General features: G+C 53.1%; 1 protein-coding gene, 54 non-coding genes and 2 pseudogenes across 56 annotated transcripts; 55 read left to right on the top strand and 2 right to left on the bottom strand.

Annotated features, from left to right (window-relative positions):
• Positions 1 to 1,505: 1,505 nt before the first annotated feature.
• RHOU (ras homolog family member U) lies at positions 1,506 to 16,808 on the bottom strand. 2 transcript variants are annotated; one of them, XR_003317455.4, is made up of 4 exons: positions 16,262 to 16,808; positions 14,515 to 14,573; positions 8,615 to 9,467; positions 1,506 to 6,127 (listed from the first exon to the last, which is right to left on the bottom strand). XR_003317455.4 is itself a non-coding variant. In XM_026504227.4 (3 exons), exons 1-3 carry the CDS (start codon positions 16,521 to 16,523, stop codon positions 9,012 to 9,014), a joined length of 777 nt encoding a protein of 258 aa, XP_026360012.1. In that variant the 5' UTR covers positions 16,524 to 16,808; the 3' UTR covers positions 5,941 to 9,011. The 2 variants fall into 2 exon arrangements, 1 of the variants encoding a protein (XP_026360012.1); XM_026504227.4 differs by having other exon boundaries at positions 5,941 to 9,467.
• A 43,938-nt stretch (positions 16,809 to 60,746) lies between these two features.
• LOC113259281 (proteasome subunit alpha type-2-like) lies at positions 60,747 to 61,712 on the bottom strand (annotated as a pseudogene).
• A 5,931-nt stretch (positions 61,713 to 67,643) lies between these two features.
• LOC113259295 (U6 spliceosomal RNA) lies at positions 67,644 to 67,749 on the top strand. Its single transcript, XR_003317543.1, has one exon. It is a non-coding gene; the product is annotated as a U6 spliceosomal RNA (small nuclear RNA).
• A 25,621-nt stretch (positions 67,750 to 93,370) lies between these two features.
• LOC113259291 (5S ribosomal RNA) lies at positions 93,371 to 93,489 on the top strand. Its single transcript, XR_003317539.1, has one exon. It is a non-coding gene; the product is annotated as a 5S ribosomal RNA (ribosomal RNA).
• A 1,909-nt stretch (positions 93,490 to 95,398) lies between these two features.
• Positions 95,399 to 95,517, top strand: LOC125281727 (5S ribosomal RNA). The gene has a single exon (XR_007188861.1). It is a non-coding gene; the product is annotated as a 5S ribosomal RNA (ribosomal RNA).
• A 1,916-nt stretch (positions 95,518 to 97,433) lies between these two features.
• LOC125281728 (5S ribosomal RNA) lies at positions 97,434 to 97,552 on the top strand. The gene has a single exon (XR_007188862.1). It is a non-coding gene; the product is annotated as a 5S ribosomal RNA (ribosomal RNA).
• A 1,916-nt stretch (positions 97,553 to 99,468) lies between these two features.
• Positions 99,469 to 99,587, top strand: LOC125281601 (5S ribosomal RNA). Its single transcript, XR_007188822.2, has one exon. It is a non-coding gene; the product is annotated as a 5S ribosomal RNA (ribosomal RNA).
• Positions 99,588 to 101,503: 1,916 nt separating this feature from the next.
• On the top strand, positions 101,504 to 101,622 carry LOC125281603 (5S ribosomal RNA). The gene has a single exon (XR_007188824.2). It is a non-coding gene; the product is annotated as a 5S ribosomal RNA (ribosomal RNA).
• Positions 101,623 to 103,529: 1,907 nt separating this feature from the next.
• On the top strand, positions 103,530 to 103,648 carry LOC125281731 (5S ribosomal RNA). The gene has a single exon (XR_007188865.1). It is a non-coding gene; the product is annotated as a 5S ribosomal RNA (ribosomal RNA).
• Positions 103,649 to 105,562: 1,914 nt separating this feature from the next.
• Positions 105,563 to 105,681, top strand: LOC125281732 (5S ribosomal RNA). Its single transcript, XR_007188866.2, has one exon. It is a non-coding gene; the product is annotated as a 5S ribosomal RNA (ribosomal RNA).
• Positions 105,682 to 107,590: 1,909 nt separating this feature from the next.
• On the top strand, positions 107,591 to 107,709 carry LOC125281733 (5S ribosomal RNA). Its single transcript, XR_007188867.2, has one exon. It is a non-coding gene; the product is annotated as a 5S ribosomal RNA (ribosomal RNA).
• A 1,916-nt stretch (positions 107,710 to 109,625) lies between these two features.
• Positions 109,626 to 109,744, top strand: LOC125281734 (5S ribosomal RNA). Its single transcript, XR_007188868.2, has one exon. It is a non-coding gene; the product is annotated as a 5S ribosomal RNA (ribosomal RNA).
• Positions 109,745 to 111,660: 1,916 nt separating this feature from the next.
• Positions 111,661 to 111,779, top strand: LOC125281724 (5S ribosomal RNA). The gene has a single exon (XR_007188858.2). It is a non-coding gene; the product is annotated as a 5S ribosomal RNA (ribosomal RNA).
• Positions 111,780 to 113,686: 1,907 nt separating this feature from the next.
• Positions 113,687 to 113,805, top strand: LOC125281725 (5S ribosomal RNA). The gene has a single exon (XR_007188859.1). It is a non-coding gene; the product is annotated as a 5S ribosomal RNA (ribosomal RNA).
• A 1,916-nt stretch (positions 113,806 to 115,721) lies between these two features.
• Positions 115,722 to 115,840, top strand: LOC125281726 (5S ribosomal RNA). The gene has a single exon (XR_007188860.1). It is a non-coding gene; the product is annotated as a 5S ribosomal RNA (ribosomal RNA).
• Positions 115,841 to 117,751: 1,911 nt separating this feature from the next.
• LOC125281594 (5S ribosomal RNA) lies at positions 117,752 to 117,870 on the top strand. The gene has a single exon (XR_007188815.1). It is a non-coding gene; the product is annotated as a 5S ribosomal RNA (ribosomal RNA).
• Positions 117,871 to 119,783: 1,913 nt separating this feature from the next.
• Positions 119,784 to 119,902, top strand: LOC125281614 (5S ribosomal RNA). Its single transcript, XR_007188835.2, has one exon. It is a non-coding gene; the product is annotated as a 5S ribosomal RNA (ribosomal RNA).
• Positions 119,903 to 121,819: 1,917 nt separating this feature from the next.
• On the top strand, positions 121,820 to 121,938 carry LOC125281613 (5S ribosomal RNA). The gene has a single exon (XR_007188834.2). It is a non-coding gene; the product is annotated as a 5S ribosomal RNA (ribosomal RNA).
• Positions 121,939 to 123,849: 1,911 nt separating this feature from the next.
• On the top strand, positions 123,850 to 123,968 carry LOC125281593 (5S ribosomal RNA). The gene has a single exon (XR_007188814.1). It is a non-coding gene; the product is annotated as a 5S ribosomal RNA (ribosomal RNA).
• Positions 123,969 to 125,879: 1,911 nt separating this feature from the next.
• On the top strand, positions 125,880 to 125,988 carry LOC125281592 (5S ribosomal RNA; annotated as a pseudogene).
• A 1,896-nt stretch (positions 125,989 to 127,884) lies between these two features.
• On the top strand, positions 127,885 to 128,003 carry LOC125281591 (5S ribosomal RNA). The gene has a single exon (XR_007188812.2). It is a non-coding gene; the product is annotated as a 5S ribosomal RNA (ribosomal RNA).
• A 1,897-nt stretch (positions 128,004 to 129,900) lies between these two features.
• On the top strand, positions 129,901 to 130,019 carry LOC125281590 (5S ribosomal RNA). The gene has a single exon (XR_007188811.1). It is a non-coding gene; the product is annotated as a 5S ribosomal RNA (ribosomal RNA).
• A 1,897-nt stretch (positions 130,020 to 131,916) lies between these two features.
• LOC125281612 (5S ribosomal RNA) lies at positions 131,917 to 132,035 on the top strand. Its single transcript, XR_007188833.2, has one exon. It is a non-coding gene; the product is annotated as a 5S ribosomal RNA (ribosomal RNA).
• A 1,897-nt stretch (positions 132,036 to 133,932) lies between these two features.
• Positions 133,933 to 134,051, top strand: LOC125281611 (5S ribosomal RNA). The gene has a single exon (XR_007188832.2). It is a non-coding gene; the product is annotated as a 5S ribosomal RNA (ribosomal RNA).
• A 1,899-nt stretch (positions 134,052 to 135,950) lies between these two features.
• On the top strand, positions 135,951 to 136,069 carry LOC125281589 (5S ribosomal RNA). The gene has a single exon (XR_007188810.1). It is a non-coding gene; the product is annotated as a 5S ribosomal RNA (ribosomal RNA).
• A 1,905-nt stretch (positions 136,070 to 137,974) lies between these two features.
• LOC125281587 (5S ribosomal RNA) lies at positions 137,975 to 138,093 on the top strand. Its single transcript, XR_007188808.1, has one exon. It is a non-coding gene; the product is annotated as a 5S ribosomal RNA (ribosomal RNA).
• Positions 138,094 to 139,996: 1,903 nt separating this feature from the next.
• LOC125281609 (5S ribosomal RNA) lies at positions 139,997 to 140,115 on the top strand. The gene has a single exon (XR_007188830.2). It is a non-coding gene; the product is annotated as a 5S ribosomal RNA (ribosomal RNA).
• Positions 140,116 to 142,006: 1,891 nt separating this feature from the next.
• Positions 142,007 to 142,125, top strand: LOC125281586 (5S ribosomal RNA). Its single transcript, XR_007188807.2, has one exon. It is a non-coding gene; the product is annotated as a 5S ribosomal RNA (ribosomal RNA).
• Positions 142,126 to 144,022: 1,897 nt separating this feature from the next.
• Positions 144,023 to 144,141, top strand: LOC125281585 (5S ribosomal RNA). Its single transcript, XR_007188806.1, has one exon. It is a non-coding gene; the product is annotated as a 5S ribosomal RNA (ribosomal RNA).
• Positions 144,142 to 146,038: 1,897 nt separating this feature from the next.
• Positions 146,039 to 146,157, top strand: LOC125281584 (5S ribosomal RNA). The gene has a single exon (XR_007188805.1). It is a non-coding gene; the product is annotated as a 5S ribosomal RNA (ribosomal RNA).
• A 1,901-nt stretch (positions 146,158 to 148,058) lies between these two features.
• LOC125281583 (5S ribosomal RNA) lies at positions 148,059 to 148,177 on the top strand. The gene has a single exon (XR_007188804.1). It is a non-coding gene; the product is annotated as a 5S ribosomal RNA (ribosomal RNA).
• A 1,897-nt stretch (positions 148,178 to 150,074) lies between these two features.
• Positions 150,075 to 150,193, top strand: LOC125281582 (5S ribosomal RNA). Its single transcript, XR_007188803.1, has one exon. It is a non-coding gene; the product is annotated as a 5S ribosomal RNA (ribosomal RNA).
• A 1,913-nt stretch (positions 150,194 to 152,106) lies between these two features.
• On the top strand, positions 152,107 to 152,225 carry LOC125281581 (5S ribosomal RNA). Its single transcript, XR_007188802.1, has one exon. It is a non-coding gene; the product is annotated as a 5S ribosomal RNA (ribosomal RNA).
• A 1,894-nt stretch (positions 152,226 to 154,119) lies between these two features.
• LOC125281608 (5S ribosomal RNA) lies at positions 154,120 to 154,238 on the top strand. The gene has a single exon (XR_007188829.2). It is a non-coding gene; the product is annotated as a 5S ribosomal RNA (ribosomal RNA).
• Positions 154,239 to 156,134: 1,896 nt separating this feature from the next.
• On the top strand, positions 156,135 to 156,253 carry LOC125281580 (5S ribosomal RNA). The gene has a single exon (XR_007188801.1). It is a non-coding gene; the product is annotated as a 5S ribosomal RNA (ribosomal RNA).
• Positions 156,254 to 158,156: 1,903 nt separating this feature from the next.
• Positions 158,157 to 158,275, top strand: LOC125281607 (5S ribosomal RNA). The gene has a single exon (XR_007188828.2). It is a non-coding gene; the product is annotated as a 5S ribosomal RNA (ribosomal RNA).
• A 1,897-nt stretch (positions 158,276 to 160,172) lies between these two features.
• Positions 160,173 to 160,291, top strand: LOC125281579 (5S ribosomal RNA). The gene has a single exon (XR_007188800.1). It is a non-coding gene; the product is annotated as a 5S ribosomal RNA (ribosomal RNA).
• Positions 160,292 to 162,190: 1,899 nt separating this feature from the next.
• On the top strand, positions 162,191 to 162,309 carry LOC125281578 (5S ribosomal RNA). The gene has a single exon (XR_007188799.1). It is a non-coding gene; the product is annotated as a 5S ribosomal RNA (ribosomal RNA).
• Positions 162,310 to 164,208: 1,899 nt separating this feature from the next.
• Positions 164,209 to 164,327, top strand: LOC125281576 (5S ribosomal RNA). The gene has a single exon (XR_007188797.1). It is a non-coding gene; the product is annotated as a 5S ribosomal RNA (ribosomal RNA).
• A 1,901-nt stretch (positions 164,328 to 166,228) lies between these two features.
• LOC125281575 (5S ribosomal RNA) lies at positions 166,229 to 166,347 on the top strand. Its single transcript, XR_007188796.1, has one exon. It is a non-coding gene; the product is annotated as a 5S ribosomal RNA (ribosomal RNA).
• Positions 166,348 to 168,228: 1,881 nt separating this feature from the next.
• LOC125281574 (5S ribosomal RNA) lies at positions 168,229 to 168,347 on the top strand. The gene has a single exon (XR_007188795.1). It is a non-coding gene; the product is annotated as a 5S ribosomal RNA (ribosomal RNA).
• A 1,927-nt stretch (positions 168,348 to 170,274) lies between these two features.
• Positions 170,275 to 170,393, top strand: LOC125281606 (5S ribosomal RNA). The gene has a single exon (XR_007188827.2). It is a non-coding gene; the product is annotated as a 5S ribosomal RNA (ribosomal RNA).
• A 1,883-nt stretch (positions 170,394 to 172,276) lies between these two features.
• On the top strand, positions 172,277 to 172,395 carry LOC125281573 (5S ribosomal RNA). Its single transcript, XR_007188794.1, has one exon. It is a non-coding gene; the product is annotated as a 5S ribosomal RNA (ribosomal RNA).
• A 1,927-nt stretch (positions 172,396 to 174,322) lies between these two features.
• LOC125281605 (5S ribosomal RNA) lies at positions 174,323 to 174,441 on the top strand. The gene has a single exon (XR_007188826.2). It is a non-coding gene; the product is annotated as a 5S ribosomal RNA (ribosomal RNA).
• A 1,889-nt stretch (positions 174,442 to 176,330) lies between these two features.
• Positions 176,331 to 176,449, top strand: LOC125281572 (5S ribosomal RNA). The gene has a single exon (XR_007188793.1). It is a non-coding gene; the product is annotated as a 5S ribosomal RNA (ribosomal RNA).
• A 1,908-nt stretch (positions 176,450 to 178,357) lies between these two features.
• Positions 178,358 to 178,476, top strand: LOC125281571 (5S ribosomal RNA). Its single transcript, XR_007188792.1, has one exon. It is a non-coding gene; the product is annotated as a 5S ribosomal RNA (ribosomal RNA).
• Positions 178,477 to 180,388: 1,912 nt separating this feature from the next.
• On the top strand, positions 180,389 to 180,507 carry LOC125281566 (5S ribosomal RNA). The gene has a single exon (XR_007188787.2). It is a non-coding gene; the product is annotated as a 5S ribosomal RNA (ribosomal RNA).
• A 1,883-nt stretch (positions 180,508 to 182,390) lies between these two features.
• LOC125281570 (5S ribosomal RNA) lies at positions 182,391 to 182,509 on the top strand. The gene has a single exon (XR_007188791.1). It is a non-coding gene; the product is annotated as a 5S ribosomal RNA (ribosomal RNA).
• A 1,891-nt stretch (positions 182,510 to 184,400) lies between these two features.
• Positions 184,401 to 184,519, top strand: LOC125281569 (5S ribosomal RNA). The gene has a single exon (XR_007188790.1). It is a non-coding gene; the product is annotated as a 5S ribosomal RNA (ribosomal RNA).
• A 1,912-nt stretch (positions 184,520 to 186,431) lies between these two features.
• Positions 186,432 to 186,550, top strand: LOC125283720 (5S ribosomal RNA). Its single transcript, XR_007188789.1, has one exon. It is a non-coding gene; the product is annotated as a 5S ribosomal RNA (ribosomal RNA).
• Positions 186,551 to 188,455: 1,905 nt separating this feature from the next.
• On the top strand, positions 188,456 to 188,574 carry LOC125281567 (5S ribosomal RNA). The gene has a single exon (XR_007191711.1). It is a non-coding gene; the product is annotated as a 5S ribosomal RNA (ribosomal RNA).
• A 1,899-nt stretch (positions 188,575 to 190,473) lies between these two features.
• On the top strand, positions 190,474 to 190,592 carry LOC125281610 (5S ribosomal RNA). Its single transcript, XR_007188831.1, has one exon. It is a non-coding gene; the product is annotated as a 5S ribosomal RNA (ribosomal RNA).
• A 1,895-nt stretch (positions 190,593 to 192,487) lies between these two features.
• Positions 192,488 to 192,606, top strand: LOC125281599 (5S ribosomal RNA). The gene has a single exon (XR_007188820.1). It is a non-coding gene; the product is annotated as a 5S ribosomal RNA (ribosomal RNA).
• Positions 192,607 to 194,510: 1,904 nt separating this feature from the next.
• LOC125281588 (5S ribosomal RNA) lies at positions 194,511 to 194,629 on the top strand. The gene has a single exon (XR_007191715.1). It is a non-coding gene; the product is annotated as a 5S ribosomal RNA (ribosomal RNA).
• Positions 194,630 to 196,539: 1,910 nt separating this feature from the next.
• On the top strand, positions 196,540 to 196,658 carry LOC125283722 (5S ribosomal RNA). Its single transcript, XR_007188825.1, has one exon. It is a non-coding gene; the product is annotated as a 5S ribosomal RNA (ribosomal RNA).
• A 1,900-nt stretch (positions 196,659 to 198,558) lies between these two features.
• LOC125283721 (5S ribosomal RNA) lies at positions 198,559 to 198,677 on the top strand. The gene has a single exon (XR_007191713.2). It is a non-coding gene; the product is annotated as a 5S ribosomal RNA (ribosomal RNA).
• A 1,913-nt stretch (positions 198,678 to 200,590) lies between these two features.
• LOC125283718 (5S ribosomal RNA) lies at positions 200,591 to 200,709 on the top strand. Its single transcript, XR_007191710.1, has one exon. It is a non-coding gene; the product is annotated as a 5S ribosomal RNA (ribosomal RNA).
• The last annotated feature ends 78,361 nt before the right edge of the window (positions 200,710 to 279,070 follow it).

The following is a 279,070-nucleotide window of genomic DNA, read 5'->3' as shown; positions in this document are numbered from 1 at the left end:
AGGGAGAAGCAGACTCCCCTGCTGAGCAGGGAGCCTAATGTGGGGCTCGATCTAGGACCCCAGGATCATGACCTGAGCCGAACGCAGACACTTAACCGACTGAGCCACCCAGGCGCCCCAGTGATTCTTTTAATATAAGGTTTTAAAAGTGCTTCATATACCCCATGCTCTATAGCAATCCATTTGTCCAAACGCAGCTGCAATCTGTCTCTTTTACTGGAAAAAGAAATATTGGAAACAACAGATGGAAATAACAGAAATGCCCAAACTCCGTCCATCCAGCTGTCTGTACACTCAGCAAGGTGCCAATTTTCTCCCATTCCCAGAGTGTACTCTCTGCAAAGGAAGAAGATTCAATGAATGTGTGTCACCATTTGAATAGTCAGACCCTCACTGAAATAATATAGGCGACAAACACACCTTTTATTACCAGAAGTCCTGGCTGCTAGGCTTGTTGTATTCTCCACCTGCATGATAATATACCTGGTCCACTTCTCCTCATCCAGGACAGACACCCTCAATGGCCGTCACCAGCCCTGGCAGCCTCAGAGTCTTCCTTTCCCACATGAATCCACCTGGAAGGCCCCCAAATAAACATACCTTCCCGGGTTCACATACTTGTGCAACTCCTTCCGCCTGCCACCCACATTGTCTCTGGGACTTGCTTTGACCCATGAACCTTAACAACCATGGTGCAAACATGTTTGGTAAGCCCTTGCACAATGGAGTGTTCTCTCTTGGCACATTCCCTCCTGGAAGTCAGTCTCCATGTTGTAAAGAAACTCGGGCTAGACACTGAAGATGAGAGGGAACAAGGAGAGAGACCCGGAGTTTCATTTAGAGTCCACTCTGGTCGAGCCCCCAGCTGTGTGTGACCATGGCAGAATGTCTGCCCCATGAACCCAGTCAACCCACAGGATCACAAGAAGGAATAAACAGCTGTTGTGTTAAGCTGCTAAGCCAAGTGATGGGTTGGCTTGTTATACAGAAATAGATCATTAAATTAGTACATCCCTACTGGTGGTTTTAAAGGCCCCTCTGTATCTTCTACATAAAAGCAGAAATGGAAAAGGGAAATTCAGGCTTAAAATATACTCATTGATTAATGGTTCTACCACTAACTCATGCAGAGCTCCTTACTCAGCAAGCTAGTCCTTTTGTTTCTCTCTCTAATAAATAAGGGTAATAGCAACCAATCCAATACACACTCCCCACGGGAGGTATGAGGTTAGAAGAGATGTATTTATTTGTTCATTCATAACACAATTTGGTCAGGAGAAGATTTAGACAGGTTACAGTAATAGGTAAAATATTTTACATGCTCAATAAGTGAATGTGGTTCATAAATTTCAGATATTATGGTATTTACCAACATATTTTCTCCTCTTATAAACCTATTCTGTTTCCTGATCTTCTCTACTAACATTTATATAAGAAAATTTTGAACTGTTTTATCTAAACAATTCTTGATTTAAACAATAATTGATTCCTTTCCACTTTTTCCCTTTTGAAATAGAAACACTTGACTTTCAACAACACCCGATCGGTTTTGAGGATAAAGGTGAGGTGGCTTCGTTTAGGCACCTGGTGACTGAGGACACGGGAGTGTCTAACTTTGGGTGAGCTCTCAGCAACACAAGAGCTGGTCCTAACGATTACTGAAGGTTGTTACAAAGGCGATAACTATTCATCCAACGGCCCCACCCTCATTCTCATCCCTTAGATCCTGAAATAAAACAACAAAAGAAGTAAATTTCGTAGATCAAATAAATGCTTTGAAAATCCACTTATGTCTGACTGTAGAGAGCCTGTGATCTGGCCTGAGATCTGTTTCATTACAGAACGACAAGTCGGAAGATGAGGGAGAGACAAGAAGATCAAAGCAGAGGGAGAAGTTTGGGGGTTCTGGCTGACTTGGTATATGTGTGATTTTTCTGTATGTTTACCAGTAAAACATTTACTAAATAAATAAGGCAAGCCAAACTCATTCCATTGTTCCTGCTACAGGTGATGATGTTTTAGGTATCAGAGTTCTAAGTTCCTAACAAAGACCTCTTGAGACACTTGAGCAGACTCAAAATGGAATTGAGCCCCAGCCGGCCAGGTCTGCTGTATTCTAAATCCATGACAAGGAATAGTAGCCTGGCTTCCTGATTTCCATGGTAGAATGTCAGTTTTGATATTTGCTCCTGAAGCACGCGACTCTCTTCCACCAGCCACGTACAATACGGTACCTGTCTTAACCCCTGAATCAACGATTATCCAGAATCTGTCAAAGTGTGACTGATTCATATGCTACTCCTGAAAGCTTCTGTGCTAAGGGATATTCTCGAATGTCGAAGTTCTTTTTGTGCTTTAAGTTTCAACACTCCAAAGCAGTGTGTTTGGGCTATCAGAACACATGCCCTCGTGCGAATGCTTTCCACGGGGATGGCCACTGTATGCCAAATTCATGTTGCACCTCCAGCTGCTTGACTGAGAGGAAATGTTAGAAACGGCCTTGTGAAAAATGGATGCAAAACCAGGCAAAGACGTCAAGGATTCCCAATGCCATTTTTAGTACATTTTTCTCCCCAGTTCAGGCCAAATCCTAATCAGAAACCACTCTACTAGTGTAATGTGAGAGAACACTGTCTTGAGAAGGGGAATTCAAGCATTCAGTAAGATCACTGCATTCTCTCCCTTTGGAGACCTCCCTGAGATGCCAAATCATAGTAAAGCTACTTATGGTGTTCTGAAGAATAAGGAGAGGCGGGAGATTTGGATGTTTCATGATATCAAGGTAAGATTTCATCCATGTCACATGAGAGGTGTTTTCACCAATGGGACCAGAAATATTCAGTCATTGACTGCTACCCCCAGTAGTTCTCCCCTCCCTAGGAATGACCTGGCACTTCTCCCCCTCGTCAGCCAGATGAACCGGGGAGGCCCCCGCCAACGTTGCACACATCTGACCAAGACTGCCGCTGACTGCTGTGTTCTGAATACTTCCTAGGAAAAAGAATACAGGGGAGGCAATGATCTGGGGAGCAATGAGCTGACTTCCAGGACATGAGTGTGGTCAGAATGGCCCCCAAAGATGTCCACATCCTACACTTTAGATTGTGTGATGCTGTGGGTTACATGGCAAAGCAGAATTGAGGCTACAGATGGAATTAAAATTGCTAATCCACAGACCTTGACAGGGAGAGATTACTCTGAACTCTCCAGGTGGGCCCCATATAACAGTAAATGGGGAAGAAGAGGTGAAAGAGTCAGTGTCAGTGGGTTGCCCTTGAAGAAAGACTGGACTGGCCATTGCTGGCTTTGAAGGTGAGGCACCATCTTGAGCCGAGGAATGGAGGTGGGGTCAGCAGCTGGAGGAAGCGAGAAGATGGCTTCCTTAGAGCCTCCAGGAAGGAACACAGGCCTGTCATCACCGTGATGTGAGACAGGCGAGACCCATTTCTGAATTCTCCCTTCCACAACTGTAAGGTAAGAAATCTGTATTGTTTCAAGCACTAAGTTTGTAGTAATTTGCTACAGTAGTGAATGGAAACTGACAGAATGAGTCAAATTTGAAGTATCTGTGGGACGTTCAGGAGGAGAATGAATGGAAATGTGATATTCTGCTCTGGAACATGTCCTCCTTCTAGATGACAAACATTAGGTTAGAGATCGCCAGGTTCCCGACCTCTCCCACATGCAGACTGTGTCTCTTCAGGACTCAGTTGTACTGTTAGGACTCCGTGGGGGAAACTGGTTGGCTGATTGGATTATAGGCAAGGATTCTAAAAATGGCTCTAGATTCACAAAGCTGAGTGTGCTCGTATGAAGCAAGAACTTCTCACAGGGAAGGAGTCAAGGGACAGACACCCTCGCAGCCTCATCCTTGACTTCCACATAGATCTTTGTTGTCTCACTCCAACTCCACCAAAACACCTTCCGAGGCTCAATTCTACCTTCTCCTTGAGAGGGGATCGGCCCAGACCCTCCCCCCCCCCCAGCCGGTGGCCAGCCCCCAGCAGCCCCAGCCGCTCAGGCAGAAGCATCTCTGTTCCAGAGTCAGCCTGTGCAACTGCTGGAGTAATGCATATTGTTTTGCTTTTATAAAAATGACTGGAAATGAAAAATAGATGTGCTATTATCCATTAAAAAGCAGAAGGCTCACAAAAATTAGTAGGGCTGAAGATGAGAGCCATTAGGGGCCGATCGTTGAGTTAATCACCTAGGCAGTCTGCTGTGAGAGAAATGAACAGAACATGCCAAAGAGACCAGTCAGAGTGGACGTTTACTGAGCACTTCACATCATAACACCACTAGACTACTGACGTAGGTGCCAGATTTACCCTTTACAGATTCTAAAGTTTAGACACAGAAAGTTTAAATTGCTTAAGGAATCACAACCAGTAAGTGGCAGAGCCAGGATTTAAGCCCAAAGAGCCTGACTCTGGAGTCCAGCCCTCTCCTCCTCTGCCCTCCCATCACACCATCCCCTCCCTGATGTCAGGGGCCTCTCTGACCTCCTTTCCCTACCTCCTCCCCTCCTCTAGGTCATCTTCTGCTCCTCTCCCTGTACTACTTTGGTCCTGTCCACACTGGCCTCCAGGACATGCCAGAAACTTGCTCTGCCTCAGGGCCTTTGCACCTGCTGTTCCCTTCGGAAAACTTCTCTCTCAGATACTTGTCACTCTCTCACCTCTTTTAGGTCTTATGTCTCCATGAAGTGCGCCCTGACCCTTTAGAGGGGCTGGGTGCTCTGTCAGTGTATCCTGGGAAGGCCTATCCTGGACATGGAGGCAAACAGGGGCTGGTTGAAGAGAAACTTCCAGATCCCTTTGAGCTGGGATTAGGCTGTCAATGGAAGCCAGTGAGGGTGAGCTGGGTTTTAGCACTTTGGGACATATGCTGATGGCCAATCATTTTAGTTGCTCTCTGCACAGCAATCCAGTGCATTGTGGCTCAATGTTCAGTGGATACAAAAAGTCAAGGCTGGCCCCGGAGGCACTGTGGGGAATGAGGTGGACAGGCCCATCCTTCACTAGACGACCAGGAGCCCTCCACCCTTGAGGCTTAAGGGTAGAAGCAGGATGACACCTGGCCTCCCAGGTTGGTCCTGTTGTCAGGGCCCCATTCCGTGGTGTAGGGCTGCATTCCGGTGGCATCTGACGATGACTGCAAGTTCACATATACCGCATGGGCACCCCTAGCCCTCAGACATGGGCAACTCCGAGCTTTGCTGGCCTTCCTTGTTAAGCTGATGGGGCTCGTGGCACCTTCTAATCCCTTCCATGGCCACTACAGATCTTGGCCATTTACCCTACATGTGCTCCACACGTGCACATGTATTCTCATGCAGGATTCAAACAGCCCGGGGAGAAAAGCTGTACTTCCATACGTAAGGAAACCAAGGCTCAGATCTAGTGACCAACCCATCATCACACACCAAGTGCTTCTCTGAGCTTTGACTTTTGGCTGCAAGAAGTGTTCCTGTGAGAGGGGCACCTGGGTGGCACAGCGGTTAAGCGTCTGCCTTCGGCTCAGGGCGTGATCCCGGTGTTCTGGGATCGAGCCCCACATCAGGCTCTTCCACTATGAACCTGCTTCTTCCTCTCCCACTCCCTCTGCTTGTGTTCCCTCTCTCGCTGGCTGCCTCTATCTCTGTCGAATAAATAAATAAAATCTTTAAAAAAAAAAAAAGAAGTGTTCCTGTGAGGGACACACACGGGCCACCAGCACACCATCCATTACAGACACAGAGTCAGAGAGGGCTTATATCAGACTGTGACCCCAGAATTCTCAAAACCCCATATTCAATAAGCATTTAATGTTGGTTAGGGATGATTCCCAAAACGCCTCTGGGAGCACGCCATATGCTTCCCAACCAGCCTGCTTTTGGATGTGGCTAAACTTTTACTCACTTCCAGCGACAGTCTTTGGTAGAAAAGGCAAGTGCAGTTATATCCATAAGTCAGAATTTATTTCATACCACCTCATTTATAGCACTTTCGAGGACAACGTTCTGCTCAACATCATTACACTTGAACACAGAGCAGCACGACTTGGTAAGGCACCAGGTTACGACAGTCTGGGGAGAAGACCGTGCCTGCGTTTCGGCTTGTAGTAACTGCGTGGTTTCTCCTGAAGTCTGTCAAGCACAGAGAACAGTATTACAAAAGGTTTGTTTCCACAGACACGGTAAAAGGTGATAAAACAGGTTGGAAGTATACTGTATTTTTCAATTAGGACTGGCCTACACTGTAGGAGTTCAGCTAAAGTGGCATTTTCTAAAGCACAACTCGTAAAATCTTCTCTGCAAAACCAAGCTCCAAGTTGAACAGTGTCTCAGCTTTGAAGTGGATCGACTCTATGTTTAACTCAAGCACACACTTTTACGAGCTTTTCTGCCCAATCACACAAAGAAACAAAAATGGAGGAAAACCTGAAATACAATCGATCGTACCTTCACTAACCTGTAAAATGCAGCAACATGTTAAAAACGGTTGTGTTTAAATGTCAACCCTCTAGGGGCGCCTGGGTAGCACAGTCGGCGTGATCCCGGCGCTCTGGGATCGAGCCCCACATCAGGCTCCTCCACTGGGAGCCTGCTTTCTTCCTCTCCCACTCCCCCTGCTGTGTTCCCTCTCTCGCTGGCTGTCTCTCTGTCACATAAATAAATAAAATCTTTAAAAAAAAAAAAAAAAAACGTCAACCCTCTAGATTTTTAGCGCTAATGGTACAGATCGTATCAAGTTGGGTTAAAAATAAACCACTTGAGTAAAGCTCTCAGAACTGGGCCACACAGGTGCTCCACGGCCAGCTTTCCACCAGTGGCCCCCAGGCAGAGGGGGCCGTGGCCCTCACCCCAGGGAACCAAGAGCAGCTCCATATGCTGTCGCGTGCATTGAAATTTTCCAAGTCTTGTGTTCTATCTTAAAAAATTAATTTGCATTGTACTCCATGACATTTGCTTAAATATAAAAATATTGTTTAAAATTGCTCACCAAGTAACTCTCCCACCGCTCCCACCTCTGCACCCAGCACAGGCAGAGCCCAGCCTGGGAAACTGGCTGCTCACAGACAGGTGAGCCAGGCAGGCCAGCTTAGAGCCTGTTCGGAGCATTTCCACAAATGACGTAATTGTAGTCACTCAGGCTATAACTAAATGCTTTGGGAAGCTATGACTGATATCAATTTCAGTAATGAAAAATAAATAGTGAACAATCCATGTATTTTAGTTTTTAAACAAAGAAATCAGTTAATTTTATTTACTAACACAGATCAAAGAAGCCCCTAACCCAATCCTTTACTTCTTTTATAGGAAAACACAAATTCGCTTTTTTAAATATAAAAAAGAAAATGCAAGACCCACAGAAAGGTAAGACTTTTCCATCCACTGGCTCTACAGAAGTTTCCCTAGTTACTGAATTGGTTTTGGTAAATCTGCTTCACCCACTGCAACCGGACATTGTAATTCACGTGGTAGGCTACCTCTTGGCATCTCAGAAGCACAGCCATCACAAAGTAAAAAAAACCGACTCTTCTGATATGGAACTTTTTTTCTCCAGAAGATGAAGCCCTAAGAACTGCCACCTTGAAGAACACAAGTGTTTCACAAGTATATGGTTTTCTGGCTGTCCCCCCGCAAGGACGCAGCTGCGGGAGGGAGCTGTGGTCCGCACACGAACCCCGCTCCTGGCCGGGCCACAGCAGACCGCCCCGGGCGCCCTATGACTCGCAGCCCTGGTCTCTGCGGCCAGCTCCCTGAAAGGCATCTGTGGCTTTGCCCGGTTGTTTTAACAGGTTTCAAGAGACACTCAGTTTAAAACAGGTTTTAAGAGATGTTCGTGTTTTAAGATGGTTTCAAAACTGTGTCAAGATATACTTAAAATCATAACCGAGTAGGATATAATCAAAAAGAGATCTGTTCAAAAAAGTAATAAAAAGAGGAAGCTGAGCTTCCCTCACATCTGTTTCTGCGGCCATGCTTTTTCTCATTAACTGTTTAAAAGTCTGAATCAGCAGCAAATACAGCCACATACATGTGTGTGTGTGTGTGTGTGTGTGTGTGTGTGTACATTTTGGCTGACTTAAGGGGAAAAAAGTACATTTTGTCTCCTACAAACATTTGCTGCAGGCCTTTCAAGAGTGTCCACTTCCCTGCAGATGGGATAATTTAAATAGTTTGGAAGTTTTCAAACAATTCCGATAGACGCTCCCTAGTGTTCTGACTACCGGGGATCTAGGCAGTTTGGTGCACACGTACAAACAGCAAACACCACATTCTGATCTCGACGTGAATCACTCCCTCAAGAAAACGTAAGCGCTTCTGACTAATCCTTGCTTTACTCCACATGGCATGTTGGCTATGCTTATACGATGTCAACACAACTGGACTAAGAATGAAAAATCCCAATAACCAATTTTTTCCTTTTGGTGTGCGCAGTGCTGGAGAGTTCCTAGGATGTTCTCTGCTGGCTGATTGGAGATATTAAGCAACCAGGTATTAGCATACGACAAAAGGGACTGGTTTGAGGTGTTGTTGGCAGAGGTCTCTCCTTGTTTTCTCAAATTTTAGTTCCTTAAAAAGTTTTTTAAAAGTGTGCGGAGTTTCAGAGCTAAGAGTGATTCTCACCACAGCTGGCCTGGGGACGTAACGCACTTGCAGGAAGGAGCCCTTAGTCAAAGGAGGGTTAACCACACCGTTTCTTCTTTTGTTCTTCTGTACACTGTAACGTAGCAAAAAAAAATTTCATTCTCGACACCCAGATTTGAGGTGTCTTTTCCATATTAGATATAAATTAATCCAGAGGTCTAGAGCTCTACGTTTCCAGAACTATCTTGCATAACAAGTCATTAGCTCAAACAAACAAGGATATCAAAGGCAAGAAAGAAGACAGACACGGAGAGCTCCACCTGTGACACACGCATGTTCCCTATACACGTTCTATACGATGAGAGGAGCCGTTCAGCTAATATAGCTTCTACTGAGGGCCTCATCCCAAAACCGCCCTCCTGGGTTCCTGGCCGCGTCATACGAAGCAGCAGTACTTCCTCCACCAGGACTTGGAGAGGTTTTTCATTTTGTCTGGAGTCCTGCTTTTGGACTTCTTTGGCTGCTGCTGAGTGTCCGAGTACTGGATGCCCGCGACGATGGCCGCGTCGAAGACCTCTTTGAGGTTTTTCTGAGTCAAGGCCGAACACTCTATGTAGGAGGCGGCTTTGATTTCCTCGGCGCACAGCTTGGCGGCCTCCTCAGGCACGGGCTTCTCTTTGCATTTGTCCAGCTCAATAAGGACCTTGACGTCTTCTCTCAGATCCGACTGAGTTCCGACGAGGATGATGGGGGCTTTGGGACAGTGGCATCGAATCTCCGGCACCCACTTCTCGCTGACGTTCTGGAAAGAGGAGGGGCTCACCACGCTGAAGCACAGAAGAAAGATGTCCGTGTTGGTGTAGCAGAGAGGCCTGAGTTTGTCAAACTCATCCTGCAACCAATCAAAGCACCCCAAAGTTACCTTTTAAATCCAGTCTCATCAGCAAAGAGACCACTTTACCATTTTTTTTCTTGCAAGGGTCTGGCAGGTGTGATTATGGAGGGAAGGGCCAATGCCTCGGAAAGCCATCCTGCTGCTTACCTCCGTGGGGCTCGCACTGCCAGCCCCACGAAACCTGGCCGGTGCGTTCAATGTCTGCATCAGTGCCCACGACCCTCCGGCAACTTACCCCAGAGAAAGTACGTACAGCAGGTGAGTTGTAGAAATCAAATTTACTTTATCTACCCTTCAGCCTACAGAAACCCAGATTTACTCTTTCAACTCGGGTATTTAGCTATTCTTCTAAAATTGAGACGGCAGCCACACGGATCCCCAAGTTTCCAATCTGACCCCAGTGAACCCCAGTCTAAGCCTGCTTCTCTCTTCAAGAATCCAACCCTGCCCACCCTCATGACAGCTTTGAGTGACGCCCACCTCGTCCCATCTGCACCGCACTCAGGGCACGCACAGGGCACTGAGTAATGTTAATCAGACACAAGGACAGACCCAGAATTGGAGCTGAGGACCTCTGACAGGCCACTCTCCTTGGCAATTCGGAGAGCCTATGCCTCTCCAAGTCACTTACAACAACGTGACTTACAATGTCACACTGGCTAATACTTTCTCATTCTTGCTTGATTTATCTCTTTCTTCTTAATTGTTCTCTTTTTCTCCCTCCTCTCTTCCTTTCCGAACCTCCTTACCCCTTCTTTTTTCCCTGCAAATACCAGGGAGCTCCATGCAGTTTTGGGAGGATAAAGGACCCGAGGAAGGGCATACCCACCCTACTCTCAAGGTACAGGGAACTGGATGCAATAATTACAGTCGTGCTGGTGAGTACCTGCCACAGTCACCCACTTCGCGGAGATGTACGCTGGCCACTGGGCACCGTGCAGGGCCCGGGGGATTCGGCTGGGGACAGACAGACCCGGCCTCAGCCCTTGTAGAGCTGTCTGTCTCCAAATCAGCATTTCTTCATAGTCCCCTGCAGCGCCCTATGCAATGAACTAAAAGCTTTCACTCAGCCCTCTCACAGGAAAATATTTATATCATCTCATTCCTATTTAAAATTTCTATCTGTGGGGGCACCTGGTTGCATCAGTCAGAAGACATACTACTGTTGATCTCGAGGTCGTGAGTTCAAGCCCCACACTGGGTGTGGAGACTACTACACAAAAATTAAAAAACTAAACTTTGAAAAAATAAAAAAAAAATAAAGTAAAATAAAATTTCTACCTGTGGGTGCCAGCCTCGCACAGGTGTCCTATGACAGACAACTTCCTAGTGGCATGAAAAAGTGAAACGCCATCCAGGTTTTCAGTACGCCGTTGGCATAGCCTGATTATTATACAAACTCCTCTTTACGTGCACAGTATTCTGCATCTGTGGCCATTCTGCAGGTGTAAAGGAAACCTGGATCTGTTTTACTTGAAGGCACTTTCTTCATTTGTGGCTCCATATTTCAGTTGTAGGGCATCCAACCAACCACCAGGGTTGAAGTCAACCGGCTCGAATGCTCAGGAACGAATCTGGCATTTCGTCACTGCCGCTTGTCAGACTTCTATACACGACGGTTAAAAAAGAACAAGTTGGCTTTCTTAGTGCCAACTTTGAGCTGAAAGAATAAACACAGAAACTCCACCAGGTCGACGATAGCCCAGCAAAGAAGATCTTGTAAGAAAACATTCCCTCTGTTCTCAGAGGCCTCAAAGAAGCACACAACTGAGCCCCGTGTAAGGTCAGCTCCCTCGGGCAGCTGCAGCTCGCTGTTAGAAGTCAGTCACCCTTGGCCGTGCCCTGCGAGCCAGGGTTGCATTACCAATAAAAAGAAAGGCAAGCTCGGGGGCTGGGCCTTGTGACAGGGCTTTGGAAACCCGGCTCCCCAGACCTCTTGAGATTCTGGCTGAAGGATTCAGGGAGCCAAGCAGAAATCAAACCCTCCTCCTCTCTAACAGAAACCTTAGATACTGCCGAAATCAACACAACACACATACACCTGACGAGGTCCACTGGAATGTACCCTCAAGGAAAGGTGTTCTGAGGCCTGGTGATTTGCACGCACCTGCCAGGTCTTAGGGGAAGACACACAGAATTCAGTGAGGGACAGGGCGTGCCGGACAGGCCGCTGAGTAGTAGTGTTGGTCAAGCTGCAACCTGATTTTTTGGTTTTTTTAGCACAGAGATTTTTTCCAAGAGCCTCATGGGTCAAAAGGCTGAGGAATTTTCAGCTTTTCCTGGCAATTTCAGTGACAGTCCCTTCTCTTATGCCAAAGGTACGTTCTCAAAGTCCTCGGTCTCTGATCTATTTTCATTTGAGAAACACTGTGAGTCCAGTGTTAAAGACTCCTTTTAACATTTTCTATGCTCACCTACCTCCCTAACAAGAAAACCCAAAGACACGAAAAGCAATTTCTAGTTATTCAGCCAGTGGAGCTATATTCTTGCTCTAAGCTTCCATATGAAACCTGCATGTGGGCCCCAGGTTAGGGCTACCTGTGCTCATGCTCCCCTGAAGCTGGAAACAGAGGTCACACAAGTCACTTTAAGCCCACAAGGCTATTCTGAGGACCGCCTGGAGGAGATGGGCACTGGCTGAGTCAACATTAGGAAAATACAGCAGGTGTCAAATCAAGTCCCTTCTAAAAGGTTGTTTATCAGATCTGGACTAAGGAATCAGGAAGGTGGAAAGAATTACCACTCTGACTGGCTTTGCTATTAGTCAGAGTAAGTCCTAACGGATACTTGGCGAGTAGGGAAAAGAAGTGATCTTATCTTACCAGCTGTGTAGTTTTCATAGTTTTTGAAATTGGTTTATTCATTCATTACATAATAAGGTATACTGTACTAATACATCAGTAAAAAATACAGTAAAAGTCAATGAAAACATCACTGGGAGACTAGAAGAATAATTTCCAAATGAACGAAAACTTACCAACTTGCACCAAAGTTCTTTTATTTCCCTAATTTTAAAATTTTTTCACGAAAATATCTCCAAAATTATTCTTGTGCTTCCCCAACTTTTAAACAGACCACACTAAGGAAAAAGTCAAATTCTACCTCAGTAATTCAGGATCATTTCTCAAAGTTTTTCTGATCACAGTCCTACGCCTCTTTCAAAACTGCCCAGTGGTTTTCTCCCAGACCCACCTGTCCTGCACCCAAGCCAACACTGCCTTCCTCCCTACCGCACTTCCCTGGTTTCTTTCACAAGTTCTACTAACTGGCTTATCTTCCCTACAGATTGTAAGCCTTCCGAGGAGTAGGCCAGGACTTAAGTCTGCATTCCCCAGGACCCAGCACTCCACTATAGGCATCCGTATAAACCCTAGGCCTAGAACCCCAACTTAGGAAGCCGTGTCTGACAAAAGTCAACAGCTACCAGGAGAGCCCCATTAGTGGGCAGGGATGTGCACTGACCTGCTTGCTCCTCCCCTCAAGGGTCCCCAGTAACTGTGCCTTCTTGGCTTCCTGTCTCCGGTCTTATTGTTGGGCTATTCAGCTGCCCCTTCTTGCATCAGCAGGAATGCCTACATTTATCAACGTGCGACTCTGACCCCATTTTAAAGATCAGAAAATCAGACACGTAGTAGGAAAAAGATTCTTACTTTATACAAAGCAATTAAGCTTTCATGACAAGTACCAGGAGGGCATTCAGAAAGAGTCAATATGAGAAGAGCAGTGTTCCTCTGAGTTATCTTTTCCACAGGCAGTAAGACACACCCTGGGTTGCCACTGAGGGGGAAGTAGACGTGCTCCAGGGCAGAAGGGGCAGAAGAGGCAGGGCCGCCACTCATGCCACTGGGCCACAGCCAAACCGCGCTGAGCTGGGGACCAAAGCTGCCCAGTCTTGTGCCACCTTGAGTTTTGAAAAATAAACCTGTGAGTTTGCGGTCCCAGGGTAGGTAAGCAGTTTGGATGAGGCACTTAAGAATACTGGAAACCCAGCTTCTTAAACACAGATGGTCATGGGACAACACCTCAGAAAGGGAGGTGGGCACTTCTGCGTGACTACAAAGGGCCCCTCGGCATTTCCTCTCACTCTAACAAGGAAAGACTCCATGTTGATGAACTGTCACTTTGACAAACTCAAGAGCTGGCACCCTGGGTTTTCACAGAGAACAAGGAGACCTCAGTGACGAGCACTGTACGAAGGGACGACTGGGTGATGCTGAGTCCCTGGAGCTCATCGGGGGACACCCCAATCTCTGTCCCTCCCTGGGTGTGTCATCCAAGTGCTGGACCCTTGAGACAAGAAGAAACATTCACGATTTAGAAAGACTAAGTCCAGGTTCATTCATTCCCCCAGCTCAGGAGAGCTTTGACCACTGTATCAAAGAATGGGGTGTCCCTAGTGAATCAAACCAGAGCTTAGGGAGGGAAATATTAACACCCACTGACGAACTCCATCTTTTGGGCGGGGGGTGCCTGGATGGCGCTGTTGGCTGAGCGTCTGGCTCTTGGTTTCAGCCCAGGTCTTAATCTCAGGGTCATGGGATTGAACCCTGTGTCAGGGCTCCACACTCAGCGTGGGGTGGGCCTAAGACTCGCTCTCCCTCTCCTTCTGCCCCTCCCTACCATGCTCTTTCTCTCTCTCTAAAATAAATAAAATCTTTTTTAAAAACCCTCCATCTTTTTCTTGAGCAAATTTCACATTTGGCTTGTTGACTTCTAATAACATGATTCTATCACCAACTTAGAGAAATGATCACAAAGCATCATTGATCATTTTTAATAAAAACGAGATAGTAAATAAGATCAGAAATGCCTGTAAGAACTCCTGTTGTTGACCCTGTTGCCCCCCTGTCCTGACCATGTGAAGCTGGGCCAAACCCCGTTTTATGAGTGCACAGCTATCTCCCCCTCCCCGCCAGCCTCGGAGAGGGGCAGGGCTGGGGCCACTTGTGAGGCTTTAGAATGACCCAGTTACGGAGCGAGGTTATTCTGAGGCCTCTAAAGGGCTGGCCCCCTTCCCAGCACCGAGGCGCGATGGTCCACTAACCTGTCCGGCAGTATCGCAGAGCTGGAGTCTCACAGGCCGGCCGTCCACAGACACCACAGCTTAGAAACAAGACAAAAACAATGATCAGGGGTGTCTTTTAATTCCTTTCAAAAATAATGGTTTCAGCTGCAACTACCCTTCTCCCTCCAAACCCTTCAGCTATTCTGGGTCCCCTAATGAATTAAAGACTTGCCTAAAACAAGGAGGCCCCATGGAGGCATTTTTGTCTACAAACCCTCGAGGGCTGGCAATTCCCTGCACGGCGGGGGCTGAAGCTGCAAATCCCTAAGCCATTTGAGGGCACCCCAGAAGGGCCTACACTTTTCGCCCAGTCCTGGAAGATTTATTTTCCTGTCACACTCGGTTCAAAAAACCTAAAAACAACACTGGGGGGTAAATGGGAACCAACCTCGCCATTTTAACTCAGTGGAAAAACCTCACAAATAATTCTGTTTTCCCTTGGGAAATGTTCCAAGACTTCATGGTTTATCATAAAATTGTAGCTTGTTTTGAGAACATGAGCAAACACAGGCTGCCTGCATTGTCCTGTTTATAGAAGAGGGCACTGCTTATCTCACTGTGTCAGCTCAAAGGGAGGATTAACACAGAAAAGAAAAGAAAGCCTGCCCACCTTTCCACTGGGATGGGGTACTTGGCAGGGGTCTGCCCTGGGGCACAGCGTGGAGGTTTCTATTTGAATTCAACACTCAGGTCCTTCTCAGTGCAACTTTCTAAGTTGCTTTTAAAGTTTACACTAGTCAGCTGAGAGGGAAAAGGAGGAAAAAACAAAACCATTTGGGTGGAAACCCATTAGTACAGCAGTTTTATTCAGGGTACCTTAGAGGTGGAAGAAAGCAAGCCTTTGCCATCGCGACTTTCTAAGAGGTCAAGAAGCATTTTTTTTGTTCTTTTAAGAGCTAGAGAGTGTTTCACATTAGCCTCTGTGGATTTTAACTTTTCAGTAAATCTCAAAAAGACCTGAAAAATCCTTTATCTTTGTTTCCACCACACCAAAAAACATAGCACACCATACATAAGAGCTGTAAAGAGCTTAAAGAGACACTGAAAAGACACGAAGAATCAGAAACAGAGCCAACGAGGGAGATGGAAGGGGGAGCAGTGGGAACAGGGGAGACGGATTCAGAAGAAATCGCGTTTACTCTCCAGGTTTAATCCAAACCTAAGCCCTCAGTGCTGTTTTCAGTAAATTAACTATTTTCTGCCGCCTCTGTGGCTCTTCAAAGTGGAGACACTCCTCGTGAGGGGAGCCGCCAAAAGGAAAGGACTGACTCTCAGGGCCACAGGTAATGGCACCTGCGCGTCACCTTCCCACTGAAACTCGGCAGCAGCGCCAGCAACGTCGACCTGACGCAACTTTCTACGCAGGAAACTGACCAAGCAACCTGAACTCGACCTGTTGGTTACTAAATTGCCGTACCATTTCTTTTTGCACAGGCTCTGTCTCCCGTACCCCGCCCCCTCCGCAGGGCTCCGGTTTGGGGGCTCCCCGTTGCCCCGCGGGTCCTCAGGTGGCTCCGCGCTTGCCCCGTCCCCGTGGCTCGGGAAGGTCCTGCGCTCCGCGCCCGGTCCGCTTCCCAGCTGGAGCCCGGCCGGGCCCGCAGCCTCCTCGGGGACCCGCGACCCTCACGCCGCGCTCCCCTCCCTTCGACACCCGGGCCGTCAGCACCGCGCCCGCGGACGGCGGCCACGCGCCCCCTCCCGAGAAGCGCCACCCGGCCCGGCTCACCCGAGAAGTTGTCGAAGGCGGTGGGGATGTACTCGGTGGGGTAGCCGTTGGTGGTGTAGCTCACCACCAAGCTGGTCTTGCCTACCGCGCCGTCGCCGACAAGCACGCACTTGACGCCGCGCCCCTCGGCACCGCCCGCGCGCCCCCGGCCCCCCGGAGCCCCGGGCCCGCGCCCCCCGCGCGCCCCGCGCTCCCGGCGCGGCGGAACGGGCGGTGCCTCGCAGCGGCCGGGAAATGCGGGGTCCCCCTGCTGCGGGGGCATCGGTGCGCGGGTTCGGGCGTGCAGGCGCGGGCGAGCAGGGCCCGGCCCGACCGCCCCTCCGTCCCGGAGCCCTCCGGGAGGGAAGAGCTGTCAGCTACCGCTGTGGCCGCGCGCCCGGCCCCCGAGAGCAGCGCTTCCAGGCCGCACGCTCCCAGACAAAGGCGGCCGGGGAGGGTCCCGGCTCCGGGGTCGGGCGGCGCCACCTGGCTCTGCTCCGCGCGGTCAGAAGACTGCGGGCCGAGCGCCGTGGAGCCCGAGCGCTCTGTCTCCTCCCGGCTTCCCGGCGACACGACGCGTGGGGGGCGGGCGGGGAGGGGAAAGAGGCGGGTCCGGCCCGGCCGCTGTGTGCCCGCGCCGAGGCCACAGCGCCCCCCGCCTGCGCGCCGGGCCCCTGCACCCGGGCCAGAGGCGGTGCTACGCCGGGCAGGAGGGGAGTGCGGACGCCGGCTCCGGGCCCGAATACCCGCTGCGGGGCGGTAGGAGGGGCGGCAAACACCGCTCTGGGGATGGACCCGGAACACCCGTTCCGGGGCGCGGCGCCTGGAGGAGCCGGGTGGCCGAGGGCAGCATCCTCCCCGGCGCCGAGACCGACTCCACCGCCCGAGTGGCCGAAGCGGTTCCGCCTTGTTGCGCGCACGCTGGCGGGGGAGCCTGAGCTTCCTCCTGTTCCCTCGCTCCCCGCTTCCCCCTTCTCGGTCGCAGCCCGTGCTCTGGGGCCCCTTGCTGGCCACAGTGCTCCACCCAAGGGGAAATGAAGTGTCTTGGGGACGTGTCTTTTAAAAGGCAACTTTTTAAAGTCTACCTACAGCCTATCATGTGATTTTTCTTCTAAAATAATTTATCTTCATATCATTTGGGAGCAAAATGATGTCAGGTCCTGTGTTAATGCTCTTTTGGCATGCCGTGAACCAGCAAATTAATTTATAGACCCAATTTCTTCTTTTACTTAAATGTAATTTGGTGACATTAATATTAATGGAGGGAAGGGGGTGCCTGGGTGGCACAGCGGTTAAGCGTCTGCCTTCGGCTCAGGGCTCAGGGCGAGATCCCGGCATTCTGGGATCGAGCCCCACATCAGGCTCTTCCGCTATGAGCCTGCTTCTTCCTCTCCCACTCCCCCTGCTTGTGTTCCCTCTCTCGCTGGCTGTCTCTATCTCTGTCGAATAAGTAAATAAAATCTTTTAAAAATATATATATTAATGGAGGGAGGGATTCCATTTACCCCTGACTTCTTCCTCTCTGCCTTCCTCCTACATTTAGCAAACAGTCCATTCAGAAAACAGCGAAGCCTCTCTGGGTCTAGCCAGGACACAAAGGCTCCTCAGGGTGCACAGTGTGGTTTGAGAAGCGGCACATACTATTAACATGAATACTGATGCTACAACAACAACAATAACAGTAACAGCAATAGCCAATACATATTGAGCCTTTATGTGCCAGACACTGTTGTAAGCACTCTGCCTGAACTAATTCCTTTAATCTTAACATTACTTATACCCATTTTACAGATGCAAAAATCTCAGGCACAGACATATTGAAGAAGCGCTCAGGGTTCACCAGTTCATCAAGTGGCAGTGACAAGATCCAAACCCAAATAGTCTACCTCCAAAGCCTAAGCTCTTTTTTTTTTCTTTTCTTTTTTCTTCCAAGTTTTTATTTAAATTCCAGTTAGTTAACACACAGTGTAATATTAGTTTCAGGTATAGAATTTAGTGAGCAGAGACTAAATCTAAACCAATTTCCTGAAAGCAAAAAGAAGCTGGTGTGATAAACTCAGACTTGGGAATGCAGAGGTCGATTTATCAAGAGGCTAGATGCATGAACCCAGGGCCCCTCACTTGCAGAGAACCTCTTCCAAGGCCCTAGGGGCCCTGGCAATGTGAATTGTAAATTTTTCAAAATCACATTTTTTTAAAGATTTTTGTATTTATTTATTTGAGAGAGAGAGTGAGAACATGAGCAGTGAGGAGGAGCAGAGGGAGAGGGAGAAGCAGACTCCCTGCTGAGCAGGAAATAATATATTTTAACCACTACCAGTTAAGTCCACTGTCTCAACTCTAACTTCCCCTCATATTGAGCGGCTTTGAAGTGTCCATGGACTTTTTAATCAAGGAAAGTGAAGTTGGAGACACATTTTGTTTGGGATTAATGGGTACAGAGCCAGGACTAGGCCGAGGTAAAGGAGGTGCCAAGGGAGCAAAATTTAGGGAGGCCAACCTTGCATTTGCATGACCCTGCAAATGAATGACCCTTTACCTTTTGAGCCTCAGGCACGGGACTTGCTTCTCCCTAGCCCCTGACCCCATGGGATGTATTTATGTGGTTTTATAGTTCCTATGTGTAATGTCATTGCTAGCCATCCAGGTGTATAAATGGCTACCAACAACACACTTACTACCCTCTGTGGTGGGGTGCTGGTGTCCACCTGAACTGTTCTACATTCCCCAGCACTGGAAGGGTTCCAGTAGCAAAGGAGTAACCACAAATTTTGAGACGGAGGGAGCCGGAAGCCAGTCTGTGGCGATTTTTTACATCATAAAACACACTATTGTGAATGTTGAGTACTAGGGAGAGTTTGAATCTCTGGACTATACCTGGTCAAAATGGGAGTTCTGGGGCACCTGGGTGGCACAGCGGTTGGGCGTCTGCCCTCGGCTCAGGGCGTGATCCCGGCGTTATGGGATCGAGCCCCACATCAGGCTCCTCCGCTGGGAGCCTGCTTCTTCCTCTCCCACTCCCCCTGCTTGTGTTCCCTCTCTCACTGGCTGTCTCTATCTCTGTCAAATAAATAAATAAAATCTTTAAAAAAAAAAAAAATGGGAGTTCTCTCCCATCAGGAATGTACTCTAAATGCAGCACAGACAATTACAAATGCATCATACATTTTTGGAGGAAATCATATGAAATAGAATAGATAGGATTTCCTATGTCTGTAAGGACAAAAACCTGTACCGGTATCACAAACAGCAAGTTCCCCTGCCTGTGAAGTCCGTTTCTATTCCTCTCATGGAAAATGCTTTACCAAGTTACAAAACTGAAGAAGTGGTCAAAAGGTATGCAGCTAGGGGATAAGGGGAGATATTGTTCAAGGGCACAAAGTTTCAGTTACAAGGTAAATAAGTTCTGGAGATCTAATGTACAACCATGTGACTATAGTTAACAACACTATATCGTATACTTGAAATTTGCTAAGAGGGTAGATCTTAAATTTAGCACCACACACACCACACGAAGGTAACTATGTGAGGTGATGGATAATGTTAATTGCCTTGATGGGGGTGACTATTTCACAGTGTATCTATGTATCAAATTATCAAGTTGTATACCTTAGATATACACAATTTTTAATTGTCGACCATACCTCAGTGAAGTTGGAGGAAAAGGATATGCAGCTAAAAAAATATTAGAAAACAGTATGGAGAGGTGTGTCAGGCAGTTTATTAAAATGCTTTTTTGTGGATTTTTCTTGAAGTTTATGGTATTTGTTGGCCTTTTAAGTTTTATAGCTTGTTGTGTTGCATTTCTTATTTCAAATAAATATTTATTTTTATACCTAATTGTCTAATTGGTAGTCTTTCTCTTAAAGAAGGCCCTCAAAGTTAAGAAGCTTTTAGGCTGTACAAAATTTTGCTGTACCCCTATTTTGGCCATATGTTAGTTTTTGTAACCTATAGCTTCTGGCTCCTGCTTTATTCCCTTTTCCAAAAAAAAAAAAAAAAGTTTTATTCAATTTATTTAAACTGAAAAAAAATTCACCCTTTTCTCCCACCCCACGCGGCCCCCACCTCTTGCAACCATCAATCTTTTCTCTGTATCTGTGAACTTCTTTGTTTTTTGTTTGTTTGGGTTTGTTTGTTTGTTTGTTTGTTTCAATTCTACATAAAAGTGATATCATACAATATTTGTCTTTCTCTGTCTGACTTTTTTTCACCTAGCAAAATGCCCTCAAATTCCACCCACGTTGTCACAAATGACAAGAATTCATTCTTTTTTGTGGCTCAGTAATATTCCTTTGTGTGTATATATAACACGTTTTCTTTATCCAGTCATCTGTCGAGGAACACCGAAGTTGCTTCCATGTCTCAATTATTATAAATAATGCTGCAATGAATATGGAGGCACAGATATCTTTTCTGAATTAGTGTTTTCATTTTTTTTTTTTTTTTGGACAAACACTCACCAGTAAGATTGGTGGATCATATGGTAGTTCTATAATTTTTCGAGGAAACTCCGTATTATTTCCATAATGGCTGCACCAATTTACAATCCCACCAAATAGTGGACAAGGGTTCCCTTTTCTCCAAATCCTTACCAGTGCTTATTTCTTGTCTTTTTAAAATAGCCATTCTAACAGGTGGGAGGCGGTATCTCGTCGTGGTTTTGATTTGCATTTTCCTGATGATTAATGATAGTGAGCACCTTATTATGTACTATTGGCCGCCCATATGTTTTGGGAAAATGTCTATTTAGGTTTCCTGCCCATTTTTAATTGGATTATTTGAGGTTTTTGCTATTGAGTTGTATGAGTTCTTTATATATTTTGGGTATTAGCCCCTTATCACATATATGATTCACAATGATTTTCTCCCATTCAATAGGTTGCCTTTTCATTTGTTGATGATGTCCTTTGCTGTGCAGAAGCTTTTTAGTTGTACTCTTTTTTTTTTATTTGTATGCTGTCCCTTAGTATGTTGAATATTGTCCCATCCCCACTCATTTTGGCTCATCTTTCTAGATTCAGCTTAATAAACTCCCTGCAGTCTTATCAAAAATACCCAGAACTAATTCTCCGCCTATGTATAAGAATCCTCCGCAGGTGATTCAGGAAAGCAGGCTCTATACCGCACCGTGTATTTCATTCCAAACCAGAAGTAGAGAGGTAGTCTGGAGCAACAGAACGCTGACGGAAGTCAGGCACCGCAAGAGGCCCCTCGAAGTGTTTGGTTCCAAATTGAATGATGTGTTTTTGTTGTTGTTGTTGTTGTTTATTTGTTTACTGTCTATCTCCTCTCACAAGTGCATGTGGTCAGGGACTTTGTTTTGTTCATCCCTATACCTCACACTTAGATTCGTGTGGAGCAAATAATAGACTACTATTACTACTTTTCATGCTTTCATAAAATATCTTGGAACTCATGAATCAAATCTGACTATGTCTTACAGCAATGAATAAAAAAGACCATTTTTTTCTCTCTTTTAAGAATGCATTTACCCCTCATGTACCCCCATTTGATTTCACTCCAACTGTGAAATTGGTGCAATGTCTCCGTTATGTCTTGGGTGTAGGAAACCTGGGAAACTTCACCAAACTCTAAAAAATTTTCCAGTTTTTTTTTTTTCATAAAGTTCTGCTACCTGCTCCACTAGTAAAGATTATCTAATTTTCAAATTTACTAATTATAGTGACTTTATGCTTTTTTACCAATGTAGTAAAAACCGTCCTAATGGAATTTTAGCTTTTCTATCTTTTGACATATTCAAGAAATAAGCTCTAACAATTTTTCATTAATACATCTCTTGCCAGTATATAATTTCCATCGACAAATTCAATACCAAGCTATTTTTCTACTATTTATAACATTTCACTATTTACCCATCTTCCATAAATACATAACAAGAGATAACCAAATCAGAAGTGTATGGTTTCTGGATCTTTTGTGTTAACAGGTCATATAGCTATGTGTGTTTATTCTTTCTTTAAGCCACAACCTTTGCCTTGGACAAATTAATCTCATATCTTTTCCTCAGCTGTGCCCTAATGTCCTGTAAGAGTGCGAGAGATTCTTGGAAGAGAATATTATTTCTCATAAGCTGAAGATTCTGAAACAGGTTGTTTGCTGCTAACAGGGCACTACTGCTTCTGGTTGAGGCTGGGACTATGTTTCCCAGAACACCCTTCTCTGTGTGGTTCCAGGCTAGAGATGTCCAATAAGAGGAGCTCCCCAGGGATTTGGAAGGGTGGTAGGAGAGGATCCAATGGCCAAGCCTGATGGCAGATAGACACAGAGAGGCCCAGTGCACCTCCGCTTTCCTCCCACTCTGTGCGCACCTCACCCATCGCACAGCATCCCCCAGCCCGCCGCCTTTCCTGCCCCCACAGAGGCTGCAGCTTCCGCACTCCAGTTCTCAAGCTCCCTTTCGTGGCCACAAATGCATGGCTACTGGGTTTTCTCTCAAGCTCTAGCTGGTACCCTGCGCTGGCTAGCAACTCCCTAGCAATTTCCAAACTCATGAAAGTTCCCCTTCTTAGCCCCTGTACCTTGGAGTGGCTGTTTTCCCGACTGAATCCTGACCATATCACTGGGGATGACGTCCTAGGGAGAAAATTGACAAGGAAAATAATCTTGGCATTTTTCACTAGAAAACACGGGGAAAATCATATAAATGGCACAAAACCATTAGCTGGTCTACCAGTGAGTCCTTGCCAGTAATCACAAGCCCCTGAACTTTTCCATCAGTGAGTATTATGGTAAGGGGTCATGGACATGGTCCAGCATGTTGGTATTGGTGCCCCTGTCTCCAGATGTCCTTTTGTCACTTGCCATCACCCTGTTGTTAAATGGAATGAGTAAATTAAGAGCTCCCATTGGCATGATGAAATTTTCAGATGTGAAAATCAATCACTGATTTTGACTGTAAAAAGTATTTTTGAAGGTAAAATGCATGTATTGTTTCTACTGGTCAATTTAGTCTCGGCTGTGGAGCAGTGATAAGTAAATTCAAAATCTTAATGCCTAAAAACATAAGAGTTATTTTTTGGTCATTCAAAATTCACTCAGATCTAATGGTTCTCCACGGCAGCTCCCTTCCAAGTGACTCAGGGATCCAGTATGCTTGTGTCTTATAACTATGCCACCTGGGACGTATGGTTTCCAGGAAAGAGAATATGGAGGGTCGTATGCTAACTTTTAAATGCTTCATCTGAGAAATGACACGCAGAGCTTACAGCTCGCTATGTGTACCATGTGTTTCTGTGCATGTACCCATGCGTGCAACAGCGATTTTGTAAGAGCTCAAAACTGGAAACAAACTAAGTGTCAAAATAGTAAAATGGATGAGTTAAATTTGGAATTTATGTTATATTATTCAGTCAAGAAAATGAATGAACTGCAGAGAAATACAACACTAACGAATCTCCCTAACATGAGTGAAAGAAGCCAGATACAAAAAAGCATAAACTATCTGATTTGATGTATATAAAGTTTAGAAATGAGAAAAACTAAACAGCATTAGATGTCAGAGTAATTGAAGATAACTGTTACATTGGGGAAGGAGAGGGCCATAGGGGGCTTCTGATATTCAGCTATATTCTGAGTGGTGGTTACATAGGCGTTCACTTCAGACTAATTAATTATTATACCATATATTTGTTTTATTCACTTTAATGTATTTCGTTATATTTCAAAATTATAATGATTAAAAATATTCAAACCTACAAATTATATTAAATAGGACTGATGGTTATTTGCATTTTAAAGAACTGTTTGCTTTAGCCTAGCACAGTGCTTCTACATAAGGTATACTTTTGACTGAAATAACAAATTCTGACCGTAAAATTTCAGCGTGGTTTGATTGGCCAAAACCCTGTTTATACAAACTTTTCCACATATCATGAAGTACTACTGTACATTATTTACATTTCTCATAGTTATTTTTAATATAGGCATCATCTTCCACAAGTGCTGTTTGTGTTTTAATATTTTTAACAAACTGAACTGTTCCTGCAGGATTGTCGTGAAAGAGGCAAATGGCAATTTATAGACATAAGTTCCTGGAGGAAAATGAGAGCACCAGGAGGGCCCTTGGAGGGATGACAGGCAACTTGGCACTGAGAGCTCACTGGAGAAGAAAGGCTGGAATTGCCATTCGTGTCGTGAACAGATGCTGTGCGAGGCAGGCTGAGCGAGCTACGCTGCAAGCACCTTTCCCCCCGCTCAGTCTTGGTTTCTCTTCCTCTTTCAAATCCCCAGTTCTGGGTCTTCCCAGCTGTCGCAACGCTGCAATTGATGAGAAACACCAAGTCCATTCCCTCAGACCTACTGCAACATTCCAGATTCGCCCTCCCCGCTGTTCTGACCCTTTTGATAGAAAAAGGTTCCTTTCCAGACCTTTGCAGCAACTGATACGCTTCCAACTTCCCTCCCCAAACACATATCACAGAACCTCCCCAGGTCAAACATTTTCCAGCTGTCCAAGTCCTTACAGATGATAAGAACTCTTTAGAAACCCCTCTTAGCTATTGCAAAACCCTGACCTCCTCTAATTTTTCAGCCACCCTAAAGATAAGAACTGGCCGTGTCACCATTTCCCAACAAGTGTGATCACCCAAGCCAGCAATTCTGAAATAATAGGACTGTCCTATTGTGAATTTAAAACCATTTTTTATCTATTCATTAAATTAATTCCATAAACATTGATTGAAGATCTTTTTTAACTTAAGGACTTGTTCATGATCAAATATTTTGTTTTAAAATTTTTTCTGTAATTCTAAAATTTCATTAATTCAGATGGCTTTCTAATCGGTCAAAATTGGAAAGTTTTAAGTCACATAAAAATATTTTAGGGGTGCCTGGGTGGCTCAGTCTGTTAAGCATAGGACTTTGGCTCAGGTCATGATCTCAGGGTGCTGGGCTGGAGCCCCTCAGTGGGCTCTGTGCTCAGTGGGGAATCTGCTTGTCCCTCTGACCCTCCCCCCAGCTCATGCTCCCTCTCTATCTCTTTCATTCAAATAAATAAATAAAATCTTTACAAAAATATATTTTATAGAGTTATCCTTGTCTGGAGAGCCCTTTCCATTGTTTTTACCTAATTAAATCATAAGGGTCTTTGTAGGTCCAGCTAGAGAGTGTTGCCATCATTCTGGCCTCTGTGCTCCACCTTGGGAAGTGCTTTCCTTGGTATTCTCATCCCTCACAGACAGCTCTCAGCTCCCATGGGCTCCACGGACATGGAGGGCAAGGAGAGGTGCACAGTTTCACTGGGAGGATTCCAAAGCTGGGGGGAAGGGCTCTGTGGCAACCGTCCCTGGGATTGCTGCCCCTACACTCTTCTGGCAATGACTCCTAGAGCCCTGCACCTCCCAAGCATGTCAGGGAACCAGATTTGGGAAGCACTAGGTGAGAGGTGCTTCTGGGCTCTTCCTTCCTGAGAAAACAGACTGGCCCTAGTTACTGTTGGGATCTAGTTTCTGTAGAATTTGAACTCTGCCCTTTGGGACTTGAAAGTGCAGAGTGAATTCCTACCACATATCCTAAGAGAGTGCCTTCAAATTCATCAATTTGAAATTACCCAGAAGATGAATAGATTTTATTGATTAAAAATATTAGTTTAATTTTCCTTTAATCTTTATAACAGTAGTTCTGAGATTTTAAAAGGAACTAGAATAAAATAAAATGAAATCAAATAAAATGCAGAGACAGACTATCAGACAAGAAAAGACTCAGAAACAACCAACCAAAAATGGGTAACTTTGCTTTATTCCAGAAACGGAAATGAAGCCAATCAATTTGATTTGGCTGGCTTCGGCCCATATCTGTTGAAGCCTTCTGTGTATCAAGGGGTATATCTTATGTCTAAAAGAATGGAGATCAGCATAGTGAAATAAGAGCCTCCAAATCATACATATTTAATACAAATAAAAATTTACCTTATCTTAGGAGGGAACTTCAAAAACAATGCGCACTAGATTTAGATTAATTCAAGAGTTCCCTTTGAAGCCACCACAGGTGTACCCTTTCTTCTGAGGCAGTGGGACTTTCCTGTCAAAATAAGGGAAATTGTGTAGGAGGAATTCCATTAATTCACTCATTTAGCAAATATTTATTAAACACCCACTGCAAGCGAGGCCTATAGTGGTTGAGGATATGTCACTCAGCACAACAGACACAAACCACTCCTTCACAGAGCTGCAACCAAATAAGTGAATTACATATCATGTCAGAGGATGAAAAGCACCACAGAGGAGGAAAAGCAGGGAAAGGGAATGGGACAGGGTGTGTTTTAATCAGGTGGTCAAAGAATGCCTCACATAGGTTACATCTGAGCAAAGACTTTGAAGGATGGAGGTCATTAAGTGTTTGGGTGTCTGGGAAGGAACATTCTATTGTGTAAGTCATAGAGAGCTAGTTTGATTCATCATGGAATGGGAAAGGAGCATTCTAGGCAAAAGAAACAGCAACAGCAAAATCCCTGCAGGACCTGTGTCAGCAGGTCAGAGAAAGAGCAAGGAGTCTCATGTGCCTAGGAAAATGTTACCAATCATCTTCTATGACCAGGTCATAGAAGAAATGAAAAAAGGAAAATGCACATAGGCCATGGTAGACGTGGTATCAATTCTTCAGGAGCCTGGGAGCTGCTAGAATTGACATGGGTAGTAGCGTCATCTGACTTAGGCTTCCAGGATCCCTGGGGCTACAGATGGAAAGCAACTGTCAAGGGCAAGGGGAGCGGGGAGACCAATTAGGAGATGAAGGACATGACCAGGAGTGCAGAGGTGGTGGTGGGAAGGTTTTGGACATGCCTTGAAGGTAGAGTCAGCATGATCCTCCTGGTGCGTTGGGTCTTGGGTTTGAGGGCACACAAGGAGGCAAGACAATTCCAAGGATCATGGCCTGACAAACTGAAGTTGTCATTAACGAAGATAAGGAAGACTCCAAGTAGTTGGTTCAAGGAGAAAGATCAGGAATTTGATTTGTACTTATGAGGTTAGGTTGCCTATGAGATGTCCAAGAGCAAATACTGAGTAAACAGTTGAATATATAAGTATGGAGTTCAGAGAGAGGTGCTGTCTAGAGATGTTAGAGAGTTTCACCAGCACATGGATTAAGGATAAAAGGATATTATTGGGGCACCTGGGTGGCGCAGTTGTTAACCGTCTGCCTTCAGCTCAGGGTGTGATCCCGGCGTTCTGGGATCGAGCCCACATCAGGCTCCTCCACTAGGAGCCTGCTTCTTCCTCTCCCACTCCCCCTGCTGTGTTCTCTCTCTCACTGGATGTCTCTCCGTCAAATAAATAAATAAAATCTTAAAAAAAAAAAAAGACATTAGATCATCAAAGAAGGAGTGTAGACCAAGAAGAGCAGAGGGGGCGCCTGGGTGGCACAGCGGTTAAGCGCCTGCCTTCGGCTCAGGGTGTGATCCCGGCGTTCTGGGATCGAGCCCCACATCAGGCTCTTCCGCTATGAGCCTGCTTCTTCCTCTCCCACTCCCCCTGCTTGTGTTCTCTCTCTCGCTGGCTGTCTCTATCTCTGTTGAATAAATAAATAAAATCTTAAAAAAAAAAAATTTTTTTTTAATAAAAAAAAAAAAAGAAGAAGAAGAAGAGCGGAGGACCTAGGAAGAGGACCTAGGTCTGAACTCTGGGACTCCAACGTTAAATGAAAAGGAAAGACATTTAAAAAGCTACAGATATTAAGACCAAATATCAGAAGCTGGGAAGGGAGGAATGGAAAAGTAACCACTAAGTGTACCACCTGTGTAAGAGCTTATCTGCATGGGTGCCTACCATTTCATTGCACGGTAAGTCATCTGGCCCCTTTTGAATTTGAAACAATCCTTGTCTCCTTTATTTATAAGGTGGCCAATAATAAACACAATATGGCACTGTGGTGACCTGATTGCTTCATTGATTTCTAGTTCTGGGTTGAATGTCAGGGAGGGAAGTGATAACCAAGGTTGAGACAAAGTCTGAGCAATCATGGGGGAGTGTCCTCAGCACACAGCCTGGAACCATAAGAGTCTGCCTTTCTTTGTCCAGCACACCCACTGGATCTGCACGTTGATCTGGTAGTGTCAGTAAACAGGCCTGCCCAGAGTTCATTTTATCTGATAAAATCCATGTGTGCTCCAAGCTTACTAGTACTAAAGGGATAGCGATAGGGGTTTTTGGCTCTACTTTGACGAAAAATGAAATTCCAGTCAATATCCTTTTAAAAAGCATTAAAATGGGGCGCCTGGGTGGCACAGCGGTTAAGCATCTGCCTTCGGCTCAGGGCGTGATCCCGGCGTTATGGGATCGAGCCCCACATCAGGCTCCTCTGCTATGAGCCTGCTTCTTCCTCTCCCACTCCCCCTGCTTGTGTTCCCTCTCTCGCTGGCTGTCTCTATCTCTGTAGAATAAATAAATAAAAATCTTTAAAAAAAAAAAGCATTAAAATATATTGTTTATCTTAGGAAGAAAAATGTTCTCTTGGATCCTCTGAAATGTGTGAAGCTTTTATAGTCACTGTTTTGGAAGACAAGGTAACAAATTCTCATAGTCCATGGTGGAAGTCGAGAAACCAGAGATGACACGGAGGCATCAGTGACTCGCCCTGCAAAGGACTGTGGAAAGGATTTGGGTGGCAAGGGATGGGACGATGTAAAGTTACCTCATTAGAGGGAAGCGATAGTTACTATTTATTATTTCCCTGGAGCATGTTCTGTTGGGGGTGGGGTGCAGGAGATGGCTTTCTGGTCAGATGAACCCCCATTTGAGTCCAGTAGTGTCACACACCTGTGCAAGCCATTTTACTTCTCCAACTTTGAAACCCCTCATTTGTAAAGTGTATGGATTAGTTTGTTGGAGTTGCTGTAGCAAAGTGCCACAGACTCAGAAGCTTCAATCACAGGAGTTTATTTTCTTACAGGTCTGGAAGCTAGAAGTCCAAGATCAAGGTGTCAACAGAGTTGTTCCTTCGGAGGCTTCTCTTTCCCACTTGTAGATGGCTGTTTCTCTCTGTCTTCACATGGTCTTCCCTTTGTGCTTGCCCGTGTCCTCTCCTTTTCTTGTAAGGACAATAATCGGATTGGACTAGGGCTCCCCATAAAGACCTCATTTCCTCTAGTTACCTCTTTAAAGACCTTATCTTCAAATACTGTCACATTCTGAGGTACAGGGGGTTAGGGCTTCAGCACATGAATTTGGGGAGGCACAATTCAGCCCATAACAATGTGGACAATCTACTTGTAGACAGTATTATATTCTGTTTTGAGTATGTACTATGTATACATAACAATATATATTATCTATTGAGAATTATGTCTGGTAATCAAAGCTCTGTTTTTTAAATGTTTGTTTATGTACACAAAAATTATTTTGCTTAAGTGCCCCTAATCTATTAGGAAGTCTCATAATTACAACGTGAGACAAGAATAGATGTTTACAAAAACATACTTAAGTCTAATTTTTTTAAGGTGTGGGAATATTTTAATGTCATTTTCTTTAGGGTTATTTCAAGTGTCCTTGGGAGCAATAAGAGTCTTCTCAAAAGACACAATAACTGGGGCACCTGGGTGACTCCGTCAGTTAAGCATCTGACTCGTGGTTTTGGCTTAGGTCATGGCCTTAGATGAGCCCCGTATCAAGCTCCATGCTGGGCATGGAGCCTGGTTAAGATTCTCTCTCCCCTTCTCCTTCTGCCTCTAACCCCTACCCCTGCACTCTTGCTCTCTTTCTCTCTCAAAACAAAACAAAAACCAATAACCAATGCTTCTTGGTGAAGCATTAGAGGAGAGAGTACTATCATGTTAAGAAAAATTAAGATAAATCGTTTTTGGAGATGTGATCCAAAGGGCATAAACAGACTGATCAACCTGAATTTAGTTGCAGTTTTACCATTTGTTAATTGTGTGACTTTCACCCCCAACAAATTTTAGCTCCCTTCTCCTTAACTAGTGTGGTAACATGCTCCAGAGACACAATATTGTGGTAATGATTTTGGGGAAACATATAATTTTATGAATTAAAAATTCAAAAATTTTGTTTTTTGTCTAGAGAATCAAGGCACAAAGTAAGTGATCAATAAACATTGGCTGGCTGGATGGATGGATGGATGCGTAAGTAAAATAATACAGGACATATGAAGGGTTTTTTGAGTCTTACTTGACCTAAACTCTAGCTGATGTCACACATGAAGCCAATAAGAGATCTCACTCCCTCTCCTGCTACTCTTCCTTATCCCCTCAAGGTAGGTGCTGTGGAATCGATGCTATTAAAGGCTATATTTCAGGGTGCCTGGCTGGCTCAGCATGCAACTCTTGATCTCAGGGATGTGAGTTTGAGCCCCATGCTAGGTGAAGAAATTACATACATATGTACCTACATACATAAATAAAGGCATATTTAATTTTAAAACCACACTGTCTTTTGTTTATTGGCCACATAGCTAAAGCTGATTTAGGTTGGCCTTGCTACCAGGTCTGATGTAATGCTTGCTCCCTCTCAAAATCTGCTTCCCATCTAGTAAAAAACTCAGTCCCTCCACAGTAAGTTTCCAAGGTCATCTGCAATGTGGTCATTTCCAGGCATGTCCCAGGAAGAGATGTTCGTGTCCAACTATGACTATTCTAATCTTCCCCATGTATACTTCGGTCTCTAGGTTACTGGTTAAGAAAGGCAGTTTTCTAACATCTCCCAAATATTCTACATCTGAGATTTAAGACCCCTTGTAGCTACTTTGCATATTCTTCCCTTCCCTCCACTCCTAAATTTCCCTAAGACTACCTAATACTTGTCCCAACTCATTTCTTCATCCAGTTGATAAGGCAGTTCTTACTTCCAATGAGGTGCAGCTTTTTCTATGCTCTCCTAGGCTGGCATGTGGCATAACTTCTTATGGTAGCTGGCCCCTAATGATGTCACACCCTGTGTAGTCCTTTTCCACACTAGGTAGGGATGATTCCCATCCATATTATTCATCGGATATTGCAGAAATGAAGGAGTGTGACTTCTAACTCTGTCTTACAAATCCAGCTACCATGTCATGAGAACACCAAGCAGACATATGGAGAGGGCCACATGACAAAGAATGGAGGCCTCTTGCCAACAGCCACGTGAGGGAGCCATCTTTGAAATCAAGGAAGCCTTCTGAAGACTGCAGCCTCAGCCCATACCTCAACCACAATCTCACAAGCAAGAATCATCCAACTAAGCTGCTCCCTAATTCTTGTCCATAAACTAGGAGATAATAAATGTTTTAAGCTATGTTCTGGGTTAATTTGTTAGATGGCAATAGGTAACTAGTAAACCTCCTAAACCGCCCCAAATCTTAATAGTGGATTCCATCTGTCCTTGAAACTTACTTGCATCATCCTGACATTTCCCCATGTCTAGAAGCAAACGCTTGACTGTTCCTGTTTCAAAGTTCTGTTTCCTCTTAGCCCATTTATTAGAAACCCATGAACGGATAAACATTTTTTGTAGAGGGTGAGGGAGCCCAAGGTTTTCTCTTCCTCTCCCTGTCCCAGATTCACATGTAAATTTCCAATTTAAGTGACCCCAAGAAAATGGTCTTCTGAAATCCTACTTTTTAAATATCAATCATTTTTACTGTAGTATATAGTCAATATTTTACATATAGAATAAGAATAAGCATAATTCTCACAAAGGAAGTCAATCCAGGTGATGTCCTATATTATATTCAGACATGACACTACCCTGTTAATCAAATGTGCTAAATGAGGGGCTTGGAATTATCCTGATCCTTCGCTTGTCTCTTCTTCTGATCCAGAATAAATTTTTTCAGTAGCTAGCCGGATTCAAGGGTGCTGTGTTGGGTCCCAGAACACAGAACTGGATTACACTGAGAAAAGACTAGGACACTGCTCTCATTAATGGAGATGACTGGCCAGCAAACAAGTATCATCTCTGATAAGATCATTTCACTAAAGCTGATCTCAACTTTTTCCTACACCAAGATGCCAGAGGGCATGTGTCCAGCATCATTCTGCAATAGTAGCTCACCTTGGTGAAGGTTTTTCACAATAATGGATCAGGGAGTAAGTGATAAAGATACCCTTCTCCCCCTTCTACTTGCCCCCCTCCATGGTAAAACTAAATATACTCTCAGGGGGTGTAGAGTTCACAGGTGGCGGATAGTCTCCCTAACCTCTGGGAATCTACACTGAAGTGATACCAAATACCATAGAGCCGTAGAGTCAGAAAGAGGTCATTCCAGTTCTGGGGAAGCTGTTGCTTATACAGACTGTGTTTTGAGACCTTCTGGCTCTGTCCTTGTAAAGTGCTTTGTACTTTTTAGCAGTCAGATGATTGACACACAATGTTATTATAAGAACAAGTGGAGCAATTCAAGGTAGGTATATCAAAAAAGGCATTTTTAGGTGGTTTGAAAGATCTGAAATTTTTCGTTCTTCTAAAATCCTCCTGGGAAAGACAATGCTTTTGTTTCAGTGTCATGAAAAGACTAACTCTTAAATCCAGTTCCTTCCATCTCTGTTACAGACTCCAATAGCATGTCCTCAGCATGGGGCTCCTAATGGGCCACAGCCCATCAGCGTCAGGATACCTGCATGGGTGCCAGCTGCTTCCAAGCTTTCTAATCCCAAGATAAGAAAATAAAAAGGAGGGGCTCCTGGGTGGCTCAGTCGTTAAACGTCTGCCTTCGGCTCAGGTCATGATCCCAGCGTTCTGGGATTGAGCCCCACATCAGGCTCCCCGCTCAGCAGGAGGCCTGCTTCTCCCTCTCCCACTCCCCCTGCATGTGTTCCCTCTCTCACTGCCTCTCTCTCTGTCAAATAAATAAATAAAATCTACAAAAAAATTTAAAAAATAGATAAAAAGGTGCTATCTTATTCAAAGGTTAGAAAACTGGAATGTGTGCCTGAATAGAGTATGACGTCCTCCCTGTCCTTCATGATATTCCCTCAGGATGGATTTCAGGCCACACCTCTGTGAAAAAAATTTACAGTTGAACTGAAAAAAAAAGTTTTTGCGTGTGTAATAGTAACTAGTTTCCACTATTCGGGAGTATAAAATATAAAAATAAATGTAGATGATCTGTAGACTCATTGAATACATGCTTACTGACTGCCAACCATATGGTACCCACTGTATTAAGTGCTGGGGGTTCAACAGTGAACAAAACAAACATGGTCCTTTTATTCATGAATAAATACAGACAATAAACAGCCAGACAAAACTATACTACAAATGTTTAATATCGTTAAACATGTGTTAACAATATTAAATGTTAGGGAAAAAAATAAATGGTGACAGTTCCTGGCTTTCTTATTTACAACTGCCTCCCTGGCATCATGGCTGGCACATAGTAGGAGCTTAACATGTATAGAATGATTTGATGAATTTATATATTCTTCATGAGAAATTATAGTAGAGAGAAAACTTAAACTGTGGAAAGTCAGGGAGAGGTATGACATATAAACATTAATGAGAAAGGTAAGCAGGAATTACCCACATGAAGTGGGTGGTGTGGCATTCCAGGAAGAAAGTTAAATGAGCTTTAAGAAAGTCTACACTTTTTTTTAAGGTTTTACTTTTATTCCAGTTACCATACAGTGTAATATTAGCTTCATTTGTACAATATAGTGATTCAACACTTCGATACGACATCTGGTCCTCAACACATAAGTGCACTCCTTAATCCCCATCGCCTATTTAACCCATCCTCCCACCCACCTCCCCTCTGGTAACCATCCATTTGTTCGCTGTAGTTAAAGTCTGTTTTATGGTTTACCCTTCTCTCTCTTTTTTATCCCTTTGCTCATTAGTATTGTTTTTTAAATTCCACATATGAGTGAAATCATATGATATTTGCCTTTCTCTGACTGGCTTATTTCTCTTGGCATCATACTCTCTAGCCACATCCAGGTCGTTGCAAATGCCAAGACTGCATGCTTTTTTATTTTTGTACTTGTATTATACAATAATATTCTAGTGTGTGTGTGTATATATATATATATATCACTTCTACGTTTTTTCTCTTTTCCCCCTCACATCTATGGTTAGGGTTCGGCTAAAAGTCACAAATCACAATGAAGTTACTTCTATTATGAATATCTACACAACAAATAATGCAACAAAAACCTCGCACTTACAAAGCAATAATTACAAAAGATGCAATGAGGCATAGGAAAAAATCACACTAATAATGGAAGACTTTAATATACCACTCAGAACAAGACAAATCTAGTGAATCAAAAACAACTGAAGATATAAAAGAGCTAAATAACATAATCAATAAGGTATAACTTATGGCTATATATTAAACTTTTCACCATGATAATGGAAAATATAACTCCTTCTTAAGGTATAAGGATCATTCACAAAGTGAATCATATATCAGGTCACGAAGAAACTATCAGCAAGTTCCAAAGTAGAAACACTACATGCTGAATGAGATAAGTCAGACAGAGAAAGACAAATACTGTATGATATCACTTATATGTGGAATCTAAAAAAAAAAAAAATCAAACCTGCAAAATAGAGAAAGTAAACAACAACAACAAAAAAAACAGTAGGAAAAAAGGAGAGTTAAATGGTGGTTACAGGGGGATGTGGAATGGGGGATAACATGGGTAGTGTTTAAGGGTACAACCTTGTGATGAGTAAAAAATAAGCCATAAAGATCTAATGCACAGTTTAATGAATACACATAATAATATTGTACTACAATTATATAATGTGATAAATATTATTATAACAGCAATCATACTACAATATATAAATGTATCAAAGTAACATATTGTACACCTTAAATTTATACATTACATGTCAAATTTATTCAATTAAACAAAGAAACAAAACACTGAATCAGTTGTAGAATACAAGGGTTGTTTTGAATGTTATTATATATAGGACCAGTTTTCAGAAGACCTGAAACAGGCTTAAATAATGAGGGAGAATGGATCCTTAACCTAGGGTATCCAATCAGAACGGCTTAATTACAGACGCGTCTGGGAATTATGAGTGGCTTATTGAGTGTCTCAGCAGTAATCATAAAAATGCAAGGACTCATGAAGCTGGTAAATGCATGCACACTTGCAAGTAAAACAACCAAGCTATCAACCACTGTCTAGGGTGTAATGAAAAATCTAAGACATTCAGATATTTGAAGACTAACAAGAAGGCGCCAAGAGAAAGGCATTTTTAAAGAAAATGGCGTATCAAGTTGAAGACCAATCAGTCTCATAGTTAACTATAATGCTAGAAGAGGATTGATGTGGTGTATTTGAGTGTAAATGTTATTTTCTTAATTTCCATTACTGAACAAAAAAAAAAAAAAGATGTATTACAAACAACAATCTCTGCTCACAAGGGAATAAAATTAAAACTTACTAACCACAATAAAAACAAAAAGGACTTGGGAATGCAAGGAGAAAAATAAACTAAAATTAAAATTTTGTTAAACAGAGCAATAGTAAAATCAATGTATCAGAATATATGACATACATATAAAGCAGTGATCATAGAAAAACCCATAATCTGAAACACTTTTATCAACAAAAATAAAAGACTTTAAACAAATGAATTAAATTCCCAGATCAAAAAGCCAGAAAAAAGAGAGAAGGTTAAGATGGCTTTAGGAGTAGGGCAACCCAAAGCTTGCCTCCTCCCTCAAACACAGCTGGATAAATATCAAATCATTCTGAACACCCAAGAAATCAATCGGAAGTCTTAGAGAGCAAAGTTGCACATCTACAAGCAGAAAAACAACCCATGGAAGGTAGGAACTGTGGCAAGTTGATTTGTGGGAGAAAAGAGCTGTGGGCATTGCACAAGAGAGGGAACCCTGATCACGGAGGGAGTAGTGGGAGAGATAGAGTGGGGGGGGGGGAGTGAAAACACATGCAGGGGACTGCACAAGAAAACTGATCCTCAACACCGTTGATTGGGAAAAGGAGAGGGTTTCAATTTTTTATCAACAGCAGAGCACCAAGTCTGAGGTTTTGGTGGTCAGTGTCATAGCCAGGGTCATCCCTGGTGGTGCTCCCTGGCAGAGCCCCAGGAGCGGGCAGCATGGTCTCAGGATCCCCTGGGTCACACAGAGAGAAGCAGTTCCCCTGCTCAGAGTGCATTTGGTAGAGGTGTTATGGCCTCTCTACAGGCAACAGACCCTGTGGGTGCCATTTAACTGCCCTGCTCACCAGTATAGGAATAAAGATGCCAGTGGAAGGCAGCAAACCCTGGAGCCAGCTGTGTGTTGTGATTTACGATAAACTCCAAACCGCTGCATGGTTGTGCGACTATTCAGTGGGACAAGCCTGCACTGGCCACAGCCTAGAGAGACCCTCCCCCAGGGGATCAGTTCAGGTCTGTGCCATAGGGGTCTCTGAAGTGTGGGGTTTTGAAACATGGCCACACCTGAGATAAAACACAGGAATGCTACGTCACCTGGCAGGTGGACAACTCAGTCAAGGACAGGGTGAAGGCAGGGGTCTGACAGAAACTGGGGACACAGGAGGGGTGATTGTTTGCACATCTGTGAGGGCATCCTGAAGAGTGGTGGGCATGAATTTCACACTCCAGAGACAAGAAAGTGAGGCAAAGCCATTTTCACCCCTCTCCTACCAGCACTGATTGACCTCAGTGAGCTAAACAGTGCCACCAAGTGGAGAGAGCCACTACACCAAGTCCCACCCTCCTTGAGCCCTACAGACACATCTCCGCTAGGAATCCATCTGAGACTCAGAACAGCAATCTCCTCCCCCGGAAGACCAGCACAAACCTCTCACCCACACCAAATCCGCGGATCATAGAGTGCTGGAAAGCTTCAGCTCTAAGGAAACAGGACCTAGCTTCCTTTGGTTTATATTGTTCTTCCGTTTTTTGTTTTTGTTTTGTTTTGGTTTTTGGATACAGAAAGAACAACTTTTTTTTTCTTAAGATTTTATTTATTTATTCTACAGAGACAGAGACAGCCAGCGAGAGAGGGAACACAAGCAGGGGGAGTGGGAGAGGAAGAAGCAGGCTCATAGCCGAGGAGCCCGATGTGGGGCTTGATCCCATAACGCCGGGATCACGCCCTGAGCTGAAGGCAGACGCTTAACCGCTGTGCCACCCAGGCGCCCCAGAAAGAACAACTTTTAAATTTTATTTTTTAAAATTTTTTATCTTTTTCTTTTATTTTTTTTAATTTTTAATTTTTATTTTATTTTGCTGTTTTGTTGTTGTTTTGTTTTGTTTTGTTTTGTTTTTTTACCTCCAAAATGACAAGACAGAAGAATTCACCCAAAAAGAAAGACCAGGAAGAAATGATGGCCAGGGATTTAATCAATACAGATATAAGTAAGATGTCTGAACAAGATCTTATGGCAACAATTATAAGGGTACTAGCAGGACTTGAAAAGCATAGAAGACACTAGGGAATCCCTTATTGTAGAGATAAAAGAGCTAAAAGCTAGTCAAGCCAAAATTAAAAATACTATAACCAAGATGCAAACTCAAATGGATGCCATAACAATGAGGATGGATGAAGCAGTGGTATAGAAGATAAAATTATAGAAAATAATGAAGGTGAAAAGAGGAGGGAAACAAAGGTAATGGATCATGAAGTAGACTTAGGGAACTCAGTAACTTATTAAAATAGAATAACATTGGTATCACAGAAGTCCCAGAAGATGTAGAGAGAGAAAAAGGGACAGATGGTCCATTTTAGCAAATTATAGCTGAAAACTTCCCTAGTCTTAGAAAGGACACAGACATCAAAATCCTAGAAGCACAGAGAACTCCCATTAAATTCAACAAAGCTGGCTATTGCCAAGGCATATCATAGTCAAATTCACAAAATACAGACAAGGAAAAAATCCTGAACACAGCAAGGGAAAAACGTGCTACAAGGGAAGACAGATCAGGTTCACAGCAGATCTGTCCACAGGAACTTGGCAACCCAGAAGAGAATGGCAGGATATATTGAATGAGCTGAATGGGAAAAATCTGCAGCCAAGAGTACTTTATTCAGTAAGGCTGTCATTCAGAATAGAAGGAGAAGGTTTCCCAAACAAACAAAAACCCAAGGAGTTTGTGACCACTTTATTCAGTAAGGCTGTCATTCAGAATAGAAGGAGAAGGTTTCCCAAACAAACAAAAACCCAAGGAGTTTGTGACCACTAAATTAGCCTTGCAAGAAATATTACAGGAAAGTCTTTGAGCGGGGTGGGGCGGGGGGGGGGGGAACCAAAAACAACAAAGACTAGAAAGGAACAGAGAACATCACCATAAACATCACCTTTTAGGTAACACAATGGCACTAAATTCATATCTTTCAAAAATCATTCTGAACGTAAATGGACTAAATATTCCAATCAACATATCAGATATCAGAATGGATTAAAAAAACAAAAAACAAGACCCATCCATATACTGCCTACAGAAGACTCATTTTAAATCGAAAGACATCTGCAGGGGCACCTGGGTGGCTCAGTCGGTTAAGCATCCGCCTTCAACTCAGGTCACGATCCCAAGGTCCTGGGATTGAGTCCTACATCAGGCTCCCTGTTCAGCAGGGAGTCTGCTCCTCCCTCTCCCTCTGCCCCTCTCCCAGCTTGTGCTCTCACTCACTCTCACTCTCAAATAAATAAATAAAATCTTTAAAAAAATAAATACATCTGCAGATTGAAAGTGAGAGGATGGAGAACCACCTATCATGCTAATGTATGCCAAAAAAAAAAAAAAAAGCTGCAGTAGGCATACTTATATCAGACAAAGTAGATTTTAAACCAAAGATTGTAACAAGAGATGAAGAAGGGCATTTTATCATAATGTCTAGCCATCAAGATGTTAATTATTTATGCCCCCAACTTGGGAGCCCCCAAATATATACATCAATTAATAACAAACATAAAGAAGCTCATTGATAATAATACAATAATAGGGGGGGACTTTAACACCCCATTTACAGCAATGGACAGATCTTCTAAGCAGAAAATCAACAAAGAAGCAATGGCTTTGAATGACACATGGGACCAGATGGACTTAATGGATATATTCAGAACATTTCATCCTAAAGCATCAGAATACACACTCTTTTTCAAGTCCACATGGAACATTCTCCAGAATAGATCACCTACTGGGTCACAAATCAGCCCTCAACAAGTATTAAAAGATTGAGATCATACCACGCATATTTTCTGATCACAAAGTTATGAAACTTGAAGTCAACCACAAGAAAATATTTGGAAAGACCACAAATGGAGGTTAAAGAACATCCTATTAAAGAATGGATGGTTTAACCAGAAAATTAAAAAAGAAATTAAAAAATAGATGGAAGCAAATGAAAATGAAAACACAATATTTCAAAATCTTTGGGATGCAGCAAAGATGGTCCTAAGAGGGAAATACATTGCAATACAGGCCTACCTCAAGAAGCAAGAAAAGTCTCAAATAGGCAACCTAACCTTACACCTAGAAGAGCTAGAAAAGGAACAACAAATAAAGCCTAAAGCCAGCAGACGAGGAGAAATAATAAAGATCAGAGAAGAAATAAATGATATAGAAACAAACAAACAAACAAAAAACATAGAACAGATTAACAAAACTAAGAGCTGGTTCTTTGAAAGAATTAAGAAAATTGATAAACCCCTAACCAGACTTACCAAAAAGAAAACGACCCAAATAAATAATATCATGAACAAAAGAGAAGAGGTCACAACCAACACCACAGAAGTACAAACACTTACAAGAGAATATTATGGAAAATTATATGCCAACAAACTGGGCAATCTGGAAGAAATGGATAAATTCCTAAAAACCTACAAACTACCACAACTGAAACAGGAAGAAATAGAAAATTTGAACAGACTCATAACCAACAAAGAAATTGAAACAGTAATCAAATCTCCCAAAAAACGAAAGTCCAAGGCCAGATGGCTTCCCAGGGGAATTCTACCAGTCATTTAAAGAAGAGTTTGTATAGAGGCACCTGCATGGCTCAGTCGGTTAAGTGTCTGCCTTTGGCTCAGGTCATGATCCCTGGGGTCCTGAGATTGAGTCCCACACCAGGCTTCTTGCTCAGTGGGGCGTCTGCTTCTCCCTCTGCCCCTCCCCCAAACTTGTGCACTCTCTATGTCTCGCTCACTCTCTCTCTCTCTCTCAAATAAATAAATAAAACCTTTTAAAAAAAAAAGAAAAGTTTATACCTATTCTTCTCAAACTATTCCAAAAAATAGAAACAGAAGGAAACCTTCCAAATTCACTCTACAAGGCCAACATTACCTTGATCCCAAAACCAAAGACCCCACTAAAAAGGAGAATTACAGGCCAATATCCCTGATGAACATGGATGTAAAAATTCTTAACAAGATACTAGCTAATCGAATTCAACAGTACATTAAAAGAATTAATCACCACAATCAAGTGGGGTTTATTCCTGGGCTGCAAGGCTGGTTTAATATTTGCAAATCAATCGTTATACACTACAACAGTAAAAGAAAGGATAAGAATCATATGATCCTTTCAATAGATGCAGAAAAATTCGACAAAATACAGCATCTACTCTTGATAAAAAAAAAATCTAAAAATAAAACCTCAACAAAGTAGGGATAGAAGGAACATACCTCAACATCACAAAGGCCATGTAGGAAAGACCCACAGCTAATATCATCTTCGATGGGGGAAAACTGAGACCCTTTCCCTTATGGTCAGGAATAAGACAAGGATGTCCACTCTCACAATTACTATTTTAACACACTGGAAGTCTTAGCTTCAGCAATCAGACAACAAAAAGAAATAAGAGGCATCCAAATCAGCAAGGAAGAAGTCAGTCTTTCTTTATTTGGAGATGACATGATATTCTATGCGGAAAACCCAAAAGACTCCACAAAAATTGCTAGAACTCATACACGAATTCAGCAAAGTGTCAGGATATAAAGTTAACATACAGAAATCTATCATATTTCTATTCACCAATAACAAAGCAGGAGAAAAGAAAATCAAGGAATTGATCCCATTTGCAACTGCACCAAAAACAATAAGATACCTAGGAATAAACCTAACCAAAGAGGTAAAAGATCTGTACTCTGAAAACTACAGAATACTGATGAAAGAAATTGAAAAGGACACAAAGAAATGGAAAAAAATTCCAATCTCATGGATTGGAAGGAAAATATTGTTAAAATGTCTATAGTAACCAAAGCAATCTAAACATTTAATGCAATCCCTATCAAAATACCATCAGCATCTTTCACAGAGCTAGAACAAACAATCCTAAAATTTGTCTGGAACCACAAAAGACCCTGAATAGCCAAAGCAATCCTGAAAGAAAAAAAAAAAAAAAAAAAGCAAACCTGGAGGCATCACAATTCCAGACCTCAAGCTATATTACAATGATGTAGTCATTAAGACAGTATGGTACTGGCACAAAAATAGACACATAGATCAATGGAACAGAATAGAAAACCCAGAAATGGACTGACAACTATATGGTTAACTAACCTGCAACAAAGCAGGAAAGAATATGTAATGGAAAAAAAGACATGATGTTGGGAAAACTGGGCAGCAACATGCAAAAGAATCAAACTAGACCACTTTCTTCTACCATACACAAAAAGAAATTCAAAATTCAAAATGGATGAAAGACCTAAATATGAGACAGGAATCCATCAAAATCCTAGAGGAGAGCACAGGCAGCAGACTCTTTGACCTCAGCTGTTGCAACTTCTTACTAGACACATCACCAGAGGCAAGGGAGACAAAAGCAAAAATGAATTTTTGGGACTTCATCAAGCTTCCACACGGTGATAGAAGCAATCAAACAAGCTAAAAGGCAGCCTACAGAATGGGAGAAGATATTTGCAAATGACATATCTGATAAAAGGTTAGTAACCAAAATCTACAAAGAACGTATCAAACTCAATGCCCAAAATACAAACAATCCAGTTAAGAAATGAGCAGAAGACATGAACAGACATTTTTCCAAAGAAGACATCTAAATGGCCAACAGACACATGAAAAGATGCTCAATAACACTCATTATCAGGAAAATACAAATCAAAACCATGATGAGATACCACCTCACACCGGTCAGAATGGCTAAAATTAACAACTCAGGAAACAAGAGATGTTGTCAAGGATGTTGAGAAAGGGGAACCACCCTCTTGCACTGTTGGTAGGAATGCAAACTGGTACAGTCACTCTGGAAAACAATATGGAGTTTCCTCAAAAAGTTGAAAATAGAAGTATCCTACAACCCAGCAATCATAGTACTAGGTATTTACCCAAAAGATACAAAAATACAGTTTTAAAGGGGTACATGCACCCCAATATTCATAGCAGCATCATTATCAATAATAGACAAACCTATGGGAAAGAACCCAAGTGTGCACTGATAGATGAATGGATAAAGAAGATGTGGTATATATATATATATATATATATATATATATATGCACACACAAACACACACACACATATATATATACATACACACACATACACACACACACACACACAATTGAATATTACTCAGCCATCGAAAAAAATCAAATCTTGCCATTTGCAACAACGTGGATGGAGCTACAGTGTATTATCAATAATAGACAAACCTATGGGAAAGAGCCCAAGTGTGCATTGATAGATGAATGGATAAAGAAGATGTGATATACACACACACACACACACACACACACACATATATATATATACACACACACACACAATGGAATATTACTCAGCCATCGAAAAAAATCAAATCTTGCCATTTGCAACAACGTGGATGGAGCTACAGTGTATTATGCTAAGTGAAATAAGTAAATCAGAGAAACACAAATACTATATGGTTTCACTCATATGTGGAATTTAGGAAACAAAACAGATGAACATAGGGGAATGGAAAAAAAGAGAGAGAGAAGCAAACCATAAGAGACTCTTAACAATAGAGAACAAATTGAGGGTTGATGGAGGGAGGGAGGTGGGGGATGGGCTAAATGGGTGATGGGTATTAAGCAGGGCACTTGTTATGACGGGCACTGGGTGTTATATGTAGGTAATGAATTGCTAAGTTCCACTCCTAAAACCAATATTACACTATATGTTAACTAACTAGAATTTAAATAAAAATTTGTAAGGAAAAAAAACACAGTTAATCACTAAAAGGAACCAACTATACTAGGAAAAATAGCCCTGCATTGGGCTCCCTGCTCAGCAAGGAGTCTTCTTCTCCCTCTCCCTCTGCTCCTCCCCATCCCACTCATACTCTCACTCTCTCTCTATCAAATAAATAAATAAAATCTTTTAAAAATAACAATAAAAAAATAAAATGTTTCAGTTTATGAGGGTTGATGGAGGGAGATGGGTGGGGGATGCACTAAATGACTAGATGGGTGATGGGTATTAAAGAGAGCATTTGTGATGAACACTGGGTGTTGTAAGTAAGTGATAAATGACCAATCACTGAATTCTATTCCAGAAACCAATATATGCTAACTAACAAAATTTAAAATTTAGGGGCATCTGGGTGGCTCAGTCGTTAAGCATCTGCCTTTGGCTCAGGGCGTGATCCTGGTGATCTGGGATTGAGCCCTGCATCAGGCTCCTCCGCTGGGAGCCTGCTTCTTCCTCTCCCACTTCCCCTGCTGTGTTCCCTCTCTTGCTGGCTGTCTCTCTCTGTCAAATAAATAAATAAAATCTTTAAAGAAATAAAATAAAATTAAATTAAATTAAATTAAATTTAAATTATAAAAAAGTAAAATAAAATGTTTCAGTTTAAACATTTTCACAAAAAACTATATTAAGAAAATATAGCAAATGTGAATAATTATTAAGTCTAGGTGATGGGTATACAACCATTCCTTATGTTTGTCTTTTTACTTTCCAGTGTATTTTTAATATTTTCATTTAAAACATCAAAAATATAATATAATCAAAAACAACAAAAAATAATAAACTATCGACTCTAGTGTACATGATACATTTTCTTATTTAAAATTTGAAAAAATGATGTGCATTAAACATAGAATCTCTCTGTGCCAATCTTTACTCATCTCCAAGAGAAATTTTCCTGTGACCACCAAACCTACCCCAAGAACTATTTTGAACTTTACAGTTCTTACTTCTAAGATACTATTTCTAGTCAGAGTATTTTTTCCTATTACCTAAACATAATAAGGAGGAAATTATGCTTCCAAAAATAAGAGGTCTAGCTATCTGAATTTGGGGCCCCTGAGTAGGTTATACCTCCTGCCTTAACGTGGGAGTGCACAAGCCCAGCAAGTAACGATAAGTGCAGAAAACAGATCCTTTCCTTCATGATGGTTTATGACCAGATTTCAGGTCTATAGCAAATTTGTATTGGGTGAGATTTTCTCTTTACCTGTCCTCAAAGGGACTTAACTGAGTGCCTGGCCCTCAGAGACCTCAATATAGTCTCAGGCTTGCTTAGCCATGGCCTGGGGCAGTTGGGCGGGGGGCTGTACTGACAGTGGGTATGGTGTCACCCAGACTGCAAAATTAGTGGATCGGAGACAGTGACACTGGCTGGAGTTTCAAATTCTCAGAAGACCAAGGCCGAATTAGAAGAAATGTCTCTATCTGCTTGTCTATGAGAGCTATTAGGAGCATAATGTAGTCTATCGACTTCACCCAGGACATTTGAAGATCTTTTGACATTCCTCACCTTAGGAGGTAGGCTCCATGTCCCAGCCCCTTGGAACTGGGCATATTTGTGAGTGCCTGACTAAAGAATATACTGAAAGGGTCTGCATGACAGGTTCTAGGTCAGGTCTTAAGACACTGGCAGCTTCTATTTTGTTTCTTGGAACATTTGCTCAGGAGGAAACCAGAAGCCATATAAAAAGTACAACTACCTGGGGCACCTGGGTGGCAGAGCGGTTGGGCATCTGCCTTTGGCTCAGGGCGTGATCCCGGCGTTAAGGGATCGAGCCCCACATCAGGCTCCTCCGCTGGAAGCCTGCTTCTTCCTCTCCCACTCCCCCTGCTTGTGTTCCCTCTCGCTGGCTGTCTCTATCTCTGTCAAATAAATAAATAAAATCTTTAAAAAAAAAAAAAAGTACAACTACCCTAGATCCCCAGAAAACCCAAACTAGCCATGTGGAGGGTTGTATGAAAGGGACACTGCCTGGAAACCCCTACTGTTGCAATGATCCCAACCCCGTGCCAGACACACAAGGGAAGCAGCAAACAGCCCCAGCCCTGATCCCTGCAGCTACCTGAGAGACTCCAGTAAAAACTGCCACATTCATACCCATTAGGATGGCTACGAAAGAAAGAAAGAAAGAAAGAAAGAAAGAAAGAAAGAAAGAAAGAAAGAAAGAAAGAAAAAAGAAAGAAAGAAAAAAGAAAGAAAGAAAAAAGAAAGAAAGAAGGAGGGAGAGAGGAAGGAAAGAAGGAAGGAAAACAAAGTTTTTTAAACTGAAAATTTCAAGTGTTGGCAAGGATGTGGAGAAATTAGAACCATGGTGCACTGCTGGTGGGAATGTCAAATGTGCAACTGCTGTGGAAAATAGTATGGTGAGTACTCAAAAAAATTAAACATAGAATTACTATATAAGCCAATAAGTCTACTCCTAGGTATTACCCAAAAGAATTGAAAGCAGGTACTCCAATAGATATTTGTACACCAATATGCAAAGCAGAATGATTTACAATACCCAAAATGTGGAAACACCCCAAAAGCCTATCAGAAGATGAATGGAGGGGCACCTGGGTGGCACAGCGGTTAAGCGTCTGCCTTCGGCTCAGGGCGTGATCCCGGCGTTATGGGATCGAGCCCCACATCAGGCTCCTCTGCTATTAGCCTGCTTCTTCCTCTCCCACTCCCTCTGCTTGTGTTCCCTCTCTCGCTAGCTGTCTCTATCTCTGTCAAATAAATAAATATAATCTTTAAAAAAAAAAGATGAATGGAGATACAAAATGAGGTATATTCATACAATGGAATATTATCCAGCCTTAAAAAGGAAGGAAATTCTGATAACCTGCTACAACATGGATGAAACTTGAAGACATTCCCTTGAAGACGAAGGGAAATAATCCAGTCACTAAAGGACAAATACTATGTGATTCCACTTATATGAGGTACCTAGAATAAGCAAATTCAGAGAGACAGAAAGAATTGGGATTACAAGGGGCTCAGAGGAGGGGGAATAGAGAGCTGTTGCTTAATGGGGACAGAGCTTCAGTTTGGAAAGATGAAAAAGCTCTGGAGATGGACGCTGGTGATGGTCACACAACAGTGTGAATGTACTTAATATCACTGAACCATACACGCAAGAACGACTAAAATGGCAAATTTTATGTCATGCACATTTTACCACAATAAGGAAAGTAAACAGCCCCAGAACTGTGAGAGATGATTAATCATTGTTTAATCTACTGAATTTTGTAAGAAGGCCTAGAATTGTTGCTGTTATATAGATCAAGCCCACCCATTTCATTTCTAAGGATACTGTGACCCATTAGCCACCCTCAAATATACTGTGGTTCAAAGCACTCTGATTACTACTTAGTCCCAACTAGTCATAAAAGTCATCCACTCAGCAGGCCTTGGGAGGTTTCATACTGCCACTGGGCCTTGGTCTCCCTGGGATTTTGTGCTCCTCCCTGGGGTTCTGCCCTCTTCCCTAGGATCTTGCCCTCCTCTCTCAAATAAGAGAACACATCTCAATGGCAGCATTTCCCACCAATCCTGGCCCCAGGGGACAGCAACTACAGAGCTCTTCAAGAATATTGTTGCCTCCCTCACCAACACATTCCTCAACATCTTAGTGAAGGGGTGCCCTCTGGATCCCCAGGGGGATGCGGCAAGGGGGTGCAAGTCAACATAGTAAGCCTCTTCCAGCATTTCTATCTCCCTGTCCATTAGGTTCCTCCCTCTCATGATGCCAGGAAAGTATTTGGCATCTTAGCCTTGCTGACAGTTGGTCAAACAACAAACAGCTGCTGAAAGTCCCCCTGATAATCCAAACTACACGTCCCATCCACACCCTGTGCTGGCTCCAGAGGCCAGGATGGCAGGCAGGCCAAACCTTCACCTGTGTCTCTATGCCTACCTCTTTGTAGAAAAGGAAATAAATGGAAAGAAAACTGAGGGCTTTAATGCCTTACACAAGATAATACTTCATTGCAGAATATACAACTTGACCTTCTGGGAGAGGACTGAATCTTAAAGTAAATATGAAGGTGTTGACATATTTCTGTGTTTTAAAAAGGCTTGATCACTGTTGCCATGGCTTTTAAAAGACAAGAACACAATGTGGAAGAAGACTGACGAAAGGTTTATTTTCATTGCATCTGACTGTGCTGCATTTTCACTATCCTGGCAGTTCTCTGGCCGAGCAATATGATCCTGAGCCAGCCTGTGCTCATTACAGCATCTAGTCATTTGATGGCAATACAGACACCAAGAATATGTAGAACTAAGAATTAAAACTTCAGGGGTGCCTGGGTGGCACAGTCGTTAAGCGTCTGCCTTCGGCTCAGGGCGTGATCCCAGGTCCCCTGGGATCGAGCCCCGCATCAGGCTCCTCCACTGGGAGCCTGCTTCTTCCTCTCCCACTCCCCCCGCCTGTGTTCCCTCTCTGGCTGGCTGTCTCTCTCTCTGTCAAATAAATAAATAAAATCTTTAAAAAATAAAAAAATAAAGAATTAAAACTTCAAGGGAATTTTTGCTCACCCCTCATTTCTTAAAAGTTACTATTTCTCATGTAGCAACTTCCTTTAATTATTAATCTCATTAATATCAGTCATTATTTTTAGCATACAATGGAAATAATCAAAAATAAAATCTAAAAACACATGTGTCAGACAATAAACTATGAAGAGGAGAAAGATAGGAAGTAAAGAAAATAACACAAGGGAAAGAAATAGAAAAGAAGACAAGCCAAATCAAAATGAGTTTTTAGATATAACCAAAATAATGTATTATGAAGCACCTTCCTCCCACAGGGAGGAAAAAACACATGATAGAAATTTCTCATCAATTTTCCCAACTACCATGGTGCGGCTCTTCTGCTAATGAACAAGAAATAGGAAAAGAGAGAGAGACCAAGAAACAGATTCTTAACTATAGAGAACAAACTGATGGTTACCAGAGGGGAGGGGGTGGAGGGATGGATGAAATAGGTGATGGGAATAAAGAGTACACTTCTTGTGATGAGAGCACTGTGTGATGCATGGAATTGTTGAATCACTATATTTTACACCTGAAACTAATATAATACTGTATGTTAACTATACTGGAATGAAAATCAAATTAAATTAAAAAGAAATGGAAAAAGTAAAAATGAAAACAAAAAAACACAGGGTCTAATATTTGGCACTCAACTATTCTATTTCCTTAGATGTGAATCACCCCCAGAGTATATGTTTCTAAAGGATTGTCCTTTTTAAAAACATACTTGTATAGTTTCTTATACAAAATACATGAAATAATGCAGAAAATTTGAAAAATGAAGAAAAGCAAGGAAAAAATTAACCCAATTGCAACATCTAACAAAACCACTGTTAGCTTTTTAAAAACAGCCATTATTATTATTATTATTATTATTATTATTATTATTATTATCATTATTACTCTCTGTTCTCAAATTCCAATGTCTGCTCTTGGCACATTCTCTTGCTTTTATTTGTTACAACTTGTATTTCTCCTATTACTTCTATACAAATCTGAGAAACTGAGATGCAAAATAATTATCATAATGCTGCAATTCACAGCATTGTGAAGTAAGACACAGCATGTCACAAGTAAGATAAAATAAATAAAATAAAATAATAAAATAAAATAAAGAGGAGATTTCTGAGGAAGATGACAGAATAGGAAGACCTTGAGTTCACTTCCTTTCTTGGATACAACTAGATAACACTCACGTCAGTGTGAATAACCCAGAAAATGACCTGAAGATTGGCACAAAACTCCACAACTAAACGTAGGGAAGAGGTCAGATCGGAGAGGGTAGGAAGGACAAAGATGCAGTCGGGAGCTAAATCAGCCTGCACGACTGTCCCAAGAAGGAGGAACGCTGTGGGCATGGAGAGAGGAGAAAAACAGACCCTCACACCAGGGAGCCCACACAAGGAATATGAATCCCATAACATTTGGCTTTGAAAACCATGGGGGCCAAATTTCACAAGTTCTTACAACCAGGGGGATTTAAAACTTAAAATTTTAAAAATCAACAGGTTCCACTCTAGGATAGTTGGGAGGGTGAGGGGAAACTGCGTCCCCCACCCTTAAAGAAACAGCGCAACAACCAGCCTATGGAGATACAGCATAGAAGCAGCAGTTTGAAAAGTGCCTGGGGCATACAGGAGGAAGAGTTATTTACTAATATCAGAGCGTGTCAGGAGGGACAGGGATTGTTGGGAGACTCCTCCAGGAACAAAGAAAGTGGCAGATGCCATTTCCCTCCCCTGCCCCCTAGCATAAACGCACAGCTGCCTGCAGGAACCAGTGCAGCATAGACACTAGCTACCTAGCTTGCTAACACTACACCTCCCACCCCCACGCACTTTGTGGATCCGCTGCCTCCAATAGGTCCTTGGCTAGAACCCATCCAAAATGGCTTGGCAGCACACCAGTAGCCCCAACTGGGGCCAGCACCAAGGCAAAGTAACTCCCGCCCTGTGGAGAGGTAAAGATAATCATACAAACCAGTAAGACTGCAATGGGCTGGGTGCAGACAGTGGTCTGACTACAGGTTCCACCCAACAATGAAAGCTTGCCAGGGGATAACACAGGGAAAGTCCCCACAGTTTGGTGCTACTGCATCTCTGGCAAACACATAAATAAAATAAAAAACACAAGAACAAGTGTTGGCGAGAATGTGGAGAACAGGAACCCTCTTGGACTGTTGGTGGGAATGCAAACTGGTACAGCCACTCTGGAAAACAGGATGGGGTTTCCTCAAAAAAGGTAAAAATAGAACTACCTTTTGATCCAGCAATCACACTACTGGGTCTTTACCCAAAAAATACAGCACTAGTTCAAAGGGATACAGGGACCTGTATGTTTATTGCAGCATTATTTACAATAGCCGAATTATGGAAGCAGTCCAAATGTCCATTGATAGATGAATGGATAAAGAAGTGGTGTGTGTGTGTATACATATTTACACATACATATATATATTTGTATTTATAATGGAATATTATTCAGCCATAAAAAAGAATGGAATCTTGCCATTTGCAATAACATGGATGGAGCTAGAAAGTATAATGCTAAGCAAAATAAGTCAGTCATAGAAAGACAATCTGAAATGGGTGTGGAGCTACGGAAAAAACACTGAGCTGCAAATTCTGAGATCTGGTCTGGTACTGAGCAGTCAGATTTATGATCTTGCCTAAACTGATGAGTAGAACACGAGCAATATATGGGACAATGTTTGAACTTTCATGTAGAAGTTGGCTCCTTCTAGCTCTAGAATCTTATCATTCTAATGCTTTCATTTCATTCATCACCTATCTTTGGTGAGGGGGGAGGAAGAGCATTATCTTGGTAATAGGGAATATTATCTTTAAAAATCATCTTTGATAATTTCACTTATATGTGAATATTTTAAAAACAAAGTTTACAGAGAACAAATTGGTGGTTGCTAGAGGTGGGGTGGGGGATGGGAAAAATGGGTGAAGGGGATCAAATGGCATAAACTTCCATTTATAAATATATAGATCTGGCTATTGTTGATAATGCTGCTATAAACATCAGGGTACTTGTGCCCCTTCAAATCAGTATTTTTGTATCCTTTGTGTAAATACCTAGTAGTGTAATTACTGGGTGGTAGAGTAGTTCTGTTTTTACCTTTTTGGGGAAACTCCATACTGCTTTGCAGAGTAGCTGCACCAGTTTGCATTCCCACCGGCAGTGTAAAAGCCCAAATGTCCATTGACTGATGAATGGATAAAGATGATGGATTATTACTCAGCCATCACAAAGAATGAAATCTTGCCATTTGCAATGACATGGATGAAGCTAGAGTTTATTATGCTATGCGAAACTGGTCAGAGAAAGACAAATACCATATGATTTCACTCATATGTGAAATTTAAGAAACAAAACAGATGAACATAGGAGAAGGGGGAAAATAAGAGAGGGAAGCAAAAAACAAGAGACTCTTAACAATAGAGAACTGGGGGCTGATGGAGGGAGGTGGGTGAGGGGATGGGCTAAGGGGGTGGTGGGTATTAAGGAGGGAATTTGTGGTGAGCACTGGGTGTTGTATGTAAGTGATGAATCACCGAATTCTACACTTGAAACTGATATTACCCTATATACTAACTAGAATTTAAATAAAAACTTGAAATATTAATTACTTAATTAATTTAAAAAAATAGGTCTGGGGGATGTAATGTGCAGCATGGTAACTATAGCTAATACCATATAGTATATTTGAAAGTTGCTAAGATGGGGCGCCTGGGTGGCTCAGTCGTTAAGCGTCGACCTTCGGCTCAGGGCGTGATCCTGGCATTCTGGGATCGAGCCCCACGTCAGGCTCCTCTTCTGGGAGCCTGCTTCTTCCTCTCCCACTCCCCATGCTTATGTTCCCTCTCTCACTGCCTGTCTCTCTGTCAAATAAATAAACAAAATATTTTTTTAAAAAGTTGCTAAGAGAGTAAATCTTAAAAGTTCTCATCACAAGAAAAACATTTTTGTGACTGTAATGGTGATGGATGTTAACTAGTCTTATCGTGGTGATCACTTTGCCATAGATGCAAATAGTAAAGTATTTTTTCTGTCACCAGAAACTAATAACATGTATGTCGATATATCGTAATAAGAAACAAATATTAAAGAATCATCTTTGGGGGCGCCTGGGTGGCTCAGTCGCCAGTCGGTTAAGTGTCTGCCTTCAGCTCAGGTCATGATCCTGGAGTCCAGGGATCAAGCCCCGCATCAGGCTCCCTGCTCAGCAGAGAGTCTGCTTCTCCCTCTCCCTCCAGCCCTCCTCCCCACTTGTGCTCTCTCTGTCTCAAATAAATAAAGTCTTTTTTAAAAATCATCTTTGTTTAGCTTCACAGTTGTCAATGTGACAAGTTAAATTTAATTATTAACTCGAAGAAGTGATGTGACTTCTCTATTTGAGCTGGATAAGTGTCTTTTCCTTTAAATGTTTCTTACTACCTTCCTTATGTCAATTTGAGCCAATTAAATTTTACCTGGGGATCAAATTAAAATTCTGAGGTACTTTTAAGTTTGCCAGCCTAGAAAGCCACTGTTGGGGTCGGAAAGACAAGGATGAGGCCAGTTCACACTGAGTGAATACTGCCACCCCATGTGGGCCGAGTTAAGTGTGAATACAAATTGTAAATAAAAACACCTTCTCTTAAACCTATTTCTGTTATAATTGTTTGTTATTGAAAAGCTTTGATTTATTGTTTTCTTTTCTTTTTTAAGTCATTGATTATCCCATAGGGTTAATTATTACTGAAGAGAATTATTGTCTTCTGGACCTTCCCCTATTTCAAAAGGCCATGGCTGGATCCTCCCTACTGAAAGCCAAGTAAGACCCACATCAGTAATTTGGGGGCATCTGCTAGATGTGTGCTAGGTGTGTTGTTGCAAAGTTATCTATAAATCTTATTTTTGTAAATACAATTATATATAATAACATACTAAAAGAGTTTGATATTTTAAAGGAGTTGATCAAAGGAAATTTCAACAATACTCTTGTTATATAAATACTCTGTGCCTAATTGTTTTGCTTTTGAAGTTTGGATTTTTAAAGATATCAGATTTTCATAAATCAGGGCACATCCACAGATGTTGTAAAAACTGATTTCAGAATCACCAGAAAAAAAAAAACAAAACAGAGAAACAACATCTACAACACAAGAAACCAAAGACTCTAAACAAGAAACAAAAATCTCTAATCTCTGTGCCCAAGTAGATTCTTCGTTAGGCACCGGGGAGGGGATGGGCTGAGTGGCAGGTGAAGAGACAGAGTTTTCTATGATATTTTGACCTGGGGTAGAGCTGACAGCAAGGCATGGTAGCAGATAGCAATAGCATGTGGATAATTACATAATAAAAGATTTCATAAAGTCCTTGAGTACTTCAAATTTTTTTAACTTTTAATAATGGCCACTGCAGGATGATTTTTTTAAAACAATGTATATATTATATTGAAATATATATTATATTTTCTTTTTTTTTTTAAGATTTTATTTATTTATTTGACAGAGAGAGACAGCCAGCGAGACAGCAAGAGAGCAAGAGAGGGAGGGAACACAAGCAGGGGGAGTAGGAGAGGAAGAAGCAGGCTCCCAGCGGAGCAGGGAGCCCAATGCGGGACTAGATCAAGCCCTGAGCTGAAGGCAGCCGCTTAACGACAGAGCCACCCAGGCGCCCCAAAATATACATTATATTTTCTTCTCCAGGTATCTGTGGGCTTCAAGTCTACTAATATGCTAATCTCAGGTCTTCAATGCTCATTTGTCACCAGGATCTCAACTAGAACATGGATCATGTGGTTAGGTTGTTATAACCTTTCTAAAAGTGTTTGTGCAAGACATTTACACATTGCTTCTTCATAATTACGGCCTAAACCTTTTATGGTTTAAAGCAACCACAGCACCTTTGAAGATCTCATGAAATCTAAAGGAAGTTTGTGATTGCGTTTAGCTTGCACTTCATACTTACAATCTAATCATTCCCAAATACAATAAACTCTAGATGATGTGATTAAGTACTTCCGCCTTGGTTTTTCCAACCTTTGTATTGACTTAGCTAACATTTGGAGTGGTTGCCTTGGTGAGGAGGCATAGCAGGAACTAGATCATGGCTCTACTGCCCGGGTCAAATTTTATCAGCCACTCTTCACAGATACTGAAAACTAAAAATGAAAAAGTACAGCCTGGAAAATTTATGTCCACAAGTAAACCTTCACAGGGATGTTTAAGGCAGCTTATTCGTAATTGCCAAGACTTGAAGCAACCAAGATATCCTTCAGTAGGTGAATGGATAAACTGTGGTACATCTAGACAATGGGATACTATTCAACACTAAAAAGAAGTGAGCTATCAAACCAGGAAAAGACATGGAAGAAACTTAAATGCATATTATCAAGTAAAAGAAGCCAATCTCAAAAGTCCACATACTCTGTGGTCCTAAATATAATCACATTCTGGAAAAGGCAAAACTATAAAGACAATTTAAAAAAAAATCAGTGATTGCCAGAGATTGGTAGGTGAGAGAGATAAATAGAGCACAGAGGATTTTTACAGTATAATGGTAGAAACATGTCATTACGCATTTATCATGGAATGTACAATACCAAGAGTATATGTGATGTAACTATGGACTTTGGGTGATGATGATGTGTCTGTGCAGATTCATCAGTTGTAACAAATGTCCCCCTCCGGTCGGGGATGTTGACAGTGGTGAGGCTGTGCATGTGTGAGGCAGGGGGTGTATGGGAAGTCTACCTTCTCAATTTTGTTGGGAGTTTAAAACTGCTTTAAAAAATAAAATCTTTTTTAAAAACTGCAGTTTGGGGTGCCTGGGTGGCTTATTTGGTTAAACATCTGACTCTTGGTTTCAGCTCAGGTCATGATCTCAGGATCATGAGATCAAGTCCCATGTCAGGCTGGAGCTCAATGGTGCCTGCTTGAGATTTGCTCCCTCTGTCCCTCCCCTGTGTGTTGTGTTCTCTCTCTCTCTTTTTCTCTCTCTCTCAAATAAATAAATAGATAAAATCTTTTTTAAAAATTGTAGCCTAAATTGTCACAGTAAATCTAGTTTTCTTCACAACCAAGATTTACAAGTGATTTAAGTCACTTTCTCCCTTCCTGTCTCAGTCCGACAGTGCCAGTGAGCAGAACGATACCAGCTGATTTCCCCTCTCCTATGCTTTCCTGCTTCCTTATGAGCAAACAATGGCTCACTGAAATAATAGAAAATTAGTTATATGCACTCTCTTTCTTATTACTTAGCTCAGTATCATTTCTTCAATTCTCCTTTGCTTTTTGATTCTGATTATCAAGGCTTTAAAAATTAGAAACTTGGGATTTTAAGAGCAGATCCTGCTGCAAATGTCTTCTTTAATGCAGCAGTGGTTGCAATGATATATGCTAGCCATTGGAAGGCACTATACTCATAAATCAAGGGCTCCAGACTTTTCTATAGCTCCATCTGCTAAAAAAGGACAAGTGCTCAGGGTGGTTTGGATTACTAAATACCACAGCTGTCAGATAATGTAGGAATAAAGCTACCAGTGGAGCTCTGAAACTGAAATTCAGAAATATATTTATTCATTTAAATATATATATGCCACAAGTATGTAATTATTATATTTCATATTTTAATTTTTATTCTGCTAAATATATATATAACATGAAAGTTACCATTTTAGTCATTTTAAGTGTACAATTCATGGGCATTAAGTACATTCATAATGCTGTAAGCCACTATTTCCAAAATTTTTTATCATCCCAAACAGAATCTCAGTATTGTAATATTAACTCATAAAGTACATTAACTATAAAGCACTATATAGATATTGTCTCATTTAAGCTTCACGGGAGCTCCATGAAGTGGGTATTTTTATTTTTATTTTATTGATGAAGTTGAAGATGAGGGAGATCTAACAAATTGCTCTAAATCTAAAAATAGTAGAATCATAATTTAAACTTATGTACATCTACACAGCCCTGTGGGCGAGTGAGATTTTTAAGTCAATGGACTAATATAGAAGCCTGATCATAACTAAAATTGTGTTTCCTTGTGATAGTTAAATTTTATCTTTCTTTTTTTTTTAAGTCTTTTTTTTTTAAGATTTTATTTATTTATTTGACAGAGATAGAGACAGCCAGTGAGAGAGGGAACACAAGCAGGGGGAGTGGGAGAGGAAGAAGCAGGCTCATAGTGGAGGAGCCTGATGTGGGGCTCAATCCCATAATGCCGGGATCACGCCCTGAGCCGAAGGCAGACGCTCAACCACTGTGCCACCCAGGCGCCCCAAATTTTATCTTTCTATAATAAGATGCCAAACTGTAGAAGCTCTGACCTTACACACTCTGATCAGGATGAAATTATTAAGATTCCTGGCTTTTAAAACATTACCATTTACAGATTTTATTAATAATAGCTCCAGAGATTAATTAAGGGTTGTACCAGATTAACTCTTGAAGAGCAGGGAGGGGATAGTGGAAAAGCCATCAAATGTCAAACACTGCTAATTAGGGTTTCACAAAAGGAGAACAAATTGTTTTAGAGAAAAAATTATTTAAAGAGAGTTTTATATTTAAAGAGAAATTATTTAAAGGAGAACAAATTATTTAAAATTAAGTATTTTTTTAAAGATTTTATTTATGGATTGGATAGAGAAAAAGTGAGAGAGCAGAAGCAGGGGGAGAGACAGAGGGAGAGAGAGAAGCAGACTCCCACCTGAGCAGGGAGCCCGATGTGGGGTTCGATCTCTGGACCCAGAGATCATGACCTGAGCCAAAGGCAGATGCTTAACCGACTGAGCCACCCAGGTGCCCCATGAAGATTAAATTTGATTAAAAGTAATTCGTCTAAATTATATATGCTTCTAACTGGAAGATATGTGTTCACACAGTCATTTCATGAGTCTCTGAATACTTTAGTTGTCTTCTAAAATTCTCACATTCCTGAGTGAACTCTCAGAACAATACCCTGTCATGACTCAACTCAAAACTTTCAATGGATTTCCATTTTAATTTTTGGCAGAAATAAGTGGACCCTCCATAGAATGGTGTTTGCTTTGCTTCCAGCTTGCATTTCCAGCCTTCTCTCCTCTGATACCCTCCTGTAACCTTGTCTTTTTGCAGTGTTCTTTTCTTTCTAGAAAAAGTCTTTTTCACTCATGGTTTTGGTGACTATTTATTCATCAGCAACTCATTTGCAATTCCTATCCCCAGTCCATATTTATACTCTGAGTTCCAGCTCTGCGCATCTTCAGCCTAACATTATATCTCCCAGCCTGTCCATCCACACGTCACCATGCTCAGCAATTACCACCACCTTCCACTCTGGTCTTCAAGTCAGAAACTCGGAGTCATCCTGGACACTTTGTCTCCCACACCCCCACAACTACTCTATCACCAGATCCAGCTTGTTTTTCCTGCCACGTACAGGGTAATATAGCATAATCTAGTATCCAAATGTGAACACTTTTGAGAGCAAAAAAGGATAATAATAATTACCCTCGGGACCACAGGCATACACTAGAAGTATATATTTTCCTGCCACACAGGGTCTCATTTTTGTCCATGTCCACAGCTACCAACAAACCCAAAACTCCATGATCTTCTGCCTCAGTCACTCCAGTGGTCTCCTAAGTCTTCATGGATGGACACCTATACTGGCCCTCTGTTCCATGCTGCACATGGGCAGCCAGACCCAGTTATCTGTGAAAATGTCAGTCTGAAGCCCATCTCCCCCACCCACCTCCTACTTACAACCCTTCTACAGATCCTCATGTCTCATATAAAATCTGAAATCTTTTGCGCAGGCTAAGATGCTCAGAGTGACCTGGCTCCCCGTGCCTCTAGAACTTCACTCTTCCTCACTTTCTGCTCTCAAGACACATTGGGCCTTTCCCTCCATCCCTGTAAATTGTCATGCAACTTCCCAGCAAAACACCTTTGCTTTTGCTCCTTTCTTTCCCTGTAGTACTCTTCCCTCTCCTCTCCCCTAACTAAGGGTTATTGACCTTCAGATTTCAGCTCAACTGTCACATCCTTAGGGAAGCCATCCTCAAATCTCCAACCAAGTTGTGATAGCCCAGCTCCTACCACAGCCTTGATTTCTCCCCTCCTTGGGAGCAGACCATTCTGCCCGAAGGCTCCACCCGTCTAGAGGAACAGCTTGTTCTCCTGCCCCACAGATCTAAGCTGGCTGCACCTGCCTTTGCCCAACCAAATACAACAACAGTGGTGAGTTCATTAGTCTTGAGCTAAAGCCTTAAACTGACCTGGAAGCCTCTCTGTTTGCACTAGGGGATGCCAACCACCACATGAGAAGTTGGTTCCATGGAGACCCCCTGCTGCAAGGCCGCATGGAGGAGACTAAAGGCCCCAGCTGACAGCTGTTTCACAGTATAGATGGTACCATAGTTGTTGTTCTTTTTTAACTATTCCACTACTGGAAGATATTTAAATCATTTTTCTATGTTAAAAATGTCACAATAAAGATAACTTCATATGCCTCTTACTGCACATATCAAAGTGTTTCTCTAGGGTAGATACCGAGGAGCAATGGCACAAAATCACAATGAATACACACTTTACTGGATGTGCATAGATACTGCCAAATTGTTTTCCAAAATAGTTTCACCAATAGTAGTATGTAATTGCCCTACAACATAGCCAACTTTGATTTTATCGAACTTCAAAAATATTGCCATTTTAATAGATTTAAAATGGTACGCCATTATTTAATTTGTATTTTCCTAGTTGTGAATGAGGATGGGCACCTTTTTATATGTCTATTAGCTATATATACATATATTTCTTCTTTTATAAATTTCCTGTTCTTATCCGTTGCCCATTTTTTTTAACTAGGTAGCTTGTCTTTTTCTTATTGATTTCCAGGGAAGTTTTATATATTCTAAATATTACCCTTTTATTACACATGCCACAAATATTTTTACCTGTCTATTGCTACATTACAATTCATTAAGAATGTCTTTTTTATTTTAAAAAAAAGGCTTTTAAATCTTGGGGAAAATAAAATAAGATGAAATCAAAGAGGGAGACAAACCATAAGAGATTCTTAACTATAGGGAACAAACTGAGGGTTGCTGGAGGGTAGGGTGGGTGGGGGGATGGGCTAACTGTGAGATGGACATTAAGGGAGGGCATGTGATGTGATGAGCCTGGGTGTTATATGCAACTGATGAATCACTGAATTCTGCCTCTGAAACAGATAATACACTATATGTTAATTAATTAAAACATAAAAAAAAAAAAACTATCCTACAATCCAGTAATTGCACTACTGGGTATTTACCCCCAAAATACAAAAACACTAATTTGAAAGGATACATGCATCCTTATGTTTATAACAGCATTATTTATGATAGCCAAATTATGGAAGCAGCCCAAGTACCTATCAATAGATGAATGGATAAAGATGTGATGGTTGCTAGCTTTGAAGATGGAAAAAGGGAGTCAGGAGTCAAGGAATGTGGGGGCCTCTAGAAGCTGGGAGTGGCCTTCAGCTGGCAACCAGCAAGGAATGGGCACTGCAGTCCTATAACCGTGAAGAACCGAATTTCACCAACAACTTGAATGAGCATGAAACCAATTCTCTCCCAGATCCTCCAGAAAGGAAGCCTGTTACCTTGATATTAGCCCATGGGTGAGACGCGTGTCAGACTTCTCACCTAGAGACTGGCAAGGAAATAGGTTTGTATTGTGTGAGGTGCTAAGACTGTGACGCTCTATCACAGTGGCCGTGGAATCTAACCCAGCAAGGGAGGGCAGGAAAAATGTGGAAGGGGCCCTGAGAAGGGCTGCTGAGAGGCTCTGTTTCTTGATCCAGTTATGTCAATATGCTTACTCTGTGGAAATTCATTAGACGGACATTTATTATCTGGGCAATTTTCTGCACATAGGTTACAACACAGTAAAAAAAAAATCTACATTAAAACAAGCCATGTAAGGGTTTGTAATTGAGATTAATGCTATAGGTCATGGGGGAGTCATTTCTCTTAGGACCTCTGAGAAACACACAGAATTCCTCCCAGAATTGCTCACTGGATAGGCGGTAGGTAGCCTCCCACTCCCTTTGCTTGAAGTTTGCCCCTGTGGGAGTTGATTCCCTCAAACCCGTGGGATGTGTGTTGGCTAAGAAGGTTCCTTAGGAGCAAAGAAATGTTTTGGGGAGAATTCTAGAAGATACTCTGTGTGCACCTGAGCTGTCAGCTTCCACAGTGCCCACCACAGATGCAGCTGAAATCTGAGGTAGGCCAAGGGGATATGGCTACCAGAGGTCTTTGTAAAACAGGCCTATCCTACCCATAAATGTGCAGAAAATCCTGAACCAAGTATTAGCAAAGTGAATCTAGTGACATATGAAAAAGAATAATATACCATGTCCTAATTGTATTTGGTCCAGAAATCCATGCATAGCTTAATATTTGAAATCAATCAATATAACTTATGCCATCAACAGAATAAAGAATAAAAATCAAATGACCATCTCCGTAGATTCATGAAAAAATACTTGATAGAATTCAATACCTATTCACAATTTTTTTTTTTAGATTTAATTTATTTATTTGACAGAGAGTGAGCACAAGTAGGGGGAGCAGCAGGCAGAGGCAGAGGGAGAAGCAGGCTCCTCACTGAGGATCCCCACCCGAGCAGAAAGCAGATGCCCAATGACTGAGCCACCCAGGTGCTCCTATTCATGGTTTTTTTATTTAACAGTTTATTATGATTCATAAGTGTCATTTAAAAAAAAATTAGTCCATTAAACCATGTAGAGCATGCAAGAAGTCTGCAAAACAAAACATACATGTTTAAGTAGAGGAATTATCTGAAATTCCAGATTTTCCAGTCACTTTGTTACTATGCTATGGCAGCCAAGGATCCTTAACTTCAGTCGAAAGAAGCGTCCAGAATCCGCCCTCATTACAGATTCCAATCTCTATGTTATCTTCTGTCATTTGCCCTTCAAAGCTTTCCTTTAGGGTTAATATGGCTGTATGAGTGGCATTTTTAAGTCCCAGGTCTTCGTTATGTCTTTTTTTGAGGAAAGTTTTCCCATTCACATAGTTCTTTCCCACTGCTGTGGCTTTCTCGGCAAAGTAAGCTCCAGATGGATCTGACCGCAATAAATACGGTCGCCCCTCATTCCAACCACAAATTCGTAAAGAGACTCCAAATGGACAAACATCACCTGAATGAATGTATTCTTGTATCACAAAAGCTACTCTCTGTCCCAGCTGAGCTGTGGGGCTGGGTTCTCGGTAAATGAGATAGTATTGCTGAGCTAGTTTCCAGGCTCTGTGCTCGCGCGCTCTGTAACCTGGGCCCGAGCCGCCCTGTACGCCAAGCCTATGTGCTTGGTAATCGATCCCATTCTGCGCACCGTACACTTCGCTCATCACACGGAGCGGATTTGTTTCTTCTCAGTTGCTAAAACTACACCATTTGCAGCTTTATTTTATTTCTTTAAAGATTTTTGTTTCTTTATTTCTTTATTTATCTATAATCTTTATTTCTTAAAGATTTTTATTTGACACACAGAGAGAGAGAGAGCGCGCGGGCAAGCAGGGGGAGCGGCAGGCAGAGAGAAAAGCAGACTCCCCTCTGAGCAGGGAGCCCCATGCGGGACTCGATTCCAGGACACTAGGATCATGACCTGAGCCAAAGGCAGACATCCAACCAGTTGAGCCACGCAGGAGCCCCCCACCTGCTGCTTTAATTCCCACTGGAGGGGCTCCTCCAGCTACAGCAGGCAAAGCATGTTCAATCTGGGCAAGTTTACCAGATGGGCTGAACGTAGTCCGTGAAAATCTGTAACCATGCTCGGCCATCTTTACCTGGAGCGCCCAATTCATGATTTCTAAAAAAGAAAGAAGAAAGAAAGAAAGAAAGAAAGAAAGAAAGAAAGAAAGAAAGAAAGAAGCTTTGCAAACTAGAAATAGAAAGAAAATTCCCTATTCTGACAAAAACAAACAAAACAAAACTTTAAGTCAAACAGTGTATATAATGGTAAAATGTCACCCTCTGAAATTGAGAATGACTCAAGGGTGCTCATTATCGTCACTCCATTTAACATTGCATGGCGGGTCCTGGTTGGTTTAATAAGTTGAGGAGGTTAATTAACAAGAATATTAAGTAATAATAATAATTACATGTATAGAGAGATACACAGAGAGACAGAGACCAAGAAAGATGAGCTGCACAGGTGGCTCAGGTCATGATCCTGAGATCCTGGGATCAAGCTGTGCATTGGGCTCCCTGCTCCAGGGCGATCCTTCTTCTCTCTCTCTCTCTGCCATCCTCCCACCACCACCAGCTTGTGCTCTCTGGCGCTCTCTCTCTGTCAAATAAATAAATAAAATCTTAAAAAAAAAAAAAAAAAAAAAAGGACATGAAGAAAGAGAATCCACCCAAATCTATATGTGATTTTTTGCAAGGTCACTGAATTTAAAGTCATCACACAAGAATTAAATCTATATTTTGTTTATAACAGCAATGAGTGCTTAAATAAAATTACACACACACATAAAGGCTATGATAACAGTCTTTAAAAAAAAACTTCAAACACTTAAAAATAAACCTAATAAAAATGTACAAAACCTCTACATAAAAAAAGTATAAAACATAATTGAGAAGAATTTGAGGGGAGTTGGGGGCACCTGGGTGGCTCAGTTGGTTGAACATCTGACTTTTGATTTCAGCTCATGTCTTGGTCTCAGGGTCGTGAGCCCAAGCACTGCACTGGGCTCCAGGTGGAGCCTACTTAACAACAACAACAACAACAACAACAGTATATATAATTGAGGGGAATTAAGGAAAACTTAATAAGTGGGGAGGGGAGGTAATGTACTATACCCAAGATTTGACAGAGTTTATATGATAAAGACCAAAATTATGTATAGGATCCACAGCCATCTCAAGTAAAATCCTAAAATTCTAAACTTTAGGGAATATAAAAGACAAAGGTGGCTAAGAAAAATATAGATGGAGGAAGAGATAGAGGACTAACGTTCTCTGTCTGGATAGAGATTTGTTTTAAGGACATAACAAATATGACACTGTGGTATCAGTACAAGTATGGACATATAAACTGATGGAAAGACTAGAGATTCCAGAAACAGACCCGTCTTCTCTTTGAACACTTCTTCTATGATTGGAGGTACTGCACAAGGTTGAGAAAGGACGATCTTTTCATTAAAGAGTTGTGGTTCAGACATCCAAATGGCCAACAGACACATGAAAAAGTGCTCAACATCACTCGGCATCAGGGAAAGACAAATGAAAACCACAAAGAGATACCACCTCACACCAGTCAGAATGGCTAAAATTAACAAATTAGGAAACCACAGGTGTTGGCGAGGATTCAGAGAAAGGGGAACCCTCTCACACTGTTGGTAGGAACGCAAGCTAGTGCAGCCACTCTGGAAAACAGTATGGAGGTTCTTCAAAAAGTTGAAACTAGAACTACCCTATGACCCAGCAATTGCACTACTCAGCATTTACCCCAACAGTACAAATGTAGTGATCTGAAAGAGCACCTGCACCCCAATGTTTATAGCAGCAATGTCCACAATAGCCAAAATATGGAAAGAGCTGAGATGTCCATTGACAGTTGAATGGATAAAGAAGATGTGGTATATATATACAATGGAATATTACACAGCCATCAGAAAATGAAATCTTGCCATTTGCAGCTATGGCTGGAACTAGAGGGTATTATGCTAAGCAAAATAAGTCAGTTAGAGAAAGACAATTATCATATGATCTTACTGATATGAGGAATTTGAGAAACAAGGCAGAGGATCATAGGAGAAGAGAGGAAAAAATGAAACAAGATGAAACCAGAGAGGGAGACAAACCATGAGAGACTCTTAATCATAGGAAAGAAACTGAGGGGGTGCCTGGGTGGCTCAGTTGGTTAAGTGACTGTTTTCGGCTCAGGTCATGATCCTGGGATCAAGTCCTGCATCAGGCTCCCTACTCAGCGGGGAGTCTGCTTCTCCCTCTGCCCCTCCCCTCTCTTGTGCTTGCTCTCTCTCTCTCTCTCTCTCTCTCAAATAAATAACTAAAAATTTTTTTAATTATTTTTTAAAAAAAGGAAACAAACTGAGGGTGTCTGGAGAGGAGGGGGGTGGAGGGATGGGGTAACTGGTTGATGGACATTGGGGAAGGTATATGTTGTAATGAGCACTGGGTATTATATAAAACTGATAAGGGGTGCCTGGGTAGCGCAGTTGTTAAGCATCTGCCTTCAGCTCAGGGCGTGATCCCGGCGTTCCCGGATCGAGTCCCACATCGGGCTCCTCTGCTGGGAGGCTGCTTCTTCCTATCCCACTCCCCTGCTGTGTTCCCTCTCTCGCTGACTGTCTCTCTGTCACATAAATAAATAAAATCTTTAAAAAAAAAAAAAAGATGAATCACAGACCTGTACCCCTGAAACAATTAATACATTTATGTTAATTAATTTAATTTAAATTTTTTTAAGTGAAAAAAAGAGTTGTGATTCAATTACATATTAATAAGTGGGGGAAATGAAACTTGATTCCTACTCAAATAATACTATGCAAAACTATCATTCTTGGTGAATTACAGATCTAAATGTAAAAAGTGAAACAATAAAGATTTTTAGAATATTAACAGGAGAACATCATCATGACTTTGGGCAGCACATAAAATAATTTCTTAATGGGTACAAATAGCACTAACCACTAAGGAAAACATTTACAAATTGGAGTAAATCAAAATTAGGAATATGTGAACATCAGAAGATAGCATTCGGAGAATTAAAAGATAAGCGAGAATATGTTTGAATTACATATTTGACAAGGGAAGACCCAAATGAAAAAGAAAAATAAAAAAATAGGCAAGATACTCACTTCACAACAGAGATATTCGAATGGCCAAGAGATGTATGAAAAGGTACTTAATCTCAATTGTTATCAAAGAAATGCAAGTCAAAACCACTATAATTCCACTATCTAAATGACAAAGCCAGTGTTGGCAAGAATGTAGAAAAATTAAAACTCTCATACACTATAAATGGGTCCAAACAGTTTGGACAAATCTGCAAAAGTAGCACATGCAGATTCCCTCAGACCCCAGGAATACAGCCTCAGATACGCCCAACAGAATTGCATGTGTCTGTCCACCAGGAGATCTGCAGGGTTATCTGGGGCAGCAGTATCTGAAGTAGCCTAAAGCTGGAAACACCCATAATGTCCATCGACAGATAATTCCATTATCAACGGAATGGGAAAGTTAATTGGGGTATATTCCAACGGCAATGCAAGTGAACTAATTTATAGCGGCAAAAAGGAATTAATCGTATCAATATGTAATGCGGAGCTAAAAGAGAGTCAAAAAAGAGCATGCTGTGCATACACAGCTCAAAAACAGACAAAACTAACCGATGGTTTGAGAAGTCAGATTTGCGCTCACCTATGGGAAAAGTGATCCAGAGACGGGCTTCTGGAACACTAATAACGTTCTATTTCTTGATCTGGATGGTGGGTGCAAGGTGTGGTTTGTGCCAACATGTCCTGTTCTGTGCTTACAATGTTTGCATTGTGGGCCTGCATATTTCCCTAATGCCTTTTTTAAAAATCAAGTAAAAGTGAAATTGAAAGCTGAGACTGCCCTTGGCCATTTGGGGATCTTTGGGCCACTAAACAAAAAGCAGAGAATAAACATGTTGATTGATGCTGATTACTAGGTGGAAATTAGGCTACTGCTACCCACTGAGAGTAGAGTACTATGGCTGATAGCCAGTCGTTCACTGGGTCTTTCTTAGTACTCCCTAGTACTTAGTACTCCCTAGCCCATAGTCAGTGGGAAACTGTAGCAACCCAGTAAAGATCAGACCACTAAAAAAGGCTTGGAAAAGTATAGGAATCATTTGGATCATACCACCAGGTAAAAACTCGGACCTCCTGAGGGGACGGCAAGGGTGATTTATGAAAATAGTGTACTAGGTGGTTTATATTAATCTATTTTCTTCCCACTGTTGCATTGTAAACCTGGGGTATGTGCATCGTTTTCCTTCAGAGAATACCTCTTGTTCTCATGTTCTTATTGGTAGGTTTTGACTTAGCTGGAGAGGTCACTGACCCAGACTCAATACTGACTTAAAATTTAAATGATACATTTAAGTTTATGAAATTAAATTTATAAAATTTAAGTTATATAAAGTTAAGTTGAAAAGTTAAATTTGTGCTAATAAGGGTTTTTCTTTAATATGAAAAGTCATTATATTGAAATGAAGGCCCTAGATTTCCTGCGGTGTTTTCTAAAAGATTTAGTGTAAGTATGTAAAGGCAGTCATTTCCAACCATTTAAGGACTTCTTTTAATGTATGTGTGTGCACACATGAGTGTTTACTTATCTATGACTGCCCCCACATGATAGTACTGTTGCCTTTGGTATACATTCATTGAAAAGAATTTATAAGGACAGAATTAAGTTTTGTTATTAAAGAAATTTGTATTTAATCACAAAAGGTATATTCTTTTGAAAAATGGAAACAAATGCATGTCAAGTCACAGGGAGATGACCCCTTAGATTCCTAGTGTTCACAGGCAGTAATCACTATGGTAAGGTTGAAAGTGTGAAGTTTCAAGTACTTTTCTATCTGTCCTTCTCTCTTGGTTGTCATATTTTTAAATTCATACTTTCACATCGAAAAATAATAGTAAAATGTATCACCTTTTTGTTTCGTAAGAAAAAGGTGATACAACATCTATGCTGGGGATGAGGAAGAGGATCTCAACCCGGCAAGTCATAGAATGTTCCAGAAAAATATGGAACTGGCCTGTAAGTGGCAATTCTTACTGCCTTGTGAGCCAGTTGTTACATCAACTTTTTTCTAAAATTGGACCCATTCTAAAGGAAAGACTCTAGGAGGTGAGAGCTCATGTTCTCTTTCATAATTTTTCTGAAGCAGTGTTTCTGGAGAGACATACTGAAGGGGTTAAATTTAATGAACGCAATCTCTCCTTCCTTGGAATCGGCCCTGCGCCTCCCCTTTCTAGGCGGGTGGGCTGAGGCTGCAGGCAGCTGTCCAGCAATTCTGTACAGAGACAGCTCTGCTTTGACCAGCACTTTCTATTCCCACTGGGAAGTTCTCCTCAACTTTGTCAGAAGGACTGAGTTTCACTTTGCTCAATTCCTCCAGTGATCTTTTGTTTCTCTTATTTGTTAGCACTCTGGACAACTGCCCAGCCAGTGCAGAGGCCACCTCTTAGTCCAGTTCTGCTTAGGATAGGGGGTGCTGGTAATGGTTGATGGCTGGGCCAATTTTTGACAAGGATGTTTCTTTAGGTTTTAACTTAAACATCACTTTCTTCAGAGAGGCCTTCCCTGACCACCCTAACTAAATCAGCACTGCTCACCGCCGGGTTACTCTATTTTATCTTTGTCACTGCCCTTATCTGTACCTGGCATGAACTTATCTACTCATTGGCCCAGCGAGATCCTCAAGAGCAGAGACTTTGTTTACCCCCATTGTCAAGAGCAGTGCCAGCCCCAGGAGGGGTTCATGCTTGACCAGTTGACTGCTGTGTGCCAGCAGAGGGTTTCCAAAACCAAGTAGTCACATGAATTTCATGTCCACATCCTGGTGGTGCTGCTTAATACACATCTCAGTATGATTTTCAGCTTTCAGGATACAAAAGAGTGAATCCTATCCTTTAGGCACCACCATGACTTTGGGAGAATTCTGGATGGAAATGTATTACACAATTAAGTTGCTAACATGTCTTTAACTTGTGCTTGCTTTGGCAGCACATATACTAAAATTGGAAGGATACAGAGGAGATTAGCATGGCCCTGTGTGAGGATAATATGCAAATTCGTGAAACGTTCCATATTTTTAATAAAACAAGACGAAATCAGGGAGGCAGACAAACCATAAGAGACTCTTAATCATAGGAAACAAACTGAGGGTTGCTGGAGAGAAGGTGGGTGGGTAACTGGGTGATGGACATTAAGGAGGGCACGTGATGTAATGAGCACTGGGTGTTATATAAGACTGATGAATCACTGACCTCTACCTCTGAAACTAATAATACATTATATGTAAATTAATTGAATTTAAATTTAAATTTTTTTTTAAAAAATAAAATAAACTGTCTTTAACTTTTAGGAAATTACACCCTTCCCTACTGAGCAGTCATGCCATTATTATCAGCTTCAGAAAAAGCATCTGCAAGGAGACATGACACAGTATAAATCTAAGAACTGGAAGATTAGATCCGAATTAAGATTTTACTCCAGCAAGGTGAGGCCTTTTAGTTCTACTCTAATAATAACTTCTCACAAGTTCCGAAGTTATGAATCAGAGACATGGCCTAATGAAAGGTGACACACAATGTCTGTCTCTCAGTTAACAGCCCGGATGGTTGTGCCGGCTTTCAGGGAAAAAAAGAAATTAGGAGATGACACCTTTCATTTTTCAAGTTAAACATTTTGTCTAAAAAAAAAAAAAAGCACAGAAGCTTTTAATGCAAGAAACACAGATCACTGAAACTTTCTGGGCTGAGACGCTGTCCCTGGCCTACTCTGTCACCCAGGGCAGCACCTCAAAGGCCAGGACAAGTGGAGGGAGGAAACTGCTTGTCCCTGTGCAGCTGTGAACCCCCAGTGAGAGCCGCACCTGCAGCTCTCCAAGCAGCCATAGGACCCTGCTCCGTGGCAACAGCAAGGGTTGGTGGGGAGGGGCTGGGGCAGGGCTGTGATTCTGCTATCAGAGAATCAAGTCCATTGTATTACCTGACTCCTATTTTTTTCCAAGGGCTGGGAAAAACTAGAGAAAATACCTGCTGCCTCCCTGATTCCCTGCTATCTGTTTCCACACTGACATGTCACTGCCCTGCTTAATGCCCTCCAGGAATGCCCACTCCCTGCACGGAGGTCTCACACACCATCAGCGTGCAGGCTACTTCTCGGTCTTTCCCAGCCACCATCACTCCCTGACATACCCGACGCCCAGACTGGCCTGTGTCTCCAGGTTCCCTGACTTTGTCCTGTTTGGAAATAGGACAGAAAGGCAGAAGAGAAGAAAAGTGACCCTGTGTTGGTGGCTTCCAGGCTTAGGATTAGGCTGAGACAGAGAGCAGGGAGGTCAAGGTTAGTCAGATCAGAAATGAGCAACCCAGAGGCCAAGCAAGTACAGAGGCTGTGGCTGCCAAGAAAGGGTGTATTTCATCGATTCTAAGACAAACCCGATTTTATAATCATACTCCATTCTTTCTCTGAAGTCAGGATGTGTCTCTTACAATAAATGATGTCCTAGGATTCTGTGATCATTTAGCCGGTACTATTTTAAGTGATACGATGAAGTCATGGTAAGTAAAGTAAAGTAAAGTAAGACTCAGCTTTCCCAGCACCCTGGAGGGCAGATGTAGAAAAAGATACAGAGGATGGATTTCCAGAAAGTTCCTCCAGCTTGGCACCACGGCATCTTCTCCACAGCCGTGAGCCATGACTGTGGTGTTCCTACCAAGGTGTGGGGTGGGAGCAACCCTCTCAGGAGCTTTCCTGGTGTAATTGGAAACAGCCCCCCTATGCAGAAGGCAGGCTGAGACTGAAGAGAGGCAGGCTACTCCATGCTGGTGGGTGGCAATTTTAATAATAGCAAAAGGAACTCACATATGAGGCTTGTCTTAGACGCAACAAGACAAATGGATCCCTGCACCCATCCTCCAAATCTTAAAAGTTTATAAAGAGTCTCTGACTGGGCTTAGTCACATTTACTATGCAGGCGTTTTCAACATCACATCATCATCTCAAGGCTGTCCTTGGAGCAGCCTCTGGGAACAGAAACACCAAGTGGAACCCACATTCCAAGAACAGAGAAGGGAGTGAGGAGGGCCTGAGTGCTTGGGTCCAGGTAACATCTTTTTTATCATATACCTCAACAGGTGGGGAGGCCTTCCTTGGGCACCCTCTCTCAGCATGAGCGGTGGAGGCTGCCCCTTATATCTGCTATTTCTATATCCTTCTCTTTCCTTCTTACTAGTCAATCCTTGTTACTCTGACCACCATAACTGTTTTATTGTTATTGTTGTGGTTGTGGTTGTTGTTGTGGTTGTGGTTGTTAATTTTCAGGGTAGAATTTAGTGATTCATCAGTTGCATATAACACTCAGTGCTCATTACATCATGTGCCCTTCTTAATGTCCATCACTCAGTTAGCCTATCCACCCACCCACCTCCCCTCCGGCAACTGTCAGTTTGTTTCCTAGAGTTAAAAGTCTCTTATGGTTTGTCTCCCTCTCTGGTTTTGTTTTATTTTATTTTTCCTTCCCTTCCCTTTTTGTTTATCTGTTTTGTTTCTTAAATTCTACATATGACTGAAATCTTATGGTATTTGTCTTTCTCTGACTGACTTATTTCGCTCAGCGTAATACCCTCTAGTTCCATCAATGTGGTTTCAAATAGCAAGATTTCATTCTTTTTGATGGCTGAGTAGTATTCCATTATACATACAGTTCCCTGTAATTATTAATACAACAGTCCCCCTGGCCCACAGAGGATACAATCCAGGACCCCTGGTGGATGCCTGAAACCATGGACAGTAACAGACCCTATATATACTATGTTCTTTCCTAGACATACATACTTGTGATAAAGTTGAACTATAAATTAGGCACTATAAGAGATCAACAATAACTAATAATAAAACAGAACAATTGTAATACTATGCTATAATAAAAGTTAGGTAAATGTGATCTCTTTCTCAAAATATCTTATTGTACTGTACTCACTCTTCTTCATCTGTGACGACGCAAAATGATAAAATGCCCATGTGATGAGATTACGTGAGGCATAGTGTTAGATACTATTGACCTTCCGACAACATGTCTGCAGGACAGCTGCTTCCAGACCTCGGTTAACCTCAGAAACTGAAACTGTAGAAAGTGAAACTTTACATAAGGGTGGGGGCGGTTACTGCACGAAACCCTCCCTGGTAAAATGAGTAGGTGGCTCCTCTCTCCTGATCGGATTTGTACTGATACAGCACAAATAGCCTCTGTTTTGTGAAAAAGAAAAAGAGAGGGGAAAGATGGAAAAAGAGAGAGAAAAGGAAAAGGAGGTAGAAAAACAGGAGACAGGGGCGCCTGGGTGGCACAGCGGTTAAGCGTCTGCCTTCGGCTCAGGGCGTGATCCTGGCGATCCGGGATCGAGCCCCACATCAGGCTCTTCCACTATGAGCCTGCTTCTTCCTCTCCCACTCCCCCTGCTTGTGTTCCCTCTCTCGCTGGCTGTCTCTGTCTCTGTCGAATAAATAAATAAATAAAATCTTAAAAAAAAAAACAGGAGACAATAAACAGCAAGGAGGAAATAAAGGAAGGAAGCAGAAAAAAATGAAACAGGGGTGGGTGGGTGAGGAAAAGACAGCCTTGCATTTCCTGTTTGCTCGGGCTCTGAATCCAGCAATCCCCACTTCCCACTGTCCTACCTCCTTATCCCCTCATGCAAAATCGCCAAGGCATTTGGAAGCCTGGCTGGGGAGTCACTGAGGGAGCTGGTGCCTCCCTCGGACCCTGGCAGCTCCCTTACGTTTTACCCAGCCAGCAGGGGAACCTTGCCTGCCTCACCTGGTCCCGGCTCCATGAAGCAGCACTACTCCCCAGCCTTTCTGCAGAAGTCTGGCCAGCATCCCTTCTTTTGAAAGTGCAGCTCAGAGTAAACTCTGGGGAGCACAGAGCTCCCCAGAGAGGACCACAAGTTCTGACACTTGTTCGGAAATCATCATTTCTGTTTGTGATGATGAATTATAAGAAGAAAAGCGAAAAAAAGCTTTATAACGAGAGAAGAGCTACACAGACGTGAGGCAGGAGCCAGAAAGGATATTACTGTTGTCGTAATTTGTGACATAGGCAGCCCAAGACCACATCCCAGAAAATTTTCTCCTGATAATTAAAAGCAAGCCAAGATCCAGAGTCAACATTGCCTCTACCCATAAAATGTATGTACGTTCAAAAGCATCCCTCACTCAATGTATAGACCGGCAGGGGTGAGTTACACACTCACTTGTGTGCGTGGAGGGCACTGGAGTGGGGAGGAACACAGTGAGAATCATCAACTCTGGCATCTAAGTTTAGCGTGCTTTATAACCACCTCGGGGCTTGTTAAACTCAGGTTGTCGGGCTCTACCCACAGTTTCAGATTTAGGAGGCCTGGGGTGTGGCCTCAAAACTGCAGTTCTAGGAAGTTCCCAGGTGACACTACCCCCCACTTCGAGAAGCCCTGGCTTATCCGCATATGATGAGCTCCTGAGCAGAAAGCAGGGGCCTAGGCCAGGACAGGCTTCAGGGACCTGAGCCAGAGTGAGCGCAGATACAGATCACTTTGGAAAACTGTTAACTCTGCTCCTTAGTTTCCTCATCTGTAAATTGGGGGTGATGATAATGGTACCTAAATCCTGGGGTTAGTATAAGGATGAAAGGAGTTAAAACATGCAAAGTGCTTAGACCGTGCTTGGCACATAACAAGCACTTTAAAATTGCTGTCTTAAATAAAAATACAAGTCCTGGAGTCAGACAAATGGCTTAAACTTGGCTAGACGTAACCATTCTGAGCTTCAGCTTTCTTATTTGTAAAAAAGGATAAAAGTCTTACAGGGTTTTGATGAAGATTAAATAAGCTAATATGTTGGTTATTAAATCTCGGCAAATGAACACATATCCACCCTTCAGGCCCTCTAAATGGTGTTTCGGCCCGTGAAGGCGTTGGCTCTGTGGGGTAATGCTGCCCTCTGCTGGATAGCTGCGCATTTTCAGAAATTAACTTGCCCCCTGTTCATCGAGCAAAAAAGCTAATAATCTTCAACAACTTTATATTCTCTGAACACGTTTCTTTGGCTGCTGTGATCAAACATGATGGAATTAAATCACTCTCAGTAAATGGTTTCCCTCACTTGAGGAAATGAGCCGCTTGGCAACTTACTTGGGCTGCAGCCTCATTTCCAACCTTTATTTTTATGGAGAAAATTGGCTGTTGAGATATTCCGGTTTAAATTTTCCAGTTTTCATGATTGTTGCTTTCCTGTGAGTTGAGAATATTGGGATGACTGCCTAGCCTGGTCGTGTGCTGGACTCTCTCAGCACCTCTGGAGTGGTAGCAAGGTAGAAACACCATGGTGGTGTAACCTGGCCCCTGTGATTCCTAATGTGCCAAAGCAGCCCGACAACACATCAATGAGCGAGTGTCTCTCTGTGTTCTGATGAAGCTTTATTCACAAATGATGGGATTTGAATTTCTCTTAATTTTCACATATTACAAAGTATTATTCTTCTTTGATTTTTCTCAGTCACTTTTAAAAGTAAAAACCAGCGGTGCGTGGGTGGCTCATTCGGGTAAGCTTCGGAATCTTGGTTTTTGCTCGGGTCATGCTCTCAGGGTGGTAAGATCAAGCCCCAGGTTGGGCTGCATGCTGAGCCTGAAGCCTGCTTAGGATTCTCTCTCTTCCTCTCCCTCTGTCCCTCACTGCCCCCCCCCCCCCATAAATAAATAAAATAGGGGCTCCTGGGTGGCTTAGTCTGTTAAGCATCTGCCTTTGGTTCAGGTCATGATCTCCAGGTTCTGGGATTGAGCCCTGCATCTGGCTGTCTCCTCAGCAGGGATCCTGCTTCTCTCTCTCTCCTCTCTCCTTCTGCCCTTCCTCCCTGTTAGTTCTCTCTTTCTCAAATAAATTTTAAAAATCTTTTTTAAATTTATTTATTTATTTATTTATTAAAAGTAAAACCATATACAAAAAAAAAAGTGCTGGCCAGTCTGTACTTTGTCATCCACCAGGGTCCATCCTCATTGATGGGACCAGACCAGTGAGTTAAGCAGATATGATGGTGATGCCATTGCTGCATTCTCCTCAACACAGCATTTACTCTCTTTGTCGGGGGTACATTTTGAGCTTCCACTTGGATTTCCTTTCTATGGTGAATTTCACCCCACAGGCCAAGGATCCAATATAAATTGAGGATTTTTGCATCAGGGTTTATAAGGGATATCGGTCTGTAGTTTCTTTTCTTGTGTCTTTGTCTGGCTTTGGTATCAGGATGCTAGACTCATAGAATGAGTTAGGAAGTGTTTCCTTCTCTTCAATTTTTTGAGACAGTTTGAAAAGGATTGGTGTCAGTCCCTCTCTAAATATTTGGTCGAATTCGCCTGTGAAGCCATCAGATTCAGAGCTTTTGTCAGGAGGGTTTTGATTACTTATTCAATCTCCTTACTTGGTCAGTTCAGATTTTCTTTGTGACTCAGGTTTGATAGGGTATCTATTTCTAGGAATTTGTCAGTTTTACCTAGATTATCCAATTTGTTGGTATATGATTGTTCCTAGTACTCTCTTATGATAATTTTTATTTCTGTATGATCAGTAGTAATGTCCCCTCCTTCAGTTCTGTAAATAATTTGAGTCTTCTTTTTTCCTCAGTCAATCTAGCTAAAGGTTTTTCAATTTTGTTAATCTTTTTGAAGAATGAACTTTAGATGTCATTGATTTTCTCTATTGTTTACCTATTCTCTCTTTTATTTATCTTGAGTCTAATCTTTAGTACTTCCTTCTTTCTGCTGGCTTTGGGTTTAATGTGTTCTTTTTCTAGATCCTTAAGTGGTGAAGTTAGGCTATTGATTTGACATCTTATTTAATGTGAGCATTTAAGGCTATAAATTTCCCTCTTCACACTGTTTTCACTGCATCTCATCAGTATGGTATGTTGTGTTTTCATTTTCATTCATCTCTAAATATTTTCTGATTTTTCTTGTGATTATTTTTTTTGGCCCACCGGTATTTAAGAGTGTATTGTTTAGGGGCGCCTGGGTGGCGCAGTCGTTAAGGCGTCTGCCTTCGGCTCAGGGCGTGATCCTGGCGATCCGGGATCGAGTCCCACATCAGGCTCCTAGTCTAGTAGGAGCCTGCTTCTTCCTCTCCCACTCCCCCTGCTGTGTTCCCTCTCTCGCTGGCTGTCTCTCTGTCACATAAATAAATAAAATCTTTAAAAAAAAAAAAAAAAAAAAAGAGTGTATTGTTTAATTCCCCCAACTTTGTGAATTTTCATTTTCTTTGTTATTGACTTCTAATTTCATCCTGTTGTGGTCAGAGATTTTGTCTTTTTTTTAAATCTGTTGAGCCAATTTGTGACCTAACATATGGTCTATCCTGCAGAATGTTTTATGTCCAGTTAAGAAGAATGTATACTCTGTTGTTGTTGGGTAGAGTGTTCTGTATATATTTCTTATACCTAGTTGGTTTATTGTGTTGCTCAAACTTTCTATTCTATTTCTTTATTTATCTTCTGTCTGGTTGTTCTATCCGTTATTGAGAGTGGGGTATTGAAGCTCCAACCATTATTGTAGAATTGTTTGTCTTTCAGTTGTATCAATTTTTGCTTCATATAGTTTGATGGTCTGTTATTAGGTCTCTAAATGTTTATTTATTGTTATATCTTTTTCTGTGCTAAAAATTTTATTAACATATAATGTCCTTCTTTGTCTAATGTAATTTTTTTAATTTAATATCTATTTTGTCTGATGTTAATATAGCCACTTCAGCTCTCCCTTAACTATTTACATAGGATGTCTTTTTCCATTCTCTCACTTTCAGCCTATTTGTGTCTTTGGATTAGAGTGTCTTGTAGACAGCATATACTTGGATCTTGGTTTTTTAATCCATTCTGCCAATCTCCCATTTACATTTGAAGTAATTACTAGTAAGGAAAGATTTCTGTCATTTTGGCATGCTTTTCCTATATGCCTTACATCATTTTTGTTTCTCATTTCCTGCATTACCATCTTCTTTTGTGTTTAGTTGATTTTTTTCAGTGAAACATTTTAATTCTCATTTCCTTTTATATATATTCTGTAGCTATTTCCTTTACGGTTATAATAGGGATTACATTTAACTTCTGTCTTGGTCTGTTCGGGCTATTATTGCCTGGTGAACTGGGGAGACCCTGGGCCCTGGGGCCTCAACCCAGCCAGACCCAGAGGTTCTTGGTCTTGTCATGAGAATAATTTCAAAGACAAACATGCAACACAACAGACAAGAGACACAAACAGGAAAGTTTATTAAACCAAAAGGTATGCTCGAGATATGAGAGTAGGAGACAGAGAGACAACTAAGGGGTGGAATACTCATTACTTGGGGCAGGAAAGCAGGGTTCCAGGCTTTTTCTTCCTAATTTGGTCAGGGTTTCCTGTGTGGTACGCGCCATCTTGGGCCTGTCTGGTTTAATCCAACTTCCAGTGGATGCTGCCAGGCCAGGCCTCTGACCTTCCCCACAGTTGGTCACGACTTCTCCAGGTATCCTGTTAGAACATAACTGCTTATTCTAACACTATAACAAAGTATCATAGAGTGGCTAGCTTGTAAATAATAAAAATGTGTTTCTCACAGCTGTGGAGGTCCATTAGTCCAAAACCAAGCCACGAGCAAATTTGGTGTTGGGGGGGGGGAGGAATGCACTTCCTGTTTCATACATAGCTCATTTCACTGTGTCCTCATATGGCAGAAGAGGGGAGGGAGTTCTCGGGGATCTCTTTTATAAGGGCAATAATCCCATTTATAAGGGTTCTACCCTTATGACCTAAGCACGTCCTGAAGGCCCCACTTCCAAATACCATCACACTGAGGGTTAGGTCTCAACATATGAATTTTGGAAAGACACAAATATTCAGTCTATAGCAACATCTTAAAGTTATAACACTCTAAATTTATACAGTTTAACCTCAATAACATACAAAACCCTTTTCCTATAGTAGTCCATCTCCATCCCCTTTCAGTTATTAATGTCACGAAATTACATCTTAAGTATTATGTATCCAAAAACATAGACTAGTAATTGTTTTTTATGCATTAGTGTCTTAAACCATATAGAAAAAGTGTGGAATTACCAAATCAAAGTAACAATAATACTAGCTTTTATAACTGCCCACATATTTAACTTTACCAGACATCTTTACTTCTCCATATAGTTGCAAGTTACTACTGTCTAGTTACTAATCACTAGGGTCTAGTGTCCTTTCATTTCAGTCTGGAGGATTTCTTTTAGCATTTCTTGCAGGGCAGACTTTTGTTTATCTGGGAATGTCTTCATTTCTCCCTCATTTTTTGAAGGACAGTTTGCAGGATTATAGGATTCTTGGTTGACACTTAGTTTTCCTTCTGGCCTCTAAGGTTTCTGATGAGAAATCTGCTGATAATTTTACTGGGAAAAATATAACTAAAATTATCTTTTAGCTTTATAGATGTATTCATAATGTGCCTTATTGTGTCTTATGCAACAGAACATTTCTTATAATATCATGCTGTTGGTTGAGTTGTAGCATTATTTTGAGACCAATCATTCAGAATTTAAAGAAAAATGAATTGAAGACTTTAAGATTAGTTGCCAGGAGCTCTTTAAAAACAAACCCTATTACAGATTTTCAAACTGGAAATGAAGACCACTGAAACATCCTACAGATTTTAATTTCCAATAAGGGAAATAACAATTGCTATAACCCACATAGACAAAAAGCTGTTTGAGGTCCTTATTCTTGAGACCAAAAAGTAAGAAAATCACTAGGAATTATCTAACACACTGTTGTGTGTCTCCTCCACTCTCAAGACTCTACTGCAGCACTATTTCACTTCTGACATCAGATGGGGGAAAGTTTCCACACACCAAGCAATTCTGTGACACAAGCTGGGTGTCCTATAATTTAACTCAATTCTGACATTATCTACCTGGAGATAACATCAGATCCCACACATTAAGGACCCAGTCCTACAAAGTGTGCCCTCCCCTTTAGATGCCCATGGCAAGTCCAAGGTTGCTGTTACCTGTGCTTCTGACTGACCAGCTATAGATTGGAGGTTACCATGAAGCCCTCCTTAGGTTCATTTAATTTGCTGGAGCACATCACAGAACTCTGGAACACAGTTTACTCACTAGGTCAGAGTTTATTGTAAAAAGATATTGTCAGGTGAACTGGGGAGACTCTGGGCCCTGGGGACTTAACCCAGCCAGATCCCAAGGAGTTGCTGAAGGTTCTTGATCCTGTCACAAGAATAAATTCAAGGACAGACACACAGCACTGTGGATAAGTGACACAAATGGGAAAGTTTATTAAAGCAGAAAGTACACTCTTGTGAGAAGAAAGCAGGTGAGCTCGAGAGCTGTGTCCCAGGGGTTTGGGTTTCTATCTTTTATCAGTAATTGTTAACTAGGGGCAGAATATTCATTACTTGGGGCAGGAATTTCTTGCTTTTCCTTCCTAATTTGGTCAGTGTTTCCTGTCATGGTACCCAGCATCTTGGGTCTGTCTGGTTTGATCCAGCTTCTTGTGGAGTGCTGCCAGGACAGGCCTCTGACCTTCCCCATCGTTGGTCACGACTTCCTTGTTGCTGATCTGCAGGAATCTTGTTAGGACCTAATTAACTTCCTACTCTAAGAATATAACTCAAAAATAGCTAGATTGAGAAGATGCATTGGGCAAGGTATGGAGAGAGAGGCCCAGAGCTTCCATGCCCTGAGTGCCACTCCCCAAATCTCCATAAATTCACAAACCGTGAAACTCTCCAAACCCTGTCCTGTTGGATTTCTACAAACACTTCATTACATAGGCATGGTTGGTTAAATCATTGTCCATTAAGGATTGAGCTCAATTTCTAGCACCTCTCCCCTTTCTTTACCTCAAATCTTGGTTTTGGCTCAGCTCATAAACTCAGGGTCGTGAAATCAAGCCCCACACCAGGCTCCATGCTCAGTGGGGAGTCTGCTGGAGATTCTCTCTTCCTCTCCCTCTGCCCCTCCCCCGTCCATGCTCTCACTTTCTAAAATAAATAAATAAATAAATCTTTATAAAATAAATAAATAAAATAAAATGGAGTCAGGAGACCAGCAGAGGAAGCTCTCATGCCCTACCACCCCTGCTCAGTTGCGGACCAACAAGACAAATGTACCTTTTATTTTATTTCCTGAGCCAGAGGAAGAAGTTTCCTCTCCCCCCTCCCCTGCACCTTACCAACCAACAGCCTAACCAATGAGAGATTGTCACAAGCCAGCCAATGAAAAGCCACTATACTTCAAATTCCCAGTTTACTCCATTGGAATTTTTATTTATAACAGCCCTCCCAACAGCCCCTTCTTTCCCTATAAAAGAGCATTATCTCCTTTCTTCTGGGAATTTGTCCATGACTTACCCATAACTTGCTTATTCCAGATTGCAATTCTCTGCTATTTTAAATAAACCCATTTTTACTAGTAAAATAATTGGTAGTTTAATTTTTAAGATTAACACTTGATTGTTAGAAAGAATGAATTTAGATCTACAAGTTCCCACTATGCTTACAGGTTAAAAGGTTTGTTTTAAAAAAAAATTCAAGAGCACCTGGGTGGCCCAGTTGGTTAAGCGTCTGCCTTCAGCTCAGGGTTCTGGAATCGAGCGCTGCATAGAGCTCCTCAAAGAAAACTCTAAGGAGCTGTACAAAATAGAGGCATTTTATAGGCAGAACAAGGAGATTCTTAGCGAAATTGTTTGAGGCAAGGTCACCTTCCCTCAGGGGGAAGAGTAGGGTGTCTTATCATGTAGATTACCTCTCTAGTAACCACCAGGAAATTCCAGCCTAGATTAAAATTCCACTCCTGGGAGAGGCTAAAACTAAGTTGGGTATAAGTCTTACAGTGTAAATCTTGCGGACTTAGGCCTGTAGTTTTTTTTTTTTAACAATTTTAAGAAAGTGCAGTGTTCATCTATTCTTATTTGTTCACTCTTCAAAGTGCCTGTAAAATGTCTTGTCATTTGAAGCTGTTTTAAAATATAGTAAACTAATAGAAAATTTCAGTTATAGTAAGGCCAACAGATCAGGAGATGACTGCCATTGAAAATATATTTTGTTTCTTACAGTACCCAAGAGGAGAGGGCATGCCATGAGGGGACCCACACAAGAAAGCACCAGGATGGAGGCAAAGATAGAGGAAGGAAGCATAGATAAGTCTTTACTGTGGTCTGTGAAAAAAGTGTTAAAAACAAGATAACAGGTCCAAAATGAAGTCACAAGATGGTCCTGGGCCCCATGTCACCAGAGACTTAATAACAGTTTTCGGTCTCCCAGAACTGGGACCTTAAACCAGTCAATCGTGAATCACCAGGTCAGCACTAGTGAAGTAATCTGCCTGATAGATCCCTGCTATCCCCTAAAGGAAAGTGACCTCGCTACACCAATCCATTTTGCCGGTATGACTTCCTTATTGCTGTTCCCTTCTGCCTATAAGTCTTTCGTTTTATACAGCTCCTTGGAACTCCGTTCTGCTAGATGGGATGCTAACTGGCTTAGTGAATTTTTGACTAAAACCAGTAAAATCTTTATAATTTATTCAATTTAATTTTGTGGTTTTTTTAAGGTTTTTTTTTCAGACTTTGTCAGAGAAAGAGAGAACAAGCAGGGGGAGTGGCAGGAAGAGGGACGCTGAGCAAGGATTTCCACCACCACTACCAATGCCAGACTGGATCTGTCATGACCTGAGCGGAAGGCAGACGCTTAATAGACTAAGCCACCCAGGCATCCCAAATTTTTTGTTTTTGTACCAGAAGCAACATGTAAGGCAGGGTAAGCAGGTTTAGGGTCAGCTAACTTGAATAATTTCAGGGGTCTGGGCATAGGGCTTTCCCTGAGACCTGCTTTCTTCTCCATAGGACTTATCCCTTCCAACTTGCTGGGTTACATTTATTGTCTGTCTCCCCTCCACGATGCCAGGCGCACAGGAGCAGCAGGGGTTTTGTCTGTCTTAGTCACTGTCCTGCCTACAGCCCAGGTCAGTGCTGGGCACAGTAGAGGCTCAACAAATAGTGAATGAACACTTACTATGACTTGAAATGTTGTTTGTGGTTTCCTTTTCGGGTGAATGTCTGTGTCCTTATCAGGGGCTTTCATGTGCACAGTTGAAACTCTGGCCTGTAGGATCCTAGCACAGGCCTGACACATTAGTGTTGCTGGATGAACATGAAGACCTTGGGCCTTGAAGCCTCAGCCCAAACCATCCCAAAGATGTCACTGAAGGCTCTTGGTCTTGCCACAATAAAGAATTCCAGGAGAGACAACACAGCGGATGAGCAGGACAAACTAGAAAGTTTATTAAAATGAAAGTACACTCTCAAATGTGGGAGCTCAAGAGACAGTGAGCTGCATGCCCCAGAGTTTGGGTTTCTATCTTTCATTGACAGTCCTTACAAAGTTTGAAATCTTCATTACTTGGGGACTAGAATTCTTGGAAGCAGGGTTTTAAGCGTTTTCTTCCTTATTTGGTCAGGGTTTTCTGTTATGGCACCTGCCATCTTGGGCCTGTCTGGTTGGAGTAAGCTTTAGCATTGTTGGTTCCTTGCGTTAAGCACAGTAACTGGCATACTCACTCCATCAGAAATGCATATCGAGAAGCTGCTATTGTGTCTTGTTTTGGAGTACTGCCAGGACAGTCCTGACTTCCCAGAACTTCCTCTTGGCTGGCCTCCAAGCATCCTGTTAAAACCTGACTAACTGCCCACTCTAACAATAGCAGCTTCTCAATATGCATTTCTGATGGAATGACATGCCAGTTACTGTACTTAACACAAGGAACCAACAATGACAAACATCGCTGGGGCCCTTAAGAGACTTACAAGCTATTTTGGGGTTACAGTTGCTTTAAAGAAATTATAGAATCAGTCTGGTATTGGTATATTAGTCATGAAACAAACAATCTCAACCTTTAGTTGATGAGGACACAGAATACTTGCAAGGTTCAGTGGGGTGGAGTCCGGAGCCGAAAGAATTCTTGAGGCGTCTTTGGTGCAAAATTGGTTTATCAAAGCACGGGGACAGGACCCGTGGGCAGAAAGAGCTGCTGCACCGGGGTTGTGAGGGGTGGCTCTTATATACCATGGGGTTGGGGGAGTTAAGGAAAAAGGCAGGTTGAGGAAATACTTTCATATGTAAAGAAGATTCACAAGATACCGGAGGCCTTGCCATTGTCAAGTTAAGGTGGTTTTGCCCTCTAGCTAGGCATTAACATTAAGATGGTTGGGAGCTTCCTGGAGGCTGCAGAAGCTAGGTTATTGATAGAAATGCTTGTTCTTGTAAAAACTGCTAAAGGCATTTGTGAAACTGAGGGAGACTTAAGTCTTGCAGGATTGTGGTATCTATAGCTTAACTATTTCTTTGTCCTTTAGGGCAGCCAGGAGTGCTGAGGAATGTCACATACATCCCATTGGGGGGGGGGGGGGAGTCACGGGGTGTCCTCAGCTTTGTCCTCAGCTTGCCTTCTGTTCCTCATCATTTCCCCCCTGAACAATTTTGACCCTTAAATCTTTAAGGTTGTTGAAGGTGGAAGGTCTCATCTTCTGTAACGTCTTCCTGCTGGATAGGGGCGTAGAGATGTCCCTACCTATGGGTCAATATTGGTCAGTTGGGAATGTATAGCAGAGTTATGAAAGGGGAGGCAGCTGAATCATGAGGATAATAGATGAACCTCCTTGAGTAGAAGGGATCATGTATTAGCTGGAAGTTATGGCAGTGAAGGAGTCTTGGCACTAATAAGGGAGACACCGGAAATGACAAAATAAGGTTAACACTGTACAAGAAAGAGAGATCTGAATAAAAGATCTTTGATAGTTGACCTTTGATAATTTTCCTTCAGTCCAGGAGTTTAAAACAATCGCTAAAGGAAAGTGATCCTTTTAAAGCGCCAATTTGAGTACTCATGTCAGGTAGAAACCCAGATATGTTTTGTTGTAATCTGGACTGTATGCACAGTATTCTGTTTTTAAGCTAGCACAAGTTTCACCTTAGGTAGCAGTTAAAAACATCTAATATCACTCTGTTCTGTAGAGTATCACTTAGGGCTTTGACCATTTATTCATTGAGAACTTCCATGTGCCAGACAACACCCTCCAGTCTCTAAAGGAGAACAAAAAAGGATGTTAGTTGGTCATACCAATGTAACATGTTCAGTATGGTTTTAAATTTGGAAGATTGGATGGTTTTAATAATGTATCCATGCATCCAGGCAAAACCCAGAGTACAGTGGACTATCCAGTCTGGGGGAAGCTATCGCCACAAGTTAGAGCTGCATAGCCATCGGGTTCCAGCCAGGAGCCAGTCATATAACACTGGGCCTCGAACTGCAGTCACGCTTTCAAGGGCTACTTGGTTTGGGAGGGCCATTCTTTGAATGTGCAGTAATTTCAGGCCCCTATTTGATTGGGAGTTATGGCTTGATAATAATCCCCTTTTCTTTCAAATTGCACTGTGAGCATATATTTGAAGTCACTAGAAATATTTTTAAGGCTTTTGCCAATTGGAAAGCATGGGTGGGCGCTATTAATTCTGCTTTGGGGGCAGACATGTTTGCTGACAGGGCTTTGCCCTCAACAGTCTTGAGTTAGACTTGACTATACCATACCCAGTTTTTCTTACTGCTCTTTTCCATTAAACTATTATCATTGGTGAACCAATTGTTCTCTGTATTTTCAATAGGACATGTTAAATCTGGTCGACTAGAATAGACAGGATCAATACCCTCTGAACAGTTATGCTCTATAGAAGTACAATGGTCAGGTCCAGGCTTAAGGGAAGCTGCATTTAAAGTCTGACAGGTTTTAAGCATTATTTCAGGCATATCTGTAAGCATACCCTGGTATTTAATAAGTCAACTTCCCATCACCCATTGGTGGCTTTTGTTCTTGGAACTGATGTGAAGTCATTACTTCCCGTAGTGTCTCTGGACTGCCCCAGTGAGCTTTGAGTCTCCCTTTTAACAGGAGAGATGTTGTCTGCTCAGCTAAAGCCTCTCTTTATGATTGTACATTCAGAGAGGTGGCTTCTAGGATAAATTACCTATGCAGGATGAAAGCATTAAGAAGCCTTCTTTGTTTGAGGTCTAGCCTTAATATCTTAACAAGGAATCACTGGCAAGTGAGGAAAGACTTGTCAAGGGATAAGGGCATGCCCAAGTCATCATCCAGTCCATTCACAAGGAAAGTGGGGTCATCCATTATCTCCACAAGCCCAAAGTTAACCCTATGGAGCGGGGTATGCTCTGGCTTTTAAGGAACGATATCACCCCAGCCACATAGAATTGGTCAAGGTGATATTTACACAATTGTTGGGAAATCTATCCATTTCCCGGTTTTTCAAATAATTAAATATATGCCCTTGGGGTCCTGTTATTAGCCCCATAGAATAAAAAGCATGAAGATTATCTATACATGAGCTATTGTATAGAAATAGAAAAACAGTTATTTCTCTTAAGTTTACCTCAAGTTGTCTAGCTTAAGCAAACATTTAAGGACAATCACATGTAGAATTTAACATCCACAAAGGTGGGTTATTTAAACATAATTTTTCTCTCTAAAATAACCCTCGTTTCCAGAGATAGTCAAATCAGGACCAATTTATTTGAAAAACAAGTCCAGTTTTAACAAACTTGGCCTAATTATTTACATAAGATCAGCAAGAATAGTGACTGATCGCATAGATCTTTTAGAATCTGCTTTGCTGGAACTTTTATAAGGAATCTCCAGGTTGAACTTTTAGTAGCCTCTCCAGGCCAGAAGCCAAGCCAAGTACTTGCCATCAGACGTGCCTGCAATACCTGTAGATTTGGGCAGATTCCTCTTCATGAGGTCCCCATTATATCCTGAGGTTCCTGCACCTGCCAGGAAGTGACATTCTTTACTCACCTGATGAGGCTGCTGGGAACTCTGTAAGCAAGGTATCAGGCCAACATTTGCAAGGGGCTTTATGGCTCCAGGTTTCATATAGTCAACCATAGTTCCTAAAAGCTGTTTGGTCATATTTGAGTCTATGCATGTCTCTTCAAATATGACATTCCAGTCAAAGGCTTGGTAAAATAACCACTGTTTCCAATGGTGTCCTGTTACAAGGAGAACAATACTTATTGAACTTATGCAAATTATGATTGCCATGGAAGAAAGAATACTTACTGAGACTTTATTTTCAGAGGGTTCAGGTAGAGAGAAAAGTTAAATGCTTTAATTTGCTTTATTATTTCTGTATGTCACTGATGTCTTAAGAGAAAGTTTCCTCAATCTGTAAGAGCAAACATTACAGGACCAGTAATGTTTTAAACAAGAGTCACAACACTATCATCTTTTAATTAATTTAGTCCTATGTTACTAATTCTTGTTTAGTTTGAACGCAGCTTTAGTTAATTCTGGAAATTCTTACCCATTTCAGTTTTAGAATTCTATAAAGATACCGAATACTTGTATCTGTCCTAAAGTCCTTTACATGAATTTCCTTGAAGGTGAAACTCATTTTGCAGGACAATAAGAACAATTATAAATAAAAACGCAGAATGGACATGGTTTGAGATCTGATGAGATGAGACTTTACAATATAGCTGGCAAGGAAATCAGGTACTTCTGTGACACGTAACACTTCTCAGAAAAGAGTGATGATGACCTCATATTAAAACATTAAAACTTTAGGAATTGCATATTGTCTCCAGAAGCCTTAGGCCTTTTACCCAAATGTGACCTAAGGCTTATCATTTAACAGTACTTCCAGAGTAACTCAGCATACCAAAGAAAAAGGCCTAATGAGTTAAGAGACTTCATTTACAATTTAAATCTTGGTAAAGTTCGTTAAAACCTTAAAATTATAGTGCTTGCCTGAATAGGATTACAGATCACTACAAAACTATTTTTATTTAACCAAGGTGACAATAAGGATTTGAAAGGCAAATATTTAAGGTTCTATAGTTCTTAGCAAAACTTAGCTCCTTTAATATTGAGAAGTTTTAACTAAATGATCAAAGACCTGTTAATGACAAAACATAGAAACTTTGTTTTCTGAGCCAAGTGTTTACATTTTCTTATCCAGAGCAGATGAACAATTCGAGAAACCTTTGAACTTTTGAACAGAGAAAAAGCAGACTTATATATCATACCACTGTACTTTAAAAAAAGTCCATTCACTTCAATCTTACTCCATCTTGACCACACATAAAATTCCGTTCCAAACTTATCCCATCATAAACCTTCTACAACTTTCTTTTGCATTCAGATTTTATCCCATGCTATCTTTCCAAACAACCATCTGATTTTGGACAGAATTACCTTCTTTTACCTTCAACCAAAAATGCATTCCCATTCCTTATTCTTCTTAAGTATCTCCTACTTTTCTACATGCAGAGTTCCTTCCTTTATTTCCATCAGCCTTCATTACATTTAGTAGAATTTTGCATTCTTTAGAAACCTTAGTCTCCAGTGAGAACTAAGTAGTAACCCTTTGCACTGTTACACCAGAAAACTTTAGATAGCAAATTTATAAATCAGTTAAGCACAAAACATATTAACCAACAGATTTAAATATCCTTAGTCTCTTTGCAATAAGTCAAAAAAGCACAAACCTACATCCAGTACTCAATGCTTTAGCACTGTTTCTATTTTAAAAGGACCTAGATGTCCAACGAATTCAATTCCATTTACCATCCAAGCAAAACCTTAAAAAATCAGGTTACCAAAGACTTTGAAAGCTACTTTTAACAATTACCCATGAAAACTTTGAGACAATTATTTTAGTCTTAGTTTTACTAACAACTCAGAGATAACACAAGTTTGACCTTTACTAAACCTTAATAGAATAAAAGTTTCACGTTTAGTGCTGATAACTTAAAGACATGTCTATTTTAATTAAACTAACAGGCTTAACTTAGTTTAAATACTGAATTATGTTCCACCTGGATCCTCCCCATTGTCAATTTTTACCTGAGACACTGGCGGGGAAACCTGGAGTGCATGGTGTTAAGTCGAGGGGGTCCTCTTCCTTGCTCCTTGATGGTGAGGGGAGGAGCAGCCAAGGTGCCTGAGGCACCGAGGATGGTACCGAAGCCAGTCAAGGAGGCCTCACCCCAGGTGGTGCGGAAATAAGTGGTAGGGGGAGGGGGAGGGGGAGACAGTGGAGACAAAGTGCTGCCAGAAGGCAGAGAAAGGGTTCCCAGTTTTAGAGCTCATCAGCTTCAGCTGCAACAGGAGCAGACACCATGTTTTCCTGCCAACAAGGGGGAACAGGCAGTCTATGTCAGGCCAAAGACAGGGAATTTCCCCGAAACAAAGGGAGTTTCGGCAGCTGCTTGGGAATATTCCTTCAAGTCCCCTTCCCGAGGTAGACTAACCACAGATGGCTCCAGTTATAGCCATTAACCCAGAAAATGAGTGAGGGAGACGCCCCCACATCTGTTAGAAGGAACAGTGAGAGAAGAGAGTCGAGTCTCCTTTGCTAGGGATGGCCTGTGTCCTCCAGCAACCTAGGTTAACTCGGGGGAGGCCCATTTAGATAATTATCATCCAGTATGTCAGGAGAGTTTGCTAGCTGACCCATTCGGGCAAACGCCCTTAGGTCGGGGTCCTGGTGTACAGCAATGAAGGCCTAGGTATGAGGAATGAAGGTACCCTAGGTCCATTTGCCCTGTTCGTTACAGAAGAGATAGATCCCACTGAAACCATGCAGGGTTACAGGAGATCAGTGGTTTCCTAAATTTTGCAATCCGGATTGTTTCAGATGGGTTAAAAGTCACCCCAAGGGAGTCCTTGGGAAACGAAGAAGCAGCCTCCTGAGGCCACGCTCAGAAAAGTAAATAAGGTCCATTACCAAATCCCCCCAACTCCCGGGTGGCGTCCCACGCAGGATGTCAGAGGTTCCCGTGTGTCAAAAGCGACCGGAGGCGTGCCTCAAACAAGACATCGCTATGGATCACAATCCTGCCTTCCCATGAAGGCATTCCTGACTTAAAAGTCCCGTAGGAGGGATGCCGGCGTCCCTCCCTTACCGCACCGCATCCTAGGCTGCTGATGGGCGCCTGGTGAATGGACTGGAATACTATGCCTTGAAGGTCATGCCGTAAAGGTCACGCCTTATTTTGTCTTCCCTTGAATGTATTTTGCCTTGCCTTGAAGAACCAGCTGTTTGTAACCCATGGATAAAACTAGAAAAGTTTAACAAGGGGAAATTACCAAATTTTGTAGCCTAAGTAATTAGTAGAGGACATTGACGGAAAACAGTAAAGATAGAAATCCATCATGTTCTAAGCGACATTCCAACACATGTGATCCTTACAGCCAACTTCCCTAGGAAACGGTCCCCGGTTGGGTTTTAGTTCCATCGGGTACTGGTTTCGGCCGGCTCCAAGTGGAGGTCCCGCAGCCAGAAGCGGCTAGACCAGGAATGTGGAGGGGATCCCATTAGATCAATCAGGAGGAAACCTCACACGGGAGTCTTAAGATTGGCAGCCGTGCTAGTCACTTAGGTGGCTGTCCCGTGCCCAAGACAGACGACTTTGTATAAGGACAGCAGTACAAAGGGGGCCTCAAGTTTCTGGGTCTTATTACCATCCCGGCCAGGGTACTAACTTCCAGACAAAAGGCAGGCCTTTTCCTCCCCATAGAGTAGCCATGGGCTAGAGGATTGCAGCCTGACCTAACGACATGAAAGTGTTCCAATAAGACCATACTCCTTAAAGAGACCCTGAGATGACAGTAAAGGAAGAGAGAAAGTACTCACCAATTTTGCACCAAAGATGCCTCAAGGTTTCTTTCTTGGTCGTCGGCTTCAGAGTCCACCCCACTGAACCTCGCGATTATTCCGTGTCCTCATCATTAGGTGCCCGTACGTGGGGCTTTGAGTCTTTACATCCGGACTCTGAGCTTCGGTGCAAAATTGGTGGTTTATCAAAGCACGGGGACAGGACCCGTGGGCAGAAAGAGCTGCTGCACCGGGGTTGTGAGGGGTAGCTCTTATATACCATGGGGTTGGGGGAGTTAAGGAAAAAGGCAGGTTGAGGAAATACTTTCATATGTTAAAGAAGATTCACAAGACACCGGAGGCGTTGCCATTGTCAAGTTAAGGTGGTTTTGCCCTCTAGCTAGGAATTAACATTAAGATGGTTGGGAGCTTCCTGGAGGCTGCAGATTATAAGGACATTTAATCATACCTACATTCCCTTCCGGAAGCTAGGTTATTGATAGAAATGCTTCGGTCTTGTAAAAACTGCTAAAGACATTTGTAAAACGGAGGGAGACTTAAGTCTTGCAGGATTGTGGTCTCTATAGCTTAACTATTTCTTTGTCCTTTAGGGCAGCCAGGAGTGCTGAGGAATGTCACATACACCCCATGGCGGGGGGGGGGGGGGAGGGGGGGGGAGTCACAGGGTGTCAGTTTCTGCTTTGTCCTCAGCTTGCCTTCTGTTCTCTCATTATTAGTGGTTTAAAATAATTTATTATTATTTCTCGTAGTTCTGTGTGTTGCCTGGGCTCAGCTAGGTGGTCCTTGTTTACAGTTTCTCCTGCTGCTGCCATTAAATGACAGCTGAAGCAGCTGTCATCTAAAGGTTCAGCTAGACTGGGCATCCTACATGGCTCCATCACACAGTGGCAGGTGTGCGGATGACTGGCTGGGAGCTCAGTTGGGCATTTGACCTAGAGTGTGTATATGACCTTTCCATGTAGCTCAGACTTCTCACACCACAGTCTGGATTCCCAGGGATAGCAGCTCATGGAGCAAGAGTTCTGAGAGAGAAATCAGAAGCTTCCAGTTCTCTTAAAAGACAAGCCGAGAACTGGCTCAAGCATCACTTCCGCCATTCTCTATGGGTCAAAGCAGTCACAAGCCAGACCAGATTTAGGCAGGTAAGGGGAAAGACCCTATCTCTTGAAGGGGGAGGGGGTGTCTTATGAATATAAGGGGGAAGGAATTGATAGTGGATGTCTTTAGAAATAAGCCACAACAAAGATTCCATAAGGGATGCTATAATCGATCTGGTGCTAAGTGCCAGGGTCCAACATAATCTGGCTGTTTTCTGGCAGTTCACAGTTCAACAGAGAAAACAGATGGATAAAAAGATCATTCTAGAACATTGTACAAAGAAGTAACTGATGTGAGGCTTGTCTTCACTGTAAATACAGAAAACCGGACAAAATATGAAAAACAACTCCTTTCGGTCATTGGAAAACAGGCGGTACAGGATAGTGGTGCTATGGGGGAACCATCCGAGACAAATCTGGATTTTGAGACCATGTGGCAAAGTACCATAAGGGTAGCATCATGATTTGAGTTTTATCTCTTAGGCTGGGGCTCTGTCTGATTTTGTAGACAGGTGTAAGGATGATAAGTAGGCAGCACAATTAGGGTCTGGCTTTTCAGGATTTAACCCGAAGTCTGTATAGAAAAAAGGTTTAGAACATTTCCAGTGAAGCCACGCAGGACGTACCCCTGTCCATTTGGGGTAGGGGGGTCATAGACTTGTCATGTGTAGTTTGAATGGATTGTGCTAGCTGGATGATCATTAGCAGTAGACACGTAGTCAATACTTATTTGCTAAATGAAGACTAGGAAACTACAAAGCTGCAGGAACTGAGGAATGGGGGAACGTGGACAGGCTGAAGGTGGAAGAGAGGGTCTTCCAAGTTTTAAAGTATAGAATAAGGTATTTGGGGGGCTGGAAATGGTTACATTTCAGTTCCTCGTTCCACTGAGTGAAGGGTGTTGTTTAAGATGGCCTGAGCGTTAAGTTTCTTAGAGACATGGGAGAAGATACTGGGAGGATGGGAAATGCCTCTTAGGCACCCGGAATTGTATACCCACCCTTCTGACCTCAGCCCTGGCAGGTGGCAGTTTATTATGTTCAGGACTATCCCCAAATCAGGGCAGTAGCTTTCTTTAATTTTGTATCTTTGTGATGACAAAGAGACATTTCCAGGACAAGAGACTATGACCTTTGGCAAATTGTTTTTCTAAGGCTTTCATTCTTGATCTGGAACAATGCTAAATGACACGGAGCTGTGCCCACTATACACTCCATGTTCAGACAGCCATTAACATTCACTGAGGTGTTAAGGTCTGGACTATCCCAGACACTGAGGTATAATAGGGGTTTAGCACACACTGGTCACTTCTCATGCAACTGACAGCCTACTGAGAGAACACAGAAAAAATTAATATACAAAATTTCAAGTGGTGATAGGAACCAGCAGGAAAATAAACACAGGAATGAACCAGGAGGAAAATAAACACAGAAGTATGTTTCACAAATTCATGAAGGCAAACAACTTTAGGGAGCACACAGTGCAAGTACACTGTTCCAGATTAAAAAAAAAAAAAAGTAACTACAAAGACCGCGAGGCTATGGTGGCTGCACACTGAGAGTCTTAGTCTCCATTTTGACTGCACTATGTTGCACTTCTCTAAACTTTGCCATATCAAATTTCTAGGTAATTAACCAAAGGTTAGGTCACCAGACTCTTAAAATCAGCATATTCAATTTCAGTCATTTAAGTGAAAACCCATAGAAAGACAACTACCCCGAGATTACACTCATATGTGGAATTGAAGAAATGAAGGAGTTGATCATAGGGCAAGGTAAAAAATAGAGAAGCATGTAAACCATAACAGACACTAAACTCTAGGAAACAAAATGGGGGTTGCAGGAGGGAAGGTGAGTGAGGAGAGGGGTAACCGAGTGATGGACAAAAAGGAGGGATTTGATGTAATGAGCACTAGATCTCATATGAAACCGGTGAAAAACTAAACTCTACCCTTAAAACTAATAATACAGTATATGTTAACTAAAATGAATTTTTAAAAAACAACTAGAAAAAAGAAACTGGGGGCGCCTGGGTGGCGCAGTCGTTAAGCTTCTGCCTTCGGCTCAGGGCGTGGTCCCAGCGTTCTGGAATCGAGCCCCACATCAGGCTCCTCTGCTAGGAGCCTGCTTCTTCCTCTCCCACTCCCCCTGCTTGTGTTCCCTCTCTCGCTGGCTGTCTCTATCTCTGTCAAATAAATAAATAAAATCTAAAAAAAAAAAAAAAAGGAAACTGGAAACAGTGAGATGTCCTTTCTGAAGGATGTATTAATTTTGTAAGAGAGGAGAGAACAATGTTACAGAGAAAAAACCCAATCATATAAATGAAAGGTGAACATTTTCAAACTCAAGTAATGGAACTAATAAATATTCTACGTAACAAAGACATTATCAAGAAATGTCAAAAAGATTAAATGAAAAAAACTGTGATCATATGTTAGGAAATAAACCCATACAAAAAGCTGCTAAATAAATATTGAAGCCAGCTGTTCCTTAAAATTAAAAATGAATAAAATGCAAAAAAAAAAAAGAACTCCATACTGAACTGAAATTTCCAGACACTCATTAAAACAACGTGAGAACACAACTGAAACAAGTATAAAATAACACTCATCAAAAGCAAGAGCATTAAAAAAAATGAAATATATTAACAGAACCAAAAAAGGAGACAGAAAACACTCCAAATAATCACATAGATACCGAAAGACAATAACCAAACTCAAAGAGTACAAACATATACAAAAAAAAAAAAGAGAGAGAGAGAGAGAGAGAGGAAAGAAGGGGTATACCAAAGAAAAATAACTCGCAGGGAAAACGCCAAAAACACATAAAAAAAGCTAAAAAAAAAAAACCAAAAAACAAAAAAATAGGAAAATATATGCTGTGCAACAATGGCAGCCCATCGGGATTCCCGCCACCTGGGCTGCAAGTCCTCGGGCTCCGAGGGAGGGCTCCTATGGCAGCTCCAGGGCGCGGCCGCCTTGCCCAAAGCGCGCCCAAGCGCGACCGCCCTCCCGTGGGCTAGCTGCCGCGCCCACACAGCGTCCTGTGTGTCCCTGTGTGTGGGTGTGTGTCACCTGTGTGCACCTGGGTCTCTGTCCCTGTCCCTGTCCCCGTCCGCATCCGGGTCGGGGTCTGCGTGTCTGTGCTGGGGTGTGACAGGGTCTGTGTGTTGGATAATCTAATCTCTCTCTCTCTTTCTCTCTCTCTGTCACACACACAGACCACACACACACACACACACACACACACTCTGTCCCTCCCCGTCTCTCCCGTCCAGTGTGTCCCCTAAGTGTCCCCCCACTCCGTGTCTCTCTGTCTTTCCCTGTGTGTCTGTGTGTGTGCGTATTGTGAGCCGGCCCCTGGTGTCTCTCGATCAGGTCCTGGTGTCGCTGGGTGGGGAGGGGAAGGGTGGCGGAGGAAGGGCCAGGGGGTTGGGATGGTGATGATGGTCTGTGGTGGCGCCCGAGGCTTCCGGTGGGCTTTGAGCCCGGCGGCCGGGAGAGGAGGAAAGGCCAGTGGGCGGGTTGTGCTCCCCGCGGGGGGCGGGGGGGTTGGGGGGCGCTCTGAGAACACCTCGGGCCTCGCCCCCGGCGCCCCGACCCACCCCGTTGCCATCCCGGGAGCCAAGCGGCGGCGCGGCAGGAGAGTCCCGGGACGGGAGAGCGCGCGGACTTCCGCGGCTCCGGGGTGCCGGAGGCATCTTGTCCCCTGGGCGTGCTGGCTGGCAGGCAGGCAGGCAGGCAGGCACCAGGCCCAGGCCAGGCGAGGAGGGCTGACAATCGCTCGGCAGGGGCTGGGCTGGGCTGGGGCTGGGGCTGGGGCTGGGAGGGGCGGAGCAGGCTCTTGGGGCACCGAGCGGCAGCCACAGGCGTCTACGGCCATACCACCCTGAACGCGCCCGATCTCGTCTGATCTCGGAAGCTAAGCAGGGTCGGGCCTGGTTAGTACTTGGATGGGAGACCGCCTGGGAATACCGGGTGCTGTAGGCTTTTCTCCTTTTCTTTTCCTTTCCTTGCCCTTCGCCCTCCCTTCCACTCCCTCTGCCGCCAGCGGCCCGCCCCCCCAACCTTGCCCAACCCGGCTCCATTCAAACCCCACGTGCCCCCACCTCACCACAGGCCATGCGTGGTGGGCCCGACCCGCTCGCCACACGCCACACGCCACACGCCACACGCCACACGCGCAGCGCAACGCGGAACCCTGGCCCTCTGCGGGTGCCCGTGGCACAGCCAGGCGCCCACAGCCCAGCCCTTCCACCTCCAAGCCCCAGGAACGCCCACAGCCTATCCCGGGGTGCGGGCTGGGGGCTGGTGTGCAGGGCGGTGGGCGCTCAGGGGGCGGCGCGAGAGGAGGCGGAGGCGGCGGAGGGGGGTGGAGGGAAAGCGGCCCGGGCGAGAGGAACCGCGGGAGCCCCGGGCGGGCCGTGACCCCGCCTCTGCAGGCGTGCGCTCCCTGGGTTCTCGGCCTCCTCCCTGCCTCCGGGCCCTCTCCTCTCCCGAGCCCCTAGCAGTTCGCTTGGGCCGCCCGCCCACCGCAGCGCCCCGGGCCAACCGCCTGCCGGCCCCGCCTCCTGCCTGGGCCCGCCTACACCTTCTCCCCACCAGCCCTGGGCTGCGCTCCCGCCAGAAGGGCATGGCCCTCCTTCGCACCGGTCACCGTCCCTTTGCCCCTGGGCCCGGGCGTCCGTGCTCCGTGCGCACAGGACACAAGATGGCCAACCGCCCGGGGCCTCAGGCCCCGTGGGCACCCGACTCCGCGCCCCGTCTCAGCGGAACAGCGAGGCTCGCTCCCTCAGCGAGACCCCGGGGCGCCCCGCACCACGGCGACAAGGGCCACCAGAAAATAAAGGACGGGGCAAAAGAAAGAATGCCTCGCACGCCCCCACGCCAGAGGGGTGCTGGGCAGGAATGGCAGCCCATCGGGATTCCCGCCACCTGGGCTGCAAGTCCTCGGGCTCCGAGGGAGGGCTCCTATGGCAGCTCCAGGGCGCGGCCGCCTTGCCCAAAGCGCGCCCAAGCGCGACCGCCCTCCCGTGGGCTAGCTGCCGCGCCCACACAGCGTCCTGTGTGTCCCTGTGTGTGGGTGTGTGTCACCTGTGTGCACCTGGGTCTCTGTCCCTGTCCCTGTCCCCGTCCGCATCCGGGTCGGGGTCTGCGTGTCTGTGCTGGGGTGTGACAGGGTCTGTGTGTTGGATAATCTAATCTCTCTCTCTCTTTCTCTCTCTCTGTCACACACACAGACCACACACACACACACACACACACACACTCTGTCCCTCCCCGTCTCTCCCGTCCAGTGTGTCCCCTAAGTGTCCCCCCACTCCGTGTCTCTCTGTCTTTCCCTGTGTGTCTGTGTGTGTGCGTATTGTGAGCCGGCCCCTGGTGTCTCTCGATCAGGTCCTGGTGTCGCTGGGTGGGGAGGGGAAGGGTGGCGGAGGAAGGGCCAGGGGGTTGGGATGGTGATGATGGTCTGTGGTGGCGCCCGAGGCTTCCGGTGGGCTTTGAGCCCGGCGGCCGGGAGAGGAGGAAAGGCCAGTGGGCGGGTTGTGCTCCCCGCGGGGGGCGGGGGGGTTGGGGGGCGCTCTGAGAACACCTCGGGCCTCGCCCCCGGCGCCCCGACCCACCCCGTTGCCATCCCGGGAGCCAAGCGGCGGCGCGGCAGGAGAGTCCCGGGACGGGAGAGCGCGCGGACTTCCGCGGCTCCGGGGTGCCGGAGGCATCTTGTCCCCTGGGCGTGCTGGCTGGCAGGCAGGCAGGCAGGCAGGCAGGCAGGCACCAGGCCCAGGCCAGGCGAGGAGGGCTGACAATCGCTCGGCAGGGGCTGGGCTGGGGCTGGGGCTGGGGCTGGGGCTGGGAGGGGCGGAGCAGGCTCTTGGGGCACCGAGCGGCAGCCACAGGCGTCTACGGCCATACCACCCTGAACGCGCCCGATCTCGTCTGATCTCAGAAGCTAAGCAGGGTCGGGCCTGGTTAGTACTTGGATGGGAGACCGCCTGGGAATACCGGGTGCTGTAGGCTTTTCTCCTTTTCTTTTCCTTTCCTTGCCCTTCGCCCTCCCTTCCACTCCCTCTGCCGCCAGCGGCCCGCCCCCCCAACCTTGCCCAACCCGGCTCCATTCAAACCCCACGTGCCCCCACCTCACCACAGGCCATGCGTGGTGGGCCCGACCCGCTCGCCACACGCCACACGCCACACGCCACACGCCACACGCCACACGCGCAGCGCAACGCGGAACCCTGGCCCTCTGCGGGTGCCCGTGGCACAGCCAGGCGCCCACAGCCCAGCCCTTCCACCTCCAAGCCCCAGGAACGCCCACAGCCTATCCCGGGGTGCGGGCTGGGGGCTGGTGTGCAGGGCGGTGGGCGCTCAGGGGGCGGCGCGAGAGGAGGCGGAGGCGGCGGAGGGAGGTGGAGGGAAAGCGGCCCGGGCGAGAGGAACCGCGGGAGCCCCGGGCGGGCCGTGACCCCGCCTCTGCAGGCGTGCGCTCCCTGGGTTCTCGGCCTCCTCCCTGCCTCCGGGCCCTCTCCTCTCCCGAGCCCCTAGCAGTTCGCTTGGGCCGCCCGCCCACCGCAGCGCCCCGGGCCAACCGCCTGCCGGCCCCGCCTCCTGCCTGGGCCCGCCTACACCTTCTCCCCACCAGCCCTGGGCTGCGCTCCCGCCAGAAGGGCATGGCCCTCCTTCGCACCGGTCACCGTCCCTTTGCCCCTGGGCCCGGGCGTCCGTGCTCCGTGCGCACAGGACACAAGATGGCCAACCGCCCGGGGCCTCAGGCCCCGTGGGCACCCGACTCCGCGCCCCGTCTCAGCGGAACAGCGAGGCTCGCTCCCTCAGCGAGACCCCGGGGCGCCCCGCACCACGGCGACAAGGGCCACCAGAAAATAAAGGACGGGGCAAAAGAAAGAATGCCTCGCACGCCCCCACGCCAGAGGGGTGCTGGGCAGGAATGGCAGCCCATCGGGATTCCCGCCACCTGGGCTGCAAGTCCTCGGGCTCCGAGGGAGGGCTCCTATGGCAGCTCCAGGGCGCGGCCGCCTTGCCCAAAGCGCGCCCAAGCGCGACCGCCCTCCCGTGGGCTAGCTGCCGCGCCCACACAGCGTCCTGTGTGTCCCTGTGTGTGGGTGTGTGTCACCTGTGTGCACCTGGGTCTCTGTCCCTGTCCCTGTCCCCGTCCGCATCCGGGTCGGGGTCTGCGTGTCTGTGCTGGGGTGTGACAGGGTCTGTGTGTTGGATAATCTAATCTCTCTCTCTCTTTCTCTCTCTCTGTCACACACACAGACCACACACACACACACACACACACACACTCTGTCCCTCCCCGTCTCTCCCGTCCAGTGTGTCCCCTAAGTGTCCCCCCACTCCGTGTCTCTCTGTCTTTCCCTGTGTGTCTGTGTGTGTGCGTATTGTGAGCCGGCCCCTGGTGTCTCTCGATCAGGTCCTGGTGTCGCTGGGTGGGGAGGGGAAGGGTGGCGGAGGAAGGGCCAGGGGGTTGGGATGGTGATGATGGTCTGTGGTGGCGCCCGAGGCTTCCGGTGGGCTTTGAGCCCGGCGGCCGGGAGAGGAGGAAAGGCCAGTGGGCGGGTTGTGCTCCCCGCGGGGGGCGGGGGGGTTGGGGGGCGCTCTGAGAACACCTCGGGCCTCGCCCCCGGCGCCCCGACCCACCCCGTTGCCATCCCGGGAGCCAAGCGGCGGCGCGGCAGGAGAGTCCCGGGACGGGAGAGCGCGCGGACTTCCGCGGCTCCGGGGTGCCGGAGGCATCTTGTCCCCTGGGCGTGCTGGCTGGCAGGCAGGCAGGCAGGCAGGCAGGCAGGCACCAGGCCCAGGCCAGGCGAGGAGGGCTGACAATCGCTCGGCAGGGGCTGGGCTGGGGCTGGGGCTGGGGCTGGGGCTGGGAGGGGCGGAGCAGGCTCTTGGGGCACCGAGCGGCAGCCACAGGCGTCTACGGCCATACCACCCTGAACGCGCCCGATCTCGTCTGATCTCAGAAGCTAAGCAGGGTCGGGCCTGGTTAGTACTTGGATGGGAGACCGCCTGGGAATACCGGGTGCTGTAGGCTTTTCTCCTTTTCTTTTCCTTTCCTTGCCCTTCGCCCTCCCTTCCACTCCCTCTGCCGCCAGCGGCCCGCCCCCCCAACCTTGCCCAACCCGGCTCCATTCAAACCCCACGTGCCCCCACCTCACCACAGGCCATGCGTGGTGGGCCCGACCCGCTCGCCACACGCCACACGCCACACGCCACACGCCACACGCCACACGCGCAGCGCAACGCGGAACCCTGGCCCTCTGCGGGTGCCCGTGGCACAGCCAGGCGCCCACAGCCCAGCCCTTCCACCTCCAAGCCCCAGGAACGCCCACAGCCTATCCCGGGGTGCGGGCTGGGGGCTGGTGTGCAGGGCGGTGGGCGCTCAGGGGGCGGCGCGAGAGGAGGCGGAGGCGGCGGAGGGAGGTGGAGGGAAAGCGGCCCGGGCGAGAGGAACCGCGGGAGCCCCGGGCGGGCCGTGACCCCGCCTCTGCAGGCGTGCGCTCCCTGGGTTCTCGGCCTCCTCCCTGCCTCCGGGCCCTCTCCTCTCCCGAGCCCCTAGCAGTTCGCTTGGGCCGCCCGCCCACCGCAGCGCCCCGGGCCAACCGCCTGCCGGCCCCGCCTCCTGCCTGGGCCCGCCTACACCTTCTCCCCACCAGCCCTGGGCTGCGCTCCCGCCAGAAGGGCATGGCCCTCCTTCGCACCGGTCACCGTCCCTTTGCCCCTGGGCCCGGGCGTCCGTGCTCCGTGCGCACAGGACACAAGATGGCCAACCGCCCGGGGCCTCAGGCCCCGTGGGCACCCGACTCCGCGCCCCGTCTCAGCGGAACAGCGAGGCTCGCTCCCTCAGCGAGACCCCGGGGCGCCCCGCACCACGGCGACAAGGGCCACCAGAAAATAAAGGACGGGGCAAAAGAAAGAATGCCTCGCACGCCCCCACGCCAGAGGGGTGCTGGGCAGGAATGGCAGCCCATCGGGATTCCCGCCACCTGGGCTGCAAGTCCTCGGGCTCCGAGGGAGGGCTCCTATGGCAGCTCCAGGGCGCGGCCGCCTTGCCCAAAGCGCGCCCAAGCGCGACCGCCCTCCCGTGGGCTAGCTGCCGCGCCCACACAGCGTCCTGTGTGTCCCTGTGTGTGGGTGTGTGTCACCTGTGTGCACCTGGGTCTCTGTCCCTGTCCCTGTCCCCGTCCGCATCCGGGTCGGGGTCTGCGTGTCTGTGCTGGGGTGTGACAGGGTCTGTGTGTTGGATAATCTAATCTCTCTCTCTCTTTCTCTCTCTCTGTCACACACACAGACCACACACACACACACACACACACACACTCTGTCCCTCCCCGTCTCTCCCGTCCAGTGTGTCCCCTAAGTGTCCCCCCACTCCGTGTCTCTCTGTCTTTCCCTGTGTGTCTGTGTGTGTGCGTATTGTGAGCCGGCCCCTGGTGTCTCTCGATCAGGTCCTGGTGTCGCTGGGTGGGGAGGGGAAGGGTGGCGGAGGAAGGGCCAGGGGGTTGGGATGGTGATGATGGTCTGTGGTGGCGCCCGAGGCTTCCGGTGGGCTTTGAGCCCGGCGGCCGGGAGAGGAGGAAAGGCCAGTGGGCGGGTTGTGCTCCCCGCGGGGGGCGGGGGGGTTGGGGGGCGCTCTGAGAACACCTCGGGCCTCGCCCCCGGCGCCCCGACCCACCCCGTTGCCATCCCGGGAGCCAAGCGGCGGCGCGGCAGGAGAGTCCCGGGACGGGAGAGCGCGCGGACTTCCGCGGCTCCGGGGTGCCGGAGGCATCTTGTCCCCTGGGCGTGCTGGCTGGCAGGCAGGCAGGCAGGCAGGCAGGCAGGCACCAGGCCCAGGCCAGGCGAGGAGGGCTGACAATCGCTCGGCAGGGGCTGGGCTGGGGCTGGGGCTGGGGCTGGGGCTGGGAGGGGCGGAGCAGGCTCTTGGGGCACCGAGCGGCAGCCACAGGCGTCTACGGCCATACCACCCTGAACGCGCCCGATCTCGTCTGATCTCAGAAGCTAAGCAGGGTCGGGCCTGGTTAGTACTTGGATGGGAGACCGCCTGGGAATACCGGGTGCTGTAGGCTTTTCTCCTTTTCTTTTCCTTTCCTTGCCCTTCGCCCTCCCTTCCACTCCCTCTGCCGCCAGCGGCCCGCCCCCCCAACCTTGCCCAACCCGGCTCCATTCAAACCCCACGTGCCCCCACCTCACCACAGGCCATGCGTGGTGGGCCCGACCCGCTCGCCACACGCCACACGCCACACGCCACACGCCACACGCCACACGCGCAGCGCAACGCGGAACCCTGGCCCTCTGCGGGTGCCCGTGGCACAGCCAGGCGCCCACAGCCCAGCCCTTCCACCTCCAAGCCCCAGGAACGCCCACAGCCTATCCCGGGGTGCGGGCTGGGGGCTGGTGTGCAGGGCGGTGGGCGCTCAGGGGGCGGCGCGAGAGGAGGCGGAGGCGGCGGAGGGAGGTGGAGGGAAAGCGGCCCGGGCGAGAGGAACCGCGGGAGCCCCGGGCGGGCCGTGACCCCGCCTCTGCAGGCGTGCGCTCCCTGGGTTCTCGGCCTCCTCCCTGCCTCCGGGCCCTCTCCTCTCCCGAGCCCCTAGCAGTTCGCTTGGGCCGCCCGCCCACCGCAGCGCCCCGGGCCAACCGCCTGCCGGCCCCGCCTCCTGCCTGGGCCCGCCTACACCTTCTCCCCACCAGCCCTGGGCTGCGCTCCCGCCAGAAGGGCATGGCCCTCCTTCGCACCGGTCACCGTCCCTTTGCCCCTGGGCCCGGGCGTCCGTGCTCCGTGCGCACAGGACACAAGATGGCCAACCGCCCGGGGCCTCAGGCCCCGTGGGCACCCGACTCCGCGCCCCGTCTCAGCGGAACAGCGAGGCTCGCTCCCTCAGCGAGACCCCGGGGCGCCCCGCACCACGGCGACAAGGGCCACCAGAAAATAAAGGACGGGGCAAAAGAAAGAATGCCTCGCACGCCCCCACGCCAGAGGGGTGCTGGGCAGGAATGGCAGCCCATCGGGATTCCCGCCACCTGGGCTGCAAGTCCTCGGGCTCCGAGGGAGGGCTCCTATGGCAGCTCCAGGGCGCGGCCGCCTTGCCCAAAGCGCGCCCAAGCGCGACCGCCCTCCCGTGGGCTAGCTGCCGCGCCCACACAGCGTCCTGTGTGTCCCTGTGTGTGGGTGTGTGTCACCTGTGTGCACCTGGGTCTCTGTCCCTGTCCCTGTCCCCGTCCGCATCCGGGTCGGGGTCTGCGTGTCTGTGCTGGGGTGTGACAGGGTCTGTGTGTTGGATAATCTAATCTCTCTCTCTCTTTCTCTCTCTCTGTCACACACACAGACCACACACACACACACACACACACACACTCTGTCCCTCCCCGTCTCTCCCGTCCAGTGTGTCCCCTAAGTGTCCCCCCACTCCGTGTCTCTCTGTCTTTCCCTGTGTGTCTGTGTGTGTGCGTATTGTGAGCCGGCCCCTGGTGTCTCTCGATCAGGTCCTGGTGTCGCTGGGTGGGGAGGGGAAGGGTGGCGGAGGAAGGGCCAGGGGGTTGGGATGGTGATGATGGTCTGTGGTGGCGCCCGAGGCTTCCGGTGGGCTTTGAGCCCGGCGGCCGGGAGAGGAGGAAAGGCCAGTGGGCGGGTTGTGCTCCCCGCGGGGGGCGGGGGGGTTGGGGGGCGCTCTGAGAACACCTCGGGCCTCGCCCCCGGCGCCCCGACCCACCCCGTTGCCATCCCGGGAGCCAAGCGGCGGCGCGGCAGGAGAGTCCCGGGACGGGAGAGCGCGCGGACTTCCGCGGCTCCGGGGTGCCGGAGGCATCTTGTCCCCTGGGCGTGCTGGCTGGCAGGCAGGCAGGCAGGCAGGCAGGCAGGCACCAGGCCCAGGCCAGGCGAGGAGGGCTGACAATCGCTCGGCAGGGGCTGGGCTGGGGCTGGGGCTGGGGCTGGGGCTGGGAGGGGCGGAGCAGGCTCTTGGGGCACCGAGCGGCAGCCACAGGCGTCTACGGCCATACCACCCTGAACGCGCCCGATCTCGTCTGATCTCAGAAGCTAAGCAGGGTCGGGCCTGGTTAGTACTTGGATGGGAGACCGCCTGGGAATACCGGGTGCTGTAGGCTTTTCTCCTTTTCTTTTCCTTTCCTTGCCCTTCGCCCTCCCTTCCACTCCCTCTGCCGCCAGCGGCCCGCCCCCCCAACCTTGCCCAACCCGGCTCCATTCAAACCCCACGTGCCCCCACCTCACCACAGGCCATGCGTGGTGGGCCCGACCCGCTCGCCACACGCCACACGCCACACGCCACACGCCACACGCGCAGCGCAACGCGGAACCCTGGCCCTCTGCGGGTGCCCGTGGCACAGCCAGGCGCCCACAGCCCAGCCCTTCCACCTCCAAGCCCCAGGAACGCCCACAGCCTATCCCGGGGTGCGGGCTGGGGGCTGGTGTGCAGGGCGGTGGGCGCTCAGGGGGCGGCGCGAGAGGAGGCGGAGGCGGCGGAGGGAGGTGGAGGGAAAGCGGCCCGGGCGAGAGGAACCGCGGGAGCCCCGGGCGGGCCGTGACCCCGCCTCTGCAGGCGTGCGCTCCCTGGGTTCTCGGCCTCCTCCCTGCCTCCGGGCCCTCTCCTCTCCCGAGCCCCTAGCAGTTCGCTTGGGCCGCCCGCCCACCGCAGCGCCCCGGGCCAACCGCCTGCCGGCCCCGCCTCCTGCCTGGGCCCGCCTACACCTTCTCCCCACCAGCCCTGGGCTGCGCTCCCGCCAGAAGGGCATGGCCCTCCTTCGCACCGGTCACCGTCCCTTTGCCCCTGGGCCCGGGCGTCCGTGCTCCGTGCGCACAGGACACAAGATGGCCAACCGCCCGGGGCCTCAGGCCCCGTGGGCACCCGACTCCGCGCCCCGTCTCAGCGGAACAGCGAGGCTCGCTCCCTCAGCGAGACCCCGGGGCGCCCCGCACCACGGCGACAAGGGCCACCAGAAAATAAAGGACGGGGCAAAAGAAAGAATGCCTCGCACGCCCCCACGCCAGAGGGGTGCTGGGCAGGAATGGCAGCCCATCGGGATTCCCGCCACCTGGGCTGCAAGTCCTCGGGCTCCGAGGGAGGGCTCCTATGGCAGCTCCAGGGCGCGGCCGCCTTGCCCAAAGCGCGCCCAAGCGCGACCGCCCTCCCGTGGGCTAGCTGCCGCGCCCACACAGCGTCCTGTGTGTCCCTGTGTGTGGGTGTGTGTCACCTGTGTGCACCTGGGTCTCTGTCCCTGTCCCTGTCCCCGTCCGCATCCGGGTCGGGGTCTGCGTGTCTGTGCTGGGGTGTGACAGGGTCTGTGTGTTGGATAATCTAATCTCTCTCTCTCTTTCTCTCTCTCTGTCACACACACAGACCACACACACACACACACACACACACACTCTGTCCCTCCCCGTCTCTCCCGTCCAGTGTGTCCCCTAAGTGTCCCCCCACTCCGTGTCTCTCTGTCTTTCCCTGTGTGTCTGTGTGTGTGCGTATTGTGAGCCGGCCCCTGGTGTCTCTCGATCAGGTCCTGGTGTCGCTGGGTGGGGAGGGGAAGGGTGGCGGAGGAAGGGCCAGGGGGTTGGGATGGTGATGATGGTCTGTGGTGGCGCCCGAGGCTTCCGGTGGGCTTTGAGCCCGGCGGCCGGGAGAGGAGGAAAGGCCAGTGGGCGGGTTGTGCTCCCCGCGGGGGGCGGGGGGGTTGGGGGGCGCTCTGAGAACACCTCGGGCCTCGCCCCCGGCGCCCCGACCCACCCCGTTGCCATCCCGGGAGCCAAGCGGCGGCGCGGCAGGAGAGTCCCGGGACGGGAGAGCGCGCGGACTTCCGCGGCTCCGGGGTGCCGGAGGCATCTTGTCCCCTGGGCGTGCTGGCTGGCAGGCAGGCAGGCAGGCAGGCAGGCAGGCAGGCACCAGGCCCAGGCCAGGCGAGGAGGGCTGACAATCGCTCGGCAGGGGCTGGGCTGGGGCTGGGGCTGGGGCTGGGAGGGGCGGAGCAGGCTCTTGGGGCACCGAGCGGCAGCCACAGGCGTCTACGGCCATACCACCCTGAACGCGCCCGATCTCGTCTGATCTCGGAAGCTAAGCAGGGTCGGGCCTGGTTAGTACTTGGATGGGAGACCGCCTGGGAATACCGGGTGCTGTAGGCTTTTCTCCTTTTCTTTTCCTTTCCTTGCCCTTCGCCCTCCCTTCCACTCCCTCTGCCGCCAGCGGCCCGCCCCCCCAACCTTGCCCAACCCGGCTCCATTCAAACCCCACGTGCCCCCACCTCACCACAGGCCATGCGTGGTGGGCCCGACCCGCTCGCCACACGCCACACGCCACACGCCACACGCCACACGCCACACGCGCAGCGCAACGCGGAACCCTGGCCCTCTGCGGGTGCCCGTGGCACAGCCAGGCGCCCACAGCCCAGCCCTTCCACCTCCAAGCCCCAGGAACGCCCACAGCCTATCCCGGGGTGCGGGCTGGGGGCTGGTGTGCAGGGCGGTGGGCGCTCAGGGGGCGGCGCGAGAGGAGGCGGAGGCGGCGGAGGGGGGTGGAGGGAAAGCGGCCCGGGCGAGAGGAACCGCGGGAGCCCCGGGCGGGCCGTGACCCCGCCTCTGCAGGCGTGCGCTCCCTGGGTTCTCGGCCTCCTCCCTGCCTCCGGGCCCTCTCCTCTCCCGAGCCCCTAGCAGTTCGCTTGGGCCGCCCGCCCACCGCAGCGCCCCGGGCCAACCGCCTGCCGGCCCCGCCTCCTGCCTGGGCCCGCCTACACCTTCTCCCCACCAGCCCTGGGCTGCGCTCCCGCCAGAAGGGCATGGCCCTCCTTCGCACCGGTCACCGTCCCTTTGCCCCTGGGCCCGGGCGTCCGTGCTCCGTGCGCACAGGACACAAGATGGCCAACCGCCCGGGGCCTCAGGCCCCGTGGGCACCCGACTCCGCGCCCCGTCTCAGCGGAACAGCGAGGCTCGCTCCCTCAGCGAGACCCCGGGGCGCCCCGCACCACGGCGACAAGGGCCACCAGAAAATAAAGGACGGGGCAAAAGAAAGAATGCCTCGCACGCCCCCACGCCAGAGGGGTGCTGGGCAGGAATGGCAGCCCATCGGGATTCCCGCCACCTGGGCTGCAAGTCCTCGGGCTCCGAGGGAGGGCTCCTATGGCAGCTCCAGGGCGCGGCCGCCTTGCCCAAAGCGCGCCCAAGCGCGACCGCCCTCCCGTGGGCTAGCTGCCGCGCCCACACAGCGTCCTGTGTGTCCCTGTGTGTGGGTGTGTGTCACCTGTGTGCACCTGGGTCTCTGTCCCTGTCCCTGTCCCCGTCCGCATCCGGGTCGGGGTCTGCGTGTCTGTGCTGGGGTGTGACAGGGTCTGTGTGTTGGATAATCTAATCTCTCTCTCTCTTTCTCTCTCTCTGTCACACACACAGACCACACACACACACACACACACACACACTCTGTCCCTCCCCGTCTCTCCCGTCCAGTGTGTCCCCTAAGTGTCCCCCCACTCCGTGTCTCTCTGTCTTTCCCTGTGTGTCTGTGTGTGTGCGTATTGTGAGCCGGCCCCTGGTGTCTCTCGATCAGGTCCTGGTGTCGCTGGGTGGGGAGGGGAAGGGTGGCGGAGGAAGGGCCAGGGGGTTGGGATGGTGATGATGGTCTGTGGTGGCGCCCGAGGCTTCCGGTGGGCTTTGAGCCCGGCGGCCGGGAGAGGAGGAAAGGCCAGTGGGCGGGTTGTGCTCCCCGCGGGGGGCGGGGGGGTTGGGGGGCGCTCTGAGAACACCTCGGGCCTCGCCCCCGGCGCCCCGACCCACCCCGTTGCCATCCCGGGAGCCAAGCGGCGGCGCGGCAGGAGAGTCCCGGGACGGGAGAGCGCGCGGACTTCCGCGGCTCCGGGGTGCCGGAGGCATCTTGTCCCCTGGGCGTGCTGGCTGGCAGGCAGGCAGGCAGGCAGGCAGGCAGGCAGGCACCAGGCCCAGGCCAGGCGAGGAGGGCTGACAATCGCTCGGCAGGGGCTGGGCTGGGGCTGGGGCTGGGGCTGGGAGGGGCGGAGCAGGCTCTTGGGGCACCGAGCGGCAGCCACAGGCGTCTACGGCCATACCACCCTGAACGCGCCCGATCTCGTCTGATCTTGGAAGCTAAGCAGGGTCGGGCCTGGTTAGTACTTGGATGGGAGACCGCCTGGGAATACCGGGTGCTGTAGGCTTTTCTCCTTTTCTTTTCCTTTCCTTGCCCTTCGCCCTCCCTTCCACTCCCTCTGCCGCCAGCGGCCCGCCCCCCCAACCTTGCCCAACCCGGCTCCATTCAAACCCCACGTGCCCCCACCTCACCACAGGCCATGCGTGGTGGGCCCGACCCGCTCGCCACACGCCACACGCCACACGCCACACGCCACACGCGCAGCGCAACGCGGAACCCTGGCCCTCTGCGGGTGCCCGTGGCACAGCCAGGCGCCCACAGCCCAGCCCTTCCACCTCCAAGCCCCAGGAACGCCCACAGCCTATCCCGGGGTGCGGGCTGGGGGCTGGTGTGCAGGGCGGTGGGCGCTCAGGGGGCGGCGCGAGAGGAGGCGGAGGCGGCGGAGGGGGGTGGAGGGAAAGCGGCCCGGGCGAGAGGAACCGCGGGAGCCCCGGGCGGGCCGTGACCCCGCCTCTGCAGGCGTGCGCTCCCTGGGTTCTCGGCCTCCTCCCTGCCTCCGGGCCCTCTCCTCTCCCGAGCCCCTAGCAGTTCGCTTGGGCCGCCCGCCCACCGCAGCGCCCCGGGCCAACCGCCTGCCGGCCCCGCCTCCTGCCTGGGCCCGCCTACACCTTCTCCCCACCAGCCCTGGGCTGCGCTCCCGCCAGAAGGGCATGGCCCTCCTTCGCACCGGTCACCGTCCCTTTGCCCCTGGGCCCGGGCGTCCGTGCTCCGTGCGCACAGGACACAAGATGGCCAACCGCCCGGGGCCTCAGGCCCCGTGGGCACCCGACTCCGCGCCCCGTCTCAGCGGAACAGCGAGGCTCGCTCCCTCAGCGAGACCCCGGGGCGCCCCGCACCACGGCGACAAGGGCCACCAGAAAATAAAGGACGGGGCAAAAGAAAGAATGCCTCGCACGCCCCCACGCCAGAGGGGTGCTGGGCAGGAATGGCAGCCCATCGGGATTCCCGCCACCTGGGCTGCAAGTCCTCGGGCTCCGAGGGAGGGCTCCTATGGCAGCTCCAGGGCGCGGCCGCCTTGCCCAAAGCGCGCCCAAGCGCGACCGCCCTCCCGTGGGCTAGCTGCCGCGCCCACACAGCGTCCTGTGTGTCCCTGTGTGTGGGTGTGTGTCACCTGTGTGCACCTGGGTCTCTGTCCCTGTCCCTGTCCCCGTCCGCATCCGGGTCGGGGTCTGCGTGTCTGTGCTGGGGTGTGACAGGGTCTGTGTGTTGGATAATCTAATCTCTCTCTCTCTTTCTCTCTCTCTGTCACACACACAGACCACACACACACACACACACACACACACTCTGTCCCTCCCCGTCTCTCCCGTCCAGTGTGTCCCCTAAGTGTCCCCCCACTCCGTGTCTCTCTGTCTTTCCCTGTGTGTCTGTGTGTGTGCGTATTGTGAGCCGGCCCCTGGTGTCTCTCGATCAGGTCCTGGTGTCGCTGGGTGGGGAGGGGAAGGGTGGCGGAGGAAGGGCCAGGGGGTTGGGATGGTGATGATGGTCTGTGGTGGCGCCCGAGGCTTCCGGTGGGCTTTGAGCCCGGCGGCCGGGAGAGGAGGAAAGGCCAGTGGGCGGGTTGTGCTCCCCGCGGGGGGCGGGGGGGTTGGGGGGCGCTCTGAGAACACCTCGGGCCTCGCCCCCGGCGCCCCGACCCACCCCGTTGCCATCCCGGGAGCCAAGCGGCGGCGCGGCAGGAGAGTCCCGGGACGGGAGAGCGCGCGGACTTCCGCGGCTCCGGGGTGCCGGAGGCATCTTGTCCCCTGGGCGTGCTGGCTGGCAGGCAGGCAGGCAGGCAGGCAGGCAGGCACCAGGCCCAGGCCAGGCGAGGAGGGCTGACAATCGCTCGGCAGGGGCTGGGCTGGGGCTGGGGCTGGGGCTGGGGCTGGGAGGGGCGGAGCAGGCTCTTGGGGCACCGAGCGGCAGCCACAGGCGTCTACGGCCATACCACCCTGAACGCGCCCGATCTCGTCTGATCTCAGAAGCTAAGCAGGGTCGGGCCTGGTTAGTACTTGGATGGGAGACCGCCTGGGAATACCGGGTGCTGTAGGCTTTTCTCCTTTTCTTTTCCTTTCCTTGCCCTTCGCCCTCCCTTCCACTCCCTCTGCCGCCAGCGGCCCGCCCCCCCAACCTTGCCCAACCCGGCTCCATTCAAACCCCACGTGCCCCCACCTCACCACAGGCCATGCGTGGTGGGCCCGACCCGCTCGCCACACGCCACACGCCACACGCCACACGCCACACGCCACACGCGCAGCGCAACGCGGAACCCTGGCCCTCTGCGGGTGCCCGTGGCACAGCCAGGCGCCCACAGCCCAGCCCTTCCACCTCCAAGCCCCAGGAACGCCCACAGCCTATCCCGGGGTGCGGGCTGGGGGCTGGTGTGCAGGGCGGTGGGCGCTCAGGGGGCGGCGCGAGAGGAGGCGGAGGCGGCGGAGGGAGGTGGAGGGAAAGCGGCCCGGGCGAGAGGAACCGCGGGAGCCCCGGGCGGGCCGTGACCCCGCCTCTGCAGGCGTGCGCTCCCTGGGTTCTCGGCCTCCTCCCTGCCTCCGGGCCCTCTCCTCTCCCGAGCCCCTAGCAGTTCGCTTGGGCCGCCCGCCCACCGCAGCGCCCCGGGCCAACCGCCTGCCGGCCCCGCCTCCTGCCTGGGCCCGCCTACACCTTCTCCCCACCAGCCCTGGGCTGCGCTCCCGCCAGAAGGGCATGGCCCTCCTTCGCACCGGTCACCGTCCCTTTGCCCCTGGGCCCGGGCGTCCGTGCTCCGTGCGCACAGGACACAAGATGGCCAACCGCCCGGGGCCTCAGGCCCCGTGGGCACCCGACTCCGCGCCCCGTCTCAGCGGAACAGCGAGGCTCGCTCCCTCAGCGAGACCCCGGGGCGCCCCGCACCACGGCGACAAGGGCCACCAGAAAATAAAGGACGGGGCAAAAGAAAGAATGCCTCGCACGCCCCCACGCCAGAGGGGTGCTGGGCAGGAATGGCAGCCCATCGGGATTCCCGCCACCTGGGCTGCAAGTCCTCGGGCTCCGAGGGAGGGCTCCTATGGCAGCTCCAGGGCGCGGCCGCCTTGCCCAAAGCGCGCCCAAGCGCGACCGCCCTCCCGTGGGCTAGCTGCCGCGCCCACACAGCGTCCTGTGTGTCCCTGTGTGTGGGTGTGTGTCACCTGTGTGCACCTGGGTCTCTGTCCCTGTCCCTGTCCCCGTCCGCATCCGGGTCGGGGTCTGCGTGTCTGTGCTGGGGTGTGACAGGGTCTGTGTGTTGGATAATCTAATCTCTCTCTCTCTTTCTCTCTCTCTGTCACACACACAGACCACACACACACACACACACACACACACTCTGTCCCTCCCCGTCTCTCCCGTCCAGTGTGTCCCCTAAGTGTCCCCCCACTCCGTGTCTCTCTGTCTTTCCCTGTGTGTCTGTGTGTGTGCGTATTGTGAGCCGGCCCCTGGTGTCTCTCGATCAGGTCCTGGTGTCGCTGGGTGGGGAGGGGAAGGGTGGCGGAGGAAGGGCCAGGGGGTTGGGATGGTGATGATGGTCTGTGGTGGCGCCCGAGGCTTCCGGTGGGCTTTGAGCCCGGCGGCCGGGAGAGGAGGAAAGGCCAGTGGGCGGGTTGTGCTCCCCGCGGGGGGCGGGGGGGTTGGGGGGCGCTCTGAGAACACCTCGGGCCTCGCCCCCGGCGCCCCGACCCACCCCGTTGCCATCCCGGGAGCCAAGCGGCGGCGCGGCAGGAGAGTCCCGGGACGGGAGAGCGCGCGGACTTCCGCGGCTCCGGGGTGCCGGAGGCATCTTGTCCCCTGGGCGTGCTGGCTGGCAGGCAGGCAGGCAGGCAGGCAGGCAGGCACCAGGCCCAGGCCAGGCGAGGAGGGCTGACAATCGCTCGGCAGGGGCTGGGCTGGGGCTGGGGCTGGGGCTGGGGCTGGGAGGGGCGGAGCAGGCTCTTGGGGCACCGAGCGGCAGCCACAGGCGTCTACGGCCATACCACCCTGAACGCGCCCGATCTCGTCTGATCTCAGAAGCTAAGCAGGGTCGGGCCTGGTTAGTACTTGGATGGGAGACCGCCTGGGAATACCGGGTGCTGTAGGCTTTTCTCCTTTTCTTTTCCTTTCCTTGCCCTTCGCCCTCCCTTCCACTCCCTCTGCCGCCAGCGGCCCGCCCCCCCAACCTTGCCCAACCCGGCTCCATTCAAACCCCACGTGCCCCCACCTCACCACAGGCCATGCGTGGTGGGCCCGACCCGCTCGCCACACGCCACACGCCACACGCCACACGCCACACGCCACACGCGCAGCGCAACGCGGAACCCTGGCCCTCTGCGGGTGCCCGTGGCACAGCCAGGCGCCCACAGCCCAGCCCTTCCACCTCCAAGCCCCAGGAACGCCCACAGCCTATCCCGGGGTGCGGGCTGGGGGCTGGTGTGCAGGGCGGTGGGCGCTCAGGGGGCGGCGCGAGAGGAGGCGGAGGCGGCGGAGGGAGGTGGAGGGAAAGCGGCCCGGGCGAGAGGAACCGCGGGAGCCCCGGGCGGGCCGTGACCCCGCCTCTGCAGGCGTGCGCTCCCTGGGTTCTCGGCCTCCTCCCTGCCTCCGGGCCCTCTCCTCTCCCGAGCCCCTAGCAGTTCGCTTGGGCCGCCCGCCCACCGCAGCGCCCCGGGCCAACCGCCTGCCGGCCCCGCCTCCTGCCTGGGCCCGCCTACACCTTCTCCCCACCAGCCCTGGGCTGCGCTCCCGCCAGAAGGGCATGGCCCTCCTTCGCACCGGTCACCGTCCCTTTGCCCCTGGGCCCGGGCGTCCGTGCTCCGTGCGCACAGGACACAAGATGGCCAACCGCCCGGGGCCTCAGGCCCCGTGGGCACCCGACTCCGCGCCCCGTCTCAGCGGAACAGCGAGGCTCGCTCCCTCAGCGAGACCCCGGGGCGCCCCGCACCACGGCGACAAGGGCCACCAGAAAATAAAGGACGGGGCAAAAGAAAGAATGCCTCGCACGCCCCCACGCCAGAGGGGTGCTGGGCAGGAATGGCAGCCCATCGGGATTCCCGCCACCTGGGCTGCAAGTCCTCGGGCTCCGAGGGAGGGCTCCTATGGCAGCTCCAGGGCGCGGCCGCCTTGCCCAAAGCGCGCCCAAGCGCGACCGCCCTCCCGTGGGCTAGCTGCCGCGCCCACACAGCGTCCTGTGTGTCCCTGTGTGTGGGTGTGTGTCACCTGTGTGCACCTGGGTCTCTGTCCCTGTCCCTGTCCCCGTCCGCATCCGGGTCGGGGTCTGCGTGTCTGTGCTGGGGTGTGACAGGGTCTGTGTGTTGGATAATCTAATCTCTCTCTCTCTTTCTCTCTCTCTGTCACACACACAGACCACACACACACACACACACACACACACTCTGTCCCTCCCCGTCTCTCCCGTCCAGTGTGTCCCCTAAGTGTCCCCCCACTCCGTGTCTCTCTGTCTTTCCCTGTGTGTCTGTGTGTGTGCGTATTGTGAGCCGGCCCCTGGTGTCTCTCGATCAGGTCCTGGTGTCGCTGGGTGGGGAGGGGAAGGGTGGCGGAGGAAGGGCCAGGGGGTTGGGATGGTGATGATGGTCTGTGGTGGCGCCCGAGGCTTCCGGTGGGCTTTGAGCCCGGCGGCCGGGAGAGGAGGAAAGGCCAGTGGGCGGGTTGTGCTCCCCGCGGGGGGCGGGGGGGTTGGGGGGCGCTCTGAGAACACCTCGGGCCTCGCCCCCGGCGCCCCGACCCACCCCGTTGCCATCCCGGGAGCCAAGCGGCGGCGCGGCAGGAGAGTCCCGGGACGGGAGAGCGCGCGGACTTCCGCGGCTCCGGGGTGCCGGAGGCATCTTGTCCCCTGGGCGTGCTGGCTGGCAGGCAGGCAGGCAGGCAGGCAGGCAGGCACCAGGCCCAGGCCAGGCGAGGAGGGCTGACAATCGCTCGGCAGGGGCTGGGCTGGGGCTGGGGCTGGGGCTGGGGCTGGGAGGGGCGGAGCAGGCTCTTGGGGCACCGAGCGGCAGCCACAGGCGTCTACGGCCATACCACCCTGAACGCGCCCGATCTCGTCTGATCTCAGAAGCTAAGCAGGGTCGGGCCTGGTTAGTACTTGGATGGGAGACCGCCTGGGAATACCGGGTGCTGTAGGCTTTTCTCCTTTTCTTTTCCTTTCCTTGCCCTTCGCCCTCCCTTCCACTCCCTCTGCCGCCAGCGGCCCGCCCCCCCAACCTTGCCCAACCCGGCTCCATTCAAACCCCACGTGCCCCCACCTCACCACAGGCCATGCGTGGTGGGCCCGACCCGCTCGCCACACGCCACACGCCACACGCCACACGCCACACGCGCAGCGCAACGCGGAACCCTGGCCCTCTGCGGGTGCCCGTGGCACAGCCAGGCGCCCACAGCCCAGCCCTTCCACCTCCAAGCCCCAGGAACGCCCACAGCCTATCCCGGGGTGCGGGCTGGGGGCTGGTGTGCAGGGCGGTGGGCGCTCAGGGGGCGGCGCGAGAGGAGGCGGAGGCGGCGGAGGGAGGTGGAGGGAAAGCGGCCCGGGCGAGAGGAACCGCGGGAGCCCCGGGCGGGCCGTGACCCCGCCTCTGCAGGCGTGCGCTCCCTGGGTTCTCGGCCTCCTCCCTGCCTCCGGGCCCTCTCCTCTCCCGAGCCCCTAGCAGTTCGCTTGGGCCGCCCGCCCACCGCAGCGCCCCGGGCCAACCGCCTGCCGGCCCCGCCTCCTGCCTGGGCCCGCCTACACCTTCTCCCCACCAGCCCTGGGCTGCGCTCCCGCCAGAAGGGCATGGCCCTCCTTCGCACCGGTCACCGTCCCTTTGCCCCTGGGCCCGGGCGTCCGTGCTCCGTGCGCACAGGACACAAGATGGCCAACCGCCCGGGGCCTCAGGCCCCGTGGGCACCCGACTCCGCGCCCCGTCTCAGCGGAACAGCGAGGCTCGCTCCCTCAGCGAGACCCCGGGGCGCCCCGCACCACGGCGACAAGGGCCACCAGAAAATAAAGGACGGGGCAAAAGAAAGAATGCCTCGCACGCCCCCACGCCAGAGGGGTGCTGGGCAGGAATGGCAGCCCATCGGGATTCCCGCCACCTGGGCTGCAAGTCCTCGGGCTCCGAGGGAGGGCTCCTATGGCAGCTCCAGGGCGCGGCCGCCTTGCCCAAAGCGCGCCCAAGCGCGACCGCCCTCCCGTGGGCTAGCTGCCGCGCCCACACAGCGTCCTGTGTGTCCCTGTGTGTGGGTGTGTGTCACCTGTGTGCACCTGGGTCTCTGTCCCTGTCCCTGTCCCCGTCCGCATCCGGGTCGGGGTCTGCGTGTCTGTGCTGGGGTGTGACAGGGTCTGTGTGTTGGATAATCTAATCTCTCTCTCTCTTTCTCTCTCTCTGTCACACACACAGACCACACACACACACACACACACACACACTCTGTCCCTCCCCGTCTCTCCCGTCCAGTGTGTCCCCTAAGTGTCCCCCCACTCCGTGTCTCTCTGTCTTTCCCTGTGTGTCTGTGTGTGTGCGTATTGTGAGCCGGCCCCTGGTGTCTCTCGATCAGGTCCTGGTGTCGCTGGGTGGGGAGGGGAAGGGTGGCGGAGGAAGGGCCAGGGGGTTGGGATGGTGATGATGGTCTGTGGTGGCGCCCGAGGCTTCCGGTGGGCTTTGAGCCCGGCGGCCGGGAGAGGAGGAAAGGCCAGTGGGCGGGTTGTGCTCCCCGCGGGGGGCGGGGGGGTTGGGGGGCGCTCTGAGAACACCTCGGGCCTCGCCCCCGGCGCCCCGACCCACCCCGTTGCCATCCCGGGAGCCAAGCGGCGGCGCGGCAGGAGAGTCCCGGGACGGGAGAGCGCGCGGACTTCCGCGGCTCCGGGGTGCCGGAGGCATCTTGTCCCCTGGGCGTGCTGGCTGGCAGGCAGGCAGGCAGGCAGGCAGGCAGGCAGGCACCAGGCCCAGGCCAGGCGAGGAGGGCTGACAATCGCTCGGCAGGGGCTGGGCTGGGGCTGGGGCTGGGGCTGGGAGGGGCGGAGCAGGCTCTTGGGGCACCGAGCGGCAGCCACAGGCGTCTACGGCCATACCACCCTGAACGCGCCCGATCTCGTCTGATCTCGGAAGCTAAGCAGGGTCGGGCCTGGTTAGTACTTGGATGGGAGACCGCCTGGGAATACCGGGTGCTGTAGGCTTTTCTCCTTTTCTTTTCCTTTCCTTGCCCTTCGCCCTCCCTTCCACTCCCTCTGCCGCCAGCGGCCCGCCCCCCCAACCTTGCCCAACCCGGCTCCATTCAAACCCCACGTGCCCCCACCTCACCACAGGCCATGCGTGGTGGGCCCGACCCGCTCGCCACACGCCACACGCCACACGCCACACGCCACACGCCACACGCGCAGCGCAACGCGGAACCCTGGCCCTCTGCGGGTGCCCGTGGCACAGCCAGGCGCCCACAGCCCAGCCCTTCCACCTCCAAGCCCCAGGAACGCCCACAGCCTATCCCGGGGTGCGGGCTGGGGGCTGGTGTGCAGGGCGGTGGGCGCTCAGGGGGCGGCGCGAGAGGAGGCGGAGGCGGCGGAGGGGGGTGGAGGGAAAGCGGCCCGGGCGAGAGGAACCGCGGGAGCCCCGGGCGGGCCGTGACCCCGCCTCTGCAGGCGTGCGCTCCCTGGGTTCTCGGCCTCCTCCCTGCCTCCGGGCCCTCTCCTCTCCCGAGCCCCTAGCAGTTCGCTTGGGCCGCCCGCCCACCGCAGCGCCCCGGGCCAACCGCCTGCCGGCCCCGCCTCCTGCCTGGGCCCGCCTACACCTTCTCCCCACCAGCCCTGGGCTGCGCTCCCGCCAGAAGGGCATGGCCCTCCTTCGCACCGGTCACCGTCCCTTTGCCCCTGGGCCCGGGCGTCCGTGCTCCGTGCGCACAGGACACAAGATGGCCAACCGCCCGGGGCCTCAGGCCCCGTGGGCACCCGACTCCGCGCCCCGTCTCAGCGGAACAGCGAGGCTCGCTCCCTCAGCGAGACCCCGGGGCGCCCCGCACCACGGCGACAAGGGCCACCAGAAAATAAAGGACGGGGCAAAAGAAAGAATGCCTCGCACGCCCCCACGCCAGAGGGGTGCTGGGCAGGAATGGCAGCCCATCGGGATTCCCGCCACCTGGGCTGCAAGTCCTCGGGCTCCGAGGGAGGGCTCCTATGGCAGCTCCAGGGCGCGGCCGCCTTGCCCAAAGCGCGCCCAAGCGCGACCGCCCTCCCGTGGGCTAGCTGCCGCGCCCACACAGCGTCCTGTGTGTCCCTGTGTGTGGGTGTGTGTCACCTGTGTGCACCTGGGTCTCTGTCCCTGTCCCTGTCCCCGTCCGCATCCGGGTCGGGGTCTGCGTGTCTGTGCTGGGGTGTGACAGGGTCTGTGTGTTGGATAATCTAATCTCTCTCTCTCTTTCTCTCTCTCTGTCACACACACAGACCACACACACACACACACACACACACACTCTGTCCCTCCCCGTCTCTCCCGTCCAGTGTGTCCCCTAAGTGTCCCCCCACTCCGTGTCTCTCTGTCTTTCCCTGTGTGTCTGTGTGTGTGCGTATTGTGAGCCGGCCCCTGGTGTCTCTCGATCAGGTCCTGGTGTCGCTGGGTGGGGAGGGGAAGGGTGGCGGAGGAAGGGCCAGGGGGTTGGGATGGTGATGATGGTCTGTGGTGGCGCCCGAGGCTTCCGGTGGGCTTTGAGCCCGGCGGCCGGGAGAGGAGGAAAGGCCAGTGGGCGGGTTGTGCTCCCCGCGGGGGGCGGGGGGGTTGGGGGGCGCTCTGAGAACACCTCGGGCCTCGCCCCCGGCGCCCCGACCCACCCCGTTGCCATCCCGGGAGCCAAGCGGCGGCGCGGCAGGAGAGTCCCGGGACGGGAGAGCGCGCGGACTTCCGCGGCTCCGGGGTGCCGGAGGCATCTTGTCCCCTGGGCGTGCTGGCTGGCAGGCAGGCAGGCAGGCAGGCAGGCAGGCAGGCACCAGGCCCAGGCCAGGCGAGGAGGGCTGACAATCGCTCGGCAGGGGCTGGGCTGGGGCTGGGGCTGGGGCTGGGAGGGGCGGAGCAGGCTCTCTTGGGGCACCGAGCGGCAGCCACAGGCGTCTACGGCCATACCACCCTGAACGCGCCCGATCTCGTCTGATCTCGGAAGCTAAGCAGGGTCGGGCCTGGTTAGTACTTGGATGGGAGACCGCCTGGGAATACCGGGTGCTGTAGGCTTTTCTCCTTTTCTTTTCCTTTCCTTGCCCTTCGCCCTCCCTTCCACTCCCTCTGCCGCCAGCGGCCCGCCCCCCCAACCTTGCCCAACCCGGCTCCATTCAAACCCCACGTGCCCCCACCTCACCACAGGCCATGCGTGGTGGGCCCGACCCGCTCGCCACACGCCACACGCCACACGCCACACGCCACACGCGCAGCGCAACGCGGAACCCTGGCCCTCTGCGGGTGCCCGTGGCACAGCCAGGCGCCCACAGCCCAGCCCTTCCACCTCCAAGCCCCAGGAACGCCCACAGCCTATCCCGGGGTGCGGGCTGGGGGCTGGTGTGCAGGGCGGTGGGCGCTCAGGGGGCGGCGCGAGAGGAGGCGGAGGCGGCGGAGGGGGGTGGAGGGAAAGCGGCCCGGGCGAGAGGAACCGCGGGAGCCCCGGGCGGGCCGTGACCCCGCCTCTGCAGGCGTGCGCTCCCTGGGTTCTCGGCCTCCTCCCTGCCTCCGGGCCCTCTCCTCTCCCGAGCCCCTAGCAGTTCGCTTGGGCCGCCCGCCCACCGCAGCGCCCCGGGCCAACCGCCTGCCGGCCCCGCCTCCTGCCTGGGCCCGCCTACACCTTCTCCCCACCAGCCCTGGGCTGCGCTCCCGCCAGAAGGGCATGGCCCTCCTTCGCACCGGTCACCGTCCCTTTGCCCCTGGGCCCGGGCGTCCGTGCTCCGTGCGCACAGGACACAAGATGGCCAACCGCCCGGGGCCTCAGGCCCCGTGGGCACCCGACTCCGCGCCCCGTCTCAGCGGAACAGCGAGGCTCGCTCCCTCAGCGAGACCCCGGGGCGCCCCGCACCACGGCGACAAGGGCCACCAGAAAATAAAGGACGGGGCAAAAGAAAGAATGCCTCGCACGCCCCCACGCCAGAGGGGTGCTGGGCAGGAATGGCAGCCCATCGGGATTCCCGCCACCTGGGCTGCAAGTCCTCGGGCTCCGAGGGAGGGCTCCTATGGCAGCTCCAGGGCGCGGCCGCCTTGCCCAAAGCGCGCCCAAGCGCGACCGCCCTCCCGTGGGCTAGCTGCCGCGCCCACACAGCGTCCTGTGTGTCCCTGTGTGTGGGTGTGTGTCACCTGTGTGCACCTGGGTCTCTGTCCCTGTCCCTGTCCCCGTCCGCATCCGGGTCGGGGTCTGCGTGTCTGTGCTGGGGTGTGACAGGGTCTGTGTGTTGGATAATCTAATCTCTCTCTCTCTTTCTCTCTCTCTGTCACACACACAGACCACACACACACACACACACACACACACACACTCTGTCCCTCCCCGTCTCTCCCGTCCAGTGTGTCCCCTAAGTGTCCCCCCACTCCGTGTCTCTCTGTCTTTCCCTGTGTGTCTGTGTGTGTGCGTATTGTGAGCCGGCCCCTGGTGTCTCTCGATCAGGTCCTGGTGTCGCTGGGTGGGGAGGGGAAGGGTGGCGGAGGAAGGGCCAGGGGGTTGGGATGGTGATGATGGTCTGTGGTGGCGCCCGAGGCTTCCGGTGGGCTTTGAGCCCGGCGGCCGGGAGAGGAGGAAAGGCCAGTGGGCGGGTTGTGCTCCCCGCGGGGGGCGGGGGGGTTGGGGGGCGCTCTGAGAACACCTCGGGCCTCGCCCCCGGCGCCCCGACCCACCCCGTTGCCATCCCGGGAGCCAAGCGGCGGCGCGGCAGGAGAGTCCCGGGACGGGAGAGCGCGCGGACTTCCGCGGCTCCGGGGTGCCGGAGGCATCTTGTCCCCTGGGCGTGCTGGCTGGCAGGCAGGCAGGCAGGCAGGCAGGCAGGCAGGCACCAGGCCCAGGCCAGGCGAGGAGGGCTGACAATCGCTCGGCAGGGGCTGGGCTGGGGCTGGGGCTGGGGCTGGGAGGGGCGGAGCAGGCTCTTGGGGCACCGAGCGGCAGCCACAGGCGTCTACGGCCATACCACCCTGAACGCGCCCGATCTCGTCTGATCTCGGAAGCTAAGCAGGGTCGGGCCTGGTTAGTACTTGGATGGGAGACCGCCTGGGAATACCGGGTGCTGTAGGCTTTTCTCCTTTTCTTTTCCTTTCCTTGCCCTTCGCCCTCCCTTCCACTCCCTCTGCCGCCAGCGGCCCGCCCCCCCAACCTTGCCCAACCCGGCTCCATTCAAACCCCACGTGCCCCCACCTCACCACAGGCCATGCGTGGTGGGCCCGACCCGCTCGCCACACGCCACACGCCACACGCCACACGCCACACGCGCAGCGCAACGCGGAACCCTGGCCCTCTGCGGGTGCCCGTGGCACAGCCAGGCGCCCACAGCCCAGCCCTTCCACCTCCAAGCCCCAGGAACGCCCACAGCCTATCCCGGGGTGCGGGCTGGGGGCTGGTGTGCAGGGCGGTGGGCGCTCAGGGGGCGGCGCGAGAGGAGGCGGAGGCGGCGGAGGGGGGTGGAGGGAAAGCGGCCCGGGCGAGAGGAACCGCGGGAGCCCCGGGCGGGCCGTGACCCCGCCTCTGCAGGCGTGCGCTCCCTGGGTTCTCGGCCTCCTCCCTGCCTCCGGGCCCTCTCCTCTCCCGAGCCCCTAGCAGTTCGCTTGGGCCGCCCGCCCACCGCAGCGCCCCGGGCCAACCGCCTGCCGGCCCCGCCTCCTGCCTGGGCCCGCCTACACCTTCTCCCCACCAGCCCTGGGCTGCGCTCCCGCCAGAAGGGCATGGCCCTCCTTCGCACCGGTCACCGTCCCTTTGCCCCTGGGCCCGGGCGTCCGTGCTCCGTGCGCACAGGACACAAGATGGCCAACCGCCCGGGGCCTCAGGCCCCGTGGGCACCCGACTCCGCGCCCCGTCTCAGCGGAACAGCGAGGCTCGCTCCCTCAGCGAGACCCCGGGGCGCCCCGCACCACGGCGACAAGGGCCACCAGAAAATAAAGGACGGGGCAAAAGAAAGAATGCCTCGCACGCCCCCACGCCAGAGGGGTGCTGGGCAGGAATGGCAGCCCATCGGGATTCCCGCCACCTGGGCTGCAAGTCCTCGGGCTCCGAGGGAGGGCTCCTATGGCAGCTCCAGGGCGCGGCCGCCTTGCCCAAAGCGCGCCCAAGCGCGACCGCCCTCCCGTGGGCTAGCTGCCGCGCCCACACAGCGTCCTGTGTGTCCCTGTGTGTGGGTGTGTGTCACCTGTGTGCACCTGGGTCTCTGTCCCTGTCCCTGTCCCCGTCCGCATCCGGGTCGGGGTCTGCGTGTCTGTGCTGGGGTGTGACAGGGTCTGTGTGTTGGATAATCTAATCTCTCTCTCTCTTTCTCTCTCTCTGTCACACACACAGACCACACACACACACACACACACACACACACACACTCTGTCCCTCCCCGTCTCTCCCGTCCAGTGTGTCCCCTAAGTGTCCCCCCACTCCGTGTCTCTCTGTCTTTCCCTGTGTGTCTGTGTGTGTGCGTATTGTGAGCCGGCCCCTGGTGTCTCTCGATCAGGTCCTGGTGTCGCTGGGTGGGGAGGGGAAGGGTGGCGGAGGAAGGGCCAGGGGGTTGGGATGGTGATGATGGTCTGTGGTGGCGCCCGAGGCTTCCGGTGGGCTTTGAGCCCGGCGGCCGGGAGAGGAGGAAAGGCCAGTGGGCGGGTTGTGCTCCCCGCGGGGGGCGGGGGGGTTGGGGGGCGCTCTGAGAACACCTCGGGCCTCGCCCCCGGCGCCCCGACCCACCCCGTTGCCATCCCGGGAGCCAAGCGGCGGCGCGGCAGGAGAGTCCCGGGACGGGAGAGCGCGCGGACTTCCGCGGCTCCGGGGTGCCGGAGGCATCTTGTCCCCTGGGCGTGCTGGCTGGCAGGCAGGCAGGCAGGCAGGCAGGCAGGCAGGCACCAGGCCCAGGCCAGGCGAGGAGGGCTGACAATCGCTCGGCAGGGGCTGGGCTGGGGCTGGGGCTGGGGCTGGGAGGGGCGGAGCAGGCTCTTGGGGCACCGAGCGGCAGCCACAGGCGTCTACGGCCATACCACCCTGAACGCGCCCGATCTCGTCTGATCTCGGAAGCTAAGCAGGGTCGGGCCTGGTTAGTACTTGGATGGGAGACCGCCTGGGAATACCGGGTGCTGTAGGCTTTTCTCCTTTTCTTTTCCTTTCCTTGCCCTTCGCCCTCCCTTCCACTCCCTCTGCCGCCAGCGGCCCGCCCCCCCAACCTTGCCCAACCCGGCTCCATTCAAACCCCACGTGCCCCCACCTCACCACAGGCCATGCGTGGTGGGCCCGACCCGCTCGCCACACGCCACACGCCACACGCCACACGCCACACGCGCAGCGCAACGCGGAACCCTGGCCCTCTGCGGGTGCCCGTGGCACAGCCAGGCGCCCACAGCCCAGCCCTTCCACCTCCAAGCCCCAGGAACGCCCACAGCCTATCCCGGGGTGCGGGCTGGGGGCTGGTGTGCAGGGCGGTGGGCGCTCAGGGGGCGGCGCGAGAGGAGGCGGAGGCGGCGGAGGGGGGTGGAGGGAAAGCGGCCCGGGCGAGAGGAACCGCGGGAGCCCCGGGCGGGCCGTGACCCCGCCTCTGCAGGCGTGCGCTCCCTGGGTTCTCGGCCTCCTCCCTGCCTCCGGGCCCTCTCCTCTCCCGAGCCCCTAGCAGTTCGCTTGGGCCGCCCGCCCACCGCAGCGCCCCGGGCCAACCGCCTGCCGGCCCCGCCTCCTGCCTGGGCCCGCCTACACCTTCTCCCCACCAGCCCTGGGCTGCGCTCCCGCCAGAAGGGCATGGCCCTCCTTCGCACCGGTCACCGTCCCTTTGCCCCTGGGCCCGGGCGTCCGTGCTCCGTGCGCACAGGACACAAGATGGCCAACCGCCCGGGGCCTCAGGCCCCGTGGGCACCCGACTCCGCGCCCCGTCTCAGCGGAACAGCGAGGCTCGCTCCCTCAGCGAGACCCCGGGGCGCCCCGCACCACGGCGACAAGGGCCACCAGAAAATAAAGGACGGGGCAAAAGAAAGAATGCCTCGCACGCCCCCACGCCAGAGGGGTGCTGGGCAGGAATGGCAGCCCATCGGGATTCCCGCCACCTGGGCTGCAAGTCCTCGGGCTCCGAGGGAGGGCTCCTATGGCAGCTCCAGGGCGCGGCCGCCTTGCCCAAAGCGCGCCCAAGCGCGACCGCCCTCCCGTGGGCTAGCTGCCGCGCCCACACAGCGTCCTGTGTGTCCCTGTGTGTGGGTGTGTGTCACCTGTGTGCACCTGGGTCTCTGTCCCTGTCCCTGTCCCCGTCCGCATCCGGGTCGGGGTCTGCGTGTCTGTGCTGGGGTGTGACAGGGTCTGTGTGTTGGATAATCTAATCTCTCTCTCTCTTTCTCTCTCTCTGTCACACACACAGACCACACACACACACACACACACACACACACACACACACTCTGTCCCTCCCCGTCTCTCCCGTCCAGTGTGTCCCCTAAGTGTCCCCCCACTCCGTGTCTCTCTGTCTTTCCCTGTGTGTCTGTGTGTGTGCGTATTGTGAGCCGGCCCCTGGTGTCTCTCGATCAGGTCCTGGTGTCGCTGGGTGGGGAGGGGAAGGGTGGCGGAGGAAGGGCCAGGGGGTTGGGATGGTGATGATGGTCTGTGGTGGCGCCCGAGGCTTCCGGTGGGCTTTGAGCCCGGCGGCCGGGAGAGGAGGAAAGGCCAGTGGGCGGGTTGTGCTCCCCGCGGGGGGCGGGGGGGTTGGGGGGCGCTCTGAGAACACCTCGGGCCTCGCCCCCGGCGCCCCGACCCACCCCGTTGCCATCCCGGGAGCCAAGCGGCGGCGCGGCAGGAGAGTCCCGGGACGGGAGAGCGCGCGGACTTCCGCGGCTCCGGGGTGCCGGAGGCATCTTGTCCCCTGGGCGTGCTGGCTGGCAGGCAGGCAGGCAGGCAGGCAGGCAGGCAGGCACCAGGCCCAGGCCAGGCGAGGAGGGCTGACAATCGCTCGGCAGGGGCTGGGCTGGGGCTGGGGCTGGGGCTGGGAGGGGCGGAGCAGGCTCTTGGGGCACCGAGCGGCAGCCACAGGCGTCTACGGCCATACCACCCTGAACGCGCCCGATCTCGTCTGATCTCGGAAGCTAAGCAGGGTCGGGCCTGGTTAGTACTTGGATGGGAGACCGCCTGGGAATACCGGGTGCTGTAGGCTTTTCTCCTTTTCTTTTCCTTTCCTTGCCCTTCGCCCTCCCTTCCACTCCCTCTGCCGCCAGCGGCCCGCCCCCCCAACCTTGCCCAACCCGGCTCCATTCAAACCCCACGTGCCCCCACCTCACCACAGGCCATGCGTGGTGGGCCCGACCCGCTCGCCACACGCCACACGCCACACGCCACACGCCACACGCGCAGCGCAACGCGGAACCCTGGCCCTCTGCGGGTGCCCGTGGCACAGCCAGGCGCCCACAGCCCAGCCCTTCCACCTCCAAGCCCCAGGAACGCCCACAGCCTATCCCGGGGTGCGGGCTGGGGGCTGGTGTGCAGGGCGGTGGGCGCTCAGGGGGCGGCGCGAGAGGAGGCGGAGGCGGCGGAGGGGGGTGGAGGGAAAGCGGCCCGGGCGAGAGGAACCGCGGGAGCCCCGGGCGGGCCGTGACCCCGCCTCTGCAGGCGTGCGCTCCCTGGGTTCTCGGCCTCCTCCCTGCCTCCGGGCCCTCTCCTCTCCCGAGCCCCTAGCAGTTCGCTTGGGCCGCCCGCCCACCGCAGCGCCCCGGGCCAACCGCCTGCCGGCCCCGCCTCCTGCCTGGGCCCGCCTACACCTTCTCCCCACCAGCCCTGGGCTGCGCTCCCGCCAGAAGGGCATGGCCCTCCTTCGCACCGGTCACCGTCCCTTTGCCCCTGGGCCCGGGCGTCCGTGCTCCGTGCGCACAGGACACAAGATGGCCAACCGCCCGGGGCCTCAGGCCCCGTGGGCACCCGACTCCGCGCCCCGTCTCAGCGGAACAGCGAGGCTCGCTCCCTCAGCGAGACCCCGGGGCGCCCCGCACCACGGCGACAAGGGCCACCAGAAAATAAAGGACGGGGCAAAAGAAAGAATGCCTCGCACGCCCCCACGCCAGAGGGGTGCTGGGCAGGAATGGCAGCCCATCGGGATTCCCGCCACCTGGGCTGCAAGTCCTCGGGCTCCGAGGGAGGGCTCCTATGGCAGCTCCAGGGCGCGGCCGCCTTGCCCAAAGCGCGCCCAAGCGCGACCGCCCTCCCGTGGGCTAGCTGCCGCGCCCACACAGCGTCCTGTGTGTCCCTGTGTGTGGGTGTGTGTCACCTGTGTGCACCTGGGTCTCTGTCCCTGTCCCTGTCCCCGTCCGCATCCGGGTCGGGGTCTGCGTGTCTGTGCTGGGGTGTGACAGGGTCTGTGTGTTGGATAATCTAATCTCTCTCTCTCTTTCTCTCTCTCTGTCACACACACAGACCACACACACACACACACACACACACACACACACACTCTGTCCCTCCCCGTCTCTCCCGTCCAGTGTGTCCCCTAAGTGTCCCCCCACTCCGTGTCTCTCTGTCTTTCCCTGTGTGTCTGTGTGTGTGCGTATTGTGAGCCGGCCCCTGGTGTCTCTCGATCAGGTCCTGGTGTCGCTGGGTGGGGAGGGGAAGGGTGGCGGAGGAAGGGCCAGGGGGTTGGGATGGTGATGATGGTCTGTGGTGGCGCCCGAGGCTTCCGGTGGGCTTTGAGCCCGGCGGCCGGGAGAGGAGGAAAGGCCAGTGGGCGGGTTGTGCTCCCCGCGGGGGGCGGGGGGGTTGGGGGGCGCTCTGAGAACACCTCGGGCCTCGCCCCCGGCGCCCCGACCCACCCCGTTGCCATCCCGGGAGCCAAGCGGCGGCGCGGCAGGAGAGTCCCGGGACGGGAGAGCGCGCGGACTTCCGCGGCTCCGGGGTGCCGGAGGCATCTTGTCCCCTGGGCGTGCTGGCTGGCAGGCAGGCAGGCAGGCAGGCAGGCAGGCACCAGGCCCAGGCCAGGCGAGGAGGGCTGACAATCGCTCGGCAGGGGCTGGGCTGGGGCTGGGGCTGGGGCTGGGAGGGGCGGAGCAGGCTCTTGGGGCACCGAGCGGCAGCCACAGGCGTCTACGGCCATACCACCCTGAACGCGCCCGATCTCGTCTGATCTCGGAAGCTAAGCAGGGTCGGGCCTGGTTAGTACTTGGATGGGAGACCGCCTGGGAATACCGGGTGCTGTAGGCTTTTCTCCTTTTCTTTTCCTTTCCTTGCCCTTCGCCCTCCCTTCCACTCCCTCTGCCGCCAGCGGCCCGCCCCCCCAACCTTGCCCAACCCGGCTCCATTCAAACCCCACGTGCCCCCACCTCACCACAGGCCATGCGTGGTGGGCCCGACCCGCTCGCCACACGCCACACGCCACACGCCACACGCCACACGCGCAGCGCAACGCGGAACCCTGGCCCTCTGCGGGTGCCCGTGGCACAGCCAGGCGCCCACAGCCCAGCCCTTCCACCTCCAAGCCCCAGGAACGCCCACAGCCTATCCCGGGGTGCGGGCTGGGGGCTGGTGTGCAGGGCGGTGGGCGCTCAGGGGGCGGCGCGAGAGGAGGCGGAGGCGGCGGAGGGGGGTGGAGGGAAAGCGGCCCGGGCGAGAGGAACCGCGGGAGCCCCGGGCGGGCCGTGACCCCGCCTCTGCAGGCGTGCGCTCCCTGGGTTCTCGGCCTCCTCCCTGCCTCCGGGCCCTCTCCTCTCCCGAGCCCCTAGCAGTTCGCTTGGGCCGCCCGCCCACCGCAGCGCCCCGGGCCAACCGCCTGCCGGCCCCGCCTCCTGCCTGGGCCCGCCTACACCTTCTCCCCACCAGCCCTGGGCTGCGCTCCCGCCAGAAGGGCATGGCCCTCCTTCGCACCGGTCACCGTCCCTTTGCCCCTGGGCCCGGGCGTCCGTGCTCCGTGCGCACAGGACACAAGATGGCCAACCGCCCGGGGCCTCAGGCCCCGTGGGCACCCGACTCCGCGCCCCGTCTCAGCGGAACAGCGAGGCTCGCTCCCTCAGCGAGACCCCGGGGCGCCCCGCACCACGGCGACAAGGGCCACCAGAAAATAAAGGACGGGGCAAAAGAAAGAATGCCTCGCACGCCCCCACGCCAGAGGGGTGCTGGGCAGGAATGGCAGCCCATCGGGATTCCCGCCACCTGGGCTGCAAGTCCTCGGGCTCCGAGGGAGGGCTCCTATGGCAGCTCCAGGGCGCGGCCGCCTTGCCCAAAGCGCGCCCAAGCGCGACCGCCCTCCCGTGGGCTAGCTGCCGCGCCCACACAGCGTCCTGTGTGTCCCTGTGTGTGGGTGTGTGTCACCTGTGTGCACCTGGGTCTCTGTCCCTGTCCCTGTCCCCGTCCGCATCCGGGTCGGGGTCTGCGTGTCTGTGCTGGGGTGTGACAGGGTCTGTGTGTTGGATAATCTAATCTCTCTCTCTCTTTCTCTCTCTCTGTCACACACACAGACCACACACACACACACACACACACACACACACACACTCTGTCCCTCCCCGTCTCTCCCGTCCAGTGTGTCCCCTAAGTGTCCCCCCACTCCGTGTCTCTCTGTCTTTCCCTGTGTGTCTGTGTGTGTGCGTATTGTGAGCCGGCCCCTGGTGTCTCTCGATCAGGTCCTGGTGTCGCTGGGTGGGGAGGGGAAGGGTGGCGGAGGAAGGGCCAGGGGGTTGGGATGGTGATGATGGTCTGTGGTGGCGCCCGAGGCTTCCGGTGGGCTTTGAGCCCGGCGGCCGGGAGAGGAGGAAAGGCCAGTGGGCGGGTTGTGCTCCCCGCGGGGGGCGGGGGGGTTGGGGGGCGCTCTGAGAACACCTCGGGCCTCGCCCCCGGCGCCCCGACCCACCCCGTTGCCATCCCGGGAGCCAAGCGGCGGCGCGGCAGGAGAGTCCCGGGACGGGAGAGCGCGCGGACTTCCGCGGCTCCGGGGTGCCGGAGGCATCTTGTCCCCTGGGCGTGCTGGCTGGCAGGCAGGCAGGCAGGCAGGCAGGCAGGCACCAGGCCCAGGCCAGGCGAGGAGGGCTGACAATCGCTCGGCAGGGGCTGGGCTGGGGCTGGGGCTGGGGCTGGGAGGGGCGGAGCAGGCTCTTGGGGCACCGAGCGGCAGCCACAGGCGTCTACGGCCATACCACCCTGAACGCGCCCGATCTCGTCTGATCTCGGAAGCTAAGCAGGGTCGGGCCTGGTTAGTACTTCCGCCTGGGAATACCGGGTGCTGTAGGCTTTTCTCCTTTTCTTTTCCTTTCCTTGCCCTTCGCCCTCCCTTCCACTCCCTCTGCCGCCAGCGGCCCGCCCCCCCAACCTTGCCCAACCCGGCTCCATTCAAACCCCACGTGCCCCCACCTCACCACAGGCCATGCGTGGTGGGCCCGACCCGCTCGCCACACGCCACACGCCACACGCCACACGCGCAGCGCAACGCGGAACCCTGGCCCTCTGCGGGTGCCCGTGGCACAGCCAGGCGCCCACAGCCCAGCCCTTCCACCTCCAAGCCCCAGGAACGCCCACAGCCTATCCCGGGGTGCGGGCTGGGGGCTGGTGTGCAGGGCGGTGGGCGCTCAGGGGGCGGCGCGAGAGGAGGCGGAGGCGGCGGAGGGGGGTGGAGGGAAAGCGGCCCGGGCGAGAGGAACCGCGGGAGCCCCGGGCGGGCCGTGACCCCGCCTCTGCAGGCGTGCGCTCCCTGGGTTCTCGGCCTCCTCCCTGCCTCCGGGCCCTCTCCTCTCCCGAGCCCCTAGCAGTTCGCTTGGGCCGCCCGCCCACCGCAGCGCCCCGGGCCAACCGCCTGCCGGCCCCGCCTCCTGCCTGGGCCCGCCTACACCTTCTCCCCACCAGCCCTGGGCTGCGCTCCCGCCAGAAGGGCATGGCCCTCCTTCGCACCGGTCACCGTCCCTTTGCCCCTGGGCCCGGGCGTCCGTGCTCCGTGCGCACAGGACACAAGATGGCCAACCGCCCGGGGCCTCAGGCCCCGTGGGCACCCGACTCCGCGCCCCGTCTCAGCGGAACAGCGAGGCTCGCTCCCTCAGCGAGACCCCGGGGCGCCCCGCACCACGGCGACAAGGGCCACCAGAAAATAAAGGACGGGGCAAAAGAAAGAATGCCTCGCACGCCCCCACGCCAGAGGGGTGCTGGGCAGGAATGGCAGCCCATCGGGATTCCCGCCACCTGGGCTGCAAGTCCTCGGGCTCCGAGGGAGGGCTCCTATGGCAGCTCCAGGGCGCGGCCGCCTTGCCCAAAGCGCGCCCAAGCGCGACCGCCCTCCCGTGGGCTAGCTGCCGCGCCCACACAGCGTCCTGTGTGTCCCTGTGTGTGGGTGTGTGTCACCTGTGTGCACCTGGGTCTCTGTCCCTGTCCCTGTCCCCGTCCGCATCCGGGTCGGGGTCTGCGTGTCTGTGCTGGGGTGTGACAGGGTCTGTGTGTTGGATAATCTAATCTCTCTCTCTCTTTCTCTCTCTCTGTCACACACACAGACCACACACACACACACACACACACACACACACACACTCTGTCCCTCCCCGTCTCTCCCGTCCAGTGTGTCCCCTAAGTGTCCCCCCACTCCGTGTCTCTCTGTCTTTCCCTGTGTGTCTGTGTGTGTGCGTATTGTGAGCCGGCCCCTGGTGTCTCTCGATCAGGTCCTGGTGTCGCTGGGTGGGGAGGGGAAGGGTGGCGGAGGAAGGGCCAGGGGGTTGGGATGGTGATGATGGTCTGTGGTGGCGCCCGAGGCTTCCGGTGGGCTTTGAGCCCGGCGGCCGGGAGAGGAGGAAAGGCCAGTGGGCGGGTTGTGCTCCCCGCGGGGGGCGGGGGGGTTGGGGGGCGCTCTGAGAACACCTCGGGCCTCGCCCCCGGCGCCCCGACCCACCCCGTTGCCATCCCGGGAGCCAAGCGGCGGCGCGGCAGGAGAGTCCCGGGACGGGAGAGCGCGCGGACTTCCGCGGCTCCGGGGTGCCGGAGGCATCTTGTCCCCTGGGCGTGCTGGCTGGCAGGCAGGCAGGCAGGCAGGCACCAGGCCCAGGCCAGGCGAGGAGGGCTGACAATCGCTCGGCAGGGGCTGGGCTGGGGCTGGGGCTGGGGCTGGGAGGGGCGGAGCAGGCTCTTGGGGCACCGAGCGGCAGCCACAGGTGTCTACGGCCATACCACCCTGAACGCGCCCGATCTCGTCTGATCTCGGAAGCTAAGCAGGGTTGGGCCTGGTTAGTACTTGGATGGGAGACCGCCTGGGAATACCGGGTGCTGTAGGCTTTTCTCCTTTTCTTTTCCTTTCCTTGCCCTTCGCCCTCCCTTCCACTCCCTCTGCCGCCAGCGGCCCGCCCCCCCAACCTTGCCCAACCCGGCTCCATTCAAACCCCACGTGCCCCCACCTCACCACAGGCCATGCGTGGTGGGCCCGACCCGCTCGCCACACGCCACACGCCACACGCGCAGCGCAACGCGGAACCCTGGCCCTCTGCGGGTGCCCGTGGCACAGCCAGGCGCCCACAGCCCAGCCCTTCCACCTCCAAGCCCCAGGAACGCCCACAGCCTATCCCGGGGTGCGGGCTGGGGGCTGGTGTGCAGGGCGGTGGGCGCTCAGGGGGCGGCGCGAGAGGAGGCGGAGGCGGCGGAGGGGGGTGGAGGGAAAGCGGCCCGGGCGAGAGGAACCGCGGGAGCCCCGGGCGGGCCGTGACCCCGCCTCTGCAGGCGTGCGCTCCCTGGGTTCTCGGCCTCCTCCCTGCCTCCGGGCCCTCTCCTCTCCCGAGCCCCTAGCAGTTCGCTTGGGCCGCCCGCCCACCGCAGCGCCCCGGGCCAACCGCCTGCCGGCCCCGCCTCCTGCCTGGGCCCGCCTACACCTTCTCCCCACCAGCCCTGGGCTGCGCTCCCGCCAGAAGGGCATGGCCCTCCTTCGCACCGGTCACCGTCCCTTTGCCCCTGGGCCCGGGCGTCCGTGCTCCGTGCGCACAGGACACAAGATGGCCAACCGCCCGGGGCCTCAGGCCCCGTGGGCACCCGACTCCGCGCCCCGTCTCAGCGGAACAGCGAGGCTCGCTCCCTCAGCGAGACCCCGGGGCGCCCCGCACCACGGCGACAAGGGCCACCAGAAAATAAAGGACGGGGCAAAAGAAAGAATGCCTCGCACGCCCCCACGCCAGAGGGGTGCTGGGCAGGAATGGCAGCCCATCGGGATTCCCGCCACCTGGGCTGCAAGTCCTCGGGCTCCGAGGGAGGGCTCCTATGGCAGCTCCAGGGCGCGGCCGCCTTGCCCAAAGCGCGCCCAAGCGCGACCGCCCTCCCGTGGGCTAGCTGCCGCGCCCACACAGCGTCCTGTGTGTCCCTGTGTGTGGGTGTGTGTCACCTGTGTGCACCTGGGTCTCTGTCCCTGTCCCTGTCCCCGTCCGCATCCGGGTCGGGGTCTGCGTGTCTGTGCTGGGGTGTGACAGGGTCTGTGTGTTGGATAATCTAATCTCTCTCTCTCTTTCTCTCTCTCTGTCACACACACAGACCACACACACACACACACACACACACACACACACACTCTGTCCCTCCCCGTCTCTCCCGTCCAGTGTGTCCCCTAAGTGTCCCCCCACTCCGTGTCTCTCTGTCTTTCCCTGTGTGTCTGTGTGTGTGCGTATTGTGAGCCGGCCCCTGGTGTCTCTCGATCAGGTCCTGGTGTCGCTGGGTGGGGAGGGGAAGGGTGGCGGAGGAAGGGCCAGGGGGTTGGGATGGTGATGATGGTCTGTGGTGGCGCCCGAGGCTTCCGGTGGGCTTTGAGCCCGGCGGCCGGGAGAGGAGGAAAGGCCAGTGGGCGGGTTGTGCTCCCCGCGGGGGGCGGGGGGGTTGGGGGGCGCTCTGAGAACACCTCGGGCCTCGCCCCCGGCGCCCCGACCCACCCCGTTGCCATCCCGGGAGCCAAGCGGCGGCGCGGCAGGAGAGTCCCGGGACGGGAGAGCGCGCGGACTTCCGCGGCTCCGGGGTGCCGGAGGCATCTTGTCCCCTGGGCGTGCTGGCTGGCAGGCAGGCAGGCAGGCAGGCAGGCAGGCACCAGGCCCAGGCCAGGCGAGGAGGGCTGACAATCGCTCGGCAGGGGCTGGGCTGGGGCTGGGGCTGGGGCTGGGAGGGGCGGAGCAGGCTCTTGGGGCACCGAGCGGCAGCCACAGGCGTCTACGGCCATACCACCCTGAACGCGCCCGATCTCGTCTGATCTCGGAAGCTAAGCAGGGTCGGGCCTGGTTAGTACTTGGATGGGAGACCGCCTGGGAATACCGGGTGCTGTAGGCTTTTCTCCTTTTCTTTTCCTTTCCTTGCCCTTCGCCCTCCCTTCCACTCCCTCTGCCGCCAGCGGCCCGCCCCCCCAACCTTGCCCAACCCGGCTCCATTCAAACCCCACGTGCCCCCACCTCACCACAGGCCATGCGTGGTGGGCCCGACCCGCTCGCCACACGCCACACGCCACACGCGCAGCGCAACGCGGAACCCTGGCCCTCTGCGGGTGCCCGTGGCACAGCCAGGCGCCCACAGCCCAGCCCTTCCACCTCCAAGCCCCAGGAACGCCCACAGCCTATCCCGGGGTGCGGGCTGGGGGCTGGTGTGCAGGGCGGTGGGCGCTCAGGGGGCGGCGCGAGAGGAGGCGGAGGCGGCGGAGGGGGGTGGAGGGAAAGCGGCCCGGGCGAGAGGAACCGCGGGAGCCCCGGGCGGGCCGTGACCCCGCCTCTGCAGGCGTGCGCTCCCTGGGTTCTCGGCCTCCTCCCTGCCTCCGGGCCCTCTCCTCTCCCGAGCCCCTAGCAGTTCGCTTGGGCCGCCCGCCCACCGCAGCGCCCCGGGCCAACCGCCTGCCGGCCCCGCCTCCTGCCTGGGCCCGCCTACACCTTCTCCCCACCAGCCCTGGGCTGCGCTCCCGCCAGAAGGGCATGGCCCTCCTTCGCACCGGTCACCGTCCCTTTGCCCCTGGGCCCGGGCGTCCGTGCTCCGTGCGCACAGGACACAAGATGGCCAACCGCCCGGGGCCTCAGGCCCCGTGGGCACCCGACTCCGCGCCCCGTCTCAGCGGAACAGCGAGGCTCGCTCCCTCAGCGAGACCCCGGGGCGCCCCGCACCACGGCGACAAGGGCCACCAGAAAATAAAGGACGGGGCAAAAGAAAGAATGCCTCGCACGCCCCCACGCCAGAGGGGTGCTGGGCAGGAATGGCAGCCCATCGGGATTCCCGCCACCTGGGCTGCAAGTCCTCGGGCTCCGAGGGAGGGCTCCTATGGCAGCTCCAGGGCGCGGCCGCCTTGCCCAAAGCGCGCCCAAGCGCGACCGCCCTCCCGTGGGCTAGCTGCCGCGCCCACACAGCGTCCTGTGTGTCCCTGTGTGTGGGTGTGTGTCACCTGTGTGCACCTGGGTCTCTGTCCCTGTCCCTGTCCCCGTCCGCATCCGGGTCGGGGTCTGCGTGTCTGTGCTGGGGTGTGACAGGGTCTGTGTGTTGGATAATCTAATCTCTCTCTCTCTTTCTCTCTCTCTGTCACACACACAGACCACACACACACACACACACACACACACACACACACTCTGTCCCTCCCCGTCTCTCCCGTCCAGTGTGTCCCCTAAGTGTCCCCCCACTCCGTGTCTCTCTGTCTTTCCCTGTGTGTCTGTGTGTGTGCGTATTGTGAGCCGGCCCCTGGTGTCTCTCGATCAGGTCCTGGTGTCGCTGGGTGGGGAGGGGAAGGGTGGCGGAGGAAGGGCCAGGGGGTTGGGATGGTGATGATGGTCTGTGGTGGCGCCCGAGGCTTCCGGTGGGCTTTGAGCCCGGCGGCCGGGAGAGGAGGAAAGGCCAGTGGGCGGGTTGTGCTCCCCGCGGGGGGCGGGGGGGTTGGGGGGCGCTCTGAGAACACCTCGGGCCTCGCCCCCGGCGCCCCGACCCACCCCGTTGCCATCCCGGGAGCCAAGCGGCGGCGCGGCAGGAGAGTCCCGGGACGGGAGAGCGCGCGGACTTCCGCGGCTCCGGGGTGCCGGAGGCATCTTGTCCCCTGGGCGTGCTGGCTGGCAGGCAGGCAGGCAGGCAGGCAGGCAGGCACCAGGCCCAGGCCAGGCGAGGAGGGCTGACAATCGCTCGGCAGGGGCTGGGCTGGGGCTGGGGCTGGGGCTGGGAGGGGCGGAGCAGGCTCTTGGGGCACCGAGCGGCAGCCACAGGCGTCTACGGCCATACCACCCTGAACGCGCCCGATCTCGTCTGATCTCGGAAGCTAAGCAGGGTCGGGCCTGGTTAGTACTTGGATGGGAGACCGCCTGGGAATACCGGGTGCTGTAGGCTTTTCTCCTTTTCTTTTCCTTTCCTTGCCCTTCGCCCTCCCTTCCACTCCCTCTGCCGCCAGCGGCCCGCCCCCCCAACCTTGCCCAACCCGGCTCCATTCAAACCCCACGTGCCCCCACCTCACCACAGGCCATGCGTGGTGGGCCCGACCCGCTCGCCACACGCCACACGCCACACGCGCAGCGCAACGCGGAACCCTGGCCCTCTGCGGGTGCCCGTGGCACAGCCAGGCGCCCACAGCCCAGCCCTTCCACCTCCAAGCCCCAGGAACGCCCACAGCCTATCCCGGGGTGCGGGCTGGGGGCTGGTGTGCAGGGCGGTGGGCGCTCAGGGGGCGGCGCGAGAGGAGGCGGAGGCGGCGGAGGGGGGTGGAGGGAAAGCGGCCCGGGCGAGAGGAACCGCGGGAGCCCCGGGCGGGCCGTGACCCCGCCTCTGCAGGCGTGCGCTCCCTGGGTTCTCGGCCTCCTCCCTGCCTCCGGGCCCTCTCCTCTCCCGAGCCCCTAGCAGTTCGCTTGGGCCGCCCGCCCACCGCAGCGCCCCGGGCCAACCGCCTGCCGGCCCCGCCTCCTGCCTGGGCCCGCCTACACCTTCTCCCCACCAGCCCTGGGCTGCGCTCCCGCCAGAAGGGCATGGCCCTCCTTCGCACCGGTCACCGTCCCTTTGCCCCTGGGCCCGGGCGTCCGTGCTCCGTGCGCACAGGACACAAGATGGCCAACCGCCCGGGGCCTCAGGCCCCGTGGGCACCCGACTCCGCGCCCCGTCTCAGCGGAACAGCGAGGCTCGCTCCCTCAGCGAGACCCCGGGGCGCCCCGCACCACGGCGACAAGGGCCACCAGAAAATAAAGGACGGGGCAAAAGAAAGAATGCCTCGCACGCCCCCACGCCAGAGGGGTGCTGGGCAGGAATGGCAGCCCATCGGGATTCCCGCCACCTGGGCTGCAAGTCCTCGGGCTCCGAGGGAGGGCTCCTATGGCAGCTCCAGGGCGCGGCCGCCTTGCCCAAAGCGCGCCCAAGCGCGACCGCCCTCCCGTGGGCTAGCTGCCGCGCCCACACAGCGTCCTGTGTGTCCCTGTGTGTGGGTGTGTGTCACCTGTGTGCACCTGGGTCTCTGTCCCTGTCCCTGTCCCCGTCCGCATCCGGGTCGGGGTCTGCGTGTCTGTGCTGGGGTGTGACAGGGTCTGTGTGTTGGATAATCTAATCTCTCTCTCTCTTTCTCTCTCTCTGTCACACACACAGACCACACACACACACACACACACACACACACACACACTCTGTCCCTCCCCGTCTCTCCCGTCCAGTGTGTCCCCTAAGTGTCCCCCCACTCCGTGTCTCTCTGTCTTTCCCTGTGTGTCTGTGTGTGTGCGTATTGTGAGCCGGCCCCTGGTGTCTCTCGATCAGGTCCTGGTGTCGCTGGGTGGGGAGGGGAAGGGTGGCGGAGGAAGGGCCAGGGGGTTGGGATGGTGATGATGGTCTGTGGTGGCGCCCGAGGCTTCCGGTGGGCTTTGAGCCCGGCGGCCGGGAGAGGAGGAAAGGCCAGTGGGCGGGTTGTGCTCCCCGCGGGGGGCGGGGGGGTTGGGGGGCGCTCTGAGAACACCTCGGGCCTCGCCCCCGGCGCCCCGACCCACCCCGTTGCCATCCCGGGAGCCAAGCGGCGGCGCGGCAGGAGAGTCCCGGGACGGGAGAGCGCGCGGACTTCCGCGGCTCCGGGGTGCCGGAGGCATCTTGTCCCCTGGGCGTGCTGGCTGGCAGGCAGGCAGGCAGGCAGGCAGGCAGGCACCAGGCCCAGGCCAGGCGAGGAGGGCTGACAATCGCTCGGCAGGGGCTGGGCTGGGGCTGGGGCTGGGGCTGGGAGGGGCGGAGCAGGCTCTTGGGGCACCGAGCGGCAGCCACAGGCGTCTACGGCCATACCACCCTGAACGCGCCCGATCTCGTCTGATCTCGGAAGCTAAGCAGGGTCGGGCCTGGTTAGTACTTGGATGGGAGACCGCCTGGGAATACCGGGTGCTGTAGGCTTTTCTCCTTTTCTTTTCCTTTCCTTGCCCTTCGCCCTCCCTTCCACTCCCTCTGCCGCCAGCGGCCCGCCCCCCCAACCTTGCCCAACCCGGCTCCATTCAAACCCCACGTGCCCCCACCTCACCACAGGCCATGCGTGGTGGGCCCGACCCGCTCGCCACACGCCACACGCCACACGCGCAGCGCAACGCGGAACCCTGGCCCTCTGCGGGTGCCCGTGGCACAGCCAGGCGCCCACAGCCCAGCCCTTCCACCTCCAAGCCCCAGGAACGCCCACAGCCTATCCCGGGGTGCGGGCTGGGGGCTGGTGTGCAGGGCGGTGGGCGCTCAGGGGGCGGCGCGAGAGGAGGCGGAGGCGGCGGAGGGGGGTGGAGGGAAAGCGGCCCGGGCGAGAGGAACCGCGGGAGCCCCGGGCGGGCCGTGACCCCGCCTCTGCAGGCGTGCGCTCCCTGGGTTCTCGGCCTCCTCCCTGCCTCCGGGCCCTCTCCTCTCCCGAGCCCCTAGCAGTTCGCTTGGGCCGCCCGCCCACCGCAGCGCCCCGGGCCAACCGCCTGCCGGCCCCGCCTCCTGCCTGGGCCCGCCTACACCTTCTCCCCACCAGCCCTGGGCTGCGCTCCCGCCAGAAGGGCATGGCCCTCCTTCGCACCGGTCACCGTCCCTTTGCCCCTGGGCCCGGGCGTCCGTGCTCCGTGCGCACAGGACACAAGATGGCCAACCGCCCGGGGCCTCAGGCCCCGTGGGCACCCGACTCCGCGCCCCGTCTCAGCGGAACAGCGAGGCTCGCTCCCTCAGCGAGACCCCGGGGCGCCCCGCACCACGGCGACAAGGGCCACCAGAAAATAAAGGACGGGGCAAAAGAAAGAATGCCTCGCACGCCCCCACGCCAGAGGGGTGCTGGGCAGGAATGGCAGCCCATCGGGATTCCCGCCACCTGGGCTGCAAGTCCTCGGGCTCCGAGGGAGGGCTCCTATGGCAGCTCCAGGGCGCGGCCGCCTTGCCCAAAGCGCGCCCAAGCGCGACCGCCCTCCCGTGGGCTAGCTGCCGCGCCCACACAGCGTCCTGTGTGTCCCTGTGTGTGGGTGTGTGTCACCTGTGTGCACCTGGGTCTCTGTCCCTGTCCCTGTCCCCGTCCGCATCCGGGTCGGGGTCTGCGTGTCTGTGCTGGGGTGTGACAGGGTCTGTGTGTTGGATAATCTAATCTCTCTCTCTCTTTCTCTCTCTCTGTCACACACACAGACCACACACACACACACACACACACACACACACACACACTCTGTCCCTCCCCGTCTCTCCCGTCCAGTGTGTCCCCTAAGTGTCCCCCCACTCCGTGTCTCTCTGTCTTTCCCTGTGTGTCTGTGTGTGTGCGTATTGTGAGCCGGCCCCTGGTGTCTCTCGATCAGGTCCTGGTGTCGCTGGGTGGGGAGGGGAAGGGTGGCGGAGGAAGGGCCAGGGGGTTGGGATGGTGATGATGGTCTGTGGTGGCGCCCGAGGCTTCCGGTGGGCTTTGAGCCCGGCGGCCGGGAGAGGAGGAAAGGCCAGTGGGCGGGTTGTGCTCCCCGCGGGGGGCGGGGGGGTTGGGGGGCGCTCTGAGAACACCTCGGGCCTCGCCCCCGGCGCCCCGACCCACCCCGTTGCCATCCCGGGAGCCAAGCGGCGGCGCGGCAGGAGAGTCCCGGGACGGGAGAGCGCGCGGACTTCCGCGGCTCCGGGGTGCCGGAGGCATCTTGTCCCCTGGGCGTGCTGGCTGGCAGGCAGGCAGGCAGGCAGGCAGGCAGGCACCAGGCCCAGGCCAGGCGAGGAGGGCTGACAATCGCTCGGCAGGGGCTGGGCTGGGGCTGGGGCTGGGGCTGGGAGGGGCGGAGCAGGCTCTTGGGGCACCGAGCGGCAGCCACAGGCGTCTACGGCCATACCACCCTGAACGCGCCCGATCTCGTCTGATCTCGGAAGCTAAGCAGGGTCGGGCCTGGTTAGTACTTGGATGGGAGACCGCCTGGGAATACCGGGTGCTGTAGGCTTTTCTCCTTTTCTTTTCCTTTCCTTGCCCTTCGCCCTCCCTTCCACTCCCTCTGCCGCCAGCGGCCCGCCCCCCCAACCTTGCCCAACCCGGCTCCATTCAAACCCCACGTGCCCCCACCTCACCACAGGCCATGCGTGGTGGGCCCGACCCGCTCGCCACACGCCACACGCCACACGCCACACGCGCAGCGCAACGCGGAACCCTGGCCCTCTGCGGGTGCCCGTGGCACAGCCAGGCGCCCACAGCCCAGCCCTTCCACCTCCAAGCCCCAGGAACGCCCACAGCCTATCCCGGGGTGCGGGCTGGGGGCTGGTGTGCAGGGCGGTGGGCGCTCAGGGGGCGGCGCGAGAGGAGGCGGAGGCGGCGGAGGGGGGTGGAGGGAAAGCGGCCCGGGCGAGAGGAACCGCGGGAGCCCCGGGCGGGCCGTGACCCCGCCTCTGCAGGCGTGCGCTCCCTGGGTTCTCGGCCTCCTCCCTGCCTCCGGGCCCTCTCCTCTCCCGAGCCCCTAGCAGTTCGCTTGGGCCGCCCGCCCACCGCAGCGCCCCGGGCCAACCGCCTGCCGGCCCCGCCTCCTGCCTGGGCCCGCCTACACCTTCTCCCCACCAGCCCTGGGCTGCGCTCCCGCCAGAAGGGCATGGCCCTCCTTCGCACCGGTCACCGTCCCTTTGCCCCTGGGCCCGGGCGTCCGTGCTCCGTGCGCACAGGACACAAGATGGCCAACCGCCCGGGGCCTCAGGCCCCGTGGGCACCCGACTCCGCGCCCCGTCTCAGCGGAACAGCGAGGCTCGCTCCCTCAGCGAGACCCCGGGGCGCCCCGCACCACGGCGACAAGGGCCACCAGAAAATAAAGGACGGGGCAAAAGAAAGAATGCCTCGCACGCCCCCACGCCAGAGGGGTGCTGGGCAGGAATGGCAGCCCATCGGGATTCCCGCCACCTGGGCTGCAAGTCCTCGGGCTCCGAGGGAGGGCTCCTATGGCAGCTCCAGGGCGCGGCCGCCTTGCCCAAAGCGCGCCCAAGCGCGACCGCCCTCCCGTGGGCTAGCTGCCGCGCCCACACAGCGTCCTGTGTGTCCCTGTGTGTGGGTGTGTGTCACCTGTGTGCACCTGGGTCTCTGTCCCTGTCCCTGTCCCCGTCCGCATCCGGGTCGGGGTCTGCGTGTCTGTGCTGGGGTGTGACAGGGTCTGTGTGTTGGATAATCTAATCTCTCTCTCTCTTTCTCTCTCTCTGTCACACACACAGACACACACACACACACACACACACACACACACACACACTCTGTCCCTCCCCGTCTCTCCCGTCCAGTGTGTCCCCTAAGTGTCCCCCCACTCCGTGTCTCTCTGTCTTTCCCTGTGTGTCTGTGTGTGTGCGTATTGTGAGCCGGCCCCTGGTGTCTCTCGATCAGGTCCTGGTGTCGCTGGGTGGGGAGGGGAAGGGTGGCGGAGGAAGGGCCAGGGGGTTGGGATGGTGATGATGGTCTGTGGTGGCGCCCGAGGCTTCCGGTGGGCTTTGAGCCCGGCGGCCGGGAGAGGAGGAAAGGCCAGTGGGCGGGTTGTGCTCCCCGCGGGGGGCGGGGGGGTTGGGGGGCGCTCTGAGAACACCTCGGGCCTCGCCCCCGGCGCCCCGACCCACCCCGTTGCCATCCCGGGAGCCAAGCGGCGGCGCGGCAGGAGAGTCCCGGGACGGGAGAGCGCGCGGACTTCCGCGGCTCCGGGGTGCCGGAGGCATCTTGTCCCCTGGGCGTGCTGGCTGGCAGGCAGGCAGGCAGGCAGGCAGGCAGGCACCAGGCCCAGGCCAGGCGAGGAGGGCTGACAATCGCTCGGCAGGGGCTGGGCTGGGGCTGGGGCTGGGGCTGGGAGGGGCGGAGCAGGCTCTTGGGGCACCGAGCGGCAGCCACAGGCGTCTACGGCCATACCACCCTGAACGCGCCCGATCTCGTCTGATCTCGGAAGCTAAGCAGGGTCGGGCCTGGTTAGTACTTGGATGGGAGACCGCCTGGGAATACCGGGTGCTGTAGGCTTTTCTCCTTTTCTTTTCCTTTCCTTGCCCTTCGCCCTCCCTTCCACTCCCTCTGCCGCCAGCGGCCCGCCCCCCCAACCTTGCCCAACCCGGCTCCATTCAAACCCCACGTGCCCCCACCTCACCACAGGCCATGCGTGGTGGGCCCGACCCGCTCGCCACACGCCACACGCCACACGCGCAGCGCAACGCGGAACCCTGGCCCTCTGCGGGTGCCCGTGGCACAGCCAGGCGCCCACAGCCCAGCCCTTCCACCTCCAAGCCCCAGGAACGCCCACAGCCTATCCCGGGGTGCGGGCTGGGGGCTGGTGTGCAGGGCGGTGGGCGCTCAGGGGGCGGCGCGAGAGGAGGCGGAGGCGGCGGAGGGGGGTGGAGGGAAAGCGGCCCGGGCGAGAGGAACCGCGGGAGCCCCGGGCGGGCCGTGACCCCGCCTCTGCAGGCGTGCGCTCCCTGGGTTCTCGGCCTCCTCCCTGCCTCCGGGCCCTCTCCTCTCCCGAGCCCCTAGCAGTTCGCTTGGGCCGCCCGCCCACCGCAGCGCCCCGGGCCAACCGCCTGCCGGCCCCGCCTCCTGCCTGGGCCCGCCTACACCTTCTCCCCACCAGCCCTGGGCTGCGCTCCCGCCAGAAGGGCATGGCCCTCCTTCGCACCGGTCACCGTCCCTTTGCCCCTGGGCCCGGGCGTCCGTGCTCCGTGCGCACAGGACACAAGATGGCCAACCGCCCGGGGCCTCAGGCCCCGTGGGCACCCGACTCCGCGCCCCGTCTCAGCGGAACAGCGAGGCTCGCTCCCTCAGCGAGACCCCGGGGCGCCCCGCACCACGGCGACAAGGGCCACCAGAAAATAAAGGACGGGGCAAAAGAAAGAATGCCTCGCACGCCCCCACGCCAGAGGGGTGCTGGGCAGGAATGGCAGCCCATCGGGATTCCCGCCACCTGGGCTGCAAGTCCTCGGGCTCCGAGGGAGGGCTCCTATGGCAGCTCCAGGGCGCGGCCGCCTTGCCCAAAGCGCGCCCAAGCGCGACCGCCCTCCCGTGGGCTAGCTGCCGCGCCCACACAGCGTCCTGTGTGTCCCTGTGTGTGGGTGTGTGTCACCTGTGTGCACCTGGGTCTCTGTCCCTGTCCCTGTCCCCGTCCGCATCCGGGTCGGGGTCTGCGTGTCTGTGCTGGGGTGTGACAGGGTCTGTGTGTTGGATAATCTAATCTCTCTCTCTCTTTCTCTCTCTCTGTCACACACACAGACCACACACACACACACACACACACACACACACACACACACACTCTGTCCCTCCCCGTCTCTCCCGTCCAGTGTGTCCCCTAAGTGTCCCCCCACTCCGTGTCTCTCTGTCTTTCCCTGTGTGTCTGTGTGTGTGCGTATTGTGAGCCGGCCCCTGGTGTCTCTCGATCAGGTCCTGGTGTCGCTGGGTGGGGAGGGGAAGGGTGGCGGAGGAAGGGCCAGGGGGTTGGGATGGTGATGATGGTCTGTGGTGGCGCCCGAGGCTTCCGGTGGGCTTTGAGCCCGGCGGCCGGGAGAGGAGGAAAGGCCAGTGGGCGGGTTGTGCTCCCCGCGGGGGGCGGGGGGGTTGGGGGGCGCTCTGAGAACACCTCGGGCCTCGCCCCCGGCGCCCCGACCCACCCCGTTGCCATCCCGGGAGCCAAGCGGCGGCGCGGCAGGAGAGTCCCGGGACGGGAGAGCGCGCGGACTTCCGCGGCTCCGGGGTGCCGGAGGCATCTTGTCCCCTGGGCGTGCTGGCTGGCAGGCAGGCAGGCAGGCAGGCAGGCAGGCACCAGGCCCAGGCCAGGCGAGGAGGGCTGACAATCGCTCGGCAGGGGCTGGGCTGGGGCTGGGGCTGGGGCTGGGAGGGGCGGAGCAGGCTCTTGGGGCACCGAGCGGCAGCCACAGGCGTCTACGGCCATACCACCCTGAACGCGCCCGATCTCGTCTGATCTCGGAAGCTAAGCAGGGTCGGGCCTGGTTAGTACTTGGATGGGAGACCGCCTGGGAATACCGGGTGCTGTAGGCTTTTCTCCTTTTCTTTTCCTTTCCTTGCCCTTCGCCCTCCCTTCCACTCCCTCTGCCGCCAGCGGCCCGCCCCCCCAACCTTGCCCAACCCGGCTCCATTCAAACCCCACGTGCCCCCACCTCACCACAGGCCATGCGTGGTGGGCCCGACCCGCTCGCCACACGCCACACGCCACACGCGCAGCGCAACGCGGAACCCTGGCCCTCTGCGGGTGCCCGTGGCACAGCCAGGCGCCCACAGCCCAGCCCTTCCACCTCCAAGCCCCAGGAACGCCCACAGCCTATCCCGGGGTGCGGGCTGGGGGCTGGTGTGCAGGGCGGTGGGCGCTCAGGGGGCGGCGCGAGAGGAGGCGGAGGCGGCGGAGGGGGGTGGAGGGAAAGCGGCCCGGGCGAGAGGAACCGCGGGAGCCCCGGGCGGGCCGTGACCCCGCCTCTGCAGGCGTGCGCTCCCTGGGTTCTCGGCCTCCTCCCTGCCTCCGGGCCCTCTCCTCTCCCGAGCCCCTAGCAGTTCGCTTGGGCCGCCCGCCCACCGCAGCGCCCCGGGCCAACCGCCTGCCGGCCCCGCCTCCTGCCTGGGCCCGCCTACACCTTCTCCCCACCAGCCCTGGGCTGCGCTCCCGCCAGAAGGGCATGGCCCTCCTTCGCACCGGTCACCGTCCCTTTGCCCCTGGGCCCGGGCGTCCGTGCTCCGTGCGCACAGGACACAAGATGGCCAACCGCCCGGGGCCTCAGGCCCCGTGGGCACCCGACTCCGCGCCCCGTCTCAGCGGAACAGCGAGGCTCGCTCCCTCAGCGAGACCCCGGGGCGCCCCGCACCACGGCGACAAGGGCCACCAGAAAATAAAGGACGGGGCAAAAGAAAGAATGCCTCGCACGCCCCCACGCCAGAGGGGTGCTGGGCAGGAATGGCAGCCCATCGGGATTCCCGCCACCTGGGCTGCAAGTCCTCGGGCTCCGAGGGAGGGCTCCTATGGCAGCTCCAGGGCGCGGCCGCCTTGCCCAAAGCGCGCCCAAGCGCGACCGCCCTCCCGTGGGCTAGCTGCCGCGCCCACACAGCGTCCTGTGTGTCCCTGTGTGTGGGTGTGTGTCACCTGTGTGCACCTGGGTCTCTGTCCCTGTCCCTGTCCCCGTCCGCATCCGGGTCGGGGTCTGCGTGTCTGTGCTGGGGTGTGACAGGGTCTGTGTGTTGGATAATCTAATCTCTCTCTCTCTTTCTCTCTCTCTGTCACACACACAGACCACACACACACACACACACACACACACACACACACACTCTGTCCCTCCCCGTCTCTCCCGTCCAGTGTGTCCCCTAAGTGTCCCCCCACTCCGTGTCTCTCTGTCTTTCCCTGTGTGTCTGTGTGTGTGCGTATTGTGAGCCGGCCCCTGGTGTCTCTCGATCAGGTCCTGGTGTCGCTGGGTGGGGAGGGGAAGGGTGGCGGAGGAAGGGCCAGGGGGTTGGGATGGTGATGATGGTCTGTGGTGGCGCCCGAGGCTTCCGGTGGGCTTTGAGCCCGGCGGCCGGGAGAGGAGGAAAGGCCAGTGGGCGGGTTGTGCTCCCCGCGGGGGGCGGGGGGGTTGGGGGGCGCTCTGAGAACACCTCGGGCCTCGCCCCCGGCGCCCCGACCCACCCCGTTGCCATCCCGGGAGCCAAGCGGCGGCGCGGCAGGAGAGTCCCGGGACGGGAGAGCGCGCGGACTTCCGCGGCTCCGGGGTGCCGGAGGCATCTTGTCCCCTGGGCGTGCTGGCTGGCAGGCAGGCAGGCAGGCAGGCACCAGGCCCAGGCCAGGCGAGGAGGGCTGACAATCGCTCGGCAGGGGCTGGGCTGGGGCTGGGGCTGGGGCTGGGAGGGGCGGAGCAGGCTCTTGGGGCACCGAGCGGCAGCCACAGGTGTCTACGGCCATACCACCCTGAACGCGCCCGATCTCGTCTGATCTCGGAAGCTAAGCAGGGTCGGGCCTGGTTAGTACTTGGATGGGAGACCGCCTGGGAATACCAGGTGCTGTAGGCTTTTCTCCTTTTCTTTTCCTTTCCTTGCCCTTCGCCCTCCCTTCCACTCCCTCTGCCGCCAGCGGCCCGCCCCCCCAACCTTGCCCAACCCGGCTCCATTCAAACCCCACGTGCCCCCACCTCACCACAGGCCATGCGTGGTGGGCCCGACCCGCTCGCCACACGCCACACGCCACACGCGCAGCGCAACGTGGAACCCTGGCCCTCTGCGGGTGCCCGTGGCACAGCCAGGCGCCCACAGCCCAGCCCTTCCACCTCCAAGCCCCAGGAACGCCCACAGCCTATCCCGGGGTGCGGGCTGGGGGCTGGTGTGCAGGGCGGTGGGCGCTCAGGGGGCGGCGCGAGAGGAGGCGGAGGCGGCGGAGGGGGGTGGAGGGAAAGCGGCCCGGGCGAGAGGAACCGCGGGAGCCCCGGGCGGGCCGTGACCCCGCCTCTGCAGGCGTGCGCTCCCTGGGTTCTCGGCCTCCTCCCTGCCTCCGGGCCCTCTCCTCTCCCGAGCCCCTAGCAGTTCGCTTGGGCCGCCCGCCCACCGCAGCGCCCCGGGCCAACCGCCTGCCGGCCCCGCCTCCTGCCTGGGCCCGCCTACACCTTCTCCCCACCAGCCCTGGGCTGCGCTCCCGCCAGAAGGGCATGGCCCTCCTTCGCACCGGTCACCGTCCCTTTGCCCCTGGGCCCGGGCGTCCGTGCTCCGTGCGCACAGGACACAAGATGGCCAACCGCCCGGGGCCTCAGGCCCCGTGGGCACCCGACTCCGCGCCCCGTCTCAGCGGAACAGCGAGGCTCGCTCCCTCAGCGAGACCCCGGGGCGCCCCGCACCACGGCGACAAGGGCCACCAGAAAATAAAGGACGGGGCAAAAGAAAGAATGCCTCGCACGCCCCCACGCCAGAGGGGTGCTGGGCAGGAATGGCAGCCCATCGGGATTCCCGCCACCTGGGCTGCAAGTCCTCGGGCTCCGAGGGAGGGCTCCTATGGCAGCTCCAGGGCGCGGCCGCCTTGCCCAAAGCGCGCCCAAGCGCGACCGCCCTCCCGTGGGCTAGCTGCCGCGCCCACACAGCGTCCTGTGTGTCCCTGTGTGTGGGTGTGTGTCACCTGTGTGCACCTGGGTCTCTGTCCCTGTCCCTGTCCCCGTCCGCATCCGGGTCGGGGTCTGCGTGTCTGTGCTGGGGTGTGACAGGGTCTGTGTGTTGGATAATCTAATCTCTCTCTCTCTTTCTCTCTCTCTGTCACACACACAGACCACACACACACACACACACACACACACACACACACTCTGTCCCTCCCCGTCTCTCCCGTCCAGTGTGTCCCCTAAGTGTCCCCCCACTCCGTGTCTCTCTGTCTTTCCCTGTGTGTCTGTGTGTGTGCGTATTGTGAGCCGGCCCCTGGTGTCTCTCGATCAGGTCCTGGTGTCGCTGGGTGGGGAGGGGAAGGGTGGCGGAGGAAGGGCCAGGGGGTTGGGATGGTGATGATGGTCTGTGGTGGCGCCCGAGGCTTCCGGTGGGCTTTGAGCCCGGCGGCCGGGAGAGGAGGAAAGGCCAGTGGGCGGGTTGTGCTCCCCGCGGGGGGCGGGGGGGTTGGGGGGCGCTCTGAGAACACCTCGGGCCTCGCCCCCGGCGCCCCGACCCACCCCGTTGCCATCCCGGGAGCCAAGCGGCGGCGCGGCAGGAGAGTCCCGGGACGGGAGAGCGCGCGGACTTCCGCGGCTCCGGGGTGCCGGAGGCATCTTGTCCCCTGGGCGTGCTGGCTGGCAGGCAGGCAGGCAGGCAGGCAGGCAGGCACCAGGCCCAGGCCAGGCGAGGAGGGCTGACAATCGCTCGGCAGGGGCTGGGCTGGGGCTGGGGCTGGGGCTGGGAGGGGCGGAGCAGGCTCTTGGGGCACCGAGCGGCAGCCACAGGCGTCTACGGCCATACCACCCTGAACGCGCCCGATCTCGTCTGATCTCGGAAGCTAAGCAGGGTCGGGCCTGGTTAGTACTTGGATGGGAGACCGCCTGGGAATACCGGGTGCTGTAGGCTTTTCTCCTTTTCTTTTCCTTTCCTTGCCCTTCGCCCTCCCTTCCACTCCCTCTGCCGCCAGCGGCCCGCCCCCCCAACCTTGCCCAACCCGGCTCCATTCAAACCCCACGTGCCCCCACCTCACCACAGGCCATGCGTGGTGGGCCCGACCCGCTCGCCACACGCCACACGCCACACGCGCAGCGCAACGCGGAACCCTGGCCCTCTGCGGGTGCCCGTGGCACAGCCAGGCGCCCACAGCCCAGCCCTTCCACCTCCAAGCCCCAGGAACGCCCACAGCCTATCCCGGGGTGCGGGCTGGGGGCTGGTGTGCAGGGCGGTGGGCGCTCAGGGGGCGGCGCGAGAGGAGGCGGAGGCGGCGGAGGGGGGTGGAGGGAAAGCGGCCCGGGCGAGAGGAACCGCGGGAGCCCCGGGCGGGCCGTGACCCCGCCTCTGCAGGCGTGCGCTCCCTGGGTTCTCGGCCTCCTCCCTGCCTCCGGGCCCTCTCCTCTCCCGAGCCCCTAGCAGTTCGCTTGGGCCGCCCGCCCACCGCAGCGCCCCGGGCCAACCGCCTGCCGGCCCCGCCTCCTGCCTGGGCCCGCCTACACCTTCTCCCCACCAGCCCTGGGCTGCGCTCCCGCCAGAAGGGCATGGCCCTCCTTCGCACCGGTCACCGTCCCTTTGCCCCTGGGCCCGGGCGTCCGTGCTCCGTGCGCACAGGACACAAGATGGCCAACCGCCCGGGGCCTCAGGCCCCGTGGGCACCCGACTCCGCGCCCCGTCTCAGCGGAACAGCGAGGCTCGCTCCCTCAGCGAGACCCCGGGGCGCCCCGCACCACGGCGACAAGGGCCACCAGAAAATAAAGGACGGGGCAAAAGAAAGAATGCCTCGCACGCCCCCACGCCAGAGGGGTGCTGGGCAGGAATGGCAGCCCATCGGGATTCCCGCCACCTGGGCTGCAAGTCCTCGGGCTCCGAGGGAGGGCTCCTATGGCAGCTCCAGGGCGCGGCCGCCTTGCCCAAAGCGCGCCCAAGCGCGACCGCCCTCCCGTGGGCTAGCTGCCGCGCCCACACAGCGTCCTGTGTGTCCCTGTGTGTGGGTGTGTGTCACCTGTGTGCACCTGGGTCTCTGTCCCTGTCCCTGTCCCCGTCCGCATCCGGGTCGGGGTCTGCGTGTCTGTGCTGGGGTGTGACAGGGTCTGTGTGTTGGATAATCTAATCTCTCTCTCTCTTTCTCTCTCTCTGTCACACACACAGACCACACACACACACACACACACACACACACACACACTCTGTCCCTCCCCGTCTCTCCCGTCCAGTGTGTCCCCTAAGTGTCCCCCCACTCCGTGTCTCTCTGTCTTTCCCTGTGTGTCTGTGTGTGTGCGTATTGTGAGCCGGCCCCTGGTGTCTCTCGATCAGGTCCTGGTGTCGCTGGGTGGGGAGGGGAAGGGTGGCGGAGGAAGGGCCAGGGGGTTGGGATGGTGATGATGGTCTGTGGTGGCGCCCGAGGCTTCCGGTGGGCTTTGAGCCCGGCGGCCGGGAGAGGAGGAAAGGCCAGTGGGCGGGTTGTGCTCCCCGCGGGGGGCGGGGGGGTTGGGGGGCGCTCTGAGAACACCTCGGGCCTCGCCCCCGGCGCCCCGACCCACCCCGTTGCCATCCCGGGAGCCAAGCGGCGGCGCGGCAGGAGAGTCCCGGGACGGGAGAGCGCGCGGACTTCCGCGGCTCCGGGGTGCCGGAGGCATCTTGTCCCCTGGGCGTGCTGGCTGGCAGGCAGGCAGGCAGGCAGGCAGGCAGGCACCAGGCCCAGGCCAGGCGAGGAGGGCTGACAATCGCTCGGCAGGGGCTGGGCTGGGGCTGGGGCTGGGGCTGGGAGGGGCGGAGCAGGCTCTTGGGGCACCGAGCGGCAGCCACAGGCGTCTACGGCCATACCACCCTGAACGCGCCCGATCTCGTCTGATCTCGGAAGCTAAGCAGGGTCGGGCCTGGTTAGTACTTGGATGGGAGACCGCCTGGGAATACCGGGTGCTGTAGGCTTTTCTCCTTTTCTTTTCCTTTCCTTGCCCTTCGCCCTCCCTTCCACTCCCTCTGCCGCCAGCGGCCCGCCCCCCCAACCTTGCCCAACCCGGCTCCATTCAAACCCCACGTGCCCCCACCTCACCACAGGCCATGCGTGGTGGGCCCGACCCGCTCGCCACACGCCACACGCCACACGCGCAGCGCAACGCGGAACCCTGGCCCTCTGCGGGTGCCCGTGGCACAGCCAGGCGCCCACAGCCCAGCCCTTCCACCTCCAAGCCCCAGGAACGCCCACAGCCTATCCCGGGGTGCGGGCTGGGGGCTGGTGTGCAGGGCGGTGGGCGCTCAGGGGGCGGCGCGAGAGGAGGCGGAGGCGGCGGAGGGGGGTGGAGGGAAAGCGGCCCGGGCGAGAGGAACCGCGGGAGCCCCGGGCGGGCCGTGACCCCGCCTCTGCAGGCGTGCGCTCCCTGGGTTCTCGGCCTCCTCCCTGCCTCCGGGCCCTCTCCTCTCCCGAGCCCCTAGCAGTTCGCTTGGGCCGCCCGCCCACCGCAGCGCCCCGGGCCAACCGCCTGCCGGCCCCGCCTCCTGCCTGGGCCCGCCTACACCTTCTCCCCACCAGCCCTGGGCTGCGCTCCCGCCAGAAGGGCATGGCCCTCCTTCGCACCGGTCACCGTCCCTTTGCCCCTGGGCCCGGGCGTCCGTGCTCCGTGCGCACAGGACACAAGATGGCCAACCGCCCGGGGCCTCAGGCCCCGTGGGCACCCGACTCCGCGCCCCGTCTCAGCGGAACAGCGAGGCTCGCTCCCTCAGCGAGACCCCGGGGCGCCCCGCACCACGGCGACAAGGGCCACCAGAAAATAAAGGACGGGGCAAAAGAAAGAATGCCTCGCACGCCCCCACGCCAGAGGGGTGCTGGGCAGGAATGGCAGCCCATCGGGATTCCCGCCACCTGGGCTGCAAGTCCTCGGGCTCCGAGGGAGGGCTCCTATGGCAGCTCCAGGGCGCGGCCGCCTTGCCCAAAGCGCGCCCAAGCGCGACCGCCCTCCCGTGGGCTAGCTGCCGCGCCCACACAGCGTCCTGTGTGTCCCTGTGTGTGGGTGTGTGTCACCTGTGTGCACCTGGGTCTCTGTCCCTGTCCCTGTCCCCGTCCGCATCCGGGTCGGGGTCTGCGTGTCTGTGCTGGGGTGTGACAGGGTCTGTGTGTTGGATAATCTAATCTCTCTCTCTCTTTCTCTCTCTCTGTCACACACACAGACCACACACACACACACACACACACACACACACACACACACTCTGTCCCTCCCCGTCTCTCCCGTCCAGTGTGTCCCCTAAGTGTCCCCCCACTCCGTGTCTCTCTGTCTTTCCCTGTGTGTCTGTGTGTGTGCGTATTGTGAGCCGGCCCCTGGTGTCTCTCGATCAGGTCCTGGTGTCGCTGGGTGGGGAGGGGAAGGGTGGCGGAGGAAGGGCCAGGGGGTTGGGATGGTGATGATGGTCTGTGGTGGCGCCCGAGGCTTCCGGTGGGCTTTGAGCCCGGCGGCCGGGAGAGGAGGAAAGGCCAGTGGGCGGGTTGTGCTCCCCGCGGGGGGCGGGGGGGTTGGGGGGCGCTCTGAGAACACCTCGGGCCTCGCCCCCGGCGCCCCGACCCACCCCGTTGCCATCCCGGGAGCCAAGCGGCGGCGCGGCAGGAGAGTCCCGGGACGGGAGAGCGCGCGGACTTCCGCGGCTCCGGGGTGCCGGAGGCATCTTGTCCCCTGGGCGTGCTGGCTGGCAGGCAGGCAGGCAGGCAGGCAGGCAGGCACCAGGCCCAGGCCAGGCGAGGAGGGCTGACAATCGCTCGGCAGGGGCTGGGCTGGGGCTGGGGCTGGGGCTGGGAGGGGCGGAGCAGGCTCTTGGGGCACCGAGCGGCAGCCACAGGTGTCTACGGCCATACCACCCTGAACGCGCCCGATCTCGTCTGATCTCGGAAGCTAAGCAGGGTCGGGCCTGGTTAGTACTTGGATGGGAGACCGCCTGGGAATACCGGGTGCTGTAGGCTTTTCTCCTTTTCTTTTCCTTTCCTTGCCCTTCGCCCTCCCTTCCACTCCCTCTGCCGCCAGCGGCCCGCCCCCCCAACCTTGCCCAACCCGGCTCCATTCAAACCCCACGTGCCCCCACCTCACCACAGGCCATGCGTGGTGGGCCCGACCCGCTCGCCACACGCCACACGCCACACGCGCAGCGCAACGCGGAACCCTGGCCCTCTGCGGGTGCCCGTGGCACAGCCAGGCGCCCACAGCCCAGCCCTTCCACCTCCAAGCCCCAGGAACGCCCACAGCCTATCCCGGGGTGCGGGCTGGGGGCTGGTGTGCAGGGCGGTGGGCGCTCAGGGGGCGGCGCGAGAGGAGGCGGAGGCGGCGGAGGGGGGTGGAGGGAAAGCGGCCCGGGCGAGAGGAACCGCGGGAGCCCCGGGCGGGCCGTGACCCCGCCTCTGCAGGCGTGCGCTCCCTGGGTTCTCGGCCTCCTCCCTGCCTCCGGGCCCTCTCCTCTCCCGAGCCCCTAGCAGTTCGCTTGGGCCGCCCGCCCACCGCAGCGCCCCGGGCCAACCGCCTGCCGGCCCCGCCTCCTGCCTGGGCCCGCCTACACCTTCTCCCCACCAGCCCTGGGCTGCGCTCCCGCCAGAAGGGCATGGCCCTCCTTCGCACCGGTCACCGTCCCTTTGCCCCTGGGCCCGGGCGTCCGTGCTCCGTGCGCACAGGACACAAGATGGCCAACCGCCCGGGGCCTCAGGCCCCGTGGGCACCCGACTCCGCGCCCCGTCTCAGCGGAACAGCGAGGCTCGCTCCCTCAGCGAGACCCCGGGGCGCCCCGCACCACGGCGACAAGGGCCACCAGAAAATAAAGGACGGGGCAAAAGAAAGAATGCCTCGCACGCCCCCACGCCAGAGGGGTGCTGGGCAGGAATGGCAGCCCATCGGGATTCCCGCCACCTGGGCTGCAAGTCCTCGGGCTCCGAGGGAGGGCTCCTATGGCAGCTCCAGGGCGCGGCCGCCTTGCCCAAAGCGCGCCCAAGCGCGACCGCCCTCCCGTGGGCTAGCTGCCGCGCCCACACAGCGTCCTGTGTGTCCCTGTGTGTGGGTGTGTGTCACCTGTGTGCACCTGGGTCTCTGTCCCTGTCCCTGTCCCCGTCCGCATCCGGGTCGGGGTCTGCGTGTCTGTGCTGGGGTGTGACAGGGTCTGTGTGTTGGATAATCTAATCTCTCTCTCTCTTTCTCTCTCTCTGTCACACACACAGACCACACACACACACACACACACACACACACACACACTCTGTCCCTCCCCGTCTCTCCCGTCCAGTGTGTCCCCTAAGTGTCCCCCCACTCCGTGTCTCTCTGTCTTTCCCTGTGTGTCTGTGTGTGTGCGTATTGTGAGCCGGCCCCTGGTGTCTCTCGATCAGGTCCTGGTGTCGCTGGGTGGGGAGGGGAAGGGTGGCGGAGGAAGGGCCAGGGGGTTGGGATGGTGATGATGGTCTGTGGTGGCGCCCGAGGCTTCCGGTGGGCTTTGAGCCCGGCGGCCGGGAGAGGAGGAAAGGCCAGTGGGCGGGTTGTGCTCCCCGCGGGGGGCGGGGGGGTTGGGGGGCGCTCTGAGAACACCTCGGGCCTCGCCCCCGGCGCCCCGACCCACCCCGTTGCCATCCCGGGAGCCAAGCGGCGGCGCGGCAGGAGAGTCCCGGGACGGGAGAGCGCGCGGACTTCCGCGGCTCCGGGGTGCCGGAGGCATCTTGTCCCCTGGGCGTGCTGGCTGGCAGGCAGGCAGGCAGGCAGGCAGGCAGGCACCAGGCCCAGGCCAGGCGAGGAGGGCTGACAATCGCTCGGCAGGGGCTGGGCTGGGGCTGGGGCTGGGGCTGGGAGGGGCGGAGCAGGCTCTTGGGGCACCGAGCGGCAGCCACAGGCGTCTACGGCCATACCACCCTGAACGCGCCCGATCTCGTCTGATCTCGGAAGCTAAGCAGGGTCGGGCCTGGTTAGTACTTGGATGGGAGACCGCCTGGGAATACCGGGTGCTGTAGGCTTTTCTCCTTTTCTTTTCCTTTCCTTGCCCTTCGCCCTCCCTTCCACTCCCTCTGCCGCCAGCGGCCCGCCCCCCCAACCTTGCCCAACCCGGCTCCATTCAAACCCCACGTGCCCCCACCTCACCACAGGCCATGCGTGGTGGGCCCGACCCGCTCGCCACACGCCACACGCCACACGCCACACCGCCACACGCCACACGCGCAGCGCAACGCGGAACCCTGGCCCTCTGCGGGTGCCCGTGGCACAGCCAGGCGCCCACAGCCCAGCCCTTCCACCTCCAAGCCCCAGGAACGCCCACAGCCTATCCCGGGGTGCGGGCTGGGGGCTGGTGTGCAGGGCGGTGGGCGCTCAGGGGGCGGCGCGAGAGGAGGCGGAGGCGGCGGAGGGGGGTGGAGGGAAAGCGGCCCGGGCGAGAGGAACCGCGGGAGCCCCGGGCGGGCCGTGACCCCGCCTCTGCAGGCGTGCGCTCCCTGGGTTCTCGGCCTCCTCCCTGCCTCCGGGCCCTCTCCTCTCCCGAGCCCCTAGCAGTTCGCTTGGGCCGCCCGCCCACCGCAGCGCCCCGGGCCAACCGCCTGCCGGCCCCGCCTCCTGCCTGGGCCCGCCTACACCTTCTCCCCACCAGCCCTGGGCTGCGCTCCCGCCAGAAGGGCATGGCCCTCCTTCGCACCGGTCACCGTCCCTTTGCCCCTGGGCCCGGGCGTCCGTGCTCCGTGCGCACAGGACACAAGATGGCCAACCGCCCGGGGCCTCAGGCCCCGTGGGCACCCGACTCCGCGCCCCGTCTCAGCGGAACAGCGAGGCTCGCTCCCTCAGCGAGACCCCGGGGCGCCCCGCACCACGGCGACAAGGGCCACCAGAAAATAAAGGACGGGGCAAAAGAAAGAATGCCTCGCACGCCCCCACGCCAGAGGGGTGCTGGGCAGGAATGGCAGCCCATCGGGATTCCCGCCACCTGGGCTGCAAGTCCTCGGGCTCCGAGGGAGGGCTCCTATGGCAGCTCCAGGGCGCGGCCGCCTTGCCCAAAGCGCGCCCAAGCGCGACCGCCCTCCCGTGGGCTAGCTGCCGCGCCCACACAGCGTCCTGTGTGTCCCTGTGTGTGGGTGTGTGTCACCTGTGTGCACCTGGGTCTCTGTCCCTGTCCCTGTCCCCGTCCGCATCCGGGTCGGGGTCTGCGTGTCTGTGCTGGGGTGTGACAGGGTCTGTGTGTTGGATAATCTAATCTCTCTCTCTCTTTCTCTCTCTCTGTCACACACACAGACCACACACACACACACACACACACACACACACACACACTCTGTCCCTCCCCGTCTCTCCCGTCCAGTGTGTCCCCTAAGTGTCCCCCCACTCCGTGTCTCTCTGTCTTTCCCTGTGTGTCTGTGTGTGTGCGTATTGTGAGCCGGCCCCTGGTGTCTCTCGATCAGGTCCTGGTGTCGCTGGGTGGGGAGGGGAAGGGTGGCGGAGGAAGGGCCAGGGGGTTGGGATGGTGATGATGGTCTGTGGTGGCGCCCGAGGCTTCCGGTGGGCTTTGAGCCCGGCGGCCGGGAGAGGAGGAAAGGCCAGTGGGCGGGTTGTGCTCCCCGCGGGGGGCGGGGGGGTTGGGGGGCGCTCTGAGAACACCTCGGGCCTCGCCCCCGGCGCCCCGACCCACCCCGTTGCCATCCCGGGAGCCAAGCGGCGGCGCGGCAGGAGAGTCCCGGGACGGGAGAGCGCGCGGACTTCCGCGGCTCCGGGGTGCCGGAGGCATCTTGTCCCCTGGGCGTGCTGGCTGGCAGGCAGGCAGGCAGGCAGGCACCAGGCCCAGGCCAGGCGAGGAGGGCTGACAATCGCTCGGCAGGGGCTGGGCTGGGGCTGGGGCTGGGGCTGGGAGGGGCGGAGCAGGCTCTTGGGGCACCGAGCGGCAGCCACAGGTGTCTACGGCCATACCACCCTGAACGCGCCCGATCTCGTCTGATCTCGGAAGCTAAGCAGGGTCGGGCCTGGTTAGTACTTGGATGGGAGACCGCCTGGGAATACCGGGTGCTGTAGGCTTTTCTCCTTTTCTTTTCCTTTCCTTGCCCTTCGCCCTCCCTTCCACTCCCTCTGCCGCCAGCGGCCCGCCCCCCCAACCTTGCCCAACCCGGCTCCATTCAAACCCCACGTGCCCCCACCTCACCACAGGCCATGCGTGGTGGGCCCGACCCGCTCGCCACACGCCACACGCCACACGCGCAGCGCAACGCGGAACCCTGGCCCTCTGCGGGTGCCCGTGGCACAGCCAGGCGCCCACAGCCCAGCCCTTCCACCTCCAAGCCCCAGGAACGCCCACAGCCTATCCCGGGGTGCGGGCTGGGGGCTGGTGTGCAGGGCGGTGGGCGCTCAGGGGGCGGCGCGAGAGGAGGCGGAGGCGGCGGAGGGGGGTGGAGGGAAAGCGGCCCGGGCGAGAGGAACCGCGGGAGCCCCGGGCGGGCCGTGACCCCGCCTCTGCAGGCGTGCGCTCCCTGGGTTCTCGGCCTCCTCCCTGCCTCCGGGCCCTCTCCTCTCCCGAGCCCCTAGCAGTTCGCTTGGGCCGCCCGCCCACCGCAGCGCCCCGGGCCAACCGCCTGCCGGCCCCGCCTCCTGCCTGGGCCCGCCTACACCTTCTCCCCACCAGCCCTGGGCTGCGCTCCCGCCAGAAGGGCATGGCCCTCCTTCGCACCGGTCACCGTCCCTTTGCCCCTGGGCCCGGGCGTCCGTGCTCCGTGCGCACAGGACACAAGATGGCCAACCGCCCGGGGCCTCAGGCCCCGTGGGCACCCGACTCCGCGCCCCGTCTCAGCGGAACAGCGAGGCTCGCTCCCTCAGCGAGACCCCGGGGCGCCCCGCACCACGGCGACAAGGGCCACCAGAAAATAAAGGACGGGGCAAAAGAAAGAATGCCTCGCACGCCCCCACGCCAGAGGGGTGCTGGGCAGGAATGGCAGCCCATCGGGATTCCCGCCACCTGGGCTGCAAGTCCTCGGGCTCCGAGGGAGGGCTCCTATGGCAGCTCCAGGGCGCGGCCGCCTTGCCCAAAGCGCGCCCAAGCGCGACCGCCCTCCCGTGGGCTAGCTGCCGCGCCCACACAGCGTCCTGTGTGTCCCTGTGTGTGGGTGTGTGTCACCTGTGTGCACCTGGGTCTCTGTCCCTGTCCCTGTCCCCGTCCGCATCCGGGTCGGGGTCTGCGTGTCTGTGCTGGGGTGTGACAGGGTCTGTGTGTTGGATAATCTAATCTCTCTCTCTCTTTCTCTCTCTCTGTCACACACACAGACACACACACACACACACACACACACACACACACTCTGTCCCTCCCCGTCTCTCCCGTCCAGTGTGTCCCCTAAGTGTCCCCCCACTCCGTGTCTCTCTGTCTTTCCCTGTGTGTCTGTGTGTGTGCGTATTGTGAGCCGGCCCCTGGTGTCTCTCGATCAGGTCCTGGTGTCGCTGGGTGGGGAGGGGAAGGGTGGCGGAGGAAGGGCCAGGGGGTTGGGATGGTGATGATGGTCTGTGGTGGCGCCCGAGGCTTCCGGTGGGCTTTGAGCCCGGCGGCCGGGAGAGGAGGAAAGGCCAGTGGGCGGGTTGTGCTCCCCGCGGGGGGCGGGGGGGTTGGGGGGCGCTCTGAGAACACCTCGGGCCTCGCCCCCGGCGCCCCGACCCACCCCGTTGCCATCCCGGGAGCCAAGCGGCGGCGCGGCAGGAGAGTCCCGGGACGGGAGAGCGCGCGGACTTCCGCGGCTCCGGGGTGCCGGAGGCATCTTGTCCCCTGGGCGTGCTGGCTGGCAGGCAGGCAGGCAGGCAGGCAGGCAGGCACCAGGCCCAGGCCAGGCGAGGAGGGCTGACAATCGCTCGGCAGGGGCTGGGCTGGGGCTGGGGCTGGGGCTGGGAGGGGCGGAGCAGGCTCTTGGGGCACCGAGCGGCAGCCACAGGCGTCTACGGCCATACCACCCTGAACGCGCCCGATCTCGTCTGATCTCGGAAGCTAAGCAGGGTCGGGCCTGGTTAGTACTTGGATGGGAGACCGCCTGGGAATACCGGGTGCTGTAGGCTTTTCTCCTTTTCTTTTCCTTTCCTTGCCCTTCGCCCTCCCTTCCACTCCCTCTGCCGCCAGCGGCCCGCCCCCCCAACCTTGCCCAACCCGGCTCCATTCAAACCCCACGTGCCCCCACCTCACCACAGGCCATGCGTGGTGGGCCCGACCCGCTCGCCACACGCCACACGCCACACGCGCAGCGCAACGCGGAACCCTGGCCCTCTGCGGGTGCCCGTGGCACAGCCAGGCGCCCACAGCCCAGCCCTTCCACCTCCAAGCCCCAGGAACGCCCACAGCCTATCCCGGGGTGCGGGCTGGGGGCTGGTGTGCAGGGCGGTGGGCGCTCAGGGGGCGGCGCGAGAGGAGGCGGAGGCGGCGGAGGGGGGTGGAGGGAAAGCGGCCCGGGCGAGAGGAACCGCGGGAGCCCCGGGCGGGCCGTGACCCCGCCTCTGCAGGCGTGCGCTCCCTGGGTTCTCGGCCTCCTCCCTGCCTCCGGGCCCTCTCCTCTCCCGAGCCCCTAGCAGTTCGCTTGGGCCGCCCGCCCACCGCAGCGCCCCGGGCCAACCGCCTGCCGGCCCCGCCTCCTGCCTGGGCCCGCCTACACCTTCTCCCCACCAGCCCTGGGCTGCGCTCCCGCCAGAAGGGCATGGCCCTCCTTCGCACCGGTCACCGTCCCTTTGCCCCTGGGCCCGGGCGTCCGTGCTCCGTGCGCACAGGACACAAGATGGCCAACCGCCCGGGGCCTCAGGCCCCGTGGGCACCCGACTCCGCGCCCCGTCTCAGCGGAACAGCGAGGCTCGCTCCCTCAGCGAGACCCCGGGGCGCCCCGCACCACGGCGACAAGGGCCACCAGAAAATAAAGGACGGGGCAAAAGAAAGAATGCCTCGCACGCCCCCACGCCAGAGGGGTGCTGGGCAGGAATGGCAGCCCATCGGGATTCCCGCCACCTGGGCTGCAAGTCCTCGGGCTCCGAGGGAGGGCTCCTATGGCAGCTCCAGGGCGCGGCCGCCTTGCCCAAAGCGCGCCCAAGCGCGACCGCCCTCCCGTGGGCTAGCTGCCGCGCCCACACAGCGTCCTGTGTGTCCCTGTGTGTGGGTGTGTGTCACCTGTGTGCACCTGGGTCTCTGTCCCTGTCCCTGTCCCCGTCCCGCATCCGGGTCGGGGTCTGCGTGTCTGTGCTGGGGTGTGACAGGGTCTGTGTGTTGGATAATCTAATCTCTCTCTCTCTTTCTCTCTCTCTGTCACACACACAGACCACACACACACACACACACACACACACACACACTCTGTCCCTCCCCGTCTCTCCCGTCCAGTGTGTCCCCTAAGTGTCCCCCCACTCCGTGTCTCTCTGTCTTTCCCTGTGTGTCTGTGTGTGTGCGTATTGTGAGCCGGCCCCTGGTGTCTCTCGATCAGGTCCTGGTGTCGCTGGGTGGGGAGGGGAAGGGTGGCGGAGGAAGGGCCAGGGGGTTGGGATGGTGATGATGGTCTGTGGTGGCGCCCGAGGCTTCCGGTGGGCTTTGAGCCCGGCGGCCGGGAGAGGAGGAAAGGCCAGTGGGCGGGTTGTGCTCCCCGCGGGGGGCGGGGGGGTTGGGGGGCGCTCTGAGAACACCTCGGGCCTCGCCCCCGGCGCCCCGACCCACCCCGTTGCCATCCCGGGAGCCAAGCGGCGGCGCGGCAGGAGAGTCCCGGGACGGGAGAGCGCGCGGACTTCCGCGGCTCCGGGGTGCCGGAGGCATCTTGTCCCCTGGGCGTGCTGGCTGGCAGGCAGGCAGGCAGGCAGGCAGGCAGGCACCAGGCCCAGGCCAGGCGAGGAGGGCTGACAATCGCTCGGCAGGGGCTGGGCTGGGGCTGGGGCTGGGGCTGGGAGGGGCGGAGCAGGCTCTTGGGGCACCGAGCGGCAGCCACAGGCGTCTACGGCCATACCACCCTGAACGCGCCCGATCTCGTCTGATCTCGGAAGCTAAGCAGGGTCGGGCCTGGTTAGTACTTGGATGGGAGACCGCCTGGGAATACCGGGTGCTGTAGGCTTTTCTCCTTTTCTTTTCCTTTCCTTGCCCTTCGCCCTCCCTTCCACTCCCTCTGCCGCCAGCGGCCCGCCCCCCCAACCTTGCCCAACCCGGCTCCATTCAAACCCCACGTGCCCCCACCTCACCACAGGCCATGCGTGGTGGGCCCGACCCGCTGGCCACACGCCACACGCCACACGCCACACGCGCAGCGCAACGCGGAACCCTGGCCCTCTGCGGGTGCCCGTGGCACAGCCAGGCGCCCACAGCCCAGCCCTTCCACCTCCAAGCCCCAGGAACGCCCACAGCCTATCCCGGGGTGCGGGCTGGGGGCTGGTGTGCAGGGCGGTGGGCGCTCAGGGGGCGGCGCGAGAGGAGGCGGAGGCGGCGGAGGGGGGTGGAGGGAAAGCGGCCCGGGCGAGAGGAACCGCGGGAGCCCCGGGCGGGCCGTGACCCCGCCTCTGCAGGCGTGCGCTCCCTGGGTTCTCGGCCTCCTCCCTGCCTCCGGGCCCTCTCCTCTCCCGAGCCCCTAGCAGTTCGCTTGGGCCGCCCGCCCACCGCAGCGCCCCGGGCCAACCGCCTGCCGGCCCCGCCTCCTGCCTGGGCCCGCCTACACCTTCTCCCCACCAGCCCTGGGCTGCGCTCCCGCCAGAAGGGCATGGCCCTCCTTCGCACCGGTCACCGTCCCTTTGCCCCTGGGCCCGGGCGTCCGTGCTCCGTGCGCACAGGACACAAGATGGCCAACCGCCCGGGGCCTCAGGCCCCGTGGGCACCCGACTCCGCGCCCCGTCTCAGCGGAACAGCGAGGCTCGCTCCCTCAGCGAGACCCCGGGGCGCCCCGCACCACGGCGACAAGGGCCACCAGAAAATAAAGGACGGGGCAAAAGAAAGAATGCCTCGCACGCCCCCACGCCAGAGGGGTGCTGGGCAGGAATGGCAGCCCATCGGGATTCCCGCCACCTGGGCTGCAAGTCCTCGGGCTCCGAGGGAGGGCTCCTATGGCAGCTCCAGGGCGCGGCCGCCTTGCCCAAAGCGCGCCCAAGCGCGACCGCCCTCCCGTGGGCTAGCTGCCGCGCCCACACAGCGTCCTGTGTGTCCCTGTGTGTGGGTGTGTGTCACCTGTGTGCACCTGGGTCTCTGTCCCTGTCCCTGTCCCCGTCCGCATCCGGGTCGGGGTCTGCGTGTCTGTGCTGGGGTGTGACAGGGTCTGTGTGTTGGATAATCTAATCTCTCTCTCTCTTTCTCTCTCTCTGTCACACACACAGACCACACACACACACACACACACACACACACACACACACTCTGTCCCTCCCCGTCTCTCCCGTCCAGTGTGTCCCCTAAGTGTCCCCCCACTCCGTGTCTCTCTGTCTTTCCCTGTGTGTCTGTGTGTGTGCGTATTTGAGCCGGCCCCTGGTGTCTCTCGATCAGGTCCTGGTGTCGCTGGGTGGGGAGGGGAAGGGTGGCGGAGGAAGGGCCAGGGGGTTGGGATGGTGATGATGGGTGGCGCCCGAGGCTTCCGGTGGGCTTTGAGCCCGGCGGCCGGGAGAGGAGGAAAGGCCAGTGGGCGGGTTGTGCTCCCCGCGGGGGGCGGGGGGGTTGGGGGGCGCTCTGAGAACACCTCGGGCCTCGCCCCCGGCGCCCCGACCCACCCCGTTGCCATCCCGGGAGCCAAGCGGCGGCGCGGCAGGAGAGTCCCGGGACGGGAGAGCGCGCGGACTTCCGCGGCTCCGGGGTGCCGGAGGCATCTTGTCCCCTGGGCGTGCTGGCTGGCAGGCAGGCAGGCAGGCAGGCAGGCAGGCAGGCACCAGGCCCAGGCCAGGCGAGGAGGGCTGACAATCGCTCGGCAGGGGCTGGGCTGGGGCTGGGGCTGGGGCTGGGAGGGGCGGAGCAGGCTCTTGGGGCACCGAGCGGCAGCCACAGGCGTCTACGGCCATACCACCCTGAACGCGCCCGATCTCGTCTGATCTCGGAAGCTAAGCAGGGTCGGGCCTGGTTAGTACTTGGATGGGAGACCGCCTGGGAATACCGGGTGCTGTAGGCTTTTCTCCTTTTCTTTTCCTTTCCTTGCCCTTCGCCCTCCCTTCCACTCCCTCTGCCGCCAGCGGCCCGCCCCCCCAACCTTGCCCAACCCGGCTCCATTCAAACCCCACGTGCCCCCACCTCACCACAGGCCATGCGTGGTGGGCCCGACCCGCTCGCCACACGCCACACGCCACACGCGCAGCGCAACGCGGAACCCTGGCCCTCTGCGGGTGCCCGTGGCACAGCCAGGCGCCCACAGCCCAGCCCTTCCACCTCCAAGCCCCAGGAACGCCCACAGCCTATCCCGGGGTGCGGGCTGGGGGCTGGTGTGCAGGGCGGTGGGCGCTCAGGGGGCGGCGCGAGAGGAGGCGGAGGCGGCGGAGGGGGGTGGAGGGAAAGCGGCCCGGGCGAGAGGAACCGCGGGAGCCCCGGGCGGGCCGTGACCCCGCCTCTGCAGGCGTGCGCTCCCTGGGTTCTCGGCCTCCTCCCTGCCTCCGGGCCCTCTCCTCTCCCGAGCCCCTAGCAGTTCGCTTGGGCCGCCCGCCCACCGCAGCGCCCCGGGCCAACCGCCTGCCGGCCCCGCCTCCTGCCTGGGCCCGCCTACACCTTCTCCCCACCAGCCCTGGGCTGCGCTCCCGCCAGAAGGGCATGGCCCTCCTTCGCACCGGTCACCGTCCCTTTGCCCCTGGGCCCGGGCGTCCGTGCTCCGTGCGCACAGGACACAAGATGGCCAACCGCCCGGGGCCTCAGGCCCCGTGGGCACCCGACTCCGCGCCCCGTCTCAGCGGAACAGCGAGGCTCGCTCCCTCAGCGAGACCCCGGGGCGCCCCGCACCACGGCGACAAGGGCCACCAGAAAATAAAGGACGGGGCAAAAGAAAGAATGCCTCGCACGCCCCCACGCCAGAGGGGTGCTGGGCAGGAATGGCAGCCCATCGGGATTCCCGCCACCTGGGCTGCAAGTCCTCGGGCTCCGAGGGAGGGCTCCTATGGCAGCTCCAGGGCGCGGCCGCCTTGCCCAAAGCGCGCCCAAGCGCGACCGCCCTCCCGTGGGCTAGCTGCCGCGCCCACACAGCGTCCTGTGTGTCCCTGTGTGTGGGTGTGTGTCACCTGTGTGCACCTGGGTCTCTGTCCCTGTCCCTGTCCCCGTCCGCATCCGGGTCGGGGTCTGCGTGTCTGTGCTGGGGTGTGACAGGGTCTGTGTGTTGGATAATCTAATCTCTCTCTCTCTTTCTCTCTCTCTGTCACACACACAGACCACACACACACACACACACACACACACACACACACTCTGTCCCTCCCCGTCTCTCCCGTCCAGTGTGTCCCCTAAGTGTCCCCCCACTCCGTGTCTCTCTGTCTTTCCCTGTGTGTCTGTGTGTGTGCGTATTGTGAGCCGGCCCCTGGTGTCTCTCGATCAGGTCCTGGTGTCGCTGGGTGGGGAGGGGAAGGGTGGCGGAGGAAGGGCCAGGGGGTTGGGATGGTGATGATGGTCTGTGGTGGCGCCCGAGGCTTCCGGTGGGCTTTGAGCCCGGCGGCCGGGAGAGGAGGAAAGGCCAGTGGGCGGGTTGTGCTCCCCGCGGGGGGCGGGGGGGTTGGGGGGCGCTCTGAGAACACCTCGGGCCTCGCCCCCGGCGCCCCGACCCACCCCGTTGCCATCCCGGGAGCCAAGCGGCGGCGCGGCAGGAGAGTCCCGGGACGGGAGAGCGCGCGGACTTCCGCGGCTCCGGGGTGCCGGAGGCATCTTGTCCCCTGGGCGTGCTGGCTGGCAGGCAGGCAGGCAGGCAGGCAGGCAGGCACCAGGCCCAGGCCAGGCGAGGAGGGCTGACAATCGCTCGGCAGGGGCTGGGCTGGGGCTGGGGCTGGGGCTGGGAGGGGCGGAGCAGGCTCTTGGGGCACCGAGCGGCAGCCACAGGCGTCTACGGCCATACCACCCTGAACGCGCCCGATCTCGTCTGATCTCGGAAGCTAAGCAGGGTCGGGCCTGGTTAGTACTTGGATGGGAGACCGCCTGGGAATACCGGGTGCTGTAGGCTTTTCTCCTTTTCTTTTCCTTTCCTTGCCCTTCGCCCTCCCTTCCACTCCCTCTGCCGCCAGCGGCCCGCCCCCCCAACCTTGCCCAACCCGGCTCCATTCAAACCCCACGTGCCCCCACCTCACCACAGGCCATGCGTGGTGGGCCCGACCCGCTCGCCACACGCCACACGCCACACGCGCAGCGCAACGCGGAACCCTGGCCCTCTGCGGGTGCCCGTGGCACAGCCAGGCGCCCACAGCCCAGCCCTTCCACCTCCAAGCCCCAGGAACGCCCACAGCCTATCCCGGGGTGCGGGCTGGGGGCTGGTGTGCAGGGCGGTGGGCGCTCAGGGGGCGGCGCGAGAGGAGGCGGAGGCGGCGGAGGGGGGTGGAGGGAAAGCGGCCCGGGCGAGAGGAACCGCGGGAGCCCCGGGCGGGCCGTGACCCCGCCTCTGCAGGCGTGCGCTCCCTGGGTTCTCGGCCTCCTCCCTGCCTCCGGGCCCTCTCCTCTCCCGAGCCCCTAGCAGTTCGCTTGGGCCGCCCGCCCACCGCAGCGCCCCGGGCCAACCGCCTGCCGGCCCCGCCTCCTGCCTGGGCCCGCCTACACCTTCTCCCCACCAGCCCTGGGCTGCGCTCCCGCCAGAAGGGCATGGCCCTCCTTCGCACCGGTCACCGTCCCTTTGCCCCTGGGCCCGGGCGTCCGTGCTCCGTGCGCACAGGACACAAGATGGCCAACCGCCCGGGGCCTCAGGCCCCGTGGGCACCCGACTCCGCGCCCCGTCTCAGCGGAACAGCGAGGCTCGCTCCCTCAGCGAGACCCCGGGGCGCCCCGCACCACGGCGACAAGGGCCACCAGAAAATAAAGGACGGGGCAAAAGAAAGAATGCCTCGCACGCCCCCACGCCAGAGGGGTGCTGGGCAGGAATGGCAGCCCATCGGGATTCCCGCCACCTGGGCTGCAAGTCCTCGGGCTCCGAGGGAGGGCTCCTATGGCAGCTCCAGGGCGCGGCCGCCTTGCCCAAAGCGCGCCCAAGCGCGACCGCCCTCCCGTGGGCTAGCTGCCGCGCCCACACAGCGTCCTGTGTGTCCCTGTGTGTGGGTGTGTGTCACCTGTGTGCACCTGGGTCTCTGTCCCTGTCCCTGTCCCCGTCCGCATCCGGGTCGGGGTCTGCGTGTCTGTGCTGGGGTGTGACAGGGTCTGTGTGTTGGATAATCTAATCTCTCTCTCTCTTTCTCTCTCTCTGTCACACACACAGACCACACACACACACACACACACACACACACACACACACTCTGTCCCTCCCCGTCTCTCCCGTCCAGTGTGTCCCCTAAGTGTCCCCCCACTCCGTGTCTCTCTGTCTTTCCCTGTGTGTCTGTGTGTGTGCGTATTGTGAGCCGGCCCCTGGTGTCTCTCGATCAGGTCCTGGTGTCGCTGGGTGGGGAGGGGAAGGGTGGCGGAGGAAGGGCCAGGGGGTTGGGATGGTGATGATGGTCTGTGGTGGCGCCCGAGGCTTCCGGTGGGCTTTGAGCCCGGCGGCCGGGAGAGGAGGAAAGGCCAGTGGGCGGGTTGTGCTCCCCGCGGGGGGCGGGGGGGTTGGGGGGCGCTCTGAGAACACCTCGGGCCTCGCCCCCGGCGCCCCGACCCACCCCGTTGCCATCCCGGGAGCCAAGCGGCGGCGCGGCAGGAGAGTCCCGGGACGGGAGAGCGCGCGGACTTCCGCGGCTCCGGGGTGCCGGAGGCATCTTGTCCCCTGGGCGTGCTGGCTGGCAGGCAGGCAGGCAGGCAGGCAGGCAGGCACCAGGCCCAGGCCAGGCGAGGAGGGCTGACAATCGCTCGGCAGGGGCTGGGCTGGGGCTGGGGCTGGGGCTGGGAGGGGCGGAGCAGGCTCTTGGGGCACCGAGCGGCAGCCACAGGCGTCTACGGCCATACCACCCTGAACGCGCCCGATCTCGTCTGATCTCGGAAGCTAAGCAGGGTCGGGCCTGGTTAGTACTTGGATGGGAGACCGCCTGGGAATACCGGGTGCTGTAGGCTTTTCTCCTTTTCTTTTCCTTTCCTTGCCCTTCGCCCTCCCTTCCACTCCCTCTGCCGCCAGCGGCCCGCCCCCCCAACCTTGCCCAACCCGGCTCCATTCAAACCCCACGTGCCCCCACCTCACCACAGGCCATGCGTGGTGGGCCCGACCCGCTCGCCACACGCCACACGCCACACGCGCAGCGCAACGCGGAACCCTGGCCCTCTGCGGGTGCCCGTGGCACAGCCAGGCGCCCACAGCCCAGCCCTTCCACCTCCAAGCCCCAGGAACGCCCACAGCCTATCCCGGGGTGCGGGCTGGGGGCTGGTGTGCAGGGCGGTGGGCGCTCAGGGGGCGGCGCGAGAGGAGGCGGAGGCGGCGGAGGGGGGTGGAGGGAAAGCGGCCCGGGCGAGAGGAACCGCGGGAGCCCCGGGCGGGCCGTGACCCCGCCTCTGCAGGCGTGCGCTCCCTGGGTTCTCGGCCTCCTCCCTGCCTCCGGGCCCTCTCCTCTCCCGAGCCCCTAGCAGTTCGCTTGGGCCGCCCGCCCACCGCAGCGCCCCGGGCCAACCGCCTGCCGGCCCCGCCTCCTGCCTGGGCCCGCCTACACCTTCTCCCCACCAGCCCTGGGCTGCGCTCCCGCCAGAAGGGCATGGCCCTCCTTCGCACCGGTCACCGTCCCTTTGCCCCTGGGCCCGGGCGTCCGTGCTCCGTGCGCACAGGACACAAGATGGCCAACCGCCCGGGGCCTCAGGCCCCGTGGGCACCCGACTCCGCGCCCCGTCTCAGCGGAACAGCGAGGCTCGCTCCCTCAGCGAGACCCCGGGGCGCCCCGCACCACGGCGACAAGGGCCACCAGAAAATAAAGGACGGGGCAAAAGAAAGAATGCCTCGCACGCCCCCACGCCAGAGGGGTGCTGGGCAGGAATGGCAGCCCATCGGGATTCCCGCCACCTGGGCTGCAAGTCCTCGGGCTCCGAGGGAGGGCTCCTATGGCAGCTCCAGGGCGCGGCCGCCTTGCCCAAAGCGCGCCCAAGCGCGACCGCCCTCCCGTGGGCTAGCTGCCGCGCCCACACAGCGTCCTGTGTGTCCCTGTGTGTGGGTGTGTGTCACCTGTGTGCACCTGGGTCTCTGTCCCTGTCCCTGTCCCCGTCCGCATCCGGGTCGGGGTCTGCGTGTCTGTGCTGGGGTGTGACAGGGTCTGTGTGTTGGATAATCTAATCTCTCTCTCTCTTTCTCTCTCTCTGTCACACACACAGACCACACACACACACACACACACACACACACACACACACTCTGTCCCTCCCCGTCTCTCCCGTCCAGTGTGTCCCCTAAGTGTCCCCCCACTCCGTGTCTCTCTGTCTTTCCCTGTGTGTCTGTGTGTGTGCGTATTGTGAGCCGGCCCCTGGTGTCTCTCGATCAGGTCCTGGTGTCGCTGGGTGGGGAGGGGAAGGGTGGCGGAGGAAGGGCCAGGGGGTTGGGATGGTGATGATGGTCTGTGGTGGCGCCCGAGGCTTCCGGTGGGCTTTGAGCCCGGCGGCCGGGAGAGGAGGAAAGGCCAGTGGGCGGGTTGTGCTCCCCGCGGGGGGCGGGGGGGTTGGGGGGCGCTCTGAGAACACCTCGGGCCTCGCCCCCGGCGCCCCGACCCACCCCGTTGCCATCCCGGGAGCCAAGCGGCGGCGCGGCAGGAGAGTCCCGGGACGGGAGAGCGCGCGGACTTCCGCGGCTCCGGGGTGCCGGAGGCATCTTGTCCCCTGGGCGTGCTGGCTGGCAGGCAGGCAGGCAGGCAGGCAGGCAGGCACCAGGCCCAGGCCAGGCGAGGAGGGCTGACAATCGCTCGGCAGGGGCTGGGCTGGGGCTGGGGCTGGGGCTGGGAGGGGCGGAGCAGGCTCTTGGGGCACCGAGCGGCAGCCACAGGCGTCTACGGCCATACCACCCTGAACGCGCCCGATCTCGTCTGATCTCGGAAGCTAAGCAGGGTCGGGCCTGGTTAGTACTTGGATGGGAGACCGCCTGGGAATACCGGGTGCTGTAGGCTTTTCTCCTTTTCTTTTCCTTTCCTTGCCCTTCGCCCTCCCTTCCACTCCCTCTGCCGCCAGCGGCCCGCCCCCCCAACCTTGCCCAACCCGGCTCCATTCAAACCCCACGTGCCCCCACCTCACCACAGGCCATGCGTGGTGGGCCCGACCCGCTCGCCACACGCCACACGCCACACGCCACACGCGCAGCGCAACGCGGAACCCTGGCCCTCTGCGGGTGCCCGTGGCACAGCCAGGCGCCCACAGCCCAGCCCTTCCACCTCCAAGCCCCAGGAACGCCCACAGCCTATCCCGGGGTGCGGGCTGGGGGCTGGTGTGCAGGGCGGTGGGCGCTCAGGGGGCGGCGCGAGAGGAGGCGGAGGCGGCGGAGGGGGGTGGAGGGAAAGCGGCCCGGGCGAGAGGAACCGCGGGAGCCCCGGGCGGGCCGTGACCCCGCCTCTGCAGGCGTGCGCTCCCTGGGTTCTCGGCCTCCTCCCTGCCTCCGGGCCCTCTCCTCTCCCGAGCCCCTAGCAGTTCGCTTGGGCCGCCCGCCCACCGCAGCGCCCCGGGCCAACCGCCTGCCGGCCCCGCCTCCTGCCTGGGCCCGCCTACACCTTCTCCCCACCAGCCCTGGGCTGCGCTCCCGCCAGAAGGGCATGGCCCTCCTTCGCACCGGTCACCGTCCCTTTGCCCCTGGGCCCGGGCGTCCGTGCTCCGTGCGCACAGGACACAAGATGGCCAACCGCCCGGGGCCTCAGGCCCCGTGGGCACCCGACTCCGCGCCCCGTCTCAGCGGAACAGCGAGGCTCGCTCCCTCAGCGAGACCCCGGGGCGCCCCGCACCACGGCGACAAGGGCCACCAGAAAATAAAGGACGGGGCAAAAGAAAGAATGCCTCGCACGCCCCCACGCCAGAGGGGTGCTGGGCAGGAATGGCAGCCCATCGGGATTCCCGCCACCTGGGCTGCAAGTCCTCGGGCTCCGAGGGAGGGCTCCTATGGCAGCTCCAGGGCGCGGCCGCCTTGCCCAAAGCGCGCCCAAGCGCGACCGCCCTCCCGTGGGCTAGCTGCCGCGCCCACACAGCGTCCTGTGTGTCCCTGTGTGTGGGTGTGTGTCACCTGTGTGCACCTGGGTCTCTGTCCCTGTCCCTGTCCCCGTCCGCATCCGGGTCGGGGTCTGCGTGTCTGTGCTGGGGTGTGACAGGGTCTGTGTGTTGTGTGTTGGATAATCTAATCTCTCTCTCTCTTTCTCTCTCTCTGTCACACACACAGACCACACACACACACACACACACACACACACACACTCTGTCCCTCCCCGTCTCTCCCGTCCAGTGTGTCCCCTAAGTGTCCCCCCACTCCGTGTCTCTCTGTCTTTCCCTGTGTGTCTGTGTGTGTGCGTATTGTGAGCCGGCCCCTGGTGTCTCTCGATCAGGTCCTGGTGTCGCTGGGTGGGGAGGGGAAGGGTGGCGGAGGAAGGGCCAGGGGGTTGGGATGGTGATGATGGTCTGTGGTGGCGCCCGAGGCTTCCGGTGGGCTTTGAGCCCGGCGGCCGGGAGAGGAGGAAAGGCCAGTGGGCGGGTTGTGCTCCCCGCGGGGGGCGGGGGGGTTGGGGGGCGCTCTGAGAACACCTCGGGCCTCGCCCCCGGCGCCCCGACCCACCCCGTTGCCATCCCGGGAGCCAAGCGGCGGCGCGGCAGGAGAGTCCCGGGACGGGAGAGCGCGCGGACTTCCGCGGCTCCGGGGTGCCGGAGGCATCTTGTCCCCTGGGCGTGCTGGCTGGCAGGCAGGCAGGCAGGCAGGCACCAGGCCCAGGCCAGGCGAGGAGGGCTGACAATCGCTCGGCAGGGGCTGGGCTGGGGCTGGGGCTGGGGCTGGGAGGGGCGGAGCAGGCTCTTGGGGCACCGAGCGGCAGCCACAGGTGTCTACGGCCATACCACCCTGAACGCGCCCGATCTCGTCTGATCTCGGAAGCTAAGCAGGGTCGGGCCTGGTTAGTACTTGGATGGGAGACCGCCTGGGAATACCGGGTGCTGTAGGCTTTTCTCCTTTTCTTTTCCTTTCCTTGCCCTTCGCCCTCCCTTCCACTCCCTCTGCCGCCAGCGGCCCGCCCCCCCAACCTTGCCCAACCCGGCTCCATTCAAACCCCACGTGCCCCCACCTCACCACAGGCCATGCGTGGTGGGCCCGACCCGCTCGCCACACGCCACACGCCACACGCGCAGCGCAACGCGGAACCCTGGCCCTCTGCGGGTGCCCGTGGCACAGCCAGGCGCCCACAGCCCAGCCCTTCCACCTCCAAGCCCCAGGAACGCCCACAGCCTATCCCGGGGTGCGGGCTGGGGGCTGGTGTGCAGGGCGGTGGGCGCTCAGGGGGCGGCGCGAGAGGAGGCGGAGGCGGCGGAGGGGGGTGGAGGGAAAGCGGCCCGGGCGAGAGGAACCGCGGGAGCCCCGGGCGGGCCGTGACCCCGCCTCTGCAGGCGTGCGCTCCCTGGGTTCTCGGCCTCCTCCCTGCCTCCGGGCCCTCTCCTCTCCCGAGCCCCTAGCAGTTCGCTTGGGCCGCCCGCCCACCGCAGCGCCCCGGGCCAACCGCCTGCCGGCCCCGCCTCCTGCCTGGGCCCGCCTACACCTTCTCCCCACCAGCCCTGGGCTGCGCTCCCGCCAGAAGGGCATGGCCCTCCTTCGCACCGGTCACCGTCCCTTTGCCCCTGGGCCCGGGCGTCCGTGCTCCGTGCGCACAGGACACAAGATGGCCAACCGCCCGGGGCCTCAGGCCCCGTGGGCACCCGACTCCGCGCCCCGTCTCAGCGGAACAGCGAGGCTCGCTCCCTCAGCGAGACCCCGGGGCGCCCCGCACCACGGCGACAAGGGCCACCAGAAAATAAAGGACGGGGCAAAAGAAAGAATGCCTCGCACGCCCCCACGCCAGAGGGGTGCTGGGCAGGAATGGCAGCCCATCGGGATTCCCGCCACCTGGGCTGCAAGTCCTCGGGCTCCGAGGGAGGGCTCCTATGGCAGCTCCAGGGCGCGGCCGCCTTGCCCAAAGCGCGCCCAAGCGCGACCGCCCTCCCGTGGGCTAGCTGCCGCGCCCACACAGCGTCCTGTGTGTCCCTGTGTGTGGGTGTGTGTCACCTGTGTGCACCTGGGTCTCTGTCCCTGTCCCTGTCCCCGTCCGCATCCGGGTCGGGGTCTGCGTGTCTGTGCTGGGGTGTGACAGGGTCTGTGTGTTGGATAATCTAATCTCTCTCTCTCTTTCTCTCTCTCTGTCACACACACAGACCACACACACACACACACACACACACACACACACACTCTGTCCCTCCCCGTCTCTCCCGTCCAGTGTGTCCCCTAAGTGTCCCCCCACTCCGTGTCTCTCTGTCTTTCCCTGTGTGTCTGTGTGTGTGCGTATTGTGAGCCGGCCCCTGGTGTCTCTCGATCAGGTCCTGGTGTCGCTGGGTGGGGAGGGGAAGGGTGGCGGAGGAAGGGCCAGGGGGTTGGGATGGTGATGATGGTCTGTGGTGGCGCCCGAGGCTTCCGGTGGGCTTTGAGCCCGGCGGCCGGGAGAGGAGGAAAGGCCAGTGGGCGGGTTGTGCTCCCCGCGGGGGGCGGGGGGGTTGGGGGGCGCTCTGAGAACACCTCGGGCCTCGCCCCCGGCGCCCCGACCCACCCCGTTGCCATCCCGGGAGCCAAGCGGCGGCGCGGCAGGAGAGTCCCGGGACGGGAGAGCGCGCGGACTTCCGCGGCTCCGGGGTGCCGGAGGCATCTTGTCCCCTGGGCGTGCTGGCTGGCAGGCAGGCAGGCACCAGGCCCAGGCCAGGCGAGGAGGGCTGACAATCGCTCGGCAGGGGCTGGGCTGGGGCTGGGGCTGGGGCTGGGAGGGGCGGAGCAGGCTCTTGGGGCACCGAGCGGCAGCCACAGGCGTCTACGGCCATACCACCCTGAACGCGCCCGATCTCGTCTGATCTCGGAAGCTAAGCAGGGTCGGGCCTGGTTAGTACTTGGATGGGAGACCGCCTGGGAATACCGGGTGCTGTAGGCTTTTCTCCTTTTCTTTTCCTTTCCTTGCCCTTCGCCCTCCCTTCCACTCCCTCTGCCGCCAGCGGCCCGCCCCCCCAACCTTGCCCAACCCGGCTCCATTCAAACCCCACGTGCCCCCACCTCACCACAGGCCATGCGTGGTGGGCCCGACCCGCTCGCCACACGCCACACGCCACACGCCACACGCCACACGCCACACGCCACACGCGCAGCGCAACGCGGAACCCTGGCCCTCTGCGGGTGCCCGTGGCACAGCCAGGCGCCCACAGCCCAGCCCTTCCACCTCCAAGCCCCAGGAACGCCCACAGCCTATCCCGGGGTGCGGGCTGGGGGCTGGTGTGCAGGGCGGTGGGCGCTCAGGGGGCGGCGCGAGAGGAGGCGGAGGCGGCGGAGGGGGGTGGAGGGAAAGCGGCCCGGGCGAGAGGAACCGCGGGAGCCCCGGGCGGGCCGTGACCCCGCCTCTGCAGGCGTGCGCTCCCTGGGTTCTCGGCCTCCTCCCTGCCTCCGGGCCCTCTCCTCTCCCGAGCCCCTAGCAGTTCGCTTGGGCCGCCCGCCCACCGCAGCGCCCCGGGCCAACCGCCTGCCGGCCCCGCCTCCTGCCTGGGCCCGCCTACACCTTCTCCCCACCAGCCCTGGGCTGCGCTCCCGCCAGAAGGGCATGGCCCTCCTTCGCACCGGTCACCGTCCCTTTGCCCCTGGGCCCGGGCGTCCGTGCTCCGTGCGCACAGGACACAAGATGGCCAACCGCCCGGGGCCTCAGGCCCCGTGGGCACCCGACTCCGCGCCCCGTCTCAGCGGAACAGCGAGGCTCGCTCCCTCAGCGAGACCCCGGGGCGCCCCGCACCACGGCGACAAGGGCCACCAGAAAATAAAGGACGGGGCAAAAGAAAGAATGCCTCGCACGCCCCCACGCCAGAGGGGTGCTGGGCAGGAATGGCAGCCCATCGGGATTCCCGCCACCTGGGCTGCAAGTCCTCGGGCTCCGAGGGAGGGCTCCTATGGCAGCTCCAGGGCGCGGCCGCCTTGCCCAAAGCGCGCCCAAGCGCGACCGCCCTCCCGTGGGCTAGCTGCCGCGCCCACACAGCGTCCTGTGTGTCCCTGTGTGTGGGTGTGTGTCACCTGTGTGCACCTGGGTCTCTGTCCCTGTCCCTGTCCCCGTCCGCATCCGGGTCGGGGTCTGCGTGTCTGTGCTGGGGTGTGACAGGGTCTGTGTGTTGGATAATCTAATCTCTCTCTCTCTTTCTCTCTCTCTGTCACACACACAGACCACACACACACACACACACACACACACACACACACACTCTGTCCCTCCCCGTCTCTCCCGTCCAGTGTGTCCCCTAAGTGTCCCCCCACTCCGTGTCTCTCTGTCTTTCCCTGTGTGTCTGTGTGTGTGCGTATTGTGAGCCGGCCCCTGGTGTCTCTCGATCAGGTCCTGGTGTCGCTGGGTGGGGAGGGGAAGGGTGGCGGAGGAAGGGCCAGGGGGTTGGGATGGTGATGATGGTCTGTGGTGGCGCCCGAGGCTTCCGGTGGGCTTTGAGCCCGGCGGCCGGGAGAGGAGGAAAGGCCAGTGGGCGGGTTGTGCTCCCCGCGGGGGGCGGGGGGGTTGGGGGGCGCTCTGAGAACACCTCGGGCCTCGCCCCCGGCGCCCCGACCCACCCCGTTGCCATCCCGGGAGCCAAGCGGCGGCGCGGCAGGAGAGTCCCGGGACGGGAGAGCGCGCGGACTTCCGCGGCTCCGGGGTGCCGGAGGCATCTTGTCCCCTGGGCGTGCTGGCTGGCAGGCAGGCAGGCAGGCAGGCAGGCAGGCACCAGGCCCAGGCCAGGCGAGGAGGGCTGACAATCGCTCGGCAGGGGCTGGGCTGGGGCTGGGGCTGGGGCTGGGAGGGGCGGAGCAGGCTCTTGGGGCACCGAGCGGCAGCCACAGGTGTCTACGGCCATACCACCCTGAACGCGCCCGATCTCGTCTGATCTCGGAAGCTAAGCAGGGTCGGGCCTGGTTAGTACTTGGATGGGAGACCGCCTGGGAATACCGGGTGCTGTAGGCTTTTCTCCTTTTCTTTTCCTTTCCTTGCCCTTCGCCCTCCCTTCCACTCCCTCTGCCGCCAGCGGCCCGCCCCCCCAACCTTGCCCAACCCGGCTCCATTCAAACCCCACGTGCCCCCACCTCACCACAGGCCATGCGTGGTGGGCCCGACCCGCTCGCCACACGCCACACGCCACACGCGCAGCGCAACGCGGAACCCTGGCCCTCTGCGGGTGCCCGTGGCACAGCCAGGCGCCCACAGCCCAGCCCTTCCACCTCCAAGCCCCAGGAACGCCCACAGCCTATCCCGGGGTGCGGGCTGGGGGCTGGTGTGCAGGGCGGTGGGCGCTCAGGGGGCGGCGCGAGAGGAGGCGGAGGCGGCGGAGGGGGGTGGAGGGAAAGCGGCCCGGGCGAGAGGAACCGCGGGAGCCCCGGGCGGGCCGTGACCCCGCCTCTGCAGGCGTGCGCTCCCTGGGTTCTCGGCCTCCTCCCTGCCTCCGGGCCCTCTCCTCTCCCGAGCCCCTAGCAGTTCGCTTGGGCCGCCCGCCCACCGCAGCGCCCCGGGCCAACCGCCTGCCGGCCCCGCCTCCTGCCTGGGCCCGCCTACACCTTCTCCCCACCAGCCCTGGGCTGCGCTCCCGCCAGAAGGGCATGGCCCTCCTTCGCACCGGTCACCGTCCCTTTGCCCCTGGGCCCGGGCGTCCGTGCTCCGTGCGCACAGGACACAAGATGGCCAACCGCCCGGGGCCTCAGGCCCCGTGGGCACCCGACTCCGCGCCCCGTCTCAGCGGAACAGCGAGGCTCGCTCCCTCAGCGAGACCCCGGGGCGCCCCGCACCACGGCGACAAGGGCCACCAGAAAATAAAGGACGGGGCAAAAGAAAGAATGCCTCGCACGCCCCCACGCCAGAGGGGTGCTGGGCAGGAATGGCAGCCCATCGGGATTCCCGCCACCTGGGCTGCAAGTCCTCGGGCTCCGAGGGAGGGCTCCTATGGCAGCTCCAGGGCGCGGCCGCCTTGCCCAAAGCGCGCCCAAGCGCGACCGCCCTCCCGTGGGCTAGCTGCCGCGCCCACACAGCGTCCTGTGTGTCCCTGTGTGTGGGTGTGTGTCACCTGTGTGCACCTGGGTCTCTGTCCCTGTCCCTGTCCCCGTCCGCATCCGGGTCGGGGTCTGCGTGTCTGTGCTGGGGTGTGACAGGGTCTGTGTGTTGGATAATCTAATCTCTCTCTCTCTTTCTCTCTCTCTGTCACACACACAGACCACACACACACACACACACACACACACACACACACACTCTGTCCCTCCCCGTCTCTCCCGTCCAGTGTGTCCCCTAAGTGTCCCCCCACTCCGTGTCTCTCTGTCTTTCCCTGTGTGTCTGTGTGTGTGCGTATTGTGAGCCGGCCCCTGGTGTCTCTCGATCAGGTCCTGGTGTCGCTGGGTGGGGAGGGGAAGGGTGGCGGAGGAAGGGCCAGGGGGTTGGGATGGTGATGATGGTCTGTGGTGGCGCCCGAGGCTTCCGGTGGGCTTTGAGCCCGGCGGCCGGGAGAGGAGGAAAGGCCAGTGGGCGGGTTGTGCTCCCCGCGGGGGGCGGGGGGGTTGGGGGGCGCTCTGAGAACACCTCGGGCCTCGCCCCCGGCGCCCCGACCCACCCCGTTGCCATCCCGGGAGCCAAGCGGCGGCGCGGCAGGAGAGTCCCGGGACGGGAGAGCGCGCGGACTTCCGCGGCTCCGGGGTGCCGGAGGCATCTTGTCCCCTGGGCGTGCTGGCTGGCAGGCAGGCAGGCACCAGGCCCAGGCCAGGCGAGGAGGGCTGACAATCGCTCGGCAGGGGCTGGGCTGGGGCTGGGGCTGGGGCTGGGAGGGGCGGAGCAGGCTCTTGGGGCACCGAGCGGCAGCCACAGGCGTCTACGGCCATACCACCCTGAACGCGCCCGATCTCGTCTGATCTCGGAAGCTAAGCAGGGTCGGGCCTGGTTAGTACTTGGATGGGAGACCGCCTGGGAATACCGGGTGCTGTAGGCTTTTCTCCTTTTCTTTTCCTTTCCTTGCCCTTCGCCCTCCCTTCCACTCCCTCTGCCGCCAGCGGCCCGCCCCCCCAACCTTGCCCAACCCGGCTCCATTCAAACCCCACGTGCCCCCACCTCACCACAGGCCATGCGTGGTGGGCCCGACCCGCTCGCCACACGCCACACGCCACACGCCACACGCCACACGCCACACGCCACACGCGCAGCGCAACGCGGAACCCTGGCCCTCTGCGGGTGCCCGTGGCACAGCCAGGCGCCCACAGCCCAGCCCTTCCACCTCCAAGCCCCAGGAACGCCCACAGCCTATCCCGGGGTGCGGGCTGGGGGCTGGTGTGCAGGGCGGTGGGCGCTCAGGGGGCGGCGCGAGAGGAGGCGGAGGCGGCGGAGGGGGGTGGAGGGAAAGCGGCCCGGGCGAGAGGAACCGCGGGAGCCCCGGGCGGGCCGTGACCCCGCCTCTGCAGGCGTGCGCTCCCTGGGTTCTCGGCCTCCTCCCTGCCTCCGGGCCCTCTCCTCTCCCGAGCCCCTAGCAGTTCGCTTGGGCCGCCCGCCCACCGCAGCGCCCCGGGCCAACCGCCTGCCGGCCCCGCCTCCTGCCTGGGCCCGCCTACACCTTCTCCCCACCAGCCCTGGGCTGCGCTCCCGCCAGAAGGGCATGGCCCTCCTTCGCACCGGTCACCGTCCCTTTGCCCCTGGGCCCGGGCGTCCGTGCTCCGTGCGCACAGGACACAAGATGGCCAACCGCCCGGGGCCTCAGGCCCCGTGGGCACCCGACTCCGCGCCCCGTCTCAGCGGAACAGCGAGGCTCGCTCCCTCAGCGAGACCCCGGGGCGCCCCGCACCACGGCGACAAGGGCCACCAGAAAATAAAGGACGGGGCAAAAGAAAGAATGCCTCGCACGCCCCCACGCCAGAGGGGTGCTGGGCAGGAATGGCAGCCCATCGGGATTCCCGCCACCTGGGCTGCAAGTCCTCGGGCTCCGAGGGAGGGCTCCTATGGCAGCTCCAGGGCGCGGCCGCCTTGCCCAAAGCGCGCCCAAGCGCGACCGCCCTCCCGTGGGCTAGCTGCCGCGCCCACACAGCGTCCTGTGTGTCCCTGTGTGTGGGTGTGTGTCACCTGTGTGCACCTGGGTCTCTGTCCCTGTCCCTGTCCCCGTCCGCATCCGGGTCGGGGTCTGCGTGTCTGTGCTGGGGTGTGACAGGGTCTGTGTGTTGGATAATCTAATCTCTCTCTCTCTTTCTCTCTCTCTGTCACACACACAGACCACACACACACACACACACACACACACACACACACACTCTGTCCCTCCCCGTCTCTCCCGTCCAGTGTGTCCCCTAAGTGTCCCCCCACTCCGTGTCTCTCTGTCTTTCCCTGTGTGTCTGTGTGTGTGCGTATTGTGAGCCGGCCCCTGGTGTCTCTCGATCAGGTCCTGGTGTCGCTGGGTGGGGAGGGGAAGGGTGGCGGAGGAAGGGCCAGGGGGTTGGGATGGTGATGATGGTCTGTGGTGGCGCCCGAGGCTTCCGGTGGGCTTTGAGCCCGGCGGCCGGGAGAGGAGGAAAGGCCAGTGGGCGGGTTGTGCTCCCCGCGGGGGGCGGGGGGGTTGGGGGGCGCTCTGAGAACACCTCGGGCCTCGCCCCCGGCGCCCCGACCCACCCCGTTGCCATCCCGGGAGCCAAGCGGCGGCGCGGCAGGAGAGTCCCGGGACGGGAGAGCGCGCGGACTTCCGCGGCTCCGGGGTGCCGGAGGCATCTTGTCCCCTGGGCGTGCTGGCTGGCAGGCAGGCAGGCAGGCAGGCAGGCAGGCACCAGGCCCAGGCCAGGCGAGGAGGGCTGACAATCGCTCGGCAGGGGCTGGGCTGGGGCTGGGGCTGGGGCTGGGAGGGGCGGAGCAGGCTCTTGGGGCACCGAGCGGCAGCCACAGGTGTCTACGGCCATACCACCCTGAACGCGCCCGATCTCGTCTGATCTCGGAAGCTAAGCAGGGTCGGGCCTGGTTAGTACTTGGATGGGAGACCGCCTGGGAATACCGGGTGCTGTAGGCTTTTCTCCTTTTCTTTTCCTTTCCTTGCCCTTCGCCCTCCCTTCCACTCCCTCTGCCGCCAGCGGCCCGCCCCCCCAACCTTGCCCAACCCGGCTCCATTCAAACCCCACGTGCCCCCACCTCACCACAGGCCATGCGTGGTGGGCCCGACCCGCTCGCCACACGCCACACGCCACACGCGCAGCGCAACGCGGAACCCTGGCCCTCTGCGGGTGCCCGTGGCACAGCCAGGCGCCCACAGCCCAGCCCTTCCACCTCCAAGCCCCAGGAACGCCCACAGCCTATCCCGGGGTGCGGGCTGGGGGCTGGTGTGCAGGGCGGTGGGCGCTCAGGGGGCGGCGCGAGAGGAGGCGGAGGCGGCGGAGGGGGGTGGAGGGAAAGCGGCCCGGGCGAGAGGAACCGCGGGAGCCCCGGGCGGGCCGTGACCCCGCCTCTGCAGGCGTGCGCTCCCTGGGTTCTCGGCCTCCTCCCTGCCTCCGGGCCCTCTCCTCTCCCGAGCCCCTAGCAGTTCGCTTGGGCCGCCCGCCCACCGCAGCGCCCCGGGCCAACCGCCTGCCGGCCCCGCCTCCTGCCTGGGCCCGCCTACACCTTCTCCCCACCAGCCCTGGGCTGCGCTCCCGCCAGAAGGGCATGGCCCTCCTTCGCACCGGTCACCGTCCCTTTGCCCCTGGGCCCGGGCGTCCGTGCTCCGTGCGCACAGGACACAAGATGGCCAACCGCCCGGGGCCTCAGGCCCCGTGGGCACCCGACTCCGCGCCCCGTCTCAGCGGAACAGCGAGGCTCGCTCCCTCAGCGAGACCCCGGGGCGCCCCGCACCACGGCGACAAGGGCCACCAGAAAATAAAGGACGGGGCAAAAGAAAGAATGCCTCGCACGCCCCCACGCCAGAGGGGTGCTGGGCAGGAATGGCAGCCCATCGGGATTCCCGCCACCTGGGCTGCAAGTCCTCGGGCTCCGAGGGAGGGCTCCTATGGCAGCTCCAGGGCGCGGCCGCCTTGCCCAAAGCGCGCCCAAGCGCGACCGCCCTCCCGTGGGCTAGCTGCCGCGCCCACACAGCGTCCTGTGTGTCCCTGTGTGTGGGTGTGTGTCACCTGTGTGCACCTGGGTCTCTGTCCCTGTCCCTGTCCCCGTCCGCATCCGGGTCGGGGTCTGCGTGTCTGTGCTGGGGTGTGACAGGGTCTGTGTGTTGGATAATCTAATCTCTCTCTCTCTTTCTCTCTCTCTGTCACACACACAGACCACACACACACACACACACACACACACACACACACTCTGTCCCTCCCCGTCTCTCCCGTCCAGTGTGTCCCCTAAGTGTCCCCCCACTCCGTGTCTCTCTGTCTTTCCCTGTGTGTCTGTGTGTGTGCGTATTGTGAGCCGGCCCCTGGTGTCTCTCGATCAGGTCCTGGTGTCGCTGGGTGGGGAGGGGAAGGGTGGCGGAGGAAGGGCCAGGGGGTTGGGATGGTGATGATGGTCTGTGGTGGCGCCCGAGGCTTCCGGTGGGCTTTGAGCCCGGCGGCCGGGAGAGGAGGAAAGGCCAGTGGGCGGGTTGTGCTCCCCGCGGGGGGCGGGGGGGTTGGGGGGCGCTCTGAGAACACCTCGGGCCTCGCCCCCGGCGCCCCGACCCACCCCGTTGCCATCCCGGGAGCCAAGCGGCGGCGCGGCAGGAGAGTCCCGGGACGGGAGAGCGCGCGGACTTCCGCGGCTCCGGGGTGCCGGAGGCATCTTGTCCCCTGGGCGTGCTGGCTGGCAGGCAGGCAGGCAGGCAGGCACCAGGCCCAGGCCAGGCGAGGAGGGCTGACAATCGCTCGGCAGGGGCTGGGCTGGGGCTGGGGCTGGGGCTGGGAGGGGCGGAGCAGGCTCTTGGGGCACCGAGCGGCAGCCACAGGTGTCTACGGCCATACCACCCTGAACGCGCCCGATCTCGTCTGATCTCGGAAGCTAAGCAGGGTCGGGCCTGGTTAGTACTTGGATGGGAGACCGCCTGGGAATACCGGGTGCTGTAGGCTTTTCTCCTTTTCTTTTCCTTTCCTTGCCCTTCGCCCTCCCTTCCACTCCCTCTGCCGCCAGCGGCCCGCCCCCCCAACCTTGCCCAACCCGGCTCCATTCAAACCCCACGTGCCCCCACCTCACCACAGGCCATGCGTGGTGGGCCCGACCCGCTCGCCACACGCCACACGCCACACGCCACACGCCACACGCCACACGCGCAGCGCAACGCGGAACCCTGGCCCTCTGCGGGTGCCCGTGGCACAGCCAGGCGCCCACAGCCCAGCCCTTCCACCTCCAAGCCCCAGGAACGCCCACAGCCTATCCCGGGGTGCGGGCTGGGGGCTGGTGTGCAGGGCGGTGGGCGCTCAGGGGGCGGCGCGAGAGGAGGCGGAGGCGGCGGAGGGGGGTGGAGGGAAAGCGGCCCGGGCGAGAGGAACCGCGGGAGCCCCGGGCGGGCCGTGACCCCGCCTCTGCAGGCGTGCGCTCCCTGGGTTCTCGGCCTCCTCCCTGCCTCCGGGCCCTCTCCTCTCCCGAGCCCCTAGCAGTTCGCTTGGGCCGCCCGCCCACCGCAGCGCCCCGGGCCAACCGCCTGCCGGCCCCGCCTCCTGCCTGGGCCCGCCTACACCTTCTCCCCACCAGCCCTGGGCTGCGCTCCCGCCAGAAGGGCATGGCCCTCCTTCGCACCGGTCACCGTCCCTTTGCCCCTGGGCCCGGGCGTCCGTGCTCCGTGCGCACAGGACACAAGATGGCCAACCGCCCGGGGCCTCAGGCCCCGTGGGCACCCGACTCCGCGCCCCGTCTCAGCGGAACAGCGAGGCTCGCTCCCTCAGCGAGACCCCGGGGCGCCCCGCACCACGGCGACAAGGGCCACCAGAAAATAAAGGACGGGGCAAAAGAAAGAATGCCTCGCACGCCCCCACGCCAGAGGGGTGCTGGGCAGGAATGGCAGCCCATCGGGATTCCCGCCACCTGGGCTGCAAGTCCTCGGGCTCCGAGGGAGGGCTCCTATGGCAGCTCCAGGGCGCGGCCGCCTTGCCCAAAGCGCGCCCAAGCGCGACCGCCCTCCCGTGGGCTAGCTGCCGCGCCCACACAGCGTCCTGTGTGTCCCTGTGTGTGGGTGTGTGTCACCTGTGTGCACCTGGGTCTCTGTCCCTGTCCCTGTCCCCGTCCGCATCCGGGTCGGGGTCTGCGTGTCTGTGCTGGGGTGTGACAGGGTCTGTGTGTTGGATAATCTAATCTCTCTCTCTCTTTCTCTCTCTCTGTCACACACACAGACCACACACACACACACACACACACACACACTCTGTCCCTCCCCGTCTCTCCCGTCCAGTGTGTCCCCTAAGTGTCCCCCCACTCCGTGTCTCTCTGTCTTTCCCTGTGTGTCTGTGTGTGTGCGTATTGTGAGCCGGCCCCTGGTGTCTCTCGATCAGGTCCTGGTGTCGCTGGGTGGGGAGGGGAAGGGTGGCGGAGGAAGGGCCAGGGGGTTGGGATGGTGATGATGGTCTGTGGTGGCGCCCGAGGCTTCCGGTGGGCTTTGAGCCCGGCGGCCGGGAGAGGAGGAAAGGCCAGTGGGCGGGTTGTGCTCCCCGCGGGGGGCGGGGGGGTTGGGGGGCGCTCTGAGAACACCTCGGGCCTCGCCCCCGGCGCCCCGACCCACCCCGTTGCCATCCCGGGAGCCAAGCGGCGGCGCGGCAGGAGAGTCCCGGGACGGGAGAGCGCGCGGACTTCCGCGGCTCCGGGGTGCCGGAGGCATCTTGTCCCCTGGGCGTGCTGGCTGGCAGGCAGGCAGGCAGGCAGGCAGGCACCAGGCCCAGGCCAGGCGAGGAGGGCTGACAATCGCTCGGCAGGGGCTGGGCTGGGGCTGGGGCTGGGGCTGGGAGGGGCGGAGCAGGCTCTTGGGGCACCGAGCGGCAGCCACAGGTGTCTACGGCCATACCACCCTGAACGCGCCCGATCTCGTCTGATCTCGGAAGCTAAGCAGGGTCGGGCCTGGTTAGTACTTGGATGGGAGACCGCCTGGGAATACCGGGTGCTGTAGGCTTTTCTCCTTTTCTTTTCCTTTCCTTGCCCTTCGCCCTCCCTTCCACTCCCTCTGCCGCCAGCGGCCCGCCCCCCCAACCTTGCCCAACCCGGCTCCATTCAAACCCCACGTGCCCCCACCTCACCACAGGCCATGCGTGGTGGGCCCGACCCGCTCGCCACACGCCACACGCCACACGCCACACGCCACACGCCACACGCGCAGCGCAACGCGGAACCCTGGCCCTCTGCGGGTGCCCGTGGCACAGCCAGGCGCCCACAGCCCAGCCCTTCCACCTCCAAGCCCCAGGAACGCCCACAGCCTATCCCGGGGTGCGGGCTGGGGGCTGGTGTGCAGGGCGGTGGGCGCTCAGGGGGCGGCGCGAGAGGAGGCGGAGGCGGCGGAGGGGGGTGGAGGGAAAGCGGCCCGGGCGAGAGGAACCGCGGGAGCCCCGGGCGGGCCGTGACCCCGCCTCTGCAGGCGTGCGCTCCCTGGGTTCTCGGCCTCCTCCCTGCCTCCGGGCCCTCTCCTCTCCCGAGCCCCTAGCAGTTCGCTTGGGCCGCCCGCCCACCGCAGCGCCCCGGGCCAACCGCCTGCCGGCCCCGCCTCCTGCCTGGGCCCGCCTACACCTTCTCCCCACCAGCCCTGGGCTGCGCTCCCGCCAGAAGGGCATGGCCCTCCTTCGCACCGGTCACCGTCCCTTTGCCCCTGGGCCCGGGCGTCCGTGCTCCGTGCGCACAGGACACAAGATGGCCAACCGCCCGGGGCCTCAGGCCCCGTGGGCACCCGACTCCGCGCCCCGTCTCAGCGGAACAGCGAGGCTCGCTCCCTCAGCGAGACCCCGGGGCGCCCCGCACCACGGCGACAAGGGCCACCAGAAAATAAAGGACGGGGCAAAAGAAAGAATGCCTCGCACGCCCCCACGCCAGAGGGGTGCTGGGCAGGAATGGCAGCCCATCGGGATTCCCGCCACCTGGGCTGCAAGTCCTCGGGCTCCGAGGGAGGGCTCCTATGGCAGCTCCAGGGCGCGGCCGCCTTGCCCAAAGCGCGCCCAAGCGCGACCGCCCTCCCGTGGGCTAGCTGCCGCGCCCACACAGCGTCCTGTGTGTCCCTGTGTGTGGGTGTGTGTCACCTGTGTGCACCTGGGTCTCTGTCCCTGTCCCTGTCCCCGTCCGCATCCGGGTCGGGGTCTGCGTGTCTGTGCTGGGGTGTGACAGGGTCTGTGTGTTGGATAATCTAATCTCTCTCTCTCTTTCTCTCTCTCTGTCACACACACAGACCACACACACACACACACACACACACACACACACACACTCTGTCCCTCCCCGTCTCTCCCGTCCAGTGTGTCCCCTAAGTGTCCCCCCACTCCGTGTCTCTCTGTCTTTCCCTGTGTGTCTGTGTGTGTGCGTATTGTGAGCCGGCCCCTGGTGTCTCTCGATCAGGTCCTGGTGTCGCTGGGTGGGGAGGGGAAGGGTGGCGGAGGAAGGGCCAGGGGGTTGGGATGGTGATGATGGTCTGTGGTGGCGCCCGAGGCTTCCGGTGGGCTTTGAGCCCGGCGGCCGGGAGAGGAGGAAAGGCCAGTGGGCGGGTTGTGCTCCCCGCGGGGGGCGGGGGGGTTGGGGGGCGCTCTGAGAACACCTCGGGCCTCGCCCCCGGCGCCCCGACCCACCCCGTTGCCATCCCGGGAGCCAAGCGGCGGCGCGGCAGGAGAGTCCCGGGACGGGAGAGCGCGCGGACTTCCGCGGCTCCGGGGTGCCGGAGGCATCTTGTCCCCTGGGCGTGCTGGCTGGCAGGCAGGCAGGCAGGCAGGCACCAGGCCCAGGCCAGGCGAGGAGGGCTGACAATCGCTCGGCAGGGGCTGGGCTGGGGCTGGGGCTGGGGCTGGGAGGGGCGGAGCAGGCTCTTGGGGCACCGAGCGGCAGCCACAGGTGTCTACGGCCATACCACCCTGAACGCGCCCGATCTCGTCTGATCTCGGAAGCTAAGCAGGGTCGGGCCTGGTTAGTACTTGGATGGGAGACCGCCTGGGAATACCGGGTGCTGTAGGCTTTTCTCCTTTTCTTTTCCTTTCCTTGCCCTTCGCCCTCCCTTCCACTCCCTCTGCCGCCAGCGGCCCGCCCCCCCAACCTTGCCCAACCCGGCTCCATTCAAACCCCACGTGCCCCCACCTCACCACAGGCCATGCGTGGTGGGCCCGACCCGCTCGCCACACGCCACACGCCACACGCGCAGCGCAACGCGGAACCCTGGCCCTCTGCGGGTGCCCGTGGCACAGCCAGGCGCCCACAGCCCAGCCCTTCCACCTCCAAGCCCCAGGAACGCCCACAGCCTATCCCGGGGTGCGGGCTGGGGGCTGGTGTGCAGGGCGGTGGGCGCTCAGGGGGCGGCGCGAGAGGAGGCGGAGGCGGCGGAGGGGGGTGGAGGGAAAGCGGACCGGGCGAGAGGAACCGCGGGAGCCCCGGGCGGGCCGTGACCCCGCCTCTGCAGGCGTGCGCTCCCTGGGTTCTCGGCCTCCTCCCTGCCTCCGGGCCCTCTCCTCTCCCGAGCCCCTAGCAGTTCGCTTGGGCCGCCCGCCCACCGCAGCGCCCCGGGCCAACCGCCTGCCGGCCCCGCCTCCTGCCTGGGCCCGCCTACACCTTCTCCCCACCAGCCCTGGGCTGCGCTCCCGCCAGAAGGGCATGGCCCTCCTTCGCACCGGTCACCGTCCCTTTGCCCCTGGGCCCGGGCGTCCGTGCTCCGTGCGCACAGGACACAAGATGGCCAACCGCCCGGGGCCTCAGGCCCCGTGGGCACCCGACTCCGCGCCCCGTCTCAGCGGAACAGCGAGGCTCGCTCCCTCAGCGAGACCCCGGGGCGCCCCGCACCACGGCGACAAGGGCCACCAGAAAATAAAGGACGGGGCAAAAGAAAGAATGCCTCGCACGCCCCCACGCCAGAGGGGTGCTGGGCAGGAATGGCAGCCCATCGGGATTCCCGCCACCTGGGCTGCAAGTCCTCGGGCTCCGAGGGAGGGCTCCTATGGCAGCTCCAGGGCGCGGCCGCCTTGCCCAAAGCGCGCCCAAGCGCGACCGCCCTCCCGTGGGCTAGCTGCCGCGCCCACACAGCGTCCTGTGTGTCCCTGTGTGTGGGTGTGTGTCACCTGTGTGCACCTGGGTCTCTGTCCCTGTCCCTGTCCCCGTCCGCATCCGGGTCGGGGTCTGCGTGTCTGTGCTGGGGTGTGACAGGGTCTGTGTGTTGGATAATCTAATCTCTCTCTCTCTTTCTCTCTCTCTGTCACACACACAGACCACACACACACACACACACACACACACACTCTGTCCCTCCCCGTCTCTCCCGTCCAGTGTGTCCCCTAAGTGTCCCCCCACTCCGTGTCTCTCTGTCTTTCCCTGTGTGTCTGTGTGTGTGCGTATTGTGAGCCGGCCCCTGGTGTCTCTCGATCAGGTCCTGGTGTCGCTGGGTGGGGAGGGGAAGGGTGGCGGAGGAAGGGCCAGGGGGTTGGGATGGTGATGATGGTCTGTGGTGGCGCCCGAGGCTTCCGGTGGGCTTTGAGCCCGGCGGCCGGGAGAGGAGGAAAGGCCAGTGGGCGGGTTGTGCTCCCCGCGGGGGGCGGGGGGGTTGGGGGGCGCTCTGAGAACACCTCGGGCCTCGCCCCCGGCGCCCCGACCCACCCCGTTGCCATCCCGGGAGCCAAGCGGCGGCGCGGCAGGAGAGTCCCGGGACGGGAGAGCGCGCGGACTTCCGCGGCTCCGGGGTGCCGGAGGCATCTTGTCCCCTGGGCGTGCTGGCTGGCAGGCAGGCAGGCAGGCAGGCACCAGGCCCAGGCCAGGCGAGGAGGGCTGACAATCGCTCGGCAGGGGCTGGGCTGGGGCTGGGGCTGGGGCTGGGAGGGGCGGAGCAGGCTCTTGGGGCACCGAGCGGCAGCCACAGGTGTCTACGGCCATACCACCCTGAACGCGCCCGATCTCGTCTGATCTCGGAAGCTAAGCAGGGTCGGGCCTGGTTAGTACTTGGATGGGAGACCGCCTGGGAATACCGGGTGCTGTAGGCTTTTCTCCTTTTCTTTTCCTTTCCTTGCCCTTCGCCCTCCCTTCCACTCCCTCTGCCGCCAGCGGCCCGCCCCCCCAACCTTGCCCAACCCGGCTCCATTCAAACCCCACGTGCCCCCACCTCACCACAGGCCATGCGTGGTGGGCCCGACCCGCTCGCCACACGCCACACGCCACACGCGCAGCGCAACGCGGAACCCTGGCCCTCTGCGGGTGCCCGTGGCACAGCCAGGCGCCCACAGCCCAGCCCTTCCACCTCCAAGCCCCAGGAACGCCCACAGCCTATCCCGGGGTGCGGGCTGGGGGCTGGTGTGCAGGGCGGTGGGCGCTCAGGGGGCGGCGCGAGAGGAGGCGGAGGCGGCGGAGGGGGGTGGAGGGAAAGCGGCCCGGGCGAGAGGAACCGCGGGAGCCCCGGGCGGGCCGTGACCCCGCCTCTGCAGGCGTGCGCTCCCTGGGTTCTCGGCCTCCTCCCTGCCTCCGGGCCCTCTCCTCTCCCGAGCCCCTAGCAGTTCGCTTGGGCCGCCCGCCCACCGCAGCGCCCCGGGCCAACCGCCTGCCGGCCCCGCCTCCTGCCTGGGCCCGCCTACACCTTCTCCCCACCAGCCCTGGGCTGCGCTCCCGCCAGAAGGGCATGGCCCTCCTTCGCACCGGTCACCGTCCCTTTGCCCCTGGGCCCGGGCGTCCGTGCTCCGTGCGCACAGGACACAAGATGGCCAACCGCCCGGGGCCTCAGGCCCCGTGGGCACCCGACTCCGCGCCCCGTCTCAGCGGAACAGCGAGGCTCGCTCCCTCAGCGAGACCCCGGGGCGCCCCGCACCACGGCGACAAGGGCCACCAGAAAATAAAGGACGGGGCAAAAGAAAGAATGCCTCGCACGCCCCCACGCCAGAGGGGTGCTGGGCAGGAATGGCAGCCCATCGGGATTCCCGCCACCTGGGCTGCAAGTCCTCGGGCTCCGAGGGAGGGCTCCTATGGCAGCTCCAGGGCGCGGCCGCCTTGCCCAAAGCGCGCCCAAGCGCGACCGCCCTCCCGTGGGCTAGCTGCCGCGCCCACACAGCGTCCTGTGTGTCCCTGTGTGTGGGTGTGTGTCACCTGTGTGCACCTGGGTCTCTGTCCCTGTCCCTGTCCCCGTCCGCATCCGGGTCGGGGTCTGCGTGTCTGTGCTGGGGTGTGACAGGGTCTGTGTGTTGGATAATCTAATCTCTCTCTCTCTTTCTCTCTCTCTGTCACACACACAGACCACACACACACACACACACACACACACACACACTCTGTCCCTCCCCGTCTCTCCCGTCCAGTGTGTCCCCTAAGTGTCCCCCCACTCCGTGTCTCTCTGTCTTTCCCTGTGTGTCTGTGTGTGTGCGTATTGTGAGCCGGCCCCTGGTGTCTCTCGATCAGGTCCTGGTGTCGCTGGGTGGGGAGGGGAAGGGTGGCGGAGGAAGGGCCAGGGGGTTGGGATGGTGATGATGGTCTGTGGTGGCGCCCGAGGCTTCCGGTGGGCTTTGAGCCCGGCGGCCGGGAGAGGAGGAAAGGCCAGTGGGCGGGTTGTGCTCCCCGCGGGGGGCGGGGGGGTTGGGGGGCGCTCTGAGAACACCTCGGGCCTCGCCCCCGGCGCCCCGACCCACCCCGTTGCCATCCCGGGAGCCAAGCGGCGGCGCGGCAGGAGAGTCCCGGGACGGGAGAGCGCGCGGACTTCCGCGGCTCCGGGGTGCCGGAGGCATCTTGTCCCCTGGGCGTGCTGGCTGGCAGGCAGGCAGGCAGGCAGGCAGGCACCAGGCCCAGGCCAGGCGAGGAGGGCTGACAATCGCTCGGCAGGGGCTGGGCTGGGGCTGGGGCTGGGGCTGGGAGGGGCGGAGCAGGCTCTTGGGGCACCGAGCGGCAGCCACAGGTGTCTACGGCCATACCACCCTGAACGCGCCCGATCTCGTCTGATCTCGGAAGCTAAGCAGGGTCGGGCCTGGTTAGTACTTGGATGGGAGACCGCCTGGGAATACCGGGTGCTGTAGGCTTTTCTCCTTTTCTTTTCCTTTCCTTGCCCTTCGCCCTCCCTTCCACTCCCTCTGCCGCCAGCGGCCCGCCCCCCCAACCTTGCCCAACCCGGCTCCATTCAAACCCCACGTGCCCCCACCTCACCACAGGCCATGCGTGGTGGGCCCGACCCGCTCGCCACACGCCACACGCCACACGCCACACGCCACACGCCACACGCGCAGCGCAACGCGGAACCCTGGCCCTCTGCGGGTGCCCGTGGCACAGCCAGGCGCCCACAGCCCAGCCCTTCCACCTCCAAGCCCCAGGAACGCCCACAGCCTATCCCGGGGTGCGGGCTGGGGGCTGGTGTGCAGGGCGGTGGGCGCTCAGGGGGCGGCGCGAGAGGAGGCGGAGGCGGCGGAGGGGGGTGGAGGGAAAGCGGCCCGGGCGAGAGGAACCGCGGGAGCCCCGGGCGGGCCGTGACCCCGCCTCTGCAGGCGTGCGCTCCCTGGGTTCTCGGCCTCCTCCCTGCCTCCGGGCCCTCTCCTCTCCCGAGCCCCTAGCAGTTCGCTTGGGCCGCCCGCCCACCGCAGCGCCCCGGGCCAACCGCCTGCCGGCCCCGCCTCCTGCCTGGGCCCGCCTACACCTTCTCCCCACCAGCCCTGGGCTGCGCTCCCGCCAGAAGGGCATGGCCCTCCTTCGCACCGGTCACCGTCCCTTTGCCCCTGGGCCCGGGCGTCCGTGCTCCGTGCGCACAGGACACAAGATGGCCAACCGCCCGGGGCCTCAGGCCCCGTGGGCACCCGACTCCGCGCCCCGTCTCAGCGGAACAGCGAGGCTCGCTCCCTCAGCGAGACCCCGGGGCGCCCCGCACCACGGCGACAAGGGCCACCAGAAAATAAAGGACGGGGCAAAAGAAAGAATGCCTCGCACGCCCCCACGCCAGAGGGGTGCTGGGCAGGAATGGCAGCCCATCGGGATTCCCGCCACCTGGGCTGCAAGTCCTCGGGCTCCGAGGGAGGGCTCCTATGGCAGCTCCAGGGCGCGGCCGCCTTGCCCAAAGCGCGCCCAAGCGCGACCGCCCTCCCGTGGGCTAGCTGCCGCGCCCACACAGCGTCCTGTGTGTCCCTGTGTGTGGGTGTGTGTCACCTGTGTGCACCTGGGTCTCTGTCCCTGTCCCTGTCCCCGTCCGCATCCGGGTCGGGGTCTGCGTGTCTGTGCTGGGGTGTGACAGGGTCTGTGTGTTGGATAATCTAATCTCTCTCTCTCTTTCTCTCTCTCTGTCACACACACAGACCACACACACACACACACACACACACACACACACACACTCTGTCCCTCCCCGTCTCTCCCGTCCAGTGTGTCCCCTAAGTGTCCCCCCACTCCGTGTCTCTCTGTCTTTCCCTGTGTGTCTGTGTGTGTGCGTATTGTGAGCCGGCCCCTGGTGTCTCTCGATCAGGTCCTGGTGTCGCTGGGTGGGGAGGGGAAGGGTGGCGGAGGAAGGGCCAGGGGGTTGGGATGGTGATGATGGTCTGTGGTGGCGCCCGAGGCTTCCGGTGGGCTTTGAGCCCGGCGGCCGGGAGAGGAGGAAAGGCCAGTGGGCGGGTTGTGCTCCCCGCGGGGGGCGGGGGGGTTGGGGGGCGCTCTGAGAACACCTCGGGCCTCGCCCCCGGCGCCCCGACCCACCCCGTTGCCATCCCGGGAGCCAAGCGGCGGCGCGGCAGGAGAGTCCCGGGACGGGAGAGCGCGCGGACTTCCGCGGCTCCGGGGTGCCGGAGGCATCTTGTCCCCTGGGCGTGCTGGCTGGCAGGCAGGCAGGCAGGCAGGCACCAGGCCCAGGCCAGGCGAGGAGGGCTGACAATCGCTCGGCAGGGGCTGGGCTGGGGCTGGGGCTGGGGCTGGGAGGGGCGGAGCAGGCTCTTGGGGCACCGAGCGGCAGCCACAGGTGTCTACGGCCATACCACCCTGAACGCGCCCGATCTCGTCTGATCTCGGAAGCTAAGCAGGGTCGGGCCTGGTTAGTACTTGGATGGGAGACCGCCTGGGAATACCGGGTGCTGTAGGCTTTTCTCCTTTTCTTTTCCTTTCCTTGCCCTTCGCCCTCCCTTCCACTCCCTCTGCCGCCAGCGGCCCGCCCCCCCAACCTTGCCCAACCCGGCTCCATTCAAACCCCACGTGCCCCCACCTCACCACAGGCCATGCGTGGTGGGCCCGACCCGCTCGCCACACGCCACACGCCACACGCCACACGCCACACGCGCAGCGCAACGCGGAACCCTGGCCCTCTGCGGGTGCCCGTGGCACAGCCAGGCGCCCACAGCCCAGCCCTTCCACCTCCAAGCCCCAGGAACGCCCACAGCCTATCCCGGGGTGCGGGCTGGGGGCTGGTGTGCAGGGCGGTGGGCGCTCAGGGGGCGGCGCGAGAGGAGGCGGAGGCGGCGGAGGGGGGTGGAGGGAAAGCGGCCCGGGCGAGAGGAACCGCGGGAGCCCCGGGCGGGCCGTGACCCCGCCTCTGCAGGCGTGCGCTCCCTGGGTTCTCGGCCTCCTCCCTGCCTCCGGGCCCTCTCCTCTCCCGAGCCCCTAGCAGTTCGCTTGGGCCGCCCGCCCACCGCAGCGCCCCGGGCCAACCGCCTGCCGGCCCCGCCTCCTGCCTGGGCCCGCCTACACCTTCTCCCCACCAGCCCTGGGCTGCGCTCCCGCCAGAAGGGCATGGCCCTCCTTCGCACCGGTCACCGTCCCTTTGCCCCTGGGCCCGGGCGTCCGTGCTCCGTGCGCACAGGACACAAGATGGCCAACCGCCCGGGGCCTCAGGCCCCGTGGGCACCCGACTCCGCGCCCCGTCTCAGCGGAACAGCGAGGCTCGCTCCCTCAGCGAGACCCCGGGGCGCCCCGCACCACGGCGACAAGGGCCACCAGAAAATAAAGGACGGGGCAAAAGAAAGAATGCCTCGCACGCCCCCACGCCAGAGGGGTGCTGGGCAGGAATGGCAGCCCATCGGGATTCCCGCCACCTGGGCTGCAAGTCCTCGGGCTCCGAGGGAGGGCTCCTATGGCAGCTCCAGGGCGCGGCCGCCTTGCCCAAAGCGCGCCCAAGCGCGACCGCCCTCCCGTGGGCTAGCTGCCGCGCCCACACAGCGTCCTGTGTGTCCCTGTGTGTGGGTGTGTGTCACCTGTGTGCACCTGGGTCTCTGTCCCTGTCCCTGTCCCCGTCCGCATCCGGGTCGGGGTCTGCGTGTCTGTGCTGGGGTGTGACAGGGTCTGTGTGTTGGATAATCTAATCTCTCTCTCTCTTTCTCTCTCTCTGTCACACACACAGACCACACACACACACACACACACACACACACACACACACTCTGTCCCTCCCCGTCTCTCCCGTCCAGTGTGTCCCCTAAGTGTCCCCCCACTCCGTGTCTCTCTGTCTTTCCCTGTGTGTCTGTGTGTGTGCGTATTGTGAGCCGGCCCCTGGTGTCTCTCGATCAGGTCCTGGTGTCGCTGGGTGGGGAGGGGAAGGGTGGCGGAGGAAGGGCCAGGGGGTTGGGATGGTGATGATGGTCTGTGGTGGCGCCCGAGGCTTCCGGTGGGCTTTGAGCCCGGCGGCCGGGAGAGGAGGAAAGGCCAGTGGGCGGGTTGTGCTCCCCGCGGGGGGCGGGGGGGTTGGGGGGCGCTCTGAGAACACCTCGGGCCTCGCCCCCGGCGCCCCGACCCACCCCGTTGCCATCCCGGGAGCCAAGCGGCGGCGCGGCAGGAGAGTCCCGGGACGGGAGAGCGCGCGGACTTCCGCGGCTCCGGGGTGCCGGAGGCATCTTGTCCCCTGGGCGTGCTGGCTGGCAGGCAGGCAGGCAGGCAGGCACCAGGCCCAGGCCAGGCGAGGAGGGCTGACAATCGCTCGGCAGGGGCTGGGCTGGGGCTGGGGCTGGGGCTGGGAGGGGCGGAGCAGGCTCTTGGGGCACCGAGCGGCAGCCACAGGTGTCTACGGCCATACCACCCTGAACGCGCCCGATCTCGTCTGATCTCGGAAGCTAAGCAGGGTCGGGCCTGGTTAGTACTTGGATGGGAGACCGCCTGGGAATACCGGGTGCTGTAGGCTTTTCTCCTTTTCTTTTCCTTTCCTTGCCCTTCGCCCTCCCTTCCACTCCCTCTGCCGCCAGCGGCCCGCCCCCCCAACCTTGCCCAACCCGGCTCCATTCAAACCCCACGTGCCCCCACCTCACCACAGGCCATGCGTGGTGGGCCCGACCCGCTCGCCACACGCCACACGCCACACGCGCAGCGCAACGCGGAACCCTGGCCCTCTGCGGGTGCCCGTGGCACAGCCAGGCGCCCACAGCCCAGCCCTTCCACCTCCAAGCCCCAGGAACGCCCACAGCCTATCCCGGGGTGCGGGCTGGGGGCTGGTGTGCAGGGCGGTGGGCGCTCAGGGGGCGGCGCGAGAGGAGGCGGAGGCGGCGGAGGGGGGTGGAGGGAAAGCGGCCCGGGCGAGAGGAACCGCGGGAGCCCCGGGCGGGCCGTGACCCCGCCTCTGCAGGCGTGCGCTCCCTGGGTTCTCGGCCTCCTCCCTGCCTCCGGGCCCTCTCCTCTCCCGAGCCCCTAGCAGTTCGCTTGGGCCGCCCGCCCACCGCAGCGCCCCGGGCCAACCGCCTGCCGGCCCCGCCTCCTGCCTGGGCCCGCCTACACCTTCTCCCCACCAGCCCTGGGCTGCGCTCCCGCCAGAAGGGCATGGCCCTCCTTCGCACCGGTCACCGTCCCTTTGCCCCTGGGCCCGGGCGTCCGTGCTCCGTGCGCACAGGACACAAGATGGCCAACCGCCCGGGGCCTCAGGCCCCGTGGGCACCCGACTCCGCGCCCCGTCTCAGCGGAACAGCGAGGCTCGCTCCCTCAGCGAGACCCCGGGGCGCCCCGCACCACGGCGACAAGGGCCACCAGAAAATAAAGGACGGGGCAAAAGAAAGAATGCCTCGCACGCCCCCACGCCAGAGGGGTGCTGGGCAGGAATGGCAGCCCATCGGGATTCCCGCCACCTGGGCTGCAAGTCCTCGGGCTCCGAGGGAGGGCTCCTATGGCAGCTCCAGGGCGCGGCCGCCTTGCCCAAAGCGCGCCCAAGCGCGACCGCCCTCCCGTGGGCTAGCTGCCGCGCCCACACAGCGTCCTGTGTGTCCCTGTGTGTGGGTGTGTGTCACCTGTGTGCACCTGGGTCTCTGTCCCTGTCCCTGTCCCCGTCCGCATCCGGGTCGGGGTCTGCGTGTCTGTGCTGGGGTGTGACAGGGTCTGTGTGTTGGATAATCTAATCTCTCTCTCTCTTTCTCTCTCTCTGTCACACACACAGACCACACACACACACACACACACACACACACACACTCTGTCCCTCCCCGTCTCTCCCGTCCAGTGTGTCCCCTAAGTGTCCCCCCACTCCGTGTCTCTCTGTCTTTCCCTGTGTGTCTGTGTGTGTGCGTATTGTGAGCCGGCCCCTGGTGTCTCTCGATCAGGTCCTGGTGTCGCTGGGTGGGGAGGGGAAGGGTGGCGGAGGAAGGGCCAGGGGGTTGGGATGGTGATGATGGTCTGTGGTGGCGCCCGAGGCTTCCGGTGGGCTTTGAGCCCGGCGGCCGGGAGAGGAGGAAAGGCCAGTGGGCGGGTTGTGCTCCCCGCGGGGGGCGGGGGGGTTGGGGGGCGCTCTGAGAACACCTCGGGCCTCGCCCCCGGCGCCCCGACCCACCCCGTTGCCATCCCGGGAGCCAAGCGGCGGCGCGGCAGGAGAGTCCCGGGACGGGAGAGCGCGCGGACTTCCGCGGCTCCGGGGTGCCGGAGGCATCTTGTCCCCTGGGCGTGCTGGCTGGCAGGCAGGCAGGCAGGCAGGCAGGCAGGCAGGCACCAGGCCCAGGCCAGGCGAGGAGGGCTGACAATCGCTCGGCAGGGGCTGGGCTGGGGCTGGGGCTGGGGCTGGGAGGGGCGGAGCAGGCTCTTGGGGCACCGAGCGGCAGCCACAGGCGTCTACGGCCATACCACCCTGAACGCGCCCGATCTCGTCTGATCTCGGAAGCTAAGCAGGGTCGGGCCTGGTTAGTACTTGGATGGGAGACCGCCTGGGAATACCGGGTGCTGTAGGCTTTTCTCCTTTTCTTTTCCTTTCCTTGCCCTTCGCCCTCCCTTCCACTCCCTCTGCCGCCAGCGGCCCGCCCCCCCAACCTTGCCCAACCCGGCTCCATTCAAACCCCACGTGCCCCCACCTCACCACAGGCCATGCGTGGTGGGCCCGACCCGCTCGCCACACGCCACACGCCACACGCGCAGCGCAACGCGGAACCCTGGCCCTCTGCGGGTGCCCGTGGCACAGCCAGGCGCCCACAGCCCAGCCCTTCCACCTCCAAGCCCCAGGAACGCCCACAGCCTATCCCGGGGTGCGGGCTGGGGGCTGGTGTGCAGGGCGGTGGGCGCTCAGGGGGCGGCGCGAGAGGAGGCGGAGGCGGCGGAGGGGGGTGGAGGGAAAGCGGCCCGGGCGAGAGGAACCGCGGGAGCCCCGGGCGGGCCGTGACCCCGCCTCTGCAGGCGTGCGCTCCCTGGGTTCTCGGCCTCCTCCCTGCCTCCGGGCCCTCTCCTCTCCCGAGCCCCTAGCAGTTCGCTTGGGCCGCCCGCCCACCGCAGCGCCCCGGGCCAACCGCCTGCCGGCCCCGCCTCCTGCCTGGGCCCGCCTACACCTTCTCCCCACCAGCCCTGGGCTGCGCTCCCGCCAGAAGGGCATGGCCCTCCTTCGCACCGGTCACCGTCCCTTTGCCCCTGGGCCCGGGCGTCCGTGCTCCGTGCGCACAGGACACAAGATGGCCAACCGCCCGGGGCCTCAGGCCCCGTGGGCACCCGACTCCGCGCCCCGTCTCAGCGGAACAGCGAGGCTCGCTCCCTCAGCGAGACCCCGGGGCGCCCCGCACCACGGCGACAAGGGCCACCAGAAAATAAAGGACGGGGCAAAAGAAAGAATGCCTCGCACGCCCCCACGCCAGAGGGGTGCTGGGCAGGAATGGCAGCCCATCGGGATTCCCGCCACCTGGGCTGCAAGTCCTCGGGCTCCGAGGGAGGGCTCCTATGGCAGCTCCAGGGCGCGGCCGCCTTGCCCAAAGCGCGCCCAAGCGCGACCGCCCTCCCGTGGGCTAGCTGCCGCGCCCACACAGCGTCCTGTGTGTCCCTGTGTGTGGGTGTGTGTCACCTGTGTGCACCTGGGTCTCTGTCCCTGTCCCTGTCCCCGTCCGCATCCGGGTCGGGGTCTGCGTGTCTGTGCTGGGGTGTGACAGGGTCTGTGTGTTGGATAATCTAATCTCTCTCTCTCTTTCTCTCTCTCTGTCACACACACAGACCACACACACACACACACACACACACACACACACTCTGTCCCTCCCCGTCTCTCCCGTCCAGTGTGTCCCCTAAGTGTCCCCCCACTCCGTGTCTCTCTGTCTTTCCCTGTGTGTCTGTGTGTGTGCGTATTGTGAGCCGGCCCCTGGTGTCTCTCGATCAGGTCCTGGTGTCGCTGGGTGGGGAGGGGAAGGGTGGCGGAGGAAGGGCCAGGGGGTTGGGATGGTGATGATGGTCTGTGGTGGCGCCCGAGGCTTCCGGTGGGCTTTGAGCCCGGCGGCCGGGAGAGGAGGAAAGGCCAGTGGGCGGGTTGTGCTCCCCGCGGGGGGCGGGGGGGTTGGGGGGCGCTCTGAGAACACCTCGGGCCTCGCCCCCGGCGCCCCGACCCACCCCGTTGCCATCCCGGGAGCCAAGCGGCGGCGCGGCAGGAGAGTCCCGGGACGGGAGAGCGCGCGGACTTCCGCGGCTCCGGGGTGCCGGAGGCATCTTGTCCCCTGGGCGTGCTGGCTGGCAGGCAGGCAGGCAGGCAGGCAGGCAGGCACCAGGCCCAGGCCAGGCGAGGAGGGCTGACAATCGCTCGGCAGGGGCTGGGCTGGGGCTGGGGCTGGGGCTGGGAGGGGCGGAGCAGGCTCTTGGGGCACCGAGCGGCAGCCACAGGCGTCTACGGCCATACCACCCTGAACGCGCCCGATCTCGTCTGATCTCGGAAGCTAAGCAGGGTCGGGCCTGGTTAGTACTTGGATGGGAGACCGCCTGGGAATACCGGGTGCTGTAGGCTTTTCTCCTTTTCTTTTCCTTTCCTTGCCCTTCGCCCTCCCTTCCACTCCCTCTGCCGCCAGCGGCCCGCCCCCCCAACCTTGCCCAACCCGGCTCCATTCAAACCCCACGTGCCCCCACCTCACCACAGGCCATGCGTGGTGGGCCCGACCCGCTGGCCACACGCCACACGCCACACGCCACACGCGCAGCGCAACGCGGAACCCTGGCCCTCTGCGGGTGCCCGTGGCACAGCCAGGCGCCCACAGCCCAGCCCTTCCACCTCCAAGCCCCAGGAACGCCCACAGCCTATCCCGGGGTGCGGGCTGGGGGCTGGTGTGCAGGGCGGTGGGCGCTCAGGGGGCGGCGCGAGAGGAGGCGGAGGCGGCGGAGGGGGGTGGAGGGAAAGCGGCCCGGGCGAGAGGAACCGCGGGAGCCCCGGGCGGGCCGTGACCCCGCCTCTGCAGGCGTGCGCTCCCTGGGTTCTCGGCCTCCTCCCTGCCTCCGGGCCCTCTCCTCTCCCGAGCCCCTAGCAGTTCGCTTGGGCCGCCCGCCCACCGCAGCGCCCCGGGCCAACCGCCTGCCGGCCCCGCCTCCTGCCTGGGCCCGCCTACACCTTCTCCCCACCAGCCCTGGGCTGCGCTCCCGCCAGAAGGGCATGGCCCTCCTTCGCACCGGTCACCGTCCCTTTGCCCCTGGGCCCGGGCGTCCGTGCTCCGTGCGCACAGGACACAAGATGGCCAACCGCCCGGGGCCTCAGGCCCCGTGGGCACCCGACTCCGCGCCCCGTCTCAGCGGAACAGCGAGGCTCGCTCCCTCAGCGAGACCCCGGGGCGCCCCGCACCACGGCGACAAGGGCCACCAGAAAATAAAGGACGGGGCAAAAGAAAGAATGCCTCGCACGCCCCCACGCCAGAGGGGTGCTGGGCAGGAATGGCAGCCCATCGGGATTCCCGCCACCTGGGCTGCAAGTCCTCGGGCTCCGAGGGAGGGCTCCTATGGCAGCTCCAGGGCGCGGCCGCCTTGCCCAAAGCGCGCCCAAGCGCGACCGCCCTCCCGTGGGCTAGCTGCCGCGCCCACACAGCGTCCTGTGTGTCCCTGTGTGTGGGTGTGTGTCACCTGTGTGCACCTGGGTCTCTGTCCCTGTCCCTGTCCCCGTCCGCATCCGGGTCGGGGTCTGCGTGTCTGTGCTGGGGTGTGACAGGGTCTGTGTGTTGGATAATCTAATCTCTCTCTCTCTTTCTCTCTCTCTGTCACACACACAGACCACACACACACACACACACACACACACACACACACTCTGTCCCTCCCCGTCTCTCCCGTCCAGTGTGTCCCCTAAGTGTCCCCCCACTCCGTGTCTCTCTGTCTTTCCCTGTGTGTCTGTGTGTGTGCGTATTGTGAGCCGGCCCCTGGTGTCTCTCGATCAGGTCCTGGTGTCGCTGGGTGGGGAGGGGAAGGGTGGCGGAGGAAGGGCCAGGGGGTTGGGATGGTGATGATGGTCTGTGGTGGCGCCCGAGGCTTCCGGTGGGCTTTGAGCCCGGCGGCCGGGAGAGGAGGAAAGGCCAGTGGGCGGGTTGTGCTCCCCGCGGGGGGCGGGGGGGTTGGGGGGCGCTCTGAGAACACCTCGGGCCTCGCCCCCGGCGCCCCGACCCACCCCGTTGCCATCCCGGGAGCCAAGCGGCGGCGCGGCAGGAGAGTCCCGGGACGGGAGAGCGCGCGGACTTCCGCGGCTCCGGGGTGCCGGAGGCATCTTGTCCCCTGGGCGTGCTGGCTGGCAGGCAGGCAGGCAGGCAGGCAGGCAGGCACCAGGCCCAGGCCAGGCGAGGAGGGCTGACAATCGCTCGGCAGGGGCTGGGCTGGGGCTGGGGCTGGGGCTGGGAGGGGCGGAGCAGGCTCTTGGGGCACCGAGCGGCAGCCACAGGCGTCTACGGCCATACCACCCTGAACGCGCCCGATCTCGTCTGATCTCGGAAGCTAAGCAGGGTCGGGCCTGGTTAGTACTTGGATGGGAGACCGCCTGGGAATACCGGGTGCTGTAGGCTTTTCTCCTTTTCTTTTCCTTTCCTTGCCCTTCGCCCTCCCTTCCACTCCCTCTGCCGCCAGCGGCCCGCCCCCCCAACCTTGCCCAACCCGGCTCCATTCAAACCCCACGTGCCCCCACCTCACCACAGGCCATGCGTGGTGGGCCCGACCCGCTGGCCACACGCCACACGCCACACGCCACACGCGCAGCGCAACGCGGAACCCTGGCCCTCTGCGGGTGCCCGTGGCACAGCCAGGCGCCCACAGCCCAGCCCTTCCACCTCCAAGCCCCAGGAACGCCCACAGCCTATCCCGGGGTGCGGGCTGGGGGCTGGTGTGCAGGGCGGTGGGCGCTCAGGGGGCGGCGCGAGAGGAGGCGGAGGCGGCGGAGGGGGGTGGAGGGAAAGCGGCCCGGGCGAGAGGAACCGCGGGAGCCCCGGGCGGGCCGTGACCCCGCCTCTGCAGGCGTGCGCTCCCTGGGTTCTCGGCCTCCTCCCTGCCTCCGGGCCCTCTCCTCTCCCGAGCCCCTAGCAGTTCGCTTGGGCCGCCCGCCCACCGCAGCGCCCCGGGCCAACCGCCTGCCGGCCCCGCCTCCTGCCTGGGCCCGCCTACACCTTCTCCCCACCAGCCCTGGGCTGCGCTCCCGCCAGAAGGGCATGGCCCTCCTTCGCACCGGTCACCGTCCCTTTGCCCCTGGGCCCGGGCGTCCGTGCTCCGTGCGCACAGGACACAAGATGGCCAACCGCCCGGGGCCTCAGGCCCCGTGGGCACCCGACTCCGCGCCCCGTCTCAGCGGAACAGCGAGGCTCGCTCCCTCAGCGAGACCCCGGGGCGCCCCGCACCACGGCGACAAGGGCCACCAGAAAATAAAGGACGGGGCAAAAGAAAGAATGCCTCGCACGCCCCCACGCCAGAGGGGTGCTGGGCAGGAATGGCAGCCCATCGGGATTCCCGCCACCTGGGCTGCAAGTCCTCGGGCTCCGAGGGAGGGCTCCTATGGCAGCTCCAGGGCGCGGCCGCCTTGCCCAAAGCGCGCCCAAGCGCGACCGCCCTCCCGTGGGCTAGCTGCCGCGCCCACACAGCGTCCTGTGTGTCCCTGTGTGTGGGTGTGTGTCACCTGTGTGCACCTGGGTCTCTGTCCCTGTCCCTGTCCCCGTCCGCATCCGGGTCGGGGTCTGCGTGTCTGTGCTGGGGTGTGACAGGGTCTGTGTGTTGGATAATCTAATCTCTCTCTCTCTTTCTCTCTCTCTGTCACACACACAGACCACACACACACACACACACACACACACACACACACTCTGTCCCTCCCCGTCTCTCCCGTCCAGTGTGTCCCCTAAGTGTCCCCCCACTCCGTGTCTCTCTGTCTTTCCCTGTGTGTCTGTGTGTGTGCGTATTGTGAGCCGGCCCCTGGTGTCTCTCGATCAGGTCCTGGTGTCGCTGGGTGGGGAGGGGAAGGGTGGCGGAGGAAGGGCCAGGGGGTTGGGATGGTGATGATGGTCTGTGGTGGCGCCCGAGGCTTCCGGTGGGCTTTGAGCCCGGCGGCCGGGAGAGGAGGAAAGGCCAGTGGGCGGGTTGTGCTCCCCGCGGGGGGCGGGGGGGTTGGGGGGCGCTCTGAGAACACCTCGGGCCTCGCCCCCGGCGCCCCGACCCACCCCGTTGCCATCCCGGGAGCCAAGCGGCGGCGCGGCAGGAGAGTCCCGGGACGGGAGAGCGCGCGGACTTCCGCGGCTCCGGGGTGCCGGAGGCATCTTGTCCCCTGGGCGTGCTGGCTGGCAGGCAGGCAGGCAGGCAGGCAGGCAGGCACCAGGCCCAGGCCAGGCGAGGAGGGCTGACAATCGCTCGGCAGGGGCTGGGCTGGGGCTGGGGCTGGGGCTGGGGCTGGGAGGGGCGGAGCAGGCTCTTGGGGCACCGAGCGGCAGCCACAGGCGTCTACGGCCATACCACCCTGAACGCGCCCGATCTCGTCTGATCTCAGAAGCTAAGCAGGGTCGGGCCTGGTTAGTACTTGGATGGGAGACCGCCTGGGAATACCGGGTGCTGTAGGCTTTTCTCCTTTTCTTTTCCTTTCCTTGCCCTTCGCCCTCCCTTCCACTCCCTCTGCCGCCAGCGGCCCGCCCCCCCAACCTTGCCCAACCCGGCTCCATTCAAACCCCACGTGCCCCCACCTCACCACAGGCCATGCGTGGTGGGCCCGACCCGCTCGCCACACGCCACACGCCACACGCCACACGCCACACGCCACACGCGCAGCGCAACGCGGAACCCTGGCCCTCTGCGGGTGCCCGTGGCACAGCCAGGCGCCCACAGCCCAGCCCTTCCACCTCCAAGCCCCAGGAACGCCCACAGCCTATCCCGGGGTGCGGGCTGGGGGCTGGTGTGCAGGGCGGTGGGCGCTCAGGGGGCGGCGCGAGAGGAGGCGGAGGCGGCGGAGGGAGGTGGAGGGAAAGCGGCCCGGGCGAGAGGAACCGCGGGAGCCCCGGGCGGGCCGTGACCCCGCCTCTGCAGGCGTGCGCTCCCTGGGTTCTCGGCCTCCTCCCTGCCTCCGGGCCCTCTCCTCTCCCGAGCCCCTAGCAGTTCGCTTGGGCCGCCCGCCCACCGCAGCGCCCCGGGCCAACCGCCTGCCGGCCCCGCCTCCTGCCTGGGCCCGCCTACACCTTCTCCCCACCAGCCCTGGGCTGCGCTCCCGCCAGAAGGGCATGGCCCTCCTTCGCACCGGTCACCGTCCCTTTGCCCCTGGGCCCGGGCGTCCGTGCTCCGTGCGCACAGGACACAAGATGGCCAACCGCCCGGGGCCTCAGGCCCCGTGGGCACCCGACTCCGCGCCCCGTCTCAGCGGAACAGCGAGGCTCGCTCCCTCAGCGAGACCCCGGGGCGCCCCGCACCACGGCGACAAGGGCCACCAGAAAATAAAGGACGGGGCAAAAGAAAGAATGCCTCGCACGCCCCCACGCCAGAGGGGTGCTGGGCAGGAATGGCAGCCCATCGGGATTCCCGCCACCTGGGCTGCAAGTCCTCGGGCTCCGAGGGAGGGCTCCTATGGCAGCTCCAGGGCGCGGCCGCCTTGCCCAAAGCGCGCCCAAGCGCGACCGCCCTCCCGTGGGCTAGCTGCCGCGCCCACACAGCGTCCTGTGTGTCCCTGTGTGTGGGTGTGTGTCACCTGTGTGCACCTGGGTCTCTGTCCCTGTCCCTGTCCCCGTCCGCATCCGGGTCGGGGTCTGCGTGTCTGTGCTGGGGTGTGACAGGGTCTGTGTGTTGGATAATCTAATCTCTCTCTCTCTTTCTCTCTCTCTGTCACACACACAGACCACACACACACACACACACACTCTGTCCCTCCCCGTCTCTCCCGTCCAGTGTGTCCCCTAAGTGTCCCCCCACTCCGTGTCTCTCTGTCTTTCCCTGTGTGTCTGTGTGTGTGCGTATTGTGAGCCGGCCCCTGGTGTCTCTCGATCAGGTCCTGGTGTCGCTGGGTGGGGAGGGGAAGGGTGGCGGAGGAAGGGCCAGGGGGTTGGGATGGTGATGATGGTCTGTGGTGGCGCCCGAGGCTTCCGGTGGGCTTTGAGCCCGGCGGCCGGGAGAGGAGGAAAGGCCAGTGGGCGGGTTGTGCTCCCCGCGGGGGGCGGGGGGGTTGGGGGGCGCTCTGAGAACACCTCGGGCCTCGCCCCCGGCGCCCCGACCCACCCCGTTGCCATCCCGGGAGCCAAGCGGCGGCGCGGCAGGAGAGTCCCGGGACGGGAGAGCGCGCGGACTTCCGCGGCTCCGGGGTGCCGGAGGCATCTTGTCCCCTGGGCGTGCTGGCTGGCAGGCAGGCAGGCAGGCAGGCAGGCACCAGGCCCAGGCCAGGCGAGGAGGGCTGACAATCGCTCGGCAGGGGCGGGGCTGGGGCTGGGGCTGGGGCTGGGAGGGGCGGAGCAGGCTCTTGGGGCACCGAGCGGCAGCCACAGGCGTCTACGGCCATACCACCCTGAACGCGCCCGATCTCGTCTGATCTCGGAAGCTAAGCAGGGTCGGGCCTGGTTAGTACTTGGATGGGAGACCGCCTGGGAATACCGGGTGCTGTAGGCTTTTCTCCTTTTCTTTTCCTTTCCTTGCCCTTCGCCCTCCCTTCCACTCCCTCTGCCGCCAGCGGCCCGCCCCCCCAACCTTGCCCAACCCGGCTCCATTCAAACCCCACGTGCCCCCACCTCACCACAGGCCATGCGTGGTGGGCCCGACCCGCTCGCCACACGCCACACGCCACACGCCACACGCCACACGCGCAGCGCAACGCGGAACCCTGGCCCTCTGCGGGTGCCCGTGGCACAGCCAGGCGCCCACAGCCCAGCCCTTCCACCTCCAAGCCCCAGGAACGCCCACAGCCTATCCCGGGGTGCGGGCTGGGGGCTGGTGTGCAGGGCGGTGGGCGCTCAGGGGGCGGCGCGAGAGGAGGCGGAGGCGGCGGAGGGGGGTGGAGGGAAAGCGGCCCGGGCGAGAGGAACCGCGGGAGCCCCGGGCGGGCCGTGACCCCGCCTCTGCAGGCGTGCGCTCCCTGGGTTCTCGGCCTCCTCCCTGCCTCCGGGCCCTCTCCTCTCCCGAGCCCCTAGCAGTTCGCTTGGGCCGCCCGCCCACCGCAGCGCCCCGGGCCAACCGCCTGCCGGCCCCGCCTCCTGCCTGGGCCCGCCTACACCTTCTCCCCACCAGCCCTGGGCTGCGCTCCCGCCAGAAGGGCATGGCCCTCCTTCGCACCGGTCACCGTCCCTTTGCCCCTGGGCCCGGGCGTCCGTGCTCCGTGCGCACAGGACACAAGATGGCCAACCGCCCGGGGCCTCAGGCCCCGTGGGCACCCGACTCCGCGCCCCGTCTCAGCGGAACAGCGAGGCTCGCTCCCTCAGCGAGACCCCGGGGCGCCCCGCACCACGGCGACAAGGGCCACCAGAAAATAAAGGACGGGGCAAAAGAAAGAATGCCTCGCACGCCCCCACGCCAGAGGGGTGCTGGGCAGGAATGGCAGCCCATCGGGATTCCCGCCACCTGGGCTGCAAGTCCTCGGGCTCCGAGGGAGGGCTCCTATGGCAGCTCCAGGGCGCGGCCGCCTTGCCCAAAGCGCGCCCAAGCGCGACCGCCCTCCCGTGGGCTAGCTGCCGCGCCCACACAGCGTCCTGTGTGTCCCTGTGTGTGGGTGTGTGTCACCTGTGTGCACCTGGGTCTCTGTCCCTGTCCCTGTCCCCGTCCGCATCCGGGTCGGGGTCTGCGTGTCTGTGCTGGGGTGTGACAGGGTCTGTGTGTTGGATAATCTAATCTCTCTCTCTCTTTCTCTCTCTCTGTCACACACACAGACCACACACACACACACACACACACACACTCTGTCCCTCCCCGTCTCTCCCGTCCAGTGTGTCCCCTAAGTGTCCCCCCACTCCGTGTCTCTCTGTCTTTCCCTGTGTGTCTGTGTGTGTGCGTATTGTGAGCCGGCCCCTGGTGTCTCTCGATCAGGTCCTGGTGTCGCTGGGTGGGGAGGGGAAGGGTGGCGGAGGAAGGGCCAGGGGGTTGGGATGGTGATGATGGTCTGTGGTGGCGCCCGAGGCTTCCGGTGGGCTTTGAGCCCGGCGGCCGGGAGAGGAGGAAAGGCCAGTGGGCGGGTTGTGCTCCCCGCGGGGGGCGGGGGGGTTGGGGGGCGCTCTGAGAACACCTCGGGCCTCGCCCCCGGCGCCCCGACCCACCCCGTTGCCATCCCGGGAGCCAAGCGGCGGCGCGGCAGGAGAGTCCCGGGACGGGAGAGCGCGCGGACTTCCGCGGCTCCGGGGTGCCGGAGGCATCTTGTCCCCTGGGCGTGCTGGCTGGCAGGCAGGCAGGCAGGCAGGCAGGCAGGCAGGCACCAGGCCCAGGCCAGGCGAGGAGGGCTGACAATCGCTCGGCAGGGGCTGGGCTGGGGCTGGGGCTGGGGCTGGGGCTGGGAGGGGCGGAGCAGGCTCTTGGGGCACCGAGCGGCAGCCACAGGCGTCTACGGCCATACCACCCTGAACGCGCCCGATCTCGTCTGATCTCGGAAGCTAAGCAGGGTCGGGCCTGGTTAGTACTTGGATGGGAGACCGCCTGGGAATACCGGGTGCTGTAGGCTTTTCTCCTTTTCTTTTCCTTTCCTTGCCCTTCGCCCTCCCTTCCACTCCCTCTGCCGCCAGCGGCCCGCCCCCCCAACCTTGCCCAACCCGGCTCCATTCAAACCCCACGTGCCCCCACCTCACCACAGGCCATGCGTGGTGGGCCCGACCCGCTCGCCACACGCCACACGCCACACGCCACACGCGCAGCGCAACGCGGAACCCTGGCCCTCTGCGGGTGCCCGTGGCACAGCCAGGCGCCCACAGCCCAGCCCTTCCACCTCCAAGCCCCAGGAACGCCCACAGCCTATCCCGGGGTGCGGGCTGGGGGCTGGTGTGCAGGGCGGTGGGCGCTCAGGGGGCGGCGCGAGCGGAGGCGGAGGCGGCGGAGGGGGGTGGAGGGAAAGCGGCCCGGGCGAGAGGAACCGCGGGAGCCCCGGGCGGGCCGTGACCCCGCCTCTGCAGGCGTGCGCTCCCTGGGTTCTCGGCCTCCTCCCTGCCTCCGGGCCCTCTCCTCTCCCGAGCCCCTAGCAGTTCGCTTGGGCCGCCCGCCCACCGCAGCGCCCCGGGCCAACCGCCTGCCGGCCCCGCCTCCTGCCTGGGCCCGCCTACACCTTCTCCCCACCAGCCCTGGGCTGCGCTCCCGCCAGAAGGGCATGGCCCTCCTTCGCACCGGTCACCGTCCCTTTGCCCCTGGGCCCGGGCGTCCGTGCTCCGTGCGCACAGGACACAAGATGGCCAACCGCCCGGGGCCTCAGGCCCCGTGGGCACCCGACTCCGCGCCCCGTCTCAGCGGAACAGCGAGGCTCGCTCCCTCAGCGAGACCCCGGGGCGCCCCGCACCACGGCGACAAGGGCCACCAGAAAATAAAGGACGGGGCAAAAGAAAGAATGCCTCGCACGCCCCCACGCCAGAGGGGTGCTGGGCAGGAATGGCAGCCCATCGGGATTCCCGCCACCTGGGCTGCAAGTCCTCGGGCTCCGAGGGAGGGCTCCTATGGCAGCTCCAGGGCGCGGCCGCCTTGCCCAAAGCGCGCCCAAGCGCGACCGCCCTCCCGTGGGCTAGCTGCCGCGCCCACACAGCGTCCTGTGTGTCCCTGTGTGTGGGTGTGTGTCACCTGTGTGCACCTGGGTCTCTGTCCCTGTCCCTGTCCCCGTCCGCATCCGGGTCGGGGTCTGCGTGTCTGTGCTGGGGTGTGACAGGGTCTGTGTGTTGGATAATCTAATCTCTCTCTGTTTCTCTCTCTCTTTCTCTCTCTCTCTCTCTCTCTCTCTGTCACACACACAGACCACACACACACACACACACACACACACACACACACACTCTCTCTGTCCCTCCCCGTCTCTCCCGTCCAGTGTGTCCCCTAAGTGTCCCCCCACTCCTTTTCTCTCTGTATTTCCCTGTGTGTCTGTGTGTCTGCGTATTGTGAGCCGGCCCCTGGTGTCTCTCGATCAGGTCCTGGTGTCGGTGGAGCAATACCTGAGGACTCAGCCTGCCACATCGAAGGAAACCATGCCATTTGGGACTGTAGAAAGTATTCAGAGCAGGAGAAATCTGTATGCCCACCTGAGCCAATCCCAGCAAACGGCCATGTTCACTGGCCCCTTGGCCAAAACGGCAGAATCTGACCTCACCACAATCTATGTCCTCAAATCAGCCCCCAGGGAACATCGTTACACAGCCTGAAGATCAGACTTTCCATTCTCCTGCCCTAAACCTAGGTTAGGTTCTGAGAGGTCATTTCCCAGCGTCCTGGCTCCAAATCCAACGGGCTAGGGGAAACTTGAGCAATACTCCCATTCTCCTAGGCCTTAACCCTAACCCTAGTTTTGGTTCTGAGAGGTCCATTCTAAGAAGCCTGGCTCTAAAGCCCCAAAGATTCAGGAAACCTAAGCAATACCAGAGGACTCAGCCTGCCACACAAAAGGAAACCTGCCATGTGGGACTCCAGGAAGAATTCAGAGCAGGAGAAATCTGAACGTCCACCTGAGAAAATCCAAGCGAACCCCCACTTTCAGCAGCACCCTAGCCCCAAACCCTGAGCCTGACACTCACACCAACCCACGCCTTCAACTCTCCCCCCAGGAAATTCGCCACACAGCCGGCTGACCGAAACTCCCCTGCCCCTAGGCCCTAACTCTTACCCTAGTTGCATTCTGAGAGGTTCATTCCTGGGGGCCTAGTTCCAAAGCCCCAGCTCTTGGGGACACCTGAGCAATACCAGAAGACTCAGCCTGCTGCACAAAAGGAAATCGCGCCATTTCACACTCCAGGAAGGATTCAGAAGAGGGGTAATCTGAATGACAACCTGAGCCAATCCCGGTGAACCCCCACATTCATCACCCCCTGGCAACAAACCCTGAGCATGACAGTCACCCTAACACATGCCTTCAACTCACCCTCCAGGAAGGTAGCCAACAGCTGGAACATCGGACCTGCAATGCACCTAACTCCATCCCTATCCCGACATTGGTTTATAAGAGTTCCATTTCCAGAGGACTGGCTCCAATGCCCCAGGGATCTGAGACACCTGGCTAATACCAGTCGACTCAGCCAGCCACACAGAAGCAAACTGTGTCATTGGGGACTCCAGAAAGGATTCACAGTAGGAGAAATCTGAATGCCACCTGAGCCAATCCACATGAAGCCCCACTTTTGACAGCCCCCTGACTGCAAAGCCTGAGACTCACATTCAACCTGCTCCACGCCCTCAACTCACCACCCATGAAGATGTCACAAAGCTGTCATATCGGACCTCCCATGCTCCTAGGCCCCAATCTGAACCCTAGTTTGGTTTCTGAGAGGTCCATCCCCAGAGGACTGGCTCCAAAACCCCAGGGATTTGGTACACCAGAGCAATACCAGAGGACTCAGCCAGCCACACAGAAGGAAACCGTACCACTCGGGACGCCAAAAAGGATTCGTAGCAGGAGAAATCTGAATGCCAATGTGAGGAATTCCCAGGAAATCCCCACTCTCACCAGCCTCCTGGTCACAAACCCTGTGCCTGTTACTCACCCCAACAGTGCCAAAACCTCAGCTCCCAGGAAGGTAGCCACACAGGTGGCAGATTGGAAAGCCTATCCTCCTAGACCTGAACACTAACCCTAAGCTGGGTTCTGAGAAGTCCACAGCCAGAGGCCTGGCTCCAAAGCCCCAGGAAACAGGGACCACTGAGCAACGACAGAAGACTTAGCCTTCCCCACAGAAGAAAAGCGTGCCACTTGGGACTCCAGAAAGGATTCAGAGCAGGAGAAATCTGAGTTCCCCCCAAGACAATCCAAGGGAACTCCCACATTCAGCAGCCCCCTAGCCGCGAACCCTGAGCCTGACATTCACCCCAAACCACACCCTCAATTTAGCCCCATGGGAATGTTGCCAAACTGCCAGGAGATTGCACATCCCACTCTCCCAGGCCCTAATCTTAACCAGAGTTTTGGTTTGAGAGGTCCACTCCCAGAGTCCTGGCTCCAAAGCCCCAGGTGGAGGGGACACCTGAGCAATAGCAGAAGTCTCATCCTGCAACACAGAAGGAAATGTGCCACTTGGACTTCAGAAAGTATTCAGAGTGGGAGAAATATGAATGTCCACCTGAGTGAATCCCAGCAAACACCCGCATTCACCGGCCCCTGGCCACAAACCCTGTGCCTGAGACTCAGCACAAACCACACCCTTGACTCAGCCCCCTGGAAGGTTGCCACACAGCCACAAATTGGACCTTCCATCTACTAGGTCCTAACCTTAACCTCCATTGTGTTCTGAGAGACCCATCCCCAGAGGCCTGGTCCCAAAGTCCCCCGGGAATGCTAGATAACACAGGCTGCCACACATAAGAAACCTGCCATTTGGGACTCCAGAATGGATTTGTAACAGGAGAAATCTGAATGTCCAATTGAGCCAAACCCAGCGAACCCCCACTTTCATCGGACCCCTGGCCACAAATGCTGAGCCACCCACTCACCCAACCCTCGTCCTCAACCCAGACCCCCAGGAAGGTCACCACACAGCTGGCAGATCAGAGCTCCCATGGTCCTAGGCCCTAACCCTAACCCTAGGTTGGGTTCTGGAGTCCATTCCCATTCCTGGATTCAAATCCCCCGGGAAAGGGGACCACTGAGCAATGCCAGAGGAATCAGCCTGCCACACAAAGAAAACAGTGTCAGTTGGGACCCCAGAAAGTATTCAGAGCGGGGAAATCTGAATGCCACCTGAGCCAATCCACGCGAACCTCCACTTTCAGAGGGAACCTAGCCAAAACCCCTCAGAATGACTCTCATCCAACCCACACCCTCAACTCACCCCCCTGGGAAGGTTGCCATACAGGCGTATATCAGACCTCCATGCTCATAGGCCCTAAACCTAACTCTATGTAGGGTTCTGAGAAGTCAATTTCAGAGGCCTGGCTCCAAAGCTCCAGGGATTGTTGACACCAGAGAAATACCAGAGGACTAAGCCTACCACACAGAAGGAAACTGTATCATTTGGGATGCCAGAAAGGATTCAGAACTGGAAAAATCTGAATGCCCACCTGAGCCAATCTCAGCGAGCACACACTTTCAGTTGCCCCCTGGCTACAAACCCTGAGCCTGACACTCTAACAATGCCCTCAACTCTGCCCTTCCCGAAGGGCACACAGTTGGCAGTTCGGACCTCCTTAGCTCCTAGTCCCTAAACTTAAACCTAGGTTGGTTCTGAGAGGTCCATTCACAGACTGCTGGTTCCAGAGCCACAGAAATTGTGTACACTTGAGGAATAGCAGAGGAGTCAGCATGCCACAGAGGAGGAAGCCATACCATTTTGGACTCCCGAACGGATTCAGGGCAGGAGAAATCTTAATGCCAACTTGTTCCAATCTCAGTGAATCCCCACAGTCAGTGTCCTCATGGCCACAAATCCTAACCCTAATGGTATATTGGGGTCTTAGAAGTCCATCCCCAGAGGCCTGGTTCCAAAGCGTCAAGGAATTGGGAAACCTGAACAATACCAGAGGACACAGCCTGCCCCACAGAAGGAAGCCGTGCCATCTGGGACTCCAGAAAGTTTTCAGAGCTAGAGAAATCTGAATCCCAACCTGAGACAATCCTAGGGAATCCCCCAATTTCACCTGCTCCCTGGTGGTAAAAACTGAGACTGACACTCACCCTACCACAGGCCCTCACTCACCCTCAAGGAAGGTCGCCACAGCGGGCATTCCATTCCTCCTATGCTCCCAGGGCCTAAACCCTTATCCTAGGTTGCGTCTGAGTGGTCCATTCCCAGGGAATGTCCCCAAAGCCCCAGGGTTTGGGGAAACCTGAGCAATACAAGAGGACTCAGCCTGCCACACAGAAGGGAATCATTGCATTTAGGACCCCAGAAAGGATTCTGAACAGGAGAAATCTGAATGCCAATCTGAGCTTATCACAGCCAACCCCCAAATTCAGTGGCCTTCTGGCTGCAAACCCTGAATCTGATACCAACTCTAACTCACACCCTCAACTCAGCCCTCCCAGAAGCGGGAGGAGTCACAATTCCAGACTTCAAGTTATACTACAAAGTGGTAGTCATCCTAACAGTATGGTACTGGCACAAAAATAGACACAACGACCAAGGGAATAGGATAGAAGCTCAGACATAAACCCACAATTACATGGCCAATTAATCTTCCACAAAGCAGACAAGAATATTGAAAGGGAAAGGACAGTCTCTACAACAAATGGTGTTGGGTAAACTGGACAGCTTCGCACAAAAGAATGAAATTAGACCGTTTTCTTTCACCATACAGAGAAACTCAGAGCCGTTTCAAGACCTCAGTGTCAGACCTGAAACCATAAAAATCCTCCAAGAGGGCACAAACGGTAACTTCTCTGACATGGACCATACCAACATTTTTTCTAGACATGTCTTCTGAGGCAAAGGAAACAAAAGCAAAAAAAAACTACTGGGACTACATCAAAATAAAAAGTTTCCACACTGCAGAAGAACAATGAAAACCTATTTATAAGAAGACAACCTACCAAATGGGAGAAGATCTTTGCAAATATCATATGCAATAAAGGGATAGTGTCCAAAATATATAGAACTGAAACAACTCAACACCCCAAAAACAAATAATCCAGTTCAAAAATAGGCTGGTGATGGGTATTAACGAGGGCATGTATTGCATGGTGCACTGGGTGTTATATGCAAGTAATGAGTCATGGAACTTTACATCAAAAACTTGGGATATACTGTATGGTGACTAACATAACATAATAAAAAATTATTATAAAAAAAACAGGCAGAAGACGTGAACAGACATTTCTCAGAAAAAGAAATACAGATGCCCAACAATCACATGTGAAGATGTTCACCACCACCCATCATCAGGAAAATGCGAATCCAAAGTATAATGAGACCTGTCAGAAAGGGCTAACATCAACAGCACAAGAAACAACAGGTGTTGGGAGGATGTGGATAAATGGGAACCCTCTTGCACCATGGGTGAAAATGAAAACTGTTGCAGTCACCGTGGAAAACAGTATGAAGTTTCCTCAAAAAATTAAATATAGAACTACCCTACGATCCAGCCATCACACTACTGGGTGTTTATCCAAAGAATATGAAAACAATAACTGAAAAGGATACATGCACCCCTATGTTTCTTGCAACATTATTTACAATAGTACAATATGGAAGCAACCCAAGTGTCTGTTGATAAATTGATAAATGAGATGATAGATGATAGATGTGTGTACACACACACACACACACACACACAGTGGGCTGTTACTTAGCCTTAAAAAAAGAATGAAATCTTGCCATTTGCAGTCACATGGATGGAGCTAGAGAGTATTATCCTAAGTGAGATCAGTCAGTCAGATAAAGAAAATACCATATGGTGTCACACTTATGTGGAATTTAAGAAACAAACAAAAAAGGGGCGCCTGGGTGGCACAGCGGTTGGGCGTCTGCCTTCGGCTCAGGGCGTGATCCCGGCGTTCTGGGATCGAGCCCCACATCAGGCTCCTCTGCTATGAGCCTGCTTCTTCCTCTCCCACTCCCCCTGCTTGTGTTTCCTCTCTCGCTGGCTGTCTCTATCTCTGTCAAATAAATAAATAAAATCTTTAAATAAAAAAAAAAAAAAAAAAAAAAAAAGAAACAAACAAAAAAAAAAAAAAGGAGAAGAAAAAGAGACTAAGCGAAATACCGATTCTTCACAGCAGAGAACAAACTGATGGTTACCAGAGGAGAGGTGGATGGACGGTCGAGTGAAAGAGATGAAGGGAATTAAGAGTACATGTTTGTGTAAGGAACCGAGATGCCCTTCAGCAGATGACTGGATTAAGAAGATGTGGTCCATATATACAATGGAATATTACTCAGCTATCGGAAAGAACGATTACCCAACATCTGCAGCAATACGAACGGGACTGGAGGAGATTATGCTAAGTGAAATAAGTCAAGCAGAGAAAGACAATTATCATATGGTTTCACTCATTTATGGAATGTAAGGAATAGTAGGGAGATCAGTAGGAGAAGGAAGGGAAGAACGAAGGGGAGTGGTAAACAGAAGAGGCAATGAACTATGAGAGACTATGGACTCTGGGAAACAAAGTGAGGGCTTCAGAGGGGATGGGGGTGGGGGACTGGGATAGGCCGGTGATGGGTATTAAGGAGGGCACATATTGCATGGTGCACTGGGTGTTATATGCAAATAATGAATCATGGAACACTGCATCAAAAACTAAGGATATACTTTATGGTGACTAACATAACATAATAAAAAATTATTATTAAAAGAGTATATGTTTCTTGATGAGTGCTGAGTAATTTACTGAATTACTGAATCATTCTGTTATACACTTGAAAATAATATAATACTGTATGTTAACTCTACTGGAATTAAAATAAAAAAATTTTAAAAGTATTTTTCTTCCTGTAACCTACTTGAAAAGCTTTCGCTACACAACGTCCATAAGCCCTACTTGGGTGTATTTAAACGACAATAATTACTCACTTTATGCCTCGAATTCAAATTTCACTGAGTTCTTATACTTTACCTGTTAATCCTAACCACAGGAGTCATGGTCCCTTTCTGTCCAGGCTCAGCACCTATGTATTCAAGAATGTAAGTAAAGACAGATGCCATTTCACAAACCAGAAAGCTAGTATTGTTTCTGTTTTAGTACGAGATAGTCACAGATTGTGGGATAGGTTTCAGAACAGGTCTTTTATATATCCTGGATGTCTAATTCAATGGCCATTACCTGGATCCATTTGGCCGATAGGTTCCCTGTGGATGGGCTTGCTTCCAAGCACATATATGGAAGACACAAATGTGGGTGGGCTCAGTGCTGGACAGGAAGAGGACCAAGTACAGACAAGGGTACGACCACTCCCCTGATCTAGGAACGGCCATGGGAGCGGGTATGGGATGCAGAAGCAATGGAAAACAACCAAGGTCACCAGTTGAAGGCAAGAGGCACAGCTCACAGGATCTTGAGATGCAGGGCTTGGAGGCTGCTCTGAGCTACGTCTGGGAGGGAGGGGGGTGAAGGAATGAGAAGGAGAAACTGCCTGCCCCTGACCCATGACAGCCGCCCACCGCTACTGGCACACATCAGGTTACACAGCTGACACAGACCCTGGGCTCAGGATGGGCCGGCTCGGATCCCTCAATCTTCAGTGGGACAGTGGCCCCAGGGCTCAGGGACAGCCTGAGGGTGGTGGGAGGGAAAGCTGCCCCTCCCAGGTCATTCCCTCTTTGAGCAGACAGCCCTCAAGGACTGCTGAAAACAAACCCACTAACAGGTTTGAAAGACATGCCATGGATGACCTAAGTCCTTGAGAAATATAAAACAATATTCATACTTAAGTTCAGAGCTGTCAGCTCAGGAAGTGGGGAGAGCTTCCCTGAGGAAGACTGAGGAGATGGCAGGCCAGGCCGAAAAGGGAGATGTGGCTTTCCTGATTGGGGACCTGCAGCCCCCTTCTAGGGCAGGGCTATCACCCTCGCCTCACAGGGGATCCATGGAAGTTCTCCATCAGGGGACTGACAGGGGCCAGAGCTGCCTCTCAAGAAGGCTCTACCCTGTCATTGGGTTGCACAGGACCCCACAGCGGAGGGCCCGATGGAGAGAAGGCAATACCTCGGAGGCCAGGGGGCAAGAGCAGAGGCTCATGACCATGAAAATGATGAAAAGGAGGAGGCGGCAGCATGGGAGCCTGCATGAAAATGCCATGGCCACAGTACCTACAGCTACAGTGCCTTCTGTGCCAGGTGCAGCTAACTTCAGTGGGTTTCAGACTAGTCCTAACCACAACCCTAGGACGTGTCCACCACCACCACCATCCTCTCCCCTTGCAGCTTCTGGGAATCACAGTCACAGACCCTGGTCAGTTTTCATGGAAACCAAGCAGTGACTCCGACCACACAATGCCCCTCTGGTGGCAGTCCAGTGTGACTGTTGTGCCTGGCCAGAGACTGCTCTCTACCTGTCTCCACACAACTCAACAGACAGGTGGGTGCCCCTGAATTCCACAGGATCTGATGAGACAGATCCACAGACCCACTACCCCGCCCACTGCAAACATCCAGTGGGTCACTTGGATCTCGGTGATTCTCATGAGCTCGCCATGCCCTATTTCTGTCACTTCCTACAGAAATCCTGGTTCTGATCCCCCACAATACCATGCATCCTACTCGCTGACCTGGGACCATGCTATGAACCCAAATGGCACCATTCTTTTAGAGAAGACCACCCCTGCACCTCCTAGAAAAATGTTTCTAATGGCATATGAGTCTATCAGGAATATGGTGTGAATAGTGTTGCACAGCCTGCATGATAGTAGTCAGTACTTCTCACAAGCGTTGATCCCCTCATCTCACAAAACCTTCCTCTGTCCCCACAGAACTCATGCTCTGCCCTCAGAAAAAAACCCAGGAAACAAACCTTTAATCTGAATACTCCTTTCACCTTCTGGTTCAAATCTTGTCCAACCACAATGATATGAAAGTAGAAATCAGTCACAAGAAGAAAATGGGACAGCCAAAACTATGTGGAGATTTAACAACATGCTACTGAACAAACAACAGTCAAGAAGAAATGAAAAGAATTTTAGGGGGCGCCTGGGTGGCACAGCGGTTAAGCGTCTGCCTTTGGCTCAGGGCATGATCCTGGCATTATGCGATCGAGCCCCACATCATGCTCCTCTGCTATGAGCCTGCTTCTTCCTCTCCCACTCCCCCTGCTTGTGTTCCCTCTCTCGCTGGCTGTCTCTGTCTCTGTCGAATAAATAAATAAAAAAATCTTTAAAAAAAAAGAATTTTAGAAGTACCTTGAGACAAATGAAAAAGAGACCCTACAAAAACTTATGGGATGCAACAAAAGTAGCTCTAATGGGGAAGTTCATAGGAATTCAGGTCTTTGCCTATCCACAAGAAAGCTCTCTAATAAACAACCTAATTGTACAAGGGGAAAAAAGTAGAAAAAAAGAAGTAGGAAAAAAAGCAAAGCCCCAAACTAGTAGAAATATGGAAATAACAAAAAGAAATTTGGAAATATATCCAATGGAGGCAAAAAAGACAAAACATCAATGAAAATAAGAGCTGCCTTTTTTTTGAAATATAAACAAAACCGACAAACTTGTGGCTTGACTCAGCAAGAAAGAGGACTCAAATACAATCAGGAAAGAAAGAAAGATAATTGATTCCTGTCTCACATCAAATCATTGAGGAGAACACAGGCGGCAACCTCTTTGACCTTGGACACGGCAACACCTTGCAAGACACATCGCTAAAGGCAAGGGAAACAAAAGCAAAAAATGAACTATTGGGACTTCATCAAGATAAAAGGCTTCTGCACAGCAAAGGAAACAATCAATACAACTAAAAGGCAACCCACAGAATCAGAGAAGATATTTGCAAATGACATTACAGATAAAGGGCTGGTATCCAAAATCCATAAAGAACTTTTCAAACTCAACATTCAAGAACAAATAATCAAGTCAAGAAATGGGCAGAAGACATGAACAGGCACTTCTCCAAAGAAGACATACAAGTGGCCAACAGACACGTGAAAAAATGCTCCACATCACTTGCCATCAGGGAAATCAAAACCACAGTGAGATACCACCTTACACCAGTCAGAATGGCTAAAATTAACAAGACAGGGAACAACAAATGTTGGCCAGTATGTGGAAAATCGGGAACTGTCTTACACTGTTGGTGGGAATGCAAGCTGGTACAGCCACTCTGGAAAACAGTATGGAGGTTCCTCAAGACATTAAAAATAGAGCTACCCTACGATCCAGTACTTGCACTACTTGGTATTTATCCCTTAGACAGAGATGTAGGGAAAGGAAGGGGCACCTGCATCCCAATGTTCATAGCAGCAATGTCCACAATAGGCAAACTGTGGAAGGAGCCAAGATGTCCTTCACCAGATGAATGGAAAAAGAAGATGTCATTCATATATACAATGGAATATTACTCAGCCATCAGAAAAGATGAATACCTACCATTTGCATCGACATGGATGGAACTGGAGGGTGTTATGCTGGGTGAAAGAAGTCAAGCAGAGAAAGACAATTATCATAGGGTTTCACCCAAATGTGGAATATAAGGAATAGCACAGAGGATCATAGGGACAGGGAGGGAAAAACCTGAATGGGAAGAAATCAGAGAGGGAGGAAAACAGTATGAGACTCTTGACTCTGGGAAACAAACTGAGAGTTGCAGAAAGGAAGGTGGCTGGGAGGATGGGGTAACTGGGTGATGGGCATTAAAGAGGGCACATGTAGTGTTGAGCACTGGGTGTTATACTCAACTAATGAATCATTGAACGTTACATCAAAAACTAATGATGTACTATGCCTTGACTAATTTAATTTAAATTAAAAAATGTGAAAAGCTTGAAAAAAGAAAAAAAGGAAAAAAGATGAGCCATGACAATGAATACCACAAAACACAAAGGACCGTAAGAGAGTACTATGAGCAAGTGGAGGCCAATATATTGGACAACCTAGAAGAAATGGACAAGTTCCTACCAACAACCTAGAAAGACTGAACTGTGAAGGAAAAATATCTGAACAGACTGATCACTAGTAAAATAAAAAACCTCCCAGCAAACAAATGTCTAAGACCGGAAAGTTTCACTGAGGAGTCAGCCAGACAGTAGAAGAAGAATTACCAACCCTTCTCAAACTCTTTAAAAAATAGGAGAGTAAGGCATGTGTCCAAACTCATTTTATGAAGCCAGCATTACCCTGCTACCAAAACAAGACAAGGACACTACAAGGAAGGGAAAGGCCAACATCCCTCATAAAAATAGATGCAAAAATCCTCAACAAGTTATCAGCAAGCTGAATTCAACAATACATCAGGGAAAACACACAACAGGATCAAGTGGGATTTATTCCAGGGATGCAAAGATGATTCCACCTCCACACATCAACTAATGGCATATGCAACCTTAACAAAATAGAAGATAAAAATCATGTGGTTGTTACAATAGATGCAGAAAGAACACTTCACAAGATTCAATATGCATTTATGATAAAAACTCTAAACCATCTGGATATAGAGGGAACATTCCTCAAAACAACAAAGGCCATGTATGAAAAGCCCACAGCTGACATCATACTCTGGGGTGAAAAGCCGGAAACTTTTCCACTAAGATCAAGAGCAAGACAAAGATGCCCATTTCATCACTTTCATTCAAAATAGTATTGAAAGGCCTAGCCAAAGCATTTAGACAAAAAAAAAAAAAAGAAACGAAACGAAGAAAGAAAGAGAGAAAGAGAGAAAGAGAGAAAGAGAGAAAGAAAGAAAGAAAGAGAGAAAGAAAGAAAGAAAGAAATGAAATCCAAATAGGAAAACTGTCACTATTTGCCAAGGCCATGTTACTATATATAGAAATCCCTAAAGTTTCCACCAAAAAACTGTGAGAATAGACAAATTAAGTAAAGCTGCAGGTTACAAAGTCAGTATACAGAGACCTGTTGCATTTTACATTTTTAAAAGATTTTATTTATTTATTTATTTGGCAGAGAGAGAGAGAGAGAGAGTGCACACACAAGCAGGGTGAGCAGCAGAGGGAGAGGGAGAAGCAGACTCCTCACTGATCAGGGAGCCCGGTGCGGGTCTCAATCCCAGGACCCTGGGATCATGAGCTGAACTGAAGGCAGACGCTTAACCAACTGAGCCACCCAGGTGCTCCAACTTGTTGCGTTTCTGTATACCGAGGACAAACTTTCACACAGAGAAATTAAGGGAGCAATGTCATTTACACTTGCATCCAGGAAAAAAAATCTAGGAATAAAAGTAACCAAGGATGATAAAGACCTGGTACACTGAACACGTGGTGGAAAAGAAAGGAAAAGCGTGTATGTTGCGGGGGGGTTGGGGGTGCAGAATGTATGGATCAAAGAAACGGAAGACGACACAAATAAATGGAAGCATATGCCATGCTCATTAACTGGAAGAATTAATAATGTTAACACGTTCATCGTACAGAAAGCAATCTACAGATGTGATGGAATGCCTATCTGAATTCCAATGGCATTATTCAAAGAAATAGAAGACAGTCCTAAAATTTGTACAGAATCACAAAAACCCTGAATATCCAAAACAACCTGGAGAAAGAAGAAGAGAGCTGAGTCACCACACTCCTGGATTTCAGGCTTGATTACAAAGCTGTAGTCCTCAAAACAGTATGGTACTGGCATAAAAGCGGACACAGAGGTCGATGGAACAGAAAGGAAAGCTCGGAAACTGATAATCATAGCACTTTTGGCAACGTTTATTCCTTAGAGTCAGTACATTAAAGGTATATTTAAACTTCGTTCTAACAGAATTATTATTAACTCTGAATGGGGATTAGTAATATCTGTGTCCTGTTTCAACAGCTGATCCCAATAAATGTATTTCCTTAAGCATGTTGTTTTATATAAATATATGTTATAAAATAAGGATGATTTAGAATCCACATTTTTTAGGGAAAATTGAATTCACTTTAATAAACCTATCATGGAAAAGGAAATATAGATATCAATCATCACAACTGAGAACATCACAAAAGAAGACAATCAGACACAATCTGGTATCTGATGGAAGAATATAATACTACTCAAGTAGTTCTGCCCAAATGTTAAACCTTTTGAAAGCTATAGATCCCGCTACTCATTTGTGAAAACACATGTCAGAGAAATGTCCTGACAAATAGTATGAACACTTTATCAATAAAGTCCACACTGCATATATTCCTACAGAAAAAGAGTTCCTCAACAAATAAACTGTAAGACAAAAAGAAAAAGAAAGAAAGCTCAGAAACTATCCCACACATATGTGGTCTTAGCTTATGACACCGGAGCAGAAAATGTAAAATGGAAAAGGACTGTCTCTTCAGTGAACGGTACTGGGAAAACTGGACACTAAATGCAGAAGAATGTAACTGGATCACTTTCTTACACCACACACAAAAATTTTAAACGGATGAATGACTTGAACATAAGACCTGAGTCTATAAACCTTCAAGAAGGAAACACAGGTAGTAAGTTTCTTGACATTGGTTTTGGCAAAGAGTCTTTTTTATTATTATTATGTTAGTCACCATACAGTACATTCCTAGTTTTTGATATAAAGTTCCATGATTCATTACTTGCGTATAACACCCAGTACACCATGCAATATGTGCCCTCCTTACTAGCCATCACCAGCCTATCCCATTCTCCCACCCTCTGAAGCCCTCATTTTGTTTCCCAGAGTCTATAGTCTGTCATGGTTCATTCCCCCTTCTGTTTACTCCCTCCCCTTTCTTCTTCCCTTTCTTGACATTGGTTTTGGCAAAGAGTCTTTTGATCGGACACCGAAAGTAAAGGCAAGAAAAGCAAAAATAACCAAATGGAATGACGTCAAACTGAAAGCCTCTGCATGGCAAAAGCATCCATCAAAAACTTAAAAGGACTACCAAATTAGAAAAAAAATATCTGCAGACTACGTGGAAGAAGAGGCTAATATCCAAAATACACAAAACACTCATACAAATCAAAACAACAACAAGAAAAATCTGTGTAAAAAATGGAGATATTACGTGAATAGATAACTTTCCAAAGATGGCACACAGGTGGTCTACAGCCACAGAAAAAGTTGTTCAGCATGACTAACTGTCGTCATGGATATGTAAGTCAAAAACCGCAGTCAGCTATCACCTCACAACTGTTGGACTGGTAATTGTCCCAATGACAGACACGAGGCGTGGTGAAGTGTGTGCAGACAAGAGGACCCTGTGCACTGTTGGTGGGAAAGAAAATCGATGCAGCCACTGTGACAAGCATTATGGAGTTTCCCGAAGAAGTTAATACAACTACCCCATGACCCAGTAATTGCTCTACCGAGTATTTATTTGGAGAACACAAAATCAGTTCCTCAAAAAGATAAATGCACTCCCATGTTCGCTGCAGCACTATTCACAATAACCAGACATAGAAACATAGACCTTGGGAGCATTATGCTAAGTAACTCAGACACAGAAAGAGAATTACCAGATACTCTCATATACATTCCACATGGAAAGAAAAAATACTGAACGCATTGTTACTGAGAACAGATTGGTGGGTGCCTCACTCAGGGAATGGGCACAGGGACAAGCGAAGGTGGTCAAAGGCACAATGTCTGGGTGATAAAATCCATAAGTCATGAAAGTTCTGTGCAGCATTGAGACTCAAGCTAACCCTGCAGGATACGGTACATGTTCCCCCACTCTTTGGAAGTACAGCATTCCTAGGAAACCTTTCACTACAGAAATGGTATAAACCAAAGAAGGAATGACCATTTATTTATACAGAAAAATTAGTGAGCATGCTCAGACTCCAAAAATTACTTCTCTTTGGCTCTTCATAAGCCTCGGGACACAACTTCTCAATGGATGCCCAACATAAATGGAGATAAAGCACAGCAGATGCTCACAGACACAATTCAAAGTGCTGGTGGCTGGACACGGAGAGCGGTTCCCAAGAAGGAGCTGGCTGGGGTGCACACTGCCTCTGTAGTGACTCCCCACAAAAAAGATGCTGAATGCGATGCTCACTTTTCAACTTTTTTAAAGAGGGAAATCCTCCTCAGGTTTCTTCCTGTTACTGAAGCTGGGTAATAACGTAGATCTTTCAAAAAAGCCAAGTGTCTTACCATGAAGTTTTAAAAGTGGGGGATACTTGTACTTGAAAATTGCTGAGGGAGTAGATGTAAAATGTTCTCCCAGACACAAACATTAGCAGATCCACGGGGAAAGGCACCTTCCACAGCATGTGGAACACGGACAACTTCCTACCCCCAGAAACCTCCTCCTTCCCCTCACTCAGGACAACCCACAACAGCTGGGAGTTACCCCAATTCCTCCTTTCTTCCATTCCCAATATCTAACTCATTGGTAAATCCTATGAGCTCCATCTCAATAGGTGCCCATCTCCTGCCTGAGTTCCTGGAAAAGCTTCACCATTGACCTCCCTTGCCCATCCTCAACCCTGTGTCATCTGCTCTCCACACTGTAGCCAGGATGGCTCAGTGAAACAGGGTCCTATGGGGTCACAGTCCTGCAATGTCCTAAGCTGTCTCCAGTGGCGACAGGGCTCTTCTTGCTGCTCCTGGTCATACTTGGTATGCTCCTGCTCTGAGACTTTTGCCCATGCTTTCCCTTCCATTTAAAATGTTCTTGATGTGATATCACTCACCCTCTTTAGATCTTGACTCAAGTATCACCTTCCTAGTGAAGTCCCACATGCCCCCTACGTGAAGAGCAAGCACGACCACCCCTCCCCTTTGGCACCCCAGCCCTGTCTCCTACTTTACATTTCCATAGCAGTTATCACAATCCATCACAGCCCGGGACAAACAGAGGCCTCCACTGATGGTTTCAACACTGACTCCCTCTGAGTTCCTGGTCCAAAGACCTGGGTTACAGGTGCCCCAGGGCTCTTGCACAGCCAGCATGCCTGGGATAAGGGGAGCCACCTACTGCACCCTGAAAACCATCAGGAAAATGAGCCATATAAGGAATCCACCTGCCCATGAAACCTGAAACCAGACACCTTCCTCTATTACAGGTGAGCACACACACTTCCTCCCCTTGCCTGAGGTGCTCATCCGAGAAAGCTGCACAGAGATGCATTGCAGGGTCCAAATCTCCCTCTGGCCAAGGTCCTGGGAAGCAGACATCTCTCCTCCCTGCACCAACCATCTGTGATTGCTATCAGGAATCATCCTGTTGTCAGGCAGAGCGGTATACCTGTCCCTCTTTCCTATGACATCCTCACAAACCGGGCTTTGCTGTGCAGTTTTCAGGAGGGAGCCTGCCACAAAGTCAGCAGGTCACCCAGCCTTGGCCTCAGTCTTGCACACCAGGCCCCACGTGGAACTGGACCTTCATGGAGACTGGTGTCCAGTGTGGTCTTGAAACCTAATGGCAGGAGCAGAGATTTCAGTTCCAAATGAAAAGTGACCTCTTCCACGCAGCACAGGAGCATGGAGAGAGGATTTCTCAGGGTTATGGCTCTGGAAGAAGTGCTTCTGTGGGCTGAATTCACAGACACCAGGCAGAGGACATCTGATGTGCCTCCTCTGAAGAAGCAGGTGGCACACTGGGCAAGAATCGATAATGCTTCCCACCAACCACCCTCTGAGCCGAGGGGTTGAGATCCAAACAGGAAGACACTGTCTTATCGCATCTGCAGCAGGAGAGCTGGCCTTGGCAGGGGTGGGTGGAGAGACCCCAGTCCCTGTCTCTGTAGCAAGCTGGCCTGCCCATCAAGAGTGATGGTACATGACCATGGCATCACCACCTCCCAACTACTTGATCCGACTATCCTGTCATGCTCAGAGCTGCTCAATGAGTCATAAGACCCAATGACTTCTTTCCACTCCAGCTCAATCCTTCTCACAGAGAAACAAACTCCAGCCTCAGAAATGTGCTCATCATCAGCTCTGGAATTCCCTGGGTTGTGTCTACACTGCCCCACACAGGTGTCCCATCCAGACCACTCTGCAAATGCCCTAGGGTTTCAAGCCACTTTCAAGCTGCCCTTAAAAAGTCAGAAAATGGCCCAATTAGTCAGACCAGCCAAGTGACTTGATGTGCTGGTAACTCAGACAACATCCTCCCTGAAGACCGACGCTTCGAAGTCCAAGCTTCAAACTTTGGCTCACTGGGCACTGAGCACCATGTCAGCATAAACACTGCTCTTTCAGTTCACTTGTCTCCCCTTCCTTAAAATCAGAAACCAAGCTCCAGTCACCACTCTATTTTCCCTTCAGAGAGAGAAGTCAAATGATAGAATAAAACACTCTGTGTGCCCAGCACACTTTGATCAGAATAGAATTCCTTGGTCTTTCTCATACGGGGAGCCCTACATGAGAGCCCTCATACTAATGAGAGATACCACAAGTTCAATCATTATATATATATATATATCATTATATATAATGGTATATATATTTCAATATCTATATCTATATATTTGACCATTTGTTTTTCCTTTTGATATGTATATCTTGAAGTCAATGTCTATATTGCTTTCTTAGAAGAACAATAATAACAATGACATTGTCATGTAAGGGTCTGGATCTCCATAGCCAGACAACATGACTCTGGTCCAGATAAGGATGAAGGCAAAATCTCAGCCCATGAAGCATAGCCCACACCCTCAGGGATCCCGATAGGCCTCATGGGTGAAGAGCTCCTTTGCTACATGGAGTTGTCTGAGTCCAAAGAATACAGGCACCCTCCAGCATTCATTCTGTTTTCTTCATCAGTTCCCCATTCAAGTCACATGTGATTCAGTGGGTCAAGATTTCAGAGCCCAGGATGGGCCACCAGGTAATCAGCCCCCTCAGGAAGGCTAACAGGGGGCTCAATTTCCTTTGGGAGCACAATGAGCCACTCCCCAAGCTCCTGAAGAACTTACACTCCTTCTCCATGTGTCCCCCTCACAAATGGCACTGCACCCTGTGACAGCTCTGAGGATGTGTTCTACTTTAAAAAATAATTTCTAATATTGGCATGTGGTTCACACAAGAGAAAAACATGAATGCCCACAAAGGATTCTTTTAATAGTTCAGAAGATTATTTTCTCATTGTTTAATTAGACCAGGAAATAAAAACATACAGATAGCCCCTTCCACTAGCAGGTCCCATTCACTTCACTGATCAAAAGACAAGCAGGAAATAAAAGAGTAACAGATGTTCTGATGACCCATCATTTCCATCATCTCAGTTTTGAAACTTCACACACATGCAAAGAAAGAAGCACCAACAAACGTCTCGGCCTGGCAACTATGAGATGTCTGAATTGGAGTGCAGGGAGAGATGATGAGGCTGTGTGTGTTGGTTGAGGCTGGTGGCACAGAAGAAGGTGCTCTGCCAGCTCTCCACCTGTGCCTCGGTTTGTGCTCTAAGGTTGAGTCTGTTTCCTCATTTGCCTCTCTCTCCCTGCCCCACTATAAACACTGTTAGATGAAGAAAAAAACTATATGTTACAAACACACACAGAGTGAATCTCATCTTCCCTTTCTAATAAATGAGATTTCCCAGGAAACAGATATGCAAAATACATTTGTAAGCAATAAATGAACAGAGAATATGTGATCCCCTGCAATGTTCTACCTGCAGGGAAATTAAGTAACTCTTGCACCAAATCCAGAATGCTGACAGCTACTTAAATTTGACTTTGTGACTCAACTAAAGAGAAAATCCCAGGAGGTTTTGGGTTAATGAGATGTTTTACCTCCAGTCCTGACATGGATATGACATTGCGCCAAATGTACCTGCTGCTTTTGCTGAATGCTGACGTTCTGTGACAAGCTGCATCACTGATTCAGAAGCTTCTGTTCAAAACCTCGGGTCTCATGGAGCCTGAGCAGAGAAGTGTTGTCAGCTTGGGATAAGAAGGCGCCTTTGACCTCTAGTCTGCACACCTGCTTCAGGTTCTGAGAGAAAGGGAAACACATGGTGGTTTCTTAGTAGTAATTATCTTCATTCTAAAGTAGCCCAATGACATTGCCTTTTCCGGAAAGTGAAATTACTCTTCCAAAGAAACCCTCAACTTATCTGTTTCAAATGCAACTCGAGTGGGGTCTGGTTTATGCCCGCCTGTAGGCCCCCACTTGGAGGACCTTTCAGCATGACTCTACAGCCCATTACCACCAACCTGGGGACACGGGGCACAATCCTGAGTTGGTGGATGACTCTGCTTTGTTACTGCCACACCTGTGTCTGGGGGAACAGAGACCCCAGCTCACCACTGCCTCCTGTAGAGCACGCTGCACTGTTACGCCTTCCTGGGTCTCTCCATTGCAGTTCATTTCCGCAACCAGTGGAAACAACCTGCCCTTTGACGGCTTCCTGTTCTTTGGCCCACTGCAGCTCACCACTGCCTCCAGTGGCAGCAAGAGGCACTGTCACGGCTTCCTGTTCTGTAGTCGAATGCAGCTCACCACTGCCTCCAGTGGCGGCAAGCTGCAAAGGCAATTCTTCCAGAGTCTCTTGCACTGCCCTGCCTCCAGTGGTGGCAGGCTGCAATGGCACATCTAGGATCTCTTGCACAGCAGCTCACTACTGCCTCCAGTGGCGGCAATCTGCACCAGCACTTCTAACCTCTCCCGCACTGCCGCTCACCAATACCTTCTGTGGCGGCAATCTAATGGCAGGTCGTCAAGAGTCTTTCACTGCAGCTCAGCACTGCTTCCAGTGGTGCTGAGCTTTACTGCCACGTCCTCCAGCGTGTTGCCTTGCATGTCCTCCAGTGGCAGCAAGCTGCAATGACACTTCTTCCAGGACCTCATGAACTGCTCTGCCTCCAGTTGTGGTAAGCTGCAACGGCACATCTAGCCTCTCTTGCACTGGAGCTCACTACTGCCAGCATCTTTTGTACTCCAGGTCAACACTTATTACAGTCGTGGCAAGTTGCACTGCCACGTTGTCCAGCACCTCTCGCACTGCAGCTATCCACTGCCTCCAGTGGCAGTGAGCTGCACTCGCAAGACCCACAGCGTCTCAAACGGTACTGCTTCCAGTGGTGGCAATCTGCACTGGCATGTCTTCCAGTGTCTTGCACTTCAGCTCAGCCCTAGCCCCAGTGGTGGCAAACTGCACTGCCACTTTTTCCAGCATCTTGTACACTGAAGCTCCCCACTGCCTCCAGTGGCGGCAACCTGCATGGGCACGTCTTCCAGCATCTGGCACTGCAGCTCAACACTACCTCTAGTGATGACAGAATGGACTGGTACTTCCTCCAGCATCTCTACCACTGCAGTCACTCACTGCCTTCAGTGGTGGTGAAGGGCACCGGCAGTTCCTCCAGCATCTTGCACTGTACTGCCTCCAGTGGTGGCAAGCAGCAATGGCACTTCATCCATTGTCTTTTGCACTGCACTGCCTCTAGTGGTGGCAAGCTGCAATGGCTCATCTAGCCTTTCTTTCACTGCCGCTCACTACTGCCTCCAGTGGCAGGCATTCGGCATTGGCAAGTTTTCAAGCGTCTTGCACTGCAGCTCAGCACTGCCTCCAGGGGTGGCAATCTGCACCATCATGTCTTCCAGTGTCTCACAATGCAGCTCAGCACTGGCCTCAGTGGTGGCAACGACTGCCACTTCCAGCGTCCCCCACACTGCAGCTCCCCACTACCTCTAGTGGTGGTGAGCTGCACTAGTTGGTCCTCCAACGTCTCTCACTGCACTGCCTGCTGTGGTGGAAATCTGCAGTGTCAGGTTTTCCAGTGTCTTGCACTGCAGTTCAGCACTGCCCTCAGTGATGGCAACATGGACTGGCCCTTCTTCCTGCATCTCCTGCATTGCAGCTTCCAGCCAAATCTCGTGAGATTTCCATCCATATCTCCTGAGAACTCCGTCCAAATCTTGTGAAATCTCATCGAAATATTGCCAGATCTCAGTACAAATTTGGTGAGATCTCAGCATATCTCATGAGATCAGCCCAAATCTCGTGATATCTCATCCAAATCTCACCAGATTGCAATCCAAATCTCATGAGAACTCATGCACATCTCCTGAGATTATAGTGGAATCATGTGAAATCCCAGTCCAAATATCATGAGAACTTGGTCCAAACCTCATGAGATCTTCCAAATCTTGCCAGAAGTAAGTCCAAATCTCATGAGATCTCATGCACATCTCACGAGATTTCTACACAAATCTCACGAGATCTTACTAGAAATCTCATGAGATGTCATCCAAATCTTGCCAGGTCTCAGTCTAAAACCTGTGGGATGTCAGCATATCTTGTGAGATTTTTAGCCAAATCTCATGATATTTCACTCCAATATCATGAGATCTCATCCAAATCTTGAGAGATCTCAGTCCATATCGCTTGAGAACTAACACTAAATCTCACCACTTGGACTTGTCCAAGTCTTGCGAGGAATCAGTCCAATTCTTGTATGTTGTCGTTCAAATCTTGCCAATATCTGTCCAAATCTTGAGAGAATTCACCTAAGTCTTGTCAGATCTCATAAAAATCTCATGACATCTCAGTCCAAATCTCCTGAGAACTCACCCACATCTCCCGGCATTTATAGCCAAATCTCCTGAGATCTCAGTCTGAATCTCTTGGGATCTTAACATAGTCTTGTGAAATCTTAGTCCAAATCTCGTGAGACCACAGTCCAAATCTCGTGAAAATTCAGGAAAATTCTCACGAGCTCTCTTCCAAATCTCCACAGATTTCACTCCAAATCTGGTGAGAACTCTATCCAAATCTCATATGATTGCTTTCAAATCTCACCAATCTCTGTCCAAGTCTCGAGAGAACTCATTCAAATCTCATGAGATCTTCGTCCATATATCATGAGATCTCATGTACATCTTAGGAGATTTATAGCAAAGCTCATGAGATCTTGGTCCAAACCTCATGAGATCTCAACCAAATCTCACAGACCAAAGTCCAAATCTCATGAAATCTCAACATATCTCATGAGATTTCTAGTGAAATCTCATGAGATCTCAGTCCGAATGTCGTGAGATCTCATCCAAATCTCGCCAGAGCTCAGTCCTAATCTTGTGAGCACTCTGTCCAAGTCTCTTGAGAACTCAGGGCAAATGCCATATGATCTCATTCAAATCTCACCAATCTCTGTCCAAAATCCAGAGAACTCATCCATATCTTGTGAGATCTCATCCAAATCCTGATAGAACTCAGTCCAAACCATCTATATGTCTCATTATTCTGGTTAAGAGTTGGCTTGTGTATCTAGCTACTCCCCTGTTGGGGGCATAGATATTTATAATTGTCATATCCACTTGTTGGATACACCCTTTAAGAATAATATAGTGTCCTTCTGTATCTCTTACTACAGCCTTTAGTTTAAAATCTAACCTGTCTGATATGAGAATTGCTACCCCAGCTTTCTTTTGAGGTCCATTGGCATGAAAGATGGTTTTCAGTCTGGATGTATCTTTAGGTTCAAAATGAGTCTCTTGGTTTCTTTTGATTATTATAATATTTTTTTATTATATTGTGTTAGTCATCATACAGTACATCCCTGGTTTTTGATGTAAACTTCCATGATTCATTAATTGCGTATAACACCCAGTGCACCATGCAATACGTGCCCTCCTTACTACCCATCACCAGCCTATCCCATTCCCCCACCCCCTCCCCTCTGAAGCCCTCAGTTTGTTTCTCAGAGTCCATACTCTCATGCTTCATTCCCCCTTCTGATTACCTGCCTTTCTTTATCCCTTTCTTCTCCTACCAATCTTCTTAGTTCTTATGTTCCATAGATGAGAGAAATCATATGATAATTGTCTTTCTCTGCTTGACTTATTTCACTTAGCATTATCTCCTCCAGTACCGTCCATGTTGCGGCAAATGTTGAGAAATCGTTCTTTTTGATAGCTGAGTAATATTCCATTGTATGTATGGACCACAACTTCTTTTTTTTTTTTTTCAGTGTTCTATCAACATTTTATTTATTTATTTATTTATTTATTTATTTATTTATTTATTTATTTATTTTTTAATGATTTTTTATTATATTATGTTAGTCACCATACAGTACATCCCCGGTTTCCGATGTAAGGCTCGATGATTCATTAGTTGTGTATAACACCCAGTGCACCATGCAATACGTGCCCTCCTTACTACCCATCACCGGTCTATCCCATTCCCCCACCCCCCTCCCCTCTGAAGTCCTCAGTTTGTTTCTCATAGTCCATAGTCTCTCATGTTTCATTCCCCCTTCTGATTACCCCCCCTTTCTTTATCCCTTTCTTCCCCTACTGATCATCCTAGTTCTTATGTTCCATAGATGAGAGAAATCATATGATAGTTGTCTTTCTCTGCTTGACTTATTTCACTTAGCATTATCTCCTCCAGTGCCGTCCATGTTGTAGCAAATGTTGAGAACTCGTTCTTTCTGATAGCTGAGTAATATTCCATTGTATATATGGACCACAACTTCTTAATCCAGTCATCTGTTGAAGGGCATCTCGGCTCCTTCCACGATTTAGCTATTGTGGACATTGCTGCTATGAACATTGGGGTGCATATGGCCCTTCTCTTCACTACGTCTGTATCTTTGGGGTAAATACCCAGTAGTGCCATGGCTGGATCATAGGGTAGCTCAATTTTTAACTTTTTAAGGGACCTCCACACTGTTTTCCAGAGTGGCTGTACCAACTTGCATTCCCACCAACAATGTAGGAGGGATCCCCTTTCTCCACATCCTCTCCAACAATTGTTGTTTCTTGCCTTTGGACCACAACTTCTTAATCCGGTTATCTGTTGAAGGGCATCTCGACTCCTTCCACTATTTAGCTATCGTGGACAATGCTGCTATGAACATTGGGGGTGCATATGGCCCCCCCAAAGAGCTGAGTGTCCATTTCTGGGTTCTCTATTCTGTTCCATTGGTCTATGTGTCTGTTTTTGTGCCAGTACCATGCTGTCTTTGTGATCACAGCTTTGTAGTACAGCTTGAAATCTGGCATTGTGATGCCCCCAGCTTTGTTTTTCCTGTTCAGCAATTCCTTGGTGATTCAGGGCCTTTTATGGTTCCACACAAATTTAAGGGCTCTTTGTTTCAGTTCTTTGAAATATGTCATTGGTATTTTGATCAGGATAGCATTGAAAGTGTAGATTGCTCTGGGTAGCATGGACATTTTAACTATGTTAATTCTTCCGATCCATGAGCATGGAATATTTTTCCATCTTTTTGTGTCTTCTTCAGTGTCTTTCAAGAGTGATTTGTAGTTTCTAGAGTATAGTTCCTTTACGTCTCTGGTTAGGTTAATTCCAAGGTAACGTATGATTTTTGGTGCTATTGTAAATGGAATGGATTGCTTAATTTCTCTTTCTTCAGTCTCATTGTTTGTGTATAGAAATGTAACTGATTTCTGAGCATTGATTTTGTATCCCGCCACATTACTGAATTGCTCTATAACTTCTAATAGTTTGGGAGTGGATTCTTTTGGGTTTTTCATATAGAGTATCATGTCATCTGTGAAGAGAGACAGTTTGACTTCTTCATTGCCGATTTGGATACCTTTTATCCCTTTTTGTTGTCTGATTGCTGTTGCAAGGACTTCTAGTACTGGGTTGAATAATAATGGCGAGAGTGGGCATCCTTGTCGTGTTCCTGATCTTAAGGGAAAGGCTCTCAGCTTTTCCCCATTGAGAATGATATTTGCTGTAGGCTCTTCATAGATAGTTTTTATGAGATTGAGGAAGGTACCCTCTATCCCTACACTCTGAAGGGTTTTATTTTTTTTTCCAACAAACTTCCCATGATATTTTATTATTATTATTTTTTATTTTTTTATTTTAATGTTTTTTATTATATTATGTTAGTCACCATACAGGCTCTTTGGGCAACTAATCTTTGATAAAGCAGGAAAAAACATCCGGTGGAAAAAAGTTTCTTCAATAAATGGTGCTGGGAAAATTGGGCAGCTACATGCAAAAGAATGAAACTTGACCACTCTCTCACACCATACACAAAGATAAACTCCAAATGGATGAAAGACCTCGATGTGAGACAGGAATCTAACAAAATCCTAGAGAAGAACATAGGCAGCAACCTCTACGACATCGGCCACAGCAACCTTTTTCATGACACATCTCCAAAGGCAAGAGAAACAAAAGAAAAAATGAACTTGTGGGACTTCATCAAGATAAAAAGCTTCTTCACAGCCAAGGAAACAGTCAAAAAAACTAAGAGGCAGCCCACGGAATTGGAGAATATATTTGCAAATGATGCTACAGATAAAAGACTGGTATCCAAGATCTACAAAGAACTTCTCAAACTCAATACATGAGAAAAAAATACACAAATCATAAAATTGGCAGAAGATATGAACAGACACTTTTCCAATGAAGACATACAAATGGCTAACAGACACATGAAAAAAATGTTCAAAATCATTAGCCATCAGGGAAATTCAAATCAAAACCACCTTGAGATACCACCTTATTCCAGTTAGAATGGCAAAAATTGACAAGGCAGGAAACAACAATTGCTGGAGAGGATGTGGAGAAAGGGGATGCCTCCTACATTGTTGGTGGGAATGCAAGTTGGTACAGCCACTCTGGAAAACAGTGTGGAGGTCCCTTAAAAAGTTAAAAATTGAGCTACCCTATGACCCAGTCATTGCACTACTGGGTATTTACCCCAACGATACAGACATAGTGAAGAGAAGGGCCATATTCACCCCAATGTTCATAGCAGCATTGTCCACAATAGCTAAATCGTGGAAGGAACCGAGATGCCCTTCAACAGATGACTGGATTAAGAAGTTATGGTCCATATATACAATGGAATATTACTCAGCTATCAGAAAGAACGAGTTCTCAACATTTGCTGCAACATGGACGGCACTGGAGGAGATTATGCTAAGTGAAATAAGTCAAGCAGAGAAAGACAATTATCATATGATTTCTCTCATCTATGGAACATAAGAACTAGGAAGATCGGTAGGGGAAGAAAGGTGATGGGTAGTAATGAAGGGTTTTAATCAGGAAAGGATGCTGTATTTTGTCAAATGCTTTTTCTGCATCTATTGAGATGATCATATGATTTTTGGGTTTTTTCTTGTTGATGAAATCTATTACACGGATAGATTTGTGAATGTTGAACCACGCTTGCATCCCAGGGATGAATCCCACTTGGTCATGATGGATAATTCTTTTAATGTACTGTTGGATTCTATTAGCAAGGATCTTGTTGAGACTTTTGACGTCCATATTCATCAGGGATATTGGTCTCTAATTCTCCTTTTTGATGGGGTCTTTGCCTCATTTAGGGATCAAGGTAATATTTGCCTCATAGAATGAGTTTGGTAGCTTTCCTTCTGTTTCTATTTTTTGAAGAAGCTTTAGGAAAATAGGTATTATTTCTTCTTTGAATGTTTTGTAGAATTCCCTGGGAAAACCATCAGGCCCTGGTGTTTTGTTTTTTGGAAGGTTTTTAATGACTGCTTCAGTCTCTTCATAATTAATCAGTCTGTTTAAATAATCAATTTCTTCCTGTTTCAGTCTTGGTAGTTTATAGGTTTCCAGGAAGGTCTCCATCTCTTCCAGATTGCTTAATTTATTGGCATAAAGCTGTTGATAAAAGTTTCTAATAATCTTTCCAATTTCATTGGTGTTGGTTGTGACCTCTCCCTTTTCATTAATAATTTTATTAACTTGGTTCATTTCTCTATTCTTTTGGATAAGTCTTGCCAGTGGTTTGTCAATTTTACTTATTCTTTCAAAGAACCAGCTTCCAGTTTTGTTGATCTGCTCTACTGTGCTCCTGGTTTCTAATTCATTGATCTCTGCCCTAATCTTGATCAACTGCTTTCTCGTGCGTGGATTAGGCCTGTTTCTCTGTTGCTGTTCCAGCTTCTTGAGGTGAGAATATAAAAACTGCATTTTAGATTTTTCTATTCTTTTGAGTGAGGCTTGGATGGCTATGTATTTCCCCCTTAGGACTGCCTTTGCAGTGTCCCATAGGTTTTGGACTGTTGTGTTTTCATTCTCATTGGTCTCCATAAATTGTTTAAATTGATTTTTGATTTCCTGGTTTATCGAATCATTCTTGAGCAGGATAGTTCTTAGTCTCCAAGTGTTTGAGTTTCTTCCAAATTTTTCCTTGTGGTTGAGTTCCAATTTCAAAGCATTGTGGTCTAAGAATATGCAGGGAATAATTTCAGTCTTTTGGTATCAGTTGAGACCTGTTTTGTGACCCAGAACATGGTCTATTCTTGAGAATGTTCCATGGGCATTAGAATAGAATGAGTATTCTTTGGTTCTGGGGTGTAGTGTTCTATATATATCTATGAGGTCCATCTGGTCTAGTATGGCATTCAAAGCTCTTGTTTCATTGTTGATTTTCTGCTTAGGTGATCTATCTATTGCTGATAGTGGAGTGTTGAGGTCCCCTACTATTAACGTATTTTTATCTATATGTCTCTTTATTCTGGTTAAGAGTTGGCTTGTGTATCTTGCTGCTCCCCTGTTGGGGGCATAGATATATATAATTGTCATATCCACTTGTTGGATACATCCTTTAAGAATAATATAGTGCCCTTCTGTATCTCTAACTATAGTCTTTAGTTTAAAGTCCAATCTGTCTGATATGAGGATTGCTACCCCAGCTTTCATTTGAGGTCCATTGGCATGAAAGATGTCTTTCCATCCCTTTACTTTCAGTCTGGATGTATCTTTAGGTTCAAAATGAGTCTCTTGTAGACAGCAAATGGATGGGTCATGTCTTTTTATCCAATCTGCAACCCTGTGGCATTTATGGGAGCATTTAGGCCGTTCACATTGAGAGTTATTGTTGAGAGGTAGGATTTTAATGATGCCATGTTGCCTGTAAAGTCTTTGTTTCTATAGATTATGACTTTCTGTTCTGTATCACTCTTGGGGTCTTTTTACTTTTATAGAACCCCCCTTGGTATCTCCTATAGGGCTGGTTTCGTGGTTACGAAATTGGTCAATGACTGGCGATTCTGGAAGGTCTTTATCTCTCCATCAATTCTGAATGACAGCCTTGCTGGATAAAGGATCCTTGGCTGCATGTTTTTCTCTGAAAGAGCTTTAAAAATGCCCCCCAGCCCTATCTGTCATTCCAGGTCTGTGTAGACAGGTCTGACATAATTCTGATACCTTTGCCTTGGTACATGAGAAATTTCTTTGCCCTGGCCACTTTCAATACTGTATCCTTGGATCTAATATTTAAGAATTGCACTATAGTGTGACTTGGCATAGATTTGTCAGCTTGGGAGGGGTCCTTTCTGCCTCTTGGACACGAATGCTTGTTTTCTTTGCTAGATTAGGGAAGTTTTCAGCTACAATTTGTTCAAATATCTCTTCTAGACCTCTGTCTTCCTCCACCCCTCGGGGATGCTGATGACTCTGACATTGGAATGTTTCATTGAGTCAGTAATCTCCCGTAATCTACATTCTCGAGATTGGATTTTTTTTGAGCCAAGTTTACATTTTAACTTTCTCTTCTACCATCCCATCCTCCAATTCACTAATTCGTTCTTCTGCCTCATTTACCCTGGCCATCAGAGCATCTAGTTTAGACTGCATTTGCTTCATAGCATTTTTAATTTCTGCCAGATTCGCTCTCATTTCCACCCTTAGAGATTCTATATTCTCATTAATATTTTCGTTAATATTTTTTTCAAGCCTACACATCATCTTGACCATTGTTACTCTGAACTCCATTTCTGACAATTTGCTTATATCCATATTCATCAGTTCTGTGTCAGAGACCACAGCCTCTGTATCTTTTCTTTGCTGGGGGGAATTTCTCCTCCTCATCATTCTGATGAGGAGAGTTTGCGGGGATGCCCAGAGCCCAAATTATTGACCAGGACCCAGGCAGTGTGCACTTGTTTTATAGGGACTTTAGGGATGTGGGCTTCTTGATTTTTCAGGCTGCCTTCTGGGGGAAGGGCCTGCCACGCTGATCCTCAGGCAACCCTGTTTGGGTAGAGTCGCCCTGTCCCCTGTGATGGGGGATAGGGATGGGCACAATGTGAACCTTTATTTCCTGGCTTTTATTCTCTGGCGGCTTTCCCTGGTGGTTTTCTGTGACTCTTCTGAGAGAGCAGCAGTGGCCGTATCCCAGCCTCTGTCTCAGAACAGAGAGACCACAGTCCTCTCTCCACTGAGCTCTCCTGCCCACCTTAACTCTGTTTCTGTCAGAGCTGCTAAGAACCCCGCAGCTTCCCGGGATGTGCGCCCCACAGCCCCTCTCCCAGCCCTTGCTTCCAGGGTTGGCACGTCTCTGTCCTTTGTGCTTCTAACACTGCCAGCCACCCCCAGTTCCCGCTCATGCTGCCGTGCTCCCTGTTTCAGTGTGGTTCCCATGCGCTCCAGAGTGCCAGTTTCAGTCTGGTCACGCGTGCGCTCCCAAGCTCCCGGTTTCAGTCCAGTTCCAGTGAGTGCTCCAGAGCTCTGGTTTTCAGTCTGGTCACATGTGCATTCCCAGACTCATGGTCTCAGTCTGCTTTCTTGTGAGTGCTGGTCTGCGAGTCTGGCCCACTCCCCAGTGCAGGTGGCTACAACTTTCTGGCGCCTGAGCATGGCAGCTCCCTCCCCCTTCTGTTTATTTTCTGATATCTGGGCTTGGATTCTTGGCTCCCTGCTTTGTACCTCAATACTCAGCACCAGAGATGTTCATTTGTAGAGATCCAGATGTATCTTCCTGTGTCTCAGGATGATTTTGTGGGTGTTCAGGATGGTCTGGTAGATATCCAGCTCAATTCAGGGGACCAGCTGAAAAAGGGGTCCCCTACTCCTCTGCCATCTCCCCCCCTGAACTCAGTCCAAATCAAGTGAGATCTCACGCACACTTCTTGAAATTTCTAGCCAAATCTCATGAGATCTGAGTCCAAATCTCATGTGAACTCAGTCCAAATCTCACGTGATCTCATCCAAATCTCTCCAGATTTCAGTCCAAGTCTAGTGAGTGCTCACGAACATCTCCCAAGATTTCTACCCAAGACTTGTGACATCTTATCCAAAACTCATGAGATCTCATTCAAATCTTGCCAAATCTCAGTCCAAATCTCAAGGGAACTCAATTCAAATCTCGAGAAAATGCAGGTCAAATCTCGAGAGATCTCAGCATATCTTGTGAAATTTCTAGTGAAAGCTCATGAAATATCAGTCCAAATATCATGATATCCCATCTGAATCTCTCCAGATCTCAGTCCAAATCTTAAGAGAGCTCAGCACATCTTGTGAGATTTCTATCCAAATCTCATGAGATCTTTGCATAACTTGTGAGATTTGTAACCAAATCTTGTGAGATCTCAATCAAAATCTTCTGATAACTCATCGAAAATCTCGCCAGATCTCAGTACAAATCTTGTGAGAACTCAGTCCAAATCTTGTGGGATTTCATCCAAATATAGCCAGATCTCAGTTCACATCTTGTCAGATCTCACCACATCTCATGTGGTTTCTAGCCAAACCTCATGAGATCTCAGCAGAAATTTTGTGAGAACTCAGTCCAAATCTCATATGATGTCTTTCAAATCTTGGCAATCTCTGTCCAGATCTCGAGAGAACTCATCCAAATCTCATGCGTTCTCATCCTAATCACATGAGATCGCAGCCCAAATCTCGTGGGATGTCATGTACATCTCACAAGCTTTATAGCCAAATCTTATGAGATCTCAGTCCAAATCTCATGAGAACTCTTCCAAATTTTGCCAATCTCCATCCAAAACTCCTGAGAACTCAGTCCAAATCTTATGAGAACACAGGCTGAACCTCATGAAAGCTCATCCAAAACTTGGTAGATCTCAGTCCAAATCTCTTGAGATCTTGGTTGAGATTGAGATTTCTACCCAAACCTCCTGAGATCTCAGACAAAATCCCATGAGAACTCAGTCCAAGTTTTGTGAGAGCTATTCCAAATCTCACCAGATCTCAGTCCAAACCTCATGAGATATCAGCATATCTCCTCAGATTTCTAGCCACATCTCATGAGATCTCAGTCAACATGCCATGAGATCTCATCATCTCTCATGATATTTCTAGCCAAATCTCGTGAGATCTCAGCATATCTTAAGAGAATTCTAGCCAAATCTCATGAGATATCAGTCCAAATCTCATGAGAGCTCATCCAAATCTTGCCAGATCTTAGTCCAAATCTCATTGGAACTCAGTCCCAATGTGGTGAGAACTAAGTCCATATCTTATATGATCTCTTTCAAACATCACCAATCTCTGTCTATATTTCCAGAGAACTCATACAATTCTCATGAGATCTCAGTCCAAATCTCATGAGATCTCATGCATATCTTGTGAGACTTATAGCCAAATCTTGGTAGAGATCTCAGTCCATGTCTCATGAGACATCAGTCCAATTCTTGTGAGATCTTCCAAACCTTGTGGGATCTCCATCCAAATCTTGTGAGACATCATGCACATCTCATGGGATTTTGACACAAATCTCATGAGATCATAATCCAAAACCACATAAGAACTCATCCAAATCTCGCCAGATCTCAGTCCAAATCTCATGAGATTGCAGCATGTCTCGTGAGATTTCCAGCCAAATCTCGTGAGAACTCAGGCCAAATCTTGTGAGATCTCGTCCAAATCTCATGAGAACTCAATCCAAATCTTGTAAGAACTTCCAAATCTTGTGCGATCTCAGTCCACATCTCATGAGATCTCATCCAAATCTCACCAGATCTCTTCAAATTTCATGTGAACTCAGACCAAATCTTGTGAGCTCTCCTCCAAATATCATCAGATCTCAGCCCAAATCTCCTCAGATCTCATGCACATCTCGCATGATCTCTAGCCAAACCTCGTGAAATCGCTGTCCAAATCTAGTGAGAACTCAGTCCAAGCCTCAAGAGAATGCATCCAAATCTCATGAGTTCTCATCCAAATCTCACCAGATCTCAGTCCAAATCTTGTGAGACCTCAGCATATCTCGTGAAATTTCTAGCCAAACCTTTTGAGATTTCAGTCCAAATCCCATTGAGATCTCTTCCAAATCTCGCCAGATCTCTGGCCAAATCTCGTGAAAAATCAGGCCAAACCTCATGAGATCTCATCCAAATCTCGGTAGATCTTAGTACAAATCTCTCAAGATCTCAGGCACACCTCCTGAAATTTCTACCCAAACCTCGTGAGATCTCAGTCCCCATCTCGTGAGAACTTAGTCTAAATCTTGTGAGATATTTTCTAAATCTCTCCAGATCTCAGTCCAGATCTCATGAGATCTCATGCACATCACACAAGATTTCTACCCAAATCTCATGAGAAGTTAATCCAAACCTCATGAGATCACAATCAAATCTCACCAGATACAAATCTCTTGAGAACTCAGGCCATATCTCCTATGATCTCTTTCAAATCTCATGAACCTCTGTCCAAATCTTCAGAAAACTTATCCAAATCTTGGGAGTTCTCATACAAATCTCATGAGGTTTCTACCCAAATCTCGTGAGTTCTTAGACCAAAGCTCATGAGACCTCAGTCTAAATCCTGTTTGATCTTCCAAATCTTGCCAGAACGCTGTCCAAATCTTGTGAGATTTTACCCATGCCTTGTGAGTTTTTTAGCCAAATCTCATGAAATCTGAGTCCAAATCTTGGCAGAGCTTAGTCCAAATCTCATGTGATCTTATCCAAATCTCTCCAGATCTCGGTCCAAATCTCCTCAGATCTTTCGCACATCTTATGTGGTTTCTAGACAAACCTCATGAGATCTCAACCAAATGTCATCATATCTTGGTTCAGTCATTGACACCTAGGGCCAAAACCTGATGGATCTGTGGCGAAACACCCAGGCCATTGGAGGTAACTGGCACTCTGTAGCAGAGCCCTCCTGCCACTTCTTATGTCAGTACTGAATGCACAGGCCAGGATCATGCAGAACTTCCAATATGTCAGTTACAGAAAGAGGCGAGGAGCTTGAGAGCTGGCTCATCTGGATAGATAGGAAGGCTCCCTAGCTGCTCTCCCAGGCTTTTGACTTTTAAGTACTGTGTATGGGAATCACCACATACAGGAGCAAGCCAACTCCTGACTTTGCCAGATATCACATGATCTTGGGGCCGATCTTGGGTGATGTCAGTTACAGATCTCATGAGATCTCATCCAAATATCATGAGATGTTGGGCCCAGCCAGCAAGATCTAGGGTCAAAACTCATGAGATCTCTGGGCAAAGCTCCTGGGCCCTTGGGAGGAACTGGGAGTCCCTAGCAGAGCCTGCTTTGTGCTCCTTATGTCATTAGGGATAGCACATGCCAGGATTGGGCACATTTTCCAATATTCCTGGTTTCAGAAGTGCTCCCAGACTCGACCTGCGGAAGGATACAAGGTGACTCACTCCTAAATTCCCAGTGCTTCAGTATATTGGGTGAAGTGGGGGTATTAAGGGCGCACTGAATTCAGGATGAATGGGCCCTGTTGACTCTTCTTCACACTCAACCAGAAGTGATAGAAACAGGATGGCAGGAGGAGAAGGAAGAAACACTGAGCCCTGGAGCAGGAAGTGTGAGCACACAGGAAGTCTCCCTGGGGACTTTCCCAAGCTTTCTACAGGTTAAGGCTGTCTGTGTTTGCCCCACAACCCCCCAGAAATAAAAAGAGAAAGAAAGAAAAGAAAAGAAAGAAAGAAAGAAAGAAAGAGAAAGAAAGAAAGAAGGAAAAAGAAAGAAAGAGAGAAACATATTTCCTGAGCTGGATCTCATGTATTCATGGGGGTAAATCTGGCAAATTCTCTGGCTACTTCTCAGGAATGCCCAGACTATTAGGATAACCATGACAAATCTCATGAGGTCAAAGTCCACTCCATGGAACTGTTCCAAAATCCCGAGAGGTCAGGCCAACTCTCTTGAGATCTGTAACTAAATGTCATGAGACCTGGGGAGAAATCTCAGGGGAACTTGGGAGGTGTGGGAACTTCCTAGCCTTGCTGCCTGTGCAGCATCATAGGTAGCACTTGAAACTTCTTTTTTGAGTGATTTGTAGTTTCTAGAATATAGATCCTTTACGTCTCTGGTTAAGTTAATTCCGAGCTAACGTGTGATTTTTGGTGCTATTGTAAATGGAATCAATTCCCTGATTTCTCTTTCTTCAGTCTCATTGCTTATGTATAGAAATGCAACTGATTTCTAAGCATTGATTTTGTATCCCACCACATTACTTTTTTTTAAGATTTTATTTATTTATTTGACAGAGAGAGAGACAGTCAGCGAGAGAGGGAACACAGTTGGGGGAGTGGGAGAGGAAGGAGCAGGCTCCTAGTGGAGGAGTCTGATGTGGGGCTCGATCCCAGAGCACTGGGATCATGCCCTGAGCCAAAGGCAGACGCTTAACGACTGCGCCACCCAGGCACCCCTCCCGCCACATTACTGAATTGCTCTATAAGTTCTAGTAGTTTGGGGGTGGAGTCTTTTGGGTTTTCCATATAGAGTATCATGTCATCTGCAAAGAGAGACAGCTTGACTTCTTCTTTGATGATTTGAATACATTTTATCCCTTTTTGTTGTCTGATGCTGTTGCAAGGACTTCTAGTACTATATTGAATAATAATGGCGAGAGTGGGCATCCTTGTTGTGTTCCTGATCTTATGGAAAGGCTCTCAGCTTTTCCCCATTGAGAATGATATTTGCTGTAGGCTTTTCATAGATGGTTTTTATGAAATTGAGGAATGTACCCTCTATCCCTACACTCTGAAGGGTTTTAATCAGGAAAGGATGCTATATTTTGTCAAATGCTTTTTCTGCATCAATTGAGAGGACCATATGATTCTTGTCTCTTTTCTTGTGATATGATCTATCACACTGATCGATTTGCGAAGGTTGAACCACGCTTGCATCCCAGGGATGAATCCCACTTGGTCGTGATGGATAATCCTTTTAATGTACTGTTGGATCCTATTAGCTAGGATCTTGTTGAGAATTTTGGCATCCATATTCATCGGGGATATCGGTCTGTAATTCTCCTTTTTGATGGGGTCTTTGCCTGGTTTGGGGCTCAAGGTAATACTGGCCTCATAGAATGAGTTTGGTAGTTTTCCTTCTGTTTCTATTTTTTGAAAAAGCTTTAGGAGAATAGGTATTATTTCTTCTTTGAATGTTTGGTAGAATTCCCTGGGGAATCCATCAGGCAATGGAGTTTTGTTTTTCAGAAGGTTTTTAATCACTGCTTCAATCTCCTCAAAATTAATTGGTCTGTTTAAAAAAAATCAATTTCTTCCTGTTTCAGTCTTGGTAGTTTATAGGTTTCCAGAAAGGCATCCATTTCTTCCAGGTTGTTTAATTTATTGACATAAGGCTGTTGATAAAAGTTTCTAATGATCCTTCCTATTTCATTGGTGTTAGTTGTGACCTCTCCCCTTTCATTCATAATTTTATTAATTTGGGTCCTTTCTCTATTCTTTTGAATAAGTCTGGCCAGTGGCTTATTGATCTTATTTATTCTTTCAAAGAACCATCTTCTAGTTCTGTTGATCTCCTCTACTGTGCTCCTGGTTTCTAATTCATTGATCTCTGCTCTAATCTTGATCAAATGCTTTCTCGTGCATGGGGGTCCCCTAAAAAGTTAAAAATTGAGCTACTCTATGATCCAGCAATTGCCCTACTGGGTATTTACCCCAAAGATACAGACGTAGTGAAGAGAAGGACCATACACAACCCAATGTTCATAGTAGCATTGTCCACAATAGCCAAATTGTGGAAGGAGCCGAGATGCCCTTCAACAGATGACTGGATTAAGAAGATGTGGTCCATATATACAATGGAATATTACTCAGCCATAAAAAAGAACGATTTCACAGCATTTGCAGCAACATGGACAGGACTGGAGGAGATAATGCTAAGCGAAATAAGTCAAGCAGAGAAAGACAATTATCATATGGTTTCACTCATTTATGGAACATAAGAAGTAGGAAGATCAGTAGGAGAAGAAAGGGAAGAAGAAAGGGGGGGTAAAAAGAAGAGGGGATGAACCATGAAAGACTATGGGCTCAGGGAAACAAACTGAGGGCTTTAGAGGGGAGGAGGGTGGGGGATCAGGATAGGCTGGTGATGGGTATTAAGGAGGGCATGTATTGCATGGTGCACTGGGTGTTATGCGCAAGTAATGAGTCATGGAACTTTACAACAAAAACTTAGAATGTACTATATGGTGACTAACATAACATAGTAAAAAATTTTTATAAAAAAAGAAACTTTCTTTGTGGGGAACCCCGGGAACACCTGGCATTCTACAAAGCCCACAGACACAATTGTGATGTTGGGGACAAAACGGAGCATGGAAGTGGTGATAATGGGCCTCCAGGTTCCTTACTGATATTACGTGAGAGGTGATAGACACAGGAAGGCATTAGGTATGGAAATAGGTAAGGAGCCTGGGAACTGGTTCATCTGTACACATAGGAAGCCTCCCTGGGTGGTTTCCCAGGCTTTCAACTTTTCAGGACAGTTTGTTCACATAGTCGCCACCTGCAGACAGAAGCCACCTCTCTCTTTTGGTTGAGCTCAGGAAATCGGGGAAATTCGCACTGGATCTCAGGCCACAGCTCATGACAACTCGACCCAAATCTCATGAGTTCTCAGGGCTAATCTCATGCGATCGACAGACTAATATCATGAAGTTCAGGAAAACTGGCCTAAGAGCTTGATGTGTGAAAACACAGGCATGCTTCCAGGGGGGCTTCTTAAGGCATTCTCCATGTTAAGGTTATCTGTATGTGTGTCAGCAGGATAAGGCACTTCTTGCCTTTACCAGATCTCAAGTAATCTTGTGTTAAATATTGTGATTTCATGAAGTTTGATGTGTTTACTGAGTATGTGCAGATGTATAAAGAAAGTGCCATATACTGGACTCATTCAAACACTGTGTAGAAAGCACCTTTCAACTAACATCTCCTTTCATTATGATACAAGTGTTTTCAAATGTATCTGTGGAAGCATAAGGAAGTCTTAATACAAACTGATGAAAAACACTGTGTAGAAAGCATCTTTCAGCTAACAGGTTCTATCTGATTATAGAAGCATTTTCAAACGTCTGTGTGGAACATAAAGAAACTTCCACATATTGAACACATTGAAACCAATGGGGGTATAAGGCACCCTTCATTCACATCTTCTTTCATTGAGATATAAACGTTTTCCAATGTCTGTGTGGATACATAAAGACAGTCTCAAATAATGATCTCCTTGAAACAACACTGTGGGGAAAGCATCCTTCAACTCACATCTTCTTTCATGAAGTTAGAAGTGTTTTCAAACATATGAGTAGATTGAGACAGCAGTGGCTCAGTGGTAGCAGGTGGGTGCTTGAGACTGATGCTCAGGTGTTTGGAACTGGGCCTTGAGTCAATATTCATTGAATACGCTTTTTCTGCACTCCCCAGGACCTGGAGAATACTCTACTTGCCCACACCATCTCGTCTTTAGAACAGAGGTATCTCAGTGAGTCAAAACAATAGAGCAAGCTGACTACCCATTACAGTACTTGCTCCATCCAGTGAAGCATCAAGCAATTAGAAGAAAGAGCATGAGTTTCCTTGGGGATGTCAGATACTGATTTCTCTCATTTAGGACAGGACCAGAATGGATGCTTGCCACGAACCACTGAGTGGTGGCTGTGTGAGTGACAGCTACATATTCCATGAATGGTAACCAAAGTCTAGTTGGAAAGACAGCCAGCTTATGAGAATGGCTACTAGGAGGGCCAAAGTTCTCCATTCCAGTGGGAAAGAACTAAATCTGGCAAGATGTTTACCTTTGTTTCCCTTTGCTACAGAAATGTGACCAGTTGCCTCTCAAAACCTCTGACCCAGCCTACACACAAACATCCTATGCTGGCATATAAAAATCCCCTATCCCTCCCCATGTCCATATATTTCTGAGACCAAACTGCAAGTGATCCCGTGGCCCAACCTAATGCGCAGGCCCAGGGGCCCAGCCAGACTCCCAGTTGAAAGGAGAACATATTGCTCTGAGACACAGGATCTGAATGGCCTCAAGACTGAATGTAGTATGGAAAAAAAAAACCCAAAGGACGGAAATGGATACAGAGGTCCAGAGTTCTTCAATAGGGATGAGAATGTGATAATGTTGAAAATGAAGTGACTAGCACAATTTCCTAGTGAGCTAACCTTATCGGGAATAAGGAACACCTGTGGGCTTGGGCAAAGGGAACCTCCATTGGCTACACCTGGGAGCCCTGTCAGCAAGAGGCCTGAATTCTTTCTGCCAAAAGAGAGAGAAGGCATCTGGCCTTGGCTCTTTTTCCTGCCCTTCCCTTCCCTTCAGTGAATACAGCTACCAGTGGCTCAGGGATAGCAGGAGTGCTTTAGGGACAAATCTTCAGTGTTTTTAACTGGGAGTCCTTGCACTACTCCATGCAAGGGCTCTTTCTGGGCAGGCCATGCCGTGAAGTGTTCTGTTCATGGGTGAACTATCTTCTCTTCATAATGAAGGCATGTCAAACACCCAGGAGAGGGAGACAAGGTGGGTACGTATCAGCAGGCTGACACTAGACAATCAAGAGCTAAGCAGGTGTGTGTGTGTGTGTGTGTGTGTGTGTGCCTGCGTGCATGTGTGTGTGTATGTTTGTGTCTGTGTTCATTTTATGAGTAGTATGTGGTGTGGTGCGTGTGTGTGTGTGTGTGTGTGTGTGTGTAGACAGTGTTGTTTGAGTGTGATGTGAGCCTGATCGGTGTTCAGGCATGTGTGGTGTATGTGTGGTATATGTAGGTGTGTTGAATATGTGGGTGTAGCTGTGTGGTAGAGGTGTGGTGTGTGTGCAGCTCTTGAGTGGTGTGTATGTGATGTGTGTTTTGTGGGATGTATGTGTGGTTTGTGTGTGATGGAGTTGTGTTTTGTATGGTGGAAGCGTGGAAGCATCAGGAGAGTGCCATGTAGTTAACACTGAGAAACCAAGTTGTGGAGAATGAAACTTTCAACCAATGCCTTGTTTCATGAAGATAGAAGTGTTTTCAAATGTATTGGTGGAAACATAAGGCAAGTGCCATATACTTAACTCTGCGAAACAAGTCTACGTAGAATGCATCTTTCAACTCACATCTTGTTTTGTGAAGATTGAAACATTTTCAAATGTATGAGTAGATGCATGAGGCAAGGGCCACATGTATTTTTTAATCTAATTTCTAACAGCCAATATATGGCACCTCATTAGTTTTTGATCTAGTGTTCAGTGATTCATTATTTGCATATGACACCTGGTCCTTATAAGATCCTACACCCTCTTTATTGCCCATCACCCAGTTACCCCATTCACCCATGCCACTCCCTTATGTTACCCTGTTTGCTGCCTGGATTCAAGACTCTCTCACAGTAATTCTTGCTCTCTGATTTCTTCCCATCCAGTTCTCCCTCCCTTCCCCAATGCCCCTTTGCGCTATTCCTTCCATTCCACATGGGAGTGAAGCCATATGGTATTTGTCTTTCTTCACTTGTTTCACTTAGCATGATCCCCTCCAGTCCATCTATGTTGATGCAAATGGTAGGGATTCATCCTTTCTGCTGGCTGAGTCATATTCCATTGTATACTTAAGCTACATCTACTTTATCCATTCACCTGTAGAAGGACACCTTGGCTCCTTCCACAGGTGGGCTATTATGGACATGGGTGCGATGAATGTTGCGGTCTGTGTGCTCCTTCTTTTCACTACAGGGTAGCTCTATGTTTCATTTCTTGAGGAACTGCCATACAGTTTTCCAGATTGGCTGTAGAAGCATACATTTCCCCCATCAGTGTAGTAGGGTTCCCTGTTCTCTATGTCCTCATCAGCATTGGTTTTTCCCTGTCTTGTTTGATTTTAGCCATTCTAACTGGTGTAAGGTGGTATCTCGTTGTTTGGATTTCTAGTTCCCCAAAGGAAAATTCCATATATTTAACTTTGAGAAAAATATCTGTGGAGAATGCAACTTTCAACTAACCTCTTGTTTCCTGAGGATAAAAATATTTTGAAACATATGTATTGGAAATATAATGAAAGCGTCATACACTTAACTCTAAGTGAGAAGCATTTGGAGAATGAAACTTTTTTTAAAAAATATTTTTTATTTTATTTTTGCCAGAGAGATATAGAGAAGAGAAACAGGGGGAGTGGGAGACAGAGAGAGAAGCAAGCTCCCACCTGAGCAAGGAGCCTGGTGTCGGACTCGGTCCCAAGACCTTGGGACTATGACCTAGATGAAAGCAGATGCTTAACCAGCTGAGCCACCCAAGCATCCCAAGAATGCAATGTTCAACTAACATATTTTTTCATGAAGATAGAAGTGTTATCAAATGTACAGGTGGAACATAAAGAAAGTGCCATGTACCTAAGTCTGAGACACAAGTCTATGTAGAATGCAACTTTACTAACGTCTTGTTTCATCAACATAGAAGCGTTTCAAAACATAAGTGTGGAAAGCATCAGGAGAATGCCATATACTTAACACTGAGAAACCAAGTTGTGGAGAATGAAATTTTCAACCAATACCTCGTTTCATGAAGATAGAAGTGTTTTCAATGTATTTATGGAAACATAAGGCACTGCCATATACTTAACTCTGAGAAACAAGTCTGTGGAGAATGCAACTTTCAACTAACCTCTTGTTTCAAGTGGATAAAAATAGTTTGAAATGTATATGTGGAAATATAATGAAAGTGTCATACACTTAACTCTAATATAGAAGCATTTGGAGTATGACACTTTTTATTTTTTTTATTATGTTATGTTTGTCACCATACAGTACATCATTAGTTTTTGATGTAGTGCTCCATGATTCATTGTTCGCATATGACACCCAGTGCTCCATGCAAGATGTGCCCTCCTTCATACCCATCACCAGGCCAACCCATCCTCCCATCCCCCTCCCCTCTAAAACCATCAGTTTGTTTCCCAGAGTCCATAGTCTCTCATGGTTTGACTTCCCCTCTTTCTTCCCCCTTCATTCTCCCCATCCTTCTCCTAATGTCTTCCCTGCTATTCCTTATGTTCCACAAATAAGTGAAACCATATGATAATTGTCTTTCTCTGTTTGAGTTATTTCACTTAGCATCATCTCCTCCAGTTCCACCCATGTTGATGCAAATGTTGGGTAATCACACTTTCTGATGGCTTAAACAATTTATGGAACCCAATGAGAATGAAAACACATCAGTCTAAAACCAATGGGCTACTGCAAAGGTGGTACTAAGGGGGAAATACACAGCCATCCAAGCCTCACTCAAAAGAATAGAAAAATCTAGACTACAGACTCTGTAGTTACACCTTAAGCAACTGGTGATGGAACAACAAAGGAGGCCTAAGCCACACACAAGAAGAGAATTAATTAAGCTTAGAGCAGAGATCAATGAATTAGAAACCAGAAATACAGTAGAGCAGATCAATGAAACTAGTACATGGTTCTTTGAAACAATTAATAAGATCAATAAACCACTCTCCAGACTTATCCAGAAGAAAGAGAAAGGACCCAAATTAATAAAATTGTGAATGAAAGGGGAGAGATCAAGACTAACACCAAGGAAATAGAAACAATCATTAGAAATTCTTATCAGCAACTGTATGCCAATAAATTAAGCAACCTGGAAGAAATGGATGCCTTCCTGGAAACATATAAACTACCAAGACGGAAACAGGAAGAAAATGACAACCTAAATAGACCAAACCAGTAACGAGATTGAAGTAGTAATAAAAAATCTCCCAAAAATCAGGACTCCAGGGCCAGATGGATTCCCTGGGGGAATTCTACCAAACATTCAAAGAAGAAACAATACCTATTCTCCTGAAGTTGTTTCAAAAAATAGAAACAGAAGGAAAACTACCAAACTCATTCTATGAGGCCAGCATTACCTTGATCCCCAAACCAGGAAAAGACCACATCAAAAAGGAGAATTACAGACCGATATCCCTGATGAATATGGATGCCAAAATTCTCAACAAGATCCTAGCTAATAGGATCCAACAGTACATTAAAGGATTATCCATCACAACCAGGTGGGATTCATCCCTGGGATGCAAGTGTGGTTCAACATTTGCAAATCAATCAGGGTGATAGAACACATTAATAAGAGAAGAGACAAGAATCATATGGTCCTCTCAATTGATGCAGAAAAAGCATTTGACAAAATACAGCATCCTCTCCTGATTAAAACTCTCCAGAGTGTAGGGATAGAGGGTACCTTCATCAATTTCATAAAACCCATCCATGAAAAGCCCACAGAAACATCATTCTCAATGGGGAAAAGCTGAGAGCCTTTCCCTTAAGATCAGGAACATGACAAGGATGCCCACTCTCACCATTATTGCTCAACATAGTACTAGACATCCTAGCAACAGCAATCAGACAGCAAAAAGAAATAAAAGGTATTCAATTTGGTAAAGAAGAAGTAAAATTCTGTCTCTCTTCGCAGATGACATGATACTTTATGTGGAAAACCCAAAAGATTCCACCCCCACATTACTAGAACTCATACAGCAATTCAGTAATGTGGTAGAATACAAAATCAGTGCACAGAAATCAGTTGCTTTCCTAAAAACTAGCAATGTAACTGTAGAAAGAGAAATTAGGGAATAGATTCCGTTTACAATAGCACCAAAAACCATAAGATCGCTTGGAATAAACCTACCCAAATAGGTAAAGGATCTATACTCTAGAAACTACAGAACACTTATGAAAGACATTGAAGAAGACACAAAAAGATGGGAAAAAAACATTCCATGCTCATGTATCAGAAGAATAAACATTGTTAAAGTGTCTCTGTTACCCAGAGCAATCTATACTTTCAATGGCATCCTGATCAAAATACCAATGCCATTTTTCAAAGAGCTGGAACAAACAACCCTAAAATTTGTGTGGAACCAGAAAAGACCCTGAATCACCAAGGAAATGTTGAAAAAGAAAAACAAAGCTTGTGGCATCATGTTGCCTGATTTCAAGCTATATTAGAAAGCTGTGATCACCAAGACAGCATGGTACCGGCCCAAAAACAGACACATAGATCAATGGAGTATGAAACTCTTTAACAAATATATTATTTTCTTTTGCCAGAGAGAAATAGAGAACAGAAACAGGAGAGTGGGAGGTAGAGGGAGAAGAAGGCTTCTACGTGAGGAAGGAGCCCAGTGCCAGACTTGATCCCAAGCCTTTGGGATTATGACCTAGATGAAAGGAGACGCTTAACCAACTGAGCCACCTGGGCATCCTGAGAATGCAACGTTAAACTAACATTGTTTCATGAAGATAGAAGTGTTTTCAATTGTATGTGTGGAACATAAAGAAAGTGCCAGGTATCTAAGTCTGAGACACAAGTCTATGTAGAATGCAACTTTCACCAATGTCTTGTTTCATCAAGATAGAAGTGTTTCAGATCAGTAGGAGGAGAAAGGGATAAAAAAAGGGGAGTAATCAGAAAGGGGAATGAAGCATGAGAGATTATGGACTCTGAGAAACAAACTGAGGGCTTCAGAGGGGAGAGGGTGGGTGAATGGGATAGGCTGGTGATGGGTAGTAAGGAGGGCATGTATTGCATGGTGCACTGGGGGTTATATGCAACTAATGAATCATGGAACTTTACATCAAAAACCAGGGATGTACTGTATGGTGACTAACATAATATAATAAAAAATATTATAAAAAAAGATAGAAGTGTTTCAAGTGTAAGTGTGGAAGCATAAGGTAGTGCCATGTACTTGTCTCTGAAAAATAAGACTGTGGAGAATGCAACTTTTAACTAACATCTTGTTTCATGAGGACAGAAATGTTTACAAATATATCTGTGAAAGCGTAAGGACAGTGCCACATATTTACCTCTGAGAAAATGTCTGTGGGGAATGTAAGTTTCAACTAAAATCTTGTTTCATGAAGATAGAAGTGTTTTCAAATGTATGTGTGGAAGCCTAAGGCAAGTGCAAAACACTAAACTCAATTAAATGACACTGTGTTGAAAGCATCTTTCAAATGACATCTTTTGAAATTAAGATAGTGGTGTTTTCAAATATATGTGTTGAGGCAGAAGGAAACAGCGTATATTTGACTCATTGAAAGAACATTGTATAACAGCAACTTTCAACTGACATCTTCCTTCATAAAGATAGAAACATTTTCCAATATATTTGTGAAACCATAGTAAATGTGCCATTATTTAACTCATTGAAACAGAACTGTGTAGAAAAGCATCTTCCAACTAACATCTATCATGATTTGAAATGTAGGACTTGGACCTTCTGGTTGCCATTCCCATTCTCTTGCTGTATGTCTAACTTGTTCTTCACTTACATTCAGGGGTGATGGGGCTGTACCTCACACAGACAGCATGCAGAGATTGATAGACCTTTTCTACTCTGTTCCTATGCTAAGCAAGAGCAATCAGTGTCTGATAATTCCAGAAAAGATGGCCTTCCTGCCCTAGAGCACTTGCTTTTTGGCCAGCTGGAGTAAGCCCAGGTATGGGTAGGGAGCTTGCCTCCCACCCCTGGCTGCCCAAGATATTTTCATTCTGGGGAGCAGATGTTTTGCACATGCCCGGTTTGCTCCAGGACCTGGTCAGTACAGAAAGAGCCCTTTCAGATACTTCCCCAAGGCATAGTTCCAAACACTTGAGCCTTGGCCTGAGCAACCACCTGATTTAACTGAACTGATCCTGCCTGGATACCCTGATTGGAAGGGCAGGAAAAACAGCAAGGGCCAGAAGCTTTCTTTCTCTTTCCCAAAGAAGAACACAGGATTTTTCTAACAGGGCTCCTGGGCGTGGTCAGTAGGGTTTTCCCTTTGCTCAAGCCTACAACTCTTTCTTAGTCTTGACACAACGAGCTTGCTAGGAAATTGTGCTAGTCACTTCATTTTCAACATTATCCCATTCTCTTTTCTAATGAGGGACTTTGGCTTTCAAGTACTTCATTTCCATCCCTTTGATGTTTTCTCAAACTAGGTTCTCCCTGATGGCCATCCAGATCGAATGTCCTAGAGTGATACCCTCTGTATTCAACTGGGAGTCTGGCCACGTCCTTGAGACTGTGGGACAGTTTGGGCCACAGGGCCCCTCTTATTTTGGCTTCTGAACTATTTTGACTTTGGCAGGATTAAGCATTTGAAGGTGCCCAATAGTGAATATTTGTGTGTAGGCATGGCCAAAGGATTTGGGGTGGGGAGCTGCCTTCATTTGTAGGGTAAGGGAAAACGAAGTTAGACATCTCATTCCCAGATTTATTTCATTCCCATTTGAAGTGTAGAACTCTGACTCTAATTGCAGATAGTCCCATTTTCTTGCTATTTTTCTAACAAGGTTTTGGTCACCATCAGGGGCCATGGTGCTGTCACTCACACAGCTAGCACCCAGGGAGGGGTGGTGAGTTCAAGTCTTGTCCTGTGCCAAGCAAGAGCAGTCAGAATCTGATATCCCAAAGGAAATATGGCACTCCTGTTCCTGAGCGCTTGATTCTTGGCCAGTTAGTTAAGTGCAATGATGGGTAGCCAGCTTGCCTCCATCCCCTAGCCGATCGAGACGCCTTCATTTTGAATAACAGACCATTCCCGCATGGGCAGCATGCTCCTGGAGCTGGTCAGTGCAAAAAGACTTTTTCAAGGAATACTTCACTGAGAAACAGTTTCAAATACTCGGTCATCAGGTGGGAGAACCAACCTGCTATCCCTGAATCACTGCTACCTTTAACCACTGATGGAAAAGCAGAAATAACAGCCACCACCAGAAGCATTCCTTCCCTTTATGGAGGAAGAATGCAAGGCTCTGGCTAAAGCTTTCCTGGGGTAGCACATGGCAGTTCCCCTTAACCCACAACCGTGGGTGATTCTTATTCCCAAAACTGCCAACCTGTTAGGAGAGTGTGCTAGTCACTTCATGCTCAACATTATCCAATTTTCATCCCTAATGAAGAATTTTTGCCCTCTGTGGATCTATTTCCATTCCTTTGCTCTTTTTTCAAACTAGGTTCTTCCTGGGGGCCATTCAGAGCTAGTGCCTCAGAGCTTTATCTTATGGTTTCAATGGAAGTGTGTGGCTGAATGCTTGTCACTATGGGATAGGTTAGGTCAAAATGCCTCTGGTAACTTGGCTTCAGAAGTAAATTATTATACACAAACAACGCATCATGGAACACTACATCAAAAACTAATGATGTACTGTATGGTGACTAACATAACATTAAAAAAATAAAAACTAACATAACATTAAAAAAATAAAAACAAAGTAATTAGGGTGTTAAATATGAAAAAAGAAGTACATTGACATCAGGAGGCCTAGAGAATTTGAAGGGCCTAGCAGAGAACGGTTGTGTGTAGGCTCTGGCAGAGGTTTGGGGAGGAAGCTGGCCTCATTTTGGGCACAAGTGGTAGATATCATATTGCAAGATGTATCCCATTACCACTTGACATTGGACTTTGGCACTCTTTGTAGTTATTCCCAAACAGTACTTACTGTTTCTCTAACAAGGGCTTGGGTCATCTTCATGGGCCATGGTGTTTTAACTCACAGAGCACCCAGGGATTGGTGGTGAGTTCCCACTCTGGACCTGTGCTGAGATAGAAAAATCAGAGTCTAATATTTGAAAGAAAAGTTTGCCCTTCTGGCCCTGAGCACTTGGTTCTTGGCCAGCTGAGGCAGCACAGAGGTGAGTATCTAACTTGCCACACTCTTGGCTGATTGAGATGCCTTCATTCTGAAGAACAGATGGATTGTGCATGGCCTACTATGCTCCAGGACCTTTTCAGTCAGAAATAGCTTTTTTGAGGAATAGTGTTCCAAATACCAGTTCCAAACATTTGATCATCAGCTGGAAGTTGCAGCCTGGTACCTCTGAATCACGCTGCCTCTATGCACTGAGGGAAAGGCAGAAAAACCTCCAGCTTCAGAAGCTTTCCCTCTCTTTGTGAAAAAAGAATGAAGTCCTCTTGGGGCACGTGGGTGGCTCAGTTGGTTAAGCATCTCACTCTTAATTTTGGCTCAGGTCATGATCTCATAGTTGTGAGACTGAGCTCCACATAGCACTCCACGTGGGTCATGGAGCCTGCTTGAGATTCTCTTTCTCCCTCTGTCCCTCCATCACCCTGTGTGCTCTTGCTCTCTCTGTCTCTATCTCTTCTCTCATTTGAAAATTAAAAAAAAAACACAAGAATGAAGGTCTCTTGTTTACTCAGTTCCCAGATGTAGCCAATGGAGGTTTCCCTTTGCCCAAGACCACTGGAGTTTCTTATTGCTAATATGGCCAGATTGTTTAGACATTGTGCTAGCCACTTCATTCTCAATATTATACCATTCTTGTCTCCATGAAGCACTTTGGGCCTCCATGTGTCCATTTCCATTTATTTGCTCTTTTTTCAAAATCAATTCAATCTAAGGGGTCATTCAGAAGTGTCTCAGAACCATATTTTATGTAATATAGGGAGTCTGGAAGAGTTCTTGGAACTGTGGAATACCTTGGACCACAGAGCCCCTTAACGTTGAGTTTCAGAACTCTGTGGATATCATGAAACCGAGGTAATTTGAATCAGCCCACCAGAGAATGTGTGTAGGTTTGGCTAGAGGATTTGGAAGGGAGCTGGTGTCATTTCTGGGGCATGGAGAAATTAAGTTGGACATATCTACCCCAAATTTATTCCATTCCCATTTGAAATGTAGAAATTTTCCCCTTGGAGTCAATAAAGAACCTTGCCTTCATGCATACATATACATCCCTGTGCTCTTTTTTCAAACTAGGTTCTCCTGGAGGTCCCTGAGAGCTAGTGTTCCCAGAACAATATTTTCTGATTTAAACTGGGAAATCTGACTAAGTCCCTGTGACTCTGAGATAGGTTATGCCACAGGCACCCTTGTAATTTGTCTTCAAAACAATATTAACATTAGGAAGCTACGTCATTTGAAGGAGCTCAGAAGTTTGTCTTTGTGTAGGCAAGGCCAGAGGCTTTGGGAAGGAGTTTGCCTCGTTTCTGGGGCTAGGGGAGCTGAAGTTAGACATCTCACCCCCAGAAAACTTTAATTTCTATTTGAAATGTAGAACTTTGGTCTTCCTTGAAGCCATTCCCATCCTCTTACTGTTTTTGTAACTAGGTTCACATTTAGGGGTAATACGGTTGACATCACACAACCAGTACCCAGTGTTGTTGGCAAGTTCCCACTTGGATCCTGTGCTATGTGAGAGCAATAAGTTTATGATAGCCAAAAGGAAAGTTTCCCCTTCTGTCTCTGAGACCTGGTTCTTGTCCTGCTGTTTGACATGCTGTGATTGGTAGCCAGCTTATTTCCCTTCCCTGCTAACAGAGATGTCTTGATTCTGAATAGCAGACAGTTCACACATGAGCAGTATGCTCCAGAACCTATTCAGTGTAGAAAGAGCTCTTTGAGGGAATACTGCTCCAATGACCATTTCTAAGTACATCTTCAGCCGGGAGAATTAATCTGCTAACCCTAAACCACTTGTTTTATTTTCCATAGGTCTGGAGAGACTGGAGAGTCATTCAATCCAGAAGTTTTCCCTCTCTTTATGAAGGAAGAATGAAGGTCTCTTACATCCTTGGCTCCCAGGTGTAGCCAATGGAGATTTCCCATTACCCAAGACAACAGGTCTTTCTTATTCCTGAGACTGCTAGCTTGTTAAGAGATTTTTGTAGACACTTTATTCTCAACATGATTTTATTCTCAACACTAAGAAAGTCCTAACTTCCTCTGTGTCTATTCCCATTCCTTTGATCTTTTTTTTAAACTAGGTTCTCCAGAGTGAAGGCTTCTCACTCAGCCAGGGGAGGGAGGCGCCCTGGCTACCCATCCACACCTTTATCCAACGCAGCCATACAGCAAGCTCAGGGACAAGAGGGCCAACTCTTTTACAGGATAACAGACACTAATTCTGTCACATCACACAGGACCAGAGGCAGAACTCACCAGAATCACTACGTTCTGGCTGTGAGTAAAAGCACTTTCCAGCCTGAATGTGAACCAAGACCTAGACAGAAAATCAACAAAAGTATAGGAATGTACATAAGCAGGGCCAATAATCTATATTTAAATTGGCAATGGGATAAATCAGTAACAAGATGTCTAATTTTTTCCCTTACACAAGAAATGAGGTCAGCACCTTCTAAAATCTTCTGGCCAAGGAGAAAGGGGGGGAAAGATTGTGGAGGAGTACGGGACCCTATTTCAACTGGTCCATTGAGTTGGGCTGGATATCTACCCAGACCATTCTGAACACACATGAAATCAGCCTGAGATGTAAGAAGATAATCTGGATCTCTATAAATAGAACTTCTCCGGTGGTTGGTCTTGAGGTATGAAACAGGGAGCCCAGAGTCTGTGGGCAGATATCAGAAGATAAACGGAAGGGGGAGGGAGCCTCTATGCTCTTGCACTGGGAAGGCAAAAGCCCCCCACACTGGGAACAGGGCACAAACTCACAGAGAGGTAGCGGTGGGGAAAGGTCTTGAGAACACTGCACCAGACTGAAACCTGGAGCTCGAGAGCACGCGTGCAAACCAGCTGGTGGTTTTAGATGCACAAAGGGCAGAGATGTGCCCGGCCTTGGGAACGAGGACTGGGGGAGTGGCTGTGGGGTGCACAAACCAGGACTCTGAGGGTTTTTAGCAGCACAGACAGAAACAGAGTCAGTGTGGCCTGGAGAGCTCAGTGAAGAGCAGACTGAGACAGAGGTTTGGATATAGTTACTTCTGCTCTGACTCTCAGAAGAGACAATGAAAGCCACCAGGGAAAGCCACCAGAGAACAAAAGCCCCCCCCCAAAATGGGTTTTCACTGAGCCCATCCCTCTCCCCCCAGGGGACAGGGCAACTCAGCCCAAACAGGGTTGTCTGAGTATCAGCATGGCAGACCTCTCCCCCAGAAGGCAGACTGGAAGGACAAGAAGCCCACTTCCCTAAGGTCCCTATAAAACAGGTGCATCTTGCTTGGGTCCTGGTCAGTAATTTGGACTCTATACATTCCAGCAACTACACATCATCAAAATGACAAAGAAGAGGAACCCCCAGCAAAGGAAAGAGTCAGAGACTGTGGCTTCTGCCACAGAACTAACTGACATGGATATAAGCAAGATGCCACAAATGGATTTCAGAGTACAATTATCAAGATGATACCTAAGCTTGAGAAAAATATTAATGAGAATATAGAATCTCTAAGGGCTGAAATGAGATCTAATCTGGCAGAAATTAAAAATGCTATGAATGAAATGCAGTCTAAACTGGATGCTCTAACTGCCAGGGTAAATGAGGCAGAAGAACGAATTAGTGAGTTAGAGAATAAGATGATAGAAAAGAAGGAAAAAGAGGTGGCATGGGAAAAATGAATCCAATTTCAAGAAACTAAGCTGAGAGAGATTACTTACTCAATGAAACATTCCAATATCAGAATTATTGGGATCCTTGAGGGGGTGGAGAAAGAGAGAGGTCTAGAAGATATATTTGAGCAAATCATAGCTGAGAACTTCCCTAATCTGGGGAAGGAAACAGCATTCATTTCCAAGAGGCAGAGAGGACCCCTCCAAGATCAATGAGAACAGACCAACACCACGACATATAATAGTACAATTTGCAAATCTTAGATCCAATGAAACTATCTTGAAAGCAGCAAGGGGGAAGAGGTTTCTTGTGTACAGAGGGAGGAACATCAGAATAATGTCAGACCTGCCCACAGAGACCTGGCAAGCCAGAAAGAGCTGGCAAGACATCTTCAGGGTATTAAATGAGAAGAACATGCAGTCAAGGATACTTTATCCAGAATGGATGGAAAGACAAGGCACTTCCAAGACTGGCAGAAACTGAAAGAATATGTGACCACCAAGCCAGCCCTACAAGAAATATTAAGGGGTGTTCTATAAAAGGAGAAAGACCTCAAGAGTGATACAGAACATAAATTTACAGAGACAATCTACAGAAACAATGACTTCACAGACAACATGATGATATTAAAATCATATTTCTCAATAATCACTCTCAATGTGAATGGCCTAAATGCTCACATAAAATGAAACAGATTGCAAATTGGATAAAAAGATATGACCCATCCACATGCTGTCTACAAGAGACTCACTTTGAACCTAAAGGTATATCCAGACTGAAAGTAAAGGGATGGAGAACAATTTTTCATGCCAATGGACTTCAAAAGAAAGCTGGGATAGCAATTCTCATATCAGACAAGTTCGATTTTAAGCTAAAGACTGTAGTTAGAGATATAGAAGGACACTATATCATTATTAAAGGGTCTATCCAACAAGACAATCTAACAATTATAAATATCTATTCCCCCAACATGGGAGCAGCCAACTACATAAGCCAATGGTTAACCAAAATAAAGAGACATATTGATAATAATATGCTAATAGTAGGGGACCTCAACACTCCACTCTCAGCAATAGACAGATCATCTAAGGAGAAGATCAGCAAAGACACAAGACCTTTGAATGACAGACTGGACCAGATGGACCTCATAGATATATACAGAACATTCCACCCTAAAACAACAAAATACTTATTCTTTTTGAACACACATGGAACTTTCTCCAGAATAGACCATATACTGGGTCACAAACAGGTCTCAACTGATACCAAAAGATTGAGATTATTCCCTGCATATTCTCAGACCACAATGCTTTGAAACTGGAACTCAATCATAAGAAAAAATTTGGAAGAAACTCAAACACTTGGAAGCTAAGGACCATCCTGCTTAAGAATGTTTGGGTAAGCCAGGAAATTAAAGAAGAACTAAAGCAATTTATGGACCAAATGAGAACCAAAACACATCCATCCAAAACCTGTAGGATACTGCAAAGGCGGTCCTAAAGGGGAAATACATAGCCTTCCAAGCCTCACTCAAAAGAATAGAAAAATCTAAAATACAGACCCTATACTCACACCCTAAACAACTGGAGATGGGACAAAAGAACAGGCCTAAGCCATGCACGAGAGGAGAAATAATTAAGATTAGAGCAGAGATCAATGAATTAGAAACTAGAAATACAGTAGAGCAGATCAACGAAACTAGTAGCTAGTTCTTTGAAACAATAAGATTGATAAACCACTCTCCAGACTTATCCAAAAGAAAAGAGAAAGGACCCAAATTAATAAAATTGTGAATGAAAGGGGAGAGATCACGACTAACACAAAGGAAATAGAAACAATCGTTAGAAATTATTATCAGCCACTATATGTCAATAAATTAAGCAACCTGGAAGAAATGGATGCCTTCCTGGAAACCTATAAACTACCAAGACTGAAACAGGAAGAGACTGATGTCAGGCTCCCTGCTTAGCAGGGAGTCTTCTCCCTCTCCCTCTGCCACTTCTCCTGCTTGCACTTGCTTTCTTGCTCTCTCTTTCTCTCTCTACTAAATAAATAAATAAATAAATAAATTTTCTAAAAAATAATAAATAATAAAAACAGATTAATTCTAAGAAAAAGGAAGAGACTGACAACCTAAATAGGCCAATATCCAGTAACAAGATTGGAGGAGTGATCAAAAATCTCCCAAAATACAAGAGTCCAGGGCCTGATCGATTCCCTGGGGAATTCTACCAAACATTTAAAGAAGAAATAATACCTACTCTTCTGAAGCTGTTTCAAAAAAAAAAAAAAAAGAAAAGAAAAGAAAGAAAGAAACAGAAGGAAAACTACCAAACTCATTCCATGAGGCCAGTATTACCTTGATCCCCAAACCAGGAAAAGACCACATCAAAAAGGAGAATTACAGACCGATATCCCTGATGAATATGGATGCCAAAATTCTCAACAAGATCCTAGCTAATAGGGTCCAACAGTACATTAAAGGATTATCCATCACAACCAGGTGGGATTCATCCACGGAATGCAAGCGTGGTTCAACATTAACAAATCAATCAGGGTGATAGAACACATTAATAAGAGAAGAGACAAGAATCATATGGTCCTCTCAATTGATGCAGAAAAAGCATTTGACAAAATACAGCATCCTCTCCTGATTAAAACTCTCCAGAGTGTAGGGATAGAGGGTACCTTCATCAATTTCATAAAACCCATCCATGAAAAGCCCACAGAAATATCATTCTCAATGGGGAAAAGCTGAGAGCCTTTCCCTTAAGATCAGGAACATGACAAGGATGCCCACTCTCGCTATTATTGCTCAACATAGTACTAGACATCCTAGCAACAGCAATCAGACAGCAAAAAGAAATAAAAGGTATTCAATTTGGTAAAGAAGAAGTAAAACTCTGTCTCTCTTCATAGATGACATGATACTTTATGTGGAAAACCCAAAAGATTCCACCCCCACGTTACTAGAACTCATACAGCAATTCAGTAATGTGTCAGGATACATAATCGATGCACAGAAATCGGTTGCATTTCTATAAACTAACAGTGAGACTGAAGAAAGAAAAATTAGGGAATAGATTCCATTTACAATAGCACCAAAAACCATAAGATCGCTTGGAATAAACCTACCCAAAGAGGTAAAGGATCTATACTCTAGAAACTACAGAACACTTATGAAATACATTGAAGAAGACACAAAAAGATGGAAAAGCCTCCCATGCTCATGGATCAGAGGAATAAACATTTAATAATAAACAATTTAAATTGTCCATGCTACCCACAGCAATCTTCTATACTTTCAATACAATCCCAATCAAAATACCAATGACATTTTTCAAAGTGCTGGTACAAACAATTCTAAAATTCATGTGAAATCAGAATAGACTCCAAATTGCCAAGGAAATGTTGAAAAAGAAAAGCAAAACTGGTGGCATCACATTGCCTGATTTCAAGCTATATTACAAAGCTGTGATCACCAAGACAGCATGGTACTGGCACAAAAACAGACACATAGATCAATGGAACAGAATAGAAAGCCAAGATATGGACCCTCAACTCTATGGTCATCTAATTTTCTACAGTGTAAGCAGAAAAAAATATCCAATGGAAAAAAGACAGTCTCTTCAATAAAAGGTGCTGGGAAAATTGGACAGCTATATAGAGAAGAATGAAACGCAAGCATTCTCTCACACCATACACAAAGATAAATTCAAAGTTGATGAAATACCTCAATGTGAGACAGGAATCCATCAAAATCCTAGAGGAGAACATAGGCAGTAACCTCTTCATTATTGGCCACAGCAACTTCTTTCATGACACGTCTCCAGAGGCAAGGGAAACAAAAGCAAAACTGAACATCTGGGACTTCATCAAGATTTAAAGCTTCTGCACAGCAAAGGAAACAGTCAACAAAACAAAGAGGCAATCCATGGAATGGGAGAAGATATTTGCAAATGACACTATAGATAAAGCACTGGTATCCAAGATCTATAAAGAACTTCTCAAACTCAATACCCAAGAAACAAATAAATCAAAAAATGGGCAGAAGTTATGAACAGACACTTTTCCAATGAAGACATAGGAATGGCTAATAGATACATGAAAAAATGTTCAAAATAATTAGCCATCAGAGAAATTCAAATCAAAACCACATTGAGATACCACCTTACACCAGTTAGAATGGCAAAAATTGACAAGGCAGGAAACAACAAATGTTGGGGAGGATGTGGAGAAAGGGGAACCCTCTTCACTGTTGGTGTGAATTGAAGTTAGTACAGCCACTTTGGAAAACAGTGTGGAGGTTCCTCAGAAAGTTAAAAATTGAGCTACCCTATGACCAGCAATTGCACTAGTAGGCATTTACCCCAAAGATACAGATGCAGTGAAAAGAAGGACCATATGCACCCCAATGCTCATAGCAGCAATGTCCACAATAGCCAAACTGTGGAGTGAACCAAGATGCCCTTCAAAAGACAAATGGATAAAGAAGATGTGGTCCATATATACAATGGAATATTACTCAGCTATTAAAAAGGACGATTACCCAACATTTGCATGTTGGAAATTATGCTAAGTGAAATAAGTCAAGCAGAGAAAGACAATTATCATATGGTTTCACTTATTTGTAGAACATAAGGAATAGCAGGGAGATCATTAGGAGAAGGAAGGGAAAAATGAAGGGGGGGGAAGAAAGGGGGAGATGAACCATGGACACTATGGACTCTGGGAAACAAATGAAGGGTTTCAGAGGGGAGGAGAGTGGGGGGATGGGCTAGCCTGGTGATGGGTATTAAGGAGGGCATGTATTGCATGGAGCGCCGGGTGTTATATGAAAACAACGAATCATTGAACACTACATCAAAAGCTAATGATGTACTGTATGGTGACTAATATATCATAATAATAAAAATAAATAAATAAATAAATAAATAAAAATCCTCTGGCCAAGCCTACACACACACATTCACTGCTTGGAACCTTTAAATGCCTTAGGTCTCCTCATGTGAACATAGTTTTGGAGAGTACATTTAAAGGGGGTTCTGTGACCCACAATTCTGCGCAGTCACAAGGAATCTTCCAGACTTCTCAGTTTAAAGAAGAGGATATTGCTCTACTCTAGATCCAAATGGCGCACAAGGTGAACCTAGACAGGAAAAGAGTGAGAGGATGGAAATTGATATGTGGCGGGCCAAAAGAGTATGGAAAAGGATATATGGTGGGCCAGTTTATTAGAGATGAGATGAGACATGATGTTTTAATTGAAGTGACTAGGATAATCTCCTAGCAACACAATTCTCATTCCCAGGAATGGGAAACAACTGTGGGCTTGGGTAAAGGGAAACCTCCATTGCCTACACCTGGGAGCACTGTCAGCAAAAACTCTGCATTCTTCCTTCAGAAAGAGAGGGAAATCTGGTATTAGTTTTTTTGATTTGCCCTTCCCATGAATGGTTAGAGGCTGCAGTGATTCAGGTATAGTAGCTTGGGACTCCCAGCTGATGCTCAAGGTTTTGGATGCAGGCCTTGGTACAATATTCCTTGAAAGGACACCTCCTGAGCTCACCAGATCCTCCAGCATGCAGCATATAGGTGAATTTTCTGTTCTTCAGAAAGTTGAACTTGACTCAAGTTGAAGGAGAGGATGGCCACCTTTCTTTTGGGATATCAGACATGGGTGCTCTCACTTACCACAGGACTGAAGGAGGAATTCACAACCAATCCTTGGGTGTTGGCTATATGAGTAAAAACCCTTGCCCCCTTGAATGTAATGGTATCTCAGCATCCTGGGAGGAGTGGGAGTAATAAGGGAGCACTGAATTCAGAATGAATGGGACCTTAAGTGATAGAAAGAGGAGGCCAGGAGGAAAAGGAAGAAGCAATGTGCCTCAGAGCAGGACATGTGAACACACAGGCAAGCTCCCTGGGTGTTTTCCCAGGTTTTCAATATGTAATGATGTCTATGTTTGTACAACACCACAGGAAAAAAGGAAAAAATACCGTTTCTCTTACACTTACAGATCTCATGGGCTCTTGGGGCAAATCTCACATGATTTCAGTCCAAATCTTGGGAGATTTCATCTAAATCTCATGAGATCTCAGGCCCAGCCAGCAAGATGTAGGGTCAAAACTCCTGAGATCTCTAGTCAAATCTCCCGTACCCTTGGGAGGAACTGGCACACCCTACCAGAGCCTGCTTTATGCTCCATATATAGGAAGGGATGGCACATGCTAGGATTGGGCACAACTTCCAATATTTCAGGTTTCAGAATTGCTCCCATACACAACCTGCAGGAAGACACAAAGTGTCTTACACCTAAATTCCTGGTGTTTCAGCATCCTGGGTGAAGAGCAGGTAAGAAGGGAGCATTGAATTCAGGATGAATGGGCCCTGTGGTGTCTTATTCACTGAACCATAGGTGATAGAAACAGGAAGGCAGGAGGGTGTGTCTGGTGGCCATCTGGATGTCTTCTTTAGAGAGAGACATGTCTATTCATGTCTTCAGCCCATGTTTTAGTTGGATTGTTCTTTGTCAGGGTATTCAGGCCCTTTTAAGTAGAGGATCTTGGGCAGGTGCAGAGGTCACATGCCAAGAATTCAGCCCCGTTAATGGAACATCAAGCCTACTTACTATAGATTAAAAAGTTTGATTCTTGTACCTAATACACTATTCTCAAAAAAATGTTTAGCTTATTTCCATTTAGAAATGACTTACCATATATTTGTTGCAAATAAATACAGCATGCATTGATATTTTTTACATAAATGTTTATAGAAGCTTTATTCATAATCACCAAAAAATGGAAACAACCGAAGGATCTTTCATTGGGTGAATGTAAAACAAAATGGTGTATCCATATAGTGGGACACCAAAAAGAAACAACATGGATGAATCTCAGAGAATGACATTATGCCCAAATAATCTCAAAGAAACGAGCCTCCAGCAGTCACATCATGCATGATTACATTTATGTGACACCTTAGAAAAGGCAAATACACAGGGAAGAACAGATTCCTGTTGGCAGAGGCTTGGGTGAGCCAAGGGCTTGACTACAAAGGGCAAACATGAGAGAATATTTCAGAGTATGGAACTGCTTTGTGTTCTGATTGTGGAGCTGGTTACATAAAACCATACATGTATCAAAACCCTTAGAACTGGGGTGCCTGGGTGGCTCAGCTGTTAAGCATCTGCCTTCAGCTCAGGTCATGATCCCAGGGTCCTGCGATCGAGCCCCGCATGGGGCCCCCTGCTCAGCGGGAAGCCTGCTTCTCCCTCTCACACTGCCCTTGCTTGTGTTCCCTCTCTTGCTGTCTCTCTCTGTCAAAAAAACACAAAAACCCTTAGAACTATTAATTTTATAGCATGCTAATTTCATAGTATGTGAATTTAAGAATTTTTTTGGTGAAAAAATATATATTTCCAAATAAATTACTCTTAAAAATTATTTTTTTAAAAGATTTATTTATTTTAGAGGTGGAGGAGGGGCAGAGGGAGAGCGAGAGAGAATTTTAAGTAGACTCTGCACTGAGTGCAGACCCCAACATGGGGCTCAATCTCACAACCCTGAGATCACAACCTCAGGTGAAACCAAAAGTTGGGCACTTAACCAACTGTGCCACCCAGGCACCCTTAAAAAGTACTTTAAAAGACATTTTCCCTTTGGGTTTCTGCCAGAAAGGAAGTGTTGGGGGGCTCTGCCCTATCAGTCCTGATATTCTGTGGGTCTGTTTTCCCATCTGTAAAATGAGAATATCAGTCCAGAGCAGTGATTTTTTCATTCATTTTTCTCCCCAGTTGCATCCCTAGGCAGTCCCTTTGTAGAAGTGGGGCAGAGGTATGTTTGGAGGGAAAGAATATTCATCCTCCACTGGGCTCTGGGCACAGCACTGCATCAATTGTGCTTTTCTTTCTCTCATATATTGTTTGTCTGCAGACCTCTTGATTAGAACAGCTGATCCCAAGCCACATCTTCAGGCACCTAGGAGCATGAACAATCCCAGATTCCAGGGCCTAGTTGGTAGGACCAACTGGTCTGTCCCTTAGGCACATGCCTCCATGGATCTTAGTAGTTAGCCAGACTGGTGTGCTAATTTAGTGGTCAGTGATTCTAAACAAGACATTTGAGGGGAGCTGGAATCATGCTTCTTACCCACAACCCTTGGATACACATGGATTAAACACAATGGGAACTCTGAAAAGGCTGCTGAGTCTAGGCTTCCACTCCTTTAGGGTCTGAAATGACCTTAAATTTTTTACCTCCCATAGGATGATTTTCTAGAAGAGTACTTTGTAAACAATAAAGGACCATACACAGATGGGGAAAACACTGTTATGAGGATGAGTACGCTGACCACAGACCAGAAGTGCCTGAGAGCATCATTAATTATAAGAGTCATCCTTTACTCTAGATTGCTAATCCTTGCCAATGATTGCTAGTCTTAACAACAACCAATGATCGCTATCCTCACAAGAACCCTGTGAAAGAAGGGCTGTCATTGCTTTGATTGGTAAGGAAACTAAAGCTCCAAAAAGCCCCAGATCACATGAAGAAGAGATGACAAAGATGACAGAGCTGGGCCCACAGCTCTAACCTTCTGAGCCAAGGCCTGTGGAAGGAAACTTGAGGCCTGACATCAAGCCTGACCTCTCAGCACATGCCCCAGAGAAAGGGACTAACACACCTTTCATCAAAGGCTGGTGGCAGGTCACCCAAGTCACCCTGAGATTTTGCCATCTGGAACACCACTCAAAATTAAAAAAAAAAATTTCATATAAGGAAATATTTTCTTTAAAAACTGTTTTTTTTTTTTTGCTTAACTCCAATCCATAAACCCAGAGTTAAGTCACTATGGTTGAAGTTGAGGGCAAGGGCAGCCTGCAGCTCTGAGGGCTCCTAGAATACTATTTAAAGGCCACTTATGGGGGCGCCTGGGTGGCACAGAGGTTAAGCGGCTGCCTTCGGCTCAGGGCGTGGTCCCGGCGTTATGGGATCGAGCCCCACATCAGGCTCCTCTGCTATGAGCCTGCTTCTTCCTCTCCCACTCCCCCTGCTTGTGTTCCCTCTCTCACTGGCTGTCTCTCTCTCTGTTGAATGAATAAATAAATAAAATCTTTAAAAAAAATAAAGGCCACTTATGAAGTAGATTAGCACATATTGTGAGAGATACAGAAGGTGCCATGACACCTAAGGCTCTGGCTTTAGGTTCCAAAGAATAAGGTGGGATTCTGGCTGACTTGCTCCTGCATAGTCAGCCTAGGGAAAGCTATGGAATTCCAGGCCTGCCACATGCATTGGACTTTGAGAGGACAACGCCTGCTCTGTGAATAGGCCCCAGCAGTCATGCCCTGGCACTCACTGGTTGGAAATATTTTCACCATCTCAGGTTTAGTGAGTTTTATTCTTCAAAGAAATGGATTATAAGGTTAAAAACTACAGTTTCCCTCCTTTTTTTCTTGCCCTTATAAAAGCCATCATCTGATTTTCTGTATCAACAAAAGTAGAATGTTCAAGTTCAGATCTTGGTGTAGGATCAACGGCAGATCCGCACCTCTGACCCCGGGGGCAGGGCTAGCCAGGATGGCTCACCGTTTGGCTGCCATCAAAGCGACCTCCTTCTCATAGGCGCCAGTGCTCATGCCCATAGAGGAACTGACCATGTGCGCAGTGTTCTTGCCAAACAGCTGGAACTGTTTGTGGCTGTTAGTGGCTCAGCCGTTCCTGAAAGCCGTTGTTGGGCAGGGAGCGGGACAGAAGCACCACCCGGTCCAGGCGCGGGGGTCGGCAGGACTGTGGCTGGTAGGCTTTCAGAGGTGCCGGGTGGAGGGCGGCAAAGGAGCAGAGCAGAGATGGTGACCCCGCTTCACCTCCACATGATGGGAGCACTCGGCAATGGAGCCCTCAAAGTCGCAGGGGCTTGAGATGAGTGCGTCGGTCAAGGCACCTGCACGTACTGGATGTCCTCGTATAAGGTGTTCTCCGCCTCCACCGAGACGTTGATGACCGTGGTGATCTGGCTGCTGGACAGCTTGAGCTTGTTGCTGACAGCCACACCATTGCTGATGTACAGGCTGCTGGTGACCTGTGAGAGGCCGTTGGCGCAGGCTGCCAGAACCAAACTGGGAGGGCACCCAGGCTGCGGTCAGCAACCAGCAAGGAGCGAAGGCTGCATCTTTCTGTAGGACTGAGGCCTCTGAAAACTCAACGGTCAGCGGGGGGGTGGGGTGGGGCGCTGATTAAAGGCATAGCCATGCCATGAAGTCTCAGGAAAGGGTCCGGGAGAGAGAAGACAGGTCACGACCTTGCAGCCACAGTTCCTACCGGCAGTGCTCTGGTTTCCATGGTAGGCACAGACAGGCTGTGCCTGGTCTAGGTTGAAACCCTGGCTTCTGCTCCCTGGCCGGCACCACCCACGCTGGCTCACCGGGTTACCTGCCCACGATCCCGCAGCCCCACTGAAGCCCTGACGGAAATTGACACTGAATTTTGTAAGGCATTTTAAATAAAATTAAGTAATTCCTCCAACTTTCTTAAGGCGTTGAAATGCAGCTTGCTATTTCCTTTAAGGACAAACAGAGGAAAACTAATTTAGTCTATGGTATTAGACATTAAATTCGAAACAAAAACTGTTGCAAGTAGGAGTGTTTGACTTTGTAATGGATCTTAAAGAAAAAACTCTCTCTGGAACTTTAAGATGGGATTTCAGTAAGGTCCACCTAAACAGCTCTATGAGAGTTGGGCCCCAAAAGCCAAATGAAAGACTCCCAAAAAGCAACCCAGAAGTCAGAGAAAATGTCCTCAGCTATATAGAATGTTTTACTACTTTTTAAGAGATATCTGTGTCTCCATAAAAGCAAATACCTACATTAGCTCATTGTTCTCAAGTGCCTGGATGGTTCACCACTGGCTGCTGATGTTACTGATGTTATTTAGGATTCATGATTCACCACACTGCAGCCTAGAGCCTTCTGAGGGAACATGACCCTGCCAACACCTTGATTTTGGACTTCTAGCCTCCAGAACTGTGAGAGAATAAATTTCTGTTGTTTTAAGCCATCCAGTTTGTGTGTGATACTTTGTTACGACAGCCCTAGGGAACTCATACACCTTCTAGTCTTTCACTCATGAAAGCATACCTCAATCCAAGCAATTGAGTGGGACAATAGTAGGACAAGCTTTGAATTCACTCCTTGAAACCAACATTATTCCCCAAACATCACTATTTTAAGTGTAATCCGTAACAAATTACTGTGACACTCTTTGCAACCAATTACAATACCTCAGAACAATTTACTGCCTGAGCCAGGAACTGTTAACCCAACACTTTCATTTTACTGAGGAAATGAGCTACAAAGAGGCCAAATGGCTAACCAAAGGTGACATTGCAATTTAACTGTATTCCTTACCATGCCTGGCCCACCATCTTCTAGCCAAGTTCCTTGAGTACCGGTAGAAAAAGACAACCTAAGGAATGTAGAAGACACCTTAGCATTGCTCACATCAGTCCCTAAATTTCACCCTCTGACTCCAGTTTAAAATATTTTGTGCAAGATGGGTGAATACTGAGACTTCCATAGGCAATTGTGCTCTCAACTGTGACTCTGAAGTCTAATAAAGTGATTCATTCAGGCTGCTCAGTGTGTTGGAGACACACTGGATGCCTGCTCAGTGTGTTGGAGATTAGGATGTGATACAATATCCCATGTCAAGGCATAGACATTGGGCAAGAGAGGAAGAGCATCACCACTTTTATATTGCTACTGAAAGACTCAATTATTATTATACCCTCCTTGAATAAAAAGACCAAGGGTGAGTTTATCAATAAGCCTGCTATATAATTTTGAAGTGAGAATTTCTTTGCACCTCAAATAAGAATCTAGTACAGGCTTCAAAAGGTAGCCAAGACAAAATGTCAAAAATCAAAAAAGGGACTTATAAGTGCAATTAACTAATATTTTTAGCCTTGAAAGATGTCCTTTCTGTTAGGGTGCCTGTCCAACAAGATGACTTTGCTGACCTAGATTTCTCACTGTAATAGTCCTATTTGCTTCCTGCTTATATATAAGTGCTAATTTAGTTCTCATTCATGTTTCACAAAATAATGTATCTCCTACTTTTGAGACATAACAGGTATAAGAAACTAACTGTTCTGCCAGTAAAAAGTTCCCATCTACTCTTTTCTTAGAAGAAATTAAAGAATCACATAGGTAAATTAAACATTCAAATAACACCCCAAAGGCGAGTCCAAAAACTCATCAAATAATCTGGTACTGGAGTTTGGGTCTAAATACCTGAGTTAAAGTGTGATAACACCCCTGAGGCTCTACATGGGGAAAGAATCTGGGGGCAATGCTGAGAGATGTAAAGGGTGCAGAAAAGCCAACAGATCTGCCTTCTAGTCAAATGGGTTGCAGTGGTATTTTTTTTAATGTACTTTTATATTAATATATTTCTTTTAGAAGGAATAAAAACTACATTTTGTGTAAAATATCTTAGATCTATGATGTCTTAACTTCTGGTTATACACGTGTCTGGTTTGCTGCAAATCCATTTTCTAACTAAGTGCGTACTGGCACTACTAATTCCAATTTTGTGTAGATAGGCGCATTCTCCAATTCCAATTATTTTAAACCAACCACTGTATATGGTTCCATTTATCCACTTCCAGGTCTGTCCTGGTTCTCGACTCAATCCAATCCAATATTGAGAATGGTGAGAATATCATTTCAGGAAATCCAGTTCTTTGTGGTGTTGAAGACAGCAAGAGTGGCTGCATGAGAGGCACAGAAGTTCTGGCTTGCTGTCCAGGTTCTTGTATTTTCAGAAAAATAGAAGCACTTTCCCAGGTAGCCAATCCAGCCATTCAAGCACAACATACGTTCAGTGGAAGATTTGTGTTTTTCGACTGCTAAAATTGTGGCCAGTGTAGTTATCAAAATCACCAGGAAGAAGATGACATGGTGATACTTTTAGAGCTACAAAGTCTCTCTTTATTCCCTTTTGAGGGTCCTTGTGACTTTCCAGTAAGGTTCAAAGTGATAAAATGTGAAGACTGGGAATCTATATGAGAGGAAAAAATGAAGGCTAAGAATCAAGCACAAAGAACGCCAAGAATAAAACAGAAAACAAGGAGGTCCTAGGCAATTTAATAAAACTGAAAAGTCCTAAATGTCAGTGTGTCAAAGTGGACTAAAGATATGATGAAGTGTTTTTCTTAATGCACACAGCTGACTTTATTTATATACTAAACAAGAAGGGTGATTTGGTCTATAAAAAAGTTGGTCTTCTCAACACCACTTACCTCCTTAGCTGATCACATTACTCTGACTTATTCTAGTCTGTAAATATACATGCCCTGTCCTCAACCCTGAAACAGTGTAAAGTACATGTTATCCATTATAGAATTGCTGTGATTGACTGGATCAGTAGGAGACAAAAGGACTAAGACCTGGCAATCTATTGTCTAGCCAGCAGCCAATCAAAATACTTCCTCAAGAATTTTGGTTAAGAGATATCCCAACTGTACTCAGTGGGTAGAACATAATTCAACTAAAGAGCCATGTGACTTTGAGCTCACTGTTTCGGCACAGACAGATATATAAATAGTGGACACTAGCTGCAGAAAAAGAGAATGGACCAACATAAAGAAAGAGGCAAACACTTGAGAGCCTGTGATTTAAGAAATAGTGAAAGGGAGAGATGGGAAGAATACCTCTCTTGGTAACCGACGGCATAACATTCTTCCATTTTATCACCTTGTGTCTTTTTTTAAAAATTTAAAAAAAATTTTTACTTTTTAATAATAATTTTTTATTATGTTATGTTAGTCACCACACAGTACATCCTCAGTTTTTGATGTAGTGTTCCATGATTCATTATTTGCATATAATACCCAGTGCACCATGCAATACGTGCCCTCCTTAATACCCATCACCAGCCTATCCCAGTCCCCCAGCCCCCTCCCCTCTGAAGCCCTCACTTTGTTTCCCAGAGTCCATAGTCTCTCATGGTTTATTACCCCTTCTGTTTGCCCCCCCTTCATTCTTTCCTTCCTTCTCCTACCGATCTTCCTGCTATTTCTTATGTTCCATAAATGAGTGAAACCATATGATAATTGTCTTTCTCTACTTGACTTATTTCACTTAGCATAATCTCCTCCAGGCCCGTCCATGTTGCTGCAGATGTTGGGTAATCGTTCCTTCTGATGGCTGAATAATATTCCATTGTATAAATGGACCACACTTTCTTGATCCATTCGTCTATTGAAGGGCATCTCAGCTCCTTCCAAAATTTAGCTATTGTGGACAATGTTGCTATGAACATTGGGGTGCCTATGGCCCTTCTCTTCACTACGTCTGTATCTTTGGGGTAAATACCCAGTAGTGCAATTACTGAATCATAGGATAACTCTATTTTTAACTTTTTAAGGGACCTCCACACTGTTTTCCAAAGTAGCTGTACCAACTTACATTCCCACCAACAGTGTAAGAGGGATCCCCTTTCTCCACATCCTTTCCAACATTTGTTGTTTCCTGCCTTGTCAATTTTTGCCATTCTAACTGGCGTAAGGTGGTATCTCAATGTGGTTTTGATTTGAATTTCCCTGATGGCTAATGATTTTGAACATTTTTTCATGTGTCTGTTAGCCATTTGTATGTCTTCATTGGAAAAGTGTCTGTTTATATCTTCTGCCCATTTTTTGATTTGATTATTTGTTTTTCGTGTATTGAGTTCAAGAAGTTCGTTGTAGATCTTGGATACCAGTCTTTTATCTGTAGTGTCATTTGCAAATATCTCCATTCCGTGGGCTGCCTCTTAGTTTTTTTGACTGTTTCCTTGGATGTGCAGAAGCTTTTTATCTTGATGAAGTCCCACAAGTTCATTTTTGCTTTTGTTTCCCTTGCCTCTGGAGATGTGTCATGAAAAAAGTTGCTATGGCTGATGTCAAAGAGGTTGCTGCCTATGTTCTCCTCTAGGATTTTGATGGATTCCTGTCTCACATTGAGGTCTTTCATCCATTTGGAGTTTATCTTTGTGTATGGTGTGAGAGAGTGGTCAAGTTTCATTCTTTTGTCTATAGTTGTCCAATTTCCCAGCACCATTTTCTGAACAGACTGTCTTTTTTCCACTGGATGTTTTTTCCTGCTTTGTCAAAGATTATTTGCCCAAAGAGCCAAGGGTCCATTTCTGGGTTCTCTATTCTGTTCCATTGGTCTATGTGTCTGTTTTTGTGCCAGTACCATGCTGTCTTTGTGATCACAGCTTTGTAGTACCACTTGAAATCTGGCAACGTGATGCCCCCAGCTTTGTTTTCCCTCTTCGACAATTCCTTGGCAATTCGGGGCCTTTTCTGGTTCCACACAAATTTAAGGGCTGTTTGTTCCAGTCTTTGAAAATGTCATTGGTATTTTGATCAGGATGGCATTGAAAGTGTAGATTGCTCTGGATAGCATAGACATTTTCACTATGTTTATTCTTCCAATCCATGAGCATGGAATATTTTTCCATCTTTTTGTGTCTTCTTCAATATCTTTCAAGAGTGATTTGTAGTTTCTAGAATATAGATCCTTTACATCTCTGGTTAAGTTAATTCTGAGATAACATGATTTTTGGTGCTATTGTAAATGGAATCGATTCCCTGATTTCTCTTTCTTCAGTCTCATTGTTCGTGTATAGAAATGCAACTGATTTCTGAGCATTGATTTTGTATCCCGCCACATTGCTGAATTGCTCTATAAGTTCTAGTAATTTGGGGGTGGAGTCTTTTGGGTTTTCCATTTAGAGTATCATGGCATCTGTGAAGAGAGACAGTTTGACTTCTTCTTTGCCAATTTGGATACATTTTATCCCTTTTTGTTGTCTGATTGCTGTTGCAAGGACTTCTAGTACTATGTTGAATAATAATGGCGAGAGTGGGCATCCTTGTTGTGTTCCTGATCTTAAGGGAAAAGCTCTCAGCTTTTCCCCATTGAGAATGATATTTGCTGTAGGCTTTTCATAGATGGTTTTTATGAAATTGAGGAATGTACCCTCTATCCCTGCAGTCTGAAGGGTTTAATCAGGAAAGGATGCTGTATTTTGTCAAATGATTTTTCTGCATCTATTGAGAGGATCATATGGTTTTGACACTTTTCTTGTTGATGTGATCTATCACACTGATAGACTTGCATCTCAGGGATGGATCCCACTTGGTCATGATGGATAATCCTTTTAATGTACTGTTGGATCCTATTAGCTAGGATCTTGTTGAAAATTTTGGCATCCATATTCATCAGGGATATCGGTCTGTAATTCTCCTTTTTGATGGGGTCTTTGCCTGGTTTGGGGATCAAGGTAATACTGGCCTCATAGAATGAGTTTGGGAGTTTTCCTTCTGTTTCTATTTTTTGAAACAGCTTTAGGAGAATAGGCATTATTTCTTCTTTGAATGTTTTGTAGAATTCCCCGGGAAAACCATCAGTCCCTGGACTCTTGTTTTTGGGGAGGTTTTTTTTTTTTTTTTTAAATGATTTTTTATTATATTATGTTAGTCACCATACAGTACATCCCCGGTTTCCGATGTAAGGCTCGATGATTCATTAGTTGTGTATAACACCCAGTGCACCATGCAATACGTGCCCTCCTTACTACCCATCACCGGTCTGTCCCATTCCCCCACCCCCCTCCCCTCTGAAGTCCTCAGTTTGTTTCTCATAGTCCATAGTCTCTCATGTTTCATTCCCCCTTCTGATTACCCCCCCTTTCTTTATCCCTTTCTTCCCCTACTGATCATCCTAGTTCTTATGTTCCATAGATGAGAGAAATCATATGATAGTTGTCTTTCTCTGCTTGACTTATTTCACTTAGCATTATCTCCTCCAGTGCCATCCATGTTGTAGCAAATGTTGAGAACTCGTTCTTTCTGATAGCTGAGTAATATTCCATTGTATATATGGACCACAACTTCTTAATCCAGTCATCTGTTGAAGGGCATCTCGGCTCCTCCCACAATTTAGCTATTGTGGACATTGCTGCTATGAACATTGGGGTGCATATGGCCCTTCTCTTCACTACGTCTGTATCTTTGGGGTAAATACCCAGTAGTGCCATGGCTGGATCATAGGGTAGCTCAATTTTTAACTTTTTAAGGGACCTCCACACTGTTTTCCAGAGTGGCTGTACCAACTTGCATTCCCACCAACAATGTAGGAGGGATCTTTGGGGAGGTTTTTAATCACTGCTTCAATCTCTTCATAATCAGTCTGTTTAAATAATCAATTTCTTCCTGTTTCAGATTTGGTAGTTTATAGATTTCCAGGAAGGCATCCATTTCTTCCAGGTTGTTTAATTTATTGTCATAAAGCTGTTGATAAAATTTCTAATGATCCTTCCTATTTCATTGGTGTTGGTTGTGACCTCTCCCCTTTCATCCATAATTTTATTAATTTGGGTCTTTTCTCTATTCTTTTGAATAAGTCTGGCCAGTGGCTTATCGATCTTATTTATTCTTTCAAAGAACCAGCATCTAGTTCTGTTGATCTGCTCTACTGTGCTCCTGGTTTCTAATTCATTGATCTCTGCTCTAATCTTGATCACCTGCCTTCTTGTGTGTGGGTTAGACCTGTTCTTCTGTTCCAGCTCCAGCTTCTTGAGGTGAGAATATAAAAACTGCATTTTAGATTTTTCTATTCTTTTGAGTGAGGCTTGGATGGCTATGTATTTTCTCCTTAGGACTGCCTTTGCAGTGTCCGATAGGTTTTAGACAGTTGTGTTTTCATTCTTGTTGGTCTCCATAAATTGTCTAAATTGATTTTTAATTTCCTGGTTTACCCAATCATTCTTCAGCAGGATGGTTCTTAGTTTCCAAGTGTTTGAGTTTCTTCCAAATTTTTCCTTGTGGTTGAGTTTCAGTTTCAAAGCATTGTGGTCTGAGAATATGCAGGGAGTAATCTCAGTCTTTTGGTATCGGTTGAGACCTGTTTTGTGACCCAGTATATGGTCTATTCTGGAGAAAGTTCCATGTGCATTCGAAAAGAATGAGTATTCTGTTGTTCTGGGGTGTAGTGTTCTGTATATATCTATGAGGTCCATCTGGTCCGTATGTCATTCAAAGCTCTTGTTTCTTTGTTGATTTTCTGCTTAGGTGATCTGTCTATTGCTGAGAGTGGAATGTTGTTGTCTCCTACTATTAGCATATTATTATCAATATGTCTCTTAATTTGCTTAACCATTGGCTTATGTAGTTGGCTGCTCCCCTGTTGGGGTCATAGATATTTATAATTGTTAGATCATCTTGTTGGATAGACCCTTTAAGAATGATATATTGTCCTTCTGTATTTCTAACTACAGTCTTTACTTTAAAATCTAATCTGTTGATATGAGAATTGCTACCCCAGCTTTCTTTTAAGGTCCATTGGCATGAAAAATGGTTCTCCATCCCTTCACTTTCAGTCTGGATGTATTTTAGGTTCAAAATGTGTCTCTTATAGACAGCATATGGATGGGTCATGTCTTTTTATTCATCTGCAACCCTGTGGCGTTTTATGGGAGCATTTAGGCCATTCACATTGAGAGTGATTATTGAGAGATAGGATTTTAATTATGTCATGTTGCCTGTGAAGTCTTTGTACCTATATATTTTAAATTTCTGTTCTGTATCACTCTCGAGGCCTTTTTACTTTTATAGAACCCCCCTTAATATTTCTTGTAGGGCTGGCTTGGTGGTCACATATTCTTTCAGTTTCTGCCTGTCTTAGAAGGTCCTTGTCTTTCCATCAATTCTGAATGATAGCTTTGCTGGATAAAGGATCCTTGGCTGCATATTCTTCTCAGTGAGAGATCTGAATATGCCTTGGCAAACTTTCCTGGCTTGCCAAGTTTCTGTATACAGGTCTGATGTTATTCTGATGTTCCTCCCTCTGTAGTTTAGGACTCTCTTCCCCCTGGCTGCTTTCAAGATTGTATCCTTGGATCTAATATTTGCGAATTGCACTATGATGTGACGTGGTGTAGGTCTGTTTTCATTAATCTTGGGAGGGGTCCTCTCTGCCTCTTGGACACGAATGCTTGTTTCATTTGCCACATTAGGGAAGTTCTCAGCTACAATTTGTTCAAGTATCTCTTCTAGACCTCTCTCTTTCTCCACCCCCTCAGGAATGGCAATGATTCTGACATTGGAACATTTCATTGAGTCAGTAATCTCCTGTAATCTACATTCTTGAGATTGGATTTTTTTGAGCCAAGTTTCCATCTTTTCCTTCTTTTCTACCATCCCCATTTTCCAATTCACTAATTCACTCTTCTGCCTCATTTACCCTGGCTGTCAGAGCATCCAGGTTAGACTGCATTTGATTCATAGCATTTTAATTTCTGCCAGATTCACTCTCATTTCATCCCTCAGAGATTCTATATTCTTGTTAATATTTTTGTCAATATTTTTTCAAGCCTACACATCATCTTTTTTTTTTTTTTAAAGATTTTATTTATTTATTTGACAGAGATAGAGACAGCCAGCGAGAGAGGGAACACAAGCAGGGGGAGTGGGAGAGGAAGAAGCAGGCTCATAGCGGAAGAGCCTGATGTGGGGCTCGATCCCAGAACGCCGAGATCACGCCCTGAGCCGAAGGCAGACGCTAACCGCTGTGCCACCCAGGCGCCCCAAGCCTACACATCATCTTGACCATTGTTACTCTGAACTCCATTTCTGACAATTTGGTTATATCCATATCCATTAGTTCTGTTGCAGAGACCACAGTCTCTGTCTCCTCTCCTTGCTGAAGATTCCGCCTCCTTGTCATTCTGATGAGGAGAGGTTGCGGAGATGTACAGAGCCCTAATTATTGACCAGGACCCAAGCAATGTGGACTTGTTTTATAGGGACCATAGGGATGAGGGCTTCTTGATTTTTCAGCCTGTCTTCTGGGAGAGGGGCCTGCCGCACTGACACTCAGGCAACCCTGTTTGGGAAGAGTTGCCTGGTCCCCTGCGGAGGTGGGGGTGTAGGGATGGGCACAATGTGAACAGGTATTTCCAGGCTTTTGTTCTCTGGCAGTTTTCCCTGGCAGTTTTCTGTGACTCTTCTGAGAGTCAGAGCAGCAATGGTCATATCCTAGCCTCTGTTTCAGAACAGAGAGATCGCAGTCCACTCTCCACTGAGCTCTCCAGGCCACTTTAACTCTGTTTCTGTCAGTGCTGCTAAAAACCCCACAGTGTCCCAGGTTGTGCTCCACACAGCCATTCTCCCAGCCCTCACTTCCAGGGCCAGCACATCTCTGTTCTTTGTGCTTCTAACACTGCCAGCTGCCCCTGGTTCCTGCACGCGCTCCTGAGGTCCCTGTTTCAGTGTGGTTCGTGCGCGCTCTGGAGCACCGGTTTTCAGTCTGGTTGTGTGTGCACTCCCGAGTTCCCGGTTTCAGTCCAGTTCCAGTGAGCGCTTTGGAGCTCCAGTTTTCAGTGTGGTCCCACACACATTCCCAGGCTCACGGTCTCAGTCTGCTTTCTCGGGGGTCCCGGTCCACTCCCCAGTGCAGGTGGCTACTGCTTCCTGGTGCCCGAGTGCAGCGGCTCCCTCCCCCTTCCATTTATCTTCTGATATCTGTGTGCAGATTCATGGCTCCCTGCTTCATACCTCAATACTCAGCTCTGGAGATGCTCGTTTGTAGAGATACAGATGTATCTTCCTACATCTCGGGCTGATTTTGTGGGTATTCAGGATGATCTGGTAGATATCCAGCTTGATTCAGGGGACCAGCTGAAAAAAGGTCCCCTACTCCTCCTCCATCTTTTTCTGACCTCCGACAAACTAGATTTTAAACCAAAGACTGTGATAAGAGATGAAGAAGGATGAAAAGATACTATATCAAAATAAAAGTGTCTATCCAACAAGAAGATCTAACAATTATAAATATTTATGACCCTAACTTGGGAGAAGCCAATTACATACACCAATCAATAACAAAATTAAAGAAACACATTGATAACAATACAGTAATGGTAGGGGACTGTGACACCCCAGTAATAGCGATAGACAGATCATCAAAGCAGAAGATCAACAAGGAAACAAGGGCTTTGAATGACACGCTGGACTAGATGACTTCACGGATATATTCAGAGCCTTTCATCCTAAAGCAACAGAATACACATTCTTCTTGAGTGTACATGGAATTTTCTCCAGAATAGGTCACATACTGGGTCACAAATCAGGTCTCAAGCAGTACAAAAAGATGGAGATTATACCATGCATATTTTCAGACCACAATGCTTTAAGACTTGAAGTCAACCAAAAGAAAAAAATTGGAAGGACCACAAATACATGGACATTAAAGAATACCCTACTACAGAATAGATGGGTCAACCAGGAAATTAAAGAAGAATAAAAAAAATACATGGAAACAAATGAAAATGAAACATGACGGTTTTCCCTAAACTGTCTTTGGGATGCAGCAAAGGTGGTCCTAAGAGGGAAGTATACACAAATTCAGGCCTTTCACAAGAAACAAGAAAAGTCTCAAATACACAAGCTAAATGTACACCTAAAGGAGCTGGAGAAAGAACAGCAAATGAAACCTAAAATTAGCAGGAGAAGAGAATAATAAAGGTCAGAGCAAAATTCAATGATACAGAAATTTTAAAAAACAACAACAGTAGAACAGATCAACAAAACTAGGAGCTGTTTCTTTGACAGAATTAAATTTGGAAAAACCCTTAGCCAGACTTACCCAAAAGAAAAGAGAAAGGACCCAAATAAGTAAAATCATGAATGAAAGAGGAGAAATCACAACCAACACCAAAGAAATACAAACAATTACAAGAGCATATTATGGGTGACTGTATGACAACAAATTAGGCAATCTGGAAGAAATGGATGCATTCCTGGAAACTTACAAGCCACCAAAACTGAAACAGGAAGAAATAGAAAACCTGGGCAGACTCACAGCCAGCAAAGAAATTGAAGCAGTAATCTAAAATCTCCAAACAAACAATAGTCCAGGGTCAGATGGCCTCCCAGGAGAAATCTACCAAACATTTAAAGAAGAATTAATATCTATTCTTCTGAAACTGTTTAAAAAAATAGACATTATAGGAAAACTTCTAAACTCATTCTATGAGGCCAGCATTACCTTGATCCTAAAACCAGACAAAGACTCCACTCAAAAGGAGAATTACAGACCAATATTCCTGAAGAATATAAATGCAAAAATTCTCATGAAGATACTAGCTAATAGGATCCAACAGTACATTAAAAGGATTATTCAGCACAACTAAGTGGGATTTATTCCTGGGCTATAAGGTGGTTCAACATCTGCAAATCGATCAATGTGATACACCATATTAATAAAAGAAAGGACAAGAACCATATGATCCTCTCAATAGATGCAGAAAAAGGATTTGACAAAACACAGCATTCTTTCTCAATAAAAACTCTCCACCATGTAGGGATGGAGGGAATATACCTCAATATCATAAAAACCATATATGGAAAGCCCACAGTGAATATCATTCTCAACAGGGAAAAACTGAGAGCTTTTCCCCTAAGGTCAGGAACATGAGAATGATGTCCACTCTCACTACTGTTGTTCAAGATAGTACCAGAAGTCCTAGCCTCAGCAATCAGACAACAAAAGAAATAAAAGGTAACCAAATTGGCAAAGAAGAAATCCTACTTTCACTCTTTGTGGACAACATGATACTCTATGTAGAAAACCCAAGGACTTCACACAAAAATTGGTAGAACTGATACAGGAATTTATCAAAGTCACAGAATATACAATCAATGCACAAAAATCAGTTGCATTTCTGTACACTAATGATGAGACAGAAGAAGGAGAAATCAAGGAATCAATCCCATTTACAACTGCACCAAAAGCCGTAAGACACCAAGGAATAAACCTAACTAAAGAGGTAAAGGATCTATACTCTGAAAACTATAGAACACTTATGAAAGAAATTGAGGAAGACACAAAGAACTGGAAAAACATTCATGGTCATGGATTAGAAGAAGAAATATTGTTAAAATATCTATGCTACCCAGAGTAATCTACACATTCAATACAATCCCTATCCAAATATCATCAACATTTTTCACAGAGCTGAAACAAATAATCCTAAAATTTGTATGGAACCAGAAAAGACTGTGAATAGCCAAAGGAATGTTGAAAAACAAAACCAAAGGTGGAGACATCACAATTCCAGACTTCAAGCTATATTACAAAGCTGTAATCATCAAGACAGTATGGTACTGGCACAAAAACGGATCAATGGAAAAGAATAGAGAATGCAGAAATAGACCCTCAAGTCTATAGTCAGGTAACCTTCAACAAAGCAGGAAAAATATCTAATAGAAAAAAGACAGTCTCTTCCATAAGTGGTACTGGGAAAATTGGACAGCCAGATGCAGAAGAATGAATCAGATGACTCTCTTACACCATACACAAAAATAAACTAAAAAATGAATGAAAGACCTAAATGTGAGAAAGGAATCCATCAAAATCCTAGAGGAGAACACAGGCACAACCTCTTCAACCTTGGCCATGGCAACTTCAAGACACGTTTCCAATAGCAAAGGAAACAAAAGCAAAAATGAACTATTGAAACTTCAATAGGATAAAAAGCTTTTGCACAGAAAAGTAAATAGTCAACAAAATTAAATGACAACCTACAGAATGGGAGAAGATATTTGCAAATGTCTTATCAGATAAAAGGCTAATATCAAAAATCTATAAAGAACTTACCAAAGTCAACACCCAAAAAACAAAAAATCCAGTCAAGAAATGCACAGAAGACATGAAGATATTTCTTTAAATAAGACATACAGACATACAAATGGCCAACAGACACATGAAAAAATGCTCAACATCATTCAGCATCAGGGAAATACAAATCAAAACCACAATGAGATACCACCTCACGCCAGTCAAAATGGCTAAAATTAACAAGACAGGAAACAACAATGTTGGCGAGGATTCGGAGAAAGGGGAACCCTCTTACACTGTTGGTGGGAAAACAAACTGATGCAGCCACTCTGGAGAACACTGTGGATGTTCCCCAAAAAGTTAAAAATAGAGCAACCTTAGGACCCAGCAATTGCACTACTGGGTATTTATCCAAAGGATATAAATATAGTGATTCAAAGTGGCATATGTACCCCAATGTTTATAGCAGTAACGTCCACAACAGCCAAAATATGGAAAGAGCTGAAATGTCCACCGACAGATGAATGGATAAAGAAAAAAATGGTATTTATATACAATGGATTATTATAATAATCAAGAAGAATGACATCTTGCCATTTGCAATGATGTGGATGGAACTAGAGAGTATTATGCTAAGCGAAATAAGTCAATCAGAGAAAGACAAATACCATATGATTTCACTCATATGTGGAATTTAAGAAACAAAACAGATGAACATAGAAGAAGGGAAGGAAAAATAAAATAAGATGAAAAGAAAGATGGAGGCAAATAGTAAGAGACACTGAATTCTAGGAAACAAACTGAGGGTCGCTGGAGGGAAGGTGGGTGGGGGGTGGGGTAATTGTGTGATGGGCATTAAAGAGGGCACTTGATGTAATGAGCACTGGGTTTTATATGCATCTGATGATACACTAAATTCTACCCTGGAAGCCAATAATACAGTATATGTTAATTAAATTAAATTTAAATAAAGAATTTAAATAAAGAATTTTTAAATAAATAAAAGAATGACTGTGTCCTGAGGTTTCAAAACAGCCTCTCAGGATGAATGATGGTGGTTTCAGAACCAAGGACAGCACCTGCACTCCACCTCTCTCATACTCTATTTTATTTTCTATCTACATCTGTAGGAATAGTGTAATCAGATTTCCCAACCACATATTAAGCTACACCACTCTAAGAAAATAATACTACCAGTACAATAATAGTAGCATTACCTTACAGTTAGAGCTTAATATATGGTATACATGTATTGTTTAATTCCCATTAACAACCTTTTAAGGTATTTTTATTATCCCAGTTTACAGTTGAGAAATTCAGGATAAGGATGTCAAGTGGCTTTACGAAGGTCACATGGATAGTAAAAATAGAGCCAGAACTGGAATCTAAATTAGGTATTTATTATTATTCAATTTAACATCTCTAATTACATACTCTTTGCCAAAACTATTGTTATCCTGAATAACTTTTTATAATAAAGGACTGTTTTCTAGTAACACTGTCAGAAATATGTACATTTCACTATAATAACACTGTTGATCATTATTTAATTAATCTTGGGAGCTCCCATGAAACCAGGTAACAGGTGGAGTCCCCAGCAAGGAGTCATACTGAGAGGCTGAGGCAGGTGCCCCTTAGTTAACCACTGCCTTCAGTCTTAACCTGTGAGTGATGCAGTTCCTGCCACCAGTAGGGAGGAATCAAAAAAGGGAATAGTCATGGAAAATTACTGTCTTTTAGGGACTTTGTTAGTTTGCAATATGTTGAAATTTGATGTTCACTTTTGAAAACAGAGCTGATTAGTTTTTTCAATTATAAATACTCGAGAGAAAAAATCAAAAGGAAAAATTAACTCATTTTCAAATGCCTAAATACAATCACTCTTTCTATTTTTGTGTATTACTCTGCAGCCTTTCTTTATAAAGTTAATTTTATCAAGTTAGGGAGTAAATGGGTTAGGATCCTGGTCCCCCACATCCCTGCCTCAAACAAAGCTGTTAAGCATTTATCAAGTAAACATACTGGGGCCCCAACTAAACTCTCATTTGAAGAAAAGGTATCATTAGTTTTTAAAATTAAACTTCAAAATATTTATCTAGTAACGATTTTAGATAAGATTGTGGATATTTTCTAGTTATTATAAAAAAAAATAAAATCTAAGCATTTTCAGAATTCCAGCATCAACTTGCTATCTACGTAAACACCACTAGGTGGTACTAGGTGATTTTCCTTTTTAATTCAAGTAGTAGAGTGTGTGTGTGTGTGTGTGTGTGTGTGTGTGTTTTCCTACCTCAGGCCTGTTAAAAACAATGAAAAAAGTGCAAATCAGCATAAGGAACAGTTTGGGGGTGATGGAAGACTAAAACTGTATTGAAGTGATGGCTCACAAATTTAAATCTCAAATTTACTAAGTCTTGAATTATACATTCACAGAATGTAAAAGGATAAAAGAGAAGAAAATTTTCCATACATGGTATATCTTGATAGCATTCATATACTTTGTCTATATATTCATGTAAGAAGCTCTCTGATTAGCAGCAAGTTAAAATTTTAAATTCATTTATATAATGTGAACACACTCCCACCATGGTACTTTTTTTTAATTCATAATAATATTTTTGTTATGTTATTCACCATACAGTACATCCCTGGTTTTTTATGTAAAGTTCGATGATTCATCAGTTGCGTATAACACCCAGTGCACCAAGCAGCACGTGCCCTCCTTACTACCCATCACCAGCCTATCCCATTCCCCCACCCCCCTCCCCTCTGAAGCCCTCAGTTTGTTTCTCAGAGTCCATAGTCTCTCATGTTTCATTCCCCCTTCTGATTACCCCCCCTTTCTTTATCCCTTTCTTCTCCTACCAATCTTCCTAGTTCTTATGTTCCATAGATAAGAGAAACCATATGATAATTGTCTTTCTCTGCTTGACTTATTTCACTTAGCATTATCGCCTCCAGTGCCGTCCATGTTGCAGCAAATGTTGAGAAATCGTTCTTTTTAATAGCTGAGTAACCACCATGGTACTTTTAGCTCCTTTAATCTGCATCCTTTCAAAATTGCCTAACAACATCAGAAAACCATTATAATGCTGCAAATAACCAACCAGTAAAATTAAATACATATTTAAAATCTCTGTTCCTGTGTTATATTGTACAATAAATAGAAACTATTCAATTTTTAGTTCTGACCTTTTAACTTCTTTATTTCTATTTATTTATTTATTTATAGATTTTATTTTATTCATTTTAGAGAGAGAGTGTGCGTGTGAGCTCTGGGTGGGGAGGGGCAGAGGGAGAGGGAGAGAAAGTCTTAAGCAGACTCCATACTGAACACAGAGCTGACATGGGGCTTGATCTCACAACCTGACTAAAACCAAGAGTCGGTCTCTTAAACTACTATGCCTCTAGATGCCCCTCTCTATTTCTTTTCAAGTTGTATTTA

This window comes from Ursus arctos, unplaced genomic scaffold (assembly GCF_023065955.2).
Source record: "Ursus arctos isolate Adak ecotype North America unplaced genomic scaffold, UrsArc2.0 scaffold_7, whole genome shotgun sequence".
NCBI lineage: Eukaryota > Metazoa > Chordata > Mammalia > Carnivora > Ursidae > Ursus > Ursus arctos.
The sequence above is the reverse complement of the archived record's forward strand: the minus strand, read 5'-3'. Positions and strand labels throughout refer to the sequence as shown.

Coding starts and splice junctions, on each gene's coding strand:
- RHOU (XM_026504227.4), bottom strand. CDS start 16,523: ATGCCCCCGCAGCAGGGGGACCCCGCATTTCCCGGCCGCTGCGAGGCA. Junction 14,574..16,261: donor CGCCTTCGACAACTTCTCGG/GTGAGCCGGGCC, acceptor CTTGTTTCTAAG/CTGTGGTGTCTGTGGACGGC. Junction 9,468..14,514: donor TCTGCGATACTGCCGGACAG/GTTAGTGGACCA, acceptor GATTGGTTGCAG/GATGAGTTTGACAAACTCAG.